This window comes from Cupressus sempervirens, chromosome 4, assembly GCF_028749045.1.
Source record: "Cupressus sempervirens isolate cs-2001-9-10 chromosome 4, ASM2874904v1, whole genome shotgun sequence".
NCBI classification, from domain to species: domain Eukaryota; kingdom Viridiplantae; phylum Streptophyta; class Pinopsida; order Cupressales; family Cupressaceae; genus Cupressus; species Cupressus sempervirens.
This window is the reverse complement of record NC_143121.1, coordinates 891,290,516-891,578,873: the sequence shown is the minus strand read 5'-3', so window position 1 is coordinate 891,578,873 and position 288,358 is coordinate 891,290,516. Positions and strand designations below refer to the sequence as shown.

Sequence of the window (288,358 nt, the reverse complement as noted above, 5' to 3'; positions counted from 1 at the left end):
AAACACATGGTAAATCCATTAAGGTTTCGTTAATTTCTTGCTCACATGCTGTAAGAGGATTACCAAAAGCTTCTGTCATCTCAGTGTGAAGGCGAGAATGGTCAGAAATTATCTACACAAGAGACGCTTGAGCAGGTGCTTTAGACGATATAGGAGTTTTAAAAGTTTGCCTTCTCATTCTAGGGCTTCTCCACAAAGGAGTCTCTTCTTGTACTATTGTCTTTTGCCTACTTTTCTATTTCGGTATCACTATTGCAGGATTAGTTGCTGCAGGAACCTTCTTTGTTTTCTTCTATTACTTAATTGTAGGACTAGGTTTTTGTTGAGCAGCAGTTTCTTCTGGTGACTTCCGTTTCCTTTTAGCTTTACTAGTAGTGGGTTTAGGGATGTCCTGTTCAGGTGGAGGCACATTCTCTTGAGTGGAAGCAAATTTCGGTTCAATCCCTTGTGCGTTTTCTGTTTCAGCTCCCTCAATATTTTGTTTTGCAAGCTCACTACTGGAAACTACGTTTTTCTCACCCTGCCGTTCACTAGGGTCAACTTGGGGTTGTAGGGTTTTAAATTTCACAAAGTCATCCCATGTCAAAGGGGATACATCCCTAAGAGACCTTTCTATTAACAACTTAATCAAGGCATGGTGAGTGACAGAATTATCTTTCCCTTTTTGAGTCTCTTCCGCACTAATACAGAGCATATTATACAAAAAATTTGGAAGATTCACGGCAATATTGTGCCTTATACAACTAAGCAACTTAAAATGGTGTGCATGTAAGTGAGAAAATCTGCCTTCACAAGTAAAATACCTGATGACATGCATTGCTAGGTTAGGGTATGGAGGTGGCAAAGACAATCTCTTGCACCCTTGCTTTGTAACATCCAATGGAGGGTCATGTGGGGTAGTGAATTGGGCCCTTGCTGACCTAGCGTCATGCGAGCTCAGATAATGCTCTCCAATAGGAGGTAACCCTGTTACTTCTGCAATTCATTCTTCTATTGCAATTACTGTCAAATCTCACACAGAAGCTTCACCTTCATCAAATGTCCTGGTGAATTCTACAACTACTTCTTCATCATATGTTGTTAAATTCAAACAATAACCTAACCACCCGCATGCATTGAATCTTCTTACTGCTTCTACGTCAGAGAGCAACAAAATGTGCTCGACCGACTCTTTTCTCTGTAAACCTCCTCCCATTTCTTGATACTTCTACTACTTCGTTTCCCTCTCCCTTTCTGAATGCAAAATTCAAAACTTTGTGTTATTTCTCAGACGCTTCACCGCTTCTTTTTGGGAACATTAATTGCCATAACCAATTGTTATGTGCCATAATTAAACTTTAGGTAAAAGTAAATCATGAATTTGCATGGAAATCGTCCAAAAACATGGTTCAAATGCCAAAAATTTAAAAATAGGTCATATCATGGCTTAGCACGAAAAATTTGGCACGAACAAGGAAAAATTCATTCAGAAAGTGGGAGTACAACACTTGACATGGCATACTTATGGAAAAAAGTTCTAATTAATAAAGGGTAATGCCAAGATTTTCGAAAATCATCACAGTTAATCAGGCATGTCATTGGATAGTACGACACTCCCCTGCCCCCTGCTAATTTTATGACAAGTGTCCTCACGTGTCAGACTAGTATGGGTTAGGGACTGGAATACGCTGTAATTATAGAGACTATGCAGTATTATATATAATTAACAAAATCTGCAAACTTATAAATGAATAATAGTTTGAAAATGTTTATACCTATCAAGCGGATTGTCGCATGCTCCAAAAAAAAAGGTGGTGAAAATAATGTAAATGGCAGCATCCATCAGCATGTGCAGATTTGATTGAAAACACAAAAATGTAAGTATGTAGAAAGTGAGTGGATGGAAGATTAAGAAATGGAGTGAGGTGGGTGGATGGAAGATTAAGATATGAATGGAAAGAAATATCATGAAAAGAAAATGGACTTTATGTGAACATAAAGTTATTATTATGGACATGCAAATTAGAATTAATGTTGAAGAGGAGCAGGCGGAAGGTTTTCACCTTTTGCTGCAAGAAGAGATACTTGAGTTGTTGTTGGATCCGGTTGTTCGAACTATTGCATGAATTCAGCTTTTTTTTGAGGCTGTTTGTAAAGTTTAAGTCGATGATCATTGATCAGCATTTTGAAAGGCACATCAGCAATTGTGCTTAGTTGAACTGTTCCATTGTCAAAGACATGGATGATTTGATATGGTCCTAACCATCGTGTCTGCAGCTTCCCTGGCATATCCTTAAAGTGAGAATCATACAATAATGTTCAATCACCAGCTTTGAACTATTTGTTGAGGATATGAGAATCATGCCAATGTTTTTGCTATTTTTGCACCAGTTTAGTGTGTTCTAAAGCGGTCTTGTGCATTTCATCCAAAGAATTAAGATGTAGGAGATGTTCTCTTTGTGCTACAAGAAGATCAATATCTAAGGTCAATGTTGTTCTTAAAGTCTTGTGTTCAAATTAAACTGGAAGCATTGCCACTTTCCCATACAAAAGCTCAAATGGTGTGAATCCAGTAGTGGTTTTCCAAGTTGTTCTATAAGCCCAAACAGCTTCTTGTATCCGGCTGGTCCAATCCCGACGATGCAAATGGACTATTTTAGTTAGAATATTTTCCAACTCACGGTTGGTAACTTCTGCTTGTCCATTGGCTTGTGGATGATAAGGACTAGATCTGCGATGCTTGATGTTATACTATTTCATCAATTCTAAAATTAGGTTGGAAGTAAACTTTGTGCCTTGATCAGTAACCAATTCTTTAGGAACTCCATAACATGTAAAAATCTCTTCATACAGGAATTCGGCAACTTTTTCATCACGGGCATACTATATAGCCTTAACCTCAACCCATTTGGTTAGGTAGTCAGTACAAACCAGAATATAAGACTTCCCATTGGATGGAGGATCAATAGGACCGATGAAGTCCATTCCCCATTTGTCAAATGGTGTTAACACCACTTGAGGATTCAGAGGCATTTCATCTGTTTTGGTTGGGCGACCCATTCTTTGGCATTGGTCACACTTCCTTGTATAATTGATTACATCTTTATGAAGGGTAGGCCAATAGTAACCAGTGGCTAAAATTTTGAAAGTTGTTCTTTTGGCTGCAAAATGTCCCCCGTAGGGCTCATTATGACATGCATGCAAAATATCATATGTCTCATCTTCTCTTACTCATCTGTGCATAACTTGATCAGGTCCAGTATAGAACAGAAAATTGTCTATCCATGAAAAATGGAAGCTTTTCTGTATGAGCAACTTTCTCTCCTTATAAGAAAAATGTGCTGGTGTCTTATTAGCTACAATGTAGTTAGCAATATCTGCATACCATGGAACTTTAATAGCAATATGAAACAAATGTTCATCTGGAAATGCATCATCTACTAGAGTAGTGTAAGTATCATGATGATTGATTCTTGACAAATAATCAGCTACGACATTTATTTTTCCAGGCTTATCCACTATGGTTATGTCAAATTCTTGTAACAATAGTAACCATCTTGCTAACCTACCAGTTATAGCAGGTTTGTTCATGAGATATTTGATTGTTGCATGATCAGTATGAACATAGATAGGATAACTTGTGATTTAATGCCAAAATTTATTTAGAGCATAGACTACTGCTAACGATTCTTTTTCAGTCACTGTGTAATTCAGTTCTGGACCATGAAGACTCTTACTAATATAATAAATGGCATTCTCAAGATTTGAGTGTTTCTGTGCTAAAACTGCACCTATGGCATAATCAGAAGCATCTGTATATATGTGAAAAGGTAGGTTCCAATTAGGGCCTTGTAAAATTGGGGCTGGGTCAAGAGTTGCTTAAGCTGCAGGAAAGCTTTATCACACTCAAGTGTCCAATTGAATTCAGCTTCTTTGGTCAGCAACTTGTACAAGGTACTGGCTATTTTACTGAAATCTTTTATAAAACGCCTGTAATATCTAGCATGTCCCAGAAAAGATCTGGTATCTTTTAATTTAGTGGGTATGTGTAATGTTTGAATTACCTCAATTTTAGCTGGGTCTACTTGTATACCTGCAGTAGATATGAAATGACCGAGTACCACACCCTCTTGCATGAGCATGAAACACTTTTCACTATTAGGTGCCAAATTATGTTCTTGGCATCTTACCAAAACTTTTTCAAGATTTATCATTGCTTCTTCAAAAGTAACTCCAAATGTTGTAAAGTCATCCATATAGATTTTTATACAATCATGTGATAAAGCCAGCATCAAGCAGTTTTTGCAATTCTGTTTTGACTATTTCTCTAAGGCTTGGATTTATCCTCCTCTGAGGTTGACAAAGTGGTAGACAACCTTCATTAATGTATATCCTATGGGTACACAGTGTAGGGCTTAATCCTTTCATATCACCATAATCCCAAGAAAAAGTCTTCTCATGCTTTTGAAGCAATTCTTTTACTTGTTCCATCTGTACGGATGTCAATTTGGGGTTAACATGCAATTTATGGCCTTTACTCAGTTCAACAGGAATAGTGGATTCTACAATAGCAATTTCAGAGATTGAGCTTCCTTCTAATTCATAGGGAAGTAGTGAACAAAGATTTTCAGGTTCCTTAAGTAAAGTACAACTTGTATCACACTCCTCATATGTAATCAATTCTAATATAGAGCTTTCAGACACATCTTTTCCTACCACACAAGTGTTGGTAAGGATGCTCTGGATTACTGAATCTTCTTCTTGCAACTTTAGAAAAGATTGCTTATGTAACATCATAAGTTGTACTATGGAATTTATCTCTTCTTCTTCATCTCCTAAATCTGGCTAAAAAGATGTACTCAAATCTAGTAATGGTTGTGCAGGAGGATATAGATCAAATTGCTTGGTTGCTTGGCCATTTGATATGGTCATATTCCCTGATCTGCAATTTATGTTTGCATCACTTGTAGCCAACCATGGTCTACCCAGAATGACAGGATAGCCAGATAGGTTTACTTTAGGGGACAAAATCATGAAGTCCACAGGATATTCTAGGGAATCTAAGGTCACAACAATATTTTCTATCATTCCATTAGGAACAATAGTGGAACTATCTACAAGCTACAGAATAGTTGGTGTGGGCCTTAATCCTTTTATTTGTAACTTCCTCATGGTTTCTTTAGTCATCACATTTATAGCAGCTCCCAAATCTATTAAGGCATTTTTAACAAATTGACCATTTATGCTGACACTTACTATTGGACTCCCTGGGTCAGAATATTTTGGTGAAATCACTCTTCCTAACATGATATCAGCTAAATGTCCAACAACATGAACTGTGGTAGGATCCTTCTTCTTCCTTCCAGGTTTCTTTAGACAAGCTTCCCTTATAGCTTCTCCATAAGCACGAATGTCCTTAATAGCTTGAATTAAAGGTATTCGGACATGCATATTCTTCAACTGATTAACAATATCAAAGGGTTGTTCCTTGCTTTGTTCAGCTTCCTTTTGTATTAGTTGGTCTAGAAAAGGAGGCTCTACTACTGGTTGAACTAGCATTGGTATGGTAACATTAGTTGGATCAACAGGTTCATCAACCAAAGGTTCTAATGCTATAGGAGAGTCTGATACTTCAGTTATAAGAGGTGGCTTTGGTGCTGGTAAGGTCGTTCCAGATCTCAAATGTATATCTGCGACATCTAGGGCATAAGCAGGGTACTACTAGGTATCAGCACTATACATGGGCTACAATGATTTGCTATTTGGATTTGGCTAAGGCTGTGCAGGTAGTTGTGTTTTCTTTTGAGGTCCACTATTTGCAGGTGGTGGCATTAAAGCAGGTTATTGAGCTGGAGGGGGTAATTGTGAAACACCAGTATTTTGGTTACGCCATTGTTGAGATCCCTTCCATTGGTTTAGAGATTGCCAATTCCATTGGTTTGGATATTGCCAATTCCCTTGGGGTGGTTGCCATTGGTTCTACTGGTTCTGGAGCCATTGGTTATTCTGCTGGTTAGGCCAAGGTTGTTGAAAATTTTGAGACCATTGAGACTGTTGTGGGTTATTTTGCCCAGCATTATTCCAATTGGGTTGGTTTTTTGGAGGACCTTGGGTATTGCAATTTTGCCATTGATTACCATATGAATTTGAATTTTGTAAGGGGTCTTGAGGCATACCTTGACATTGAGCCCATGGTCGGCGTTGAGCAACAAAGAATACTTGCTCATCATCCCCATCTATCTTTACATATTCAGTTGGAAGATGCTGGTTCTCCATGCTTGCAACCAATTTATAGTGGCAATCCTTCTTTTGCTTTTGACAATGAGGACAGTACTCTACTAGTTGTAACTCAGCCTCTGCTTGCTTCTTCTTTGCAGTCATTGCATCCAACTGTGTAGTGATATCATTACTGATGTCTTGTTTGAAATCTGACAACAAATTGGATATTTCAAGTTTTGAAATGCCTTGACTAATTCCTTTTGTAACCGTAGAATGGGGTCCTCGACCTTTCTTCATGGTTGACCTTGAGTAGTTCTGACATATCTTTTTGAGGTCATCCCATTGAGCTTGATATACATCTCCACTAGCCATCAGGTCCAATGCTTCCAAACAGTCTTCATTCACTCCTCTTAGAAAGACTAGTTTTTGGGAATCTTCAGACAATGTGTGCTGAGGATTCTTTTGTAGTGTATATAAAAATTGAGAAACATAGTCTTCTAATCTCTCTTCCTCCTTCTGTGATATCCTAAAGATATCATCTCCTCTTGTGCCAGATGCTTTGCAATATTCTTTATATTTTTCCAAAAACAAGGCTTGCATTTCATCCCAATTTATAGCTGCATTGGCTCCTAAGCCCATGAACCATCGTAAAGTTGATTCTTTCAATGTGGCTGGAAATAATTTAAGCTTATGGGCATCAGTGTTGTAGTCAAAACTATGACAAAGGATGTCGAACTCAAACAAGAAGGTATCAGGGTCTTCAGTTGCAAGGCCATAGAATTTCAGAAGAGCAGTGGGAGGTATATTCTTGAGATTGGCATTGGTTATGAGACTTGGAAGTGGAAATGGAAAAGTGGGTTGTGCCATGACTGGTGGGTCTAGATTATGAGGTTGTTGCTAAAAAGGAATGTTAGGCACTAGGTGATTAACAACTAGTGGATTCAAGGTAGTGTTATCAAGAAGACTAGTCAATATTTCAGTGAAAGGTTGGAGACCAGATATATCTAGGGATTCAGCTCTTCATGATGATACTATGGGGAAAACAGAACTTGCGTCTTCAAAGGGCAACTCAACTTCTTCATTCAAATTAACAAATCCTTGTGGAAAAAATCTGCCATATTCATCTCATCGTCTTCCTCTTTGATGCATACAACTAAAATTTTCAAATTGGTAAAAAGAACTTAATCTAAAAACTATGACTCAAAAATGCTCCTAGCTTGACACCATCCCGGCAATGGTGCCAAAAATGAACCGCCTCACAATAGGTGTTCCATAGTCATGCGCTAGTCCTAGCTTAGGAATAATCTATTCAAGCTAAGGACTACTTTTCCCCTACCATGAGGTGCATTTAGATTGTCAACCCAGGGACGTATACTTGAAATGGTCGGCACAGTATGTGCACTAGGTACTTTGATGAGTCATTATGCTTGTGTTGCAGGAAAGTAAAAATGCAAAGAAAGGAAACTACACTACTGTTGTGGAAAAGAAACTATTGAATCTATGAATGTTGAAAACACAATGACAAGATAACAGAGATTCCATCTTGACTCATCCATTAGACTGTTCTCGTAGATGCTACAGAAACGTTCATGAAGTGTGATGCTACAGGAAGGAATTAACTAGCTACGTCTTACTTAAAATACTGCTAATGCTAGTAAAATGAATCTATTCTATCCTAATCTAATCCGCCTTCCAAGTGGGCCCCCTTGGTTGGCTTCTCTAATCTACCAACGTAGGATAGAAACTAAAGAGAACTAATTCATTTCATTAATCAGTCATTACATAATTCAGAATTGTAAAACACAACTGCAACAAACTATGAATCAGTGTTCTCTCTTACTCGATAAAACTTATCAAAAACCAAAAACTAAAAACTTTTACACACAAGAGTTGATCCTGACATATATAGGGAATCTACTCTTTATTAAATAACAGAAAAGTAACTATCCTAAGTTAAGTCCGCAGGAGAGAATATAGGAGAACAACTGAAAGCGAAAAGGAAGGATAACAGAATTGAGGAGTGAGCAATGAAGTTGCCGCATCCACTTGTTACAACGTAAATGCAGAGAAGGTAATGGCTCATAAAAACTCCTCCTTATTCGCTGCCATGTTTCTTGGAGTGGTTATAACTTCCTTTTCATGGTTGTTCCTTGATGCTCGTTTCTCCTTGAATGTTGTCGGCAACCAACTTCTAGATTCTTCTGCTCATCCTTTAATCCTTATCATCAGGTTAGTTATGATATAAGACATATTTGCAAATAAACATCCATCAAACTAAATTCAAGCATAAGAACGCACATTTGGATATTTATATGAAATACTGCATATTAGATATAATTTAGGCAAAAGATGTAATAGTTTTTCTACCCCATAAATCATCAAAGGTTTATCAAACATAGGCTTATAAGTGTTAAAACAAGGATAAACAGAGTATCATAAAGTATCTTAAACATAACAAAATAAAGGCATTTTTTAGACTCATCAACATCAGTGCCTATTACATCCTACTGATCTATCCATTGTTGCATTTCATCTTCTGATGTAGTGCTTTGAATGGGTTCATTAGGGATAGATGGTGGTGTAACCGTAGAGCTTCTCCTTCATTCCTCCTCTGTGGCTCTAGCCAACCAAGTTCTCTGACTCAAAGGTAGATTATCCTCTTCATCCTCATCATCCTCTTATTCTACCTCTTCTAAAATAGGTTTGAGGATTAATGGGAAAGGAATTACTTTCTTGATCACCATTTGCCTCCATTTTACTAGAGTCTTAATCTTCCTTCTTTTTAGGTTTAGAGGGGGAGGCATGCTCTATCTGTCGAGGCAAAGAAACATTTTGTACTTTAGTTTATGTTTCCCCTTAGATTGGTGCAACTAGTCGCACTTGGGGATCACCTTGGGCTTGTGTGGCTTCTACATTTTTTGGCCCTTATATATTTTCCTTTCCTTGTTGTGGAGGTTCCTAAATCTCACCCTCTTCTGGTTCAGCTTGTTGAGGAGAATTCCTCTTCCTTTTGCCTTGACCTTTACCCTTTTGAGCCCAATAATAACCAACTGGCCTATCAAGTTGGTGCACCGTTTCTGATCTCACTAGTGACTAGACTATAAATGTGGGCATCGTGACCTTTTCTCCTCACCCTTTGGTTGGGTGGGCTTGAGCATGAAAGACTACTATTTGAGGAATTAGATCAAGTTTGAATGGTTTCTTGTTCCAATCCTACGTCAATTTGATGGTGTCCCTCGCCCTATGGTTAACGTCTGATTTTTATTCTCTATCTATTTTGGCATTCATGATAGGTCTATCACCAATCTTATCCCTATTAAACAATGGGTCAAGCAACTCCTCTGAGTCTTGTTGTACAATCTTTAATGGGATCTTTATCTTTAAAGCCCTCTCTACTAAATACAGAGTCATCCTACAATAATCCCTTATACGGACATCGTAGTCATCTATTGCATTCATCCAATGATCTTCAATTGCAGCCTCATGTTAGAATTTTTTACTTGCTAAGTATTGCACTCTCCCAATATTGTCAAAATAATGTCGCAAAGAATTGTACTCTTCTAAGGGATATGATCCCATTCACATTCAAAAGATGGAATGTCTTGTCTTTGATCCACCTAAACAGGTCCTATAGTCATAGGCCACATCCAACATGTTTTGTGTTACTTTCTAACTCTGTCATATGCAGACAAGAGTTGTTAGGAAATTTCCAAGAGGATAAGTCTATCACTGGGATACCTAGGGAGCTTCTTAGGGTTGATAGTTGTACCCAATACCCTCAAATATGTAAATGTCTGGAACTAGATATAATAAGCTCTGACTAGTGATATTTGTGCAGCTGCCTCCTCTGATATTCTCTTTGCATAATCCCCTTCTATGAACAAGATTATTGTGAAGATGAAAGCATCATTTACAATTCTATATTCTTTACTTTTCTCTAAAATCCTCTTCTTCACTAGCTAAGGATATACAATATACAACCATGCATTTGTGTCTTGCATGTTACCCCTCTTATAAAGCCCTGGATAATCTGTTGCTCTCACAGCTAGCAGGTATACTAAATATGAAGTCATATAAAATTTCCTATTGTTCTTAGCCACCACCAACTACTCACCCAAATTCTAACTAAGAGTAGAAGCCCAATCTAGTGGCATATTTGCTTTCTTTATTATCTCAATAAAATGCACCATAAAAATATTCAGGTGTTCGACTATTGGCAAACCCATAACTCTACTCAAGAGTATGATTGAGTATCCAATATCCTCCTTCATGTATCCTCTTGTCATGTCTACTTTACCTATTTTCTTTCCTAGAGGAGTCTTCTCTATAAGGTATGAAGATTGGATGATTTCAGAATCCTCATCAATATGTTCCTGATACCATCTCTCCATCTACTTATATGTTAGTCTAATGAATTGATCCATCCATGGGAGATGGAATACTTTCTCAATGTTCTTGGGTCATAGGTCAAGGAAGATCTCTCCCATAATACTCTTGACTAACCTCTCTTCAGGAACAAAATGTTTTGCAAGTGTCATAATTAGTTATGAGGATTGCACTAACATCAGGTGTGATGCTGCACTGACAAGCCCTAATCAGATCAACGTGGATATCATCTGGGACCTCTTAGTTGGTTTGTTGCATAGTTTTATGAACTAGCCCAGATTTGTGTGACCTATATCTATATCTTTAATTTTTGAGTACTCATCCTAAAATCGTGATTTTGAAGGAATGCCCTGAAACTTGAATACAACTGGCTTTGGAGTTATTTTCTCAGTGAGGGAGGATGATGAAGACGCCATTGTATCTACAAAAAAAACATGTCCATCAGTTCGGTATTGAAGAAAAAATTGATAAATTACATCTTAGCATTGATACAAACAAAACCTAAAAACTAGATTATTTGACAATTACCAAAAAACCTTATTTATACCCCAAGAATGAAAAATAAATGGCACGCCTAGCGCACTTGATAGGTGCACCTAGTGCACCATTTTAAAAGAAAATTTCATGTGTGTGTGTGTGTGTGTGTGTGTGTGTGTGTGTGTGTGTGTGTGTGTGTGTGTGTGTGTGTGTGTGTGTGTGTGTGTGTGTGTGTGATGTGCATCAGTGCACCTCCTATGGTGCATTGATGCGCACCTCATATTAGAACTTGGGCAATGCTTAATTTCTTCAAAGTGTCTGCAGTAGCACACCCTTTAAAGGTTTCTTAATAACAATTTTTAAAAAGGTTTTAAGGTGTTTTGAAAGGTTTTTTCTTTGTGGTGAAGGTGTGTAGTGGCACACCTAATTAGGTGCACTACTGTGCACCTTGAATTTAGGTTTCTAATGTTTGCTTTTTGCATTTTGCAAGAAAACAAAGAAAAGGTGATGCAGACCAAATCAAGTGCAAAGCTACGGCGTTATTTCTTGGAGACGGGAGAATGAAGGTAAGTGAAGAGTGTGTGTGTGTGGGGGGGGGGGGGGGGGGGGAGGGGGAGGGGGGGTAGTTATAGAGACCCACTCATCCTTGGTGTTGTACAGGTGCACATCACCAAAGGTGAAGTGCTTCTATCTTTTGGTTTTGGCACACTAGCGCACTTGATGAGGTGCGCTGGTGCACCTTTCTTTTAAAAAAAAAACTTCTCCCTCAAAAATCTTTGATTTTTTTGACAATTAGAGCTTTCGAGTTGGGACCCTGACATGAACTAGGGCACTAGGTAAGACCTCAAAAAGACTCAGATCCTAGACTAGGGTTCCAACTAACCAAAAAATAAAGTAGGGGGTTACCATTACTAGAAGAAATGGGGCATGCATTGTAAAACCACAACATCTATCAATTACCTCATTAGATGAGTACAAATTGAAAGCTTGTTTGATTTCTTCCGCATCAATTTTGAGGAAGACATTCCCATCTACATCTTTGATCTCAGGTGTAATGGGGTCATATCTTTCTACCAAGTCAAGGAGTAAGTTGATGTCTAAAAATACAATAGGGACTAACAATTTTCCTAAATCATGTTGCCATACATTAATGAGTGGACTTCCCATATTTTTCTGGCCATACCACCATTTGAATATTTGCAAACCCTTGGTTGGCATGTTGGTATCAACAATGCTTCCAAACCTATCCTTTAAACCAGGGTGGGTTTCATCTTCTAGGGTTTTTTAGAACTCAGTTGCCTCTTTCATCTCCTTGGAATTGGACAATTGCTCAAGGAAATCATCTTGCAATCTCCTATCCTCATAATTGAATTTACTGGAATTCTTTCTAAGAGGAAACTTTTCTACTTATGAAAATTGATCACAACTAGGGTTTATTTTTTCCTTATAGTTTTTACTTTAAATAAGGCTCCAAATGTCACAAATGATTATCTATGATTCACTTAGTTCTTTCTTTAGAGAAAGGAAGCAACAGAGTTGATTTTACTTGTGATTTCTCTACATGTATCTTCTTCAAGTTCTTCGCCAATTGATAGCTTCAGCTAACTCGACCACTTTGTAAATTGAAATCTTTGTGTTTGATGTCAAAATTCAAAAAGTTTATCCATTTATGAGGTATGATATTCTTTAATACAACATTTATATCAATCAATTCATTGATCTTGCTCAATTGCCATACATTTTCCTTTTCCTTGAGATAGCACACAATTTGTTGATCTTCTATTTACATAGTGAGCAGATGGATGACTATGATTTATCTGAGATTAAATTTGAACCATCAAAATGTCCTCATGCATAAATAAACACTTAAGAACTTTCAACTTTGAGTGAGAAATGTGGCGCAATCACACTGTATCTCAAAGCAAAACCTTCAAGCTTGCGAGATAACACGAGTCATTGATCTTTTATGCGCTAGTTATACATTATTCCTCCTTATGTATGGGTCCCTTTGAAATTTTATAGATGTGGCCCAATTAACACTCAGGTCCTGTTAATTCACTAGGTCACACTACCAGGATCACCCTTCAAGGAATGCTACACATCAAGATCTCGTATAATCTCAAACTTCATGTGTTAGTTAGGTGAAGCAATGCAGGTCGTCGATCCTTCAATATTACTTACACAAAACCAACAGCTCAGATGTATCATAATATTAAATAGTGACCATCGATGTTACCCATTCTTAATTCATTACTTAAACAATGTGAGGGATCTTCATTAGAGTTAAGACACATGGCTTCATCTTGTTTATATGCAATAAGCTCAAGATCCTTTGTGAGAGAACGTGATTCATTGATCTTTGTTAGTATTTTCCCTATTATAAAGTCATTTCATTAAATATTTGTTAGTAACTACATGGCCAAATCATATCTCAGGTTCTTGTTGACAACACCATGTCCCACTAAAGATTGGGCTCCGTCAGGATCCATGTGTCATCATCGCATGTAGTTATCATGATAAATGTCAGATTAGCGAACAAACATGCGTTATTGATTTCCTTCATTCTTGTTTGAAAACATGGGGCCCTTTTGGGACAGACATCATAAGCATGCTTCTTCTCTATGAGCCTGGGTTAGAACAACAAATGAACACAAACCTTATAATTTTTCTTCTTTATTCTCTGTGTTGGTCCTGCCTGCCTCCATGTGTTCGCATCTCACATATTTTCCATGGTAAGTATCATAGTTGAGATGCAATGTGAACCGTTCAATCTTTAGTCTCTCAAAACAGAAAAGAGGGGCCTATTGAAGGTTCTCAGACTTAGGATAATGTAGGAATACACAATAAGGAAAATAAAGGAGAATATGTGAGGTCATGACTTAAAGTGATCAAGCCTAACAAGGGGAGCACAACTAAAAAAGAGAAAGGGGGACCCTCGTGGCTTACGAAAAGGTAATGAAGAAAAAGATATACCTAAGGCAAAAACATATAGTAAGGGTTTTTTTCCTTCCCTAGGGTTTACAATTAGGGTTTTTCCGATAAACAAGAGGATTTCAAGGGTTAGCAGTAAGGAAAAACTTATGAAAATTAAGGAAATACATGTAAAAATTGAAGACTCGCCAACAGGGTATAACCTTGTTGAGGAGCTCTTTATGAAGTTAAACTTGTTGGCATAGGACCTTGTTAGGTTACACATTGTTGAAAAGAACCTTTTTGTATATAACCTTGTTAAGGAGGTCCTTGTGATGTCACACTTTGTTGGGGACCTTGTTGAGATGGATTTTGTATCAAAGGTCCTTAAGAATTTGTATTTTGTGATATATGACATTGAGATGATGAATTATGTTATGGAGAAGGACTTTGTAAAGGAAAACCTTGTTGAGTAATATCTTGTTGGGTTACCCCTTATTGAGGAAGTCCTTGTGATGAACTTTGTTGAAAACCTTGGGATGTTGAACCTAATGTATGACCTTGGAAATATGGACTTTGTTGAATGAGTCCTTGTAAAGGTACAATCCTTGTTGTAAAGAATCACTTGATGGTAAATGACCTTGTGAGGTTGAACTTTGTTGAAAGAGGTCTCATGGGGTTAACCCTTGTTGAGGAGGTGCTTGATCGCTAGAAGTGTTCCTAAGTTGATTGAGATCCAAATTAGTAGAAAGCTTTACACCTTGTTGTGAAAGTATAAAGGAAATATCATTCTTTATCTAGGTCTAATATGTTTTCCATTATTTTTTGGAACCTAGGGTATTTCTTGGCCTCCTTGATTTGATCTTCAATTGGTTCATCATCCATTAAGTATCGAGAAGACCTAACAGTTTCAGTGGGCCATGGATTTGCTATAGATTTGCTTGAGATTTGCTTGATTTACAAAAGATGCTAGAATTCCTATTTCTAAATTTCTAATTTGATTGCTAAATTAGCTTGTGTGAGGGAATGAGGGTTCCTTTTATAGAGTTTTGGAGGACCCTATGTGCTAAAATTTTGGCACACTTCTATGAGTCATTGTATCCAAGATTGCTCAAGAATGAGGTCTCAAATGGTGACTCATAGCTCTCTATTCATGGAGTACAAGGGTTTGTAATGGAGGCCCTTAGTTTGACCTAGTTTGTGCCCATGCAAGTACACCATAAAATGAGAGATTCAAAGATCAAAATATGAATACAAATGAAGATGCAAGCTAATCTAAATGATAACAATATAAAGCAATGCAAGAAAGGAAATCTAATCTATAAAAGGAAATAAAACAAATATGACTCTAATCTATAAAAGGAAATAAAACAAATATTAATCTATAAAACAAATATGACTCTAAGATAATATGAAAATGCAAGGATGAAACCTCACGATGGAATCCATGGATGCAAGAGAGAAAAAGAAAAGAAGAGAGAAGTTGCAATGAAGCTCCAATGTCCAAACCCTAAGGCTCAAACTCCTTCTCCAAAATTGCTCTCTAAACCTATAGCATAACAATACTATAGCAATTAACTATTTTCTCTATATTTCTCTTTATATCTTTCTCTATATTTCCTATATGAAAATGAGAAGGAGAGGGCTCCTTATAAAGGAAAATGTGGAGGTGGGAGGCTTCTCACAACCAACATGGGATAATAGAGTTTGATCCATGTGAGACAAAATGCCACCAATGAGAAAAGCGGAGTGTTTAAGAAGAAATTGGAAAGAGGAAAAAGAGGAATCCCAATTAGAGATATGTGCATTTAAGTGTAGAGAAAAAAAAAGATTTATTTATTCTTATTTAATTTATTTCCTTTTTTGATGAGAAAGAGATATTTAAGTGGGGATTTATTTATTTAATCAAAAGAGGGATTTTATTTTAATGAAAGGGGATTTTATTTAATTTAATTAAAAGAGAATTTTTCTTTTAATTAAATAAGATTTAGAATAAGATGATCAAACCTTAGGAAATATTGAAATAATTAAATTAATTATAATTTGATCAAGGAAAATGATTTGAAGTGATTTAATAAAATATTACAATGCATTGATTCGAGAAATCGATAAATTGAAGAATGGAAATTGATAAATTCAAGACTGGGGGCCCATAGTCTAGGTGACCATTTTAGGGTGCATACATTTTCCCGTCTTTGACTAATGTGTGATCATTTCGGGAACACATGTAGTCAAAGAATGCAATTGAAGAGTCAGGTCAATTTGGAATCATAAAACAATACAAATGTGTGGTCAACTTAGGAACACATCAGGACAAAGAACAAAAAAAATTGATAACAATTTTGTCTTGACAAAGACAAGGTTGTCCCAAATGGAACAAAGATTGATAAAGCTAAATCAAGGATTGAAGTTTGATTGGCACTACCCGCTCATTATCAAAATCGAAATAAAATAGAGGAGAAATAACAAATTGATAAATTTGATCAAATCAAACAAAAGATAAAGTTCTTGATGTAAGATGAGAGATATAAGAATCATAGAACCAAGGTAGATCATCAAGCATAAAATATTATGCCCCAAAGTTGAAATCGAAGAAAAGAAGTGGGGTAAAAGAAAATGAAAGTTAGAAGCTTGGAAGAGGTGGAAAGATTTTTTAAAAAAAAGAAAAAAAAAAATTGTAAGAAATAGAATGCCCCAAAATCAGTCAACTATTTAAGATAGAAATTTTGATTGAGATCATGAAAGAAGATAAGGAAATGAAGATCAAAACATGACCAAAGTTGATTAAAAGTCCACAAGAAAGATGAAGGGAAAACCCTCTCAAACTCATAATGCAGCCTAAAAATGCAAACTAAGATGAAGTCTAATAATGCAAGCTACATGAAAAGGAAAAGGTGTACTTGCAAAAGAGCAATTGTAACATAGGATTTTGTGTTCATCATTCATTAGAGAATGTAAAAGAACTTATTTTCATCATTGGGCCATTATTAACATACATCAAAAAATCACATAATCATCACTAGTCACAAGCACAACTATGAAGATATGAATGTGATTTATATCAGATTGGAATGTGGAAAGATTCTAACGTAAGCATCAAAGACATAAAGGTCAAGATGACTTCGATGTTAGCTTACCCAATTTAATGTAGCAAAACTATGCTCACATTAAGGCATAAATGCCAGGATAACCATAAGAATAGTTGTGCAAAAGCAGTCAAGGATGATGCCTCAAATCTCTTAAGTGTTTCAAGGGGACAACAAGAGACACTTTAGAATTTCAAAACCACACCCACAAGCAGGGAAAAAAAAAAAAAAAAAAACATGCCCCATGCCCCAAGTCCTCTAGCTATGCATCCTGGAGAGACGTATTAGAGAGGGAACACTCAAAAAATAAATCATCATAGACAACACACAAAAGAAAAATAAGCTAACAAGTCTGAAACATTTTTTTAAGTGTGCGTGTGTAAGTCGCATGACTACTTTCCTTAGGACATCAAATTTGTCAATGAGAAGCATCACGACATTCTAGATTGTAGAAAAGGTATCCAATAAGTGTTGAGAAACACTTGATGTCAAGGGGAAGTGTTGAAAGACACTATTTGTAATAGTTGCCAAAGAAATGCCAACACAACAAAGAGAACCTAGGTAAAGCAAAAGATCACCTATGCCCCCTAGACCTAGACCAAGATCAACTCCAAAACCAGGAATACCAAAAGGACATATGAAGTGAAATGAATTAAGCTTAGAAGGAAAAGTGATATGATGATAGAAGTAAGTACAAGGGTATCAAATAGCACTTGTTTCTAGTTTTTCACCATTTATAAAGATTTTTTTCAGGACTTTTTATTAAAAAAGTTGTATTTTAAAGATATTTGATTTTTTTTATATACATCAAAGCACCTAAGATGATCATTTTTTCAGGGAGTTTTATGCTTTCTAGGATTATTTTTCAGTGTCATATTTTTATTAATTTTTTTGGATTTTTAGAATAAGCAAGATCACATCATTTTGTTCCAATGTCTAGCAAGGTTTAGGATATGATAGAACAACAAGCTAGTGGATATGATGGATAAGCAAGCAATAGTGTACTAAGCAAGTGAAAAGTGATCTTCAAGGACTGACTCCTCAAGAGTACCCAAACTAGGGAAAGATAGTCATATGAAGCATGCATTAGACAAGAAAAGAAAGCCAACAAAGGAGATAGCATGTGGGATAATCAGTGGAAACTAATAAGCAAGATATCATGAAAGCATGTAGTCCCAAAAAAGTAGGCATCTCAAGAGGCCTATGAGAGCCATGTTTTTCATTATGTGATCAAGACCAAGGGATCAAATGGATAGGATAATGATAGGATAGAGCAATAAGAATGAAGCTACATATGAAGGCTATGAGTGAATGAGCAAGCACAATAAGCAAGCCGATGAATAACATAGCCAATACACACGGATAACTCAATATTGTCAAGATCAAAGATAAAATATGGAATAGATGGATTATGGAAGAATTATGCATGATGCATGTTTTCCCAGTTTTCATCATGGTACTTATCCAAGGTGCCACAAGAAGTTGTTTTCATCATAAGACAATTTTATTTCTCTTTACTTTTGTTACCAAGGTGCCTATTTACCAGGTTTTCACCAAGGCACATTTTCATTTTTTTAAATTTTTTTTTGAATTTTTAGAAAGAGCTCAAGTTGTTTCAATTTAGATAGTGCTCCTATAGGAAAGATGAGTCATGATAAGCCAAGACCATAGAAAGGTATGCTCAAATATGCAGATAGGGTCATGGAAAGGAGATGGTAGATAATGTATATGGAGGACAAGGTTTTATTCTTTGGAAATATAGAAGGAATATGGATAGTAGGTAAGTATAGGCTTGAAAAGATTGCATAATGGTAGGTGAGAAAGTAGGCAAGATCAACATTGACACACAACTTGAAGGGTTGCAAAATGATGGACTAATCATGGAGGAAATAGCTTGAGGTTTAAATGTATGAGAAAGCAAGAGACTTTTGGAAGGAGATGGAGTGGAAGCCTTTGGAAGCTTCTTAGGGATATTTTTGGAAGAAGATGGAGTGGAAGTCTTTGGAAGCTTCTTAGGAAGATTTTTGGAAGAAGATGGAGTGGAAGCCTTTGGAAGCTTGAATTTAAACTTTGATTTATTTTCAATATTCAAGTCTTTCAAAAGAGACTTGGGAATACATATAGCTTTAGGTTTTTCTCTTCCTTTGGATGCTTTAGAACACATTTCTTCAATGATGGATTTAGAAACCCATATTTTCTTTGATTTAGCTCTTTGGGTAGTAGACACTAGTGGTCTCTTGAATAATTGTTCTTTTTGTTCTTTCAAATGTCAATTATATAGGACATAATGATATTAATTATGTTTTTTCTTAAATTGATCATCCAAATTGCTTCCAAAAGACTTGGGATTTGTGGATGAAGAAGGATTATATGACTGGTTCATATGGATAGATGAATGAGAATTCATCAAGGATGAGTGTCTTTGTTGATCTTGAGGTATGATAGGAGAGCTAGGAGATGAGATAGGAGTGAAAGTAGGAGATGGAGGAACATAAGGTCCTAATATAGATGGAAGGTTTGAAGGAAGCTTTGACGGATAAGGACCAAAGATAGATTTAGGAGATGTGAAGGGACAGTGAATAGGGATATTAGCATCTTTAGAGTAAGCAATATGACCAAGGCCATCAATAGTCTCATGAGAATTTTTAATAGGAGAAATACCTTTGATAGAAGTATTTGAAGCTTGAGTGTAGTTTTGAAGTGAATATGAAGAAGTAAAACATGAAAGGATTCTTTGATCTTGACAAGTTTCTTTGGATAAAATAAGCATAGAACTTTGTTCACAATTTTTAGTAAGCTCAAGGGAAATAGTGGAAGTAGTGTCTTCATCATACTTAGGAGGTGGATAAGACATAGGATATGGAGGGGTGACATCTTGAAGGAGATGAAGGGGTTCTTGATCTTGATCTTTCTTGATATTTTTATTTTTATCTTTTTGAGAGTCCTCTTGACATGGAACGAGTTCTACAGACAAGGGAGTATATGAGGTTTGCATGATAGGATCTTGAAGGGGTAATGAAGGACTAGCTAAAGTGGGCATAGAAGAGCACATGAAGGTTGAGGATCTTTAGTCTTAGAAGCATGGAAAGGGTTTCCAGCCAAGTGTAGATTAGCTTGAGTTTCTTTTAGAGGTAGCCCTTGAGGATAACTATGGGGAACCACACGAAAAACATTAGGACCTTTGTTGGATGAATTATTTGTGAAAGATTTAAAATACTTGGAAGCTTTAATAGATGTATGTATATTAGAAGAAATGGAGGTATCAAGGAAACCATCACTAGACATAGGTTCATCAACATGATCTTGCTCAAGAGAAGCATCTTCATTACATAGGTCTTTAGGAATTTCAACATCAATGATTTTGTCATCAATAAGATATTGAATTATATGTTTAAATGAAATAAAATATTTAGTTTTATGACCTTCACATGTATGGTAGTTGCAATAGTGATCATCTCTCCACCAATAAGGTTTTACCTCAAGTTCATAAGGTGTCAAAAATTTGTATGGTAAAGTAATGATCTTTTTTGCAACTAAGGTCTCAAGCACCATGTCATATGAAAATCCTAAAGGAGTAAAAGTTCTCTCAAAAGTATGTCTAGGACCATTTTTTTCATTCTCATCTCGATCAAAGATAGGCCCATCATGAAATATTGGCATATTCTCAAAGGAATATCATGTCTTTGAGTAGAAGATGCAAACCTTAAAGAAGATGATACACATTTATGTAAAAGTCTTAAGGAAGATTCATGTAATGATGCAATATCTTTCTCTAGCACTTTCTTCATTTCTATAATGTGTCTCAGGAGACTAGCAAGTAATTCTAGATACTTTCTAATGGCAGAGGATATTAGGATTAAACCACAGATAGAGAATAACAATTACATGCAAATATGACCAATAATAGAAAATAATAGATCACATAGAAAAGAACATAAGGCTCAAGGATTTAACATGGTTCACCCAATCCCTAGGCTACATCCACCAAACAACAAGTCCGATCTTATTACAATCCAGTGATTACAACCTGATTACAATTTGTAATCCCTTACAGCTCAATACCACTACAAGAACCAATTTTGCATCACAAAATAATAAAATACCTAACCCTAAGCCCTTTTATAGAAGTATTTTTATCCCACTTTAGGGTTACAACATGTCGGCCATATGAAGTATGTACAATACTTTCCTAATTAGTCACCACAAACTAACAATCTCCCACTTGGGGACTGATCAAGCTCTACACTAAACAACAATCTCCCACTTGGAGACTGGTCCTATAGCAATACCACTACCACATGGGGCTCCCACTGGATCAAACCACCCTGGACTCTACTATTTTTTTATTCATGTTCAGTCTAGAAGACCAACCAAAGTTGAAGAGGAGTTTAGCTTCTCCCTTGATACTACCTTGGTCAACATATTTGTTGGATTGTCATTTGTATGTATCTTCTCTAGCTTTAACTATCCATCCTCCAAAACTGACCGAATGAAATGGTACCGCACCTGTATGTGTTTGGTCTTAGAATGTAGAGCTAAATTATTTGCAAGATGAATGGCACTCTGACTATCTGTGAACAAATAATTATCCTTTTGGGGATGTCCCAATTCTTCCAAGAAGAACTAAAGCCATATCATCTCCTTGGCTGCCTCTTTAGCAGCAACATACTTTGCCTCTGTAGTGGATAGAGCATTAATCTTATGTAACCTAGAAACCCAGCTCACAACTACACCACCAACAGTAAAGACATAACTTGTAGTACTTTGCCTGGCATCAATATCCCCATCCAAATTTGAGTCAACATAGCCTTGTAAATCAGTAGTAGAGCCCCCAAAGTGTAAACACTTAATGGGATGTGCCTCTCAAATGTCTGAGAATCCATTTGACTGCATTCCAATGCTCAATTCCTGGATGACTCATATACCTACTAACAACTCCCACTGTGTGTGCAATATCTGGCCTGGTACATACCATAGCATACATCAAACTTCCTACAGCTGAAGCATAGGGTACCTTGGACATCTTATCCTCCTCTTCCTATGTCTTAGGACACATCTCCTTAGTCAACTTCAAATGACCAAGTAAAGGTGTGCTGACAACTTTAGCATTCTCCATAGAGAAATGTTGCAACACCTTCTCCACATAATCAGCCTGAGCTAGTGTCAATGTTCTGTTCTTTCTATCTCTGCAAATCTTCATACCAAGGATGTATTTTACTACCCCCAAATCCTTCATAGAAAATGCATGTTCTAACTGGCATTTCAGCCCCTTAATATGATCTATGTTAGACCTTGCTACAAGCATATCATCAATCTATAAACATAAAATAATGTAGCTTTCATCATCCAACCTCTTAAAATAAACACAGTAATCTGAATGACACCTATTATATCCATGCTCATGCATAAAACTATCAAATTTTAGATACCATTGCCAAGTTTCTTTCTTCAAGCCATATAAATTTTTCTTCAATTTGTACACTAAGTTCTCCTTACCTTTGACCTCAAAATCCTATGGTTGAGCCATATATATTTCTTCATCCAAATCACCATGAAGGAAGGCTATTTTAACATCCAACTGCTCTAAATGCAAATCTTCAGTAGCCAATAGACTTAAACCAGTATAGATAGAAGTCATTTTAACAATAGGAGAAAATATCTCATCAAAATCAATTCCTTTTTTCTGTGCAAATCCTTTTACAACTAACCTAGCTTTAAATCTTTTCTTACCTCCATCCTCTTCTTTTAACCTATAAACTCACTTATTCTATAAAGCTCTTTTACTTGCAGGCAATTTGCATAAATCCCATGTCTTATTCTTCAGCAAAGAGTCCATTTCTTCTTTCATTGTAGACTCCCATTGAATCTTAGTATCCACCTACATAGCTTCATCATAACTTTTAGGTTCACCAGCATTAGTAAGTAAAATAGAATACAAAGAGAGAGAGAATCTTTCTGGAGGTCTAATGTGCCTTGTTGACCATCTAACATTCACTGGTTTGTGTGGTATTTTTTGTTGTGGTTGTTGTACATCATGAGGAATGGCTAGAACATCAGCTTTTGGAGTATCATCCAACACTACATAATCATCTTCTTTCTTCTCATTTTGCTGCAACAGATCTTTGTACAACACTTTCTCATTGAATATGACATCCCTACTTCTTAAAATTTTATGATTTTCAAAATTCCAAAGCCTATAACTAAATTCATTAATGCCATATCCAACAAATACACATTTCTTTGACTTAGCTTCCAACTTGTTTCTATTTTCAGAATCTATGTGAGCAAAAGCTTTACAACCAAAGGTTTTGAGAAAAGAATAACTCACCTTCTTACCAGTCCATGCTTCCTCTAGAATACCGCAACCCAAAGGAATAGAGGAACCTCTATTAATCAAATATACAATAATATTGATAGCCTTTTCTCACATGTGTAAGGGCAACCCAGCATGCAATCTCATTCTCCTTGCGCGCTCCATTATAGTCTTGTTCATGCGTTTAGCCACTCCATTTTCCTGTGGAGTCCTTGGAACAATTTTTTGTCTACGAATACCATTAGTGGAGAAATAATCTTCAAATTCATGACTCCAATACTCACCACCATTATCAGATTTGAGACATTTTAATTTTTTACCAGTCTCATTTTCAACCAAGAATTTCCATTTTTTAAAAGTTTGAAATACATCAGATTTCTGTCTAAGGAAATAAACCCATACTTTTCTAGTTGTATCATCAATAAATGTAACATAATAATGAGAGCCACCAAGGGCAGATACTTGAGCCAGTCCCCATATGTCGGTATGTACAAGCGTTAATTTCTCGTTTTTGTTTTCCTTCCCAATCTTCACAAAACTTACTCTCTTTTGTTTTCCATACACACAACTTTCACAAAAATCCATATTAACACATTTTAGACCTGGTAGAACTTTCTTTGAATGAAGTACTTTCATACCTTTCTCACTCATGTGCCCAAGTCTGTTGTGCCACAACACTATATCAAAATTTGCAACAGCTATTTGTTCTCCCTACTCAACTGCAGCAACTATTCCTGATCATTCATTTTTCTCTGAAATAATTAAAGTAGAAAGAACAATATGACCTGTACAAAGATATAAGGTGCCTACTTTTACACCTTTTGCTACTACAAGGGAACTTTTTGAAACCTTCCATTTTTTATCATTAAAAGCAACTACACAACCCTCATCACCAAGTTGCCCTGCTAAAATTAAATTCCTACTCAGCCTCGGAACATGACTTACCTCATGTAGTAGCCAATGATTCCCATTCTGCAACTTAATCTTAATTTTTCCCTTTCTAACAATCCTATAGGGTTCATTATCCCCCAAATAAACAAGCCCAAAATCCCCTTGCACATAATCAATGAAATAGCCTCTATGAGGTGTAGCATGAAATGAAGCACCAGAATCTAAAACTCATGAATCATCAACACTTTCTAAAGACAGAAGCGAAGCATCCTCTTCGGATTTGTTACTTACCACATTTGCCTCCTTGTCTCCATTTGGTTTATCTCCTTCATTTTTCTTTCAATTCCAACAATCTTTCTTTTTGTACCCTAGTTTCCCATAGTACCAATAGTCATTCAGTTCTCTCAATTGAAACCTCCTCCCCTTTGACTTTCCTCTTGATTTCCCACGATTCCCAGAATTATCTCCTCTCTCAGTTGTTCTGCCCCTACTTTGTGCATTCAAAGCACTTCCTGATGTAGATCCACTTGAGGATTTCCTATGAGTTTCCTCACTCAAAACAACACTAATCACATCTTCACATTTTAGGGTACTAGATCCAGGAACAAAATTACTCATAGCCATTCCAGCTTTCAGGCAAAGAACACAAAATCAAGAGATCCCTAATTTCTTCATCAAAATTGATACCCACAGAAGATAACTGACTAGTAATAGTATTAAACTCATTTAAATAATCTGCAACAGGCCCACCTTCTTCCATTTTCATATTAAATAAATGCTTCATGAGAAATACCTTGTTTGAAGCAGAGGGCTTTTCATACAGTGTCGCTAGAGTTTTCATCAGCTCTTCTGTTGGCTTCGCTTTTGTAATATTAAATGCCACCGATGGTGTCAGGCATAATCAAATTCTTTCAAGTGTCTTTTTGTCCAAAAGATCCCATTCATCATTTGACATAGATCCCTAATTCTTGGCTTTGCCTTCTAACGGCTTCAATAAGTCCTTCTGATAAAGATAGTCTTCCATTTGCATCTTCCATAACTTGAAGTTCTACCCATTAAACCTGTCAACCCTTAGCTTACCCTCATTTTCCATCGCTCCCACTCAACTATGAAACTCCCACTCAACCGTGAGACTTTCCTACAAAGGATAACTGAAAAACAACCTCGCTCTGATACCACTTGTTAGGATTTAACTACGAACAGAAAATAACAATTACATGCAAATATGACCAATAACAAAAAATAATAGATCACATGGAAAAGAACACAAGGCACTAGGATTTAACGTGTTCACCCAATCCCTGGGCTATGTCCACCAAACAATAAGTCTGATCTTATTACAATCCAATGATTACAACCTAATTACAATCTGTAATCCCTTACAGCTCAATACTACCGCAAGAACCAATTTTGCATCACAATATTATAAAATACCTAACCCTAAGCCCTTTTATACAAGTATTTTTATGCCACTTTAGGGTTACAACATGTCATCCATATGTCAGCCACGACCCAAAAATTTTTCCTAGGGCGATGCCCTGAACCCCAAAGAATTTATGAAGTATGTATAGTACTTTCCTGATCAGTCACCACAAACTAACAATGTCCCACTTGGGAACTGATTAGGCTGCACACTAAACAACAAAGGAGAACTCATAATCATCTAGACTTGACTAAGATTTGGTAGCACAGGGTTTGGAGCTCATAGTGGTTTTGAAAACATATAAAAGGAAATAATCCTTAAGGCTTAATTTGATGGATGTGTCCCCTTTTGTTCAAAGTGGAGAAGGTTCTAAACATTCAAGCACATCAAACACACCAACAACCTATTCATATTACTATAAGGATGTACAAGCTCAACTAGGAGATGTCCTCAATATACGCAAGGTATGTGAGGCCCAAATCTGTAAATAAAAGATAATACTACCAAACAACTAGGAGGAAATGGATAACCCAATCTCCACCTTCACTTCCCAAAGGTATAAATTTCTTTGGGGCTTAGCCAAGATTGACAATATTACTACTTCCAAGAGACCTGTCTTTGGATTCAAGTCACACTATTTATACTCCATCAAAACACGAGAGTTGAGGTCATCCCCTAGAGTGATCACTTCTCTAGGCAGGTCCCCTAAAAAATAAAAAATAAAGATCCCTTATTTAGGTTCGCCTCAAACTCCTTAACAAGGCTGCAAGAAGAAAACATAAATAAGAAAATCTTGGGGAGTAAAAGACAAAAGGGGGTTTTTATTTTAAGCTCAAATCTAAATGTGAATGATTCATTTTAAGCCCTTTTTTCAATGTTGGGAAGACACACCAAAAAAATTGACAAAAGAAAGAAAATTATTTTACAATGAAAAAGAGCACAATGATCACTTTTTATAATTCAAATGAGAAGGTTTGGAATGTGTGCACCTTGATTTCACGCTTTCCAATTTTTTCCATTTTTTGCTCATTAGACCTCCAAGTTACCTTCAAAAACTTCAATCAAGTGTATGAAATCATGAAGAAATAGAAAAATTCAAATGAAAATATATTAAACTATTTGATTCCATAAAAAATGACAACTCATATCATGCATTGAAGTTTGTGCAAATAAAGTGCAAGTTAATCATGATTTTTAACCTAGTCAACAAGATTGGACCTATATGCCATGAATTCGGACCCAAAACCCTAAATGCAGAAAAGAGACCCCTATAAAAAAATAGAAATTTTTCCAAAAATTTCAAAATTTAAGAAAAATATAATCATTTGTACCCCAAGGACCCATTTAGTCAAAACATACCAATTTTTGTAAATTGAGTGTTTGAGCCCTCATATGAGCTCTAAACACAAAACACAAAGAATTAGACCTATTTAGAATTCAAAGACATTTCTAAAACTATAGATTTTTCCAAAAAAATCACTAATTTGAGCCCTAAAATGATTTTTCATGAAAAATCAAGAAAAAATTATTAAAAATATAAAATACCTTGAAAAAATATGAAAATTTTATTGAAGCTTCTCTGATATGTCACCAACTTGAAAACAAAAATACAAACCAAAAAACCAAGCCATTTGGGTGATATGATAAAATCTTTAAGATCTAAGGTTTTTCGTCTCCAAACAAATCTGCACAAGGGGGTTAGCTCCAAAAATAACCAAAACCAGCATGTAAAGGTGGGTTTCCCCATGGTGGGTGTCAAAGAATGTGTGCTAAAATATTGACACAATTCTATGAGTCATTGTATCCAAGATTGCTCAAGAATGAGGTCTCAAATGGTGACTCATAACTCTCTATTCATGGAGTGCAAGGGTTTGTAATGGAGGCCCTCAGTTTGACCTAGTTTTTGCCCATGCAAGTACACTATAAAATGAGAGATTCAAAGATCAATATATGAATACAAATGAAGATGCAAGCTAATCTAAATGATAACAATGTAAAGCAATGCAAGAAAGGAAAACTAATATATGGAAGGAAATAACAATGCAATATTAATCTATGAAAATAAATGTGACTCTAAGATAATATGAAAATGCAAGGATGAAACTTCATGATGGAATCCACTAATGCAAGAGAGAATAAGACAAGAAGAGAGAAGTTGAAATGAAGCTCCAATGTCTAAAGCCTAAGGCTCAAACTCCTTCTCCAAAATCACTCTCTAAACCTATAGCATAACAATACTATAGCAACAAACTATTTTCTCTATATATCTCTCTATATCTTTCTCTATATTTCCTATATGAAAATGAGAAGGAGAGGGCTCCTTATAAAGGAAAATGTGGAGGTGGGAGGCTTCTCACAACCAATATAGAATAATAGAGTTTGATCCATGTGAGACAAAATTCCACCAATGAGGAAAGAGGAGTGTGTGAGAAGAAAGTGGAAAGAGGAAAAAAGAGGAATCCCTCTTAGAGATATGTGCATTTAAGTGTAGAGAAAAAAAAGATTTATTTATTTTTATTTTATTTATTTCATTTTTTCATCACAAAGAGATATTTAAGTGGGGATTTATTTATTTAATTAAAAAAGGGATTTTATTTTAATTAAAAGGGGATTTTATTTAATTTAATTAAAAGAGATTTTTTCTTTTAATTAAATAAGATTTAGAACAAGATGATCAAACCTTAGGAAATATATAAATAATTAAATTAATTACAATTTGATCAAGGAAAATGATTTGAAGTGATTTAATAAACTATTGCAATGCATTGATTCAGAAAATCGATAAATTGAAGAATGGAAATTGATAAATTCAAGAATGGAGGCCCATAGTCTAGGCGACCATTTTAGGGTGCATACAGACCCTAGCCTAGGTGGAAACATCTGACGATAAAGAGAAAATGTAGGACACATGGACAAATGAGATTGACTCGGTTGAAGGAGTTGAGAGAACGAGTGATTTAGTTAGATTACGAGAGAAATACTAGGAAAAAGAAAGATACATGACACACATCTCACCAAGACCCTTAAGAAAACCCTTTCCTCAAGGAGGACTCCTGGACAAGTATCTCACGAGTCATATTTGACCCTATGAGGTGGATTGACTGACCTCTAGAGAATAGAAGAAGTGGAAGAAAACTTTGTGACCTAGAGACATGTGTCCCAAAAACCAAGTCATATGGTGACACATACCCTTTTGTGAACTCATAAAAATAGGACACATGAGTGAGGATAAATATGATTAATTAATAATTAATTAAAATTAATTATTTGTGCAAAAATGATGTGTCACATGGCATGGACTAAATAGGTGGACTAAGAGAATTAGTCACTTCTACAAATGTGTAATTAAGTAATTTTAATAAATCACATAATAGGATCATTTAGGAGACTTAGGATAGTGCAACTAACCTAGGTGAATTAGCTTAATAAGTTAAATAATTTATAGAAGAATAATATTAATTAAATATAAAATATTTAATTAATTGATATAAAATGAATGAATTTAATAAATTAAATAATTTATTAAAGTTAATAGAGGAAAAATATTAATTAAATATTGATATATTTAATTAATTGACTTGACTATTTTCAAGTGTAAACATGCTCATTAAGAGGTTGATATTTTGACATAGTGACAAACACAATGGCTTTCAAGTTTCTAAAAATTGGTATTAGAGCTCGATCATAGGTTCAAATCTCTTCGGGTAACACTGATGAGGAATTGTTGAACTAATAGTTGATGTTTCGCTTTGAGATTCTCGACATGGATGAACCTCTTCCTATCTTTCATAAGTCATGTGGTTGTATCACGTGTTAATAGGTCAATCTTTTGATGTAGCATTAAACATGACAACTTTCAAGTTTCTAACAAAGTCCACAATAATAATCCAAGCTCACAAACTCTAGAACAGGAACTCAAGTGATTACCAACTCAAATTGTCGGGCAAGAAACTAGAAAATAGAAAATAAGAAAAATATTTTTGGGTGATGCAAAATTGCCAACAACCCAAGGATGCTCCTACATTAGATAGCCAAGGTGACAAAAGATGTTCCATAAGTACTTATGTATATGTAAAAGAATTCATCACATGATGAATCCCATGCTCATTTTTAACCCATAAACCCTCATTTTTCATAAATATGTCCAAGATTAATGTTACAACTAACTCTCCCAACATTACCACAGATATGTTGTTGCTACCAAGATCAAATGAATCATACCTACTAAAACTTATAACCAAATTAGAAGTTTTCCTTCCCTTACCCATGTTCTTAATCAGAAAATTAGTTAAATTCCTCAAATTAGACTGTTTACTATCAATAGCAACCTTACTCGTATGTTCTTTCACATTCAAACTGAACAAAACAATTTATTTTCCCTTCCTCCTTCCCCATCATTCACAAAGGAATTTTTTTTCCTTCTATCCTTCTCAATTGTAACAATATTCTTTTTACAATTGTGAATAGCTCCTCTGTCAAATGTCCAAGGTCTTCCAAGTAAAATATGACAAGAACTCATGTTAACCACACCACATACTACTTCATCCTTATAAGGTCCAATACTAAAATTAACCAAACATTGTTCTCAAACATGTACTCAATGATCATCTTGAAACCAACTAATACCATAAGGATTAGGATGTTTCAACCTCTACAATCCAATATTCCTAACCATTTCCTCTGATACAAGATTATCAATACTACCTCCATCCATAATGGCTTTACAATAATTGCCTCCAGATTTGCAAATAGTCCTAAACAAATTTCTTCTTTGTATTGGTTATCCATCATGCTTAGCTAGCATGATCTTCCTTATTAAAAGAGATTCTCCAAAATTAGGTGAATCTAAATCAACATTAGATTCCTTATCACTTTGATCTTCCTGTACTAGCAAGTTTTGTTTTTGTCAATCTCTTTACCAGGACATTAAAAAGCACGATGTCCCTCATTACCACACTTGAAACAAGTACCCTTAAACACAAATTTCTTATTAGAAGTTACCTATTTATCCTTATCCACTTTTTCAAACTATTTACCTTACTTTCTTCCTAACTTATCTTCCACCTTCAATGCATATTGATAAGCATCCTCAATTGAAACAAGTTTTAACATACTTAACTCATCCCAAATGTTAAATTTCAAACCATTAGTTCATACCTTGCAATCATTTCCTTATAAGATTCATGGTGTCTAGATCTACTCTATATCTTAGAAAATTCCTTAGTATATTCCTTCATAGTCATATCTTTATGTCATATGTTCTGCAATCTTTTAAATAATTTAAGTTCATAATCTTTAGGAATGAGTTTAAGCCTTCAATTCACAAACTATAGATTTCATTCTATTGATCTTAGGTTCTTCATTATCCTCTCTATGTTTCTGCAATTCTTTCCACCATAAGGCAACATGACCTTTCAACTTAGTCCATTCAACTTATTTAATTTCGAAGGCTACTAATTATACACTAAAAAGAGTGCACTTCCCTAAACCCTTCTATCCAAGGTTCTCCATAGATTGGAAAGCTTGGATGTCAACTTAGGGCTCCCTCGTCATGGAGTGCAAAAAGCATACAAATAAACATAAAGTGGCTCTCAGCTGAGCCTTAGGAATGTAGGCCTTACTAGTAAACCATGAAATGGGAGATTCTTTGAGCAAGAGCAAGAATGCTAGTGTCAAAGAACTCTTGATGCATGTAATGCAAGAATGCAACTTATGCTAAAATGGGATGTACAATGCAACTAAGCTAAACAAATGAATGTATTACATCCATACTAATTAGACTATGTGATCTAAGCTACTTGCAAAAAAAGAACTACACTATATGCAAACTAAAATATGATGCCATGTAAAAAAAATGCTATGAATGCAAGGAATGTAGACAAGAAAATGGTATTCTCCACAAAAGCTCTCAAACATTCAAATGGAAATCCTGCAGCATAACAATACTCAAGAATGTGGATGCTTTGAGGGAGAAAGCTCTCTTCCTTTTAAAGTTGTACCGATGGTAGAGATCAAGATTGAGATGGTGGATGATCAATAGTCAAATTCAAAAATGGGAGGGGTCTGTGTGCACACACAAGTCGGCCAATAGAAAATGAGTTGACTTTTCATATAAGACAAAAGGCTCACAAGCCTTTTCTTTTAATTACAAAATAGAAAAAGAACTTTATGTGTGCACTTTAAGTGGGTTAGAAGAATGGGGTCTTTTATTTAATTAAAAGGGGACATGTTCTTTTAATAAAATAATGAACTTAGGATAGCATAGTCAAACTATAGGTTATAATCAAATTAACTGATTATTAGCAACTTGTTCTAGGTAAATGATTAATAAAATTAGCCAAAATGCTAAGAAGGGGGCTAATAGTCTAGATGACCATTTTTAGGTGATTACATTTTCCCCTCTTTGACTAATGTGTGATCGATCTAGGAACACATTATGTTAAAGAAAAAAGCCAAGTAGGCAACAATAAACATAGTATATTTGATTTCAAAGAATGAAATGCAAAATGAGATAGTAGATCTTGAATGTACAACCTAATAGCAGTAGTACTGAACACTAGGAAAAGAAAGACGATGTCAAAATCCAAGAAGGATGCTAACACCTAGCAAAGTAGATATATCAAGAGCAAGTGAAAGATCAATCATATGCTCCTAAGAAATAGACAACTGTAGCAAGTGATGATGGAGTATTTTTGCCCCCTCGGGATCAAAATTGAAATGAGGTAAGGGGGATGTAGAAATGAGCTAGATATGAATAAATTGAGAGATAAAAATGTCTAAGATGACAGATGAATGATTAGAACCAAAGAGTGACTACTAAGAAGTGATAGAATGCCCCAATTTGACCAGAGTTGACCACAAAGGATAAAGCATAAAAATTAGGTCAAATCAAGTAGAAACATGATTTTAAGCATGAAAAGGTGAATAGAAGGAGATATGAAGCATATAAATGGTGAAGACATGAAGAATGAAGATGCCCGAGCAATGATTCAGATATTGACCTCAGAAGGTTAGCTAACTGTTTAAAAGAAGGTAGAATTTTAAAATGTGATTTTGACCATCGAGATGAACTCAGATTTCAATTTCAATCCTGAAAATGGATCCAGGATGTTGAAATTAGCTAGGGGTGCAATTTTTGTGCAATTTTGAGAAGTTTGAAAATTAGGTCTAAATGAGGTCGAAAGCTATAAAAAGGAGCCCAAGTGTCATTTTCAAATTCAATTTGTCTTTTGTGATTGTTGACAGCTTGTGAGTGGTAGAGAGGCTACCATGGCTTCGACAAACATTTTGTTTCACTAACACCATTTTGAGCGCAGCCGATTGCACAACCAGGCAGAGCAATATGGGGTGTCGATAAGTAACAACTTTTTGTCATTTTTTCGAGTTTTTCATGGTATTTTTTGCATGTTTTTAGGGGTTTTCACAAAATATCGTGGATACTTAAAAATAATCGCACAGGGACTTTGGTAAATATCACGTGATAGATTTTTGCCCAAAATGTATCACATTAATGTTATGTAGTCTATCGTATGGGGCATACCCATATGTCACATGAACCGGTGTGAAATATCACACAACATAATTATGTCACATGTCTTTAGAAAAAGTATCGCATGATACTGTGTCAGCAAATTATGTCACCTGTAGTATGAAAAAGTATCACACAGTTATTTTTTAGCATGTTTTTGTGGATTTTTTTACGTTATGATCACATTTGTGATGCGTTATTGATGTGTACATGATGTGTGTTGATAGGAGGTATTTCCAATGTTACTAATTAGAGCCCCCAAAGTGGTGGGGTTGCATGTTGTATAGTATTTAAGAGATGATGAGCATGCGGCCATATCTGCTATGGGTTTGCAATGGGTTATACAGATGCCCCATATACGAGCAAACTATGGATTGCTGACTACACGGGCCAAGCAGTGGCACAGTGAGCATAACACCTTTCATCTACTGACTGGAGAGGCCTCAATTTCATTGGAGGATGTGTATCGCATCCTTCAAGTGCCATGCCACAACGAGCTGATAAGTTTCTTGTTTGATTGTTCTTGTCATGTTTTGCAAATATTGATGCAAGGGATGTTGATGTTAACCTTGGTTATGTCATAGGTGTACTATGATCAGATGCCGACAGAAGGACAAGCAGTGATGCAATAGTTGTTTCATGATGTCGCCATCTTAGATTGGCATCTGGGTTGGGAGCAATTGATTGCTAATTATGGAGCAGATTTCCCTCTTCCTAGCTTACTATGTTCGTTGGTGACTTAGACTTTGGTGACAGACAGGGGCCAGAAGGGCTTCCCACCGGGACGGGATCAACTGGTATTTGATCTGATTGCATAGTCACATAGGATGGCATGGGGGCCTATGATACTGGCAAAGATGTACCATGAGCTACATGAGATAGTGTATCGTGAGGGCCACTCATGGGCATGCGACGCAATGGTGGCACAAATCTGGGCTTGGGAGCACATTGATGTGATCTGACCATGAGTGCAGCCACAAGAGCAGAGCTAGCCATACATTTTTTGTTATAGAGGATCTATCCCACAAACACATAGTAGGGATGTGACCTATTATTGGCATATCTTTGATGAGCTTATAGCGTTCACATCGAAAACTTACCGAGAGTGTCGTAGATGGTCTGATGCATGCGAGTTGGACTACATGAGATATAGCAGGCCACTGGTGGGGAGGATGGCAGATGTAGTGGAGTGATTTGTGATCACCTGAGTATGGAAACAGTTTGCAGAGTGCCAAGTGATATCGGTGGAGACTACCACCTATGCTCAGATGCGTTTAGATGAGGCACGGGGATGGTTACCGATGTTGGATTATCAGATAGCAATACAAGATACAACGACTCTAGTGGAAACTCCCTGGGAGTATTGCCTAGATGTAGCAGATGCAGGGGAAAATCCTACATACTTATATGAGAGGTAGAGGCACCCATTCCCACAATTTATAGAGCCTGATGAGCTACCCGTAGGAGGAGGACACAGAGGTGGTGGAGGCAGAGGTGGAGGCAGGGGTGTGAGACGGATGGAGGATGGAGAGGGATCCTGATCAGGGAGGAGGAGGATGCGGGCACATGTCATGAGGGAGATGGAGAAGGAGGAGGAGGTGACACTAAGGTGACAGCAAGCGGGGAGAGCGGAGGTAGAGCCAGAGCAGCCAACTAGGGGGGATGATGAGCATGATGCTAGGATCTGCACTTTATAGGCAGAGCTATAGGTAGCTCAGGTTACCATTGCAGTGCAGGATTAGTAGCTCATGGATGAGCGAGCATGAGGAGATGAGATTCACAGGGAGCGGGATGCTGCAAGGTGAGAGGCAACTCATCATGGTGTCTATTTTGCATACTATTATGCTGCCTATAGGGGTGTGATGCCACCAGGGCAAGGACTTCCTAATTACTCAGAGCAGGCGGGTAGATTAGAGGGTGCAATATAGCCACTGGATAGGAGATAGGCTCCACCACCAGGGCCACCACCTCCTCCTATTGCAGGGGGTGGGAGTAAGTCATAGGCTGATATTGATATTTTGTCATTTTGATTGTACATCATGTATTCTTGAGATAGATATCCAAATTTTGGATCTCATTTTTTGTATATGTATTGTGACATATTGAGATATATATATGAGATACTGGATTTGATTGGCAGTCCTATGTACTTATCTCAATTGGATGTTTCAACATTTTAATTTCGATGCGATGTTTCAGTTTCTATTTCTTGCTCATGTATGCATTTGGTTGAATACTTATGATCATGTGACTCTCTTATGTATGATGTTTTTAGCTCTCATGTGTATGATATAGACTTTTATGTTTTTGAAAATATGTGACACATGGATAGATTGAATGTGATGTTTAGATTAACCCCTTGTGATGATAGGATAGCAAGACAGATATAAAATGAAAGATCAAGAAGATGAAAGACATGATAAAGAAAGCAAAGAAGGACGTGAAAGTAGTTACCTGATAGGTCCATGAAAAGGATAAAGAGAGAGTTCTCCCCATATGCAGGAATGCAAGACTAGACTAAAAAAATGATCCTAAAATATAAGCTAGTATGCAAAGTGGTTTATTGACAAGGGACACATAACATTTAGACTCTTATTTCATCATTGAGTGTTTATTAGGGACATCATGAGATCATATAACCATCACTAGTATAACTATGAGGATATGAATATGATTGATATCAGATAGGTATGTGGGAATCTAATCTAAGCATGAAAGATGTAGAAGTCAAGATGATTGTGCGATCAAATTCCCTAAGTTTAGTATAGCAAGATTACACATGTATCAAGGCATAAGCACCAGGATAACCCCCGAGTGCGGTCTTGCAAAAAAATAGTCAAGGATCATACATTTATAAATCAAAGTGTCAAATAGGACAAGCATGAATGCTTAAAACACTATAGACAAATAAAGTATACCCACAAGAAGACATCAAGAAAATGTGCCCCATGCCCCCAGTCTTCTAGTTAATGACATCCTCAAGAGACTATTAAAGAGGGAACACATAGTAAAGAAATCATCATAAACAACACAAAAAGTAAATAAAGATCATCATAGCTCAATCGTTTAAGTGTTTAAGTGCATGTTTGTAACTTACTTGGCCATTTCTTCAAGACTTGACTCTGATATCATGACATTGGAGACCATAGATAAACTATCTGAAAAGTGTTGAGAAACACTTAATGTCAAGGTGGGGATAGTGTTAAGAAACACTATTCTGTGAGTTGTCAAAGAAACCCTAATGCACAAGAATACCTCAATGGGCTAAGTAGTTATGCCCCCAAGACAAGGACAAGAAACAATCCCAAGCCAGGAAGCGTGTAGTGAAAAGAGTGATTGAGATTGATAGATATAAGTGCAAAGGTCTCAAGCAGTGCCTGTTTCCAGGTTTTCACCACTTGGAAGATTTCTCTTCTTCTTTTTTCAGGACTTTTTTTATTTTATTTTTTTGATTTTTTTTGGTGATACATTAAAGTGCCTATTGCTAGGTTTTTACTAAGATGATCATTTTTTTAGGATATTTTCTTTTTTTTAGGATTTTTTCAGGATCATAAATATGTACAAGATAGTTGAGCAATAAGCCTTTAAGCATAGAACTTTTTAAAGTGTAGGACATTAATAGGCTCTGCAAGTACTTCACCTTCAGGAGTAGACAATTGATAAGCACCAGATTCAAATGTTGTTATGATAATGTACGAGCCTAACCAATTGGGTTCAAACTTTCCCTTCTACTCTCTATGCTATTGATTTTTTGGATTTTCTCTAAGCATGAGGTCACCAACTTGAAACTCACATAGATGAACCTTTTTGTTATATTGAGTAGACATGTGCTTTTAATAAACCCTCATGTGTTCAAAAGCTACCTTATGACGTTCATCAAGGGTCTCTAATTCCTATATTCGCTTAACTCTATGGTCTTCATCAGTTATCAACCCATGCAAAGAGACTCGCAAGGAGGGGACCTCTACTTCCAATGGGAGAATGGCCTCGAAACCATAGACCAAAGAAAAGGGGGTGGCCCCTATAGGAGGGTAGTTTTGTAGGCTCAAACTGCTAGATTTATCTGTAGGTGCCAATTTCTCCCATACTTATGAACTATGTGATGCAAGATTTTCAACAATGTTTTTCTGGAGGCCTCTGCTTGACCATTCCCTTGAGGGTAATAAATAGAAGACCAATGTTGTTTGATTTGAAACTTCTTGCATAGTTGTCTTAGGTCCTTATTTTTGAATTGTCCTCAATTACCAGTGACAATAGAGGAAGGAATACCATATCGACAAATGATGTGATTTAGTATGAATAGGGCAACATGTTTTCTTGTAGCAACAGATAATGGCATAGCTTCAACCCATTTAGTGAAATACTCAGTTGTTGTAATGATGAACTTTTGGCCACTAGATAAGCTTGGATGAATTTTTCCGACCAAGTCAAAGGACCATTGTTGAAATGGTCAATATGTCATAGAAGGAATCAATTAGTATCCAGGAGCATGAATTAAATTACCATGGAGTTGACATTTTTGGCAAGACTTGGCATAATGAACAACATCCGTTTACATAGTTGGCTAGTAATAACCTCCTCTAAGCAGCTTTTAAGCAAGTGCAAGGCTATTAGAATGTGCCCCACAAATTTTGTCATGGACTTCGAGAAGTGCCTTTTTGGACTCTTCTAGCTCTAAACACCTAAGCAATGTTCCGTCTAGACCCCTTCTATACAAGTCACTAGAGACCAAAATGTAATGTGAAGTGTTGTGAAGGAATTGGCATTTTTGGTTGCGCATGATGTTCTCAAGAACAATTTGATCACGTAGGTAAGAGAAGATGGCGGCATAGCGAGAGCAATCATGACCTACAATGGTGCAAATCACTTGATTATTAGGAGAATCATAGGTGAGATGATGTAGTTCTTCCACCAGGAACTCAAATTGAGATTCATGTTCTTGTAGTTGGAGAATAGATGCTAGAGTAGCCATAGAATCAAAAACTTTGTTTTCTACTCTAGGAATTTGTTGAAATGTCAAAAAAGTGAAGTAGTTCCTTAGAGAATCTATCAACTTTTTATAAGGTATCAACTTTTCATCTTTGGTTTGATAGTCATTATTTACTTGGTTAGTAACAAGTTGGGAATATCCATAGATATGAAATTAAGTCATTCTCCATTCAAGAGCCATCTTGATCCCATTTGTTAAAGCCTCATATTCTGCCATGTTGTTTGTACAAGGGAACAAGAGTTTGTAAGATTTGGGGATCATATACCCATGAGGGGAAACAAACAATACCCCTACTCCAGCTCCATTTTGTGTGTGAGAACCATCAAAGAACATTTTCCAAGTTCTCTTTGTGATGTACATAATTGTATCATTTGGAAATTCAACTTGTATGGGTGTTGTATCCTCTAGAGGAAAATTGGCTAGTTGATCAACTATAGCTTGTCCTTTGATGGCTTTACATTCAACATACTAAATGTCAAATTCTAAAAGAATCATCATCCATTTAGCTAGACAACCAATAAGCACAACTTTGCTCAATAAATATTTCAAAGGATCAATTTTAGCAACAAGGTGGATTGTATGTGCCAACATGTAATGTCAAAGCTTTTGAGAAGCAAATACCACTGCGAGACAAGCCTTCTCAATGTTGGTATAGTTCATCTCATAAGAAACCAAAGTTCAACTAATATAATATATAGCCCATTCTTTACCAGTCTCATCACTTTGGGCTAATAATGCTCCTAGAGAAGAAGTTGTAGCTGAGATATACAAGATCAAAGGTTTGCCTGGAATAGGTGGCATCAAAAATTGAGGTTTTTCCAAGTACCCTTTGATTTGATCTAGACTTTGTTGACACTTGTTATTCCAGCTATGAGTAGAACCTTTGTGCAAATTCTTTTTGAAAGGTTGAGCTTTATTAGCCAATTGAGAAATAAACCTTCTTATGGATTGTAGACGTCCTTGTAGACTTCTAAGTTGATTGATTTTTTTTGAGGAGGCATATCCATGATAGCCTGGACTTTTTTAGGATCAACCTCAATACCTTTTGCTAAGATAATGTAACCTAGCAATTTTCCAGAAGTGACACCAAAGGCACACATTTTTGGGTTTAGCCTAAGTTGGAATTGTTCCATACAGTCCAATATCAAACTAAGGTCTTGAGGATGTGTGTCTCTTGTTCTAGATTTTGCCAATGTGTCATCAACATAGTCTTCCATATTTTTATGCATCATATCATGGAATATGGTGGTCATTTCTCTTTGGTAGGTAGCATTGACATTCTTGAGCCCAAAAGGTATGACGTTCCAACAAAAAGCACTCCATGCACATGTGAAGGTTGCCTTCTCTTGATCAATTGGAGCTATCTTAATTTGATTGTACCTAGAAAACCCATCCATAAGGGAGTACATTTCATATCCCATAGTCATGTCCACTATCATATCAATGTTTGGCATTGGGAAATCATCCTTGAGGCATGCTTTGTTTGTTAAGATCTCAGAAATCAGTACAAACTTGGATGGTTTTATCATGTTTTGATATAGGTACAATGTTGGAGATCCATTCCACATAGTCAATTGCTCTAATAAAATTTGCACTCAAAATTTTTTCCAACTCTTCTTTCACCAACAAAGCTACATGTGGATGCATCTTCCTCAATTTTTGTTTAATAGGCTTGATATCAAGAGAAATAGACAAATGATGCATGATAAGATCTGTGTCAAGCCCAGGCATGTCCGAGTATGTCCATGCAAAATTGATCTTTTTATCTTGAAAAAAATTAAGCAAATTGCTCCTTTTCTTTAGCTAACAATGATTGAGCAACATGAATAATTTTAGGAGATTCCTTTGTCCCCAAGTTGATTGGCTGCGTAGGTTCAATGAGAACCAATGATCTATCTTGAAAATAGCTTGGAAAACTACCAAGTACCTCATCCGAAAGTGCCTCAAAGAGGTTTTCATCATTAGATACTTCTTTATTTTTACTATTTTTAGGTTTAGATACTGCCACAATGTGGTTTTCCCCATTTGACCATTTGGTTTTTTCTTTGATTTTATGACCAAGGTACTTGATATCTGATTCTATCATGTGAATCGCTCCACTAGTGGAAGAAGTGATGGGTTCAATGATATTTAGGTAACAGGTGATCTCATAGTCATTTCAGAAAGATAGTATTTCTGGTGTCTGATGTTGAATGGGCCAATCTATGAGATTAGGATGAATCAATGAGAGTGAGGTAGAAGCTTCAAGGTTATTGCCATGAAAAGAGTCATCTCTGGTGACATGTGAAGTTGAGCCTATATTGAATGTTGCAAAGGTATCCAGATCAAGAATAGTGCTAAGGGGACCAACGTGATCCACTAAAGCATATTGTGAGCCAAACTCATCTAACCCTACACTAGACTTGTCAACTACATTTGGTTGGGTTGCATAGGTGTGAATAACATCCACTCCTAGTTCACAAGATGCATCTGACAGGCTTTCCCATTCATACTCATGAGAGTTTGTACTCTAATCTCTAGCAATTAGATGAACAATATTTTGTCTAATCCGACCTTTATTCATGTCTTCATGGTCGGATTCATGTTGTTCTAGTTTTCAAGAAGTGGAAGCTTCGACATCATTAATAGTATTTGGAGTGTCTTTCCCCAAAAGAAGATAAGTTATGGGCACAAAGTCTTCATCTTGCGAAGTGGCGGCAACAAAGAGAGAATCATTGTCCACTAATTCACTAGATATGGGTGCACTTTGAGTAGATGCTAGCATATTATCCTCTAGCCCAAATCCTAAGCTAATAGTGTCTCGAGCATCACGACCTTGAGTATGACTTAAAGGTTTAGTTAGAGCTTTTTTTTTTACTAGTTAAAGATCCATGACCTTGATAGCCCATGTTTGCAAGCATCTTATATCCTTTTCCATATCATTTGGGAGAAATGGGAGTGGTGACTGTAATATCCTCTTCATCATCCTCTCCCCTATATATCTAGTTTTTAATAGCTTGTTCTTCTTTTTCTGCTTCCAGGGGAACCGAGGACTGGACAAAAGTGCCAAAAAGAGTCATGGCAGATGTAGAAGGTTTCTTTTTCGTAGATGACTTCCCATAAGACTGAGGGGAAAGAGGTAGAGCAGCAACAAAGTCTAAAGTGTATTCATTCGTACCAAGACTCATCATTTTCATTTTTTGTTCACACTCCGTATGAGACGGTGTTGGCTCTTGAAAAGAGCAATTGTTTGGAACTAGTGTTTCTGTAGCAGATAATGTGTTGATGGACATTGAGTTGTCATCGGGGACAACTACTTCAGTACCATTAAAAGAAAACTTGATGCACTGATGGTATGTAGAAGGCACTACTTGCATGTCATGAATCCATGGTTGTCCCAACAACAAATTGTATGCAAGGGGTATATCTAGAACTTGAAAAACAACATCCTTTTCCACTCGACTAACTCTAATTGGTAGCACAATTAGACCCTTGGAAGTTCTTTCAACTTCATCATAAGCCTTTATGGTGATCTTGTGCCTAGGATCAATACCAAATTTTGACATGCCCAACTATTGGATGACATTAAAGGAAATAATGTTTAACCCTACACCATTGTCTATCAAGACTCGATGAACATGAGTACAAAAGATTTGGACTTCGATATGGAGAGCAAGGTTGTGGGGATGACTAGGAGCCCGATCATCTTCTTCAGAAAAGATGAGGTGATGAGGTGAAGAAATATGATTCACCATAGCTTGGAACCATTCTGCATCAATATCTGTGGGAACATTGCTAGAACATAAAGCTTTTTCAAGGATATCCTTGTGCAAAGGAGATAACTCTAACAACTCAAAAATGGAAATTTGATCTAGGGTACACTATAATTGACTGACAAGGCCATAGTTAGAGATCTTAGAAGTGGTTGGTTGTTTAGAAGATGAAGCATTCTTGGAATCCTGGGCAACTTTTAGAACAACTTTAGATTGCCCCCTAGTAACAACATTAAGTGGTTCACTTTGTGATGAAAAAGAATCAATCATCTGGAGCACCACCTTAGGTCTAGATTCATTATGGTATTGAGGAAATTGCACGTTTTTAAGACAACTTTAGGTCATTCATCTACATATCGGTTGTCATCATTAGAACTTGCCATGCATAAATACTCAACGGGCTTAAGCATACCTATAACATTGTTTGTGTCAGCATAAGCATAGCTAATCTTGGCATCATGATTCTTTTTAGCAGCTTTAGAGGTTTCACCCTTCTCATATTCTGGTAAGGGTTTCTTAAAAGCTTTGTGGTCAGTATTTTTTGGCAAGACCATCTGTGACAACTTTGCCTTCCTCAATAAGATCTTGAATTACATCTTTGAGCTTAAAATAATTTTTAGTGTTGTGACCCTTGCTTCGATGATAATTGTAGATATGGTCCTCTCTCCACCACAGGGGTTTAATGGGTGGGTCATAGGGTCAGGAATTATCTGGCAAAGTAATCAAGTTGTTTGCAATTATAGTTTTTAGGATGGTTTTATAGGACTCAACCATTGGTGTGTAAACACGTTGTTTCTTGGTAAACTTAGAGCTTTTGTCAAGTGTTTGTGGTTTTGCATTTTCTTGTTGCTTTGTGGCATAGATGGCAGTGGAAAGATTAAATGTGGGTTCCTTGGTCTTAGGAGTATCCACCACTCCATCATTGACAACATACTTGTTTTTATTCCAAGGGTTACCTTTGTCTTTACCATTTCCATTGTTGTTCTTGTCTTTGTTTATGACAATGTCACCCCTTTTGATAGCAACGTCTTCAATACAACCATGGCATTGAAAGATGTGAATAGTTGTTTCCCTAGATCAAAGTATAATTATGGTACAAGTGTATCGACAAAAATATCAATTTTTTCAGCCTCAGGAACTTGCCAGGGGTATCGAGAGTATAATGACCTCCATCATTGAAGATATGTTGCAAAAGTTTCTCCTAGTTTTTGTTTGATGTTGCATAAGTCTAGGACTATTATAGGATTTTGAATATTATAGGAGTACTGCTAGATCAAAAATTGTGCAAGCTTGTCAAATGTTTTAATAGGAGGACTCAATTTGGTGAACCATTCCATAGCTTGCCCTCTTAGATTCCTAGGGAATAACCTCATAAGAAAGGTGTCTTTGTACATAAAATCCCTACTAAGAGCATAAAAATGCCTCACATGATCATGAGGACCACCATTTCCATCGTATTTATCATACTTAGGAACCTCTATATCCTTAGGAAATAGTAGCATGTAAAGACTCCTATCAAATGAAAGTGCACATATTGATTCAACAAATGAAGTTTTAGGTGGTTCTTTTGAAGTTTGTAGTTGTGTAAATTATTTCCTCAGTTCTTATATCTCTTCTCTTAATATTTCAGCTTCAGTGGGTTCTCATTTCGGAATTATATGCTCTATATCAAAATCTTGGGGAAGTTTCCATCCTCTTGCTGCCATGTATCAAAAGTATTCATCCCTACTTTCCTCTAGAGCTCTAAGCATTAGTTTTTGAGAAAAGTCGTCTTGTTGGAATTTTATAATATCTTTGCTAGTTACTTCTTCATCACTTTCATGATGAGAAGGGCATGTGCCCGTGGTGACTCTAGGAGTTTTTGGAGGTGTGTTATTGTGATCATTACCATCAAAAGGATTTTGAAAACAAGTCCCCTTGTTCCCTTCATGATGGGTATGGTTATTGTTTTCATCTTATTGATATCCTTTCTCCCTAGCATACATGGCTTCAAAGATCCTTTGATTTTCACGTGCTTGTTCCTCTAAATGATTTTGGACTTCATCGGGGTGCACCATGGTGACCAAACCATTCTTACCCTTAGGTGTCTCACAAGGTGTGCCAAATGGGTTTTCAAAAACTATAAAGTAGATTATGCCTAATGTTAGCTATTTGTGTTTCAATAGACTCAGGGTCTTCCACACAAGGCTATCCATGAGGACGTCTAGGTGGGGTTTCTAATTGTTTGGAAACAAAAGGGGTATGGTTACCACTCCCAACTTGAAATTTAGTTGTAACCAACATGTAAAGACTTGTCTTTGTTTAATAGGACGAGAAAAGTAAGTCAGATTTGAAGCTTTTACAATCAAGATTAGTCACGTGTCAAAGTGTAATAGATGGCTTGTTAAGCAATGCTCAAGAATTTACAGCAATGGTGACTCGAGTCGAGCAAGTGAACAAGAAGCTCAATAGCAAGTAGCCAAAAATAACAGTAACTAAATTTTGACAAGTGATTTATTAGTGATGTTTCAAGACTTACATCTGATTAACTAAACCCATCTTTTCAACCTAGGACAGTTTCCTAACATACGAATGTGCAACCAGAATCTAGGAAACAAGAGTGATGCACCCTAGACCAGAAAAATTAGAACACAGATGTTATTTTGGCAAGAAATAGTTCCAAGCAATACTTTCTCAGTTACCAGGTGACAGTAGGACAACATAAAATGTTGTGCAATACACTTCAGAATAGGAGGGTGATACCTTTCTATTAGACAACAGTTCGCATAAAGCGATGCGATAGAACTCAATATGCATGGGCGATATAACTCAAAACAGGCAGGCGATACACTTTTGGAAAATTACAGTCATGTGATATTTCTTCAGAGACCAGGTGATAAAGTGTTAATTTGTGTACAAAAGACTAGTTTTGACTCCAAAATTTATGTTTTAGTCTTGATAATCAGGTGATTTTTTGAATCAGATAGTGTATGTTTCTAGTTCATGTCAGTTATCAGCAAGGTTTGCAAACAATAAGTGTTTTAACATGTCTTCAAATAGTTGAACAAGGGTCAAAACAACCTTTCCAACATGCACTTGTGATATCATAATAGCCTTTCTACTAATATTATCATGATTGTTTGATGTGCAAGAATGTTAACACTGGATAAAACATTCGAAAACAATAGCCAAGCGATCTACCTTAAGGTCACGGTTCATTACCCAACAACTTGGCCTACGCTTGATGCTCCTTTGCCTCACACCAAGTGGTTACCCACAAGAGATATTGACTTTGTCATAGAAGTGCCATAAGAACAACTAAGGGAACAAATATGGTGAGCGTAAATCTTGGGGTGATCTAGGTAGCCTATTAGGATTGATCCTTATACCAAGAAGTTGAGTGGCAAAATAGGGTGGATAGTAACCTAGGGTGTCTAGATAGGGCTTTCGTTCATAGTGTTCCTCTTGCTCCCAATTAAGGGACACCCCACCTTGCGGTGAGTAATAGACCTTGTGCCCACAAGAGCACCTTAAGCATTTTTGCTTAGTGATCTCCCTATGGTTGAAATCCCATAAGCGATCACACTAAGCGAAGAAAAACACAACGTCTACCAAGGTTTTGTGTCTTTGGTAGCCTTGAGTTTATAATGGGTTGGAAGAGCCAGGTAATTTGCTTGTCCCCGCTTGGGTTGTTCCTCTCAGGTTATTCGAGAGTTGGCTCACTAAAATATTCTAACTAAACATTGAGTGGATCGACTTTTGGAGGTCAAGATTTTTGTGTCACCTCAAAGGTGAAGAGCATACTCTCCTATTCCATTTGTTTCACCCAAACATACCAAGAAGATTAAATTATTCGCTTGGTTTCAAAATCCAAAGTTGGGTCAAGATTTCTAATTCAGCGCAAGGGTGAAGAGCATACTCTCCTATCACCAAGGAATCTTGATTACAAGTTTAATGTGCCTACAAAAAAAAAAGATGAATTAGTAAATGTCGCACATGAAAAAAAAGAACAAGCAAGTGTTTGGTTTTTATGCATCAAGCAGCTCTGAAAACAACCGTTAGTGACCCTTTTGCATTTGGAGCTTTGACATGCATTCTTTTAAGCAATGTTTCAAGTTTTCAAAATGGCAACCTACAAGCACAACCTTTAGCACCATGGGTCAGCTCTAAAAACAAATGGACCTCTATAAAACCATTTAAAGACCTATAAAAACCAACAACCAACCAACAATAATTGAAAACTGACCAGATCATCCCAAACAACAATTAATCTCTGTTAGTCGATAGTTTTCACTGGAAAACTATCGTACGATACTTCATAGTATAAGCATGCGACAGAACTTCTCTATGCGATATATTTGCTTCAGCCGAATGATAGAAATTTGTATATAGGGGCGATAGAATTCAGTATGGCCGTGCGACACTATTTCCAAAAAAGTATTGCACAATAGTAATGTGAACTGTCGTACAAAATTGGAAAAATGTTGCCCAAAACTGTGACTGTTAAAAAAAAATGTGGGACAGTAAATGAAAAGAGTGATGAAAACAACAAAACTGAGGGCAAAATCCATTGTTCTACCCCATGGTGGGCACCAAAAATGTACACTAAAAAGAGTGCACTTCCCTAAACCCTTCTATCCAAGGTTCTCCATAGATTGGAAAGCTTGGATGCCGGCTTAGGGCTCCCTAGTCATGGAGTGCAAAAAGAATACAAATAAACATAAAGTGGCTCTCAGCTGAGCCTTAAGAATGCAACCCTTGCTAGTAAACCATGAAATGGGAGATTCTTTGAGCAAGAGCAAGAATTCTAGTGTCAAAGAACTCTTGATGCATGCAATGCAAGAATGCAACTTATGCTAAAATGAGATGCACAATGCAACTAAGCTAAACAAATGAAAGTGTTGCATCCATACTAATCAGACTATGTGATCTAAGCTACTTGCAAAAAAAATAACTACACTATATGCAAACTAAACTATGATGCCATGTAACAAAATGCTATGAATGCAAGGAATGTAGACACGAAAATGATATTCTCCACAAAAGCTCTCAAGCATTCAAATGGAAATCTTGTAGCATAACCTACTCAAGAATGTGGATGCTTTGAGGGAGAAAGCTCTCTTCCTTTTAAAGCCGTACTGACGGTAGAGATCAAGATTGAGATGGTGGATGATCAACGGTCAAATTCAAAAATGGGAGGGATCTGTGTACACACACAAGTCAGCCAATAGAAAATGAGTTGATTTGTCATATAAGACAAAAGTCTCACAAGCCTTTTCTTTTAATTACAAAATAGAAAAAGAACTTTATGTGTGCACTCTAAATGTGTTAGAAGAATGGGGTGGAGTCTTTTATTTAATTAAAAGGGGACATGTTCTTTTAATCAAATAATGAACTTAGGATAGCATAGTCAAACTATAGGTTATAATCAAATTAATTGATTATTTGCAACTTGGTCTAGGTAAATGATTAATTAAATTAGCCAAAATGTTGAGAAGGGGGCTAATAGTCTAGATGACCATTTTTAGGTGATTACACTAATAATCCTCACACTTGATTTGTATGTGAGTTTTGTTCATCTGAGACTTATAAACACTAATATGGACTTAAAAGCAGGAACACTTTCAATTGATAAATGAGCATAAGGTATCATGGTACCTCTTCTTCCTCGAGGCTCACCTTCTCCTCAATATTATGATAAACAAAAGTAGCTAACTTTGATGCCTTACCTAAAGTAGAGTTTGTAGCTTAGAAAATGTTAATACCTACAAATTTTGTTTATTATTTTATTACTTCCAATGAATCTTACTAGTGTCTTTCCACTATTAATGAAATAGTTATATATTCAAACATTCACATTCTCGTATAAATTAAATAGAACATAATTTTTCTAGTAAAAATAATATAAATCTATATAAAAATTATATAAAACAAGAGCTCTATTCGAGCTTGGGTCCCTGCCTTGTGTGAATAGGGGAAGGTTAAAATATGAGTTTGTCAATTTCAATCTAAGGAAATAGATTTGATTTGATTAACACATAAGAGAGGGAGGCACTTACAAGAGAAGATAATAGACAACTATTGAGTTTATTAAAAAACAAAAATTTGACTATACTATAATTAAATGGTATTTATATAGAATAAATTGGAAAAAATTCATAGTAACCTCAAGATTAAGAGTTTTATCTTTACCAAAGATGAAACAAGCTGGAAAATATGTTGCACATAGAACAACCGTGAATTTTGCACTAACTATTACTACAAGTGGTAAGAGTCCTTATCTAATTGAAAACATAACATTTTATATATATATATATATATATATATATTGACATATTGAAAGCCTAGTAGACTATTGTGAAGTTCTTCTCCAATTAGACAAATATATAAAAATGTATATCTTTGTCACTTATCAGTTGTATGAAATTGAAAAATAGATTTTAATTAAATGAGAACATTCGATTTCAAAACAAATACAAAGTTTCAAAAGACTTGTTTTATTCATATTTATGCAAAATTGTAAAAGTATTTTTAAATTAAATCAGAACATTCAACTTTTTTGTTTTATTTTATTTTAATGTAGATCCAACTACCATTAGTAGTGAATATGTACCTAACCATCGACCTAGAAGAATGACCTCTAATAATGACTTGCAATGGTGAGCATTTTTTATGATTAATCCTTATAATAGTCCAACCACAATGATATGAACTTAGTCTAATGTTTTTTTTCCATAAATATGGTTACATATTTTTAGGACTGATAAATCTAACGAAATCTTATTAATAAAGTTTATTAGCAAAAATATAGATTATTTATTAATAATTTAAAGAAACTTAAACAATAAGATTTGAATTAGCCATTAATTTTTTTAAGTTTTAGGTTATCTATATGTTTCCAAAAATACTTTGGCCTCAACTTCTTAAAACTAGTACTTCAATTATTTATTATCCTTTGGTCCTTGACACCAATTCATTATACAATTTTGATATAAAGAACCTTCTAAAGGTTGTGTTGAACATTCACAACATCATTGGGACACTGGACATTTGAAAGTTCAATAAGAGGATATGGAAAAGTTTAATAAGAGGATATGGTCATGACATTGAAAAACTTAAAATACAAATTTAAGAATAATTATGCAAGCAAATAAATATATAATTAAATTTGGTAAACGTGATGAAAATATTGGCATTGATGTCAAAGGGTTTGACAAGCATGAACAAGATTGTTAGTGAATAATAGATAGAATAATCATAGTATCAACTGAAAGTCACAATATCAATTGAAAGTGAGAATGATAAAATACTTACAATGATAAATGAAAAAGTAAAATCATATAAATGGACAAGTATTATGTTTTAGAAATAGAAAAGCAACAGTGGTGTGATATATTACATAGTATAAACAATGATGTATTAAGATAAGAAATGACTTTAAATAATATAATGGTGAGTATTTAAATAGAATAATAAGACCAAGATTTTAGTTGAAATATGCTCTAAAAGCTAGGCAAGTTTATGATAGAGGACAACTTGTAGTAATTACAATAACGTTTAAATAATAGTGATAATATAGTGAAGACATGCATTGCATGTGTGAGCAGCTAGATAAATAGTGAAGTTGGAAGTAATATAATACAAGTTAGCCCATAAAGAAAGCTTGATCAAATTGATAGATGAAACTAACCTGAGAAGAATGATGTGAAATAAGCTAACGGGAGTTTCTGTATGAAATGTTAAAGATCATGCATATGTTGGAATAGATATTAATTAAAGCTTCTTGTGTGCTTGATGACATATTAAAATATTAAAAATAAAATATAGGATGCCTCTCAACAATTGAAATAAGACATACGACAAAAATAGTCAAACATTGAGTGGAGAAATGTCATAGCCGACACGTGATTATTTGAGGTATTTAAACAAGCAAAATAATTACTATGTCTACCATCAATTGACCAAGAGGAGCCATACAAGAAGCCAACAGAGCAGGACAACAGACATATAACACGAGGACCACATGAATTTGAACTAGGACCTATTTGTAATATCTCATACATGTCTAAGAATTGTTGGTTCTAAAAATATGAAGCAATGATGATAACCTAGTCATATGATTTAAACCTATGAATGATATAGGGAATGTTTTTGAAAAGAAAGTGTCACCAGTTCTAATATCAATGGCATACATAATTTGTGTAGCAGCATTGAAACATGGAGTTAGAATTGAGTAACAAATAAACCATTAAGACTGGCAGTGACTATTGACATTGACGTGATTGATTTTCGTCTTCTAACATTAGTGAAAGGAACACTCAAGCAGATACCCAAGCCTGCTCAATGAAGAAACAACCAAGAAGCAACCGATCTCGCTCGATGAAGAAACACAAAAAAAGTAACCCAGTTCATTCAGTGAGAAAGTAAGAACACTCCACTAAGAAATCCAAAACAGTTACCGAGCACATCTAAAAAAATTGCCAAGATAACAGGATTGCCATGAACCAAAGATGCTCCTACATCACATGTTCATATTCAATTCCATGTTTATACTTTTGTGGTTGGAAGTGTTCATGTCTTTTATCCAATCTAGTTGTCTACCTAAGTCTCTATGCAAACATATTTATAAATTCTGATTGGTACTTTCAGACATCCTTATTCATTGTCTTCAGTGAATAGACTACCTAATTCCTATTTTATCATTAAGAAGGAGATCTATAGACTAATAATGTTAGCTTTTTCTAACAAGGTAATATTGAATGTTCTTAATAAATTAGGAGTCATAGAATACATTAGCAATTCACCAACAATTAGCCAAATGTTAATGTGGTGGCACACGTAAATGTATTTGACAAAGTGGATAGAAACGTAAATGTATCAATACATATGGAGCCCTTTCTAAGCAACAGAACCTTACAAACTCCATTCTGCTCCTCGGGTCTAGGAAATCAATGTCAATTTTAGAAACTTGTCCAGAAGCAAATCATAAATAGCCATGTGCTAATGTATAAAATGTTGTCATTTATTGGGTCAAAATGATGCAGAGCCACACCTTGGAAAACTCAGGAGGAATCAGACACTCAACTGATTTGGTTCAAGGGGCATCTACAACCTTCAGGGTCACACACTAAAATCAGATTCAAAACAAAACTTTGAAAATAAAATCCCCCAAAATATCTTCTTGCTTCCTCCGGATAGACCTGCACTCAGACATGAATAACTTTCGAACCAAAAAAGATTTACTCAATCCAACCGTTGAGATTTGGCATAACTAGGTTTCAAACAACATATAAAAATTTGAGAGAAATCCAACGGTTCAAACCCGAGATATTGACCCCGCATCAGAGTACATTTTTCTGCAAAACATTGCTTCTTGCTATCTCTAGATAGACCTGTGAACAGACATGTATAACTTTTGAACCAGATCAAAACTCTTCAATCACTCTAGTGAAGATGGCATAATTAGGCCTATAATAACATATCCAAAGCTCATGAAAATCCAACGGTGCATTTGGGAGATATTACCCACGCACTGAGACTAATTTTCTACAAACATACCAAATTCGACCCAAAACTAAAACGTTTTTTTAATCTTCTGCAAACTATCAACTTGTTTCCAGTGAGAAGATAAGAAAAATCCGTTCAAAACTCAGACCATCAAAAACTTGGACAAAGACAAAATAAAAAAACATTCTTGAAAATGTAATAGGGAATTTAATGTTATGTTTTAAATGCTTTTAGTTTTTGAAGTTTATAATAACGTCCTACATGTGGTGGCATACCTAGAGTAGCAGTTCGATGAGCTCTCCATATATAACCACCTAGGACCAGGTGTGTGGATTTTAAATTAGAATAGTTTTTAAATTCGTAGGTGGAGTGTTTAATGATTTTCAGAGTCCAAGAATAGGTAGTAGGCAGTTTTTTGGAATATTCCTGATTTAGGAAACGACTGTCTAATATTGGTAGGAAAAGAACGTTTCAGATTCTGATCTTTTTTTTGGGTAGAAGATGTTTTCTTTTCTAAATAGAAAGAAAACGTTTCACATCCTTTAATTAGAAAAAGAGAGTCAGTTTTAAATGAAAGCCAGTCGGCTATGTAAGAGAGGAATCAAATTTGGAGAGATATGGAATGTTTTTTTATTTTGTCTTTGTGCAAGTTTTCGATGGTTTGAGTTTTGAACGGATTTTTCTTATCTTCTCACTGGAAACAAGTTGATAGTTTGCAGAAGATTAAAAAAAAGTTTTAGTTTTGGGTCGAATTTGGTATGTTTGTAGAAAATTAGTCTCAGTGCATGGGTAATATCTCCCAAATGCACCATTGGATTTTCATGAGCTTTGGATATGTTATTATAGGCCTAATTACGCCATCTTCACTAGAGCGATTGAAGATTTTTGATCTGGTTCAAAAGTTATACATGTATGTTCACAGGTCTATCTAGAGACAACAAGAAGCAATGTTTTGCAGAAAAATGTACTCTGATGCGGGGTCAATATCTCGGGTTTGAACGGTTGGATTTCTCTCAAATTTTTATATGTTGTTTGAAACCTAGTTACGCCAAATCTCAATGGTTGGATTGAGTAAATATTTTTTGGTTCGAAAGTTATTCATGTCTGAGTGCAGGTCTATCCGGAGGCAACAAGAAGATATTTTGGGGGATTTTATTTTCAAAGTTTTGTTTTGAATCTGATTTTAGTGTGTGACCCTGAAGGTTGTAGATGCCCCTTGAACCAACTCAGTTGAGTGTCTGATTCCTCCTGAGTTTTCCAAGGTGTGGCTCTGCATCATTTTTGGTATCAGAGATCAGCAAAAGGTTTGGGAAAAAGTAGTTGTGTATATGTTTGTGTGATTATGAAAGATTGAGAGAAATAGTCTGAGAAGAAGTCCAGGAGACTAGATAAGAAGAAAATAACCTAGCTAAGGAATGATGGGACAAGAAGAAGCAGCTTTATTGTATCTTTTTAGAAAGTATCGGCAGAGAAAGGATTCTAAACAGAAGGAGATAGAGGAAAAGAAGAAAAGAGAGAAAGAAGAAAGGAGAAAACAAAGAGAAGAGCTAAGCAAGATAGAAGAGGAGATAAACAATTTGAGAAGGAAACTTGAAGAGAATGAAGCTAAGTTGAGAAAAAATAAAATGCAGAAAGAAGAAGTGCATCAAGTAACTATTGGCGAGAGCAGTAATGAGACAAGTCCTATGGGATTTGAGTGTGAACAATTTGTGGTTGGAACAGTAACATGTCCTTTGAAAATAGAGAAGAGTACAATGTTGGAAGGTACTCCTACGGAAAAGATTTTGGAGGCAACTGATGAAGCCTTAAATATGCATAATGAAGAAAAATGTCAAGAGGAATGGCATGAAGATGAAGCTAAGGAATGTGTAACAGAAAGTTCTAAAGAAGAATCTAATTTATGGGAAAAATTTGCAGCCATTGTGGGAGAATGGAAAAGGCATGGCGGTAGTATGGAAACTCAGCTTGAAGAAGAAAGGAAAGAGTGCAATACTGTTATTGTTCTTGAGCAAAGTTGTAATAAAAAAAGAGATATTTGAAAGTGAGATTACTACAGAAGATCAAGATGATGATAAATGTTTAATAAAGGAAAAAGAGATAAATACGATTCTTAAGATTCAAGATGTGAAGCTGGTTGATAGTCAAGAAGCAGATAAGTTTATGGTTACTATTGATGAAGCTAGATATGATGCACATTACATGGTGTATAAGGAAGCTCATATTCAAAAAGAGAACTCAAATAATCTTAATGCTGATGATATGTTTTCTTCTAATAATGTTTATGCAGGGATGCAGATTTCATGTATAGTGAATCATGCTGGAGAATTTTCTGTGACATTTACAGCATTAAAGAATCAAAGCTACAAGGTGGAGAAGTTGGATATTATTTTTGTTTTTCTTGTAGATATGCTCATCCTAGTTCAAAGAAATTGGAAAGTTCGAAAGAAGAATGAGATTCATTTCTACAACACATCATCTCAAGAGGACTTGAGATTCATTCTACAGGGGAGTATGTTGCAGTGGCAGAGAAGAGAACCGCTATAGGAGGCAACATTGTTGAAAATTTAATAGGAAATTTAATGTTATGTTTTAAATGCTTTTAGTTTTTGAAGTTTGTAATAATGCCCTACATGTGGTGGCATACCTAGAGTAGCAGTTCGATGAGCTCTCCAGATATAGCCACCTAGGACCAGGTGTGTGGATTTTAAATTAGAATAGTTTTTTAATTCGTAGGTGGAGTGTTTAATGATTTTCAGAGTCCAAGAATAGGTAGTAGGCAGTTTTTTGGAATATTCCTGATTTAGGAAACGACTGTCTAATATTGGTAGGAAAAGAACGTTTCAGATTCTGATCTTTTTTTGGGTAGAAGACGTTTTCTTTTCTAAATAGAAAGAAAACGTTTCACATCCTTTAATTAGAAAAAGAGAGTCAGTTTTAAATGAAAGCCAGTCGGCTATGTAAGAGAGGAATCAAATTTGGAGAGATATGGAATGTTTTTTTATTTTGTCTTTGTGCAAGTTTTCTATGGTCTGAGTTTTGAACGGATTTTTCTTATCTTCTCACTGGAAACAAGTTGATAGTTTGTAGAAGATTAAAAAAAAGTTTTAGTTTTGGGTCGAATTTGGTATGTTTGTAGAAAATTAGTCTCAGTGCGTGGGTAATATCTCCCAAATGCACCGTTGGATTTTCATGAGCTTTGGATATGTTATTATAGGCCTAATTACGCCATCTTCACCAGAGCGATTAAAGAGTTTTGATCTGGTTCAAAAGTTATACATGTCTGTTCACAGGTCTATCTAGAGACAACAAGAAGCAATGTTTTGCAGAAAAATGTACTCTGATGCGGGGTCAATATCTCGGGTTTGAACAATTGGATTTCTCTCAAATTTTTATATGTTTTTTTAAACCTAGTTACGCCAAATCTCAACAGTTGGATTGAGTAAATCTTTTTTGGTTCGAAAGTTATTCATGTCTGAGTGCAGGTCTATCCGGAGGCAGCAAGAAGATATTTTGGGGGATTTTATTTTCAAAGTTTTGTTTTGAATCTGATTTTAGTGTGTGACCCTGAAGGTTGTAGATGCCCCTTGAACCAACTCAGTTGAGTGTCTGATTCCTCCTGAGTTTTCCAAGGTGTGGCTCTGCATCACAAAATAGAGATGAAATTGTTTCTTTGTGGACCCTGTACTATTGCCACCGGAATTGACCTATTCAAATGATATAAATGTTGATTAAATTATCATATTTCGTTCTTTTTTTTTAATACTAAAATATATTTATTAAAAAAATCTAATAAATATTTTTGAAAAAGCTACAAATAGGGCTAATACCTTAAATAAATATTCACATCACAATGAAACTCACCCTTAATTTCTAACAACAAAAGAAAATAACAATATAATAATATAAAAAATCGTTTAGAATTTAAAATTTAGATGAAAATTTGATCAAGAAGAATGGAAGATATATAAAAGAACCACAAAAGCATATATTTTTGTTTTACAGTAACACAATCTATAGAGATGAGAAAAACATAAATCTAGTGTGACTATTGTGCATGAATTGATCATATCAATTGGCAGGGAGGAGGGGAACAATAGCTAAAGAAGGCAGTGCATTTGAAAAGACCTTTCTCCAAACATTCTAGAAGTGAGATATGTGTGTCTGATATTATTTGAAGCATCAAACTGCACTTTTGTAAAATCCATCATTGTATTAAAATCTAAAACCTCAATTGCAGCGAGACATAATGTTCTAAATCTCACATATTCACACATTTAATAAGAACATATCATTCTACCTTTAAAAAATAAATGTTCAGATGACATGAAAATACATTTAAAAATGGGGATCCCGTAAAAAAGATTCGAAGGTGAGGGCTATCAAAATGATTTAATGTCCATTGATCGTACCTTACGGAGAGGATGATGATTAAATATAGTGGTATAACTCGATAGAAGCTCATACTACTTTCATGGAAGGTCTTCTTGTAGAGCTAAAGCATCTGCATAAATACTGTATAACATATTACGAAATATCACAATACAGTGATACCCACAACTTGTTTCCATTAATCTTAAACATTTTTCCTATTGTACTTCAGACTTTGTCACCTCGATCCAAATCCTATTTCATATTGAATAAAAAGCCCATCAAAACTTAATTTTTTTCTTTCTTTGTGTGGGTTTTCTCATGTTGCACGCAAGGAAAAATATAGAGTTGAGCATATACGAATATATAATTTTATTGGTACGAAGAATCTAGCTAAATAAGCTTTACAAAATACTGAAGCAACTTCCTCGTCATGTTGTCAACACACAAACACACATTATATTGTATAACTCTATAGCAAGCGAAATGGTTGCAGGAACAAAAAATAACAATTTGCTTCCTTCAATCATCTCTAGATGTACACAAATCAAACTAAAACATTCTACCTCGATAAACCCTGAAAAAACAAATGTAACCTCCCAAAGAAACACAAACCCCACATAAAAAATGATAACATGTGCATTTGGAATGGAACAACTTCAACAATGACCCTGGAGTCTATTTGTCAGGTATAGTACACGACGATGGAATTTTAGGGATAACATAGCTACCAGAAGGTGTAATAGAGATGCATGAGATGTCTTTTGATAGAAAGCATAATACACGCATAAACAAGGAGAAAGGAAATTAGATTAACATTCATAGACCAACCTCAAGGTGGTCCGAGGATACCCAAGAGAAATGGTAGGTGCCACAACAACACAAGCCCATAACAGGTCACATACCTAGGTGTAGCACACCTTGCCATGATAGCAGATGGCCATAACAACTCAGAGGGCGATCTTGCACATTGCAAACAACACTATGGCCATCGCAGGAGTTTTGCTCTCTGCTGCAGGGCAAACACATCCCTTTCGGCCATGAAGATGGCTTGCGGGAAAGAAGCTGTCTGAGAATGAATAGAAAGGACATGCCTTGGACGTAATAAAATATGAAATTGAATGTTAGACACATAGAAAGGGAATGAAGGGTATAATTTAGTATACTAACTTACATGCATGATGCCACGGAAACCTTTCACAAATGACACGGTTTTGCCTAGCAAAGTGCTACCTTGCCACGTTTGGGTGCCTACAACCCTATTTTTCTTCAATAGTCAAGCCTTCCATTGCCAAGTGCTCCCTAAGATCATTTTGCTGAAATTTTCACAAAAAAAAATTCAAAAAGATCACCGTGAAAAAGCATGGCATCTAATGAAAAAATAAGAATTTTGAAATGGAAAATTCATTTCAATAAAAATTAGTCAATAAACCATAGTTTATAGCAATTTTTCTAAAGTTTGCACAATTTTCAAAGTTTCAACTAATGCTAAAAGAGACATGAAAACTTTAGTCTCCTACCTTACGACAGGGACTAATAAATGAATACTAAAAACTACTTGAAAACACTTTGTTTTAACAAATATTTGTTTATTTTTTTTCTTCAAAGTTTCTATGGATTTTTTTTAAATCACTTGAATATTCTTTTTTTTTTTTATAGGTAAACGACCGAAGCCTGGATTATTTATTATTATTATTAAGATTAATCATTATTATGTGTTAATCACAAGTAGATTCAAACCCAAGACCTCTCCGATGAGAGGCTCACAATTTACTGATGCGTTGTAGGCTCTTGCCTAAATCACTTGAATATTCTATGTGATCTTTTTAATTTTAATATTTAATTATTAATATTATTCTTAAATTTATATCAGTAATATAAACTCCCTTTTGTTACAAATATTTTAAATTGCAAACAAAAAGTAATTAAGCTCCTTTACTTCTTGTTTGTGTCTTTTTACTGGCTTTCATGAAGGATTTTGTGATTGTAGATTTAATATGGTGTTCTTAACATTTATTTCTACATTTTATTTTTCATCATCTCTACACTGATCAAATAATCTGTAGTGCCTGCCCCTAGTTCTCATTTTTGTTATCATTGTCAAATTCTTTTAGGTCAATTATATGCATTGATTAGTTTTAGAGATATTGGATTTATAATACTATGATATTATTTCATGACTTTGATTACAAATATATCGGTTATAATTGTTTAGTTGATTTCATTTCACATGACATTAATGATGTTTTGATGATTCCTAGTTAGTAAATGTGGTTTCTTTCATAAAAATGTTAACATGATGTCTTCAATGATGATTATGTTGTATTGATAGAGATGCATTATTATATGTACGCATTTGATGTTAGACTTGTGATTTTTACGATACTTACCCCATACTTGCATGTGTATGGTGTGCGTGTTTATTTTATCTTTCTATTTGACGTGTTTGATGTGGTTAAGGGAGGGAGTCGTAGTCACCTGCTAGTTAGGATCTACACGATGAACCACTACCGACCATTGCCTGTTTAGATTAGATATATATTATATACATGTACATGCTCGTATTTTATGTAGGATGCAGGTACTGGGCATCGACTTCTCTGAATTGCCAGGATGAGTGTGCCCAATTAAATATACTCAAATGGTGAGAATGGGAAGATAATGATCAAGTCCAATCCTAGCCAATAGCCTAAAATACTTGTCCTGCAAGGAGGACTCATAACAGACTGTCTACCCTTTTAAAAAAAATCGTGAGTATTTTGTGCGTATGTTGTTTTGTGTCTTTGATGAATTTTCTGTTAATTAAGTCTAATTAAAAGATTAAATTAATGATTTAATTTAATGGAGATTATTATGACATTTTAATATTTAATTATATTTAATTAATTAAGAAATTAATTAAATAAAAAGAATTGAATTAGAAGATATAAGTTATAAGAATAAATTTAGAACGTGATAATATTTATTTAATTTAATAATAATATATTTAGAGTTCATTTTTAAATAAATGCTAAATATTATTGTTATTTAAGTTAATAAATATTTATCAAATTAAACATTCAAAAATAAGTTAAGAAGTGAAAAGATATTAATTTATGAAAAAGATCTAAGTTCGCATGAATGAGTTTAAAATATAGAAAATTAATTAAAAGATAAATATGTGAACTTAATAAGGATATTTTAAAGTGCGCATGAGATTTAAAAAGTTAATAAATTAATTTAAAAGTGAAGTCAAGTGGAAAAATTAAATAAAGTAATTTAATAATTCATTTGTCTTAATTAAACGCAAATTAATTGTGCACGAAAGAATTAATTAAATAAAATAATTATAATTTTAGAGTGGTGGTGACAGAAACCCTAAAAGGTAATTAGATTCTATATTAGAGGGTTTTCGAGGCATTATTGCACACACAGGTTTATGGAGAGCAACTCGAAGGGTTTGGAAAGAAAAGAATTTTACATGGCTTGAAAGATTTTGCTTGCGGTAGGAATTTGCATCTAGTTGTCAAAGGTTAGCATCAGATCTAGGTAGGATCTCGTGGCTTGACTGTATAGTGGTTTTCACCCTTCAAGTTTTTGTGTGCTCCGTGTCTTTTGCATGTGTTGTTTTTTTCTTCTGGTATGCAATATTGTTCTTGTTTGAGAAATATCTGTACATGGCTTAGATGGATACTTCGTTGAGTTTATTTTTAGAGGATTGTATTTGAATAAGAAATTAGTTAAATACGAGAATCCATAGGACATTGAAATCAAGCTTGAGATTTAAAAGATAAATGTCCTCTTTCAATTGATTTTAAGAACGAATATTCATTTGAGAAAAAGTTTGAAATAAAAAGAAAATTTTTAATTAGAAATTTGAATGGTCAAACTTAGTTCTCCTATAGATTAATAATGTAAAGATTATTAAATATATATATATTAAAAATAATTTTATTGTGGAATTTGTTTGAGATAGATATCATAATTTTTAATAAATAAAAAAATTACCAAATTATAAACAGTTTTTTTTTCAAATTTAATAATAATAAAATTAAAAAAATATATTATATAATGGATAGGGTGGGGATATTACCCCCCCGTACCTACTGCTGGCATTAATGGCCGCAACAACAGGTACTGCTGCTACTGCAAGCAACAGTTGTACTGCTGCTGCGCGTAGCAGGGTACCTTGCTATCGCAGGTACCAGGCCAGTGGGCCTTTAAACACGTCATTATATATTTATTTCATTTTTAATAAATTTTAATACGTTTTAAAATTTATTTAATTTAAATTTAACAAATTTACATTTTAATTTAATAACATTTTGTATTATTAAATTATATAATTATTTATTAATAATTTTATTATTAGTTTATATAAATGTTTTGTAATTAAATAAATTTAAATAGCTTTATTAATTATTAATTAATCTAATTAAATTTGATTTAATTAGGATCTATTAGCGATAAGAGTTAATTAATGAAGTTATTAATTTATCATATTTAATAATATTGATTTAAATAAAATTATAGTTATTTTATTTAAAATCAATGAACTGTTATTTTCTTTTTATAACTTAAATGGGAAAAAACTATTATTTCCAGATTATTCTACTAGGAAATGACTTTTATTATGATGGTAATTTTACATATTTAAGTCGAATAAATGAATAGGTTGTTGGGTGGGATAAAATGAGAATCTTATACACTTAAACGTTCACTGAAATGCAAATTGAAAATGTTATTTTTGAATCTATTGTGTCTTTTCAAATCAAACCCAACTATGAACTGTATTGTTTGTTTGTAATATCTATGCTTTTGGATTTTGGAGTCGTCGATTAGGTGTTGATCAGTTTAGGATGTACACTAGAGGTTTTTGTGAGATTTCTTTTATACCATTTATGTGGCTGGATGTAATGATGTGTTTTGTGATTCTTTTATGATGTTTATTTGTTCTGGATGTTGTAATGGGCTTATGTTTTAAGCTGGAAGTTACATTTATGAGATATGCTTTGTGGCACAATTATGTTTACTTGGGTTGGGAGAACCAACTTAGTTTCAGGTTGCCTGTTAAGGAATCAAGTTTGATCTTTATGGGTGTTGTGGTATGGGACACAACCGTGTTTTATGTTCTTAGGAAATGTTGTCTAGGTACATGACTTTGGGAGTGGCTTGCATAGGGGTTCGGGACCCTAAATGGTCAGTGCCAGGGAAACCTAATGCAAGTTATGTAATAAGTGATAATCTAGTAATTAAAATTTATTGGGGAGGAACACACTAAAAAGATAAGTTAGAGATATTCGATCCACCCATGCCTTGAGTGCTTGTATAGACTAAGGATGGGAATGGGATGAGTGCCTCGTCTTCTTGAGAGGGCTTTTTGGTTTCCACATGTGTGAGGTTGAGGGTCCGGGGTTCAGAGTAACCAGTCCAGGGTAACTCAACGCTTGAGGGTCCGGGGTCTATTAAGAGATCAGTCCAGGGTAACTCAAGTAGCCATGTGATGACACTCCCTATACTTATTGTTGGATGTGTTTATTGTGGTTATTACTTTCATTGAGGATGATTCGTGATTCATGGATGATGTACTCTTGATATGTGGTTTTTGACTTGAGGTGATTATCTTTCGTTGACTTTATCTTATGATCTTGGTATTTGGTTTATACTTGGTTTGTGTATGATGTTGGTTATGTGGAGTTGGTATTGGATTGAGTGTTCTTACTTTTGGATTATTTTATCTTCTTGAGTAGCATGTGTTACCTTTGAGGTAGTTTTGGCTATTAGGGGTACCTTGCCTAGGAATGTTTTATGTTTGATAGCCGTATGTGGATCATTCATTATCTTCCCTGCATGGTGGGAGTGGAAGCCTGACTAAGTAACCACACGGTCGGGAGGTAGTGTCTTCTTACCATTTGGGTCCCCCTCACATTGCCAGCTGTTGGATGTTCGTTGCAGAAGATGTACCTTTATCATTCTTATTTCTTATCTCAGAGACTTCTTTTCAGATTATATATATATATATATATATATGTGTGTGTGTGTGTGTGTGTGTGTGTGTGTGTGTGTGTGTGTGTGTGTGTGTGTGTGTGTGTGTGTGTGTGTGATCATGTATTCTGGTGTATTGTATCTATTCTCACATACCTTGCGACATGTGCAGTGGATGTTATTAATTGGATGTACTTTCATTGTATTAGCTATACTTATGCTTTGCTTATGTGATTATGTATCTGTCATTTCCTTATGATCACGAGACATTATACTTGGAACTTAAACTAATTAATTTAAAATTATTAAATGTGACTCAACGTAAAGGAACCCTTAAGGAATTGAAACTGTATCTATATTTGCATATGTGTATTTGATGTGTATGTTCATATTGCTTTCGCATTAATGTTATCTTGATGTTGTTTAAACTTAAAAAAAAAAAAAAATAGTCCAGTAAATATTGTAACATGTTAGGTTTATTTCTCTTGGGTTCCCGAGCGGGGCGTCACATAATCATTGTAATAGAAACAATTATTAATTAATATAATAAGAAGAATATTAAAAAATAGATTTATAATATTATTTTTTTCATTATGTATCATATAATTTTAGTATAATTAAAATGTATTACAAAATATCACATAAATAATTAAATTTCAGTAGTAATATAAAAGTAATTAGAACTAAATTTATAAATAACTTCATCAACAATGTAAAAATATTAAACACTAATAAAACATAATAACTACCGAAAATAAAAAATAAATTAATATGGAGGAGGCATCGACAAAAAGGGTTCTATAAACATTTGATTAATTAAAAATAACTCAGATTATAAACTAATCCACTAAATCTCTTAAAGTGTAAGCGTACCACAAGTAAAATAAATTATTAAACATTATTATTATACCTATAACAAGACAAATACTAGCCACTACAAGTCACTTGTATGATATTGAAAACTATCACCCTTTCTATCCACTCATTCTAACGTATACAAAAAAAAATGTACATACAACATCAAATAAATTTCATTATATTTCACAAACTATACTATAAAATTTCATCACATCTCACAAACTATACTATAAAATTTCATTATATCTCACAAACTATACTATAATATTATATATATTTAACTAAATGTTATTATCTAAAAACACTATTTCCAACCGACTAACTAATACTTACCACCATTGAAAAGTTTAGTCCCATGCAAAAAAAATTATGTTTGACTTATATATACGGGTCCAGCTACTCGTAATCACGTCCAAAAGCATAAAAACCATCCATGGGACCACCGCAATACAAAGCTATACCCTACAAGGCGAGCAAGTGCCAAATGATTCAGACCATTCATGTTCTCCCGGAATGTGAGGTAGAAAATACGGCACAGAGACCAGTGAAAACAATTCACAAGCCAAACGTTAGGAGGAGGATATCCCTCTTATCAAAATCTAATGAGACCATGGTCGATGCAGCAAAGGACAGGGTGGTCCCACCGACAAATCCGTTTCCTCCACCTTTATCCACTGCAACGTAGAGCCAAAATATACCACTCTGCTTGATTCTACTTTGTATCAAACAACTACTTAATTGGATCCGATACAGTCTTCAAACGAGATACGAGATGCGAAGCGAAGCACCTGTTTTTCAGAGGAATTTTCCCAAGGCTAGGGTTACAACAACTGATGGCTTACATGAGGAACATAAAATGCGTTTATTGCTCTTGTAACGACGATTTGCAGCAGCAGAATTAAGGGTTTAAAAGTTTGAGATAGATGGAAAGGCGGAGGTTGGCGGTGATTCTGTCTCATCTTTCTGCAGATACAAACCTGCCGAGGTCATGGGACGATTGCGCTCGAATGAAGAGCGTGCCACTACGACGCCAGGGTTGTGGTGGGAAAGACGGAGACATAAATGAGATGGGCGAATTTAGCGTATGCTGGCGTGAAAATGTTACAGGCAATGCAAATTCTGTCGTGAAGGCTGAAGAATTTAGTGTGGAAGAGGGGGAAGACTGCAACAGGAGGGAGTATGATGTTAAAAGTGAGATGAGTGAAGGAGTTGTGCGTTCACAAATGACCAGGAGTATGGAAATCGTTAAAGAGAATGAAGAAAACTGTGTCTTCTGTGACATTGTACGAGGTCGAGCCCCTGCCTTAAAGGTAAATTGGTTACACGATTGTACTTCACGTTTTCGGCATCGGCTTTTCTTTTGTATTTAAAAAGTTTTTTCAAAAGATGTTTCTCGATGATATGAGTGTTTTCAATGAGACCCCCTTATTTTTATTCTGGAGATTTCTCTTCTACAATAACATTTGGCTTAGTTGATAATTTCGCTTTGTAAATTTCTCGGGCTTAATTGCTTCGTCGGGATGTTATCTTTTCAATAATCTCATCCAGTAAACTTTCCTAATTGGGTAACCTTACCTTTTGCTAATCTGTCTTTATGGAGTGATCCCTGCCTTCTAATTGACTTGATAAATTTCCATTACTAATTTTGACTTGCTGCTGACACGGGGAGAGAGCTCTTCATGGGAAATACATTAGAATAGATGTACTCTCTCACTTATCTTTGATAGAAACTTTGCTATGAATTTGTCACTGCACACAATTGTTATCAAGTACAATTCAAATAATTAAAGACAACCAACCTAACAGTATCACATAATCGTAGAACTGGCCTATTTATAAGCAATAACAGATGAAGAATAGAGATAGTCACAGCAATCTGTATTGAACACTTAAGAAATTACCCAATACGTGCATAATAGACTTCTAAAATTATGAAAAAGAAAATTAAGGCTATTCTCCAGGCTACAAATGGAAAAGGAAATAGTATTAAGAACAAGGTTCTGATAACACAAATTCTGCAAATCAACTTCTAACCTATTAACGAGCAACTTGCTTTTATTTAAACAATGAATTTAATATCTCAAACTCAAGATGGCAATGAATGCATGCAAGTCCTGTATAATGCTCTTCCTCTGGTTTGGCATGTAGTGAATTCTGGTTGGTATAGTTTCTTCCACCGGAGTATACGTGTGTGCATGAATGTTAGACTGCAGTGAATTAATTTCATCTCTGCATGCTTTATATTGCTGCAATTCATATTCTGGAAGTTTTGCATGCTCAATATTCCAGTCCGGTCTTGTAAAAACTGGTGAGCCGTACAATCTTGATTGCAGATTAGATGTAAGGCTTATGCTACTATCTCCTGACACCTTCAAAAATTTTAGAATCTTGCACAGGCATTTGATTGGTGCAGATCTGTATAATACTGTGGTAGAGACTTTGTGCTAGGTATCATTTCCAATGCTGCATCGGAATTTCAAGTGCTATATGGGCCTTGCTTTACTTTTCATTTGCCGATCCCTGAAGGTCTTTTATGATCAACATGAGCTGTAGATGATACCTGCCTGTTATGGTCACGTGGTTGGGATTTGTGCTAGTGTGATTCTTCTCAAACAAATCTTATTACTTTAGAGACCCGGGTGAGATTAGAGAATGTGAGAGCATGCACCGTTGGATCAGATTATGATAGACAACTACCACCACTCTCTGCATTGTATTATGCTTCTGTCATTTTCCCACAGTGGGCTGTAAATGTGTATGACAAAACTTAATAAAGTAGTCATTTTTCACTACAGTTATTGGCAACTCTGAGGGACTTTCCCTTGAAAAATAAGAAATCCAAAATTTGTCTATTGTGTTACACTTTACTTTGGCTTCATTGACACGATCCTGGGGTATCCCTTTGGCAATTTCACTTAGTATTTCTCTAAGGGCAACCTTACCTTTGGCTTAGTTGTCACAATGGAGGGTCATCTCTTTGGGGAATTGTCTTGATTTTTTTTAAAGGTAACCTTAACTTTAACTTATTTGCCACAAGGTATATTCATTGGCTAGATGTAGGACTTGTACCCAGCCTTGTTGTCTAGTGAGTTGAATGTGCTATTTTATGCAATTTTAACACTTTAATCACGTCTCCCATAGATTTGAATCTAGAAACTTAATTTTTTAATATCTTTCAACAATTTTGGCACTGAAATTTGCCCTTACTACTTTAACTTGGTTTTAAATAGTAAATAGCATATGAATTCTGACGTAAAATGTCAATCAAATTATCCCTTTACATGGTTTTGCAGAAGGGTATTCTTTTGCAAAAAAGTACTGGACTTTGAAAGCTTAAACTTATAAATTGCTTCCTTTTCAACCTCACTACATAATTTTGCCTTCAAATTTCTATTTTCAGAATTATGTTTATTCATTGGGCTTATTATGTGATATTATTATTTATATGATAACATGTCTTTGTGCACATTTGAACTCTTTAAAAACTGCACTGATTTACTAATTTCTTGAGCTCTTGTCAATTGAAGTAACATTGCATTTATGCATCAACTATACTTGACTTGTTTCTCTTTCCTGAGTGATACTTCTCCTTTCAGTAAGGGGGGAATCTATTCCAGTGTCCACCTCATGGCGCACCACAATTGTTAATCCATAATCTTTATGGAAGTCATAATTATGAACTAACAATAATCCATGCAACATGATGTAATTAATATACAAATCAATGCATCATGTCATCCAAGATTATTTAAATGATCTCTGGGGAGCAAAGCACACAATCAAGATGACATGGTAACTTTAGAAATCATAGACAAGGCATAATCAGGAAATTATTCACAGAGATATCATTGATTATTTTTTAAACAAAGGAAAAATATCTCTCTGTAATGTCATAAATTTTATCCACCAAAGGAAGGCTACCCTCAAATTCACAACATACATTCAGATATCTCCGAACTTGATAAACTAGTGGAAATATCTTATTATAGATATGGAGAATAAATATTTTAATTTCAGAAATGGAAAGACTAGAGGACAAAGAGTCTTTAGTCCAAATCTGAGCGTCTCGACCACAAATGGCAGTGGGATGCACTGTAGCCCTATACAAACCATGACAGAAAATGACCAAAATGACAAAAACTATGGACTGTGCTTCAAATAACTTGCAAAGTGCAAAAGTCAGAAATGTAAAAATATAAAATAAATAAATCATATGCAAACTCTCGTGCAGTTAATCACATCTAATTAACCTACACACATGCAAGAAAGGGAAAAATTGTTTGGGGCCGTTTTGGAGACTTGCCTTAGTCAAGTCCTTGCTTTGGTGTTTACACCTGCACAATAACCAGATAAATAGATAGATATATTGAAAAGACAACTAGATAAATGACAATGTAATATAAACAAACCTCGCTAGATGGAAGAGAACCACCTATTACATGATATATGCAAATAGAAACAAACATTGCTAATGGAGGAAATTCCCTTTTACATAAGATAGATTATAGACAAAGGATGTGATAAATCCCAAGATGATTTAAAGTGTAATGTCCCCGATTTAGCAGGTCTCCGGAGTGTGGGTTTGTTAGCTCATTATCGCGACCCTCGTGTGCTGATGTTTGGTTTTGGGGGTCTTTGTCATGAGATTGCTATTTTTGGACTTACTATTTTTAGTAAATCACTTTGGTCAGTTGCTATTTTTGGGTTGAGCAGTTTAGGCAGGATGGCTCTTTGATTCAGGATATTTGATCTCTCTAGGATTTTTATTGAAGTCTTTATCGGCGAGCTTGTTGGTTTAATGATGATTTAATTATCATTTAACAAGCTAGGTACTTTATATTATAAAGTTGCTTTTTAAGCGGAAGGTGTGAGAGTGAAGCTAGATGGCTCAATTTGTGTTATAAATACAGCTTTTTGTTGAGGAGAGATCATCTTGTCTTTTTATATCTATTTGCTCATATTAACTGCCTGGGGTTTGAGAAGTTCAGGTTATTTCATTTGATAATTGTGCTAATGTATACAATTATCTAATTTCTCCTACTGTGTCTAATTGTGGATTGGAGAATCTTGCTACTGAGTTATACTGAGAAGTTTAGAGACTCACATTTTCAATCTGAGAAGCTGAATTGGAGAACAAACTAATATTGGGAATTGTTCTCCTATCAATACCAGCGGGCAAGGTTGTAAGCAGGCCGACTTTGCTAGACATCAACCATACTAAACCTAGACATCATTAGATATCTGCATTACTGAGTTTGGGCGGCATTCAAAGACTGTCAAGTGGTATTGAAGGGCCTACGTTATTTCCCAGCCAATTTGTGCCTAGCAAAACAAGGATTCACGTCTTCTTGTGGACTTCCTGCCTGCCGTAAAATTCCACAGCCATTTGGCATTGCCGTAAATCACCAAAGGCCGACCTTCTATTGCGGCTTGTGGACAATTCAAGAGTACACCCGGGCCACAATTTAGTTCATATAATTGCAGACCAAGTGCTTTATTTTAATTTTGTGGTTCAAATGTATGTTTTCAAAGAAATTGTAGAGAAATAAAATGTTGACTGGTTATTATCCATAATCTTTTCAAAATTCTAGTTATTGGTAAAAATCCGATTTCAATAGAAAATAAAGTAAATACTTTATATACTGTTCAAAAATTGCAAAGAAATAAGTTGTACAAGTTGGAAGCCAGTTGGGAATTTTACAATGGTATCAGAGTGGTTTCCTACCAGCCTGCAGGAATTGGGCTAATAAATTATCAGAGGCATTTTTCTTCTATTCTATTCCCTGAAGTATGGATGGTGATAAGAGCTTTGTGCCTGGAATGCATTACACCCGACGGGATCAGAATGTGGCCCCTAGAGAGGGAGGGCTGGAGATTCAGTTTGGCACAGTGGGTAGTCCGGGTGGTTCTAGTCGTTCCGGACAACGTGCTACAGAAGCTCAGGTTGATAGAGATGCCTTGCAAGCATTTCAGAATATCGCAGTCGGGCAACAACAAATGACAGATGTACTGCTGCAGTTATCTAATACTTTGCAATAGATAGCACTACCTCGAGATCGAGGTAGAGACAGGGATCGAGATGTTTTTATTGGTTCCTATAGGTCACATGTGGATGTAGGGCCTAGGACTGATGACAGGCAAAAGACTGAGGATCATGTCAGGATGGATGATAGGTTGGATAGGACAGGTCATATTGGTGCTCAAGACAGGCCACAGAGACCCACTTTTCTGAGACTTGAATCAGATATAGTTAGCACTACTTCTAACGCTGCTCCATTTGTTGATGATGTGTTGACCCATTTTCATGAGTGGGATGCTCTTCCTTAGGCATTACAAGAAAACTTGAGTTTTGACAGATATCTGACACAGAAGCATGAGCATTCTAGGGGTAGTCCTGCTACTGACTGACAGTGGCCTAGGTATACTGAGCTCCAGCAGGCAGCCGGTAAGATGACATTGGCTCATTTTGATGGGAGCGGTAGACTGCTAGAGCTGGGGTCCACAAGCTCGACACCTACTTTGCCTTGCATCCTATGAGTGAGGAGGATGCCATTAGGTTTGCTGTGCTACACCTTGATGGAGTTGCGCACAGTTGGTGGTATCATGGTTTGGTATCTCTCCATCATGATCAGATCATTTCATATCAGGAGTTTGTTGACAAATTGATGGAACGTTTTGACAAGAAGGATCTTGAGGTTTATTTTAGGGAGTTGGCCCAGTTACGACAGACAACTAGTTTGGAGGCATTCATCAGTGAGTTTCAAAGGTCGTCAGTAATGGTGTATGACATTTTTGAGCGGAGGAGGGTTATGCTTTTCATTGAGGGCCTTGCTGAGCCACTTAGAGGGTGGCTTTAAGTCATTAGAACCCCCATCATTACAAGAGGCAATGAAAAAGGCCCGTAATTTAGAAGCCTCTACACCTAGAGGCAAGTTTGCCTCAAAGCCTGCTATGTCCTCCTATGATAGGGTACCTCCCTTGAGAGAGAAGACAGAGGGTAAGCGTCTTGCTACAATACCCTTGGACCGGGAAACCATTAATGATTTAAGGAGGAAGTTGTGTTTCTACTACAGGGGTCCCTATGATGTCAACCATGTCTGTCCCATGAAGCCTAACGGTAAAAATAGGATGATGGAGTGGTTCTACGATGATGATGACAGTGCTGATTTTCAAGAGCCATTTGGGGATAGCGATTAGGATTAGCATAGGAGTGATGATGTTGACGATGAGGTGGATGACTCCAACCTCAAGGTAGCTTACTTACCCAGTATGAGGAAGGAGGGAGCTTTTCAGATGCGTGGACTCATAGCTGGATAGGGTATTATTGCTTTATTTGATACTAGAGCTACTCATATTGATGCTCGTTTGGTTACTAGGAGAGGTATGCAGACTGAGGATTTTGAGGGCTTACGGGTATAGGTAGCTGATGGTTACACTTTAAAGTGTAACAAGATGATCACAGATGGTTACACTTTAAAGTGTAACAAGATGATCACAGATCTTCCTGTGAAGCTTAATACATATGCTTTCACTGCAGATTTTTATGTGGTAGACATGGGGGGGACAGATGTAGTTCTTGGTATGGTATGGTTACACACACTGAAGGATATCTACCTGAGTACTGAGAAGATGGAGATGAGGTTCATTAAGGACGGACATCCCCAAGTTCTTAAAGCAATCCGGAATGATGAGCTGAAGCAGATTTCACTTAGGCGTATGCAACACTTGGTTCATCATGAGGATATTGTTGATTGGGCAGTAGAGTGCAAAATTATGCGAACACAAAAGAATATTGATGAGGCAGAATATCATCCTGATATCCAGCAATTGAGGATTAAACACTCTAAAGTGTTTAATGATTTACCTCCTAGTAGGCCACTAGATTGTGGGATTGAGCATATTATTGAGCAAGAGGAAGGCACTAAGCCTATTATGAATACCCCTTACTGCCATCCGAAGAGGCTTAAAGATGAAATTGAAAAGACCATTCAGGAGCTACTTGATCAAGGCATATCAGGCCAAGTAAGTCCCCATTCGCTTCTTTAGTTGTTCTGGTAAAGAAGGATGGTACCCTCTAGATGTGCATTGATTACCGGATGCTGAATAAGAGGACCTTTAAAAACTGGTACCCCATTCCATAGATTGATGAGCTCATTGATGAATTGCATGGGGCAAAGTATTTTTTGAAGATTGATTTGAGATCCGGCTATTATCAAATTTGGGTCAGAGAGCAGGCCATAGAAAAGACAACATTTAGGTGCTATTGTGGGCATTTTGAATTCTTGGTCATGCCTTTTGGTCTCGCCAATGCTCTTGTCACTTTTTAGTCTACTATGAATAGGGTGTTCCACAGTCAGCTCCACAAGTTGTGTTGGTCTTCTTTGATGACATTCTGATTTATAGTAAGATTTGGGATGATCATGTGGTTTATCTGGATATAGTTTTGGGTATTTTAGATTAGGCCTTCTTGTATTTCAAGGAGTCTAAGTGTGCTCTTGGTATGATAGAGTTACTTTATTTGGGACATATTATCAGTTCCGATGGAGTTCGTATGGACCCAAATAAGATCTGAGCTATTGTGGAATGGCCCACACCCGAGACCCTGACACAGTTGAGAGGGTTTATTGTGGTCTTTGTGCCTTTTATCATAGGTTTGTGACCGGTTTCTCACAACATGCTGCACCTCTTATGGACTTGACCCATAAGGGTGCTTTCCAGTGGTCAGCACAGGCACAGGAATGTTTTGAGAAGTTTAAGACTATTATGACTTCATGTCCAATGTTGGCTTTGGCTGATTTCTCCAGGCCTTTCGATTTGCATTGTGATGCTTCCGGAGAGGGTATTGGTGCCGTTTTATCCCGGGATCGACATCCCATCATTTTTGAGAGTAGGAAATTGCGGGGTCCTGACAGAACTTTCAATGTCTATAGTAAGGAAATGTTAGCTATCATGCATGTTTTGGCTAAATTCAGGAAGTATTTGGTGGGCAGTAAGTTTTGCATTAAAACTGATCATAATAGCTTGAGACATTTCTTGGGACAGAGAGATTTGAATGAAAGGTAGCAGAAATGGGTCAGCAAGCTACAGTCTTATGATTTGATATCTCCTACATCAAGGGGACTTGAAATGTTGTTGCGGATGCTTTTTCGAGGAGACCCCACCTTTGTGTAGTTTCTGATATTTCAGAGGATTGGAGGCATTTAATTGTATCTGAATACGCCAAGGATTAGTGGGCGACAGATATTGTGGATGGTAGTATTCAGGATGACAGATATTCGCTTTCAGGTGAGTTGATTATCTACAAGGGGCGGATTTATCTGATTCCAGAGTCAGTGGTGCGTAAGATTATTTTACAGACATTCCATGATTCTCCTATGACTGGTCATCCAGGGTTTTTCAAGACTTATAGACAGGTGTGGGAGAGATTTACATAGAAGGGGTTGAAGGATGATGTTCATCACTATGTCCAAGAATGTTCGGTTTGTCAGTAGAACAAACACGAACACATATTCTGCTGGTTTATTACAGCCACTTCCTATTCCTAAAGGGAAGTGGGAGGGGATCTCCATGGACTTCATTGTGGGCTTGCCCAAGGCCCGAGGGAAGGATTGTATATATGTGGTAGTAGATAGACTCACAAAGTATGCTCATTTCTTTCCTATTACCACTACCTATTCAGCTGTGCAATTGGTTGAATTATTTTTCAGAGAGATCTTCAGGTTGCATGGTTTACCTAAAACCATTGTGAGTGACCATGACAATATATTTATGAGCCATTTTTGGCAAGAGATTTTTAGATTGTGTGGGACTAAGTTGACTCCTAGCACCAGCTACCATCCGCAGAGTGATGGCCAGATGGAAATAGTGAACAAGTGGTTTGAGGGTTATCTGCAGAATTATGTCTATTCTTAGCAGAAGGCGTGGGTAAAATGGATTCACTTATGTGAATATTGTTACAATTCCACTCATCACATGACTATACAGATGTCACTTTTTAGAGCTCTATATGTTTATGATCCGCCTAGTTTTGTGGATTTGTTACGTGGTGATAGCAGAGTATTGAGTGCTGGGGGGGTTGCTACAGGACAACCAAGATGTAGCAAGTGTCGTAGAGGCGGACGGTGGCGTCGTTTGAGGCGGATGTGAGGCGGAGCGAATCAGTGGACCATGCGAGGTCAGAGACTCCGTGGGTGTGCCCTACCAGCGAGGTTTTGGTGGAGAAAGAAGAGGCGGAGTAAATACAGAGGGTTTTGTCGCCAGAGGCACTGCCCAAGAACTGCCCCGAAGGAGAGAACTTCACGGCCGATACAGCGGCGTCGTGGCCTTTTATAACTTTCAGCAGTCAAGAACTCCGTTGGCAGCTTCTATACCAGCACAGGCTCGACATCAAAGGGGGCTCACCGGTTTGACATAAAAACTTCTTTCTACGGTACCCATGGATTCCTTACACAAGACCCTTACAACAACATCCTCATTTTGAAAACCCGTACATAGCCCCTTTTTTAAAAAGAAAACCGTACTATAGCTTATTATTGTAAAATGCATATGCCATATTACAAATCCGTATTGGAAGGAAAAATTTAAAATCTGTACGGTAGGTTGAAGTGGCTCCCAGTTCCCATATGGCAATCAACGCTTCCAAATTTTATAATATGCTTTGAGACTTTATAATATGCAACCTCGAAAAATCGTACAGTGCCTCCAAAATCCGTACGATGAGCAGGTTAAAATTCGTACGGTGCTTCAAAGTTTGATTTAAAATCGTACAACAGCTCCCATACTTAAAAACTGCACACAATCTCAAAAACCGTACAACTCAAAAACCAAGTGAAAATCGTACGGTGAGTAGACTAAAAATCCGTACGGTACTCTTTTTTTAAAAAAATAATTTTTTTAATAAATTTTATAAATTTTTTTAAAAATTATTATTAATATGTTTTTAAATTTTATTATTATTATTATTATTTTGGGAACAATTATGTACAATATTTACATATACAGTACTTACAATCTTCTCTCAGTTGCTCGTCTACGAGGTGCATTATCATGGTAGACATTCAACTTCGACCTTTTCATTTCATTGGCGACTTCCTTTCCGTCTAGCATCCATAGTTTTATTGCTTCACTATCACCCACTTTCCGAAGCTGATACGGCTTGACCCATTTCATTTGAAACTTGCCTGGGTTGATCTCGTTCCATCTGTCATACCTCAATGCCCACTGTCCTGGTTGGAACTTGCTCAATTTCAAGTGTCTATCGTGCCATGGTTTGCACCTGTTCTGTGTCACCTCTGTAGCCCACTCCTGCAATTGTTGCTCATCAAGTTTATTTAAGGTACACGATCTCTCCATCCGGTTTTCCATATTGCCCGGTTTGTTTCCGAAGCTCGGTACCGTGGACTCCATCAGCTGCCCCTTCTGGCTGTCAATAACACGTCCACTCTGTACTGCTGCAACTTTTATTAAACCCTTACACTTTGTTTCCTGTGCAGACCGTATGATGTGTCTTCCTTGCTGCTGGCACCTTTCTGCTATATCTGTGGTTTGACGTAATACTTTCTTCTTGTGCAGTCGTACAGTGGAATCTTTCCTCCTTTTGAGTTCGTACTGTATATTCTTTCCTTCAGCTTCAGTCATACCTGCGTTTCCTTCTTCGGCTTCTCTGTGTTGCTTCGAACGTTCATTTCCTTCTTCGGCTTCTCCAAGTTCATTCATTTCCTTCTTTGGCTTCTCTGTGTTCTTTCAGACATTCATTTCCTTCTTTCTTACCTTTGTCGACTCTTAACATGTTACAGCTCGAAAAGAGTTCATAGTCCTCTATCTGCCAATGGTAAAGACCGTTCACTAAATCCAGATCGTCGTCTGTCAATCCTCCTTCCAACCGCAGGACTCCCTCCTAATCTGATTCCATATTCTGCCTCCTTTCATCCTCTTCTTCTTCAGAATCTGACGATAGAGCTTCTTCCCCGACCATTTGAGTGTGTAGATCGATGACATACTTCCGCCCTTTGCTTTCAAGTGATAAAGTATTTTTCTTCTAATTGTGCTTCGCCTTAGCTTGTATCAGCCACCCCCGGCCCAGAATGGCATCATATCCTCTCCGCTTCAGTGGGATCACGACGAAATCCAACAAGAATGGCTGTGTTCCAATCGTCACTGGTTGTGCTGTCAGGACTCCCAATGGCTTGATTCCATGTTGATCGGCTGTTAGCAACTGGAAGGTAGGTGGCCACAATGTTAGCTGTCCCAACTTTTTCCAAGTATCCTTTGGTAGCACATTAACACCAGACCCTCCGTCCACAATCGTTTCCGTCAATACAGTCCCGAGGATTCCCATTTCGATGACTGCCGGGTGGCGTCCGGATGAGAGGGCTAAGAGCATCGGATCTTCTGCACTTGCGCCCCTTTCCTTCTCCTTTTTGTCCGCTGTACTTGCTCCACTTTCCTGCTTCCTTCCATGTTCTCCTGGTAGTTGAGCAACGGGAACAATGTTTGTGAGTGCCGATCGGAGCTGAGGCATAGTGACCAACAGATCATTTATCTCGACGGGTACCTCGGCTTGCAATATTTGTCGTACAATGTTATGTTCTGCGTAGTTCCGTATAGAGGTACCCATCGTGTCCTTCAAGTGTGCCGTTTCTACTTGCGTTGCTCTCTAGATCTTTGCGCGGGCTTCCTCCAGTCTCTTCTTTTCCTCCATCGGATCAGAGTAGAGCTTCGCCTGCTTCCGAGTGATTGCCAGAACTTCTTCCTCGTCCGTCCTGACGGTAATCCAGTTTACTCCAGACTTCGGGCACTTAGCATCATCATGATCGCCTAGTCCACACCATCGGCATAGCAACTTCGGTGTGTTCGCCATTGTGCATTCTCGGGCAAAGTGACCCCACAGATTGCATGCGCGGCATTGAACAATTGGCCGACCATTGGCATCATATTGAATTCGACTCCTTCTGCCATTATTATTGTTGTCGGTATTGTTGTTGTTGTTTTGACCGCGCCGGTTGTTTCTGTATTTGCTCGATGTGGCACCTTCCGTACTGATGTTCCCGCTTCCTCCTGACGCGGACGCTTCCTGCGTGAGGAACACTTGTTGAGGTGTTCTTGTTTTCAAGTTGAAAGGACATTCCTTTATCGAGTGTCCTAGAATCTGGCAGATCTCACAAAATTGCTCTTTCGGGCAGGATCCCTTCGCATGGCCTTCTTTCTTGCACTCCGTACACCATAGGTCATTGCCCTTAGTCTCCTTGTTCATGTTTTTGAACTCTTTCATCATCCAAAGCATGTCCTTCTGAAGAGAACGAACTTTCTTACTGCTGCCTTCATCGTCGTTGCTATCTTCTCCTGAAGGCTCATCGTCATCTGAATCGAATGAGTTGGTCTTCTTCTTCTTCTTTGTCTTTTGTTCACTTTCGAGGTTCAATGCCCGATTGTATGCTTCAGTATATGTCGATGGTGGCACAATCTTCATCTTTTTCCGCAGCTTCAGGTGAAGGCCTTCAATGAACCATCTTTTCTGGAGCCCATCTGCCGGCTTATTCTCCATTTTACTGATTAAGTCCTTCAACCTCTTGGCGAAGACCCATATTGTTTCATTCTTCTTTTGCTTGGTATTGAATATCTCATTGACGATCTCATTATCATCGCGCAATATTTGTAATTTTGCACAAAACTCCTTAATGTTATCCCAAGTGTTTAATTTCTGCGGATCTGTGTCAGTAAACCAATCAATCGCAACACCCTGTAGGGTGGCTGGAAACTGTTGGACCCATTCTTTCGCATCTGTTATGTTGTTCGCTCTCCAGATCGTTTCACATGTTTTACAATGTCGAATGGGATTAGCTGCTTCATCACCATCAAATTTAGACAACTTTTCTTTCTGACCTGCCATTATCACTGTATGTTGGGGGTTTTGTTGTGTACCTGTGCTGTTCGGAACACCCGCGCTGTTTTGAGCTCCTGCGCTATTTTGAACACCCACACTGTTCTGCACACCTACGCTGTTTTGAACACCCGCGCTATTTTCTGCACCCATGCTGTTTTCTTCTTCCGCGCTGTTTGCAACACCCGCGTTGTTTTCGACTTCCGCGCTGTTTTCAACACCCGCGCTGTTTTCGACTTTCGCGCTATTTGGTGAAGAAGAGGTTTCGTCAACTGAAGTTGATCGTTCCGGAAGTATATCTCGGACGAAGAGGTCACTCCACGCTCGTGCTCCTTCGGCACTTCGAGCCGTGCGAGTCGATCTCCTTCCGTCAGGATTCTCTTTTCGTGGCGTATGCTGGTTCAGAAACTCCCTTGCTTCTTCCACCAAATCAAGCTGCTGTCGAGTCTCTTCCAACAATTTTTCAGTGCTTTTGTGTCCGTCGATAACTTGCTGAAATCTCCGTCTGCGTTCAGCCTGTTGTGCCAAAATTAAATTTTCCTGTGCTTTGCGTAATTCATCCTTTTCCTTCAACTTATTCTTATTCTTGTTCAACTAATTCGGCATTTAATCTTCATTTGCCTGTCATCGTACCAGGTCCATTGGGCTACAGCGCCAAATGTTTACCGCATAGGTTAATTGAGAATTGCACACAGACAATGAACACGAACACGAACAACAGAACTCTTCTTATTATTATTCGCATATGCCAAATAGTACATTATATTATGCTTCCATGATAAGATCTGATGCCTACAATGCTTCCCGAAGGGGTTATAAATACTTCTCGAAGAACTTTCCAGAAGGAGTCCGTCAGCCCCATACAACATGTCGCTACATAACAAAAACCTTTCCGAAGGGACCTGTCGGCTGATACACAATTTCTACTGACGACAGCAAGGACCTTGAAAGATAATATACAGAGGGCTCAGAATCAACAAAAGCAGTATGCTGATCACAAGAGAACAACTCGAACTTATCTAGTAGGGGACATGGTCTACTTGATGTCGCAACCATATCGACAGTCTTCGATCAAGAAGAGTGGAGTTGAGAAACTTAAGCTGCTATATTATGGACCCTTTCTGATTGTGTGGTGGGTTGGTGAGGTAGCATATGAGTTGCAGTTGCTTGATGATAGCAAAGTTCATAATGTGTTTCATGTTTCACGCCTCAAAGGGGCCTTGGGTCATCATGTGAGGCCTTTTCTTGTTTTACCTCCATTGGATGACGAAGGGAGATTGGAGTTGATTCCAGAAGCAATACTTGATATGAGACAAAGGCAATTGCGACAAAGGACCATTCGTGAGTTCTTGGTTAAGTGGCAAAATCTTCCAGATGAGAATGCTACCTGGGAGCTTGAAGATATTCTACAACATTTGGGGCTTCGATTGCTTGAGGACAAGCAATCTTGGGGAGGGAGGACTGTAATGTTCCCGATTTAGCAGGTCTCTAGAGTGTGAGTTTGTCAGCTCATTATTGTAACTCTCGTGAGCTGATGTCTAGTTTTGGGGGTCTTTGTCATGAGATTGCTATTTTTGGACTTACTATTTTTAGTAGGTCACTTTGGTCAATTGCTATTTTTGGTTTGAGTAGTTCAGGCAAGATGGTTCTCTGATTCTGGATATTTGATCTCTCTGGGAATTTTATTGAAGTCTTTTATCGGTGAGCTTGTTGGTTTAATGATGATTTAATTAACATTTAATAAGCCAGGTACTTTATGTTATAAAGTGATATAACTTTATATAAAAAAGTTGCTTTTTAAGTGGAAGGTGTGAGAGTGAAGCTGGATGGCTCAATTTGTGTTATAAATACAACTTTTTGTTGAGGAGAGATCTTGTTTTTATATATCTATTTGCTCATATTAACTGCTTGGGGTTTGAGAAGTTCGGGTTATTTCATTTGATAATTGTGCTGAAGTATACAATTATCTAATTTCTCCTACTATGTTCAACTATAGCTTGGAGAATTCTGCTATTGAGTTATTTTGGGAAGTGCGGAGACTCACGTTTTCAATCTGAGAAGCTGAATTGGAGTATGTACTAATATTGGGAATTGTTCTCCTGTCAATACCAGTGGCCAAGGTTGTAAGCAGGCTGACTTTGCTAGATGTCAACCATACTAAACCTAGACATCATTAGATATCTACATTATTGAGTTTGGGCGGCATTTAAAGATTGTGAAGTGGTATTGAAGGGCCTACGTTATTTCCCAGCCAATCCGTGCCTAGCAAAATAGGGATTCATGTCTTCTTGTGGACTTCCTGCCTGCCGTAAAATTCTAGAGTCATTTGGCATTGCCGTAAATCACCAAAGGCCGACCTTCTTCTATTGCGGCTTGTGGACAACTAAAGAGTATAGTCGGGCCACGATTTGGTTCATATAATTGCACACTAGGTGCTTTATTTTAATTTTGTGGTTCAAATGTATGTTGTCAAAGAAATTGTAGAGAAATAAAATGTTGACTGGTTATTATCCATAATCTTTTCAAAATTCTAGTTATTGTTAAAAATCCGATTTCGATAGAAAATAAAGTAAATATTTTATATACCTTATCTAGAGCGACCAGCACTTTATTTTCTCCATCTATGGACAGACATAGGATTGGCAATTCTAGAAGTCAAAGAAGTGATGAGGAAGTTAGCATAAAAATGAATGCCTTGCAGGGGAGTTTGAAGAAACTAAAGCTTGATCAACAGAGGTTGGCGGAGAGCTTGTCGGATCTCTCGACAGTTGAGAGGGCAGCAAGGTATATGGTTTCCGCCTTTAGACGGCCGACATTGAGGTTGCAGGGGAGGAAGCTTGAGTTTTCTTTGACAGGTGTCCATGATGCTGATGTACCTATTTTAGTATGGCATTTGCTAGCGCCATCCACAGTGTTGATAATGGACTCATTTCACAAAGATTAGTAGATGTGTCAGTACCCTTGGTGGATAGCGGCATTGAGCTTCAGCAGGTTGAGGCTCCCAGAGTTGTTGCAGCTAGTACAGAGACAATTGATGCAATTGTTACTACTGACACTTTTGGCTCTCTGTAAAAATCCCAACCGGTTATAGTTCAAACAAAGACCAATTTTTCTCATTAATCAGCTATTTGACATTTTGTCGAACACTTGGCAAGCAAACTCTGAACCTCTGTAATGAGCTTAACATGGCTCTAGCTTAAAATGTTGAATGATATGATCATCTTTTGCAATTTGGGGCTTAATGATTTTTTTGAATACATGAATATATGAGAATGAAATGAATGCTAAAACTTAAATGGACAAAACATGTAATATGCCATTATCAGAATGTGAACAGTGTGCAATTCTTATTCAAATCACAGTTGCAATATGAATAAGTGTCATTTGGATTTCATGAACCTGAAAATGTTACTGCAGTGAGCAAATTGCAGCCAAGATGGTCTCGTTCAGGCTTCCTCGTGAATGCAGCCCCTGGAATGTGCAAGGGAATCCTAAACTCTGAAATGCTGCCCGCTGTGATGGTCACTACCTTGTACGCCACAGAACCTGAGTCATTTAACACCACAGATCACACTGAATGCAAGCACCCAGATTTTGCAGACCCAAGTTGTGCCAATTGCCTAGGTTTAACAGACGCCCAACAACAACAACTCTCAATGCCAACCGATCAATATTTTAGGCGTCTAGGGAAGTGGTTAAACAATCACTAATTTGCAAATAAATTCCGACACCAATGTGCAAAGAATTCAGCATCCAGAATCAGATGGAAATAGCAGCAAATTTGCAGACTTAAGTCGTGCCAATTGTCTATTTAAAATTACTTGAAGTTTGTTGATTTATTTTTACAAAAGGATAATACATACCAAAATTAGATAACTTTGAAAGAATTGCAAAAACGATAAGAAGTGCAGAATTCTAGCCAGCTTGGGTCTTTATAGTGGTATGTAAAATCATCCAAACATATAAAAATATCAGTTTGTGCATCAATATAACAGTTTGGGCCAAGTCGGGGTTTTTACATGAGCCCAAACGAAGTCCAATCTGAGCCAAACGAAGGCCAACCTATAGCTTATTGAAATGTGGAGAAGATAAGACCCTCCCAAGCCAAGCCACTGCCACAGAAGACCCTCTATCCACAATAATTAGCCTACGAGGATCACAATAATAGGCTAATCTTTGAAACTTTGATGCCGACAAAATTGGGGACATTACATAAAGACACAAGATAATGAAGAGATATTACAAATGGGCTTGAGAAAGCCAAAAGAGCTATGTAGATTGCTGCAAGAGATTGTTGTAGCAAAGGATAGAGCAGGAGAGTTGTAAAAGCAAAGACAACAAGAGAGAGCTTCGAGAGAGAGCTTCAAGAGAGAGAACTTGCAGAGTAGATAATTTCTAGAGATACAACTTAGAGCCCCTGAGTGCAGCAAAAGACCTTCATTTAAAGAGAGACGATGAGGGAAAAGGAGGCTTTAGGGTGGTTCTAGAACATTCCGACCGACAAAAGCAAGTGCCAAGTGGAAAGCATGCACGGGACCGACATTTGAACGTTAAGATGGTGGTGGACGAATGTGTGGCACACGGATGTCCATGTGGCGCGCTAGTGCCCAAATGAATCATGCTAAAAAATGACAAGTGGCAAAGGAAACACACAAGTAATGCAAAAGTGATGCTGGAATATAGCTTTTGACAAGGACTTTTAGCTTCGTGAGAGGGAAAAGGATAATTTAGGGCTGAAATGGATCTATACAAATGCTAATGGAATGGACATAAAGAGGTTACAAAAGTGTGGCCTAAATTGCACATGGGGGTGTACAATTTTTGTTTCTACATTTTCTATACATCTAATCAGTTTATTGATCACTCAAAAAGTTCCATTCTATGTTATGTAGCCAAGACATGCTGTGACAGACTTGACATGATCAAGTTCATTGCTATTGTTATTTTATTACAATGATAATGTGTAGACATATCTGAAATAGAAACAAACAAAAGAAATAGAAGTCTGAAGTATAATGATTTCAACGTTGTCAATTGTGAACTTTGGCCTGAGTTTAGACTGTCAAACTCTCAATGAAGTCCCAAATTTTCCATCAAGTACAACTTAAAACTGAGAGTGATGCATAATCTACACGGATATTCCAACCTTGAACTTTCAACATGAATTCTAAAAAAGAGTCAAACTTGGTGTTATAGTAATAAAACTTGAATACGAGTCTTATGATTTCTAGAAGTGAGGTTACTCATCTAAATAGCATTAAGGATGCTAATAAACATTAGAAAAAGAGCAACCGTTGCATAGTAATGAAGAATAAAATAAGATCAACCTACAGTGCAATGTGGGTGAAAACTCTAAAAGACTGGGATCAAGTCTTTTTTGGCAATTTTCTCCAAATGCTGATTACGAGGCCTAATGCTTCCTTGCATTTTCTGCGGGTATCTTACAAAATGAATCTATATAATCTCTAAAATAGCACACTACTTTGAGATCTTCCAACTGCACTGTCACTCAGACAAAGCTCTAGATCTATCCTGCATAGGGATGCGTCCCCTGTGTTGGTACCCCCATTCTTGTACCGGGGATAGTATGGGGATGGCATTTAGAGGTATCCTGCCTGTCACCACTCTGTGCAAAATCCCAGAAACGTTTCTGGATGCAGGGACATTCAGAATTCCTGGGGACTCTTAGCTGTCCCCTTTGGTCCAATCCACTTTTAGATGGCTAGTTTTAAAAAAACACTTTTTAAATTAAAAAAAAGTCTGTTTGCGTCCACAAGGACACAAAAACCACATTAGTCAATACCAAAACCTATTCTAAGCATACAAGTTTAGAACAAGTAAAAAGAAGAAGAATAAATTCATTTTCACATTTGCAAAGAAGGAAAAGAGCAGCAAGAGAAGGAGCAGCTGGTCAAGGAGTGACAACAGTTGATAGAGGAGGGTAGGGTATCAAATCTACTTGTTTTAGACTCTTAGACCTACCGTCTAATGATTATGGACAGCGATATATTATTATATTTTCTTAGTTCTATGGTTATTGTTTACTGTTTATGTCAACTCATAGTTGAAAGTTGAAGCCTTTAGACATTTTTGTTATAATTAGAATATAGTATGTATGCATATTGACAATTAAAGTGTACAATGATGAATCACTTCCTCAAATTCTTGACACATGATTTTTTGATGTAAAGTGATGTAAAAGTTTGTATCTGTCATAGTCTTTACTGATTGAGTCAGTATTGATACAGTTCGATGAGTTCTAGTCTTTTTTTGTTGATCAGAAACAGATTTTCAGTCTTTTTATGTATGAAGCTGAATTGAACTATCTTTGATATAAAAAAGTGCTTACATACTCGATCCCACCATCCCCTGCCATCCCTTTTTCTGAAACTTTGTGGAACAGTCTTAGATTACTCTTAAATGCACATTACAGTCCAATAACATGAAAGAGATTACTTTTACAAGTTACAAGAGGATTGTTATATCATCCCCTTCACCTACAAGAGAATTTGAAGAACCCATACTTCCCTAGAAGCTATAAGTGCTATTTTCTTATCTATTCTTGATCTAGTCAGCAATATATAAAAATCTATAGGTGATGGCTTCCACGGCAATCAAATATGTTGACTGTAGGTTAGTCTATAATTAATAGATTCGTTCACTGTCAAACTTGTCAGTAAAATGATTTTCAGCAGTTCAGAATTATCCCCTTGGTGTCGGGGGACCTAAGTGACTTCCCTTTAATGAGCCATCCTTGCATTCTCTTGCAAATCTGGTTTTCGTCTTATCTCTTCAAGGCGAGTCTTGTCTTCAAGTATGATACACCAGAAGTGTGTTAATAATAGAAAGTGACATTGATGAGATTGCAGGTCTGCTAAACCAACACGGCTGATCCATTTCGGATCTTAGAGCTCAAGAATAAAACTTTGAAACACAATTAGGCTATGAAGTTATAGCGTTATTGAGTATGAAGTTGATATTTTGGGATATTGGTTGTTTTTCTGATTGGTGGTCATGATCATCAAATGCCTCATGCAAGATGGAAATTTTTTCATAATCAAGATGGTTACTCATATGAGGCGATTTATTCTCTTATGGGATCAATTTCATGAAGTTAATTGATTACTCATCTATGACAGTATCTAATAATATAAAGGTGCCAGTTTTAATTTGATAGTGTATCCAAAACATTCAAAGTGATTGAAAGTACTTTAAATCTTAATTAAGCAACCAAGTTAAAGCTAGCGATATGTAGTTAAATTACCAATCTCTAATCTCTATTTTTTTTCAAGGAAAACATAAAGGTTGTGGTGAATGAATACCAAACAGCTCATTTACTATTGGTTGAGGCAGTTATGTTTCTTGGAATACGTTCAGTCACACTTCAAGAACACCTGTTCAGACTTATTATTTTTCCTTGTTAATTTAGGTATTTGAAAGACAGCCTCTAGATTTGGAAACTTTAGAGTTTGGTAGTTACAACAATTAAATATCACATTGATTTCTTTATTGTTTTAGTTAATATTACCCTCGATCAGAAATAGTTAGAAATAAAACATTACAAAGTTCTCCACATAACTCACAATTGCAACATAGGATCTCTAGAGTTAGAGAAGTCTCCATGCTAAACTACAACATCCATAACTCATGGCAACTTACCACAACTGACCATATTTAACTCTTTATTTTCTTTATCAACTTCTCTCGCTAGAAATTTTGCTAGGAATTCGTTGCAGGTTAGTTCCAATACTTTCTAGCTTGTGGATGAACATGTTCGTTTCATTCTATCCAAAGATGGTTGGAATCTATTATAGAGCACATAAGAAAAGTGACTATGTTGACCCATTATTGGGCCTTTTGAAAAAGCAAGGAGTAGAAATATCAGCATGAGATTGTTTTGAAAATTTTCATGCCCAAAAAGTTTTCTTCCTACTCCACCATTATTAGATGACCTAGTGGACTATTCAAAAGTAGTCCTTGCCTTTTTAACTTTGATTTGCAAAAAGCTTTTTAGGGACAATAAGGCTTGTTGGACTATATTATTGGGACATTTTTCCCTATATTGTGCCAGTGACTTTGTCAAATGTCATTGAAACAATTTCAGCCTCACCATTTTCATCCCATAGGTATTGCATTTTAGCTTAGGTTGATTGCACAAAGTAGTAACTAGTTGTCCATGAAAAATTTCATTATGCATAGGATCATTAGGTTTAGTTGAAAAATGTCCCACCCTTAACCCTAATCGTAAAATATTTGTTTAGGATTAGGGTTCGCAAAAATAAACATAAAAATATTCCGACCATAATATGACTAGATCAGTAAAAATTTAAAAATTGTCTAGCATTAATTCCATTCAACGTCTAATAATTCAAAAAATGCTCTAGCTTCAACCCTAAACAAAAACTAGTTTAGAGTTAGGACTAAGAGTTGGTTAGAAGGTTCAAAACCATGTTAATCCTAACTTTAAATTTAAAAAACTGTTTATGGTGACGTGGTAAAACATAAAACTTAAATAACACTTTTAACTTTAGTAAAATAAAAAAATTGCCAATAGTGGCATGTTGTGATGGATAAGTCGTTGTGTTGTTCTTGCCATCAAGGTTCAAATCTCATTGGGGATGAGGTCCCCTATTTGTGGCCTCAATGGTTCATAGCTCCGGGTCAAATTGTTTACCCCTCTTTAAAAAAGAAGTAAAATAAAAAAATAGTTTAGGATTAGGACCAGTGTAACACGGGGACTTGCATCCCCCTTCCCAAACCTCGAAGTACCTGTCCTTGAGACGTCCCCGCACCGGGTGCTTGAGTACCCAAGTACCCTGACCTCCGCCATTTCGCAACCATGCCACTGCTGGGATGGGTACTTGAATTTCTATTTGAATTTTAATTTTTGAATGTTACTATTGGGTATGTAATATCTTACTATGTCGAATGTTCAATAGTTCTAGCTCATGTTGCAATTTGCTATATTCAATTTTTAAAATTTGTTATGTTCTACTAAAACATCATTTTATAACTAGCATTTCAAATTCTTTGTGTAGACTATACAATACCCCTCCCTACCCTGTCCTCCCCTTGCCGCCGTCCCCATGCTGTACCCTAGCCGTCTCGAAAATGAGGATCATTTCCCCTGCGTCCCATAACCTCATCCTGGCATCCCGCTGTCCCAACATACCCCAGTACTGGGGTAATACTAGTTAGGACTGGAGTATAAAAAACATGGATTACGGTTTTTTGTTTAAACTGAAAGTTTAAAGTTTAAAAACCTATTAGGGTTTCATTGTAATATTAAACCATAACCATTGTTGGGGTTTGAAGTTAAATTGTTAATTTTAGATTTTCAAGCCCTAGCATTAACCCTAATGTTATAATCCTTCAATTTTGAACTAAGTAAAACAAGAAGTGCTTATGCGCCTCACCTTCTCCTATGTGGTAGCCTAAAGGTTAGAGGATCTCCGAAATCTAAAATCAACAGAAACAACATGCTCTGAGTGTGTCCTTGATTGTTTGACATTGACAACTCTTTGAATCCTAGATTTGCAAATTCTGTAGTTCACTTGTGCTTTTGAAAAATTTCATTGTGGAGTATAAAACTGTAGAAATGAAGCAAAAATGAAAAAACCCAGTTTTTCTAAGTCAAATGAGGCAGTTTCCAAAATTATCACAAGACAAAAATTACTACTGTGGTTTTTCAATTAAAATCCTGTCTTCCTCAAAAAGAAAATCAGCCCAGTTGTTTTACTCAGCACATCTTTGGTGTTGGGAAGCAATTAAATGCAGTTTGTTCCTGGTATTTGCTTCTCACAATAGCACAAGTTCCTGTGAGCAATATTTGCCACTTGATAAATTTATGTGAATCTTTGTTTATTTGGTATAAATAATAATGCATGCTCCTGTCAACATTAATCTGCTTTTTGGATTTCCTTTGTTTCAAAGACTATTGCATGGTAATATTTCAATGGATCCCTTGACTTAAGTCATTAGATACTGTAAACATTTTTATTATCTTTTTCTATTAAAGTTCTGCTTAGATTTTTTTGTGAAACTATTTACCAGGAAAGGAAAAATAGTTCATAATCTTTATTCAATTGTAAATTTTGGTAAGATCTCTTTGCTTGCTGCCTTACTTTAAGTGAAATCTTAACTTTTTGTAAAATCATGGACACATATATACATATTTAGGCCTTTATCAAGATTCTGAATTCACATAACTCAATATTTGTTTTTTTGTCTTGGCCATATTTTTTTCTGGCGCCTATTTTTTGATGGGTTTTATTGATAATGGGATTTAATTCTTCTGGTGGTTTTGCAGTTATATGAAGATGAAACATGTCTTTGTATTTTGGACATCAACCCCCTAAGCCACGGGTATGGCTGTAATTATAACTCTTGTAATGTAGAGGTACATGTTGCAATTTTAGAATTAAATAATATTCATCTCTTGAGTGATTACAGTACGTAACTTCAGATGCAAAAATATTCAGAAAGAAAATTCTTGTTTGATGTGTGAATATTTGTATTTTTATCATCCTCCACTGTAGCCTTAATATTATCTGGGAATTTTAAATAAACATACAAGATAATTCTTAATGCTGATTGAACAGCCCTTTAGAGTATTTGGGAATTCTAAAGAAACATACAAGGTAACTCTAACTCTTTAAGTCCCCATTGAACACTCCAATGTATAGAGTAATATGTACGATGAAGTTCAAAAAGTATTTGAATCTAATAATTTGGTTTTGGAGAGTTTTATTTGATGAATTTTCTTCTTTGTTTCCTCAAATTTATTTCCATTACTTGCTTATTAAGATAATGTGTTGATTCTTTGGGATCGCTGCAAATATAATAGCACTGCCATGTTTTTGGTTTGTGTTTTCCAAATGACAGCGATCTCTTATTTATATTGAGAATAAGCCATGAAGAGACATGTCCTTTCATGGGATGTCGTCGGTAAATATTGTGTAGCCAGAGGACAGCATCACCAGCGGACACACCTATGGGTACACAACCTACGGGAACACAACCTCAGCCAGCGGTTCAAGAACCGACCCCCTTACCTCCGGAGAAGGGATCACTTTAGTCAGTAGCAGTAAGTTTGCCACAGCCATCTCCTGTAGCAGAGTCGACAACCATGGAGGGAGGAGTCAGTCAGGGAGGCGCATAGGAGCAAGTCCGTCTAGAGGTGATTGGGACGGATGCAGTAGTCACGATAGCCGACACCCTGTTGGATGAGGCGGTGGATCAGGATGCTGATTTGAGCATGCCGGAAGCAGAACCCTAGATGCCAGCAGTGGAACAGAGTAGTTCAGCGAGTCAGGCAAGTGAGTACCTGAGGCGACGACTACTTGGCCCTGTTGCCAGAGGTCCCTCCATTCAGTCTCCTATGTGAGAGGATCTTTAGTTAGAGGCAATTTGGTCGAACATTGGGGTGGTCGAGGTCCCTACATCACCAGAAGCAGGAGATCAGAGTGCAGAGGCACCAGAAAAAGCAGAGAGGAGGGTACAAACGCAGCATCCTATACCTGTAGCGGAGGATAAGGATAAGGATATCCATTCATGCCTCAGTGACATTGTCGAGAGAAGCAAGTTCCTGGCAGAGTTGGTGCTCACAGAGAGACGACGAGCAGAGGCTGGGCAAGAAGCTCGGGAGACCGTAGTGAAGGCTCAGGAGGAGATGGTCGACCAACTTGTCACCTAGCAGTTGGCATGGGAAATAGAGCGGACAACACTGTTAGCACAACTCGAGAAAATTAGACGAGGGAAGCAGGAGGCCGATCAGCAACTTGTAGCAGCGCTACAGGGGAAGGAAACAGCAAGGAAAGCACATGATCAAAAAGAAGTGGAATGCCACGAGGTCACATTGATGCTGAAGGAAGTAGTGGAGGAGAACTCATAGATCAGAGCTGATTTAAAGGTCCAAATGGAATAGGTGTATTAGCTACGACGCAGCCGGTCTACACAGTCAGAGACACAGCCTTCTAGTTCATGATGTTTAAGTTGATTTTTTTGAATGTAATTAGTTATTTTGAGTTTTGTTGTGTTGTCGTCCGGAGACGACTTTTCCTTTTGTGGGGAATGATGTCGTCAGTAAATATTGTGTAGCCGACAGGATGTATGTCATCGGTAAATACTGTGTAGCCAATGGGCCCTTCGGGAAGGTTCTTGTTATGTAGCCGACGACCCTTTGGGAAGGTTCTTAGGGAAGTAAATATACACCCTCCGGGATCATTGTAATTATCATGAGAAGCATAATCTAATGTCTTTGGCATATACGAATAATAAAAGGAGTATTGCTGTTCTTGTCTATTGTCTGAGTGCATTAATCTATTTACCCCATGCGGTAAACATGGGACATGTCTATTCGTTAATCAAATAATTAATATAATAAAAAATTTAATCATATATATATATCATTATTATATTAATTTCTCTCATATAACAATAAACTTATATCTCAAATATAATGAATACACACACACATAAATTATATCTCACATGTAATTATATATAGGTTTATCCGACTGAAGCTATCAAACATCAAGACTCCTCTTCGCTAGGGAGGATAAACACGAGACAAATATTACGGCATTGGTGATATTAGGAATGACAAATTTTAAGTATTTCTTTGATCAGAAGATATCTACCATTTTGATATCAAGAGTATTGGTATTCCAGAATATCAACACATGATATTCACCAAATACTTTAAGTAACATTTTGATATCATGAGTATTAATCTTCTTGAATATCAACACATGATATTCACCAAGTACACAAATAAGGTTTGATATCACATCTGATATCACGATTATTGGCCTCTTAGAATATCAACACTTGGTATTCACCAAATACTCTTTGAATAATGGCCTCCAGAATGTTGAGATGCAAGATGTTCACCAAATACTATGAGTAATGGCCTCTAGAACATCTAGTCACATGATATCCACCAAGTACTCTGTGTAATGGCCTCCAAAATATCAATTTGCATGACATTCACAATGTACTAAAAAACGTTTATAAGGTACGTGCACACACATTCTCACAATGTGTACCATATAAACATGCACTATGCAAAGTATAATTTTTCATTATCTACATAGACATCATAAGATATCTATTATAATAGAAAATTAAGTTATTGTAAGATTGTCACTTTTCAATAACTTTTGCAAATACAAGTGATAATCATTTGGAAGTCATCACTTCCTCATGATGTACGCAGGGGATAGACCCATTAAGGTCATACAGTCACACACAAGGACTTTTGAACTCCCTCTGAAAATCAATCATCTAAGCTCCTCAACCAAAGTTACCTTTGATGAAATGTCATACTCCCTCTGATCTGATATGATCAAGATCTTCAAAGGTCTCAAACATATTCTCTATCCGCTCCTTTAGACAAATGTGTCAAACTCCCTCTAAATGTGAAATTCTTCTCCTTGAAGATTTGTCTCCATCCATCGATCTTATGAATGCAAGCATCAAGATCTTTATCCCTTCTTAATTCGTTGAATACATTTCATTTGAAGAGATTTCAAATAATTCATAGAATAAACTGTCCCAAAGGGAAATATCAATGCTACAAGTATATATTATTCACTCTTTTACATAAAATTCATGATCAATATTTAAGAGAATAATCATAAAAATACTTATCTTTTGTAGTTAAAAGTTAACTGCTCTAGGCAGTACTTGAACCCTTTGAACAATAGAGCCTTTAATTAAAATTAGGCCAATCCTCTAAAAAATTAGAGAGTAGAGAGTCTTTCTTGACAACTCTAACTTTGATAGAGAAAACTTGGAGAATCATCTTCCCCAATGTGAGCTCCCTCTACACGTGCCTTGACTCCATGTTGGGCTTCTTGATCCAAAGATGACATCGGTCTCTTGCTTGCCGCAATCGAGTTGCATATGAGTTGTATAACCTCATTGGCATTAAGATATTTGCAACTTGACAATGTGCACCCCAATGTGCACCGAACAAATAGAGATTCAAACCAGGAAAAAATAGTTACACTTGCACCTGGACAATAAATTTTTGATGTGATGGATAGATTATTAGTTGGGTGAAGTACACTTAGTCAAATTCTCTTCGTAATGCAAACTGCAAATGTCTGCATAAACTATGAACTCTAGCCAAATTTCAACCAATGTCTTTAAAGTACCTCTAATCTTTCCTTCAACTTAACAATTCAATACCATCTCTTAATGATGAAGTGTAGTTATGAATGTAGTTTGTATTCTCACAAATCCAAATATATTACCATCTTCCTTAATTTAAGGGTAAGGTTTGTGATCATTTATGTAAACTATGAATGTGTGTCGAGAATGTTGGTGTAATTGAATCTTTGATAGCTTCAGTCGGATAAACCTATATATAATTATATATGAGATATAACTTATATATATGTGTTTTCTTTACATTGAGATATAAGGTCATTGTTATATGAGAGAAAATTTTATACACACACACACACACACACACACATAAATACACACACACACACATATATAAATGAGATTAAATTTATTATTAATTATTTGATTAATGAATAGCCATGTCCCATGAAGGGATATGTCTATTCATGGCCTATTCTCAAAAAAATAAATAAAAAATAAATATATATGAGCATGTTGCATTTGAAATGAAATGAAATGAAATATTTTTAATGACGTCCACGAGACCAACAGTCTAAGGGACACGACATTTGGAACACACATACCTAATAAGGCAGTGCTTATTACATTTGCATCATATCCATGAAAATTCAACATACTTACATGTTGAAGAAAAGTCAAAGACTTTGTGGAACAACAATCATGTTTCAGTCCATGTCATCTCGAGTGTAGGTCGGACACGGGATATATATTTATTTCTGCATCACTGTTTCTACAATCTGCAAATGAAGAGATAATACAACAAAGACTTGCAAGTGCAAACAAATTTTGCTCCATATCTTAATGCTCATTTCTTCGCTTCTTGTGCGATAAAGTAAGAGCCTTTTGATCTGCAACCAATGACCACAAATTTGTTGAGGCAAGAGGTGGTAAAAGGGCCATCTGGAGGCGGCTCGAACAATACAAAGGCATCATCTGTTCCATTGCATGGCATTGCTTTTAGATCAATTGAATTCATAGTTAGATAATACAATAAAGTCTTGCAAGTGCAAACAAATTTTGCTCCATATCTTAATGCTTATTCCTTCACTTCTTGTGCGATAAAGTAAGAGCCTTTTGATCTGCAACCAATGACCACGAATTTGTTGAGGCAGGAAGTGGTAAAAGGGCCATCTGGGGGCAACGTGAACAATAAAAGGCATCATCTGTTCCATTGCATGACATTGCTTTTAGATCAATTGAATTCACGGTTAGAAATTTCTCATAACTCAACTCCAAGATCTCAAGATTTGTTGTTGTAGAGTCTACAAAAGTTTCTAGAAATAGACTTCGATTCTCATTCTCCTGCATGCATTTTATTTGAAAACCAGGGAATCCACAATTTGAATTGTGGATCCAAAATGGTTAACTCTTGTTATTCGACCCACATCTTTCAGGATTGCAATCTGCAACGCTAGGGATGGCCAAATACTAGCAAATAAGAATTAGGGCATTGATTTGGCATTACAACTATTTATGGAACGACATTTCTTTTGAACCCATGACAAATGGATAGTTGTTTTTGGTATTTAATGACAGTCATGTTAGATTGAGTTTGGTCTAAATGTGTGTTTGACAAACTCATAATCCTACCAAGAGGCCAATTGACTTGTTGGGTTGAATGAATAAGTGAGTACAACTCCATTAATGCATCAAGCAACAATTCTACTGAGAGGGCTCGACTTTAACATTAAACAAAGAAGATTCAAAACGACCCGACATAATGGTTGCTGTCTATTTCATTCTTCTCTCCGCGTGAATGGTCAATGTTGAATTCATAAAACTTTAAAATAGTTAGAATTCAAATCTATGGAATAACCACTTCATGGGTCCGAGTGTCGAATGAGAGGACTGAGTAAGGTTTGGGGTACCGATCACATCAAAGTAAGTATATATGGTGGAATATGATTATATTTTCATTGTTTAGAATTCCTTGCCTTATTAATATGTAAGGGGAGAAAGAGACATCGGGCACCAATCCGTTAAGTGTAAGTATGTGTCTTTATCAATAATTATTTTGTAGTTATAATATGTGAGATAGTATAACCGAAAATATAGGTGGTAACAAAACATTATATAAAGTAAAATATTTTTTTAATGAATGTTGTTATATTGAGAAAGCATCAAGGACATATATTTATTAATGAGAAAATAATAAATAGGAGACAGATTAAAATATTGAATATACATATACTATATTTATCTATGTTATTGAAATGATCTTATATCATTATATAAACTATTTATTATTATAGTCTCTCTCTCTCTCTCTCTCTCTCTCTCTCTCTCTCTCTCTCTTAATTTTATCTCTTTATAAGAGCTATATGCCTTGATCTTTTCCTCTAAGAATGTTATTGCTGGAAAAATAGGGAGATTGAGTTTAGAGGGAGCCTGACATTTCATTAGAGGCAACCTTGAAAAAGAGGGAGAAAATAGAGGATGTGATTTAGTCAACCTTCGGTAATCTCAGTCATATCGATTTAGAGGGAGTAAACCATGTTGAGATGGATCCTCCAGTGGTTATTAAATTGTAGCAGTTAAGAGGACTGTGATTTATGAATATACCTCATGACTGTGTGCTTTTAATGGGCCTACCCCCTGTGTACATCATGAGGAAGTGATGACTTCCAAATGATATGACTTGTATTTGCAGAAGTTACTGAAAGGTGATAGTCTTACAATAGCTTATATCACGATATCAAACAAATTGATTATATGGTGAATGTCTTGCATCTCGAAATTTTGGAAGGCCATTACTCAAAGAGTATTTGGTGAATATCATTGATATTTTGGGAGGCCAATACTCTTGATATCAGATGTGATATCATACCTTATTTTGAGTACTTGGTGAATATCATTGATATTCTGGGAGGCTAATACTTTGGATATTAGATGTGATATCAAAACCTTTTGAGTACTTGGGTGAATATCATTGATATTCTAGGAGACCAATACTCTTGATATCACATGTGATATCAGACCTTATTTTGGTACTTGGTGAATATCATATGTTAATATTTTGGAAGACCAATACTCATGATATCGAATGCAATATCAAATGGTGGAAATCTTTTGAGATAGCAAATGAGACATCCTTGAAATTGTTATTTGTAATATTAGGTTGAAGTGGTATTTATTCTTATGTGTTTATCCTTCTAAGCTAAGAGGGAGTGTTGATGTTTTATAGCTTCAGTGGAATAAACCTATATATAACTTTATATGAGATATAACCTATATATATATATGTTCTTTATATTGAGATATAAGGTTATTGTTATATGAGAAAAAATTATATACATACATATATATATGAGATTAAATATATTATTATTATTAATCATCTGATTAATGAATAGACATGTCCCTTCGTCCCATGAAGGGACATGTCTATTCATGGCCTATTCTCAACATATATATATATATATATATATATATATATATATATATATATATATATATGAGGATGTTGCATTTGGAGCACACATACCTAATAAGGCAGTGCTTAATATGTTTGCATAAGATCCATGAAAATTCAACATAATCTTGGTTAAATATATCTATGTTCAACCACTATGATTTTCTCAACAAGATTACCTTCAATATTGATTCTGCTCAAATTTGATCATAGTTGTTCCAAATACTTCATATATAATGTCATCTTTGTAAATACAAATATGAGGGACCTAAGGCAAATGATATGAATTTGGCTGTCCTTATGACAATCACATAATTAGAACACTGCAACTCCTTAAGTAAGAAACTCTTCTTGAATCATTGGGAGTATTTCATAGGCCAAGGACTTGATCCATGAAAATAGGAACAGTATATCGTAATAGTGATAGATTTAGCCAAGCTTGACAATAGAGGTCTCGTCGGTTCCTAGTGTAACCGACTGTCAATCTCACTCACTGCGCGGGCATCATTATTCTCTAATGATTTGAGTTACATCACAATATACTACTCAGTAACATATGATCTTTGACGATATTGAGTCCTCGTTCCTAACTCAGCTTCGTTCCACGCAGGCCAATTTTGAGCAGCCAACATTTATGATCTGCCAAACACCACGTCGCCTCTGTGAATCTGCTACAATGTGTCTCCAAGAACGATCTATAATAAATATCTCTGAGTGCAAATCTTCCTTTATGAATCAAGAAATTGATCTAGCATCATCCAATGACCACTATATGAAGATCACATGCATTATTTAGCCAAGTGTAGAGAGAATATTTGCATCGGATTATTGACGAGCTGCAATAAGAGCTGCTTCCATGACTAGTTGTCCACCTTGTAGTTGACCTAGAAGACATCGAGCACATTATAATTCCGATCATCTTCCACGATAATAAGACATCTGACAGTGACAATCTTAGCTTTTATAAAATCTTTTGCCTATGATAGAAATCATCATTTTTGCTGCCCCATATCTTACCATGGTGCTTGATGACTTACAAAAACTTCTAAAGGAATCATTCCTTAGTCAACAGTCCTACAAAAACTTGATCTGATGATACAGACCTACAAGTGACCATTCAATATTTTGAACACGAAGATACCATCCCACAAAAAGAAACCGCTGTATATACACTTTTAAGATATCTTTAAGTTAAGATATTTATCTTGCGTCATCAAAAAACCATATTCGCACATTTACTTGTTCATATATTTTAACTAACTCCATGTTTGCACTGACATTGTAATAGTTTGGCCATTTTTTCATCAATGACACACTAAGCCAACACTCTCTTACTATTCTCTAGTCTTAATCTCTCCTTTCTTAAATTTACACCCTGGCTCTGATACCATGGTGATTTTCTGGGATCGCTGCAAACGTAATAGCACTGCCATGTTTTTGGTATGCATTTTCCAAATGACAGCAATCTTTTATATATATTGAGAATAAGCCATGAAGAGACCCATCCCTTCATGGGACATGTCTATTCGTTAATCAGATAATTAATATAATAACAAATTTTATCATATATATTTATCATTATTATATTAATTTCTCTCATATAACAATAAACTTATATCTCAAATATAATGAACACATATATATAAACTATATCTCATATATAATTATGTATAGGTTTATCCGACTGAAGCTATCAAACATCAATAAAATGTAATACTAATTCGTATTTTTAGAGAGCATATTAATTAAAAATGAAAATTATTTCCACAGCAATGTCGTGTGTTTATAATCGTACTCACATTTTCTCATCAGCTGGTCTAATGAAACAAATTTTTGATGGTATAAGTGGTTCGCTGAAATTTCTGACAGGTCTGGATATGTAAAGTTGTGCTTATAAAATGATCCTTGTTAGTGGTTTTCTATGTCTACTGAGAAGTTTACTGAACTGTTTGTTTCTCTATACCTATTCATCAGTTTTCATAATGCCCAATTTGGGCATTTATTATAAACATGTCAGGTTACTGAGAATGTTTTTCTGAAACAAAATACGTTTTAAAATATATAGAGAAATCTATGAAAAACTTGTCTGATTTTGTGCATCAAAAACTTGAAATCATATTTCATTATAGTATATTTCTTATAAACATGTCAGGTTATTGACAATGTTTTTCTGAAATAAAATACATTGTAAAATATATATAGAAATCTGTGAAAAACTTGTCGGATTTTGTGCATCAAAAACTTGATATCATATTTCGTTTTAGTATATCCAAACCCACCAGTGACAATGTTTATACGGTAGTTGCTCAGTCATTAAGGATGTCTTCCAAATGAAACAAAATATGTTGATGCGTTTAGAGATCTGAGAAATCAGTGTTCATGTTCATTTTGTGCATCAGAAACTTGAAACTACAGTTTATGAAAAACTATGAATTTATTCTGCCAAGTATATCTGAACCCACCAATGTTTAATGTTCAATATCACAAAGATTCCCAGTTATCAAGGGTGTCGTCTAGTTGAAACAAAATATACTACTTGATGTATTTAGACTCTAGAGATCTGAGAAATCAGTCTTCGTATTCATTTTGTGCATCGAATTCATGATATCAAATTTTACTAACAAATATAATTTAGTCTGTAAAATATATCTGAATCCACCATGGGCAATGCTTAGTACCACGATAGATCCTCCTCAAAGACTATTATTGTTGTTGTCATGGATATCAACATATCCTATGCTTAGCTGTGGATTTGATGCTTTGGTGATCCGATGTAGTGTGCTTCGGATTATGTGCTGTAAAGATCTATCTTTAGCCATATTCAAATTGGTCCCATTCATCTTGCAACATAATGTGGTTCATTTCTTTGGGTCTGGTCATATCTGGAAAGTGGTCATTGTGCTTGTTACCTAATTTTTACCTACTGGCTCAATCAGGTAGAACCTTCTGATTCAAGTCAAAAGATTTCAATCTTTCTATATCATGTGCTGTCCAATATTTGAACCATTATTTACAGAATTAACTATTGCATTTGATGAAGGAAAGAATACAATGGAAAAGAGCAAACTTTATATTCTTTTTTGAAAATATAATATGTTTTATATTTATCAAATATTGTTCATGCTCCACACAAGTCGTGACCTAGTTAAAATAATATAGAGCTTGAATTATAACATAGATACATATGTGAAAAGTTAAGAAAAAACATGAAAGATCATAGGGGCCAATTGTTGCCTGAATGATTGGCTGGGTTGTTGATTGCTTTGTCTGCTTGTGCTCCTGATGATCCCACTATCTCGCTTTCCCGCATTCCTATGCCAGATCTTGAAAGTAGAAAACAAAAGCGGAGTTAGATCCAATGGATCTAAGCAATAACTGGCCTACCTCACTATCATGCCCCACACATGCATCTACATTACCAAAACCCAAACTCTGTTTTGTTTCTAACTAACTTGTTTCATGTGCAGGAATATGTGTCTCTAAATAGCAAGTGGACGAAAATGCGGCTCCCACAAGAGTTTGATCCCAACTTGCTAATAAGAGACAAAGATCAAAAGTGCAATTGAGAAATAATCAGTTTATTCAACATCAACTAGCAAGTAAGCATCTTCATGTTACAAAAGGGCATGATATATGCTGTGAGGAATCAAAAAACAAAACATCAGAGCATTAAGCAATCACACATTAAGCAGCCATACATCTTCATAGTGAAGTATGGTGCCTTGGAATTAGTGCAATGACGACAATTAATGAAAATTAACAAAGATAGAAAGATCAACATGTAATCAAAAGTTGAAGTGAAAGTAATACACAGTGGGAGAAGGCATGAGCAAAGAACATGAAAGATATGAGCAGTGTTAGGATTGGAGCAGACATGCTGCAATGTAAACAATAATATTCATACCAATAATATGAAGTACAGGCTGCTATAAAGTGAAAGACATGCTAAATAATGCTATAGAATTAAGCAATCAATTTCCATAATTGTTTTTAATATATGCCACATGAGCTGATGGGCATAAATACAACTTCATGATCATTAAAACCAGTCAAATATAGGGCGTGCTAACATATGGAACAATTGGAAGGAGTATTAATGCAATGGCTTGGGCATGAACAAAGGTACTCATTAATGAACTCTATATTAGCAATAGTCAAACAAAATTCATTGTCATTACATTATCATTGTTTGCATTAGTTTTGATCATTAAGCACAAAGATATTGAGAACAATGCAAAGCATAATGAATACGTGTGCAATTGCAAAGATGAAAGTGCTATATACTTTTGTTAATGTTGTAGCTTCAGTCAAATTGAATTGATTAGAGTTAATCCCCAATGGTTATTGGTTAAACATTATTACATTTGATTAATCATCAATTAGACAACAATATATATATATATATTGTTATTAATAATGTCTAATGGAAATTAACTTACCATAACCAATATTGATTAACATAGAGACATGTCTCTTTTACCCCTATATATATGCATTTGGATCTGCACTTGGGAAGCAAAAAAAATGGTAAGTGTTATTACATTTGGAGAGATTCTTTCCCTCAACATGTTATTAGAGCCAGGTTGCTTCTATAAACAGCTTAATAGCTTGAAGGTAGATCCTCTCTTGATATAAGGTCATCTCTCATGCTATCTTGCAAAGTAAGATCGTGAAATGACTTCAAGGTTCCTTTATAATCATGGATTTCACTCAGTTTTATGATGTGATATGGTAGTTATCACAAAGGGACTTACACTATTCATTCAATGGATATAAACTCTTGCACTTCAGAGATTTGGCTTTACAATGTGCAATGAAAATGTAGTTCAACTTGTCCACTTCAACTCCAACTTAAACTTATAACTTCTCTTTTTACCTCTACTTCTACAATGAATGCAAGGAATCATCGATGAACGTGGACTCTACTAGATGTAATCTCCCCAACAACTCTGCCCATCTAGTGCAAGCTTCTAAGGAACACTCTAATTGTTTTCAAATCAATATCTCCTCTCCAATCCTATCAATTGGATGGTAACTAAAGGTTGAATATCAATTAAAATTAAGTGCATTTAATCATCAACTTACCATGGAAGGCACCCTTACCATAAACAAGAGGCTTGCGGTTTGGATTTGTTCGAATCACAAAAATAAACATTTACAACAACTTCCATTCAACTAAACTAATTGAACATGAAAATAAATCTGCTCCATGTGAATGATTGAGGAAACCATGAAACACTTCAAAAGCAATAATAAGTAATTCACCATGAAGAACCAATAATGAACCGTCCATTACTTTGAAAGCATCATAACACCAATTCAGTCAAGTCTCTCCCTTAGCTATCCTACTCTACTCTAGCTCTCTAATCTCACCTTCTAAACTCTAAGTTTATCTAACGAATTCCAAATGAGAAGGCCTTGGCCTTTTATGGTAGTTCCATTACAACGAAGGGCCAAGATCGATTGGAGATCAAGGGGTGAGATTTCTTCCAACAAACACTAATTAGGGTTGTCAAATGCCAAATTTGCAACCAATTACATGAAGGCACCAATTCATGGGCCAATAAGAAAATTGTAATGATTTTGATAGCTATGGCATGATTAGCTTGACTGTGCTTGAAACTGAAATTTTACTATTGGAGGAGGCAACCAATTGCCACCTCATCATCCTTTGGAGTTTCCTCATGGAATTGACTTGAATCACTTGCATTTTTGTGAACCTGGGAACTTGATCTTCCTTGATTCTCGTTGAATGTCTCCATATAGCTAGATCTTAAGTTACCGATGCTGGTTCTAATGTTGATGCAGGTGCAGGGTGCTGATGCGCAAATGCACAATTTTTTTTTTTTGGATTTTTGGATGTGTTTGGGTGCGTCCATATATATATACATACATAGTATAATTTATGTATGCAAAGAAATGCAAGAAATATATGAAAATAAACCATTCCATAGCATGATGCTTCACTAGTGATATTTTAACTTCTTACTTCATTAACACAAAGTGACAAAAATACAAATTGAAATAACTAATTAGTAAATTAAAAATTACTCAAGTTCAAGATTCCAATGCAATTTGAATTACGAAATCAAAACTTAGTTCATGATTCAATGTTAATCAATCAAGAGTCTAGACTCAAGATTCACTAATCAAGTTCAGTCATTCAAAATCATAAGGATTCTCAAAAAAATCCACATTCTTATCATCATCAATTAAATATATGTTTAAATTGGTGTCTAAGGGGCCTTTTGGCTACAAGTTCTTTTTAGATGGGCTTGGATGCTTCCCCAATGCTCCTTGGAAGCACATCGTGGGCCTGTGGGTTCTTGTTGGCTTTGCTCCAGGGCATTCACCAAGAACCCATAGTCCCAAGATGTGTTTCCTGGGAGAATCCGTGTAGCATCCTAACGCACCCAAGCATCCAGACACATCAAAACCAACATCCAACCATTTCAACGGAGAATCGGTATCTAAGGCTAGATCTTCTTTGCTTTCCTAAATTTCCTCTTGATTCAATCTGAATTTGGGGGTTGATACTTGAACATGAATCTATCCTTCTCACTTGAGTCCTTGGGCTTGAGCCATCTTCTTGTAGTATCCACTTGAAGCTTTGAGGCCTTGGTCATCACCTTGCCCTCTAGCTTCTCCTTGAATTCACCTTGCCAAATTCTGTTGGCATGACGATGGAGGGTATGTGCACCAACAATACTTCAATTTTCCAAAATAATTCAAGAATGAATTTTAATTCATCCCTTTTGCTTCTTGAATTCACCTTGTAGAACAAAGGAGAAAAGCATTAAGCTTGAGAAAAAAAATCTAAAAACAAAATCACATCAATAATGAACAAAATTCATCCCACTTTAAAACCAACCATTTTGCAAAGTCGAGGCAATTTTTAATCTCATCCCAACCAAAACCATTTATTATTATTATTTATTTCTAATTTTGTCAGTTTCTCTCTCCTTTATTTTCATTTATTTTTTATTTTTGAGGAGGTAGGGTGGTTTTGGCGATTAACAAAGGATGAGACTTGGTTGGGGGAGAATCTTGAGAGATGTGAAATTTCCCTAGGAGGGAAGTTCTTGAGAGGTGAAATTTCCCTAGGAGGGAAATTCTTGAGAGACGTGAAATTTCCTCAGGTGGGAATTCCTAAGAGACGTGAAATATCCCTAGAACCTGGTTCTCTCACAAACTTCGTCCCATTTCTCAAACATGCAAAACCCTTCTCTAGGAGAGAGTTGGCTAGGGGAGAATCCTGAGAGATGTGAAATTTCCCTAGGAAGAAAATTCTTGAGAGGTGAAATTTCTCCAGGAGGGAAATTTTTGAGAGACGTAAAATTTCTTGAGGGAAATTTGTGAGAGATGTGAAATTTCCCAGGAGGGAAATTCCTGAGAGATGAGAAATTGATGTGAAATTTCCCCAAAACTTGGCTCTCTCACAAACTTCATCTCATTTCTCAAACACGCAAACCCTTCTCTCTTGGACTAAAATTCCACTCTCCACTTGGACTTAGGCTATGAAAATTCTTGTAAGTGACATCAAAGTACTCACACAAATCTAAGACCAAAATTTACTTTTCAATGAGCCAGAACTGCGCGAACTCACCTCGGACTTGGAGACTTGAAAAAAGAAATGTTGCTAACCAAAACCATCTAAGACACCGACCCCTACTTGCTAAAGCAAAAGAGAGGGGGTCCCCATTTGCAATGGGGCAATGGTGTGAAAACCACACAACAGGACCGTCGTTTTGCCCCTCTGTCGACTTGCCATTGTTCTGGTCTCTTGTGTTGTTATCAACTACGTTGGTAATGACCACCTTCAATTATGGCATGGTCTCTAAAAGGCCCGACATGTGTACAAGTATGGTGGGTTGCAACATCAATTGTAGAATGTTCCTTTTGGATTCCCACCATAGGGGATTGCTAGCAGTGTCATGATGTTCTTTGATTCTCCTCTATTGTCTTTTGAATATTATCCTTTTCTTCCTTCAACCTTTTCTTCTCCCTATGGGGATTAGTGTATGTCACCTCTTGGCCTACAATTTGTTGATTACCAACATCTCCTCCCTTGTGCTTTTTATGTCTAGCATGTTTATCTCTTTTTGCTTGGGGCAATCAGTGTCCTCATGGTTGTATGGACCACATCTTTTGCACAAAAAACTTCCACCTCCTCGATCACTCTAACAACCTCGTGCAAAGTGACCCCACTCATTGAATCTGTGGCACTGGATCATGGGTCACCCCTTCGCATCATACTAGATCCAACTTCTAGGTGTATTATGATTTGCTGCTATTGTTCCCTCGCTGGTTGTGATATGCATGCGACAAAGAATTAGATTTTGTAGTTGCCTTGGATGGTGTGGTTGGTGCTCGTTGCATCTCTGGCATTGGATCATGGGTCACCCCTTCACATCATACTAGATCCAGCTTCTATGTATTGTTATTTGTTTCTATCGTTCCTCTACTAGTTGTTGTTATATCCACTTGACAAAGCATTAGAGTTTGTAGCTCGTTAAGGTGGTTTAGTTGGTGGAGTTGCCTACTTCCCCTGAGTGAAGAACACTCTAGTGCTCTTGTCCTTTAGGTTATACGGGCACTCTTTGATGGAGTGTCCCAGTACTTGGCATATGTTGCAGGACTCCTTTGGGCAATTCACCTTTGTGTGGCCCTTGACCCTATAGTTGGTACACTTGGATTTCTTACCATCCATAGTACCTTTGTTCTTGGCTCTCAACTCCATCTGTATCATGCCCCTTCTAAGAGCATATATGGTCTTAGATTCTCCATCAGTGCTTTCGTCTGTGACTTTGTACTATCCATTTCCTTGAAATGTGTTGTTCTCACTCTCAATATCCATTGCCCAATTATAGGCGTCAGCGTAGGAGGGGGGCACTACTTTAAATTTCTTTTGTAGAGGAGTCAATCCTTTGATAAACCACCTCTTTTTGTCTCATGTTGTTGATTTCTTCTATTATCTTGTCATCATCTCGTAGCAACTTAAATTCTTCTTCTGATAATGACCAGATGATCTCTAGACTACTAGAAATGTTAAATAGAAAACACCATCTAATTCCGATCACTGAATTTGGAGTTTAGCAAAAAGCACACCAGATCATTGTGCTCATAAAACCTGAATTATTGAGCTTCGAGAATTGTCTGTAATTTATATTCATCTTTGCAGGCTGCGATTTCTTTAATAATTCTGCGATTGATACCAGAGGTTACCGTTAGGGTTCAGATCAAATGAGCCTTGTGTACTTGCAGATCGCTCCCAAAAATCATTGACTACTTTTAGAACAGCTATATCCCTTGGCTTCTTGCTAGTGTTTCTCAACTTGCTGTGCTGATAAAATAATCTTTAATTAATATTTTGTGCTCAGGCTGCGTTAAGAACAACAGCTGCTACACGTTTTTAATTCCATACCAGGCATATAAATTATAGAGAGCAAAGATAACAAAAAGCCATAAGTTTGGCATGAATTCTTTTCTCCCACTGAAGTCCTCGTAAATTATCCTCTTTCTCAGAAAATCTGTGACCACCTCACAAAATCCTTGATTTTAGTCAACTTGACTTAGGCATTAAGATTACCATTAATTATTCTGAAATATCCTTTCTTGAATATATCGCCTAGCAAAATCATTTGCAACTTAAAGTGGTCCTGTCAATGACTGAAATGTAGGGACTTAAGTCATAATGAATGATTAAATGTTTTGTAACTCAACTTTAGCATTTTGGGCTAATGTTTTAATTATCACTTGTTAATTACTTGGCTGCAAATCAGGGGCACTACACTCTTGCCTCATATGTTGTGCTCTGCCTTTCCTACTGGTAGGTCTCCACCTATCGCTACTCAGGCTTTGGCTGAGTGGTTGGCTTTGATATTCCTCGACAATTCTTCTTTTTCTCTCCTAGCACATCTCCTATTCTTTTTCGGCAGAAGGGGTATTAATTACTGGAGTTGCCAGAGGTGCGGTGTCTGTTTGTGTGCATTGTGAGTTCGACAAATACCGTTTTGGCGAAGACCTCTCTCTCCTGACCCTTCCACTGCATGTACTGATCGGTCGAGACGTCCCACGTGTGAACCAAGTCTTCTGTGAACTGATCTTGTGTCTCTTCCCTGTTATTCTCAACATTGTCGATGTTAGTCACTAGTACTTGTTGATCGAAGGTGCGGCCCATTTTTCTGCTATCTCGCTTATTTGCCTTTTTGTAAGCCTCTAGGTTTGATTAGACAGTGACGCAAAAATGGTTACCTTCTATGGGGTTTCTAGTTTATGCATAGAGTAAATGGAGATTTAACCAAACATGTATAAACAATAATTCAGCATTAACACATGCACACAATATTGGCAGAATGATATAACTCCTATTCCATGTGAAGTCTCTACAATCAACAACAAAACATGACTTGTTCCGAGCTAGATGGAAATCGTGGCCAACGGTTGGTTAATATTGCCAACTGTCAACAACTGACATTCTTTCGGAACAGAAGTTTTATTACCATGCCGAGTACTACTTAATAACCAAAAATATTATTTAATTACTTACGGCAGATTTGCTGTCTACAATCAGCTCACTCCTGGATTCCTTTCGAATATTGTTTTCTTCCTGCTTATAGTTGCTTGGGATTTCATTCTATTCTTTGATGTATTTTGGTAATTGATGTTTGCTTTCCTTTGCTTCAGAATCACATGTCTGAAATTTTAATTAATGTTCTAATTAATCCTTGGTGTAATCTGCCACGGTAACCTCTTCTCCTTTGCTGACTTGCCAGGCTATCATTATCCATCTCTTCCTAATTGTAGTGAACTGAAATGTTTGAGTATTTGATGTTGATCATATCCTTCTAGCAGAGCATCCTTGACAATTACATCCTTATCATATTCATGTTGATTTTCATGGACAAATTTCTTTCTTCCCTGACTTTATTAGAGTCTTCCTTTTTCCTTGTGGGCTTTGCAGTGAAGTTCTTCTCTGGCTTCTGAAAAGTTATTTCACTCTGCTGTTTTTTTGAGTTAGGACTTGAATCAACCTTTTGTGTTAGGGCCAAATTACTTTCTCAACAAGATGACTGTATTTACAGCATAACCTTAAACAAAATAAAAATGTTCACAATCGATTTCCTGTAGCCATTCCAAATTTTTACAATGGAGTTCGATGTCTTTCTGGAGAAGTCTATAGATATGCCATCTTTAATATAATGGCATGGTTAGCAAAGCCACAAGCAGCAGTCACATTAAAAGCATAGAAGAGTCGTCAAATAAGGTTTCCAATCCTTTCAAATATATATTTGCTCCAGAAACTTATCATCCTAATTTTATATGCCCAAGGAGATGATTGAATCCCATATTCTTCTTGGGTTTTCCAATTCTTCTTGGTTTACTTCTACAGAGCATCATTTTTGTTTTTTAAAGTACCAACAGATCTTACAAAGTAGCTAAAATTTGATGCCATGAATTTGTCAGAAGACAAAAGGATTGAAGGGTTTGATGGAGGAAAAACAGCTCGAGGGTATTGTCTGCTTAGGCCTCTTGCCAGTTGATGCTTGTGCGATTTGACATGTTGAACCACAACTAAAGATGATTGACATATTCTACAGATCAAGATACGATACATTCTTGAATTTAACCTAGATGCCTTAGCAGTGCATTCCCACATGATAGACAGCTCACTAACAGAAAGTTTTCATTTATTATTTTGTCTTAATATTCTACATTTTTCTATTTCTCTGTTTCCAATTTTAGACAACAAATTATAATATTTAATTTTGCCAAGTGCAGAAGTCATTAGGTAACAAATAATAAAAATGGCTGTTTATAAAAGGGTATGTCCTTTGTAAAATTTCTAACCTGGATATTTAGTAGTTTTTGTTTTATCGAGTTGTGGCCAACCTTAGTTGTTTCTATGACTTGCTTTTTTTGTTAGTTTTTTGCCTAGATCAAGCAAACTCAACAAGCCACCTTGTGTAATGTTCATGTTGGGCATTTTAGTAATTGTACACAATCCAGTGGAGTGTTTACATGATTACAGTCCATACAATAACTAACAGAAATTAGTTTTATATTAATACGACTTTGGGTGTCATGAATCTTTCAATTGCAGAGCCATCATATACTTATTGACACTTCATTTTGTCTATTTCATATATATGAATGATACTTTCAACCATATGAGCTTAAAATTTGTTCTGCATATTTTACTCATTTCTATCTTCTAAACACACCAACAAGCTGTTCTTCTTTATTATTCTCTTCTAACCATCTCGTTTGTACAGGCACTCACTCATCATTCCAAAAATTCATTTTTCATCTTTAGAGGTTACTCCTGCAGCTGTAAGTTTCTTTTTCTTTTGTTCATTTTCTTTCTGAATTTATTACACATTCATTTCCATGTTTATAGGCAAAAGTAATTGATAGGACCTCATTAGGTATCTTGCATCATGTTTATAGCTTTAAAGTAATCAATTGAACCTTATCAGGTATCTTTGCAAGAAGAGCGTATCTATGGGACACTCTATATGAATGAATGTGTAGAACTAGATAATGTCAAGTATATTGTGGAGTGTGGAAAATATTACATTAACTCCTAGAAATGACCTTAAAACCATAAACATAATTAGTAGCCTGTTGTAAAAAAAATGTTATAGGGAAGGGTATATGACGGTGCATATGGACTTTTGTGTGTGTGTGTGTGTGCGTCTTCAGGCTGGGGATGGGATAGATAGGGAGGAGTGAAGCAAAAACTAAAATATGTTTTAGTTATTAGAAAATATTTGTTATTTTGTACAGCATTTAAGCATTTGTTAGCCTGGCATGCCCTCACTCATCTAAAACATTACAATTTTACAAACCCATTGAGGATTTATCTAATATTTATATCAAGAAACATTTGGCGTCGATTTCATATAAAAAATACAGGTAGTGACGATGCAAATATTAATATGGCAGTGAAGGGTCATTGGATACAGATCTTTAACCTTGTTCGAGGCATTTTTTTTCCTTTCTATGAATTATAGGCCAATCATATGGACTACAATCTATTGGACCCTCCATGTATTCACGAAATCCATCCTTGAAATGTTTAGAGAGTGGAGGTCCACGACCTTTGAAGTGGAGGAAGTTAGAGCAATCTCACATTATCTGCTTGGCACTAATGGCCTCCCTTTGAATAGAAGTGCAAGTTTTTTTAATTTGTTTGATTGGTGGAAATGACCTTCTCTGTCTTTGAAACAGTAATAAACTGGAGGCTCAAATCAGCTAGAGAAGAAGGGACATCAAAGCTATCTAAAAGATGGTCTAGAGTAATAAATTAAAGGGTCAAATCTGCCCTCTTTCCATACATGGTTGGTTTTGTAAACTTGATCCTTTTAGCCTTCGAAGAGATCTTAGGATAGTGTTTTGCCAAATGACTAGGGGCAAAAAAGAGTCTACACTGTGTTGGTTCCCAAAACCACAGATTGGAAATCCAGGAGCTTTGCCAATTCTTCAATAGGATTGCCCAATCCGTTTTGGCCAACGAATGGGCTTCGCTACACCTAGGAGGGTAAACCTTCACTCCAAACCTGATCACCTAGTTGAAAAATTTTCTATAGTGAATTTAGATTTTGCGAGTTATTCGGTTGGCAAAATCTTCAAACTTGATGCAAATAGAACTATTTGAGTGCTTGAAATGATTGAATGTTTTGTATAAGGTTTATCAATAATTGAGTTGATGTTTGCAAGAAGGAATACAGAGATTACTGACTTTGACTATAAAACCAATGATTGAATTTCAATGATTCAGAAGACCAGTGCCTTTGCTTATTTGGACAATAGAGTCAACCACAATGAAGACTATTACATACAACTGTATGAGACAATATTTGTTTAAAATATCATCAATTACTTCTGAGCTCTGCAAAAGTCAAATCTTATATGCAATTCAATGTTAGTCTAAAAGGGTCTTATCTAATTCTGCGGAAGTCCAATTAGACAGAGAGAAGGAAACACCTATTTATTTCACAATATCTCTGATTGTCGAACAAAGAATGCAGGAAAGTCCAATGCAAGAAACCTTATCAGGATAATTCAATAATCTTCTTACTGATCATAAAGGACGAATCTAAACTATGATTTCAATCGCTTTGACTCGAATAAACACAAATAGAGATTTTTCATTTATCATTAAAAAAATATGGATCCATAATACAAGTCATTCTTTATACTTCTTATTCCTCCTTGCAAGTTTTTTATTGCTTCTTGAAATATGTCTTATTTTATTCTTCTCCGATAATGTCTTGTTGACTTTTTCCTCGTTTAATGAAAATATTCTCCATTTATACTCTATTGAAAGGGGGATGTGACTTTTCAAAAAGAAAAGTCATATCCTTTGGTTTAATAATTATTTATTTTTAACCATTCAAATATGCTACATGGGCATTTTATTGAATGTGCTCTTCTTTTTTAGACTTTCATTAACTAAACGCATAATAGGAATTCCTTCTAAAAATTCCATTTTTTCTGTCGACAAATTGTCATTCTGATGCCCATCGCTATCTATCCAGGTACTAGTCCATGTAGCTACTGGCCCTCTGGCATTTTAGCATATGGATGACATGCTATTTCAATTCTGTAGGAGATAAATGTCATTCCTTCGTTGAGTGTCTTCCAAATGGAGTGATACGTATTTCTGTCATTTGTTCTATAGAGTATGTTGGAGAGGTTTGGAGAGTTTTTTAGTCTCGCATCCTTCTTTCCTCATTTGTGTTTATTTTGTTGTGCATTTCTCCATAACTCATGCTATCGGGTTTGAACTTAGCAAGGAATCGACAATATAGAAGAAAATACACAAAAGGCACTTGTGCGTCCATCAATTTGAATTCAAGCATTTCTTGGAGCCATCGTGAACTTGTCTGGAAGGATTTGAACATTGAATAGCTGAAGATGAACCATTCAGGGATGATTATGAGATTTCTCATTGCCCCTGATTGTTGTCTTTTCTTCATCTAAACTGATAATTTTCCAATAAGACAAACTCATATTTTATTTGCCGTAAACTCCTCTACTTGACTCAGCAAAGGCTATGATTTTGTTCGATCTCATAGTTTGCACTTCCATCATTTATTTACTGACTCATAAGAAATTTGTCGTCTCTTTGTTGGAACTTGCCCATCCTCTGTTTCTTTGGAAGATATTAGAATTATCTTATGAATCTTTGGTGTCTTTTAGAAGATAATTCCAACGTCCTAGATAAGTTTGCAGGCACCTTTGAGTTAATTCTTGCCGTGAATGCACATCTTGATAATGGAACTTTTGCTATGATCTTGTTCGACCTCATAGTCTGCACTTCTATTGTTTATTTACTGACTCATCCTAAGAAATTTGTCATCTCTTTGTTGGAACTTGCCCATCCTCTGTTTCTTTGGAAGATATTAGAATATCTTATGAATCCTCGGGTATCTTTTGGAAGATAATTCCAGCGTCCTAGATAAGTCTGCAAGCACCTTTGAGTTAATTCTTGCCGTGAATGCACATCTTGATAATGAAACTTTTGCCTCTCCACTTCATTGCCAATGTTCCACGTTCTATTTGAACGTGGACTAAGATTGTTTCATGTCTTTGTTTGGGCCTGTCCATGTTTAAAGTTTGGCTTTGTTGGTTCCCAAAACTGCAAACTGGAATCCTACGAGTCTTGCCAACTCGATGCTGGGATATCCAATCAATTATGGATATCTTATGAATCCTCGAGTATCTTTTGGAAGATAATTCCAACGTCCTAGATAAGTCTGCAAGCACCTTTGAGTTAATTCTTGCTGTGAATGCACATCTTGATAATGAAATTTCTGCCTCTCCACTTCATTGCCAATGTTCCACGTTCTATTTGAACGTGGACTAAGATTGTTTCATGTCTCTGATCGGGCCTTTCCATGTTTAAAGTTTGGTTTTGTTGGTTCCCAAAACTACAAATTGGAATCATACGAGTCTTGCCAACTCGATGCTGGGATATCCAATCAATTATGGCCAACTTGACGGGATTGATCAATGCGATCCAAATCCCCTGCTCTTCTAGCTCTGCAAAGCCAAGGCGGGTGTACCTGATCCTGGACAACAACCTTAAATCCAAGATGCTTAAAGCAGATTGGTTAGAACACGAATACAACGAAAGTTTTCCAAATGGCAAGAATTATAGAAAACATCAAATTTGCAAATTACGAATTGAGAATAACGAATGAATATATGAATATTTTTGAAATTAGGATAAGTATGGATTAATGCAACAAATAAATATATTAATTCTTTAAATGAAATATATGAAATAATTGCCAGCGTATGGATGGTGAATTATGAAAAATATAAAGACCAGTGCCAAAGGGCGATAGAGTCAGTATTATAAGTTTAAAACATACAACTTTATAAAATTCTACGCACATCAATTATAAATGATTTAGTAATCAAGATGCGACAGATCAAATATATGGACGCAATTTTAAAATAGTCTAGAATGTATTTTAACTCTTGTGGTTTGGAGACAAACCAAACATAGATTCGGAAACAATTAAATATTTCACAATATCTATGATGTTTGATTTTAAAATGCTATAATTGATCTTGTCCACTTATCTATCATATAAACTATTTATAAAATTAAAATAATAATTATAAAGGATGAAACTATATAATATTTTAACTCTAAAGCTTCATGCAAATAAAATAAAATAAATATTTCTTACTGATCATGCTGGAAATAAAATTGCACTAGAGACACGCTTTACGGATGATCCATTCATTGTAGTTTGACTCCAGAATCGCGTAAAATTTATTCAATAATCCACAATTCACAAGCTTTGCTCAATCATTCAATCTTTTCCATTAGAAGAACATAATATATGAAGTGCACATATATGACTTGGGTATGTAAAAATTTGTAATGGCAAAATATGTATTGTGTATATATTTGGCTTTGATTTTGCATCTCATATTTATAGAGAAGAAGAGGCATCTGTTGCCATTTCAAGCACCATACCGTTTCATGACAAATAACTAACACAAAACTATTTATATAATTTTTTGATTTAACAACTTTATGTATTTTTTTTCCTTAAGCGGTGACCAAACTTGACTTGAATGGTTTGCTTGACATTAGAATAAACAAGAATTTCCATGCGCCATATCCACACAAGCTTTTCTTTTCCTTTGGATAATCTTATCAACTATGTTCTTAATCGCTTCAAAGACACATCTATTTGGATGTTGCATGTGTGCTTGAATCTAGACACGATTCCTCAGTTTCTTCATCCTGCAACAACACATAACAATTGTTAGACACCAGTGATTGCTAAGAAATTGTATGTATCTCATGCTCAGGAGGCCTTGTGAAGTATGAACGCTGAAGTCTCCATGATCGAGCATATTGTATCGGGATCTTCCAGATTTCAATCACACTTCACTTATCGGGCTTCAACAGATATTCTTGAGATTTGATGGGCAGATATCCCAGACTTACAATGATTCCTGGGTTCATTTTGCCTTACATTTTTCTTGAACACTCTCTTCACCAGAAACAGAAGAATGAAGTGGTTAATAACTTCTCATTCTATCCCATATTCCATTTACCTCGTACTTCAATCGGATACTTCTTTTGTCAGATTAGGCCAATATATTATCACTGTAGATGCTCGTTTGGATTATGCCCTTGTTAACATGAATGAAGCAGAAGAGTTTATATGTCTTTATCACAAATGTCAACAAATGCTTCTCTGAATATCTATGTCCATATTCTTTCTTGATTTTGCTGGTTACTGCTCTGTATATTCTGAATGTTCAGACATATAGTATTAACCGAAGTCAAGTGTAAGTGAGGTGTATTTCCCTTCAGGACTAAAGTCTGTTGTTAAACAGGTCCATTATGACCTTATAATAATACACAAAATCTATACATCCACATCTGCACTCATCACTTCTAAACCAGCAAAGAGGCCTGTAGCTGTTGATAATGAAGTTGATAATGCAAGTACTTCATACAAGCCGTGAACAGTGGAGAATAGAATTTAGGATCATCAATGAAATTCATCCAGAGACAATGAATAAATGAAGTCATATTCGCTTATGAGAATAATTTGGTTTGAATATGTTTTTCTGGGAATTCCCTCCTTATTTCCTGTAAGTTATCTGCTTGCTTAAATGTGCTTCAAACTATGTATTTAAATTTCTGCACTTAATCTATCTTGAACTATAATGCAATAACCGCAATGATAATTTCCATTTTGGATCTCCACCACTATTTTGCAAATGGAAACCTTAAATTTTGAAATTTTTTAGGGTTCCATCAGGTTCCTTCAATGTATTAAAGCTGTATGTGGTTCATTGCCGACTGATGGTTGGTTTCATCAAGCAACTTCTAAAGTGATACTGCTGCTGCCGGCCATCAAATTCTTAATCACACTCTTCCAAAATGCTATTTGTTTCTGTTAAGTATATTTACTGCTGCTTTTATAATTGTTTGTCTAGCCAATACTTGTCGATGCTGTTTGCTTCATTGGGATGTAATGCTACACTGGAAAATTTAACCTTTAATATTATTACCCTTTTTATTAAGTTTATCAAGTTCTGTCCTCTTTATGACAACCCTTTCTAGTTTAGTGATACATATATTGTCAACTGCATTAATTATCTGCACAAAGTCTGTGAGATATATCTGCCTGTGCTGATGCCTTCTCTCAATAGGCTTATATTTCAAGAGGTAGATATATTGGAGTTAAATTGTTGTATGCTGGCCAACATGTTTGTTTGCTTCAACCTCTTCAACATAATCTTTGATTTTCTCTCTAACATTCTTTCATATAGGATAGAACAGTGATATGAAAATGTCTTGAGCAAAGGATATATTGCTGCTTCGTATTTAAATATTTACTCATGTATATTTCAATTGTCTTCTTTCGATTAATACTATCTTTGTCGATATAAGAGTGAAGCCTTTTCACATCAATGACAACCTCCAACTTATATTGTTCTGAAAATCTTTGACATCCATGACAATACTTCCTTCAATCTCCAACATTATCTTCAAATGGAGGCCCTAATTTTCGTAAAAAATTAAGGCTCCACCACACAGGAAGGTGATTACTTCAAACCTAGCTGTTGCTTCCATGAATAATTACCCACTGCAATCCTAATTTTGTTAGTGAATCCTTTGGAAAGACCTCAAGAATTAATGTGTAGGTGTGTTAACATTTTAATCTGTTTGTTGCCAAATGATTCACAATAGAACATGCATGATTGTTTCTGTAGGTTGTCCAAATTTGATTCTGATTTCTCTGAATTACTCTGTACAGATCTGACAATGATGTGCTAGGATATCACAGACACAAAGTCCTTCCACTGAAACACACCTTACTGACTAGGGGGAGTCCATATGTCTATCTGAAACTAGGAATACACAAGGGTTTAAATCCTCAAGCCAAAAGATTGCATCAACAGTAGAGAAGAGTCTGATCACATAATTAGATCCATGGGAAATTTTTTGATAGTTGCCAGCCTTGTAGTTCATCCAGTTGTGAGCGTAATTGGAGCTTGTTAGAGGCCATCCACACAAAGTAGAGGAACAAGTTGTTGAAGATTGTAGCTGCGATAGAGATCTTTATCTCTGGAAATATGAACGTTATTACCATTATTGTCACCTTCAGCTGAAAAGGACACAAAGTTTAATTTGTAATATTATAAATGTAAATAACATGTGTCTTTCACATGCATTGAGGCATGAATATTCGAAGAGTCATATTTAATTATAGGAGTTATGAGAAACTCAAGAGATCTTCGATTAGAATATGAAGAGTCTCTTCTATTTTTATATATTCGCATCATGCGATAAGCATTGTACACTTGAACTTTTATTATCAATAAAGATATATTTTGTTGTGTGGCTGGGTTTTTACCTTCATTCTCGAAGGGTTTTCCCAGGATATTTCTGGTGTTCTTTATTTCAGTTTTTGTCTCTTTCTTAAGTCTGGTTATTTTCTTGGATTTTTGGGCTCTAGTTTCAACATGGTATCAGAGCCTCTCATGGTAATGTTTTGTGACATACTTCTTTGGATATTGCAAGCTTATATTGTTGGGTGTTTTATGTCTTTTATGCCAAATCTTTTATTCATATTGGGCATGGCATTTTTGAGCAGTAGGGTGGCTGTAGCGTCATCTTGGAAATTATTTTCTCTTTACATGCAAATTTATCCTGTGTTCTTGATCGGAACATTTGGATTTTATGTTTTGTTTAGATTATTATAATGTATACTCTCTCTAAAAGATTATGTTAGAGATTAAAGAGTCTCTTTTAATCAAAAGAAGAAGCAGGTTTATTATAATTATTCCCGTATGGTCTTTCTTTGCAATTGTGAAAGACACATCGGTAATGAACTTCTTCTTGTTCTACATTGAAGATTTTTGAGCAGTCAAGCTTGTTACAAATTATTATTTTTTGAATGGAAGTTGCCTGGCTTCTACAACTACCATCCTCATCTTTATTCTTGCCATAGAAAAACTTCTACTCAAGCAATTGTCATGCATTAAATATTCCTTTTCATGGGTGCCCAGGTTTTAAGAACTTGCTGTGGAGTTCCATTGCCTTCCAAAATTTGATTGTTTGTTTTCTGTCACCTTTCAATAATTGATCGCTTGATTTTTTTCTTCTATGATTTAGATTATAAGCTCTTTGATGAAGAGTTGTGGTATTCCACGACTCGAAATTGCACCGGTTGAATTGGGTTGATTTTATCGAATTCTTCAGATTCCAAGTGGGTCTGTGAAAATTGATTTATTTTGGCGAATCTCCAAGCAATTATCGAGAATCAATGGAAAGGGGTGACATTTGCTCGCTGTTGTTTTGACATGGCTCCAAACAAGCAAGATGCATCAAGCAGTTCCACGGTACTAGGGCTCTATTCTTAGAGCACCCATTTTGTTAGGCGATGTTGTCAAATTCAACAAAGTACTTGCATCGGCATGATAATGGAACTAATGAAGGGGAATACTTATGTATAGAGAAAGATGGCACAAATCTAAGGAAATACGTATTGTGCGGGGTTGAGAAGAACAACGTTGATTGAAAGCTGGTTTCAAGATGGTCATATTTAGAAGACAAGATTGTCGTTTGTTATTTTTATTTTTTTTCATATGTATGGTCGAATATATATTACGTGGCAAAAATTAAAATAATAAATCAATTGCTATTTTAACGGGAAGCGGAGGAGTTGTAATTGTTGTGCAGATGTTATATATTCTCAGCGATGGTTATCATGGCTCAGTAAGCGGAGGGGTTTTTGGGAACTCTCCACACGAGTTCATAAAAAGAGCTTCGTCAGGGATGCACAACTTTTGTGCATCTAGAGATAAGTATCATTCTGATATGTCTATTGTGAATATGATTCATGAGATGAAATTATTTATATTTAATTTGGTTTTGACCCTATGTGCAGGTTATGTGTTTTATAGGAGTGATTGTTAGAAGGGAATCAAGTTGTGACTGAGGGAGTTGATTTGTCCTATTGGGCTGTGTGAATTTGTCACCTCTAGCAAAACATTAATGCTCTAAAATTCAAACGCTAACATTGTCATGTGTTTGACACTGCTCTGATTTGAATTTTTGCATTTGTTCTGGCCATTCGGGGGTTATGATATTTTGAGGTTTTGTGCAGCAAGTGGAATTTGACAGTGTTGTGGTAATATATATATATATATATATATATATATATATATATATATATATATATATATATATATATATATATATATATATATATATTTTAATTGCAAGGATTAGAGGGGGATTGTAGTATAGAGTACTTAGGCAATCCTCTATTTTATTTATTTGACAGGCAAGTAATTTGATGTGAGCTTTTGGAGGATGAAAGGATTCATTCTTTCTTTGGCTTTGTTCTGTTCATTTCTCTGTGGAGTATAAAGCACTTAGTTTATTGTGTCGTAAGATATTATTTTTGTGTCCAGATTAATACATTTTGGTTTGTATAATCTATCATATTGCATGAGATTCATTATGTAATGTTGAATATTCAATATTGCTTTGTACGTTTTGGAGATGTTTTCTTATCATAATAGTAAAGGAAAGGAAAATCATCTACAAGATTACCATAGTAGAGTGACAGAATTGCATGAGGTTGCAGAGATAAGTATTGCATGGAATTGAAGAAATAAGTGTTCTTATAATTATGCAATTAGCTGTAGAGGCATTATTCTGAATCTTATTGTGTATGCATGAATTACACTACAAAGAGATGAGTATTTATGATTATATTGCTCGAAAAGAGATTATTTTTTTAGCATTGATAGTTGATTTTAATAATCTTTCATGATTGCAGAATGCAATAAGATAAGGATTATAGCTCCAGAGGGAGATGTTGAACTTTAAAGGAAGATTTTAGCTTCAGAGGGAGACTTTATTAAGAGGGAGTGTTTATGGAATCCCCTTTACTCTTATATATGCTTGTGATGCTTATGGTATTTGTAAAATTTGAGACTTAAATGGAACTAAGTCTTGTTTTATGTCTATTTCTATTTTTGTGTGAGTAAATAAGATTGTAAGATCAGCTGTGATAACTCTTTCACTATGCGATAGTGAACATCATGTTGAGAGAGTCCATGATGTCATCATGTTGAGAAATTCCGGGATGAGAGTTGTATGTCATGTTGAGAGATTCCATGACAGTTCATGTTGAGAGAGTCCGTGAATAAAGGTTTAGCTGTGAGTCTTACAAATCTTTTCATGTTGAGTGATTCCATGAATATGATTGATTGTTACAGGTTTTCATGTTGAGTGATTCCATGAATATGATTGATTGTTTCGTGTTTTCATAGAATATATGAGATGAGATTTTATCATTAACTTTTTGGTTGCAGTCTTATGTGATTGTTTAGCTAAAGATCTCTCTTTGGCTAAGAGGGAGTGTTGAAGATGGTAGCTGCGATAGAGATCTTTATCTCTAGAAATATGAACGTTATTACTATTATTGTCACCTTCAGCTGAAAAGGACACTTAAAGTTTAATTTGTAATATTATAAATGTAAATAACATGGGTCTTTCACATGCATTGAGGCATGAATATTCGAAGAGTCATATTTAATTATAGGAGTTATGAGAAACTCAGAGATCTTCGATTAGAATATGAAGAGTCTCTTTTATTTTTATATATTCGCATCATGTGATAAGCATTGTACACTTGAACTTTTATTATCAATAAAGATATATTTTGTTGTGTCATTGGGTTTTTCCCTTCATTCTTGAAGGGTTTTCCCAGGATATTTCTGGTGTTCTCTATTTCAGTTTTTGTCTCTTTCTTAAGTCTAGTTATTTTCTTGGATTTTTGGGCTCTAGTTTCAGCACAAGTTAGCACATAAATGCTTCACTGGCCTTGTCTTTGTATTAAATAACCTTTGATTGCGCGTAAGAAAGGCAAAGGAAACACACTCTGGTTCGCTTGATTTGGATGACATAGATCCTTACTGTGATTGGACATCACATGAGAAACCTCCATTTTTTATGGAGGGTGAGATCTACAATTTGGAAAGGCAAGTTATGGAAGAGGGTGGATTTTCATAGTGGGATTGGATGACATCTAGGAGGATGACGAGGTTGTGGATGATGAGTCATTGCTAATGTTAGCATCATCTACATCCAGGATGAAGGTTGGGTCATTGCTAGTTGTACAAAAGGAGGAGGCACAGCCACAACAAACTTCTAGGGTGAGGCCCCGTACCATTCTAGTGATTTTTACTATAGCTATTGGGAAGGGAAAGAGGAAGATGTAAACTATTTTGATGTTGTATTTACTTATAGTTTTACAAAGATATTTTCTATATTTAGTTGGCTTTAGAGTTCAGAGTGTTAGGCTATGGCTACTAGCCATCAACATTTCACATGAGGATGTCATTTTGAATCCTATTTGTATTTAAATATATCTAGACTCATATCATTTGTTATATTAACTCATTAGATGCATCTCCTTGTTGAATTTTGCAAAAAAATAAAAAAAAGAATGCATTTCTAATTGAATTTAAGCTATATGCTCCACGGAGTTTTTTGGGATGGGGACGTTTTAGGGGACGGGGACATGTTTTTGGTACGGGTACGGGTCGAAGCCAAAATTTAGGGGATGTGACCTCAGGGGACGGCAATTAAAAACATAGGGGAATTTTTTAATATATAAAGACAAAATTCAAATATGCATATCATAACATTGATAAACCATTCACCATAGACATTTTAGAAGATCAATACATGGAATATTATCAAATGACAAATACTAATTACTTCCATTATAACAATATCACATACATATACAACAAAAATTAAAATGCCTAAAGGCTCCAAGTATCATGCTGAAATTAAAATAAAATAAAGAGAAGTCCAACTAAAATATTTAGTAGATACTAAACACAAGCTTTCTTCATTAAACACAATCTTTCCTCACTGCTGCTGTTGCTGCTATGTTTTTTTTCTTCCTCTTAGCAAGTATGTCAAATCTAAAAATGATTAGAAGAGTTAGTATTTTAATGGACCAAATATGGGTTGCATATTTTCATTATGTCTTTAAGACAACTAGGGGCCGTGCGGACAGCAAAAATTAGAAAAAAAATGATATTTAGGGGGCGTTTTGCCTTTACCAAATTGGCTGGAAAAAAGTGGACGGCCAACAGTTTCGGGGACGGATAGGAGACAGCAAAACCGTCCCTAGTACTGCTGGTCGTCTCCAAGTTTCCTGCAAAAAAAATTGGTCGTTTTGGGGACATTTCCAAATTTTCCAAAAAGGGGATGACTTAGGGGATGGCCAAAATCTGTCCCCACGTCCCCGTTTCGTCCCCAGTATGGGTACGACCCTAAAACCATAGGGGACGCATCCCCGTGGAACATTGAATTTAAGCAATTTTTTAGTTCTTGATATTTTGTTGATAAGTTTCAATTTATCTTCGATGTTTTGACGATATATGTTTTTGCCCCTTGGAGATAAATTGCCGATAATGATATTTTAAACTATGACTACAAAAATATGAGGAAGGGAACCAAAGGGAGGAAGAGTGGGACAAAATTAGACACTGTACCTCCAACAATTCCAACAATTAATGCCCCATTGGTTAAACATAGATAGATGAAGACATACATTGCATACTTGGGAAGAGAGGAGAAGAAGTATTGATGAGAAGATCTCTCAAAATTAGGGAATGAAGTGAAGGAAGATGGTGATTATGGGTAGTCATCAAGGAACTTCAAAGCCTACCATAAAGACAAAGTTGAAGTGTTAGCTGAAATTAGAGTTGAGAGAGGTGGAAGCCACTCGATGGGAAAGCCACAACATTGTTGAGATTTATTGATTGCTTTCTGCAAATGTACTAACATTGCCAATATTATTGATGATATTCCAAATGCAGATTTGGAACTCATAGAAATATGAGAGAAGACATGTCTCATGAAGAGACATGTCTCTATGGTTTGATCATCATTTAATTGATAATAATATATTAACAAAATAAATAAATAAATATATATCTATATCTATATATATATTATTTAACATGGATAAGTATATATAGGAAATGATGATTTACCAATAACAATAATGTATCTTAGATTGAATCAATCCGACTGAAGCTATAGCCTTAACACTCTCTCTTAGCTAGGGAGGATTTGTAGGACACATTATGCTCTCAAGTATATGAAGAGATATCATCTCAGTATAATATTCCTGGAATGACATATTTAAGGATATCAACTTAGATGTTATCTTTCAATATAATCTGAAATATGACTCAACAAGAAATATCATTCATATGAAATTCATCATACATATATTCTTTTGGTATGTGCACTCTTTTGGTATGTACACTAGCATCAAATCCTTGACTCCTACAGAAGCAATATGTTATATCCTAGAAGGATATGAGTTATTTGATTTCCGGCACTCCGAGACAACTCAACAATAATTCACAATGTCATGGTCTCTATCATGACAAGTATCATGATCTTCAGCACTTCGGGACAACAACTTAATGAAGTCTAATCATGATTCGCTCATTATCATGACTTCCAATACTTTGGGACAGCAACTTAATGAAGTCTGTTATGATAACAAGTCTACCATTTATAAGATTGTCACCTTACATTGGTTACCTTTTGTTTATATATGCCAATGAAAGATTGTCACCTTTCATTACATATCATATGCAAAATAGTAACCACCATGAACCAAGTCAAAGGGTGGTTCAAGGGCTTTTGCTTCAATTTTCTCTCACAGAGAAGAATGCATTACAAGGAATTTCACTTCAAACTTTTCCCTTATAGAGAAGCGATCACACTTCAAATTTCTCCCTCTGAACAACAATCCTCGGAAGTCAAGTCCTCTAGTTACTCTCTTAGATCTTTCTTTGCCTAAGGATGCCTGTCGTTAATGTATGATGATACTCATAATGTCAATTAACAAGAATATTTGATTCAAGAGCCTCACTTTATCCAGTCTGGTCATCAGATGACTAATGAGTTCTAGATCACAGCTTCTTTCGAGCTACTGTCATAAGAGAAGAGATAACAATGTTTTGGTAGCATGTGTAAAGTACTAGCTTTCTTTTCGTGCAAGAACATCCTTAGACATAAAGGAAAAGATCACATTATATATTAAATGAATTGTCCTTGCCAATACATGTTACAAAGCAGGGATTTGTAGACGAGAAACAAAATAGCTCTTAATAGAAAGTATAGAACGACAAATAGATAAATGTAATACTCAAAGAAATGAAATACTTATTTGGACGTTGATGAAACATCCCCCTAAAGATGGTTCAAGTGGGAATGGAACATTGTTTATCACTTTCCCTCCCCACAATGTGAAGTTCCCACTCTAGATTTCCATGTGGCTATCAGAATGTTTTGGATTGTCTTTGTAATGTCCCTTTTCTCTAGGACATTATAATTTTGTGCGTTGGCTTGTTTCGCCTAGGTTTCAGGGGTGGAAAGGTTCTTTGCAGGGTTCAGTTTGAGGTTTGGCCTAGGCATTTATAGTTTCAGACTCATCGGAGCAGTTTGGCAGGTTGTCCGGATACTTACTATTTTTAGTAAGTAAACAGAGCACAGTATCTTTGGTTCCTCAGTTTTGGTTTGGAAGTGTCTCGTTGAGAGCTTTCCAACGAGCTATTGCATGTGATTATCTGAGTTCATTTGGTCAGCTATTTTAATGCCTAATGATTATATAGTTTCTTGACTAAGTGACTATTAAAGTCATTTAATTTGTCACTTTATTTTAAAAGTTACAATGTTCACTTAAGTGACTAAAGGACGAAAAAGGTGCTTTAACCCACATTGCTTAAAAGAGCGTGCATCACCTTGGGAAAAGTTATAAAGGGACAACAAGCTCCACACGTGAGGATATGAAGATTATAATATTCAAACAAATATTAATTTGAGAGCTGGAAACAGTTGTTGGTTATTTCTTTGAGGACGCAAACCCTTGAAGAAACTTGGGAGTTTGGACGCAAACCTAGCCTTCTTTCAGCCTTTATTTATATTTCCAATGTGACTGTTTTTTTTTGTGTATAAGATTGGATTACTTGGATTGTTGGATGTTATTGTATTGCTGTTATATAATACAGTAACATATTTTGGGCAGATTGTTTTATTAATTCTTGGTGCATATATGCATTTCTGAATATTGGAGGAAATAAACGAACTTTTTTGAGTTTTCTTGTATTGAAATCTGCTGGTTATAAATGTATTAAAGTTCTGGAAATTGTATCAAGTATTGGCTTTTTTGTTCGCTGTTGAAAACTGCACATTTTTATCAAGGGTTATTGGAAAATATCCGGAAATGGATGTTACAGTGGTATTAGAGCCAAGAATCCTGCCATCCCATGGAATCACGCAACACACAAGAAAATTTATGAACTAAAATATTCTGAAATTCTGGTTGCTTTGATGTGACTGGTCTAAGAACTGAAAGGACGAAAACCCTCCAGTTTGGAAAGAATTAAGGAATTTGGACATCACTCCAATATTCCTTCTAATCAGAAAATCTACAGGTTGGGCAGAAAATCGGTAAGTAATAGTAGAAGTGCAGGAGAAATCAAGTTGTTGAGGTAAGGGGAACTAAGCTAGATAACATTCATTGTTTTGTATTGTTGGGTTGAAATACAGTTTGCGAGAGGAAATGGAATTAATGTCTTGGTCTTCATGAAGTCACCCGTGGATTTTGGAGTGTCACCAGGAAGAGTAATAATGAATGCTTGTTATTCTGAGTTTGTACGTGGTTATTCTACCATCATAATCAGATTCTTTTGGTCGGAATAGAAAAGTCTGTACGTGGCAGATTAACAGTGTTTGTGGGCATCAAGTTAAAGGTTAATGAGCGTGATTGAAGGTCGACGGTTGTTTGGGAATTTGAGACGTCTTTAATCCACAGTAAGCTAGTCGACAAGACAGTCGGGGTGGATTGGTATAGCAATATTATAGAAGCTCGAACGTGGATAGGTGATGGGTCTTCAGAATGCCCATTTTAGGTCATGCGACTGATTTATTGTTGGCAAACAAACACCATGCGTCCAGCAGTGAAGTATCCGCGTCAGGAGGAAGGAGGTGCAGTTGGGGTCGGAATTTTAAGAGCATATGGATTTCATTGTTAACTTTAGTTTGTTGGAGGCCAAGGCGGGAACTCCCGGCCATTACAGGTGAAAAATCATAAGTTGCCGGCCAGTATTTGTATGCACAAGGTCTTCGAAAATTGGGCGCCAAGCAATATTTGTCTCCCGCAGTGAACATTAAATGTGAGATATTCAAATAACACCAGCAAGTCTGAGAGCAAATTAAGATATGAATAACGTGGCATAGTGAAGTCGTGAGTTTCACAGTCGACTGGAAGGGCATTCGTGATTCAGTGTGAGAGCTGTGGGTTTTCTTCGAGATGTCATCAAGGGCATTGACATGGGGCGTCATGTGCAGCACAGTCTACACAAGTTTTGATTGTTCACAGCCTGACTCATCAACTTGCATTAGAGGGAGGAACCGGTTACTGTATTTCGCCACCAACTGACTCATCTGAATTTTACATTCCATCCCTAGAAGTTCCAGGAGGTTGGGAGTGTATTTTGTGCGGGTTTAATCCATAGCAGGATACAAACATTCAAACCTACACGACTAAGGCAATCCACCACGAGTTCTGAGATAAGACGGGAAGATGAAGTGGCTTGTGACATTGTTTATTCAGTTACAGGTTCGGCTATTTGGATTATTATAGTATTTGAAATCTCAGTTCAATACTTTGGTAAACTATAGCAATTAGTACATGTTACTGTGGATTCCATGTTTGCTCGAAGGAACAATTTTTAAGACATTCTTGGAATGTGCATCAAATGTTTGATGAATTGTCACATCCTTCCTATTGTTAAATTCAGTAAATTCATTATAAGGAAATTCTTGTACTATCACATAAACTTTGTATCTGAACTGTTTGATTAAATTTTCCATGTCCTAAATCAATAATTATATTAAGAAGTTCAGGAAAGATTTAAATCACAGGTTCAGAACCATCTTCCGGGCTACTTACCAACTGTTGCATTAAAGTCAGTTATTAAACATTCAGCAATCAAAAAGGATAATTTGAGTATAGATCATCACAGAGTTCCAGATTCAGAATCCATTGCCTGTGCATTCTCAGAAATTGATATCAACTCTACTCACTATAATACAGTATTTCCACAGTTTGCATTTAAATAGTGAAGGTTTGAGTTTCACAATAAATGTTTGATGAAATGCCTTATACCAGTTCATAAAACATTAGACAGAACTTGTGAAGTTTAGGACAGTTCATTCATTATTGGTGCTGACTCCTAGCTCAGAGTATTACAGTGGTATCACGGGTTTGGAAGTTTTGCTGGGTAACGCCTTCATAGCTAGGTGAAACAATACAGATGAAATACTGTATTTCAGAATATTGCTTTTTTCATCAGGTTTATGTGTTTCAGCATTTTGTTATGCTCTGCTGAAGAAATTTGTTGAATAGCGGTTGAGAGAGTGCAGAAATTCAGATTGGGTCCATTGCAAGCACATGGAAAGCTACATGGCAGAGGAAGTGGGACGAGACTTCCAATTATCACGGGTTTGGAAGTTTTGCTGGGTAACGCCTTCATAGCTGGGTGAAACAATACAGGTGAAATACTGTATGTCAGAATATTGCTCTTTTCATCAGGTTTATGTGTTTCAGCATTTTGTTATGCTCTGCTGAAGAACTTTGTTGAATAGCAGTTGAGAGAGTGCAGAAATTCAGATTGGCTCCATTGCAAGCACATGAAAAGCTACATGGCAGAGGAAGTGGGACAAGACTTCCAATTCAATATTAAAATCCAAGTAAGGAGGCTGCACGATGATTATATCAAATTTCTGTCAAAGCTTCAAAAGGAATTTCTTTTCATTGATTACGTGGACCTCTAGCTAGAGTTGCAAAACAAGACAAATATGATAAGAAATAAATGCTATGATTTGGCTCGAGATCTCCTTGCAGAGGATAGGTACAGAAATTTACATAAGGAAGCCATTGATCAACTTGATAATAGTACTAAAAGGAAAGAGGAACAAGAGTTCCCTATAGTAACTAGAAGCCTCTATGATGAATTCCCAGCAGTTAGTGACCAACATAAAGCTGACCTTATGGAGGGCAAAAATCAGACCTTAGAAAACAAATCAGAAAATTGATTTGATGACAATGAATCCCAAGATCATGATGTGGATGGACATGCAGCCACCTTGGAAGTGGAAGAGTGTGAAGATATTGTTATATTAGCAGCTTCTGCCTTGTTAGTTGAGCCATCCTATGAGGTGCATAGCAACAAAACCCTAGATATTGAGGAGTGCCTAGATGATAGCATACACGATTCTACTTATCATATGGTGAGTGACATTGATTCAGCCTCATATCACAGTACGGATGAGAAATTGGAAGATTTGTGTGGAATTGTTTCGTCACAAGAGAATCATCATTTAGCAAGCCAATTGAAGGTTAATGACAGGATGGTTGGCACAACCGTTAAGCATTTTGACGTTGCTCGTCAAATGTTGGCCACCTATGGTTGGAGTACTCCTTTGACAGATGAGCATGGTGATAGTGTTTTTTCCCTTACAGAGATACATGCACTCCAAGAAGCAATTGGAATGATGAAACAAAATTACCTACAACTACTTGCAGATAGAGATTTTCTTCTCGAGTGGGATTGCATTTGTTATGTTGCATTGTAGGGAAACGAGGAGAAGGTTGATAAGCTCACTCATGAGCTTGATGTGACTATGGACTATTTGTAGAGTGCCCAGCTGGCCCTTCAAGAGTCACAATTACAGATTGAGAAGCTTACAGAGGAGTTGAGTTTGGCACAGTCTCCACCGATTGCAGATATAGTATAGTTACATACAGAGGCAGTTGATAAGAATTTTATATCCATGGGTTGTAGTAGGGATGTGGTTACATCTATCAGAGATATTTCAGTTGGGACGAGTACCTTGGTGGAGAACAGTAGAGAACCACTAGTTGTATCGAGTTCTCCTGAAGTTAGTGCCATGATAGTTGATACAGGACAATATATTGGTAGCTCTTGTGTCAGAATGGTGGATTCTCCTAAGGGTTGTGCGGTAGTACACAACGCTACTCCATCATCCACACAGGGCATTCACAGAGTGTCATCCGATTGGGAGTATAGCTCTCATGTTGATTTGTTTCCGTCTCCTGGAAGCAAATCTGTCACTTCATTCCATGCAGCTGATTTTGGATGCCGACTTGTTGATTTTCAGAGTCAGAGGGATCAACTGCTTGATTCAAGTGTTTTTAGTGATGAGCCATTGATAGAGGTTGGAGCATTTTATCGTGAATACACAGTGAGGAGTGCTCATCATTTTTCTTTTGACTCATGTACGGAGGACTTGATGATGCATCGGTGTGGGTTGGTTCCAGAATTATATCATCCTTTGTGGGATGGGTATTCACCATCTTCGGAAGGTGGGATTAGTGGATGCAAGCATGCAACTTAGTTGTTTGTGGGGGATTACTTGCAGGGAAAGCTGTCGGTTATACATCATGTTGATATGTATCCAACATGGTTTGCTACTTTTGTGTCACAAAGTTCTCTTATGGGTACATGGTTACAGGACGACTATGGTGTCAGTTGGCATAATGGTTTGGTTAGTTATCACATCCATGAGAGTTTAGCGGGAGCTGTAGAGAGATGTGTTATAGACGCTACGAGGTATTTTTACCTCTATATGGCGAATTGTTGTGGGGTTCGATTGTTTTGTGATCCAGGTGGCGACAGGTTTGACACAATGTATTGGTTGATCGGGGATCTAGGTGTTAATAGTATCTTACATCTGGTGGTTTATGCTGTGTTGTTACATAGTCACAAGGTTATAATTTGTGTGTTTCAGCCTTTTGACATATCAGAGATCTAGAGATCAGGATTACTTCGCTTTCACCTGAGGGATATAGTGATTGAGTTAGATTGGCCAGATCTATCATTACCATCGGTACAGATATTACAGGGGTGGTACAGTGGTACAATGGTGCAGATATTACAGGAGTTGGTCAGAGGTATCTCAGACAGCGTGCGAGTTCTCACTTGGGATCCAGGGGGAGCATCCCTAGGTATTGCTTTTCATCGGGGAGCTAGGAGGAGAGTTTGGTTGTTATCATCTTGGGGTAGATATTGGTATATTGTTGAGCTCCCATCTTCACTTCATAGTTGATACTCGCAGAGTCACTCATGGAGTGAGACCCTTATGCTGACTAAGGGTTTTGGCACATAGAGCAGCAAAACATGGCAGTTGGTGTACCTTTATGGTGAGATTTGGGATCCTTGCATTTAGTTATTTGGCACATCGATTCCTATTGTACTGCTTAGCCATTCGGGCATTGGGATGGTGCATGCCGGTCTACATCGACTAAGGAGTAGAATCTTTCTCAAGGCGAGTATGAGATCTTGGCATTTGGTTTCTGCAGGTATGAGCGGATTGCTTGAGGGCAAGCAATCTTTGAGAGGGGAGGCTTTGTAATGTCCCTTTTTTCTGGGACATTATAATTCTGTGCGCTGGCTCCTTTCACCTAGGTTTCAGGGGTGGAAAGGTTCTTTGTAGGGTTCAGTTCGAGGTTTGGCCTAGGCATTTCCAGTTTCAGACTCATCGGAGCAGTTTGGCAAGTTGTCCGGGTACTTACTATTTTTAGTAAGTAAACAGAGCGCAGTATCTTCAGTACCTCAGTGTTGGTTTGGAAGTGTCTGGCCGAGAGCTTTCCAACGAGCTATTACATGTGATTATCTAAGTTCATTTGGTCAGCTATTTTAATGCTTGATGATTATAGAGTTTCCTGACTAAGTGACTATTAAAGTCATTTAATTTGTCACTTTATTTTAAAAGTTACCATGTTCACTTAAGTGACTAAAGGACGAAAAAGGTGCTTTATCCCACATTGCTTAAAAGAGCGTGCATCACCTTGGGAAAAGTTATAAAGGGACAACAAACTCCATACGTGAGGATATGCAGATTATAATATTCAAACAAATATTAATCTGGGAGCTGGAAATAGTTGCTGGTTATTTCTTTGAGGACACAAACCCTTGAAGAAACTTGGGAGGTTGGACACAAACCTAGCCTTCTTTCAAGTTTTATTTATATTTCCAATTTGATTGTTTTTTCTGTGTATAAGATTGGATTACTTGGATTGTTGCATGTTATTGTATTGCTGTTGTATAATACAATAACATATTTTGGGGGATTGTTTTATTAATTCCTAGTGCATATATGTATTTCTGAATATTGGAGGAAATAAACGAACTTTTCTGAGTTTTCTTGTATTGAAATCTGTTGGTTATAAATCTATTAAAGTTTTGGAAATTGTATCAAGTATTGGTTTTTTTTGTTCGCTATTGAAAACTGCACATTTTTATCAAGGGTTATTGGAAAATATCCGGAAAGGGATATTACAGTCTCTTGATTACTTTAACTTTGCACGAGTCTTTGCAACAACTGCACCATTTTGTCAAAGTAGGGAGCTGTGAATTCTTATTATTTCCAATGCCTCTAGATTATATCTTCAAATGTCATTCTAAGCTTGTGTATTATACACATGCTTCCCTATCTTTTGAATGAAGGGCACTAAGTCTGTAATTCACCAATTATAGTCTTCTTGACCAAGGAATATAATCTCACATGTGTTATCAAAACTTGAATTATTTGATATCTTCCTTCTAACACCCATAATTTATGGTGGCCCACTTCATGCAATTCATCATGAGTTGCCTCTTAGATTATTGAAGGAGAGGATATCAATATGAATCACATTATATACCATGTTTAATCTAGTTTAATTCAATCTTTGTCTCTTGTTTGTATTCAACGGGTATTCTGGAACATATCTCGGACAAGGTTGCCTCTAATGAAATGTTAGACCCCCTTTGAACATCAATCTTCTGAGCTTCTTATCCAAACTTGCCTTTAAAAAAGTGTCAGACTCCCTCTGAATCTGATATCAATCATTTTTCTTTCTAATAACAATCTCAGAGGAAAACATCAAGGCAAATAACTCTTATAGTACGTATTGAAATAATATAACATTTAAAAAATACTTATCTAATTTAATACTTCCATCATTTATTGCTCATTGTACTTACACATTCTTCTAGTACTCAATATGCTCACACCGTTTTTTTTCTTTCCCATTATGTCTCACCACTTCTCAATTTATATGTTTGTAGAGAGACGTATCTTTTCAAACTAGTGTCAATTTCTTGACTTTTATTAATTACACTTATTATAATCATGACTCCCAAATGAAAAACACTTTTCTTGATAACATTTATAGTCTTCTTTGTAAGGAGGTTTCGATTCTGGTTATTACTCATTTTTAAAAGATATGCCAATAAAACCTTTTAACTTGGTATGGACCGAATGCTCAAATAGCTGATGCTTATTGTGCATTTCCTAATGTTGATTCCTTCTTTATTAGTTTACTTTGCCACCTTTCACATTCTATGCTTTTCAATTTTATTTTATCCCTGATCGGAGGTTTTTTATACTTTATATCCTTCACCAACTTTTGTTTATTATTATATTTTGGTACGACCTACGTAGAACATTGTGGGGCAATTGTATAGTTATTTGTCAACATTCTTTTGTACCACGTCACCAATAATATGTGGCTCGTATATCCCACATTTAATGCAATGTGTGCTAATGAGAAACTTTATTTCATATTATACGCCTCTTTGTCATGGAGTTCTTTCGTTTGTTGGGTGGGACAGACAAGAGATGATCGTGTCTGTGTCTGCGTGCATGACTTCTTCATCTATTTGCAACCATACTATAAGTCAATAGTGGAGTTATTTTCTTTCTTCAGTTGTTCTATCAAAACCTGGCTTCCCCTCACATCCACAAAATACAAGCTACACAGCTTTGCCAGTCTATCCATGGTCTCTTTCGGCAATTGAGGAAAATCCAATGAGTCAACTGCTACCAAACTCACTAATCTTTCGAGGTGATCAAGAAGTCTGTTTAGCTCTTTACAACCTACTATGCTTAAATATCTCGATAACTTGAGCTGACCAAAGTCATCGGGTATGCAAAACATCTCAGAGGCACCCATCCATAAAAACTTGAGAGAACTGTAATATTTGATTCCTTGTTGCCGCAACCTGAAATTTGAACAATTGCCTAAATCCAATGTCTCAATAAAAGAGGAGGTTCTCTCAAGCTTGTTTGTTTTGACACTCCTCTTAATCTTAGATGGCATAGAGAATTAATGTTTCTTGTGTCATCGACCTTGTACTTCTAGGGAGCCTTCATTGTCCAATCACCCCCTTCTCACTGTCGTGATTGGTTTGCTGCATATTTGGGACTGCAGATCAATGTTTCTTCCTGTCATGGTTGGTCTTCGTGAAATTTTTTCTTGTAAAACGTACATCAATTGATGGTGATCCAACTTTTCACATATAGTTAATTTTACTTTTCATTCGATGACTATTATCGCAAGAACTGAGCCCATTATCTTTGATGAAGCCTGTCACTTATTGCAACATAAGGTATTGAATTTTCTGATTCCACAGATCTTTATAAGATAAAGAATTCAATCAAAACCAAAAGTAAGTATTTAAGATAAAGAATTCAATCAAAACCAAAAGTAAGTATTTAGATTCCCAGAGGTTCGAATCTGCTCTGATACCTTGTTGAGATTTATTGATCGCTTTTTGCAATGTACTGACATTGCTAGTGTTATTGATGATATTCCAAATGCAGATTTGAATCTCATATAAATATGAGAGGACGAGACATGTCTCATGAAGAGACATGTCTCTATGGTTTAATTATCATTTCATTAATAATAATATATTAACAAAAAATAATAATATGTATAACAATGTATATAAATATACTATAATATATCTATTATATACTATATATATGTTCTATACAATAATATATATTATTTAATATGGATAAGTATAATAGGAAATGATGATTTACCAAGAAAAACAATGTATCTTAGATTGAATCAATCTGGCTGAAGCTACAACCTTTACACTACAACCTTATCAAACACGACGTATGTGGCATTAGTAGGAGATTGTCAGAAACCTATCACTCCTTGATGAGATAGAAGAAGATATTGACAACTAGGCAAACAATTCATCTATACAAATACTGTTTGACGAGGAAGGATCAGATATTGACCGCATGAAGAGTAGCCCATTAGTGCATTCCCCACGTGATGAAGACAACAAACTAAGGAGCCATGAGAACAAGTTCACTTTTTGTTGTCTTCATCAAAGTGAACTTGTTCTCATGGCTCCTTAGTTTGTTGTCTTCATCACGTGGGGAATGCACTAACGGGCTATTCTCCATGGGGTCAGTATCTGATCCTTCCTCGTCAAACAATATTTGTATAGATGAATTGTTTGCCTAGTTGTCAATTCTACACAACATTGAGAATTTGTTCATCATTGAGGATCTAATAATAGGGGGCTTGATCCAGAGACCTTAGGGAGGAGGGAGATTAGGTTTGAGAAAGGTAACCAAGGTACAAGGAACATTGACTGAGGACGTATAGAAGGCATGCGCGTGGTTGAGAGTGCAAGAGAAAGTATTGGAGCACGGTTGAGAGAAAAATAGTACAATTTTTTCTTAGCACATGGTGCGTTCCATTCGAGAATGGTGACCCCCCAACAATTCCTTGCCTAGAGAGGTAGGAACTCCCTAAGTTTTGTGATAATGGATTGAATGATCTAGTGTGGCATTGCAAGACATGTGAAATTATATGCTCCGCAAGCGAGAAAGTAGACAAAGATTATTGGCTAGGGGCATTTCTTGCCACACTATGAGGAATAGACATTGACTAGTTCTCAGGTTTGGATGAAAAACAAATAGAATCCTAGGAAAATTTAAAGAAGGTAATGACAAAGGAACTTAAACTCCCTAGGGATGAGAATGAGATTGTGGCTGAAATCTTTAAACACTTCGTTAAAAAGACTAAGAATGTACGAGCTTACAATCATAAGGTCAAAGAGTTGCTTGGCAAGATAGAGGTTCAACCGGCTGACATATTGCAGAAAACTTGGTTCATTGAAGATTTAATTCTCTCATTGATGAAGAAGCAACCAATTGATGAATGTACAAAATGTTGGTTCATTGAAGGTCTAATTATTTCATTGATGAAGAAGATGAAAGTAGTTCCATGGTCCTCGTATTTTGATGCTTACTGTTGGGGGACATTGAAAATTTGTTCATAATTGAGGAGCTAATAATAGGGAGGCCTAAGCCAAAGTCCTTAGGGAGGAGGGAGATTAGGTTTGAGGAAGGTAACCATGGTACAAGGGATGTTGACAGAGGATGTATAGAAGGTATGCATGTGGTTGAGAGTGCAAGAGAAGCATTGGAACGTGGTTGAGAGAAAAATAGTACAATTTGTTCTTAGTACAGGATGTGTGCCATTTGAGAATGGTGACCCCCCAACAAGTCTTTGCCTAGGTAGGTAGAAACTCCCCAAGTTCCATGATAATGGATCGAAGGATCTAGTGTAACCTTGCAAGACATGTGAAATTATATACTTCGCAAGCAAGCAAGTAGACAAAGATTATTGGCTAGGGGCATTTCCTGCCACACTACAAGGAATAACAATTGACTAGTTCTCAAGTTTGGATGAAAAACAAAGAAAATCTTAGGAAAATTTAAAGAAGTTATTAAGAGAGGAAAATAAACTCCTTAGGGATGAGAACGAGATTGTGGCTGAAATCTTTAACACTTAGTTAGGAAGACTAAGAATGTACGAGCTTACAATCGTAGGGTCAAACAATTTCTCGGCAAGATAGAGGTCCAATGGTTTAATGTATTGAACAAATCTTGGTTCATTGAAGGTTTAATTCCCTCATTGATGAAGAAGAAACCAATTGATGGATGGAAGAAATGTTGGTTCATTGAGGGTCTAATTCTTTCATTGCTGAAGAAGATGAAAGTAGTTCCATGGTCCTCGTATTTTGATGCTTATGTTTGGGGGACGTTGATAGTGAAGTCAAAACATCACAGGGGAAGAAGCAAGTTAGTGATAAAGATAGTATGGAGGACAGTGGTAGTGACAATAAATAAAAAACTGTAAAGCTGTTTGAAGGCATATGCTTTGCATGACGAGGGAATTGAAGGTAGAGAAAGAAAACTCCAAGGAAACCAAGGAAGTGTGGTGCATCAACTGCAAGGTAGAGTCTCACACAAAAACCATCTCAAAGAAGCTATTATGTGACCTCTGTCAAGTATTAGGACATTCCATCGAGTGCCAGTACAACCTAAAGATGACAAGCACACAAGTGCACTTTGCTCAAGGGAATAGGCAATTTCACCATCCACACCACCAAAATCAAGTAGCAGTGCAAATGCATTGCCTATTGGATACCATAACAATAGTTGAGGCAACAACAACAATAGTAACACTAGTGGCACACAACAAGATCTTACATGATGCAAAAGAAGACAATTGATCTAGTGCCAAAAGTGCAATGAATGGGGTCATTTTGCCTATGATTGCCAAAGTGGTCAAAATAACTATAGCTGTGCATACATGGAATCCCTCTTATACCAGGTGTACAATCCATATGGAAGACACCCTACTGAATGAACAAGAATTGTGCTGCTAAGTTATAAGAGGAAATTAAGAAAATGTTGGAGATTGACATAATATTCAATGTGGAAACAAGCAAGGGAGTCTCACCCATTGTCATGCTACTCAAGGAGGCAAATTAGATTAGAATCTCTGTTGACATCAGACGCCTCAATGCAGTGAAAATCAAAGATCCCTTCCCAATTCTGTTCACCAACACAATATGGATTATTTGTAAATTTTGAACAATTAATTCAATTCCTTAATTTACAATACCTGACTTTGCAATTGAATTATGTAATGGACAATAAGATAAATATGTGCAAAATGTTACTTGCTATTCTAATATAACTCTTATAGTGTGCAACACCTGCTCCTTAATTACTACTTAGAGGGGATACAAATGCTTTTTCTGTCCTAACTTCAATCCTTGCAATTAATTCTACCTATCACCTCAAGCAATAATTGCTATGTTTGATATGCTGATATGTTAATGCAATCCTGTAGATGCTGCTATATCTGATAGGGGATTCTTGCTACAAGTTGCTGACTCTGATATGCCTGTATGTACATGCAACCAGTGATGCCAAAGGCAATTCACTCAATGTAGAGCAGATTCTAAAGGGGTGTTGAAGGAGATAAATTTTAAACTGATGCCTGAATGAAATGGTTATGAATGCTTCCATAGTACTTTTAATTTGAAAAGATTACAACTCTTCATAGGTGATGAACCTCCTTTCCCATTGCTGTCCATAACAATATTTACTAGTTTATAATGAATAGTTGGTCAAAAGTCTCGATTTAATCAAATTGCTGCTCACAAGGGACAACCTTTCAGAAGAGGAGATGACCAACATATAACATTTAAAGAATTGAAATTGAGATTGGTAGTTGCACCAATTCGCGCATACCTTGACTGGAATAAATAATTTCATGTGCATTTTGGTGCATCTAATTATTCTATCGGGGCTATGTTGGCACAAGTGGGTGTATAGGAACTCGACCACCTAGTATTTTTCACCAACTACTTCATCTCAGAAGGATAGCACGTTGGAGAGGGCCGCATTGGGGGTGGTGTACTTTGTGCAGAAATTTCGCCACTACCTTCTGACAACACCGTTCACATTTTATGCTGACCACTAAGCCTTAATGTACCTATCATCCAAGGGTGGGTGAGCCAATAGATATTCCTATTGCAAGAATTCACATTAACCGTCATCATTCAATCGAGGAAAAGCTACGCCATTGCTGATTATTTGTCTTGGATCAAGTTGGGGGAATCAATTGAACGGGCAAATGAAGTCTTTCTTGATGCACACCTCTTCTAAATCGTAACATGGTATAAGGGCATTAGGGAGCACTTGTCCAACTTAACCTTCTCAAGGGAGATGCCTTCAAGAGAGAGAAGGAAGTTGGCATTGAAAAAAAAACTTTTGAGCTCATCAATGGGTTGCACAAGGTGCAATTTGGCTACCTATTCCAACGATGGGTCATCTAGAAGGAATTACTAAGAGTATGTTGAAGGAAGCTCACGAAGGCGTTGCTGGTGTCTACATGCAACTTGACACACTAGATGTAAGGTGTTGGTGGGAGGATTGTGGTAGCTCACATTGCACACTAACATGTGTGAAAGGGTAGGAGGATATGACACTTGCCAAAGTCCCTGGAAACCACTTGAGGATGACTTCACGCCATTCCTCCCTTTGTAGCCTTAGGAGCTGTTTGAATGGTAGGGTTTAAACTTTTTCAGATCCTTGAATGTAAGTACTCAAATGTAGATAAATTGTTGTGGTGACAAAGTAACTCACCTAGTGGGTAGGTAAGGGCTCTACCAGACAATTTTTCCATTAATATGACAAGATTTATCTATGAGAAGATTGTTACAAAGTACAAGATTTCGATTTAGATCACTAGTGATTGAGGGGTGCCCTTTGTAAATCATGTTATCCAATTGATGATAACGGAGTTAAAAATCTTCCACACCTTGTCAAGCCCGTACCACCAATGTGCTAATGGCCAGATGGAGTCTACGAACAAAGTACCTGTGTTTGTGATATAGAAATATTGTAGGGTTGAAGAGGGAGATTAAGAGGAGAGACTACTTGTGGTACTTTGGATGTAATATATGACTTATAAAGTAACATCTGGACATACCCCTTTACAACTAATCTATGGGCAAGATGCAGCGGTACTTGTTGAGTGCATGTTTCCTAGTGTGCACATTGTTGTCAAGAATTGTCTTGGTGATGCCGAATGCTTGAACTAATGCCTCGTAATCTCAACAAGTTGAACAAATAGAGATTATGGGCACAATAGGTCATATAAGTTATGCAATATTCACAGAAGTTATGATATGACAAATACCTTCGGCGAATGATCTTTTGGTTGGGGTAGTTGGTTTTGAAGTATATCTGTCATAAGGAGATCGGTCAAATCACTTTTGACGAGAGCTTTGGACCAATGAGACCACAATGGGGGGGATAGGATTTGTCTGAGATTGGTTGGTTCAAAATAAAAAAAGCTAAACCAAGACTTTCCAAATAAGTTTAGCAAACACAATTTCCAAATACTAGCAGATTACTTTTGCTAAAACGTCCAGAGCTTTTCTATTATATTGACAAGTCACAAGTCTAAGGCACTAGGGCTTCTTTGATTTGTCTTGCCAACAACTGTTCTCCTTATCTCTCCATGTATTGTGTACACACTTTATCCCTTTGGTTTTAGCACAAACCATCCTTTTGCCTACTCCCTTGACAACAAACCTTGGGAGTATGAATGCACAACAGGGACCCCAAGCCCGCAAGGCATGAGACAAGTACACACAACCTATGTGGGTTGACCCAACCCAACACGAATCTAGTCCAACTAGTTAGCACAATCACCAATATTGTCCTTGCACAACAACCTCTTGCACATCCTCCAAGGTGAGCCCAACCAAGCATTAACACTTGTGTTGACCCAAGTGGAGATTTCAATGTTTGTTGCACCATTATCAATGCAAACAAGTTACCACTCCACCACAAGGTGATCCCCTTAAGACTAAAGATAAGGATGTACTCCCTAGGCAGAATGCATATGCCCTACTCCACATCTTGCGGGTAGATCAAGATACAAGATTGAACCATCAGGCAAGATGAGGTGCTCGAAGAGGACCTAGTAATATGAGATGAACCCTATAGGCTGGATGAAAAATGGATTTCCAGTAGGGAAGAAAGGCTGGCAAGAAAGCACGAAGGGAATTGTAGCCCTCTGCATATATAATTGGTACACCTGCACTTTGGATAGGAATAGGTAGACATTGGGTATGAGAGCTTCCATATGAAGGAGCATAAACTAGATTCATGACTTATGACATCAACAAAGAAGCTCAAAAAAAAAAAATGCCAAGGAACATGTTGCAGAGGGGGAAGTGCCATAAGCGTATTGGGAAGAAGAGATTGACCTAGAAGAGTACGGAAAAATGTTGAGCCCCTAACTCAAATGGTGATTAAGGGGGATGATACGTTTGTTGCGGAACAATCCTAGCACAATAAAGAACTCATCAGGTATTGTATCAAGCAAGGCAAGGACCCTCCATTATAGCCAACCTCCAACTCATTTTGGAAGGTCATCCCAAACTTGACTGGTCTAATTGAAATCAATAGTGATAGGGAGGACATGACTTGGTAACAACAATATGGAGGTTCTTACGTTGATGGAAGATTTAAAGGTCTCAAGCCTACAATAAAGAACTCATCAAGTGTTGTATCAAGAAAGGCTAGAGGGCTCCACTATAACCAACCTCCAACTCACTTTGGAAGGTCATTCCAAACTCGATGAGTCCATCTGAAATCAATAGCAATGGGGAGGACTTGATTTGGTACCAGTAATATGGAGGTTGCTATGTCGATGGAAGATTTAAAGGTATTTGACTTACGCCCTTGGTAGACAAAATATTTGACTTGAAATATATGGAGGTGCGTTTTGATAATGATTGTTATAAAAAGTCGTTCAAAACATGTTGGTGGTGCCATGCTTCTGAGATAAAGGCGAGTTCTCATGAGGATTAAAATGAATGACAATGAGGGCAAGGAAGTATAAAGTGAAAAAGCGCCAAGGAGGTAAATAAACATTATGGAAGAAGTTAAAAAGAAAAAATGAAGCCTTATTTTAAAATAAATAAATATGGGGAGAATAATGCAAGGATGGAACTTAAAGCAAAAGAGTCAATTGGAAATATTATTAAAAGGACAAAGGGAATTAGCAATGCTAAAATAATTTTGATGAACTCTACTTGTAGAAATATAAGGTTTAAAAGACAAAGTCCATCAAAAGCATTTGGCATGCTATTGAGAGGATTTGGCATGCATTGGTACAAATTAGTTGTAGGGACAAGGCTGGAGACTTGGAAAGGACTTGATATTGAGTTGGATGTAATGTCCCCGTTTTTGATAGATCTACGTAGTTGATGGAGCTAACTCATCATAGTGACCCTCGTGAGCTAATAGGGTGTTTTGGGGGTTCCAGCTGTAGAATTACTATTTTTAGTAGGTCTATTTTTGGCAGTTGCTAATTTTGGTAGTGCAATGGGTGGCTTCGGCAGTTGGTCGTCACCTACGGTAAATTAAGTTAATAATTGATGAGCTCTTATTTATCATTAAGTTGCATTATTATAATAATGTTTATATTATTATAATAATGACATTAAGTGATATTTCTAAAAAGTGTGTTGGAAAGTTTCCACTCTTGAGTTCTTTTGGCAAACTTTCACAATTTCTGAAGTGGAGCTTTTAGGAAACTTTGGGCCAACGAAAGATTATAAATGAGAGCTCATTTCATGGGGAAAAGCATGCTTGATTATATATTTGATTTTGTGCCTATGAGGCCTTTTCCTGGATTCTTAACTGTATGCCCTTGTTGATGTATAAGGGTTGGAAATACTTTGCAAATTAGTTGCTGAGGTATAGCTAAGTTTGCCCAACTTCTCTATTGTCATTACTGTATCTGAGGAATGTTTTCATTCCACTATTGAAGTATAGTGGATCTGATATTTGTTAGATAATCTCCTACTGTATCCCTGTGGCTAAGGAGATAACGGTGGACATCTCCAAATCGCAGTAATTCAAATTACTTGGCAGCTGTGAATTCTGATTGGGTAGAGCAATTGACTTTCTGAGGATGACATTTTTGGTGTGGCAGTGTTTGTGAAGTCAGAGTTGTGCCCGTAAAGACAATGTTGCATCTTGGAGACTGCAGACAGCTTGATACCAGTCCTGCATCCATTTTGCCTAGCTGGTGGACATGGAGTTACTATGTGCGGTTGCTCATTTAGAGGTCACACATTCATCCGGTGCTTCTGTATTGGTGGCCAACCTGCACATTCATTTCGGGTAGCGATTGGTTTTGGAGTGGAGAGCAACTTTCATTTACAGTTTGCTGTTTGGTTTGAGGAGCCACGTGTTAATAAGGAAAGCATCATTGGTGGTATGGCTAGGCAAAATGCTTGCTTTCCAGGTGCCAATGAATTAATTGTTATGCTGATATATGTTTGTCAAAAACATAATGCAAAGTATATCTTCAGTTTCAGTCGGCTTATCTATTTTGTCTATTTTAAATTACTTGAAGTTTGTTGATTTATATTTACAAAGGGATAATATATACCAGAATTAGAGAACTTTGAAAGAATTGCAAAAAATGATAAGAAGTGCAGAATTGTAGCCAACTTGGGTCTTTACAATGGTATGTATTTTATTAAAAAATCAGAAAATCATCCAAACATATAAAAATATCAGTTTGTGCATCAATATAACAGTTTGGGCCAAGTCGTGGTTTTTATAGTGGTATCAAAGCAGTTTACTACCATCTTGCAGGAATTGGGCTCAGTTTGATCAGTGCTTTTTTTTTTTGGTGATTTGGTTTACAGCGTTATGGATGGTGATATGAGGTTTGGTATCCATTAGAGCCGCAGAGGGTGTACTTCTCCACCTAGGGATGGAGAATCTGAGCTACGGGGTATTGTGAAACAGTTGGATGAGCTAGTGAATGAGCTGAATCAAAATCACAAAAGGATGACCCAACTGATTTCGAATCCAAGATTTGAGAAAAGCATGATATCGCTTTTTCGAAGAGCCAAATGTTATGATATAGTTGTGGCTACAGATGTGCGGGACATTTCTTTTGAGATACCGCATGAGCTGGGCACAATTGTGGGGGAATGTGATGAGAATTCATGCCAGGTTGAGTTGGATGATGCAGTCATTGGCATGAGTTCCCAGGATCATGCATTTGATAGCGATGTAGTGATAGAGGGAGTAGAAGCATGCGATGATATAGCCATATCCATAACTACTTCTGTGTCAGTTGAGCCATCTGTTGAGGAGTCTAGCGATATGCATGCGGTTGTTGATGTGTGTTCTAATGATAGCGCACATGTCATTGATGATGAGGTGAGTAATGTTGAGGCAAAGCTAGATTAGCACAGTGGTGAGGTTCACTTCGTGGACAATCCTATGTTGGACTTGGATGCAACATTGCCTTATGACAATCCGTTGTTTGAGGTTGAGGTTGATCACTCACCTAAGTAGAGTTGGGCTCAATTTACACCATCTGCAGATACAATTTAGTTTCCTATGGTGGCAGTTGGTGGTGTTTCTATATTTGTCATTTCTGATGAGGATATGGGTACAATGGAGGAGAGCAACGGAGAACTACATATTGCACCTAGTTCTCCCGTGGCGTCATCTTTTACAAGGGTTACGAGAGATGATCAGGATTCTAGTGAGTTTTGTAGTGAGATATATTTTATGGGGAGTCCATACTACTTCAGATTTGTACAGGATTCGTATGTTGTACAGAGATTGTTTGTACCTAAGTCCGATGATTGGCAAAAAGATTGAGTTAGTGCAAAGGACATACTAGGACCTTCTACGGATCTGTCTATACGTGACACTTGGGCACAAGTGTTCGGTGTTATATTGCAGGCCATGTTATTGGTTTGGCATTTTGTTTGTTTAGTGAGGACAGGGACATCACTTGCTTCTTATGGGATCCCGGTGGAGGTTTTTGTATGATGTCGGATTGCTCAAGGACAAGCAATCTTGGGGAGGGAGGACTGTAATATCCCCGTTTTTGGCAGATCTATGCAGTTGATGGAGTTAGCTCATCATAGCGACCCTCGTGAGCTAACAAGGTATTTTGGGGGTCCCAGCTATAGATTTACTATTTTTAGTAGGTCTATTTTTGACAGTTATTTATTTTGGTAGTGCAGTGGGTGGCTTCGGCAGTTGGTCGTCACCTGTGGTAAATTAAGTTAATAATTGCACGAGCTCTTATTTATTATTAAGTTGCATTATTATAATAATGTTTATATTATTATAATAATGACATTAAGTGATATTTCTAAAAAATGTGTTGGAAAGTTTCTAGTGTTGAGTTCTTTTGGGAAACTTCCACAATTTTTGAAGTGGAACTTTTAAGAAACTTTGGGCCAATGAGAGATTATAAATGAGAGCTCATTTCATGGGGAAAAGCATGCTTGATTATATATTTGATTTTGTGCCTTTGAGGCTTTTTCCTGGGTTCTTAACTGTATGCCCTTGTTGATGTATAAGGGTTGGAACTACTTTGGAAGTTAGCTACTTAGGTATAGCTAAGTTTTCCCAACTTCTCTATTGTCATTACTGTATGTGAGGAGTGTTTTCATTCCACTGTTGAAGTATAGTGGATCTGATATTTGCTAGATAATCTCCTACTATATCCTTGTGGCTAAGGAGAGAATGGTGGACATCTTCAAATCGCAGTAATTCAAATTACCTGGCAGCTGCGATTTCTGATTGGGGAGAGCAATTGACTTTTTGAGGCCGACATTTTTGGTATGGCAATGTTTGTGAAGTCAGAGTTGTGCCCATAAAGACAATGTTGCATCTTGGAGACTGCAGACGGCTTGATACCAGTCCTGCGTCCATTTTACCTAGCTGCTGGACGTGGAGTTACTACCTGCGGTTACTCATTTAGAGGCCACGCATTCATCCGGTGCTTCTGTATTCGTGGCCGACCTGCACATTCATTTTGGGTAGTGATTGGTGTTGGAGTGGAGAGCAACTTTCATCTGCGGTTGCTGTTTGGTTTGAGGAGCAGGTGTTAATAAGGAAAACATTATTGGTGGTATGGCTAGGCAAAACACTTGCTTTCCAGTGCCAATGAATTAATTGTTATGCTGATATATGTTTGTCAAAAACATAATGCAAAGTATATCTTCAGTTTCAGTCGCATTATCTATTTCGTCTATTTTAAATTACTTGAAGTTTGTTGATTTATATTTACATAGGGATAATACATACCAAAATTAGAGAACTTTGAAAGAATTGCAAAAACGATAAGAAGTGCAGAATTGTAGCCAGCTTGGGTCTTTAAATGGTATGTATTTTATTAAAAAATCAGAAAATCATCCAAACATATAAAAATATCAGTTTGTGCATCAATACAACAGTTTGGGCCAAGTCGGGGTTTTTACATTGGAAGGACAAAAAATATTTAGGTACTTGGGAAGTTCTTGGCATCTAGCATATTGGTGGGAGGATGCATTGCCATATGGATCATACAATCTATTGGACAAAAGATTTTTTGCTCACCGCATGGAAGGGATGCTAGCATATCTGTATTGATGGTTCTTGGCATGGTATGGAACCTCCAAGGAATTTCACACGTTGTCATATGCATACATCTATTTGTTGTTTCAGCATGTAGCTGAATGCCAACTGTTAGTGCTATACTGAGTACAAGTGTTGTTTCCTTATAGAGGGGTGACAAAAAGTTTTGCATTCAAGGATAACTATTTGATGATTATCGTATGAAGGTCATCAATCATTGTACTGAAGGACTGTCTGGTGATTACTGTACAAAATTTTGCCCTTGCCATACAAAGATCAAAATATCAGACCCTAAGTAGTGTACAAGATCGAAATTTCTTGCCATTGGTGTCGTACAAACATCAAATTTCCTGCCTTTTTTGCCATTTAGAGATTTTCTATATGGAAATTGAGTGTGGCACAACTTGTGCCATACGTTGGGGTCCGCATTGGTGCTTTACTGCATGGGTCGTACAAGTGCACACTTCCATTGTAGTGCACACTTGTCATTGGTATGCCTCTTCCACATGGAGTTGCAATTCCTGTTGTTGCAACGATCAAGTCCTCCGTGAGTTGCATAGCATGGATATTTGTTTTAGGGAATTATTTTTAGGGTGTCATTGCCTTACATTTGTATTTGAATCCAGTACATTGAAGGATAAGGCCACTCAACAAGTGGAGCGAGAATGGAAAGCTTTTTCTGAGTTGGCTGAGAAGAGCAGGACACAACACTTGCAAGAGCACTCTCGGGTCACTGCCTTGGGGAATGGAGGGGCAGAATTACGAGAGAAGTTGGCCCAGAACGAATTGCAGTTGACAGAGAGGACTTCTGAGTTTGTTGCTACATAGGAGGGGGTGAACGTAAAACATGAGAAACTATAGTGAACCAAGAAAAAAGTGATGGAGGGAGCATATATGGTCAAGGCATCTAGGGAGTGAGAAATGGTGATCAACCAGTGCCTCCAGTGCCTACAGCAGTAGCCCTACCTGGTTGCACTAACTTCTTTTGTTCTAGGGATGTCTTCTCACTTCTCTTTGAGCTAAGCCTTATTTTGTATTCTACTGTTTTTTTAATTTAGATGACAGTCTTGCTGCACTTGGAAATGAACATTGTAGTTAGTCAATAATTAATTGGTTGTGTAATGGTAATTGCTTCCAAGTGGTTGCAGGTAGTTGCTAGCAGTTTGTACTCTTAATCAACCATCTGGCTCTATATATGTAATTACTTTGCCTTCAGAAAAGAGCATTGTCATGTTACATACATTACAATTTGGAAATAAAAGATAATATCTTTCTGCCATTTTATCGTAATTGTACTTCCTTTTTGGTATCGTTTATGGTAATGTTCTGGTACATTGTTTACTCCATGTGCTCAAGTTAGTCCCTCAGGGAGTAAGCAGATGTTAAAGCAAGTGAACGATAAAAATCAGATCTACATATCACTTTCAGACTTAACAAAGACATTCTCAGATTTTACAATTTCTGTTACTGTCACTTTCAGTTTTACAAAATCAATTGAATATACACGAGATGACACTAACTCTCTTAACATCTGCAATCTTATTACTAAATTTTTATCAGAATGCAGTATGACTTATGATTCATCCACCCTCATCAGTGCACTGTCTTCATTGACCCTCAGGACCTGTACACAGTGTTTGTCTTATTTCCATCGAGTCGTGAGACAGTTAACAACCGTATGGAAACTTTTTGAGCATTTCTGTGGCATACTTAGTCTGAGATAAAAATATAACTTCATCTAACTGTGGCATACTTAGTCTTTGCATATGTTGCTATCGTTACCACCAAAAAACATAATAAAGGTGATGTTGATTTCAACACCAAAACAAATTAGCTGCAAAATCATAACAGAATGTGGTTCTCTCTCTCCCTCTCTCTCTCTCTCTGTCTCTCTCTCTCTCTATATATATAAATGGCTGCTGCTACCATAATATATATCAATCTCACTAAGGTTGGTATGCAGAATATAAGATGTGGGGAATGAATGGGCCACTTTGTGTCATTTTCAATATTTCATGTTCATTACTATCCTGAATGTTTCTGTCTTTAAGTGGAAGGGACTTGCGTTTACATGGTTTAGCTTTTTATATGATACTTGTCTTGATATTTCTTGCAATGTCTATAGTCTTGAATAGTTAAATGCAATTCAGGAATGTGTACACAACAAATATTGGGAGTGAATATAATGAGCTATGTATTTGGTATGTTTCTGATATGTGATCACATGCCATTTGAGATTTCGGATGCCCTTGATCGCTTACGAAAAATTACATTTTAAGACATTGGAGATGATTTTATCATTTATGTATGGAATTTATTCTGAATTCAGGTAGCAGCAGCCATGTGTGCCATCGTACCTGTTTTAGGCAATGCTATAATGAAAGCTACATGCTCTGGTGAGGACTATGCATTACTTTTCTCCTTTTTTAAGATTGTAAAACTTACAAGTTCTTTCTATTTATAGGGGGAAAACACTGTATCACCATACAGATTGTGACAACATTGAAGCTTAGCAAAAGAACATGAACATGCTAGTCCTCTCAATACATGTTACTATTAAGCTACATTATTGATATTCCTTAAGATTTTAGTATGTATGCATTGATTATTTTGCTAACATTCCTATGCTATGTTCAGTACCCGTTCTTCAATTGGTTGGAAACTCCATTTTGTAGAATTGAAAGAAATGAACCTCTATGAATTGTTCTTTGCTAGTGAACTTTTTCTTTTAGTAAAGATAGTGAAGTTTCTATCCGTAAGCTATGTTATAGTAAGCCATGGGCACACACTTTATTTATGTTTTGACACCATTTTATGATCCCAAGTAAGTCTTTTAACCAACATTCACCCTAGGTACCAGTTTTCTACACTTCACTTTGGTTTTGGGAAATGAATTAAAATGTTTAATGTTTTCCTACATGGCAAATGAAAAGTTCAGATTGTTAAGAGAAAGAATTGCTGCGCTTGAAACAGAGATAACCATGAAAGTTGAAACAACACTATTCTGGAAAACCTCCAATGTTGACTGAAAACCATTTTCAGTAGTGACATTGTGTTTTGTTACCTTACTTTATTAATTTGCAAAGAGATAACTACAGAAATTGGCAATCTTGCTTTCTACTTATGCTTATTTGAATTCTCCTCCAAGAACATAACATGCAATACTTATGCTTTGGGATGTTCGTTTTTGGGTTGGGGTTGCTGTGTTGTTTTGTTGTGTTTGGCGTTCGATCCTCCTAGCTAGCACTCGCTCCTGCTTCATTCCTCTTTGCTTCAGGCTAGGTGTTTTTTTCCTTCTTGCTAGCAGCTGTTCCAACATTGTTCCAGCTTCTTTCTGTTTCTGTGGGGGTGGGTCTGCTGTTAGGGAAACTTGCTGCAGAGTGGTCTGTTCCTCGTCCTATGTGGGGTGGTTTCCTCCAAGCTTGTTTTGCGTGTGTGTGCCTCCAAGTGAGTTTTCAGCAGACCTTCTTGAAAGATTCTCTTCTCTGCTGTGCATTCTCATGGCACTGCTGCTGCTGTCCTCATGGATACTCCACATGTTTAACCTCAACCTTCACCCATTAACTCTCAGCGGCCCATCGACAGGATGGTGAAGCTCGAGGCCGAAAACCTTACTTTACGTGACTTGGTAAACTCTCTTTCTGATGAAGGGTGCTCCCCTTAATAAAACAAAGTGACAACCACATAGAAATACCAAAACAACACCAATTTGTGAGAACAAAAGATGGGCTTCTTATTATTGCCGCAAATGCAGAATTATAGAATATTGAAATACAATATGCAAACCCACATGGGCACCTTACAATAATTCGCAAGACAGAGTTGTGAACTATCACCCATAGCTATCTTAGACAACGTACGGGCCTTCCTCAAATAGGCAATTTTACACTGCCCCGGAAGGTTCTAGACATCAAACCCTAACGCTTGAGGCTGACCAACCCCAAAATTACATATAGAGTCTGCTCAAAACAATTATGACATTTAGTTTGGAAATTTCGGGTGGCCCAACTTCGGAAGACCATAACTTGTGAACCGTTGACCTGATTGACTATTATAACCCAATTCTAGAATCCTCATCTTCTGATTTAAAGTGCTTGATTTGTGCAAACTCCAACCGGCCTCGTTTTGGAGCTCATTTGAAGCCTCTAAGGCCTTAAAAACTGTTCGTGAAGTTTTTGTACCGAAATTTCACACCAAAAATCCGCAATAACTCCACAAATACTCATAATATGACAACGAGCCTCAATAGAGAGGCTGATATATCCAATATGAACCTCCACCCCTGAGATTAGGACATTTTGAGTTCGTATGACCAACTTTTCAGACCTTCTTGAAAGATTCTCCTCTGCTGTGCATTCCCGTGGCACTGCTGCTGCTGTCCTCATGGATGCTCCACATGTTTAACCTCAACCTTCACCCATCATCTCTCAACAGCCCATCGTCAGGATGGTGAAGCTCGAGGCCGAAAACCTTACTTTACATGACTTGGTAAACTCTCTTTCTGATGAAGGGTGCTCCCCTTAATAAAACAAAGTGACAACCACATAATAGAAATACCAAAACAACACCAATTTGTGAGAACAAAAGATGGGCTTCTTATTATCGCCGCAAATGCGGAATTACAAAATTTTGAAATACAATATGCAAACTCACATGGGTACCTTACTTACAATAATTCGCAAGACAAAGTTGCGAACTATCACCCATAGCTATCTTAGACAACGTACGGGCCTTCCTCAAATAGGCAATTTTACACTGCCCAGGAAGGTTCTAGACATCAAATCCTAACCCTTGAGGCTAACCAACCCCAAAATTACATATAGAGTTTGCTTAAAACAATTATGACATTTAGTTTGGAAATTTCGGGTGGCCCAACTTCAGAAGACCATAACTTGTGAACCGTTGACCTGATTGACTATTATAACCCAATTCTGGAATCCTCATCTTCTGATTTAAAGGGCTCAATTTTTGCAAGCTCCAACCAGTGTCGTTTCGGAGCTCATTTGTAGCCTCTAAGGCCTTCAAAACTGTTCGTGAAGTTTTTGTACCGAAATTTCACACCAAAAATCTGCGATAACTCCACAAATACTCGTAATATGACAACGAGCCTCAATAGACAGGCTGATATATCCAATATGAACCTCCACCCCTGAGATTAGGCCAATTTGAGTTCGTATGACTGACTTACTAAGTAATAAGCCTCTACAAACAACTCTGCTCCAAGACAACCCTTATTCATGAAACACAAAAGAAATATTTTTGGTTGATGCAAGATTGCTCTTACATTAGACACTCGAGGTAATTTGAGAAGTGACCCGTCACATCTCAAGTAGTCAAGAGGAAAACCAAGACGGGTAACCTCCTCCCTTTCTAGTCATGATGAACCTTTTATTGGTCTCCCTTTCCATTTGACCATATACTCTTCATAGGTTCTGTTCCTTGTACTTTTGCCAACATGACTGTTTAGTATCTCCTCAATCTCCTTTGTAGCTGAAGTAGTTGTTGGAATGCTCCACTTCACTTCTGTGATTTCCTCTCCATCACCTCCTTCATGATATTCTGTTAGATCTAAAATGTTAAATATTGGTGAAATATTCAATTCCGCAGGCAACTCTACCTCATAGGCATTTCCAGAATCATGCTTTTTTAGTATTTTGGTGGTCCAAACTTATTCATTTTCAGCTTGTTATATGTTCTCACTAGAAAATGCTCCCTCAAATGAACCATGACTTCATCCCCAACCTAAATTCCTTATACCTTCTTTTCTCATCTACCTTAGCCTTGTACTATGTATTCATCCTTGTAATGTGCTTCCTCACCTCCTCATGGACGCTCTTCAAATGTTCTACAAAATCCCCCGCTTCAACACTACTTATCTCTCCTTCATCCAACTTCTGTAATTTAGAAGCATTTCTAGGACTGCAATATACAATTTGGAATGGTAGTTTACGAGTATTTCTATTGACAAAATTATTGCATACAAATTCTACCTTGGTAAAATCAGATCCCATCCTTTTGGCTTATCTCCAACCAAACATCTCAGCAAGTTTTGCCAAACCCTAATTCATCACTTCTGTTTGTCCACCACTTTGTGGATGATGGGATGAACTGAACTTAAATTTTTTCTTTAACTTCTTCCACAGTGTATGCTAGAAATACCCAACAAACTGGTATCTCAATCTGAAACTATACTCTTTAGTAGACCATGTAGTTTCATCACTTCTTTGGAAAACAGCTCCACCACATGAACAACATTACTAGTCTTCTTGCACGGAAAGAAATGTGCCATCTTTGAAAACTTGTCAACCACCACAAATATTGAATCATGCCCTTGCCAAGTTCTTGGTAACCAAGAACGAAGTCCATGCTGACATCCTCCCATGGCTTCTCTGGTACAGGTAATAGCTAATACAACCCCATATTCCGCTTCACTCCTTTTGCCATCTTGACATACTTTGCAACTTTGTACAAAGTTCTTGACATCTTGCTGCAATTGTGACCAGTAATAATTCTTAGTAGTCAACACAATGGCTATATCTCTACTAAAGTGTCCAACCAATCCTCCACTATGCTTCTCCTTGATGAGATTCTCCCTCATAGAATTTCTTGGAATGCGCAATTGACTTCTTGTGAATACATACCATGCTGGATTATAGAATCCAACCACTTTGTCCTGTCAAGTGTAATAGGTTCTGTACAAGCTTTCCAAGCTTCACCAAAATCAAGATCCTCCACATACAAATTCTTGAGTTCTTTGAACTCAACCACCTCAATCTGCATGTCTGTCAGAAAAAGTTGTCTTCTACTAGGAGCATTTGCAGCTTGTTAGACTTCCTACTACTTTGTTTCAAAATAAATGTATAACTGTGAAAAAACTCAACCCAATTCAAATGCCTTTGGTGCAACTTTCCTTGGCTATTCGAATATTGCAAAGCTTGATGAGTAGTATACAAAACAAACTCCTTAGGAAGAAGATAGTGTTTCCACTTCTTCAATGCCTAAACTATAGCATAAAATTCTTGATCATAAACAAAATATTTTCTTTTGGCATCATTTAACTTCTCAATAAAATAAGCAACAGACCTACCTTCTTGGCTCAAAACAACTCCCATTGCAGTACCACTAGCATTATAGTCCACCTGAAACACTTTGTTAAAATCTGGAAGTTTTAAAACAGGTTATTTTGTAACTTTTTGTTTCAATAGATTGAAACTCTTATCTACTCCTACAGTCCACTTAAATTCTTTCCCATCCCCTCTTATTATTTCAGCCAAGGGTCCACAATATTGCTAAAACCTTTGATAAACATTCTATAAAAGCTAGTTACTCCATGAAAAGATCTTACCTCCCCAACACTCCTTGGAATAGGCCATTCGAGGACAACCTTCACTTTCTTAGGGTTCACTTTTAGACCTTTTGCTGAAATTACAAATCCCAAGTACACCAACTCCACAAAACTGTACTTAAGATTTATCAGCGACTTTTCTTCCGTCAACTTCTCAAACACCATATGAATATGCAGTATATGCTCCTTCAATATCTTACTAAAGATCAAAATATCATCTAGGTAAACAATGATAGAGTTACCTAGAAATTCCTTCAACACCTCATTCATGAGCCACATGAAAGTGCTTGGTGCATTGGTTAGCCCAAAAGACATGACTAACCACTCATACAATCCTTCCCTTGTCGTGAAGGCAGTCTTCCATTTATCTCCTTGTCTAATTCGAATTTGATGGTACACACTCTTCAAGTCTATCCTGGTAAAATACACAACTCCACTCAAACAATTCATAATATCATCCTTCCACGACAATGGAAATTTGTACTTGATCGTGATCTTGTTGATAGCCTGAGAATTTGTGCACATCCTCCATTCTCCATTCTTCTTTGGTGCTAATATTGCTGGTACATCACGTGGACTCAGACTCTCCTAAATCAACCCCTTCTGCAACAACTCATGCACTTGTTTGTTCAACTCTTCACTTTCTACTCGTGTCATTCTATGTGATGCCTTGTTTGGAAAATTGGCTCGTGGAATCAAGTCCATCTGGTGATTGATCTTCCTCACTATTGGTAATCTATTAGACATATTATCGGGAAACTCTTCCAACAATTCTGCAACATCTGAAGGTAACTCTTCTACTTCTTTACCATCTTTTGGAATTATTACAAAATACATATGCTCATGGCTCATACCCTCTAATAACTTCTTTCCATCAACAAAACATATTCTGGCAGCACTACTTACCTTTTCGCTTGTATCCTTCAATGTCTTTAGTATATGTTTCACTCCATCCTTTGTCATTGTATTGGTATTCACACAACCATCTTGTACATCGTGAGTGTCAAACTGCCATGGCCTTCCCAACATCATATGTTTATAGGTATGACATCACTAAGTACCTCATCCTAGTAGCTTCCAATCTTGAACTTCACTAGGCATTGTTCATTGACCATGACCTTGTGGTCATTTTGCACCTAGGCAATTTGGTATGGATGCGGGTGTTTCTACCTCTTGAGCTTTTTCTTTGTGACCATCTTTTTCTGACACGAGACTATCAGTGCTTCCACCATCAATAATCATATCACAATACTTATCTTCACACTTGCACTTTTTGTGAAACAAGCTCCTCCTTTGATCAGGTTCATTCTCACCACTCGGCAAGACTCTTCTATTAACCAATACTTATCTTTCAACATCTTCAGAATGTGATGATTTGATATTTTCATCAACATGTGCAACTCTGACCTGGCCTTCGGTTCTTCTATCTCTCCTTCTTTGACATTGGGGACATTCAAATGCCCTATGCCCTTCTTCTCCACAGTGAAAACAAGTTCCTTGAAAACTTACTTTACTATATCCTTGCCCTCTTCCTCTTCCTCTTTCTCTTTTATCTCTGTTATTCTGATCATGGAAACGATTGGAATCGTTTCCTCTTCGATTTTGATGGCTACCGCTGGCCTCATCCTTCTTCTTCTAATCATCATTTCAGCCTCCATAAGATCGTTCACTAGATCTTCCACCACAACCTCTTCCGCTTTGTCGGCTCTTAAACTTCTTGTTCAACTTCTCTTCTACTCTTAGGGCAAACTGGTATGCCTCCTCAATACTGTTCATTCAAACAAATATTAACTCCTTAATGGTTGGCCTCAACCCAGTAAGGTAACATACAACTTTCTCTTTGTCCCCTTCTATATGGCTTGTTTTGATGAGAACTCGATAGAACTCTTCTGTGTACTCCTAAATAGATCTTCCCACTTGCTTCAACCCTTGCATTTTCTTCAACAGATCAAACTCATAATCCACGAGAATGAATTGTTGCTTCAATTTAGGTATCATCCGGTCCCATCTTGTGATTTTGTCCTTCCCTCTTCTATTTCACTCCAACTGAATTTCCTGCCACTAGATCTTTGCATGATCCTTTAGTTTGGACTTCACAAACTTGGTCCTTAATATCCTCATACTCAAAAGTATTCTTCTAATTCATTGATCCAGTCGATCAATTCCTTTGGGTTAAGATTTCTCGAAAATGTGAGAACCTCAAACTTTGGTCTTTTTCCCATCTTGGAAATGGCCCTAAAATCCCTCTCTTCTTTTGGGTTCAGAACTGCCTCTTCTTCAACATTTTCTTCTTCTTCTCCTTCATCTCCACTTTCATCTCTTACGACAATATTTATTCCTCTACTTATGTGTTCTTCCAATGCTTGCATTTGTCTCTGAAGGGCTCTAAAACCCTTAGGTATAACACTTGCGGCTCTTCCACCAAGCTCTCTTCGATTGAAACTTTAGTGTAATCTGCCTTACAATCGGTGATCTGTCTACACATGCAGGCCAAATCACGGTCCTGGTGCAAATTGCCTCACAGTCAGCAATCAGTCCACACACCCAGAACTCCTGCTCTGATACCACTTGATGAAGGGTGCTCCCGTTAATACAACAAACACATAACAAAAATACAAAAAACAACAACAAATTGCAAGAACAATACATAGGTTTCTTATTATCACCGTAAATGGCAAATGCAAAATTACAAAATTTTGAATTACAATATGCAAACCCACATGGGTACCTTCCTTACAATAATCTGCAAGACAGAGCTGTGAAGTATCACCCAGAGCTGTCCTAGACAACCCACGAGTCTTCCTTAAATAGGCAATTAACAACTGCCTCGAAAGGTTCTAAACATCAAACCCTAACCCTTGAGGCCGACCAACCCTAAAATTACATATAGAGCTGGCTCAAAACAATTATGATAATTATTTTGGAATTTTTGGGTGGCCCAATTTCGGAAGACCATAACTTGCTAATTGTTGACTTGATCGGCTATTATAATCCCATTCCAAAATCCTCATCTTTTGATCTTCATGGCTTGGCTAGCTTGAGAACCAATTGACCTTGTTTCGAAGCCCTTTCAGAGCCTCTAAGGCCTTCAAAACTGAGCTTGAAGTTTTTGTACCAAAATTTCACACCAAAAATTCGCAAAAGTCCACGAATACTCGTGATATGGCAATGAGCCTCAACTGGTGGCTGATATATCCAAGATGAAACTCCACCTCTAGAATTAAGACATTCTGATTTTGTATGACTGACTTATTAAGTAGGAAGCCTCCACAAACAACAACTTTGTACTGGACAACCCTTATTCAAGAAATAAAAAAGAAATATTTTTGGTTGATGCAAGATTTCTCTTACACCTAGGATGCTCCTGCATCACTTTTTGAGATGTTGGCCATTTTGAAACTATAGGTGGACTCCTATTCTCTGTAGATTGATGACTTTTCCATAACTTAACTGTCGAAACAATAGATTCAAAGCTGCAATTGGACTCAAACAACGAACAACGAATAGGTCCAAGAACTCTGCACAGTGGACTCAAACAATGAACAAGTCCAAGAACTCTGCATTCTTAAAGGCAAACAAGTTGAATTAGACAACAAACATGCATCGCTCATGATTGAAATGAAACAACATTATAAGCCTTGGGCATCTATTTACAACAACACCAGTTATGCATCTCTTGCTTGTTTAGGGCAATTTGGTAGACGCGTGGGTTTGACGGGCTCGTGAACTCAACTTGTGGGTTCATGGGACTTCTCTCTCTTCCACCAACCCCACTGCTGCTAGACATTCCTTCCTCAGTGATCTACTAGGCATTACATATGTTACACTTGACACAACTTGGATAGGACATGATGGTACTCTTTTTCTCAATTTTATCATGCTCTAGGCCGCTTGCAAGTTCTTAGGGTGAGGAGGAAGCTTTTTTCTCTTCCCACTAAGATCTTCCTTGACGAGGACCTTACTAGATCATAGGTGACTAAATTAAGACATGCTCGGGGTTTGGTGGTAGAGGCTAGGTGCAACGGGAAGTGGGCTGTTATCAGGAACCTCAGGGTTGTTATTCTGGATTCCCCCCTCTTGGGTGGGAACCAAGGTTGGCTGCCAAGGCCAAATAAGGGTCACATCGACAGTTGGACTTGGGCAAGACCAGGGTGATGGTCTTCCACTGCTTGAAGACCTAACATTTCCATTCTCACTTTTAGGGCGATGAGATTGAGATCACCACCAACTATACTTGCAGGTCAAGTTCTCTTGCTCCCATTCCATCTTGAGACCTACTTTGCAGCCTCGGGTTAACAATGGGCTTGGTTTGTAATGGACACCCTGAATGTCCCAAAAAAACTAAACCAAATTGCTGAAAGGAATTATGTCAAACAGTTTACATTCAACCTCTTATTTCTCCGTTTAATGTTTTAAACCCCTTATAACTCCGGAAATCAAACATTTATTTGTTTGTTGTGTTTTGTGCATGAAATTGGTATCATGCAACATAAACAAGAAAGAAACTACAATAATATGCAAAGTGGAAATGACCTGCTGCCAATAAAATGTTATTTTCAGAATTCATAAAACCAAATACATGGTAGATTTATCAACTCACTAATTACTTCAGCATTATTGACATAATACTCCAGCCCATGCTTTCGAACTTGCTGCTACAGTGCCGCGTGAATAATGTTCCGTAAATAGTGCCGCGTGAATAATGTTGCATGAATAGTGCCGCATGAACAGTGCTGCTACAGTACTTTGTCCTTCAGTCAGTCCACTACCTTCGTAATATCATTCCCTCAAAGCGGCATAAGCGTCGGACAAGTAGTGAAGAAGATATGAGCAAAATATCAAATCTGCCTGTAGCTGGAAATGCAACTAAACTGCTTGATGATGAAGCCGATAACAAAGAATTCCAAAGGCCAAACCCCAAGGGAATGACATCTAGAATGTTACAAGAGAGGATAAACGTCCTCAAATGCCAAGAACGGAGCTGCAACTCACACACCAATTTCTCATATTCAACCTGTCTAATGAAGCCACAAATGCTTCCTTTTATTCTATTTCCAAGGGTTCGCTCAACTCATATGGGCAATGTGGGATAAAAGATGTGTAATATATAAAACATATATTAAAATACCCCTTATGTCTCCCTTGGGTACACATCCCCATAATAACACTTTAATAATTTACAATTAAATTAGACGTTACTTTAATAAAACTTCAGGCATTAAAATGTATTAGCAATCGGACTCCGAATAATGCGAGTGATAGCTCATCGGAAAGCTCTCACCGAGGAGTATCAAATCCAATCACCAAAATTGACCTGCACTGTGTCCTGCCGACTTACTAAAAATAGTAAGTATGCCTGAAACTGAGTAAATCAACTTCGTTTTGGCCCAAACTGGAAATGACTAGGGCAAAACACTCTAGGATCCCATTAAACCCTTCGTTAGCCCTCGGGACCATGTAGAACAAGGCTAACACACACACACTTGGTCAACTGCTAAAATGGGGACATTACAGTCTGCCCCCCTTCAAATTGCTTGTCCTCAAGCAATCTCAGTCCAGCCTGCTGAATAACCTGCTCACTCTCTCATGTAGAATCTTCCTCCGACAGGTCTTTCCATCTGACCAAATACTCCTTCACTATCCTGTTTCTAAGCTTCCTCTCTCTGGTGTCCAGAATAGCCTCGGGTACTAACACAAGCTTCCCCTCCTCATCCAAAAGGGGTAATTCTACAGAAGGCACTACACTCTGACCAATGGCTTTTTTAAGCCTAGACACATGAAACACATTGTGCACTCGATTGCCCTCTTGAAGCTCAAGCTCATAGGCGACTTTGCCCACTTTGCGAATCACCCTGTAGGGACCATAAAATCTAGGTTTCAACTTTTCAGCTCCGCTCTTCTTGAGCGATGACTGTCTATATGGTTGTAGCCTCAAGTAAACCATATCCCCTACCTCGAAGCTACACTATATTCAGTGCTGATCAGCATACAATTTCTGTTGATTCTAGGCTTGTTGTATATTTTCTTTGAGCACTTTCAGGATGTCCTGACTATCCTGCAATAAGTTTTTGGCTTTGGGCACTCTACTGTGCCCCAAAACTAAATCCATGAAGCTAGGTACTTCATAACCATAGAGTGCCATGAAAGGAGTCATCTTGATGGACATATGATAAGTGGTGTTATAACAATACTTTCCCAAATGCAACCATCTGATCCAAGCCTTTTGTTGTGTAGTTACATAGTTCTTCAAATATCCTTCCACCCATTTATTCACAATCTCTGTTTGCCCATCTGTTTGTGGATGATAACTAGTGCTAGGTGTAAGATCTGTACCATACAACCTAAACAACTCTTGCCAAAAAACACTCATAAACTTACTATCCCGGTCGCTGACAATGAATCTGGGCAGCCCATGTAACCTGAATATCTCTCTAAAGAAAAGATCTGCCACCTGTGCTACTGTGTAAGTGGACGGAATAGCAAAGAAGTGAGCAAACTTTGTCAAGCGGTCCACCACCACATAGATGCAATCCCTTCCCTGCACTCGTGGTAAACCAGTGATGAAGTCCATCGAAATACTTTCCCATTTCCTATCAGGAATGGGCAAGGGCTGTAATAAACTTGTAGGAAATGTGTGCTCTCCCTTATTCTATTGACAAACCACACACTCCCTGACATACCTCTGAACATCATCCTTGATCCCTTTCCATGAAAACCACTCTCGGATCTGCCTGTATGTCTTGAAGACCCCTGGATGTCCAGCTGTGGGTGCATCATGAAATGCCTTCAGTATCGCCTCTCTCAAATGTGATGACGGAATCAAATAAACCCTGTCTTGAACTCTGATCAATCCATCTATCACCTCATAGTGATCATCCTATATGGTACCTGAAATCAATCCAGAAGCCCAAGCATCTCTGACATACTCTGCTATAATCCGATCTCTCCAATCTCCTAAAATCTTTGCCAGAGCACATAAGTGAGGTCTCCGAGATAAGGCATCAGCCACCACATTTTTCTTACCTTTGACAAACTCTATGTCAAAGTCATAAGCCTGCAATTTAGTCACCCATTTTTGTTGCCGGTCATTAAGTTCACGCTGGCTCATGAAGTATTTAATACTGTTGTGATCAGTCTTGATCACAAAACGTCCACCTACCAAATATGATCGAAATTTGGCCAATGCATGCATTATGGCCAACATCTCCCGGTCATAGACAGAATAACTCTTCTCAACTCCCTGGAGCTTCCTACTCTCAAATGCAATGGGATGCTTCTCCTGCATCAATACTGCTCCAATCCCATCACCTGATGCATCACAATGAAGCTCAAAAGGCTTCGTGAAATCCGGTAGAGCTAGAACTGGACATGAAGACATTACCTGCTTGAAATGCTCAAAACACCTCTGTGCTGCCCCTGTCCACAGGAAGGCTCCTTTCCTGGTAAGATCTGTCAAGGGTGTAACAATTTGTGAGAATCCCTTAACAAACCTCCTATAAAAACCACATAAACCAAAGAATCCCTTAAGCTGTGTAAGGTTTGTGGGAGTAGGCCACTCTACAATAGCTCTAATCTTTTCGGGATCAACCTGAACGCCATCTGCACTAATGATATGCCCAAGGTAAAGGAGCTCAGTCATGCCAAACTCACATTTAGATTCCTTGGCATACAATGACTCTCTCTCCAGAATAGATAACACCTCCTCCAGATGATGTAAGTGCTCCTCCCAGGTCTTATTGAAGACCAAGATGTCATCAAAGAAGATCAAGACAAATCTCCTCAGCTGCTTCCTGAATACTTGGTTCATACAACTCTGAAATGTAGCGGGTGCATTGGTTAGACCAAATGGCATAACCATAAACTCAAAGTGGTCATAGTGACATCGGAAGGCTGTTTTCTCAATGTCCTTTGCTCTAATCCTGATCTGATGGTATCCGGATCGCAAATCAATTTTGGTGAAGAAGCATGCCCCATGCAACTCATCAATCAGCTCATCAATCCTAGGAATGGGATACCTGTTTTTAATTGTTTTCTTATTCAGTGCCCTGTAATCGATGCACATGCGCATCGTCCCATCCTTCTTCTTTACCAATACTATTGCTGAAGCAAAGGGGCTCTTACTGGGCCTGATATGCCCCATCTCCAACAAATCCTTAATCGCCTTCTCTATCTCATCCTTGTGTTTCTTAGGATGACTATAGGGAGTAATCATAACTGGTTTGGCTCCCTCCTCGAGCTCAATAACATGTTCCATCCCTCTGTCAGGAGGAACCCCACGAGGAATATCGCTAAATACTTTAGCGTGTCTATCAAGTATCTTCTGGATATCTGGTGGATGACTCTTTTCTTGTGGCTCTGGTGAAGTTGGCATAATGTAGCACTCTGCCGCCCACTCTATGTCATCATGACGAAAAAGTCTCTGCATTCTCCTCAAGGACACTACTCTGCAACCTCCATCTGAAAGTCCTCTAAGTACCATAGTTCTGCCCTCATGCTGGAATCTCATCTCCAATTTCGCTAGGTTGAGTGTGAACTCAACTAGTGAAGCCATCCATGTCATGCCGAGGATGACATCATAATCTCCCATGTCCACAACATAGAACTCATCCTCCAACTCGTAGCCATCTCCAAACCTGATGCGAAGATTAGATATCTTCCGAGTGCATAATAATTTATCACCGTTAGCCACCATGACTCTAAACCCATCATGCTCCTCTGTTTGTAACCCTCTCCTGGCTACCAACTGTGCATCTATGAAGTTATGTGTAGCCCCAGTGTTAATAAGAGACATCACTTTCTACCCCTGGATGGTACCCCTGACTTTAAATGTGATTGCCTTTTGGGCCCCTGTCAAGCGTGCCAACGATCTATCATCCTTAGGAATGCTGCTTTCCTCTATAGTGTTACCCTCATTTGAATCGGAGTGCTGATCCTCACCCTCTGACTCTGACTCTTCTGCTGAAAAATACTCCATTTGATTTGCCTTAGCCTTGAGAGAACATTTATGAGATAAGTCCCAAGGCTCTCTACAATGGAAGCACAGCTTCTTCTTTCAAAGTTCATTCAAGGTTTCATTGTCTAGTCCTTTTGATCCTTCTTTGGGTTTGCTATACTCTTTCTGAAACGGTTTTTTGTCTTTGTCCTTGCGGTAGGAAGAATCTGTTGAATGGTTTTTTCCTTTGTATACCGAAGGGGCTAAATCTTGTGCCTTTTTAGTTGCTTCAGCTAAGGTGAGTGGATCATGTCCCTTCACCCAACCTCGTAATGGATCAGCAAGGCCATCACAAAATAACACCACCAATCTCCTAGGAGAGATATCAGTAACAAGTACAGACAAGCGCTGAAACTCGGCAATGTAAGCATCCATAGAACCTGACTGTTTTAACTGTGCTAGCTCCTTGAAATGTAACTCGGGATCCCTAGTGTCAAATCTCTTAATCAATGTTTTGGTGAATTCCTCATAGGATGTAATCTGATTATGCCCCAAAGTCACCATGCCATGATGCCATCATTCATGTGCAACGCCATCCAAGTGCATAGCCGCATACTTGATAGCCTCCTCCTCAGGCATAGGATTTAGCTGCAAGTATGTATCTACTTTCTGCACCCAAGCTCGTGCAGTCATCTTCCCTGAAGCATCATAATAAGGTAAAGAAAGTTTTCCAACTTTTTTTCTCAGCTCAAAGTTTTGATTCCTCCCTCCTGCTCTAGGCATGTGTCTCATCCTCAAGTCCATATAATCTCAGAGGGAAATATTCGCTTGAAACTCCGGTCCACTAGCTTCCCAGTCCCTCCTGAATTGATCCTGTAACTCGGTAATCTGCAGTTCGTTTACTAGTTGAACCGGATCTCTGGGTGGGAAAGTGGGTAGAAGAGGTCTTGAGCTCGCAGTCCGCGCTGGGCGTGCAATGTGTCTAAAGTTATCAGCCTCATTCCCATTGTTGCCGTGTCCATTATTACCATTAATGTTATTCTCAGGACCATTTTTGTTGCCTTGGCCTCCATGGTTATTGTTTCCCCCATTGTTATTGTTTCCCTCATTGTTATTGTTTCTGTTGTTGGCATCACCTGGATTAATATTGACACCCATCTATCTAGCCATGAGCTGCAACATCATGTCCATTCGCCTATTTTGCTCCTGCTGCATACTTTGCCCCTGCTCTAATTTATCCAGTAACTGTTTGAACATTACCTCCCCCTAATCTGGACCGACATTCCCGCCTCCGCCTAATCCTGTATTCCTGTCATCTCGATCACCCATATTGTTGTCCTGATCAAAGAATATCTCCTCTGCGTTTGTATGGCTGGATTCAATGTCCACCTGCATGGATGTACTAGACTGTTTGCTTTGCGAGTCTAAAATCCTATTTTGTCTTGCTCTGGTATCGCGGAAATTATAAGGCCCCTGTCGCATGCTCAAACATAAATGCTTAGCTTGTGTTTTATTTATTTATTTCTGATTTTAGTGTTTTGACATTTCGTCAAACACTTTTCCCTCTATCCGGCTGTTCCAAATTCCCTATAAGACCTCCACAGGATGGCAGGACTTATAGCTCTGATACCACTGTAATGGACACCCCTGAATGTCCCCAAAAAATTAAACCAATTTGCTGAAAGGAATTATGTCAAACAGTTTGCATTCAACCTCTTATTTCTCCGTTTAATGTTTTAAACCCCTTATAACTCCGGAAATCAAACGTTTATTTGTTTGTTGTGTTTTGTGCATGGAATTGGTATCATACAACATAAACAAGAAAGAAACTACAATAATATGTAAAGTGGAAATGAACTGCTGCCAATAAAATGTTATTTTCAGAATTCATAAAATCAAATACATGGCAGATTTATCAACTCACTAATTACTTCAGCATTATTGACATAATACTCCAGCCCATGCTTTCGAACTTGCTACTACAGTGCCGCGTGAATAATGTCCCGTGAATAGTGCCGCATGAATAGTGTTGCGTGAATAGTGCCGCATGAACAGTGCTGCTACAATACTTTGTCCTTCAGTCAGTCCACTACCTTTGTAATATCATTCCTTCAAAGCGGCATAAGCGTCGGACAAGTAGTGAAGAAGATATGAGCAAAATATCAAATCTGCCTGTAGCTGGAAATGCAACTAAATTGCTTGATGATGAAGCTGATAACAAAGAATTCCAAAGGCCAAACCCCAAGGGAATGACGTCTAGAATGTTACAAGAGAGGATAAACGTCCTCAAATGCCAAGAACGGAGCTGCAACTCACACACCAATTTCTTCTCATATTCAACCTGTCTAATGAAGCCACAAATGCTTCCTTTTATTCTATTTCCAAGGGTTCGCTCAACTCATATGGGCAATGTGGGATAAAAGATGTGTAATATATAAAACATATATTAAAATACCCCTTATGTCTCCCTTGGGTACACATCCCCATAAAATAAATATTAAAGTAACACTTTAATAATTTACAATTAAATTAGACGTTACTTTAATAAAACTTCAGGCATTAAAATGTATTAGCAATCGGACTCCGAATAATGCGAGTGATAGCTCATCGGAAAGCTCTCACCGAGGAGTATCAAATCCAATCACCAAAATTGACCTGCACTGTGTCCTGCCGACTTACTAAAAATAGTAAGTATGCCTGAAACTGAGTAAATCAACTTCGTTTTGGCCCAAACTGGAAATGACTAGGGCAAAACACTCTAGGATCCCATTAAACCCTTCGTTAGCCCTCGGGACCATGTAGAACAAGGCTAACGCACACACACTTGGTCAACTGCTAAAATGGGGACATTACATGGTTCCTTGGCAATGCTTCAGACATCACTTCCAAGATACCACAACCAAGATGTCCCTCTTGGGCTCGTTGGTTAGATCGACTGTACTCTATGACCGTTGTCACTTGGAGTCCGATTGGGCTTAGGTTGAGAGACTCTAGACCCTCCTTCGATGCATTATTAGATGTTATTGATCCACCCTACACAACATCATCTTGGCCAAGTTCAGTGCTCACCCCTTCAGGCTTGAGACTATCTTTGATTTGGTTTGGTTTTTCCATTGACTTTGGGGCTTCTTAGATTCCTCTAGGGTTGTTACTTATATTGTTATTTGGCTTATTGCTCTTCTGAGGTGATTGTGAGGTCTGACCCGATTGACAGGGTTTGTTGTTGGTTTGCTTAGGCCTCTTCACTTCTTCGATTGGGATTACAATTGATCCCTTCCCCCCTTCTAGTTCTCTCTAGATACCTCCACTCACCTCCTCCCGTCTCGACAGGAGTTGAAGGAGCACATTTGGACCGACATCTACAGACAATATATCGTCACTATGTGGAGTAACCCTAAGTAGGGTCTCCGCCCGAGGATGGCTTTTTAGTATCAAGGACAAGATCATTATTCGTTCTTAGTACCTCGCCTGCCACATGATTCATGCCCTTCACATCTCGTTGGGTTTCTTTAAGGTGTGTTGCCATCGGCTACAAATTTAGACCAACCATCAGATTGATAGAGATAACATGATTTGCTACCTTTGCCCTCTTAGGGAAGTGTAGTCAGAGACCCATTTTGTTTTTCATTGCCCCATCAACTATGAGATCAAGTGGAGGTTCTACTGTTTGTTCAGGGAGTGTATGAGCCTATCCTCTTTCTTTAGATACATTGACCAACAATGTCTTGCTCTTTACTTGGAGGAGGCCATGCGGCTTTGTGATCACACTCTTGAGCTTCAGTTCCCACTGAGATAGACTCTATACATGCTCATCACCTACTTCTTTCCTAAGTTTCCTGCCCGGGGGACGAAGAGGTCTCTTGGCCATTCTTTAGAGCACACCAGATCCATGAGATCTCATAGAGGGTACATTTGACAACATCATCCTCTTTCCAACGACTCCTTGAGACGAACCAAGGCTCACCCTTGCCTTAGGCCATATCCTTCGGTTTTGGACTACTTCTTGCTTGTGAGGAGGTCCTAGGGTTTTCTTGTTCTAGCTTTTTGCTTTCTTGTTTTGTTCTTTCTGTGGACACCATTTGGTGCTCCCCCTGTTCATTGCGGCCTTGTTTGCATTTCAGTCCCTTAGAACTATTTGTGGTCTCTTGTTGGACATTAAGTAAATTATCTTATCTTAACTCCCGATAATTATATGATCTAATAAAAGCCTTTTTATAGTTTTTCTTTTGCACAATTGGGTTTTCTTGGGTCCTAGATGAAGGTTAGTAGTCATTGGATGTTAAACCGATGTTTGCGTTGTTCAAGTTTTGAGCTTTATTAGTGTCATGGCTGTGCACATTTACAATGTGGTCTAAAGTTGTCTAGCGTAGTTTTCAACATTGACAAACATTTGTCCTCCTTGGATTTGGAACTTGCTTTTTCTTTCCATTTTTTTATTTTCACGTCTTTCGATTCCTTTTGGATCAAACTTCTTAAGAAGGCTTTTGGTCTCACAAAAGTTTAATGAGATATTAATTGAGGGAAGAATTCTCTCCTTCAAGTACTACATAGCTTGGCCTCTCTTTTGATCTTCCAATCCAATCTTCCAAATTTTTAGATTATGTTTCTTGCTCCCCTTTTTTCATTTTCTAGTACCATATTCTCATGGAGTATTGTCCTTCCTCCCAGTCTTAAGTCTTACAAAGAGGATTGTATTTGTTTGTCGTTTGCAATTGAATGCAACTACATTAAAGAATGAAGATAAAGTCTGAGTGCATTTTCACATATGGCCTCCAAAATTGTGAAGGGTTCATTCTTAAATGGCTTAATCTTCTTTGTTTGTCCTCCAAGTCTTCCCACACCCATAGAAAACCAAACTTAGTCTACCACTTTGAGTTGTATTCTTCTCGATGCCAAACATGTTTTTCTTTATACATTTCTTGTGTTCTTTTCAATTGTTTAGTACCTTGAGTTGGATTTGCCTAATCCTCTCAAGTTTAGATGCTTTAGTCACCACATTATCTTGCTCTACTTGGCCTTTTTTCTTATCAAAGACTACGTTAGATTTTCTTTTACTCCAATAAATTTTTGCCAGACATGCTTTGAATGGTGACTTGTTAGAAGATTATAATGATCTATCACTTGACTGCAAAGATCCATTCCATGATGTTGTGACCACAACATTGTTCTATCTCCTAATTAGCTATACAAAAGTATTGCTGATTACCTTTGGCTGGCTTTTGTTTGTGGGTGAAAGGTTGTGCTTTTCTTCAGCTTGGTTTTCACCATGCTTCAAATTGTAGAGACCAAAATTCATCACAAACCATGTATCCTTACCATAAATAATGGACCTAGGTAACCATAAATTTATTGACACATTGCTAGAGAACAATCAATTTCTTCTTACTAGGACAATAATAGTATATCAGAATAGTATGTACTCATGTAACTTCTATTACAGTTGTTAACATCTTTTGTTTGTACTTGCCATCATTCTAGATTGTGTAATTATTGTCTACTATTAGATGTTCTTTAATAATAATGTTTGATATATCCCCTTCAGATAGACAAGCCTTTCTCTTATTTTATTCCTTGCTCATACTAAAATTAGTTTAAAGTTGGGTTTGGTTTGGAAGATAGAAGTTGGGAAGAGAAGTTTGAGGGCATGGAAATTCATGAAAAGTACAAATCTTTTCATAGGATCATGGAAAATCAGTTGTACAGGCCTTGAGTAAAAATCAAAGATAATTGACGGTTGTGAAGTTGTCATTTGTAGTCATGACCAAGAAAGTCATGAAGGTTTTTTAGTTGCTGAGTTTTCTACCTAAGAAGTTTTTTTAGTCATAGAGCCATTTGGGATCACATTGCAAGTGTCTAAGTAAGAGCTTTTTTGAGATCATCCTATCAATTGCAAATTTTGCTAGTCATAATATACAATTACATAGAGTTTTGAGGATGTGGGAGAACCCTTTTAGAGAATCATGATGTTTGTAGAAGTCACAACCTCTTTAAATGATGTTAGAAAGTCTCATGGGATAGCACTTTCAGATCAGACTATGAGAAGAATAATGCTAAGTTACTAGGTTTGGCAAGAATACCCATCTTACTCTTGTGGGGTCTATACAGGTCCGGGTTTGGAATTGTTCATGGTTCTTTGCAAGCAAACCTTGTAATGCTACTATCTTGTAGCAGTGTTGTCATGTCTAGCAAGTCGCCTTTACTGACCAAATTGTTCTCTCTACAATACTATCTATTATTTAATAATTTATTTTATGCAATATAAGCTATCATATTTATATTGTAATGCTTTTTTAAACGTTTTTTAAAAATTATTCTTAAATAATATTATATTTTAATTCTACATTATAAATAGTTATCTATTTTTTATTAAATTTTTAATTCAGTATTATTATTTACATAATAAAATGTATTTAATACTCTTTAATACATTATTATATCTGTCTATCTATCTGTGTGTGTGTGTGTGTGTATTAGGTAATAGCTACCATGGTGATAGTGCCTTTTTATTAATATTATTTGTATAATAAAATGTATTTAATACTTTTTAATACATTATTATATTTTTCTATCTATTAATTTGTTTGTGTGTGTTTAAACTTTATATATATATATATATATTAGGAAATAGTGACCATGGTGCTAGCGCCTTTGTATTAATATCAAAGATTAGTTACATAAGGTATGCAATAAAATACGAATGGTCACCGTAATGTCTTGAAACGTCACTATCTTTGCAGGATAAAGAAAATGTTTACCGTACAGGGTAAATGGATATTTATCGCATTAATAGATTAGAATGTAACACAAAACAAATACTTTATTCATGTAAGCATATATGCAACTCCAATTACAATGATGATTCATAAGCCATTTAGACGATGTACACATACTTCCCGAAGGGGTGACTCAATCATCACGTAACCTTTCGGATATCAACTCAACTTGTTAGCTACAATACAGTTTTTACTAACAACATCATCCCTCCCAAAAAGTAAAGTTGTCTTCGGACAACAAAATAGAGACAACCTGTACATCAAAATTCAAAATATGACTCAAACTACTAATTACATCAAGACTCATAACAAACTAAGAAGTAGAGGGTTGCTTCCCTAATCCAACTAGTGTGGTAGATGTCCTTTGCGCCTGGAGCTTGTTCAGTTGTGCCCGCAACTCATGTACTTGCTGCGTCTGATCGCCCAATTTCAGTTTAGCCTACATCTAGAGTTCTAGTGTTATCTTCATCATGTCGGCTATCCTTGGGAGTTCCACCTCCTTTGTATCTGATTCTTTCTTCGCATCCCCCAACTGAGCTGCAACTGCTGCCTTCTCAACAATGAGTGTTGTGCGCTCCTTTTCCCAAGCCGCTTGCTGGGTGGCCAAACTCGCTTAACTGAGGCTAGTCTGGTAGTTGTCTCTATCCGGCTCACTTCTACACAGGGCATAATATGCCAACCGATACACTTGTACTATTCCTCGCGCGAGCTGCTCGACTTTGTTCTCCACCACAGGCTCCATTGTATTCCACTCCTCCCGCATCTCTGGGGTCTCTTTGTTTGGCCATCCTCTTGACTTGAAACATACGGAGAAGGCCGCTGGACAACCAAACCTAATAAATGTTAAGACCTGCTCCAACTCCCGTACTACTGACTCCAAGGCACATTTCTGTGCCGAGACTACTGCTCGTCTAGCTCGAGTTAGTACATCTGCTAAGTATGTGTCCATAGCCTCCTTTTCAGCTGGCGAAGGGTTAGATGGTGTGGTGGGCTCTATGGCCATTGCTGTTTATATTGCTTCCACCATCCTCTCAGCTTTGCTACTTGTCAGAGGTGGGGGTGGTGGTGGCTCCACTGTGATGGTAGGATGACTCTTTGCTGGGGCTGGAGGATTTGTCACTTCAGATATCTCTGTCATGGGTGAGATAGTAACAAGTGTCGGTACTATCAGTTTGATGTTGAACCTACCACTCAAATACCCACTCAACTCTTGCTCACTTAAGTCCTCGACTATAGCATCCTCATCGGTCAATGCATCGTCTATCATCACCACTACATAAGATCCCACTAGTTTGACTTGTGGTGTCCCCAAACTCTTTGGAACCTCCTGCATAGGTACCTCCATCTCTCCCTCCTGTGCCTCTACCTCATCATCGGGTATAACCGCGGTTGTATGTTTCTCAGCCCCTATCTCTGGTAGAACTACGACTGTAGCTAGCAAAGCCCCTCGGTCGACTATAGGCTCAGCAACTATTGGAGGTGCTAATGCTGGTCGGATTGATGGAAGGGGTGTTGGCCGCACTGTTGGTCTAGCTGCTACGGTGACTAGGGTCATAACCATAGGCTGTCTAAACTGTCCAAATCCCTGAATGTGAATGCCTATTGGAACTAAGCGAGTGAGAAGTAGTTGCGAGGGACCTCGAAAACAATAGTGGTGGTGCTATGATAACCTCGATGTCCTCCTCCGAGTCGTCATTGTCTTCGAATGATGTGTCCTGCCTCCCACTATCAGTGTTGCCATGCTCTGAGCTCTCTACCTCTTGTCATAACCTCTTCTGTTCGATGGCCTTCTGCCCTTCTGGAGTATCAAGGTACTTCCACTGCATGATCGAAGGCTCCCCTGGTTCTATTGGACCTGGCTTGATCTCCAGTCTATCATTAGGTATCATTCGTGCTGTGGCGTTGAGAAATAGACCGATGGCATAGTGTGGCATATAGAATGTTTTGTGCTGTAGTGTCATGAACTTGTTCATGTGCTCAACCAATAAAGATGCCCAGTCATATACTCAACCCATCATGATGTCGTTCATCATGGTCGCTTGTAGAAATGAGATATCCGATGCCCTACTTGATCCAGTGTGTCTACTTTTCACTAGGTCCATCAGACAATGGTAGTGCCCTTCCTGTACATCGAATTTCTTCAATCCTCTTCCCTTTGAAGTATCCATTAAAGCTTCGCTTTCTATTTGAGGCTGTTTACCACATACTAGTTCTACGAGCTGCATCTTCACTTCCCAACTTAGTTTCTTTGGCTTGGTAATTTTTTCCCTCCTTGTGATGACTTGGTATGCCAAGCACCTAGGTGAAGTCTGTGGCTCTAAAAGATATCACGAGGTTCTATCCTTGATACGGAAATGAACTCATTCACGAAAATTGGTTGTAGTTTTCTAGCATGGTGCAGAGAAAATCCGCGAAGTTGCAAATGCAGAACACTAGCATCCGTAGCGCCCATTCCACCTGCGCCTTCCATATGCTTTCCTTCACAAAATGGTCATTCGAGGTCTCCTGTCACCACTTCCTACACTAGTCCGTTTAAGCCCTCAAACGTGACATTTTGAGGTGTAAGGTGCGTAGTTGTAGCCAACTGTACTTGTGCCCTTGCCTTCTTTTTGCCTGTACTTCCTGCAATACGCACTACCAATGGTAAAGTTTGTACATTCCTTTTCATTGTGCTATTGGACGAATCTTCTAATTTCTTCTTCCATGCTCTCTTCCCGACTGAATGCATAACTGTCACATTTTTTTTCCTTTTGCTTGTCAGAAATGGTTGCAGAAGTGGGTGAAACGGTTTCACAACTACTGTCTACCAATTTTTTGCATGAGTCTAGCTATATGGTGATGATCCATATTCCTTCTATGCTTGTACGATGCTTTTCCTCCTTCCCTATATCTCCTCTGCTCTTTACGATGCCTTTTACTTGTGCTAGGTGTGGCTGTACGATCTCTGTGGATTGACTTTTGTGTGCTGTAGGTCCATACAGTGTGCATTCCTTGCTGCCGTATGGGATATATTGTATCCTGATGCTACTGACTCTTGGTGTTACTTCCATACAGTATGGTTTAATCTTGCTCTCCTTTCCTTAAGTGGTTGCATAGTATTTGTGTTGCAATTGTGGGCTCTCAATTGTGCTCGGTTATGTTCGTACGGTGGGCTTGCTTGTAGTTGTCTTTCTCCTGCATAATTGGCTGCGATACACTTCTTTGTGCCCTTGTTTTACTTCTTCATGGACATACGACCTTATGGCACATGATCTGCATCCTTGCAACCATTGTGTTGACTGGCAGTACGAAAATTATAGTTGATGCTTATAGTATGGTATGTGATTTATTTGAGCTATTCATTTTAGCTTCCTGACTTTGGGGCCGTACGGTGTGAAATCCCGTTGATCCTTACCATACGGTACCCTTAATATTTCCCTTGCCAATTGACCGTATGGTATAGTATTTTGTAACACTTTTTCAAGCTTTCTTTACATGGTCGTACGGTATCCTTCACTGTGGCCGTACGGTATCCTTGTATTGCATTCCTCATCGTACAGTAGTCTTCACCGCTCTAACTCTGGCCGTACGGTATGTATTGGTACCCTATTTGCAACTCCTTTTTAATTGTATGGTATGTTTATTACTCCTTTTATCATATTACTCATCTGTTTCATACAGTATGTAGATTTACTTTTATCTCTATACTAATAATTACTACTTTTATTTATTTATTATTCTTATATATATATATATATTTTGCTACTTATTATATTTTTATATTGCCTTTGAGTTATTCATTCAGTTAAGTCTCCTTTTCTCTTGACGCCTTTTTCTTTCGTGGTAGATTTTTAATTTTGACCCATTTACTGCATCTGTTGCCTCCTTTTTGTCTAGCGTCCATAGCTTTATTGCTCCGTTATCGCCCACTTCATGAATTTTATATGGTCCGACCCACTTCACCTTAAATTTGCCTGGTTTGATTTCGTTGTACCAGTTATATTTTAAGACTAATTGTCTTGGCTGGAACTTGTTTAGTTTCAAGTGCTTGTCGTGCCATACCTTGCGTTTGCATTGTGAAACTTCAGTGGCCCATTGTGCTTGTAATCGTCGTTCGTCAAGTTTATTCAGGTTGTGCAATCTTTCCCTGAGACTTTCCATATCTCCCAACTTGTTTTCGATCACTATTTGTAGTTTGGTACCATGAATTCTGTTTGTACTGTGGCTTCCTAACCATACATTCGCTGGAACAAAGTGTGTCTAGTGGTGACTTTGTACGAGGTACGGTATGCCCATAATGCTCATGGTAGCTTTTCCTTCCAATCCTTACCTTCGACTGCACAAGACTTGTAGATTATTGCAACCAAGATTTTGTTTGTGGCTTCTGCTTGTTTGTTTGCTCTAGGATAGTACGGGCTTGATAGAGAATGGTAGATTTTGAACTTTGTGGTTAGTAGCCGGATGACATGATTGACAAAATGTCCCCCATAGTCGCTTGTCAACTGTATCGAGATCCCATACCTTGTGATGATTTGTTTGTAGATGAATCTTGTCATGCTTACTGTAGAGTTGTCTTGTAGGGCCCGCGCCTTTACCTACTTGGTAAGGTACTCTGTTGCTACAACAATGTACCTACATCTATGAGTTTTACTCACCTTGAGGGTTCCAACAAAGTCTAGCCTCCAACGTTCAAATAGTTCTTGCGCGTGTGAAGGGTTCAGTGGCATGAAATCCCTCTTCAGTGGTTTTGTGGCCCTTTGACATTTATTGCATGCAACGACCCACTCCCTGGAGTCACTGTGCACAGTTGGCCACCATAATCTTGCTAGAAGTATCTTTCGTGCAGTTGTATCTGGCCCCATATGTCCTCCTGTAGGTCTTTCGTGTGCTTTCTTCAATACCTTTGGTATTTCTTCCTCTAGAATACATTGTTGTAAGATCTGGTCGGGTCCCATCATGTATAGCAACCCGCTAATCAATTGGAACATTCGACTTCTCAGCACTTGTTTCCTCCTCTTGATTGGCAACATTTCCCTAGGAAATTTCCCCGTCGAAAGATATTCCCCGATACTCACGTACTAGGATGGTAGTAGGACAATTTGGAATAGTTCTGATTTGATCCTCGATAAATGATCCATGCTTACATGGCTTGTCCCAAGCCATACCACAATTTTAAATGTAAACCCCTGCAGCAATAATAGTCATCTGCTTATTTGTCCTTGGATGATTGGTTTGTTTATGAGATATAGCATGGCTTGATGATCTGCGTAGAATATGAATGAAGTTGCCAATAGGTAATGTCTAAACTTCTCCACGACGTACACCATTCCGAGAGCCTCCCGTTCTGTTGTACCATAATTCTTTTTTGCCTCAGACAATAGTTTGCTTGAAAAGTATACTGGATGGTCCAATTTGTGATCACCTGTTTGTGCCAATGTTGCTCCAATCGCTTAGTTCGATGCGTCAACGTGTACGTGGAACTCCTTGTCCCAGTTCGGATAAGCTAGAATAGGGGTTGTGGCTAAGCATGTTTTCAATCACTCAAAGGCTTCATTCTACTCTGTATCCCATTTGTAGGGTTCTCCCTTGCAGGTTAGTTTGTCAAGCGGGTAAGATATTTTCACAAAGCTCTAAATGAACCTTCGGTAATATCCTGTGTCCTAGGAATGATTTTACCTCAGTCACTTCTGTTGAAGGTGGCATTTCTAAGATTAGCCAAACTTCGTCAAGATTCGTCTTTAATCCTGCTTTGCATACAATGTGCCCCAATAGTTTCCCTTGCAGTACCATAAATCTGCACTTCTTCAGATTTAGTGCTAGTCTTGCTCGTCTACATCTTTCCATGCATTCTTTGAGTGTGGCCAAATGCTTGTCCTCTGCACTGAAAACTGACCAATCGTCCAAAAATGCCTTGAGGTTTCCGACTGACATTTTGTCGAAGATGTGTAATATAATTCTTTGAAATGTTGCCAGGGCATTGAATAGACCGAATGACATTCTGTTGTAGGCATATGCCTCGTCTTCTACTATGAAGGTTATTTTGAGCCTATCTTCTTCTACTGTAGATATCTAGTTGTATCCAGAGAATCCATCCATGAATGAATAAATTTCATACCTTGCCACTTCTTCCAAAATACTGTTAGTGAATGGTATCAGAAGCGAGTTTTTAATCGTTACTGCATTCAAGTAGCGAAAGTCTACAGATATCCTTATTTGAGTGGTATCTTTTTTCAGAGATCACAATTGGGGATAACCACTCACTCGTCTGTACCTTAAACATAATGCCTTCTCCAAGCATCCGATTAATTTCATCTGTAACCTCTGCGGCATAATTTTTGTTCATTTGCTATGGTCGCTTTCGTACGGGTGCTGCTCCTTCCATCAGTAGGATACGGTGGATGCATAATTCCAGCAGTACCCCTTTGAGGTCTTTATATGTCCACGTGAAAACATCCTTATATTCCATAAATATTTTAAACGCTGTCGCATTCAGAACTGGATTCCAGTCATCTCCCACAAATATATTTTTCGAGTTGGCCTGGCCCCCTAAGTTCAACGTCTTTACTGTGGGTTCTTCATATTTAATAGGCTTATCTTCACTAAATGTATGCACAGGTGTTTCATCTATCTGCGCCTCTCCTTTCACTTTTCCTCTCCTTTATTTGCATCCTCGACCCCTAACATGTGGCAGCTCAGAAAGAGCTCGTAGTCCTCCATTTTCCAATGGAGTCGGTTGTTTATCGAATCCAGGTCGTCATCGTTGGACCCTCCTTCCATTCTCAGGATTCCTTCTTTGTTGGGTTCCATTCATTTCTTCCCTTTGTCATCTCCTTCGCCTTCAGAATCTGACAAGGTTGACTCTTCTCCTATCATCTGGGTATGTAGGTCAATTACAAATCGACGACCTCCGCTTTCGATGGATAGAGTATTCCTTTTCTAATCGTGTTTTACTTTCATCTGTAGTAGCCAGCCATGTCCGAGGATGGTGTCATACCTTTTTATTTTCAACGGTATGACCGCAAAGTCCAATAAGAATGGTTGTGTCTTGATCGTTACAGGTTGTGCCATCAGGGTCCCTAGGGGTTCGATCCTATGTTGATCGGTGGTGAGCAGTTGGAATGTAGGTGGCCATAATGTAGGTTGCCCCAACTTCTTCCATGTTTCTTCGAGCAATACTTTCACTCTTGACCCTCTATCTATGATGGTGCCCATGAGGATGGTTCCGAGAATACCCATCTCCACTATTGCGGGGTGTCTTCCTATGGTGAGCGCAAGTAGCGTTGGGTCTGCTACGGTCATTCCGCTTCCACCTTGTGTGTCTTTTCCTGGCTCTTACACCACCTTTGGAGATGGTGTCATGTTCTGTATTGTAGTCTGTAATTGAGGCATTGTAAGAAGGTCATTCAGCTTCATGGGAACCTTTGCTTGCATTACCTGTCGTATGATATTTTGTTCTGCTTGGTTCCTCCTTAAGGTGCGGATAGTGTCCTTTGTTTGCGATTTTTCAGCCTCCATTTCTTTTTATAATTCTGCTTGTGCTTGCTGCAACCTTTTCTTTTCCTCTTCCGGATTTGGATATGTTTTCTCTTGCGCGCGAGTGATGGCTAATGTCTCCTCATCACATGTTTCTATACTTAACAGTTCACCCCGAGCTAGGGCTTTTTGAATCCTCATGGTCTCCAGGTAACAGCGCCAAATGTTTATCGTATAGGGAAAATAGATATTTATTGCATTAATAGATTAGAATGTAATACAAAACATATACTTTATTCATATAAGCATATATGCAACTCCAATTACAATGATGATTCATAAGCCATTCAGACGATGTACATATACTTCCTGAAGAGGTGACTCAACCATTACACAACCTTTCGGATACCAACTCAACCCGTCGGCTACAGTATAGTTTTTAGCGACAACAAAACATCCTTATTGACTCTTACAAGATAGGCAAAAGTATTTATACAATTTTGTAATAAACGTACTTGCATAGCTCTGCATAGCTCCTATTGTTTGTACCATTAAGCCTGTAATTGCTTTCATACATACAATGTCTCCAATAAGGCCAGTTTTTGGTTGCATTGAGACCAACTTCATGGCTACCTCTACTTTTCCTTGAAGTTGAGGATGAATAATGCATCTAATGGCCTTCACTATGGCCTCTTTATCACATGTGGTGCATAATTCATTGTAGATGAATCTTCCAAGATTTTTGAGTTGTGGATATGGGTTTGGGCGGGCAACTTCTCTCATATGATATTTCTCACAACTCCCTCAATTTCTTCAATTATGGAGAAAATATCCCTTAATTGGCTTTCTAGGCTTCGCTTATTGTTGTCGTATATCACCCCTTTAATGTTTGCATAATTTGATTGCTCCAATGAAGAATCATAGAAACTAGCCATGGATTCAAAACCCATAGTATTTTGGGTTCTTTTGGTGCTTTTAAAAGCTATGAAAACATAGAAGTGCATGAGACAATGTATCTGGACGCATTTAAATAAACTTAGGTTATCTCATTATTATTTGGAGACCAACAATATTTCTTCTTATGACCTAGTTTCCCATAGTACCAACAATCTCTTTCCCTTTGATTTTCCTCTTGGTTTTTACCAAAATTATTTCCCCTCTCTGTCATTCTACCCCAAATTTTTGCATTCAAAACATTGCCTGATGTAGATCCACCTGAGCTTTTCCTACAAATTTCCTTACTGAGAATAACCAAACAACATTATCAAATTGTAGCATATTTGAACTAGAAATAAAGTTACAACCATTACCAAGCCACAACAAAAAACCCACCTTCTACCATCTTCACATTAATAAATGCTTTATGAGAAAAATCTTATTCGAAGCACGCTTTTCCTACAACTTCCTTAGTGTTTCCATCAAATCTTTAGTTTTGTCTCTTTTGTAGTATTAAATGCCACTGATTGTGCTAGGCATAATCGAATACTTCCCAGTCCTCATCTGGCATATTTGGGTCTTTCTTGGATTTTCCTCCCAATGGTTGTCATAAATCCTTTTGATAAAGATAGTCCTCCATAGCATTTTCCATAACTGAAAGTTTCACCTATTAAACTTATCAACCTTTTGTAATGCCCCTCTTCGAGTCTTGTTCCTTATAATGCAATTATAAAGCTAGGCTTAGTGAAAAGTATCACCAAATGATAGATTTAACTTTAATTGCTTGGAAAGTTTAATCTTCTTTAAGATGTAGTTATTGATTAGTTCATTTTTCTCCTTGTACTTCCTCTCTGTTAATACTTTACATCATTTGAAATGTTCCTCTTTTATGATTTATCTTAATTTTTCACCTTTGAATTACTCTATGCCCTGTTGTTTATCTCAAATGATATCATTAATTTTTGTTCAACTTTACGTAATCAATATATTCAAATAATCTCTTGTATCAAAAATATTATATAATATGTAAGGTGGTGAGCTTGTATTATTTTCCTTACACCTTAACTTTACCCTTGCTTCCCCTTATTATCTTGCACTAAATTCCTGATACCCTGTATTCTCCTTAGATGTACATGGTTGTTTGGATAAACTTTAATTCCAAGTCCCCTTCTGATTGTGGTTTGTTTTATCCTGCCTTACATCTTTTAATGTTGCTATATAATTGAACTCTTTTAATTGCTTGTTTTATGGTTCAAATTATACATTTCCTATACTTGGCACGATTTCTTTACTTCCCCTCACTTTTTATCGGTTGCCAATATATGTCAAAAATCCCTTTGGTGCCTTTCTCTACACCATTGATCCCTCGAAAATCAATGAGGGAGCGGTTTGAAATGTCGCCTCCTCAACATATGTGGCCCTTGACCCATCAATATTTGGTTATATTTGAATATAATGTGTTTAGGATTATAATATGAATTTAATATTTGAAATGTATTTGAATTATAAATTATTAAACAAATAATGATGCCATTTAATACATTAAATGGATTATTCATGTATTTGTTGATGATTTATTGTGATCATCCAATGTCTTTGATTATCAAGAATGAATGGTTTTGTAGCAACCTTGTAGTCACAGTGCCACAATCATGAGGATTGTTCGCCTATGCTATTTATAATCAATTAGCTATGTGTATTTTTAATTATATTAATAAGTATCTCATATATATGTATATATGAGATAATAATGCTTGATTATGTAAACATATTAATGTATTAATAATATATCGTAGTATATTTACTTAATATTTAATGTTTAATCGTTTATAATAATGTGGCTTCATTCTCGGAGGGGTCATGACACATTCAACTTGCCCTCGTTTGCCATTACTCCCACTCAACTGTGAGACTCCCACTCAACTGTAAGACCTTACAGAGGATAATTGGAACAACTTGGCTTTGATACCACTCGTTAGGATTATATAGATAGAAAATAATAGTTACATGTAGATATAACCAAAACACCAAGGAATAAAGCACACATAAATATAATAGAAGACACAAAAATTTAGCGTGGTTCACCTAATCTTGGGCTACGTATACTAGGCCAATATTACATGAGCAATGTTGGCTTAACAAGTTAACCCTAAACATGCTTGACGAGTCAACCTTGGGAAATGCTTGATGACTCAATTTGAAAATGCTTGATGAGTTAATGCCTTATGAAAAGTGTACAGTATTTGCCTGATCAGTCACCACAAACCAGCACCATACTTGTAACAAACATCACTATGCATTTAAATTGGATTAAATTAAGAAACAATTAATGTTCCATAATACACTTGACATTTAACATACTTAAACCCCAATTCTTTACTTTTCTTTTAATCATCAAGCTTGTGGAGGATGGGGATTTACTTGTCATTGGGTTTGTGGAAGCCAAACTACAACTAGGCTCCCTCATGCTTCAATACTCCCTCCATATCACATCTTAGGATTCACCTACCTTGTAAGGATTTACTCCGCATCTCTCTAACAAAACCACCCTATCCGCTTAGGGGGCAATAGTGAGTGACTAAGGAATAGGCTAGGAGAGTACTAACATCAAACAGATTATGAATAGTTATGAATATGCATATATAAAATACAACATACACACACACACATATGTGATATGTATGATCTCACTATTTAACCAATTTACTTGTCATAGGGTGCTTGGAATTCAATCTACAAGTAGGTATAAACTAATATATATATATATATATATATATATATATATATATATATATATATATATATATATATATATATATATATATATATATATATATATGATCGCACATACATACATACATACATACATACATACATATATATATGATCTCACTATTAAACTGATTTAGTTGTCATAGGATGCTTGGAATCCAATCCACAAGTAGGCTGTAATGTCCCTTGTCCGGTCTTATGAAATTTGGGACTGATTCTATAGTATTTGGTCTGATGTGTATAGTAGGATGTATTTATAATGTATATTTACATATAAAAATATCTGAATATGCTAATTATATATACATATATATACTGTAAATATGTTATGGATGATATGAGTTATTCTTTGTATTTGAAAGATTGAGTATATTGATACAAATATATGTTGATAAGTGGCTGCCTCTGCAATCTCAGAAAATAAATGCAAACAATCTTCTACTGTTATCAGATTTGAATCCTCACATTAATCTGTTACTGCCCCTTATTATCGTTTACTTCCTGAGCTATATATATAAATTCAATAAAAATATCTTCCCCTCCATTCTGATTTATAATCACCTCTATTATATAACCACACAGTGGTTGAAAAGCAATGGCTGTGTCCTTTCGATCGTGCCTATTGATTAATATATTTTTTATTGGCTTTTACTGATTAAATGTATGAAATATCTATTTAATATTGTAACTCTTTCATTGTATTCTTATCTTATTATTTTATGTGTTTTAAATATTCCTTTTAATGTTACCATGTTATCTATTTATTATTATCTTTTTAAAAATTATCTTTGTTATTAAGATAATAATATTGTTATTATCCATGAAGTTTTCAGAATTGATCAATATTGATTATTAACATTAATAGTCTATTGTATTACTACTGTATCAATTGATATAATATAATATTATATCAATTTGATATATTACAATATAAGTTATAATACTTGTTCATCAAAAAATATATATATATATTTACTATTGTTTGTATCACTTTTTTATTATTTATTATTAAATCCTTTCTAGAAATGGGGGCATTACATTAAATTAAGAAACAATTAATGTTCCATGATACACTTGACATTTAACAGACTTAAACCCCAATTCTTTACTTTTCTTTTAATCATCAACCCTGTGGAGGATGGGGATTTACTTGTCATTGGGTGCATGGAAGCCAAACTACAAGTAGGCTACCATGCTTCAATACTCCCTCCATATCCCATCTTGGGATTCACCTACCTTGTAAGGATTTACTCCATGTCTCTCTAACAAAACCAACCTATCCGTTTAGGGGGCAATAGCGAGTAATTAAGAAATAGGCTAGGAGAGTACTAACATCAAACGGATTATGAATAGTTCTGAATATGCATATATAAAATACAACACACACACACACACATATGTGATATGTATGATCTCACTATTTAACCAATTTACTTGTCATAGGGTGCTTGGAATTCAATCTACAAGTAGGCATAAACTAATATATATTTATGATTGCGCGCGTGCACACACACACACACACATATATGATCTCACTATTAACTGATTTAGTTGTCATAGGGTGCCTGGAATCCAATCCACAAGTAGCCTCTAATGTCCCTTCTCCGGTCTTATGGATCTTGTGACTGATTCTATAGTATTTGGTCTGGTGTGTGTAGCAGGATGTATTTATAATGTATATTTACATATAAAAATATCTGAATACACTGATATACATACACACTGTAAATATGTTATGGATGATATGAGTTATTCTTTGTATTTGCAAGATTGAGTATATTGATACAAATATATGTTGATAAGTGGCTGCCTCTGCAGTCTCAGAAAATAAATGCAAACAATCTTCTACTGTTATCAGATTTGAATCCTCACATTAATATGTTACTGCCCCTTATTATCGTTTCCTTCCTGAGCTATATATATAAATTCAATGAAAATATCTTCCCCCCCTTTCTGATTTATAATCTCGTCTATCATATAACCACACAGTGGTTGAAAAGCAATGGCTGTGTCCTTTCGATCATGCCTATTGATAAATATTTTTTATTGGCATTTAATGATTAAATGTATGAAATATTTTTTATTGTATTCTTATCTTGTTATTTTATGTGTCTCAAATATTCCTTTAAATGTTACCATGTTATCTATTTATTTTTATTATTATTTTAATTATCTTTGTTATTAAGATAGTAATATTGTCATTATCCATAAAGTTTTCAGAATTGATCAATATTGATTATTAACATTAATACTATATTGTATTACTACTATATCAATTGATATAATATTATATTGTATCAATTTGATATATTGCAATATAAATTATAATACATGTTCATCAATTTATATATATTTATTTATTTACCATTGTTTGTATCTTTTTTTAATATTTATTAATTAAATCCTTTCTAGAATTTGCCACATTTTCGTTGATTCTTGGAGAGCAATTTGCTGACATTGACAAATGGGCTTATACAATCTCTAGTAAAGAGCTCCAAAAGCACAATCAGCCTCTCTTTGCAAGAATCACATTTATGGAATTGTGCAAGGCTTTAGGTGCCCAGATATTTGGCCCATATTTGCATTTGACTTAGTGCTTATTGATTAACAACATGGTTTAGTTACTTGGTATCATATAACAACTATGCATCATTCTGAACATTGAGAGCACTGCTTTATCCATTATATCAATTCAAAATTTGAAGAACCAGTTTTACAATTAAATATTATTCATATTTTGTTACAGGCAGCGTGCACTTCTTCTAATTTGTGAATGCACAACACTGTACTGATTATAATGTCCTAGATATTTTTATGCAAGATAATTCTTCAAAGACTGTCATTCAGCTGATGTGTATGTCATAAAGATTTAGTCAACTGGCATGTTTTGTAGTTTGTACACAACCAAAACACATAAAATCAAGGTTTTTGTTGGTTATAAAAGTTAAAAAAGCAAATTTGCCACTTACTACGTATTGCATATATCCTGGACTGGACAACTGAAGTTGGCGAAATTTGCAAGAATGAAATATATTACATCGTAAAACATTTTTTTTATTTGTTTTGTGTAATATACATGAATAATTTAACGAAGTGATTGCAAAGATATACATGCATCGTCTGCATTCTGACTGATTCTCACATGGCAGATTCATTCAATTTATTAGTTAACAGTGGTGCTTCTGCTGGGCAAGAAATATTTCATGTAAGGCACTTTAAGATGTTATTTTTCATGTAATATCCCTGTATAAATTATTGTTCTTTGAAAAGTGTGCTCATTCTGTATTATATATCTATATGTTATTGTTTCAAACAAGTGGCATATAATGCACTGCAGACACATTTTCATATTATTCCCAGAAGTAGACATGATAAACTCTGGAGATCTGAGGTAAGTACTAATACACATTTTCTTTTGTTTGATCAAGCAGCTCTGTCATGCTTAATTATGATTTTGATAAAAGCTATTAGGATGTTCATAGTAATAGCAGTAAAGACTCTGCTTTCTTTTATATTTAGTTTATCGTTTTTCTTGAGTAAAACTGCACAGGAATATTGCCTTGACCAGCTTGACCAGACACGTATGCCTACCTGTCCCTCTCACACACATAGATGTGATTGCATCATGCATGTGTGCACACAGACAACACATGGAAGCACACTTGTATGCATATGTACGTGCACAAGCATATGATTATGTGGATGCATATACACACAAATATGTCTTCATTCATGTACACAAGTATGACTCACAGGTACTCATGCATGTACACACACACTTCCACATTTCCCTATGCACAAATTTACACACAAGTATGGATGTGGTACACATGCATGCAGATATGTATGTACATGCATACATGGGCACAAACACATACTCATATATACAAGTGATGAATATTGAAGCACAGCATATAATTTCTAGGACCTATTTGAGATAAAGGGTTTACTTTACTAGGTTTTTGTAAAACATCTTCAACCTAAATATAATTTTAGAAGTGCAGGGATCAGTTCATATATTTTGGGAATGGAATATAAATTTCTAATCCCTTACACACAGACACTGACACTAGTGATGAATATTGGAACACACCATATCATTTGTGAGGTCTATTTTTAATAATGTTTTCACTTCTGTGGGTTTCTTTAGAAAGGTTTAAGCTAAATATAATTGTAGGAATTCAGGAGAAATTCGCGGTGATTAAACAGGCCAAATATTTTGGGAATGGAAAATATATTTCCTACCAAACCTAGCTTATATCTCCATTTTATACTGAACCATCTAACAGAATGACAGGAGAAGACCGCTATGTTTGAATCAAGAGACCACTCTTCTTGCTGACTGCATTCGTGGGAAGTTATCAGCTCTGCGAATGTGATATGAACAACATATTGCCTTGGTAAGCATCAGTAAAAATTCTTTATCCATTATCACTGTATGAATGCATCTGAAACCTGATTGAACATAACAATGCAATAATCAATTATGCATATCTAACATTCTTGTTCTGTGATCTAGTTTTTGCAGTTTATAAGTGTCAAATTGGTTTGGATTACTTGTGTCTTGAGAATAAATCATCATTTGATCATGGAACAATGCAATTGCACTGTTCCATGATCAGCTGATGACGATTATACATTTTCAAGAAATAAATATGCAAATCTGGAATTACATCTAAAGTAGTAGCAATGTCACGCTAACACTTACTATTTGCAGTCTACTATTGTCAAATCGATTCTATGTTTTCTTAAAGATGCATCATCACTTTTGATCAGTAATCATACATAGAAGATTCGTCAATCATTTGTTTAGACAGTACTGTTGATTATGATTTATTTATTCAAGGATCACCATTTCTGGATTTTGACTTGATTTCATGCTGTAGTTTTTTGATATTATCTTTTGTGATTCACTGGGAAAAATATATGCATCAGTTTTTTGTCTCAAATTTTACCGAACACAAATTACTAATGAAATATTATTGTTCAGTCATTCTTCTGTTAAGGCAGTGGGTGCTGTTCATTAGAAGAGTTCAATGGTACAATTCTGATGGTATCCAAGTAACTATATTAGTTGTTGAGTATGTTGTCATTGATGTGAAAGGTAGATGGTCAAGGTCGTCTAAATTCAGATGATTACTCAAGAGTATTGAGCTACTTGTTTGCTTGCTTGAGTTGCTTGAGCTACTTGACGAACTTGAGCTGCTAAATGTGCCGGGATACTTGATGAGCTTGAGGTGCTTAAGCTGGTTGTGTGTCTACTTCAGCAGCTTGTCTCCATCAGTTTAATGTGTAGCACGTCATTGGTTGTAACTTATCTTCTATGTAATAGATTTATTCCTTATGGTACGATAGTAAATTAGTAATTCATGGATAGCTTCAACCTATTTAATTTCTCCTGTATTTAGGTGCAAATGCATCAGATTTTCATTGTAACGAGTTTATGTGCTATCTGTGGATTAAATTATGACTTGTAACACCCTTTTTAAATAAAATCAAGCTATATTGGTGTCCATTACTTTTCGAGGGTGCTGGAAATATTTTTGTGAAAAGTTATCCTGAGAAGCTCTATATTTATTTATGTCCTATTTTTAGCACAAACTGTATGAGTTTGTTGTTAGCCTGTTTCCCCATAGTCCTGTAGGCTAACCAAGACATAAAAGGGACTTAGAGGCTATTTGGCCCAGACAGTTTTAGTTGCAGACCATTCTGAGGGGTTTCGAGGCAGTTTTAGGCACACTTACTATTTATAGTAAGTCATTTTGGCTTGCTGACTTCCAGTTGCAGTGGCACATTGATCATAAATTGGTAATATCGACAAGATAATTTATTTATCATTGATATAAGTTATATGCATTAATTTATTTCATAAAATAAAATAAAATAATTTAATTTTATAAATGCATAGTCTATGCTTTGTGGGAAATATTTAATTAAATGTCTCCCTTTATTCTATAATTCATTGGAAGCATAAATAAAAGTTATTGGGGATTTAAGTAAGAAAAACCATGTTATATGACATGGAATATTAAAAGAATAAGCAATACCAATAAAGTAGGGTCCGAAAATGCGACAGTGAGAAAACAGGGGCGAGAAATTAAAAATCCCAAAATTATAGGAAAGGGGGAAAATTTAAAATTGTTGTCTTATAACATTTGTTTAGAAATAACCATTTGGCTTAATGCCCCTTGCACCTTGACAAGTTGTCTCATAACATTAGTATGAGATGCAAATTAATTTAATTGTAACAATATGTCAATAAATATTAAGCAAAGTTATATACAATTACATGACATAAAATATATTCAAATTAAAATAAATAAAATTTACTAATTACAATTGACCTTCAACAACTCCAAATTGAAAAATGATCAGAATATGGATTGCAACATGTGGTGGTTCAACATGAACATTTGTATCTACTCTCCCTCTTGGTATATTTGCTTTACCCAATCTATTTGGGTGTTAATTTGTTGCATGACCGAGTTTAGGGAGTGTACGGTACATGGTGTCCAAAAAATATGGTCATATCAGCCCTTAACCAAAGCACATGCACCCTTGCAACTTTTTGCATTATTTGTAATCAGTTGAACTACATTCTCACTACCCACCATCTTTATGGGCTCAATGAGAATTTCACTTCCCCTTCACAATCAAGTGCATTAAGAAACATTGCCTGTTTGGATGACACTGTAATCAGATTAATCAATGCCTGTTTTTTTCATATCTTTCCATCCATTTTGAAACAATAGAAGCACTCGAAGTTTTCCATGAATTTCTAATTGGTTGAATAGCTCTCTCAACACAACCCCTCTCTTTTTGCAATAATATGGTACATACCTATTCATACCTGGGACTTGTGTAATCAGCCGATGCTTTATTTATGGCTTCCACCACATATCCTTTCAATACAGTGGTCTCACCTAATTGAAAGGAGGACTGTTTGCATAGAGACAACATGCAATGGCTTGATCAACAAGCTGTCTTGCCTGCATTTTAAATGAGGTGTCCAATGGACCTATTTTGTGGTCAATAGTTTCTACTTCTTCCTCTTCCACTCCCGGTATAGATACTTGCAAGAATGGGTGTTTGGAGGATACAATTAGTTCTGTGGGTAATCACATTGTTTTCTTTGAGGATAGAGCTTGATAAAAACTTTGTTTTGATCTTTTTATCAATTTATCAGCAGATTCTTGTTCGTTTACAAATGAAACTATCTGTGCATCATACAACCCCCTCTCATTTGTGCCTTTGCACATTGAAAATCCTTTACGAGTTGGGCCCATAAAATGAAGTTTGACCTGAGAATATGAGCCATTGAATGGTTTCCTTCGTAACTTTGACAATAATTACACTTCCAAATATATGAGCCACCTTCAGAAGCTTGTGACATTCTTGTAGTATGTATCCATAAAGGAGATCCTACATGAATTTTAAAAGTATTAGCTCCTTGCCCTCCCACTGAACTCTGACTACTAGTGGTGGCTATTCTTCCACAATACAATCTAATTTCTTGATATGGCTATAATAAGAAATTAAATTAATTTAAGTTAGAATAATACTATGAACATTAAGCATACAAGTGCAAAAAATTGAGAGAAAACTAATAAAATAGATAGCTAGACTTGTTTCTTTATTTCGTTTTTGATTTGTTTTTTGAAAAAAACACGAAAAATTTCTTCACAAATTTTAAAAATTCATCCAAATCTCAAAAATTCATTAAATAACTCAAGAATTAGATCAAATGCTTATCTTAGATGCTTCAAACTCATTTGTGGAAGCTATCTCTTGCCTTATGAACAATCCTCTTCGAAAATAATCACCTTGCCTTCAAAATGCCAAAATGGAAAGCAAATGAGAAAAGAGTGTAGCTGCAAACAAAATATGATGAAGTTTAGGGTTTAGTAGCAAAAATTAGGTTGAAATTTGTTTTTTTCCATGTGCGTTAAAGGTGTTTTGGGTGGGCAATTTTTAAAAAAAAACTATTTTTAAGTTGCTTGGGCTTGCGGAAGTTGGTGGAGGCTCCTGGATGCTGACCAGAAGTGCCTTCCGACCAGCATCTAGACACATCTATGCTGGAATTGGAATGAGCATCCCCTCACCTCTGCTTTTGGTTTGCCTCTTTGTGCATTTTTATGCCCTAGACATTGAATCTCATGCAAAAGTGTTATATTTCATGGTGTTTTGAGACCACGTTTTTGCAAAACATGCCTAGAGTTGGGGCAATATTGATCACGTTTTTGCTCAAATAGATATCGTTTTGAGGTTTTGAGCCTTATACTTGCTATCGAAGAACAGGTCTTTGCTATTCATTGTCAAAAACGACCCATGTCATGGTTGGCAAAAATCACCCCTCTATTTGATGTTTAGCAAAAACGACTTGTGTATTGGGGGTTTTAGAGCATGTTTTTGGCACATCCATGCAAAAATGCCCATTCATTGCTCATTAATGTTCATCGCTTGCAAAGTTGAAGGAGTCAAAACAGTTGTTTGTGGATTCGAATTCGGAGAACTTTTCTTCAAACCTATCAACCCTCCACATTATTAAGATAATATCTTATACTTTCTATAATAGTCAACTACTTGTCTGTAGTCTGTCTTTCAGTCTAGATAGGAATGTTTCCTATCCCGTCTCTTTTTTCTTTAGTCCAGATAGGAATGTTTCCTATCCTGTCTCTAGTTTTGTTTCTAATTTCGTCTTCAGTCTACGTTGTGTCTTTTAGAAACAACGTCCTTGTAATTCTTTATAAGGAACACATTTGTTCCTCTGTTAATTAATGAATCATCTGAAAATCTGTTAATTTGCCAACTCTTCTTGAATCTTTTAACATGGTATCAGAGCCATGATAAGGAATTTTTCGAAAAATTTATAATTTCTTTTGAAATTATCTGCACACCACGACAGTCGTCTCTTTTTTGCAGCCTCCTGGTCTGCAAAATCCGTGCCTGTATCCTTGGGAAAGCTCGCAATTTTTTTCTGCAAATCGCGTCCAAATCACACGCATTTGAAGCAACTCGCGTCCATATATTTTCCAGCTCATTTGACAGCAAAATCGCGATTGTAGGGTCAAGGATTAGTTCGTTTTGTTTGCATTCTTCATCATTTGCGCTCTCCCTGAAAAAAATCTGCCATTTTTATCAAGAAATCTGAAGTTTTTTCAAGCCTTTTTCAGCCAAGGCCTTTTTTTTTCGAAACTCTAATTTTTGGGGTCGAAAAAATATTTTGTTTGCAGATTTTTGGTGGGTTTTTCGAGAGCTCAATTGGGTTGTCGTCCGTTTTTTTTGGGTGCCTCGATTTTTGTGCCTCGATTTTCGAGCCAGTGGATCCAAAAAATGACAGCAGGTTCCTCTTGGGTTTTTCGAGCTCTCTTCTGGGTCATTCTCTGATTCTTTTGGGTCTTTTGTATTTTTGCCTTGAAGAACGTGCCTTCACAGATTTTCACAGTTTTTCATTGAAAAACGTGCCATGACATCTCTGACAAATATTCTGCTCGAACATAATTCCAAATTCAATGGTTGCAATTATGGAATCTGGAAGCAGCGCATCATCGCAATCTTCGAATATCGCAACACCGCTCAACTTCTTCTGGGTGTTACGCAGCGTCCGACTTCTCCGGGTCCTGATCAAGGCGAAGCTACATTTTTCGCCTTCTGAATTTGTTTCTGGTTTTTCTAGGTTTGTTGATTTTCTCCTCAAAAATCATTTCAAGTTGTTTGTAATACGCAAGGTTGCGTGAGATTCTGGGTTTGTTGATTTTCTCCTCAAAAATCATTTCAAGTTGTGTAATACGCAAGGTTGTGTGAGATTCTGGGTTTGTTGATTTTCTCCTCAAAAATCATTTCAAGTTGTCTGTAATACGCAAGGTTGTGTGAGATTCTGGGTTTGTTGATTTTCTCCTCAAAAATCATTTCAAGTTGTCTGTAATACGCAAGGTTGCGTGAGATTCTGGGTTTTACCTTTTTTTCCACAAAAATAAAGTTTTGTAAATGCAACTTATTTTGAGTCATAGCACTCTTCTGGCAAAGCTTCTTGGTTTCAGCATTTTGTAGATCCAAGGAGGGTTTCAATTATCACAGAATGTTCCGACATCCGTACGTTGACCATTAAGGGAGGGTATTAAGATAATATCTTATACTTTCTATAATAGTCAACTACTTGTCTGTAGTCCGTCTTTCAGTCTAGATAGGAATGTTTCCTATCCCGTCTCTTTTTTTTTCAGTCCAGATAGGAATGTTTCCTATCCCGTCTCTAGTTTTGTTTCTAATTCCGTCTTCAGTCTACATTGTTTCTTTTAGAAACAACGTCCTTGTAATTCTTTATAAGGAACACATTTGTTCCTCTGTTAATTAATGAATCATCCGGAAATCCGTTAATCTGCCAACTCTTTTTGAATCTTGTAACACACATTTGGCTCTTTGGTCACCAAGTAAGTTGAAGTTTTCAATTCCTTGTTTTTTCATTGCATCTTTTTATTCATCCTTGTACATTTGTTCCAAGATGTGCCATGAAAAGTGCATTTTTTCTTTGAATAAGATGAGAACTTCCATTTTTTAGTGTATAGAATTTCCCCATATTTTAAATTTGAATTTGCATAAGAGAGAAACTTTGTTCTTGTCATGTTTGAGTCAAAGACCAAAGGTATGTTTTTGTTTTGTGTTTAGTTTGTTGGTAGTTTTCTTGCTGTTATGTTTTTCTTCTTTTCAAAGAAGTTGCAAGTTCTTTCCCAAGAACTCAAGATCATTTCACTTCATTCCACTTTTCACCTTTTCATGCAAGTGCATCGTTTCATTCCACATCCATCATTACATGTCATAGCACATTGCATCTCATTCTCCATATGCATTTGCATGTAATCTCATCCCTCATCCACACTTACATGTAATCTCATTCTTCATTCTCATTTACATGCATTTCCATCCTCCGAACCTAATTGCATGTTCGCGTAAAAATAACGATTATATGTAAATCACTTTGCATGTAATTGCATCTAGAGAACCTGATTTTGGCCAAAGGTCACTCTTTAAAAGCCAAAATACTCATTTGCACGCATTCCCATTTGCCAAGCCTTCATTCCTCAAAGCATTTACATATGGACTCATCCTTCACCAACATGTATTTCATCTCTCTGAATCTCATTTCAGCCCTTTGCATATGCTTACCATTTCCATTCAAAACATTACATAAGACCTTTTGAATCCATACTCTGAGCATATTATCCCTCATAGATCCATTGTTGCTGGTCAAGAATCAATGTCTTTATGGAATCAATATCCTCTAATGACGTGTTCACATTTTTGAATTTTCATGTTGTAGCACAAGATATGCCCTTATTCACTAATTCGAAAGGAAAGATAAAGTACCAATTTGACACAGAGTTAGCTCATGCCACTACATCTCAAGTTTCATCACCTCTAGATAATGTTTCTAATGGAAAGATTGAGCACGTTGACATGGCTAGTTTTATACTAAGGGTCGAAGCTCCTTCAAATCACAAAATGAGATGCATCAAGAAAAGTAATATTCATTTGGTGTCCACTTTTCCTATGGCTGCCTTGGAACCAAAATTTGTCTTAGGATGTGCATGGCATTTCAGTCCAAAGACCAAGACAATGAAAGATGTAGATGGAAAGGTCATCATTAGCCTTGACCCAGAGGTTATTGAACAGATCTTTAAAGTTCCTCAAAATGCAGAGTGTGTGGATTTGTCAAAGGAGACGCCTTTGGAGTTATGGAATGAGAAGAAGGCAGATTATCAGAAGTATATAAATGTATGTTGGTTGAAGGTCAGAAGAAACAATTTTTCAAGATGGCCCAAAGCTAACTTCAATCCAGAATGTAAGGACTTGATTATTCTCCTTAGTAGGATGTGCGGTCGCAAAGATTTCAGTGACTTTGAGCTATGGATGTACAAATTCATTTGCCAAACCTTTGATAATGAGAAACCCATCTTCTGGAGTGAGCTTATCAGTAACACACTTTGTGAATAGTTGCTCAATGTGCGAAGATCAACATTGTTTTACATGAATTCCTACTTGGTCTACATTACTGCATCCATGGGATCTTTCAAAGGCCTTTCAACCAAAGGAGATCGGCTTCAAGTTCCTATTTGGGAATATTATGCTCAAATGACCTTATCGCATAGCAAATACCACTATAGGAGAGTCCAAGATGCATTTTTTGGACATTTTAGGTGTTGGTTTAATAAACAGTTGGTAATCAAGAGAATGTCAGATGAAGCTTGGAATAGGGTAAATCAGTTGGTGCTATCTTTTTGTAATTTCCAACTTTCACTTATTTGAGAGTTGGCTATTTCAAAGGAGAACCCTATACTCTGCCAAGATATGCTACTGATAAAATCATATTGATGGAATTAGCCAATTAGCTCATAGAAGTGCAGTCGTATCAGAATACTCAACATAGGCCACAATTTGGTATCACTATAGCAAAGCCCTTGGTAATTGATCAATATATGACGAATTCAGTCTACAAGGCAAAAAATATGGAGGCAAAACTTCAGCTTATCACATTGAAGAATTTCAAAGCTAGGTATGATTTTGATTTTTGAGGAATGCACTCAATGATTAAAAGAGCATTCACCCATGTTCGTTGCATAGAGGACATGTGGATTGACCTGCGTACAGAAATGGACATCATGAGGATGGACTATTGTAGACTCACATTGCAGCAGAGCATTGATCTTAACATGCTCGAAATCCCATCCAATTTGCAGGTTGAAGGTGATGGTAATTTTCCTGATCCAGAATACCATCGTGTTGGTTTTGACAAGTAGTGCCCTTTTCCCATACATTTGCAGTAGAAAGAAGGCATATTTATCTTTGATAGATTATAGTCTATCTTAGAAAATACCAACAAATGGTTAAAATTCAAAGGCCTAAAGAGGGTGAATCCTAAGCTCGGGTAGATTGTGGTAGTTTTGGACCACTTGGAAGGAAATCCCAACTAGAAATTTTAAGTAAAGATGGTGCATCTTCCTCCCGTTCAGCTAAATCTCTCAAGTTTAAGTCGAAAGGCGGAAATGGTCTAAATCACCTCCAGAACTTTCACAAGCATCTGCGCAAGCTCAAGAACTTGATGAGGAATTTGGAGAAGAACTTGATGAGGAGGATGAAGAGGAAGAAGGAGAGGTTATGATCATTTCCCCTCTACATCAAGATCCATCCATTTGGAAAATACCTTGTATGGGTGTCATAGATGATGATGTGGATTTATTCTCCACCGTTTTCACACCTACCATCCTTGCCTCAGAAGTAAACACATTAGCACTTCCTATCTCTTCAATAACTCCTATTCTCACAGCTGAGCAATGCAAGAATTTGGGAAACGTTTTTGAAGATTTCCCAACACTCACAAAAGGTCAAGTTTCTCAACTTGACACTTCAATCACTAGTTTTGAAGAGTTCATGATAGAATCTTCTCATTTGACACCTCTGGGTACAACTGTGCAAACTGAAGCATGCTCAGTCGTAACGGAAATACAATCAGAATCAATGTCAATGGTTGCCACTGTACTGGATTTGGTAGATGAAGGTTTTAGTTTGCTTGCTTGGTTGGGCAAGATCACTAGGAAGAGCAGGAAGGTTGTGCTGCCCCCAGATAATATTTCTATCAAGAAAACTAAGTCAAAGTCTTTGAAAGATAAGATTGTTTCAATAATTCTAGTGGATTTTGAAAAAATTGAGTTTGTAGAGGTTGCTGAACCATTGATGGACAAACCGGCTAAAGGACTTATTTGTTTAGATTACAAGTTCACCAAAATTGAACTTGGTAAGCAATCATGATTGGGCTGTTTGCAAGATGCTCATGATGCACTTGCTAATGCTAATGTGTCGAAGAGCAATCATGAATTATGGTAGAAGAAGAATTAGTTCAAGTAGGAGGTTGCTCAACTAAATGAGTTTATTCAACAACAATCTTCACAACATGCAATCACTACATCTCAGATACCTCGAGAGAAACGGATAATGGAAGCAACAAAGACTTGGTTTGGAGAAGTTGTCTCTGAAGGAGTTCAGGCCATTAAAGATGCGGTCAAAATTCTTCAACATATCAGAGGTATTGAAGAGATGCCTGACTTGATTGCATTTCTGAATCAAGAAGCTAACACCATCAAGGAAATTCTGTGTGATTGGGATGAAATTGCCAATTCTGATTTGGAGGACTTGGTTGCATGTGGTGTTGTCCCATCTTGCAAAATGTTCTATAGATGCCATAGAGTCATGGCTTACAAGGAAGAGACACTGAGAAAACTCGTAACAAAGTTGCAGGCATCCTTAGAAGATTGTTAGTCAATTGAAACTGAGGTCATGTGCAACTTGGAACAAACAGGATGCCAAGTTCTTACTGAGCATGACAACTAGGTCACAATAGAGGAGATGGCTTCAGAATCTACAGTCAGAGTTAGTGCTGATTTAGATTCTGAAGAATTTGGTTCTTACACAATGAATAGGTTTTCTTTGTATAAATCATTAGCAAAGCACCTATGGGATTCTCTTGTGCCAGATTGCAAAGTTGTACAATCAACATATGCCGATCCAGTCAAGATAGAGGCTATATCAAAGACAATGGAAATCTCAGATCTCCCTACAACACGTGATGTCATCATCAAGTTTAAGGCACTTAAGAACAATTCTTAGGATTGTTTCAAGTTTTCAACTCTCTTCCATCTTCTTCCTTCTTTAGCTTTCATGTTTGTAGATTGGAGAGGATGTATTGCATGAAATTGTGTAATTACATGTCATATGATTTGCATCTCCTTATGACATGTAATCCAATAATTTCTCTCGTTAGTTAGACTAGGTCAAAGTTGGTTGAGTTGCTCCCACTTTTTCCTCCTATTTCTCAACTCCTTTGCCTATATAAAGGAGTGCCCCCTCATTGTAAAAATCATCTTTTATTGTATGCAAGAAAGCTCTGGAAAAATTGTGCAAGCATAACTTAGATTGTGTAGTACTATTTTGAAAGAAAAGTGAATACAAAGAGACAATTGCATCTGAACTTTGATTGAGTGCAATTGTGATTAGTGCAAATGGGAAGCTTTGATTGTGATTTGCATTTGTTATCTTTGATTCATGTGTTTTTTGTGTTCTTGATAATTCAGTATAAAGAGTTAAGAAGCAATCAGAGCCGAAGCTTTCACTGGAAGGGTTTGTGGTGATACATAGACTAGGAGCTTTTATTGTAACCTGTATCTTCTTAGTTCACAAAATAGTTAGAATTCTTTACTTTTGGAAGTCTTTGTGCCCCATTTGTAAAGGTTATTCTTATAGCATAGATTAAGTCTGGACCTAGAGCTAAACTGATACACTTTTAGCTAGCCTTTGAGTTAGTATTGGTTTATCGGTATCATTGTTTATAACTTTATATAGAAGTGTAGTTAGAGGTTTCATCTTGCCCATTACTGTAACAACCACTTTTCCTGAGTCTAAATTAACAATTAACATATTCAAAGAAATACAACTATTACTTCAATTTCATAGGAAGACAATTATAACAGTCATTTCTTGTGATTGAGATTTACCGTTAAAATCAGTTAGACAAAATTTTCTTAACTAGAACTTAAAAAACCATTAAGGAATTTACTTTAGAATTTTAAATCCACATACCAGGGAATTTGAACCGATAAATCATTGTAAGAAGACTTCTGCAATCACCTAGATTAATCCACAAATACCACTATAACAAAATCATATAACAACTACCATCCAATACCGCTATATCAAAATCAAATGACGATTACTATTAAAAACCACTATATAAAATTAGGGCATCACAAACCACTGTATCAATTAGGACATCGATTACCATTGGATCATTTAGGGCTTTCGATACCACTGATTCAATTAGGGCTTCCGATACCATTGATTCAATTAAGGCTTCCGATACCACTGTATCATTTAGGTTTCTAGTTACCACTGAATCAATTAGGGCTTCAGATTCCTTTCCTTCCAATTACTTAACTGTGGCAATAACTCAAGATTAGAAAATATGCTCATATTCGATATACATATAAATGAAAAACAATCCATAAATCTATCTCTCGCATCTAGGTGTAAAATATCTGTAACGATGAAATAACTCAATTAATCTTACCTTCTTTCATATACATCATAAAAGTGATAATACCTATTTTCGACAAACAATTGAATGTATGGCTTATCTTTGTCTGTTGTTCATCCGACAACTTGGGGAGAGGTGAAACATTGTCAGGGGCTTAACTACCCAACCTCGGACCTTAACTTTATCCCCTTACAATCTCTAACAAAAAAGGCCCTCCCTACCTTGAATAGACAGGGGTCATCTTGTCATCAGCTGAGCATCCTAGTATCTTAAACGCACCACTCAACTCTCCACCCTTTTCTTTGGCTACACAGCTAGGTGACTATCAGGTGTTCAGAATCTCAGAGCAGACAACTCTATCAATTATTCAAGAAGATTACATACATCTAGCCTCTCACAGTTTGACATGTTCTAAAAGATGAATGGTGTTTGCTGAAAGTTCGTCATCCTGCCTTAAACGCTGGTTCCTAGTATAGATGTTGCTCTCAATTTGTGGTTGGTACCATGGAAAAGATGGGTACTTGGAACATATGGAAGTCGGTGCTTCAAATATGTAAAAGTCGGGGTCTGGAACTTGCTAAACAATTTTGTATCTGCACTTCTTTCCTTTTCCTTCAGGCATAATCATAGTATTTATATCAATCGTCAGAAGAATGTTTCATATGGCAAACTGAAACAAAAGTGATGCTGCCACAAATTGCAGAGATTTCAAATAGAGAATGAAGCGAGAAACTATGTGAAAGAAGACGAAATTAATGGGAAGCCGGAATTGATAAAGGAAGTCGGAATGCTTGCATGGCAAGGAGCAGTAACTTGAACTACTTGATCAAGGCTTCCATGGACGGTGTTGCAGGTATCGGCGGTAATTAAGATGAGGAGAAGTCGGGGTATGGAGCATTGAAGTTTTGAAACACAAAGCAGAAGGAAGTCGGGAGAAAAGAATATAGTGCCCAACTCCTCTCACGGCTCCCATATGAAGAAACAAGCTGTGACTTCTTGGCTCCCATTGGTTATAAAAGATTACATGCCAATCAAAATTTCAAGTATTAAATCGATTGATCATGCCAAGTGTTAATCTACTAAAAGCAAGAAATAATAAAATGGAACGAATAGAGTTGGAAGATAATAATTCGAATATTAGAATTCAAATGTTATTATATTTTGAATATTATTATAATCTAATATTTATATATGTACATGTAAACATCACGTTATTAAATTATTAAAATATAATGGTGCCAAATCATTTTTATATTTGTATGCACGTATATATATTTATTAAAATAATATGATGAAAGATTAAAAATCCTTTGGTACGTTTAATATTTTGTTTGAATTATTTTATGTTTCTCAAATTATTTAATTAAATAGCTCATGCGGGTCCCACAAAGGTATCTTGCTTCAAGTTGCTAGGTCCTCAACCCATTTGGCCAGTGATGGTGATGCTCCTGCCTAATTCTTTTCTGACAATGCTTCCACCCCTTCGATGTGTTTCCTGCAAGGAAATTTTCCGCAATTAAACAAGTTATAGATAATCATAACGGCTATCCACCCATTCAATTTCATGAATTTATGATAAATAATTATAACGACTAACTATCTTATCATATCACAGGATTATAACCAATTTAACTGTCAATTGACTTCATGTGAACTTCAACGGCTATATTTTAAATTAGGTCAAAAATTGGGATGTAACAACTACTCACTTTGTGGGTAACTAGATTCTTTTCTCAAGGTTAAGAGGAAAGAATATTGGTAATTCCCTTTCAAAATCTCTCAACATTTTGCTTACTTTGAGTTGATCCAAGGAATGGTGAGAAGGGGGAGGCTTCCCTATAAGGTAGGAGAGACTCTGTCTCACATCCTGTGGCTGCTCTACCCATTTTGTGACTGAATTTTACCCAAACTGTTGGTTGCAAATTATCCACCCAACACCGAGGTATGGCAAAAGGAATGTATTCTGTATTTTATATGTTCTTGGAATTTAGTTAATTTGCAATACAATTTAGAAAACATACATTTATAGTAAATATAAATATAAATATATTTAGAGGGTCTGCAAATGGAATAATAAGTAATACATCTGTAGACCTTAATGCACAAATATTAGTTGCACTTTCTATTAGAGATACCATATGAATTGGGTTTCTAATGTAATGCCAATGAAATACATTTGTTTAAAATTTTATGTGAGGGGTTTTACATGGTTTTCTCTCAGTCCAATATTCGCAAAAAAGCTGTACAGTATTTAATGCAAGTAATCTACAATGACCTATCTAATACAAATAATTCACAGACCATCTTTTAAGGTTGAATATTCTACTTGATGCACTGCATTAAGCATAGTTGAAAAACTCTTTGGTATATCGCAGCACTCGTGGTTTACCGCACAACTGAACGCTGGGCGATATTATCTCACAAATAATCAGTGGCGCATTTTTGTTTTTTGCATGGTGATTTTATCCTGAAAAAATTGCCACATCGTGCCTTTATTTTGGTTTTAAATTGCTGCAAAAAAGTGAATAATTATATTTATAATAATTAAAAAAGACAACTGTGTATAATCACGGTGACTAGGTGATGTATTTTGTCACAAAACCATGGATTCAGCTCCAGTGACTTTCCCCTCTGTTTCCTCTGGGAGAATTACTCATTTATTATACTTGACTGCCTGAAATGATGATCAAAGAAAGACACATCTCTCCCTTCTTCCAATTTTGGTTGCTTCTCTGCTGATGTCGATGTTCACATTTTGTTTTAAGTTGCTTATGCCTAATCTATGTTTTGTAATAAACTTTATTTAATCCTCTGCCTATGGAATGAGTGACGGCAATGGCAGCCATTTTGTGGTATAGTTCATTATATAAATCTATGTTTATGTTTTTGTCCTGCATTATTATTATTATTATTATTGATTAATATATTCATTAACATAATTACTTACATTAATAATTGATTAATATAACTACCTGACTGATAATGAACCCTTAGTAAATATATTTTAGTTTTAGTAAAATATTTTAGTTTTTGATATTTGTATTTTAAATAGTTTAGTTATACTAAATATAGTTTTCAGATTTTAGATACAGTTTAAATATATAAATAATAATAGTCAATTACTAAATACAATGTGGTTAGCATTTTAAAAATAAATATATTTGATAAATATTTAATTTTCATTAATATGATGGAAATCTCAAATGTTCAATAAAAGCACCGATTTATTGTCATTTTTTTTGCCGATTTTTTGGCAATTTTGGGTTTTCCAAAACTTTTGGGTCGGCTGAGTTATTGCCAAGTCTGAGTTTTTCAACTATGGCATTAAGTATCAGCCGTAGATGAAAAAGTCGGTTTCGGCAAAATCTTGGCCAGCTCAAAATTTTTAAAAATCTTGGAATCAGCAAAAGATGAGCGAAAAAAAATTGGCGATAAATCGACACTTTATCGAAGATTTGAAAATATACAATTTATTAAAAGGTTCTCGAAAACACACAAATACAGATCAAATTTGTAGAACATATAATAATTTGAGATATTCGCCATATATTAATCAAAGTTTTAAGCTAAACAGTAATTGATAGTAACTAAAACTTAATAGATTACACAAATTCTAAATAAAAAATTATTATATAACAAGCTGCAATACAATTTTATAAATTATTATATAAACTGCAATATAAATTTCATAATTGAATATAGAATCTAGATAACAGATTATTGAAAAATATGCTTATTATATATATTTTATTGGAAAGTATACTAGTTATCGAATTATATTATTCCAGTTTAATAGTTTATCTATATTCAACTGGAATCTGGAAGTGTGTACACATAATAACATAGGTATAAATATTTTATCTGTACATAAGTATAAACAAAAATTAGAAAAACGATAATCTGTAAATAAAAAATATATTGAACTGGATAGTTTTACATTTTTAATGTAATATATAACAGTTAATAATCGATATATATATATATATATATATATATTCTATTAAATGTTTTATCTATTAGAAATAAAATATATCTGTTGGTCGGTGGAGCTCCCAGTAACCAGCAATATTTGAACACTGCAATGTATTCACAAATGTAGAAGATACATGTAGCAAACAGTAATGTTTGCAGAAGAAAACAGCGTAGAATATACAAGTATGATCTGTTACGGTGAGTAGGAATGTCGCAGAGTTGGCCACGACAAGTCTTCACGCTTTACAACCTCAGTTGACCAAGTCTTTCCTCTTTATACAATAACGTGCGTTGACTGGGAAGACTGAAATAATTGCACAAAACTCGCATGTGCTGGTGAAATATTCAAGTTTTCTTGCAGCGAAATAATAGAAAAACTTGGCGCCGAATTAAATGGCGATTAAATCGTGGCTAATAAAGTTGTGCGATATTGTGGTATTGGCGGTATTTCACCGTTTTTTAAAACTATCTATCAGCAATTACTTATGGTTGAGAAGTAGTGTTGAATAGCTCATCTCTATTGAGGGTAAGTAGGATATTTGTTACTCATTGCATCATTTGACGCTCATAGAGGTGAAGAGTGAGGGTAGGAGGAAGATTGGAAACAGTTAAAAACACATTTTGTGATGTTAATTACCGCAATTGGGTCTTTGCATTGACAGGGACTTTTTGTAGGTCATCCATCTCAGTACTGCTACTCAAGCCTGCTTTGTCTATTAAGCCCAAGTTCAAACTCATTTGTAAAACTCTATCAAGCATCAACTTTTGCACCTTAAGAAAGAAAGAAATAAAAAGAAATGGTTAGCAAATGTCGTATGACAAATTTTCTTTGAGAAGTGGTGAAAAGAGGATATCGTACTAGACAGAGCATAACAAAATGCAGAAATGAATATGCTTTTCAACTAGAAAATACTTAGGAATGACTTTAACCTAAAGAGCACTGGGATGCCCTTATCCGAACATTAATATCCACTAGAAGCTAGGGGAGCACAGAGAAATACAGGACTTCTATTGAAATTTGAAGTAGCATATTAAAAACAGAAACACAATCTGCGTTGAACAAATCTCATATATAGCATTAAATCCAAGAACAAGATGAAAAGTAACATTACAATAATTATAATCAATGATATAGTAAACCCTCATCAGAAGTCCCCAAAAAGTTTAGTCATAACTACCAGAAACAGAAATTGAAACTTCACAATGACGGGGAATAGAAGGTTCAATACAACCACAGTTATCTTGGCAAATCTCCACAGTTGAGCTGCTGTCTCTGGGGAAAGCCATGGGTCTTACTCATCAAGTCTCATCGGAAATTACCTAGTTTCCGTGGCTTGAGGACAACTGTTGATTATAAAAGACAGAAAATATCCAAGTAACAGATGCTGTCAACCAATCTTTAATCCAGTAAGCATCAGCCTATTTGATATGCTTATTTCAACTTTCTCATCTTTCTTCTTATGAAGAACAGCATTATAATATAAGACACTGAAAGAATATAACTTTGGTCCCCTTGAGATCTTAAATTTTCTTGTCAAATATATTGAAATCCACCTCCAAAAGGGAAATTAAAATATTATCAGGACCAGCATCTGACCAAGCGCCATTATCCAAGGTGCTTTAGTCATATCAGCAGTAGATAAGTACTAATTATTACCATTTGGCACTGTATAACTCAGCATGGATTCGACCTCCTCTTTGGTGGAATTTTTGACTTACTGGAGGCCAGCGTAAAGGCTTCCTGTGATCCAGTAGATATCAAATTTATTTACAAGCACTAAGTTGTAGTTGATAGCATAGTTCAAAATATCTCAGATATATCTACGATAAGTTTAGTCATCGCAATATTTTTTTGCTCCTGAGAAGTAATGTCAACTTGTCTCGGAAAAGTCATCACACAGAACTTGGTAAAATATTGGTGATATTTCTCTATTTTATTACAATAAATAACAAACTTATTGCCCGGTGGCACAGAAAAGGGAAAAACACATTTTTTTGATTGGGAAAACTGATTTGGAGAGGAGAGAAAGGGACTAGAGGAGAAAGAAGGTTCCATCAGGATTGTAAAAAGAGATTTTTGGCAGGAAAAACAGATTTTAAGTTAATGATATTTTCCCGTGAAGTTTCCTACTTATCTCTGATATTTTCTGATTTCAATTTTTTGGCCTCAGCGATAAGTTTCCAATAACAATATTTTGAACTATGGTTGATACTATGCCTTTCTATAGCTAGTGCAATTTAAGAAAGAATATAATTAATGATATCAGATTTCCACAATTCATAAATTGTCGCTATACTAGATTAGTCTGTGTCGAAGTTTTTGTATCATGTTTTGGATCACACCCCGTTATCCATCAGCAGGGTGGTATAGATAAACTTTGACGCACCACTTTGACACATTCTAATCCAGAAGCACAACACTGCAAGAATATAATTGATCAATGGAATGGCTGACACAATGTGATTGATAACAGGAGAGAAAAAAACTGTGGGTCATGATGTCATGTAGAATCTCACTGGCATCAACAGAAGTATTCAGCCTACCCTATGACCATTTCATGTTCTCAATACCAAATGGTGGCTATGAAAGGACCAAGCTCAATGTAACGTCCCTGTAGGGAATTTTCAGGATTTTTTTTTTGTATTTTAAGATTATGAAATATAACTGACAACTATTGCTGGATATAGTAACTAATTCAATCCTAGACGCTTACTAAAAAGGCAGCTATAACATTAAGCTGTTACTGTTTTTTTTTGTGCTTGTTTAGTCAACAACACTGTGTAAAGTTATATAACTATTTTATTCTAATTGGATCATAAACTGGAAATATAAATAAAGTAGAAAGTTTACACGATTGGATTCCACAGTAACCTGCAGTTAATTCAACATATGTAATAATTGAAGCTACTAGAGCATGGAATCACCAACAATTATTCAGACCTAGACAATTAATAGAAATCTTGATCAGCAAAATGTATATGATTTTTTATTATTACTCTGTAATCTATAATAATTGGGAAAGTGATAAAAATTAAAAAAGTAAATCACAGCAGAATGTCACCACAGCAATTTAACTGAGCCTGGACTGTTAGTGGCTAACAATGATCCTTAATTAAATATGATAATTCTTCAGATTTAGATGACCATAAATATTATAGTAGAGATCTTAATCATCACGATATTTGTAATGTCCCCATTTTTGTCAGTATCAGAGTTCCAAGGATTAGCCTATTATTGCGATCCTCGTAGACTAATTATTGTGGGTAGAGGGTCTTCTGAGGCAGTGGCTTGGCTTGGGAGGGTCTTGTCTTCTCCACAATTCAGTAAGCTACAGGTTGGCCTTTATTTGGTTCAGATTGGACTTCATTTGGGCTTAGATTTTTGTACTTACTATTTGTAGTAAGTTGGGTGTTGATTGAGATGGACCATTTTTATTTTTGTAAAGTTCATTTGGTCTCATGGAGAAATAATGTGTGACTCATTTTTCAGACGACATATTTAAATGATGAGTATTTTGAGAGTTATTATATTTTTAGTGGCCAAATTATTATTAAATCATTAAATGGTTTATTATAAAGTTATAATTTAACTTTATAATTTCACTTAAGTTGAGGGTTGAGTCATAATTGGAAGGGGCCATTTGTTATATGCCTAAGCCAAGTATTAAATATTTAAAGTGATGATGTGTTGGAAAGTTTCAAGAGAAGAGTTCATTTGGGAAACTTTCGCAGTTTCTGAAGTTGTGTTCTTTTGGAAACTTTTATCAACAAAGCATTATAAATATGAGCTCATTTCATTAGAAAAAGCACACTTGAATATTTATTTTCTTTTATTGCCTTTGTGGCTTTTCTGAGTTTTTTGAATTGTGTGCCCTTGCTGAAGTATAAGGGTTGTAAAGCTGAGAAGTGTTTTCATTCCACTGTTGAAGTATAGTGGACTTGATATTTGCCAAATATCTTCCTTACTATTCATATTGTGGCTAGGAAGACTTTGGTTTTCTGTTGGAGAATCAATTTGGTGTTGCTGCAAATTGGGTCTTCATTGTTCTGAGAATTATCAAGTCTATGATTTTGGAATCTCCTACTGTATCTACTATTGCGAGGAGATATTATTTTGTAGACTGACTTGCATTGCCTCTTGCAAGCTGAAAGGAATCAATTTGCATATGTAAGGGTAAAATTTTGAGTGCTTGCATTTGATGTACATGTGTTTTGAGTGGAAAGTTTTGATGCTGAAGTTATCGACTGATTTGAAGGGAATTGTCTGCTATTTGAGCTCCTGCGATTTATCCTGAGAAGTGAATATCATTGAAGAATTTTCCTGGGGTTTAATATTATAACTGCTGCTTTTAATTCTGGAGATGCACGTTTCTAGTTTAGGAACACCTGTGCATATTAAGGTGACTGTTGTCCATTCTGTTGCAGAAATTGTGTTTATTGGAGGCTTGCGTCAATCCTATTAGGCCCAACGTTTAAGAAATTGGCCCTGCGATTCATGTATCAGACCTGTAATACATATTTTTGCCCTGCGTATACTGCTAGCAGGCCTGCGATCTACAGATTTGACCTGCAATTTAATGTCAAGACCTGCGACTGGGATTTGGGAGGCTGGAATTAACTTCAGAACTGTGATTTGGAGAAGATACTAAGGCACGTCCATCAGGTTTTTGTGTCAATCTTGTTAATTTGTAATTACAATTTTCAATAATGTTGATAGTGCAAATCTTTGTCTCAATTTTGCAATTGTCATTAGTATCTAAAAATTCAAAGGTGTTAAACACAAAGCATTGAATACATACAAGGGAAAAAATTTGCTTTTGCAATCCACAGCAGAGTTGTTCTATTTCATTTTCAGTAAACATTGCTTGCAAATGTTTGATGGAATGTTTAACTACAAAAGGGTAAAAGAAATTAGTGTTTTCAAAGTTAGAGCCAATTGGGGGTTATTACAGTGGTATCAAAGTGGTTTCCTACCGGCCTGTAGGAATTGGGCTAAGAATTATTTGATCAGTGATTTGTTTAGGAGTTGATAGCATTTGTTTGATTTGGCATTCAGTAGTTATGAATGGTGACAAGAGATTCATTCCGGGTGGACATTATACCTGTAGAGGGCGTACTTCACCACCTAGGGATGGAGAATCTGAGATATAGGGTATTTTGAAACAGTTAGATGTGCTAGTGAATGAGTTGAATCAGAATAAAAAACAGAGGACCCAATTGATTCCAAATCCAAGATTTGAGCAAAGCATGATATCACTTTTTTGATGAGTGAAATGTGATGATACAATGATGGCTACAGATGCGTGGGACATTTCTTATGAGACACCACATGAGTTGGTCATAGTGGATGTGGAGTGATGAGAATTCATGTTAGGTTGAGTCAGATGATACAGTTGTTGACATGAGCCCTCAGGATTGTGCATTTGATGGCGATGCAGTGATAGTGAAGGTAGGAGCATGCGAGCATACCGTCATATCAGCAACCATTGCTGTGCCAATTGAGCTATCAACCGCAGACTTTAGCGATATGCATGTTGTTGTAGATGTGTGCTTTGATGATAGTACACATGTTATTGATGATGGGGTGAGTGATGTAGAGACAGACTTATGTTATACTACTGATCAACATGGTGTTGATGCACACTTTGTGGACAATACTATGTTCAATATGGATGTAGCATTGTCTTATGACAATCCCCTTGTTGAGATTGATGTTGATCACTCACTTGAGTGGAGTTGGGTTCAGTTTTCACCATCTGCAGATTTGTTTAGTTTTTTGTTGCGACATTTGGTGATGTTCCTGTGTCAACAAGTTGTGACGTGGTTACACCCATTGTTGATATAGTTGGCATGAGTGCATATGGCTCTCGTGTAGCTCTATCTTTTCCAAGGATTGTTATTGATGATCAAGATTCCAGTCTAGTATATATTATGTTGGTGGATATAGGGAAGAAGAGGATGTTGAGATCTTCTTTGGAGTTGTTGTCTGGTTCTCTCTTGACTTCCACATCATCAACACAAGTTTTGTGTACTATGCTGTAGGACATGTTGGTCCTGATGATGGTGGTATGCAGTTGGTTTAGTGTTGACTGGAACGTTATGCACTTCATTTGGGACCTAGGTGGATTGATGTGTTATTTGTTTTTGAGATTGCTTGGGGACAAGCAATCTTAGGGAGGGCGAACTGTAATGTCCCCATTTTTGTCAGTATCAGAGTTTTAGGTATTAGCCTATTATTGTGATCTTTGTAGGCTAATTATTGAGGATAGGGCGTCCTCTAAGGCAGTGGCTTGGCTTGAGATGGTTTTGTCTTCTCCACAATTCAACAAGCTACAGGTTGGTCTTCGTTTGGCTTAGATTGGACTTCATTTGGGTTTAGATTTGTGTACTTACTATTTGTGGTAAGTTGGGTGTTAATTGAGATAAACCCTTTCTATTTTTGGAAAGTGCATATGGTCACATGGAGAAATAATAGGTGTCTCCTATTTCAGACGACATTTAAATGATGAGTATTTTGGGAATTATTATATTTTTAGTGGCCAAATTATTAAATGGCTTATTATAAAGTTATAATTTAACTTTATAAATTCACTTAAGTTGAGGTTTGAGTTATCATTGGAAGGGGCCATTTATTATATGCCTTAGCCAAGTATTAAATATTTAAAGTGATGTTGCGTTTGAAAGTTTCAAGAGTTGAGTTCTTTTGAAAATTTTTATCAACGAAGCATTATAAATATGAGCTCATTTCATTAGAAAAAACATGTTTGAATATTTATTTGCTTTTGTTGCCTTTGTGGCTTTTCTAAATTTTCAGAATTGTGTGCCCTTGTTGAAGTATAAGGGTTGTAAAGCTGAGAAGTGTTTTCATTCCACTGATGAAGAATAGTGGACTTGATATTTGCCAGATATCTTTGTTATTGTTCATACAGTGGCTAGGAAGACTTCAGTTTGTGTTGGAGAATCAATTTGTTGCTGCTGCAAATTGGGTCTTCATTATTTTGACTCTGAGAATTATCAAGTCTATGATTCTAGAAATCTCCTACTGTATCTACTATTGCTGGGAGAAACTATTTAGTAGACCTACTTGCATTGCTTCTTGTAGGCTGAAAGGAATCGATCTGCATATGTAAGGAGAAAACTCTGAGTGCTTACATTTGATGTACATGTGTTTTGAGTGGAATGTTTTGACGCTGAAGTAATTAACTGAGTTGAAGGGAATTGTCTGCTATTTGAACTCCTGCAATTCATCTTGGGAAGCAAATATCATTGAAGAATTTGTCTGGGATTAAATATTATAACTGCTGCTTTTAATTCTGGAGATGTGCATTTCTAGTTTAGGAATGCCTGTGCGTAAACAAGGTGTTTGTCGTCCATTCTGTGGTTTATCGGAGGCATGTGCAAATCCTATTAGGTCCAGTATTTTAGATATTGGCCCTGTGATTCATATATCAAACCCATGATTAATATTTTGGCCTTGTGGATACTGCTAGTAGGCCTCGGATCTATAGATTTGACCTGCAATTTAATGTCAAGACCTGTGTCATGTCCCCTTCTCCGCACTAGTATTTTGGTGCCAGGTTAATCTATCTCCACATGCGGATAGATTAATCACATTAGCTATCAAGATGCCTACCAGTTACATCGGAGATTTTTATCTTATGTACTTCAATTATTTATTAAAGTGTGTGGATAAAGTTACTTTATGTTATAAAGTCATTTACTTTATAAAGTGACTTAAGTGATTACAGGACGAAATTGTGTTTTATCCCACATTCCTTATTTCATTGTTTTTCCCTCACTTCGAGGTTATAAAATAAGAAGCTTGCATTGGGATTTGGATACAAGGAATTTATGAAACCAATATATTGGCACGTTCTGGTTGCTTTAATGTGACTGGTTAGTATCTTGAGGATGGAAAACCTTGAAAAGATGGAACGTAGTCCCAGCCTTATCAATTGGAATCTACATCAGATCATTTAAAAGTTACTGGATAATCAAGTCTTTATTAGTGGCACAGTTTAGAATTGGACGTCTACAGGTTGGTATGACACAGATTTTCAATAACATCTGCATTTAGTTGAAGTTCACGTGGGTGGTTTTATTATTGTCTAGGCATTTGCATACGGTGAGAGTCCATTTCAGAGGAAGGACGGTTTTAACATCATAGGAGTTGGGTAATATCACGGCGGCAGGTTGCATCCATACATCTCCCAATTGCGTCGTCTCTACAGGACATTCTCACTCCTAACGTGGCCTTGGAAATCGGTAATCCTCCAACAATGACAAGATGTGAGGAATAGCTGTGTTGCCGCGGCAAGGGAATAGGCCCAGTCAAATGATCCACAGCCTCAGGTTAATGAAGAACAACATGGACGGATTGGTGACTCACGGCTCCAATAGTAGGTTGTAATGCTGGTTGGGATCATCTTCCACGAGCAGTTAGCATCCTCTAGTATCATAGGGAGTAACAACAGTAAGAAGGGGAGTCAGCCGTCTAGCAAGGTGTTGAAGGTTAGAGCATACTGGTTCTTTGTAGCATCAGCGAGTTCCTTGGCATACATTTGGAAATATGGGTCTGTAACTACCCATTCCTTATTACATCTTTGCATACATTGGTGTTGTGTTAGTCTATACTGCATTATTCGGATTGTAGCTCAAGCATTATTAATTCTGAAACTAGTTATAGACCACTAATTGCATTATGAGATTATCTCTTTTAGCTCCAAAAAGTTGTGGAATCATCACTGACATTGTTATAGTAGACACTTTTGGTGAGATACTAAGAATTAGTAAAACATTTCGATATTGTGTTGTGTTTTCTTCGAGCCATTTGGTTACACTGTAAGTGTTTGACGAAATCCCTCTAACTTGGTATTCTATTATTGTTTCATTTCCAGCAGAGATTATTATGGTGGTATCAGAGCCACAAGACCTACCATCTTGTGGGACATAACAGATATTTTGCAGACCAATTTTTATCCAAAATGACAGCCAGGAATAAGTAAAAGACAACATAAATTCAGTCACCCACAACTAGAACAAGTAGATTCTTCAAATCATATCGAGATTGAAGATAGTTTTACAGTGGATTAGAAAATAACATTTGGAACAGGTGAACAAACTGATATTACTCAACAGGTTGATCATTTGGCACATGTTGAACAGAAAACAATGTTCAAATTGCACATAATGAAGCTGAATAGTATAGGGAAGTTCGGGAAACATTGTAGGCTATCAGAGATGGATAGAACAACATTGCTAATGCTCTTCAACAATTAGCAGGTACTATGCAACAATTGGTTTCGGCCCATAGAAGAGCGCCAAGCCACCACAATGGAGGTGGTAGTATAGCTGGATCTCCCCGAGCAACTAGAGCTCCCACACATAACACTGACAGACTTTTAATGCTAGTTTTTAATGTAGAAGAATTTGTACCACCAGCAGCTCCAAATTTATAACCAGACAATGTTATGGCAATGTTTGATGAGTGAGATTTGTTTCCGGGTCCAATTAAACAAAATCTGACCTTTGTCCAGTATTTAAATTAGAAAAGAGAGGCTGATAGACAATAGCAAGATCGGAGACTGAGGGCACCTAACAGGGACCTAAAACATGCTATGAATAAATTAACTCTCCCTACCTTCGATGGCAACGTTCATACATCAGCTAGAGCTTGGATTCACAAGCTTGATAGCCATTTGACACTTAAACCCATGGCTGAAGCGGAAGCCATCAGATTTGCAACAATGCACCTTGAGGGAGCTATGTATGATTGGTGGCATCATGGATTAGTCACCCATGATCATAGTCTCATAACTTCATATGAGATTTTTTGCTCCAAGCTGATTACTCACTTTGATAGGAAAGATATTGAAGTCTATTACATGGATTTGGCTCAATTACGTCAGAGTGGGTTTTTGGATAAGTTCATTGATGAGTTTCAGCGTATATCAGTTATGGTGCCAGATATGTCAAAGTAGCGCAAGGTGGTGTTATTTACAGAGGGGTTACATGATAGATTAAGGGGTTTGGTTAAGGTACTTAAACCGAACACCCTGGATGACACAATTAAGATATGATTTGGATTCACCTTCATCAATATTACAGCCTCCAAAGAAACCTTACAGAGGATCTACATTGAGCCAAGGAAACAAAAACCAAATCCTCCTAGATTGGATTTTGAAACTGGTAATGAACTCAAGAGGAAAAAATTGTGCTTCACTTGCAAGGAACCTTGGACCCCTGATCACTGATGCCTTGGTAAAGGCAAGATTCACTATGTTGAGGTTCTTTTTGAGGATGAAGGGGAGCAACAGGAAGGTGAAGATGTTGAGGACAGCGAGGAAGAAGAAGTTGAGGAGCAACCCCTTAAAGATAAAAAGAAGAAGGCCGTTGCGGAATAGCCTCCAGTTATAGCAACTCTTTCTAGTGATCCAACATGTCATCCTTTTAGAGTGAAGGGTGTGGTTAAGGGTCAGCGCATTGTTTGCCTTTTGGATACAGGAGCCTCCCATAATTTCATTAGTACACGGATGATATCTAGGAGAAGTTTGCAGACAATTGACGTGCTCGAGTTTGAGGTGAAGGTAGCAGGTGGTGAGGTTTTGGGATGTACGGAGAAAGTAGCTAGTCTTCAGATATAGTTTGAGGATTATCTTTTGGAGACTAATTTCTATGTTGTTGATTTGGATGGTTTGGATGCCATTCTGGGTAGACAATGGTTAAGGACTCTTCGCAGGTACATTTTTTATCACGTGACCATGCAGTTGGAATTCTCACAAGGTGATCGGTTAGTAGTCCTAAAGGCCATACCAGATAGTGGGCCTAGATTGATAATAGCTCATAGGATGGAAGTCATTTTGAGGCATGATGATATAGAATGGGCGACATAGTGCTTCATCTCTTCCAAGGAGACACAGGATATAGGACAGTAGTACCATTGTGACATTTAGACGGTCCTAGACAAGCACAGGAGGATGTTTAGGGTTTGAGCATATCATTGAGCTAGAGAAGGGTGCCAAACCTATCATTACCACTCCTTATCGTCATCCCAGGCACTACAAGGAGGACATAGAGAAGACGATCAAGGAAATTTTAGATATGGGACACATCAGACCCAGTTCTAGCCCCTTTGCCTCTTTAGTGGTGTTGGTTAAGAAGGACGACATCCTTCGGATGTGTATAGATTACCACGCTTTGAACAAGAGAACCATTAAGAACAGGTATCCGATTCCCCACATTGATGAGTTACTGGATGAGCTTCATGGGGTTGTTTATTTCTTGAAGATAGATCTTCGATTAGGATACCACCAGATACGAGTCCAAGAGGAGGATGTGCATAAGACAGCTTTCAGATGCCACTACGAACACTACGAGTTCTTGGTGATGCCATTTGAGCTTACTAACGCACCAGCCACTTTCCATTCATGCATGAATCATATTTTCAAAAAATAGCTAAGGAAGAGTGTGTTGGTTTTCTTTGATGACATATTAATCTTTAGCAGGACTTGGGAAGAACATTTGCAACACTTGGATGAGGTCCTTAGTCTCATGGAGGAACATTTTTTATTTGCAAAGGAATCCAATTGCGAATTTGGGTTAACTGAGATTCTCTATTTGGGTCATGTGATTGGTGCCGAGGGGGCTAAGGTGCATCAGGAGAAGATACAAGCAATCCTAGATTGGCCACCACTAAGAGATGTGTCTGAGTTGCTTGGTTTCCTTGGTCCTTGATGATTCGCCAAAGGTTTTTCCTAGGTAGCAGCACCCCTTACCACTTTGACACGGAAAGGGGCATTTAGGTGGACAGAGGATTCAAAGGCAGCCTTTGATAAACTAAAACAGGTGATGAGTACATGTCTAGTGTTAGCACTCCTTGATTTTTCTAGACCCTTTGTTTTAGAGTGTGATGCTTCAGGAAGCGAAATAGGGGCAATATTGATGCAGGATTGTCATCCCATAGCATTTGAGAATAGGAAACTAAGGGGCAGCGAATTACTATATTCTACTTATGATAAGGAGATGCTAGCCATAATGCATGCGTTAGCCAAATTTAGGCAGTACTTGGTGGGAAGTAAATTTATAGTGAAGACTGATCATAACAGCTTATGCTACTTCCTGGAATAGAAGGAATTGAATGAAAGGCAGCAGAAATGGGTCAGCAAGGTCCAAGCTTACGATTTTGACATTGAGTACATCAATGGAAAAAGTAATATAGTTGCTGATGCTCTTTCCCAAAGACCCCCAGTACTAGAGTGCCATGCCATTTCCGAGATTTTGGTAGATTGGAGGTCCCAGCTATTAGTGGAGTATTCCGAAAACGCTCATGCATGTCAGATTATGGATGGTATACTTCAGGATGAGCGGTACAAGGTAATGAATGATGTTATATATTACAAGAATAGAATCTACTTAGTACCCGAATCTAAACTAAAGGGGGATATTATGCACACCATACACGATGCACCTTCAGCAGGGCACCCAGGTTTTTTCAAAACCTGTAGGCAAATTAGGGAGAGTTTCTCTTGGAAGTGGCTAAAGGACGATGTATTGCAGCATGTTAGAGAGTGCTAGACTTGTCAGCAGAACAAGTCTGAATAGGGCTTTCCTGCAGGTTTACTTCAACCTCTTCCTATTTCAACTCAGAGGTGGGAGAGTATCTCCATGGATTTTATCACAGGGCCGCCTAGGGTCCAGGGCAAAGATTGCATTTTTGTGGTGGTAGACAGATTGACTAAGTACGTGCACTTCTTCGCGGTTGCCGTGGATTGGTCAGTCTCTCAAGTGGCTGAGTTGTTCTTTTGTGAGGTTTTTCGTCTCCATGGACTACCCAGGACTATTGTGAGTGACAGGGACAGTAGGTTTCTCAGCACCTTTTGGCAGGAGATTTTTAGAATGACAAGTACAAAGTTAACTCCCAACACTAGCTATCATTTGCAGATGGATGGTCAAATTAAAATAGTGAATAAATGGGTGGAAGGGTACTTGAGAAATTACATAGCAGGTTAGCAGAGAGCATGGGTTAAGTGATTGTATTTGGGAGAGTATTGCTATAACTCCACTTATCATATGTCTATTCAGATGACTCCTTTCCATGCCCTTTATGGTTACGAGCCTCTCTCTTTTATTGACTTAGCCGTATAGGACAGCAGGGCAACATTGGCCAAAGATTGGATTTTGGATCAGCAGGACATCCTCAGAGCTCTTAGGGATAATATTTAGCAGACACAGAACCAACAGAAGTTATATGCTGACCGACATTGTACTGAGCGGAGTTTTGAGCTGGGTGACAGGGTTTTTCTTCATCTACAGCTGTATAGATAGAGATCCTTGAAGAAAAGTGGATAAGAGAAACTTAAGCCGAGATTTTATGAACCTTACTGCATCACCAAGAGGGTGGGAGAGGTTGCTTATGAGTTGGATTTGCCAGGTGACAGCCGAATCCACAACGTATTTCATATCTCATGCCTCAAGAAGGCCGTTGGCTAGTAGATTGTGCCTTTAGAGAGTTTGCCCTTGCTTGATGAGGTGGGTAAACTTATTTTGGTGCCAGAAGAGGCGATTGAAACTAGGGAAAGGAAGTTGCGTAACAGGACTATCAGGGAGTATTTGGTTTGTTGGAGAGACTTACCTTATGAGGATGCCACCTGGGAAGGTGAGTCTATTCTGTAGCACCCAGCATTGAGATTGCTTGAGGACAAGCAATCCCGGGAAGGGAGGACTGTCATGTACCCTTCTCCACACTAGTATTTTGGTGCTAGGTTAATCTATCTCCACATCCGGATAGATTAACAACATTAGCTATCAGGATGCCTACCAGTCACATCGGAGATTTTTATCTTATGTACTTCAATTATTTTATTAAAGTGTGTGGATAAAGTTACTTTATGTTATAAAGTCATTTACTTTATAAAGTGACTTAAGTGACTACAGGACGAAATTGTGTTTTTTCCCAGATTCCTTATTTTATTGTTTTTCCCTCACTTCGAGGTTATAAAATAAGGAGCTTGCATTGGGATTTGGAGACAAGGAATTTATGAAACCAATATATTGGCATGTTCTAGTTGCTTTAATGTGACTGGTCAGTATCTCGAGGACGAAAACCCTTGAGAAGCTGGAAGCTGGACGTAGTCCCAGCCTTATCAATTGGAATCTACATCAGAACATTCAAAGGTTACTGGATAATCAAGTCTTTATCAGTGGCACAGTTCAGAATTGGATGTCTACAGGTTGGTATGACATACAGATTTTCAATAACATCTGCATTTGGTTGAAGTTCACGTGGGTGGTTTTATTATCGTCTGGACAGTGAGAGTCTATTTCAGAGGAAGGATGGTTTTAACATCACAGGAGTCAGGTAATATCACAGCGGCAGGTTGCATCCATACATCTCCCAGCTACGTCCTCTGTACAAGACGTTCTCACTCCTAACGTGGCCTTGGAAACCGGTGATCCTCCAATGATGACAAGACGTGAGGAATAGTTGTGTTGCCGTGACAAGGGAATAGGCCCCGTTGGATGATCCATGGCCTCAGGGTAATGATGAACAGCATGGACAGATTGGTGACTCATGGCTCCAGCAGTAGGTTGTAATGCTGGTTGGGATCATCTTCCACGAGCAGTCAGCATCCTCCAGTATCATAGGGAGTAACAGCAGTAAGAAGGGGAGTCAGCCATCTAGCAAGGTGTTGAAGGTTAGAGCATCCTGGTTCTCTGTAGCATCAGCGAGTTCCTTGGCATACATTTGGAAATACGCGTCTGTAACTACCCGTTCCTTATTACATCTTTGCATACATTGGTGTTATGTTAGTCTATACTGCATTATTCGGATTGTAGCTCAAGCATTATTAATTCTGGAACTGGTTATAGACCATTAATTGCATTCTCAGATTATCTCTTTTAGGTCCAAAAAGTTGTGGAGTCATCACTGACATTGTTATAGTAGACACACTTTTGGTGAGATACTAAGAATCGGTAAAACATTTCGATATTGTGTTGTGTTTTCTTAGAGCCATTTTGGTTACACTGTAAGTGTTTGACGAAATCCCTCCAGCCTGGTATTCTATTATTGTTTCATTTCCAGCAGAGATTATTACAACCTGCAACTAGGATTTGAGAGGCTGCAATTGACTTCAGAAAGATAAGCATTGCGCCCAGACATTGCATGTGCGATTTGGAGATGATAATAAGGCACATGCATCAGGTTTTTTGTGTCAATCTTGTTAATTTGTAATCACAATTTTCAATAACGTTGATAGTGCAAACTATAAGTGAATAAATAAAATATTAGTTGTTCCATGCAAATCTTTGCCTCAATTTTGCAATTGTCATTAGTATTTGATAATTCAAAGGTATTAAACACAAAGCATTGAATACATACAAGGGGAAAACATTTGCTTTTGCAATCCACAGTAGAGTTGTTCTGTTACATTTTCAGTATTATTAAAGATTGCTTGCAAATGTTCGATGGAATAACTACAAAAGGGTAAAAGAAAATTAGTTTTTTCAAAGTTAGAGCCGGTTGGGGGTTATTACAATATGAATTAAATTCCAGAAAGCTGTAAGGAAACATTAACCAGTGACAGGACTCAAATAGCCACAGAAAAAATTACAATAGTAAGTAGCAATTATAATAACCAGAGTAGAGTGCAGAATAATTGAATGTTATCAAATGAATATTCAGTTCACAGTTAAGGAATAACAACGTGTACAGAATGAAGGTGCCACATAAGAATTATTATTAAACTCAAACAATTGGCTGTCCACCTGACAGTAGTGGAATAACAAATATGGATATGTTCACCTCACTAGAAGGCTGCTGAAAACAGCAATGAATTTGCCAATCTCAACACTTGCTTGCCAAAAGGGTTCTACTTGGCTGATATGAATTTCTTCCTCAAGCTTGGGCCTTTTTGTCCCCAAACCAAGGGACAATCTAGTTTCTCTTGTTAGATGAAAACTTCAATTTTCTCATACCTTGTGAGTGTAATGTATATGCCACCTGTCAAGCCTCAATGCAATGATACACATAGGGAAGTGAATTGGTTGAAGATTCTCATAAAATTTATCGGAGTTGGTTATAGAAACCCCAAAGGTCATCATATGAAGAGAAAGTGGGAATCTTTAACCAAAAAGTACTTTTGGTGCACATTGAAGAGGGAGTTCTAGAGAAGGGACAGGGAGAAGATTCTTTTCTTTTCAACACAGTTATTCTGTACCAGGGTGTGGGTTTGTGAACTCACATTTTGGCACTGAAGGACTAAAGGAGATATTTCTGAATCTTAGAATTTGTTAATTTTTTTCTTTAAATTACAATGATGTATACCTCTTTTTAGTTACTTTCAGTGTCATTCTATTGCATTAAACTGTGTATGTGTTTAATTCTAAAACTTTGAATTTAGAATTAAATCATTTGTCAAGAAGGGTCTGTATTCTTCATTCTTTGGTTATCATTTGTGAGTGTGAATGAGGAGAACTTCGTGTCATTTTTCTAAATTCACTTTATTTGATGTTAAATCTTTCGCATCTACTTCCATTTCTATGGGTAGATGTTAGTGCCTTTATTGCTTTACGGTGAAAAAGATCCTCGATATTTCATTTATTGCATGTCTTGTTAAGGGGGAGTTGTACCTCTCAATTCAGAGGAAAATTATTAATACAATGATAACTTCTCCAACTGTTGGTATAACATTTGTTCTTCTGAGCATTGCGAGTCATATTTTGTGTTTGTTTCTAAAGGACAAATTTGTTTGCTAATAGGTAATAAGGAGAAACTTGGAGTTTGTCGTTTCTTTGAAAGCCTTTCTCTTTGAAATACAAACAAAGTACAAAAGCTTTCTTTGATATATAGAATGAGGTTTCCGATTTACCTCTTGTGGTGGAAGTTTTATTTTTCATTCAACATATCAGATCCCACCTGTTTCTGACATCTCAAGAACTGTATCAGGTATGTTTCTTCTGAACTGAGGTTGAGAGTCAAGAGTATTTTGCCCAGTAAAGGGAACAGTGCTGATGGTGGCATTCCATGTTTGTGAAGTTACTTGGGACAATCGTAGAGAGAAGGCGGCGAAGAGTTCAATAGCGGTTAAGTATAAACACTATTGATTTTTGTAATAATGAGGAAATACAAAAGCTGCAGTTAGAGGCTAGTTTAGCCCTTGGAGAAGTAAAGCAAGGTCTCTTTGTTTGTGGCTGGAAATATTCGAAGTGCTATTTGAGATGTGCATTTGAGAAATACCATAATCGGGGCCATTCTTGTGACAACAGTCATACATGTACAGAAATATGCACTTATCGTGTTCGAGAAGGAGACAACTTCAATCTATGCAAGGATTTGGCAGGCCATCAAGGCCATCACCATTGCAAAGAGAGAACAACACACCTACCAAGAGCCCTATCATCTTTATGATCTATCATCAAGTAATGAGATTTTCTCTCAAGAGCCTAAATGTGAGTGGCTGCACAACCGCAATTCTCTATTGTGTTGCTCAGGTGGCAACACATTGTTTGGAGGTTTTCAACATAATGTAAAGACATATGTATATGACTAGGTGGATAATGAGAATTTTCATGACTTGGAGGGCTCCCTGCAACATCAGGATCAATTCAAGCGATTGTTTGCATAAACTACCCACAAGTGATTGTGAAATTGACAGATCTTCTCATATTCTTCATGATTTAGCTTTACGAGGCTGAAGCACTGTAATTGTTGGCTGGCAGAAATAATCTAGGTTTCTCATTTGTCAATATATGTTTGTCTAGGACAGTGAATAATCAAGGGGTACTAATATTTCATGTTAAACTATTGTTGAAAGTTAAATTAAATGTTTGTCAATGTTGCGGCTCATATTTTCTTTGAAGCTTTATTGCAGTCAGTCTTATTAAGGCGATTCATAGGTTGTGATACATAAAGTTATTTATATTTTGTATTGAGCAAAGAAATATATCCGGAAGAGTATTCAAGAGCATAGTTTGGCATAAATATTTTATTGTGGCCTAAATAATATTTCGGTTTTCCTAAGACTGTGTGCCATGAAAGTTATATTTCAAATATTTAGCAGAATTTTTTGAAAGACATTAAACATACACTCTCCCTTTGCTATGAGTCTTTCTTGTTCTATAGTTGGGTGCTTCAATTTTAAGAGAGAATTCATAGTTGAGGGCAAGGCAAGGGAGAAAGTTTGAATTGGTAGTACTGGGATGGGTGACCTCTCGGGAAGTCCCGATGCCTCACCCCTTTGAGCATCACCTAGATCCAATGAGTGCTAAGTGTTCCATTTATTCTCATGAGAAATGGATTCATGTTGAATCGCTACTCATCAAACATGGGTCAATGACTTTGACTCAAAAGCACACAATTAAATCCTAATAGCAATATCACAATTTGACTTGCTGTGGAAATTATCTCTACTTATCAATTGATGAGCTTAAGGGGCTTTCTAATGAATGGTTCATAAGGCACAACACTTGGTGAAGGTTTTGCAAATGGGGTTGCAAGCTTTGGGTTTAACCATGGAGGAAACTCCATAGTTAAGCGCTCTTAGGCTGGAATAGTACTTGGATGGGTGACCTCCCAGGCAGTCCCGGTGCTTCACCCTTGTGAGCATCACCTGGATCCAATGAGTGCTAAGTGTTCCATTTATTCTCATGAGAGATGGATTCATGTTGAATCACTACTCATGAAACATGGGTCAATGAGTTCGACTCAAATCACACAGTTAAATCCTGATAGCAATATCACAATTTGACTTGTTGTGGAAATTATTTCCTATTTATCAATTAATGAGCTTAAGGGGCTTTCTAGTGAATGGTTCATAAGGCACAACACTTGGTGAAGGTTTTGCAAATGGGGTTGCAAGCTTTGGGTTTAACCATGGAGGAAACTTCGTAGTTAAGCACGCTCAGGTTGGAGTAATACTGAGATAGGTGACCTCCCGGGAAGTCTCGGTGCTTCACCCCTATGAGCATCACCTAGATCCAGTGAGTGCTAAGTGTTCCATTTATTCTCGTGGGAGTTGGATTCATGTTGAATCACTACTCATGAAACATGGGTCAATGAGTTTGACTCAAAATCACATAGTTAAATCCTGATAGCAATATCACAATTTGACTTGCTATGGAAATTATCTCCTACTTATCAATTGATGAGCTTAAGGGGCTTTCTAATGAATAGTTCATAAGGCACAACACTTGGTGAAGGTTTTGCAAATGGGGTTGCAAGCTTTGGGTTTAACCATGGAGGAAACTTTGTGGTTAAGTGCGCTTAGGCTGGAGTAGTACTGGGATGGGTGACCTCCTGGGAAGTCCTGGTGCTTCATCCTTGTGAGCATCACTGAGATCCAATGAGTGCTAAGTGTTCCATTTATTCTCATGAGAGATGGATTCATGTTGAATCACTACTTATGAAACATGGGTCAATGAGTTTGACTCAATATCACAAGTTGACTTGTGGAAATTATCTCCTACTTATCAACTGATGAGCTTAAGGGGCTTTCCAATGAATGGTTCATAAGGCACAACACTTGGTGAAGGTTTTGCAAATGGGTTGCAAGCTTTGGGTTTAACCATGGACGAAACTCCGTAGTTAAGCACGCTAGGTGACACGGAGCCAATACATATTGAGGTGACATGATAATTTGAGGTGAATTGATCATGTGAATTGTACTACTATTATTCTTGTTTTAGTAAGTGTGCAACATGGATGAGCTGACTTAGTTTATGTAAAACAAATCATGCACACAGAAATAAATTTCAGCCTGATATAGATAATGACTATATGCACTATCAAATAAATTTGAGAAAGTGGTCGGAGTGCTTGAAGTCATGAAAGAAATGATTACAAACATCAATGAACATTGCAAATGGAATTGCAATGAGTACACGTAAATAATAGTTTGAGGATGGTGCACAGTAATGGCAAAAATGCATAAAGAAATGCACCAAATTTACTATTTCATTTACAAGTGGTAACAACTATGTATTGCTGATGCATTTCAATTGTGGAAATTTTAAATATATGTGGTGCTTTGTTTCATAGGTGGGGGCTGCCGTTCTGCAGGAACAATGAGAGTCACATGATCCTCCTCATTACTGCTCTTGAGAATGAATGCCGGGTTAGGACTTCCACTTGGCTCACACTGTAATGCTGGGCTTCATAGTGGATGTGGAAGTAGGCTGATTTGCACATCATTAGTCATTGCAGACATTTCAGACTTGATTGCATTCTTGGAGCAACATATGCTTGCGTATTAGAGGGATCAAATTTAGTTGACATCCAAGGATCTTGGTCATTTTGGTTTCGACCTCTGTGGACCATGTCAAGATGTTTTCTCTAGTGATCAAAAAATTGTAGCTATTAGAGGACTATGATTCATGGGATAGAGTCCCATGTATGTAGTCTGTAAGGTGTCTGAGCAAAACTTACCATGTAAGCTCTAAAGCCGATTCAAAAGGATTCTTATTCTAAAGTCGATCTGATTATTCAAAGAGGAGGAAATCAACATTCATAGGGAGTTTGACAAACCTACAAAGGCAACCTTGGACGAGAAGGTCAGGAGGTTGGTATTAGTGCTTAAAGATGAGAGGGAAACTCAACACCAGTGATTTTTGGAGATGCATTGTAATGCATTCTTCTCTATAAGAGAAATTTGAGGTGCAATCCCTTATATGCATTTTTTTAGAGACAAAAATTTGAGGCATCATCCCGTGTAGCATTTTTCTCTTAGAGAAATTTGAGGTGTTAGCCCTTGCAATGCATTCTTCTTTGTGAGTGAGAAGTTTGAGGTGAAAGCCCTTGTCTCGCCCTTTGGGAGTAGCCATGGTGCATGTCATGTGAGAGAATCCATGACTTAGCATTCTTCTTAGTAACAAAGAAGTTTGAGGTGAAAACCCTTATTCTACCCTCTGGGAGTAGCTATGGTGTATCCACCCTTGGGGAGTAGCCATGATGGATGTTGCGATAAAATCATGACTTAGCACTTGTTATTCATCCTCTGGTAGTAGCCATGGTGAACGTCATTTTGTGATGATGAAATCACATTGAGTGATTCCGCGATGGGCTCTTGTGCTCATTTTCTTTTCCCAGCCATGATGGACTCACCCTCGAGGAGTAGCCATGGTGGAGGGTCATGTGAGTGACTTCAATACTCATCACTTGTGTTGGTTCGCCCTTTGGGAGTAGCCATGGTGGTCATGATGAGATGATGACATCATGTTGAGTGATTTTGTGATGAGTACTAATGTTCATTTGCATTTCGACTCATGGGAGTAGTCATGGTGAAGGCACCTTTTGGGAGTAGCCATGATGGATATTACTCTACAACCCATTTATCAAGAAAGATTTCTCCCTAGCAAAAAAGGAATGTTAGAGTAGCTGAATCCTTGGCAACATTCATGAAGGACTGCCATATAGATTGGAGGTTACTTGAGCAGTGTGGGTACAATCAGGAGGAAATAGTTGAAGATTGGACAACCCGATACACCATACCTCTAGCCAAGGAACAACCACCTCTCATACACGCATTTGCAGAAATGGAGGTAGCATTTAGAAGGGACATAGTTGGAACTTTAGTAGGAAAAGGAATTGACAAGATGAGTGGAAAGGGAGTGGAAGGTAGGAAAAGCTGCTTTGGAATAAAAATGGAAGATAGAGAAAGCTGCCTTGGAAGAGAAATTGACAATAGAGGCGAAAAAGATGAATGCATTGCATGTACTGCAAGGAGTTCGTGTCAAGTAGAAGGCTGCTGAACAGGATCTCCTACGTCTCCGTGAACAAGTTCCGAGTCCAGGGGTGTCCTCACAACCTACCTCTTGAAGTCTTATTTTCTTTTTTAGTTTGGTAGTTGTCTTCTAGACGACTTCTTTTTTGGGGGGGGATAAATGTAGTACATAGTAAATTAATGTTGTAGTTAGAGCTAGTTAGGCTTTGTTGGGAAAGGGTAGTTAGGAAGCAAGGGGATGCGTCCATTGGTTTTCCCAACCAACTGACTATTATATAAGAACTTTGGAATATGGATGATGGACTCATGCTTTTGGTAATCAGTAAAGTAATAACATTTCCTCGCCATTTTGGTATTTTGGTACTAGTAATGAATGTCATCTTGGTACAACTGAATTTATGTTATATTGCTCTATGTCACTTGTGTCAATAACCTTTCTACAGTCCACAATTTAATAAACTAGAGACGAGAATAGATAGAGCTACGCAAGCTCAATTTTATGCAAATGTATGCAGAGAAGATTGTTGGATTTCTTGTTTTCAATGATGCTTTCTGCTCACCCCCTTTCACAAGTTGTTAGTTCCCATGTTGTAGAGAGGAATTGATCTTCACAGAGCTAATCATTCAGTCATGTTAGGGAATAGGCTTACATTTGATGAGTGGAGAAATTGGTGTCCTTCATAGTTCTTTGTAACTTTTAAGACTGATAAACTCGAGAGTATTGATTGGAAGGTGGCATAGGAGGGATTGGTTTGGGGTTCCACTGGATCAGGCAGTTCCTTGTTTTGTTCATAACTTTGATTCAAGCATTTATATTGATATAGGCAAAGATGAGGCAGAGGTATAGAATTAATATTTCTAGTTTTATGCCATCTTTTAGTTGTAATCTTTTGGCCTTTTCATTTGTTTTATGTTTACATTGTTAATGAAAGCTCAACTGATTAGATATTGAGGTTTTGTTTATTTATACGTTTCATATTATGGCTGTATAATAAATACCATGAATTGCTTATCATATCAACATTTGAATATTTCCTGTATTTTTAAATTTCCCCTAATTTTTAATTGCTATCCCCTAAAAAGTAAGACCTTTTACTCGCTACTCTACTAGAAGTGCATCCCTAAGTTTCCTGCTGGTTGTCTAGAAATTCTGTGGACATAGCTTAAATTACATTTTAGTTGTGAATATGGGTATCATTAATGCATTAGGTGTTACAACTATTAGTAGCTTGAACTGTCGGGAGTGAAGACAGACTTTGATGACATACAAAATCTATGAGAGAGGCTTACTGGCATATCTTGTATCTAAATGGATATCCAAATTTTCCACTTTATTTTTCACATGTGCATGTAATTAGATGAATGGATAGATTAGTGGGTAGTGATGTGCTCTTGAACAAGATGAGTGATATGGGGTGAAATTCTCGGATTGCTGAATCAGAACTCTATGACAATATGTTTTGGTCTCAACTGCATTTTGATAACAGCAGCATAAATGTTATGCTGTATTTTTTTTAGTAAGATACATCTTATCTGAAATTTGCTGGACTTTGAGCAGGGTGAAGCGGACTCCAGAATTCTTCAGTAGATCTCAGTTTCCCATTGAAGATTTATCTGTGATGATACAAGGTTGCTAATACAAGTAGCTAGATTCCATTGCATGGTTGTGTCCAAGTTTTGATCTTATGGAGGGAAGATATTAATTGGTTGCTGGTTTCTATTTGTCTCTATTTTCAGTCCTACCTATTTATCAATTGAAGATGTATACTCACATTGATGATCTCAATAGGGTTATTTTGTACCTGCCACATTTGGAGACTGTTTCCTGGTTCCCAATTATGACAAGTCAATAATGGTGACTTTGAAATAATAAGGTTACGGGCAAAAGAATTTGTAAAATAAAGTAGTGTATCTCATTTTTAACCAAGATATAGAAAGAGGACAATTCTATTCTTGGATCTATAACTTGAGCTTTCACTATTCTATTCTCGGATCTATAACTTGATATCTCACCATTCTATTCTTGATTGCATTTTTTCATGCAGACTCTGGTACTGGTTCTATACATCCCTTGAAGTTATGTGGAGAGGTTTTTAGGATGGAGGAACCTATTTGTTTGCGCAAACTTTATGTTCTTTACTTTTCTAAAACTAGTTTATCTATTTAGTAATTTGATTTTTCACTTTATTTTCCAGATACTGAAAATATATACAACTAGCTCTTCTATCTAGTTTTCTGATTTGTGCACTTTGTTTTCCAAATACTTAAAAATAAAACTAGATTTTATATATAGCAATTCAAACTGTGCACTTAAGCCACCAAATAGTGTAAACATTTATAACTAGCTTTTCTATCTAACAATCCCAATTTAGTTGCCACATAGTGAAAACATTTATTACTGCTTCTCTATCTGGTAATCTGATTTGTGCAACTTATTTGCCAGACAAATTGCAATATTTCATTCCATTTCTGATTCCCTGTTCATTACATATTCAGCTTTATATTGTTGATCCACAGAACATACGCGACCACGAGAATTAACTAATCCATTTGACATCAAAACTACTGGACAGCTATCCTCCATTATTCGTAGCTTAGGGAATCCATTTCACATTAAGACATCTAGCTCTGGTTTGTGGTGCATTGTAAACCCCTTGGACCCTATCCCTATGGACAACATGTAGTAGTTATGTAGCAGTCGAACCACATGACTGATTTAATGAATTTTAATTTTAATTCTGCAGTCTTCTAGCAGTTTGCTGTTTCAATAATACATTTCAAAATGGTCCATCACAAGTAATTTTCTCTCATTTATAAATTTGAAAATGAATATACTTTAATTCTCAAGTTCTAGACATGCATGAACAATCGGAGGCAACTGAAGATCTCAGTGCGATTGATGTTCATTCACTAGTCGTTTATGCAACTACAATACTGAATGGGCAGGACGGAGGTGCGGACAAAGCACATTAAGCTCCGGACACTGCAGCAGCTCTCAGCAGTTGGCAATGCATTAATATTGAATCGATTGACTGGATCTTCTAGGGGCAAAGCACTGTTTCGGCGCGAGTAAGTGGATTAGTAATGTTTTTAGTCAAGCAACTATTTTTTCAATATAGTCTTACTCAACAGATTCAATGAACTTTCTCAAACAATGAATTTTATTTTGTGTCAAAAGGAACAACAATTAGCATATATGGTGGTGACAAATTGACAATATATAAACTTTTTTTAATCGAGGTAAAATGTAATATTTTTGCTGAGGGAGCATGATGTTCGAAACTTACTGTTGCACAGTTGATAATTTTAATGTTTTCATGTTGATTTTAATAAGAACCTTTTAAAAAACAAGGCAGTTAATGATGGCTCAATTTTGCCTTATCGTTCGTTTGAATAATCTTTGTATAAAAATATTGTTTTTAATGATTAATGCTATAATTACAATGAAAAAAAAGACGGTCCAAGGAAAGATTGGACAGGGAAAGAGCACAAAAATACCGACAGCGTGAGAACAGTTTCACAACAATGTATGGGTTGCTTAAGCTTAAAGAATTTGCGGGGGACTTGCACTATTATCATTTTCTTTATTAGTTGTTTGGTTGCGGTAGATGGTCTAAATGGGACACATCATCATTCATCACTTACTTTATTGGTTGGTTGAATGTGTTTACGGGCACAATCCAACATGCATACTTTTGTTATGAACAACCATTATATTGTTGTTTCAACTCTAGATCAAGTTCAAAAAGAAAAATACAGAATGCTTTTTTCAATGAGATCCAGTATTATTGATATAAATATAACGAGTACAAGAGCAATAGATGACATCTATTAAAAAATGTGACAGTAGACAATGTTCATTTATTGTTCAATTTTTTTCATACCCTTGAAACAACTTCTTTCTTTCAAGGCTTTTGGGAAATACAAGAATGCAAATCGTGGAGGTGGTCAAACATTGAAAAGGGTTTTTGTTCAAGTGTCATTAAACCGTGGTATGAAGTATGCATATTTTCTGTAGAAGGTATTTTGATTACCATTACCCATTTGGTTGCTGGAATATGATTTGAGAATTGGCATTCAGAATCCTAGATTTGGGATTGTGGAACTTGAAATCTAGAATTACGATTTCCAAAATTTATTTTGGCTATAAGTCTTTTCCAATGACTAAATATTCTTATCAACAATCAAAAACCATTCCACAACTAGTACCAAAACAAATCAACAAATGACTGAAACTGTGTAAATCACTAGATTCAGAACATCCCTGGTTGTAATAGCCATGATGTCCGTGCAAAAGAAAATGCCCGAGCACTGCACTTCAATGGCGATCTTTGCTTGGCTGACAACGTCAAATCCGTCTTCGGACAAGGACAAATTTTTGTTCGCATCCATCTCCGCCTTGTGCTCTACAGTTGAAGATATCAGCAGTAATGCATCACATCCTTGAACCACAAATCCCTGAAGCAATTGTTTTGCAATGCTGATTTACAACTGTTGTCTCTACACTTCAAAACAACTGTACCCAGAAACATCAAGCAAAGGCAATCGAGGGAGATTGAGTTTGAATGTGTCCCCCTACGACTTGAGCTACCAAGGATCTTAGCGAATGAAAATGTCTTAATGGCGTTACTATTGAATGTCGTGTATGGGTTTGATTCACTTTCTTTGGAATCCTCATTTTAAAAAAATGGGATTTAAAATGTGGATTCCAACTATCAAGTATTTTGAGGGGAGATGGAATTCTTGTTTTGGGGGTAAAATAGGGATGCCAAATCCACATTTTCCCAAATTCTAATTCCCATTTTGCAGGCTCAAACAGTGGATTAGGAGTTTTTGAGAATTTTGAATTCTAATTCTTGCTCAAATCCATGATCCAAATGGACCCTAGGGTTTGTTTGGTTGCAGGACTATGATTTCAGAATTGGCATTCAAAATCTTTGATTTGGGATTTTGGAATTTGAAATCCAGATTACGATATTAGGAATTCGATTTGGGACTATTTGGTTCACCAAGAATTCATTATGGGCCTGCTTGGTTGCTGGAATACGATGTGAATAGGATTAGAAAATTAGAATACGTTTTTAATTCTTTGTTTGGTGCACAGAATGGGAATGGATGATAGGATTATGAATTCCTATTTTAGCCCAAAATGGGCTTTTATCCATTCCCAAAAGAACTTGTGATTGGAATGGGCCATTCCCTTTCCCAATCTCACTTTCCCAAAATTTGGCAAAATGTATAATTGTTCGGGTCCATGGGAGCCTTTTATGATGGTAAGAAAACTCTCGCTCATCTAAAACTGAAGACATCAAAAGGAACAATGTACAAGGTCAAAAGTGAATGTGCATGAAGCAAGCGACCAGTGGCTAGAGACCACCTTGAGTGATCACAATAACAAAGAAGAAAACTGTAAATAACAGAGCCCAGACATTGGTTTTAGTTGAAGACGGCTTCCTAACCTTCTACCTTCTCAAAATTCTCGTTCTCTCTAATTTGACCACTCTTCTTAACAAAGCTCTATCGGAATTACCCTTCATATCTCTCCCTGTTGAGGAATCTGTGGGTGTTGTAGGAGGCCTTAGAGGCTTTTTCCACCCTAGTTTACTGCCATTTCCATACCTAACGTTTTCATTACTCTCATAAATTGCATCTTCGGGTTCTACCAAATCCGAAACACGAAACCCCTCTTTCTTCATTTTAAAAATAATCGACTCCAAAAGCCCTTCCTCAACTTCTTTCTCCTGACAACCACAAGAAGCCCCATATTGAACACCACCGTTACATGCATACCCATCTACAAATTCCAAGTGAACCAAATGGGACTGGAATACATATTTTCCATTCCCATTCTCTGTTCCCATACCCATTCCCATTTTCAATTCTAATCTTCAATTCCTATGCCTGCAACCAAATGGGAGCTACGAGAATACACATTTCTTCCGTTTGGTTGCACATTTCTAGAACTGGAATACCAACGTGAATAAGCATTTAAAAAAATAAATTTAGATGAATGAAATGTGTTCGTAATACATCATTTTAGCATGATTTAAAATGTGATTGAAATTTATGTTACACATATATGATTTTAGTCATTTTTTATCATTACAATTGTGCTAGACATGGAAAATATGTGCTCCAAAACAAGAAAACTGCTATAATTTATAAAGTGTCGTGACATTACAAAAAATTACCCAAATGTATGTATACAAAATAAGCATATCAAGGTAATTGATAAAACATGTAGTAAAGTTCTATCTTTATAAGCTCATTGTCGCTTAAAGGTTTCAATATACAAGGCCAAATAAGAGGCTAATAATTACACATAGAAGGCTGCATAAAAATATTATTTCAGCCTCTTGTGCCTTACACATTTTACACTCATGTCCTTTATCAAATATTGCAGATTGGTCGTTGAAGCAATGTCAGCCCTGGCCATCTCTCGTGTCTTACACATTTTCCATTCCTTTCTTTCCTTATGTGCAGTTGTAGAGAAAATATCAACCCTATTGAAATGCCCACAACCATCGTTCTCCTATATTACAAAATATACATTAGTTCATACTAAAGAGTTACATATCATTAATTTGAAACACAATATATAACATGTCATTACTAACCTTTTTACTTGCAGGACAACACCAAAATTGACGTCTATGATTTTTATTTGTGTGTGACACTTTTAATATGCACAACCCAACACCACAAGGGCAATTTTGGCACAACTCTCAAAGCCATGAATTGTATGTTAAAAAATAATGCATCATATCTTAATTTGTGCTATGGCCAAACATGGACGTAAGCATTCATTGATAAATGTAGTAAAGTATAAATGTTATGTAAGAAACAATAAGATAGTTTGTAAATAAATACAAAGATTGCCATGAATCACAAGTACATGTCTAAAAAGGGGAATATAACTGGATGTCCTTGTCAAAGGTGGGGCATGTATGACCCAGCAATGGTATTTTGAAAGCAAAGACAATAGAATGTAGGTTCACTGGTGGAAATTTTGATTTATAGAGGTTTGTGCTTGGCCGTTACAAGGGCATGTGCTGAAAGACTGAAAGCATAACTACTTGTTGAGTGCTTTAGGATCCTCATAAATGAGAAAAGTTTGCTGATTTATCAGTAATAGCAGAACATAAAAATAGCCTCATGTTTTCTTTATCAATAAGAACAAGAAGGCAATGGAAAGATATGGCTTTGAATTTCTAAAGATGATACGGCTGAAATTTTAAAGTTTATCAATAGGGGCGCAGCAGGATTAAACAAATGATGCTTTGATTTCTCATGTACAAATTTATAAGCAGTAATATAGAATTATTGTTGAATTGGATTTCATAATCTCATAGGAACTTAATGCAATGCTAATTGAATTGTGCATAATTTGGCTCTCTATAGGAAAATGCTAGATAACATGCTACACTAATGTTTTGATCAAGTCATACATGAGCAATCATTTTAAACATTCTTAGCAAACGTAGTAGAATATAGAATATCCCTTCACATGGATTTACGAAGAAGTACATTAGTTTACAAAAACTTGATAATTTTCTAAAAGGAGAACCTAGAAAAGGCCATAGCTGTTGGCACAAAATTGTAGCAAAAGCATAGCCTATTGGTGCTTATCAACAGATTTTTAAGCAGTAATATTTTATAGAAAACCCGACTCTACAATCTTCGTAAAATTTACAAAATGTTAGAGCACAAAGTATATTTAAAATATCAATATAAAATTGGTTGTTGTAGTCTGCCAGTACTGAGATAGCAATAGCCATTAGTAAGAAAGTAGATGCCTTAACAATCGCCTCTTTTGCAATGAAAAGAAAAACAAATCAGAAAGCATGACCAAGTTGGATTCATTACAGGTTGAGATACCCACCAACTTTGTGTGATTCTCCTAAACTGAATTAAACTAAACTGAACTGAAAAATAAAATAAAAACATTCTATGCATAAAAAGACTATGCGTTGACCATTTATATCATGTGGATCTCAAAAGTACGTTAAAAATAACAATCTTAAAACAATTGTCAAAAATCTGAAAAAATCCTTGCTCGCATCCATCAAATGGGATGTGAGCCACCAAATTTTTTCAACATCTTGTAGATATCAAACCGAACAAACCGATCTCAAAAGTATGTGAACAACAAAAAAAGTACTAAAGCCCCAAAAACTTTATTCAGACATTTTCTTCTCTCTCCTCTTCATTCATTATCAAGAACCCTTTGGCTTTATTAGGATCAACCACAAAGGTATCAAATGCCGCACTCAAAGTAGCAATACCAAGTTCACTAGTTGCTTTTAGTGCAGAATAAACATCTTGTAAATATTTTAGCTTATGCTCTTCACCCAATTTGATAACTTGAGGCTTAAGGAGGGTCTCATTTAGCTTATCAATTGAATGAGACATCCCATCTATGGAACTAGCCTTACTTGCCTTCTTTCTCTTTAGCCTTCTGGATGATGATGTTGAATAGGTATGTTTCCCACTTGCTGCACTGCACTGATTCGATATAGGAATATCCATATTTTCATCATCCAAATTAGCAGTATCTCGAATAGGTGTATGGATACCTTCATAATCATCATCAAAATCTACGGTCTCATCCATATTGTGCCCTTCTTTAGTTTCTTGTGTTGTTGCAATAGTGGCACCCTCAACCATGTCATTCCCCACAATTGAGGCTAAGTCATTATAGTACTGAAATAATTGCCTCTTAAACACTTTGGCATTTTAAAACTCCTTCCTCTACATGTTGGCATAAAAATCGAGTTACATTTTTTACAATCATTGCTAATAACTAATATTTAAATAAGGAAAAAACATTTGAATGAGCATGTTACCTTCAAGAGCTCTTCCCAAACACTGTCATCAGCATCTATAGATTGGGTTGACTCATTCTAGGCAAAACCGCTAGTACCTTTCAACTCTTTCATTATTTTGTACCCTTGCTTCCAAGTTTTCAACTTGTTCTTGAAATTATCCATGGACAATTTCATGTTTAGATCTCCGTTGATCTTTCATTCAATGACTGTCCACGCTTGTTTTTTAAAGCCTCCCTCGCCTTTCCTTCTGAGGTTGACTTGTTCATGCAGTACGTCTAAAAAATTACGCTCCATGAGCGGCTTCTAGAATACCTTCTTGGAGGAAGAAGTTGTTTGAACAACTTGATTCAAAGGTGTCTCAGTGACACGAATAAACTCATCATTGTCCATGCTCATTAACAATGCTGTGTATGACATCAATTGCTACAGAAAAAGGAACAAAGACATTAATAAATCAGAACATTAAACAATACAACCTATCCTTACACATCATATGCATTTAATTTTATAATGCTCATGCTTTATCATTCCTAGCTGATAAAGATTTATCACAAACACGTAAAAATTACAATGAAAGACAAGGTGACATGTTAAATTGCAGCAAATGAAAGGATTTATGGTCCGTCTTTTGTTATTGTGGCTACAACTTTAAAAAAAATATTATTTAACAGTTGGGCCCCTGTATCTTTTATTTGGAAGCTTTTTCACTGCCCGCATTCGGCAAATAATTATGCAAGATGGATGCTTGCAAATCATCAACAAATTTGACATGCCCAACAATGAAAGTACAAGAGAAAAGCCCAATCACCACCATGCAGATTCATGAATAGGTCTGATGCAAATGCAGAGACTCAAGTACCTGGATAGAAAACTAGTGGGAACACACTTAGATACTGACAAGCATATTGGGAGATGCAGCTGGTATTACCATGGGCAACTGGTTGACAAAGTGGAAGAGTTGCTTCAATAGTTCCAAGAATCCAACAACAACCTCATCGTTGATAGTGCACCCACCAACAACCTCTTTGTCTATAGAGCTTCCATACGAGTTGCAAGAGTGTATTGAACTCTTTAGGGCCCGTTTGGTGAGCGGAATAGGAATACGTATTCCGGAATAGAACGTATTCCTGTTCTCCGTTTGGTTCAGCGAATATTTGATGGGAATTCGCGGACCCGAAAATTTATGTTTTCTAAAATTAAAATAAATGGAATAGGAATACGTATTCCAATACCACCTATTTTGGTGGAATTGCAAAACCCCAATTTTGGGCCAAAAATGGAATACATATTCCATTTTTGCTTCGTATTCCAATCCTGTTTTGGTGCATCCAAACAAGGGATTCACAATTTTTGGAATACGTATTCCTATTCCGCTCACCAAACGGGCCCTTAAGGAAATGGAAGATCAAATCCCTTACTAATTTTTGATAACTAATTTTTTAATTAAGAATTCGGTATAAAATATTATTTAACATTTGGATTAATTTAGAAAAAATCCCAGATCAGTTGATTCAAAGAAAAAACACAACGTTGGTTTCCCTCTGTAATGAAACTTGAAAAGTTGAAGAAAATATCTCGTACAGTTATATTATATGTCCAATTTAGACACATAATCTAACACAACTACCATAGTTTGCAAACTCAGACAGAGACTCCAAGACTCCAACATTCAACCCTATCTAGGATTCGAATAGTGTAAGTGCCTCAAGCAATGCCCGTGACTGCTATTCAGATTTTAAAAAACATAAGCAAAAATAATATTGGTAGCACCATAAGGAGAAGGAAAGTTGTTCCACAAAGCATCTCCTCCAAGTCCAGAATACAAAATTGAGTCTGAAAGGATAGTGGAAGCTTGTACAGAGCATCCTCTTTCAATAGAAGTGATTGGAACTTCCTTATCTCATAAGCCAGGAGCCAATTCTTGGGAAAAAGTACTTGTCAAGGGGAACATTGCTCTCAACCCAACCATCCGCAAAATACTTTACATAAGTTCTACTGGTCTTAGTAGTCATGAAAACAACCATCCACAAAATACTTTACATCAGTTCTACTAGTCTCACTGGTCATGAAAAAGATATATTTGTCGACATTGCCTGCTTTTACATTGGAGAAAATGAAAGATTTCCCATTGTTTTCTAGAAATCCTTGTAATATAAAATGGAAGAGACTGCTCTACTTAATCTTTCCATGAAGTTACTAATTAAAATTGATGATAACAATGTATTTCAAATGCCCGACCATTTACAAGAAATGGGGTGGGACATTGCTAAAAATGAAAAAAGGGGTAGCCAAGAGAAGGTTGTTGCTCAGGTATCATATCCAAACAAAGAAATTTCTCTCGCCTTTGGATCAGTGGAAATCAAGACTCTTGGAAGCCTCAAAATGTTGTGCAGGCCCTTTCTTCACTTTCTTCACATGCAGGATCTACCAATTGAAGGCATGACAAAAGGTATGCTAGCCAAGCTTCCTTGAAGTCTAATATGGTTAACGTTGACAAATTGTGGGATTGCAATTAAAAACTAAAAATCCCTAACAAAGAAGTTTAGGGTGAATGGGAAATTTGTGAGTAACATCCGACAATTGAAGAAACACAATGGCGAACAATCAAAGTTGCAAATTTTGGACTTGAGCTACCGTTCAAGCTTAAGAAAATTTCATGGTACGATTGCCAATCTATCACGACTGCAACACTTAAACTTGCAAGAGTGTGGATAGTTAAGTAAAATCCCTAGTACGATTGACAACCTACCAAAGCTGCAACAATTGAATTTGGAAGGGTGTCGAAGTTTAAATAAATTCCCTGATACAATTTGCAATTTGTCACAACCAGAGCATTTAAATTTGCAAGGGTGTGAAATTTAAATGAACTACCTTATACCATTGGCTATTTGTCACACCTTCAGGACTTAAATTCAGAAGGCTGTGGATGTTTAGAGAAACTCCCTTATAGTATTGACAATCTGTCACAACTTCAACATTTAAATTTGGAATGTTGTGACGTTCTACATGATCTCCCTTGAAAAATCGGTAACCTATCACAGTTGCAGTGTTTAAATTTGAGAAAATGTGAGAATTTAGATTCACGACCTAAAACAGTTCGCGACCCATCAAAACGACAATACTTAAGCTTGGAGGGTTGTTGCAAGTTTAATAAACTCCCTCATGCTATTGGCAAGCTTTCACAGTTGAAACACTTAATTAGGAGAATGTTACAAGTTAAATGAACTTCCTCATAGCATTGACAATCTGTCAAAGTTGCAATACTTAAAATTGGAGGGATGTCTTTTGTTACACGAAAAGTTGCATCGCGAGATAAAAGTTGTCACAGAAACAGTCCAACAAGTAGGTCAGATTAACTCGATGTTGGGAGTCTTGTCCACTATCGCATATGTGCCGTCCAAATATGAAAAAATGGGGGAGAAACAACTTGAATGCCTCAGAGCATTGGAAGATTTGAAGATAGATAGATAGATAAAATTTTAACGTCCACGAGGCCAAAAATAGCCTATGGGACAGCAAGACAACTCAACCAGACTTAAGTAGCGCTGTTCGCCTCTTGTGTAGACTAATGATGAGCCCCCCCAATTGCTCAATGTACTCTTCGTTAAACAGGTTATGCCAAGAACTGTCACATATAGTATCCGCAAACTTATCCCTGCTATCCTTGTAGGCCTCACATTCTAGAATAAAGTGCTGTTCAGTTTCCACTTTCCCAGAATTGCAAAATCTGCAAATTCTCTCTTCCCAAGCCTCCTTTGGCCTCTTCCAACGCCCGGTCTCACAACGAAGTTGGTGAGAGTTGGTTCTCAGCTGAGCAATAAGAATTTTAGCTCTCCAAGAAATGTTGGCTCCTATGTACACTTTTTCGAGTTGATCACAAGTGGGGTTGAACTCATTTATATAATATAGTTTCTTCCTCCCAATCTCGCTTCCCCAATTTCTCTTGTAGAATTTCTCCATAACAAAGACCTTTATTTCTTTATTACTTGTGGGGCACATATTGAAATGAATATTCCATTTACTCATCCACTTGATGTTTTGTTGCATCCATGTCCTTTTTCGCTTACATAGTGTCACTAAAGACAACTTTCGGCCATCTATCCTCTTCCATTTTTTCGATTCTTTTTAGATAGCTTAAAAGGCGAACCATAGCAAGTGCCTCAATAGGCGCAGCCCCCATTTCACTTAGCATGATGTCATATGGAACAGTGCTTTTAATTTTAAACTTGCTTGTAATCAAGCGCTTTTGGATTCCTTCGATTTGTTTCCATTGTGCTATAGTAGTGCTGCTGGCCCATAATTCACACCCATAAAGAACAACTGGCAGCACAAGAAGACCAAACAAGGTTTGAATAGTTTTCCAATCCCACAACTCCGCTTCACGGCACCTATTCTGAAGAGCGTAGAAAGCCTTCCATCCACCTAATGTCCTTTTATACCTGCAGCTAGACCAGCTTAGTTTTTTGTTGAAATCGATGCCAAGGTATTTATATTCCGCAACTTCTTCGAGAACACTTCCATTGTAATAAAATTCATGTTGATGCTATTTTTTATTATTAGAGAAAATCATAACCTTGGTTTTGCTGATATTGACTTGCATCCCCACCATTCTACAAAAGCGCTCAAGAGAAGATAGATGGTCTTGCAAACCACAAGCAGATTTGGCAATTAAAATGAGGTCGTCCGCATATAGGAGTAGCTTTATAACAAATTCCCCTAGCTGAATGCCTTCACGCTCTTGCGTGTTTAACCACTCTTCCAGTTTGTCAATATATAAACCAAATAAAGTAGGGGATAAAGGGCAGCCCTGTTTGACCCCGATATCGCTCCTAAAACATTCTGAAATGCCATCTGAAGTTCTGATTTTGACTTTCACCTCTTCGTACATTCTATGAGCAGCAGCTCTGAGATGCCGAGGAATCCCCAATTCTTCCATCCTCAACCAAAGCTTGTCTCTCGGAACAGTATCAAAAGCCTTTTTGAAGTCAACAAAGCAACAAAAAACCTCTTCTTTTTTCTCCCACTCTTTTTCAATAATGTGTCTCAGAGTGACACAGTGATCCACTGTCGAGTGCTTTGGCCTAAAACTAGCTTGCCCTTTAGCACGTTTATGATTTTCTTCTGCCCATTTGCTGATCCTAGTTTCTATCATACTGCCAAAAAGTTTAGCAAAGAGGGGATTGATCATTATAGTCCTGTAGTTGGAGGGATTGTTAACATCACCACTCTTAAAAAGTGGTATTGCAAGGTTGATTGTCCAATCTTTCGGAAACCCTTCCTGGCAGATTTTGTTGAAGATTTCAGTGATGTGCGGTGCAAGAGTTTTCATACCCCACTTCAAATATTCAGCTTGAAGCGCAACAAGGTCTTTTGCTTTGCCTCCACCCAACTTCTTAATCCCTGTCTCTATCTCTTGCACAGTAAAAATATTTGTGGTATCATTGACCAAAGGTGGCTATCCCACTCCACCCTCTTGTTCATAAAGTTTCTTAGCATAATCAAACCATTGGGTGGCAGTAATATTATTTTCAGTTTGCTTCCTCCTTGGTTGGAGTTCTTTCCAAAAACATTTGGGGTTATTTCTGCCCAAGAAAATTAGCTCCTCTCTCCTTGTGGACATAAAATCGATTTTTTTCTTCTTTAGGATCTGTTTGTAGGTCTTAATGTCAAGGTTAGTTTTATTTGACTCCCTTAGATTTCTCCTAGCCCTCTTGCATTCCTTATCAAACCATGCATTGGCTGGAAAACAATTAGTTTCAGATTTTCTATTTTTTGCTCTCTTGCATTTTGAAAGAGCCTTGTGAATCAGATTTGATAAATCATGACTATTAACACCATGCTTATACATAGGGTGTCCCATACAAAGTTCCTCAAGAGCAGCCCTGAAAGTGTTACTATTTTCTGAAGTTAACAACCCTGAGAAGGTGGGTGTTGAGGGCCTTGAATTTTTGCCCCAATCCGTCTATCCTTTGCCCAATACAAATTTACGTACAGTGGTCTATGATCTGATTTGAGATCCCAAATGTGCTCTCCAATTTCAAATTCTTCAATATTGTTATACAAATGCTGCGAACAAATTACATAGTCTACCACACTTGCCCCGTTGTATGTGTTGCAAGTGAAATTGCCCGACTTAGCCCATCTAGCCAAACCATTACAGATTATTAGATCAAATGTGCCACACAAAGTGATCAATTCTTCCCCAAAATGATTGCAGCCTTTAGCATCTTCGGATATTCTATCCCATGGATGATTTCTCTCTTCTGTGAGCCAAATAGGGTTATCATTTACTTCGGAGCTGAAAATACTTGCTTGCCAATTTGCTGTCCTAGCATTGAAATCTCCAACGAGAAGGACATCCCCACGTTGTGAAAAAACAACATCTTTCTTTAACGTAGCATAAGGGTCATTGTGATCTAAACCACACTTTTTATAAATTTTAGATACTTGTGGAGCAAAGTAACAAGCTGCAATCCTGAGAAGAGTGTTATTTTCCACGATTTTGAGCCATATAAATTGTTTATTAGAATCAGTCTTTTCCAGCTGAATGACACGACCTTCTTTTTCTTTTACTAGAACCATTATACCTCCATAACCTTTACCATTTCCCGCTGCCTCATTCCACACTGCCATCTTCCAGTAGCCTTCAAACAATGGGGTCTTACATCCCTCATGCTCGTGTGTCTCTATGAGACAAATAATGTCTTTGCCTTCCGCAATAGGCCCTAACCCAGGCCCACGTCTCCACGGATAACCTCTGCAATTCCAACAAACTAAACTTAAGGACGCCTGGGTTAAGCTTGATTGCTATTTATTTTGATGCGAAAGACTCAAAGTTGAGTTATTATCGCTAGGTGTGATTATGGATCTTGTTGTATCGCTGCCTGTTAAGGTGTTTGTTGTTGCACCTTTGTTGCTTTCTTGCTGCCCTTCATTGTAGCGGTGGCCAAAATGAGCAATAACTGCTTTTCCCTTGAACATCCAAGCTCTTTTGCCTTCATTTCTAGCTGTTCTGATTTTTTCCATTTCCATCCTTCTTTCTACTTGTTGTCTCATAGTTAAATCCTCCTCTAAAACGAAGCGAGAACCCCACAAAAGCTGTTTTTTGTTAAGTAGATTTTGTTTGTCGCTAATGCTGAGCATGACTACCTTGATTGGCCTATTTCTCTCAGCGTGTGGTTTGCCAACCCTCCAAGCTTGGCAGATTTGTCCTTGCCACAACAACACATCTTGTAGGAAATCCCTCGTTAGGTCAAGGGTATGTTCGCCTTCCCCATAGTCTTTTATCCCCTTGATAATTATATTGGATGCCCTAAGCTGCCTTTCCTTGACTTCTTTGTCTCGCGTGTTCACACGAATCTTTGCCTCTTCTCTTGCCATATCAGGGTGTTTGTTGTTTTTGTCCCAAGTTTTGGTGACTTCTGCAAAACTCCTTCTCTTCTCTTCACCATCTGCCTTTCCTGGCAAACTAGTGTGAAGAATCGTTTTCTCCTTATTATGAGATGACTCGGTATTTGCTGTGACCTTGTTTGTTTCCAATGTCACATTCAGGTTTTTCCATTCATCCTTCATATTCTGCCATTCAAGCTTCCCGGCTAAAAGTGTTTCTTGCAACGTTGAGATTTGAGCTTTTAAAGTGTTGTTATCATCTGCAAGAGTTTTATTTGTTGCAATTAGCACCTGTATATTGTGGTAACTTTCTTGCTCCTTAGCCTCTAGGAGCTCCAACCTCCTCTTGGCCCTCAAAAGTTCTTGCACATAAAGATCTGGGCACCAAGCGAGAGGTGTGGAGGTAGGGCTGTAACTGACAGACTCATCGAAGTTATTACTACCATACAGATGACTGTCACCACTTAAGTGTGGAGGAGGGCACATTTTGACTTGTTTATGCAATCTCTGCCCGTGTTTTTGCTTGTCCTGTGACCCTTTCATACGAGCAAGTCTACGCTTTAAAATGCCCTTGAACTGTTTAACATTGACCCAGATATATTTTCCTGTCTTGCCAAGTGATGCCATTTTGACTTGCCCTAAATGGTTAGTTTCAAAGTGTACCATAATTTCTTGACCGTTTTTTACCAATGGGATGGTTTGTTTTTCCATGGTTTGCATATCCACCGTTTGTTTTCTCATTTGTGTATCCTCAATTTGTTTTTCCATTGATCAAAAGAAAGAAGGGCGAAACAAAAGCTAACAAGAGCAAATATATAAAACAAAACCAAAAAGTGCACCTTGAAACCCCTGGCTTAAGGCCTGCCACTATCTTGATGTGGGCTGGGCCCCAGTCTTCATTTTACCCTTGGAAACGGGCCTACCTAGGATCTGAACCCTGTCTGGTATTGTGTCTGCTGCCCTGGTCCCACTGTTTCTTACAGAAGCGCCCACGCTGTTTCTTGTTATTTCCTTGTGTCTGCTGCCCTGGTCCCACTATTATGAGATCTTTCGGTCAAACCCTCAACAAAACTTGGTACACACTATTGTACTCCCCTCCGAGATTTGAAACCGCGACCTCCACATGCCCCAATACCCTTTGACTGTAATTTTTCTGTCTGCCGTCTGCCGTCCATTAAGTGTTTGAGGGATTTTTGAGGGATTTTTGAGTTTCTGCAGCCATTTTTTTAATGAGATCTGCCGGTATTGGGAATCTTTTACAGGATTGTGGGAAGTGGGGGCTACGAATCTGAGCTGTAAAGTCGTAGCTACAGATCGAACAAATGAATGGTTGGATTGAGAAAGCTGCTCCCGCAAGCCAATAGATTACCGTAAAGAACACCGGGTAAAAAATTCTTCTGAGATTGAATGCTGCCAGTTTCATCCGCGTCAATGTCAGAAGAATCCCATTGCTGTTAATCCGAATCCCACTCTGCTCACCTTACTGTTAAGTTGAGCCTTCTGTTTGTTTATCCTTTCGATTTCAAACCCTCTCAGCAAGAACCTCCGTCAGAAAAAGCAAAACCTCCGTGATGCAAAGAAATGCAGTAGAGTGTTGGTGTTGCTTGGAGGCGGCGCATTCAGTTAACCCACACTCATATGCATTGTATAAAGTTCGGGAAGCAGAGGGTTTCAAGGGTGTCGTGCGGATTTGAATGATCTTGCTTGACATATTCAAAATATGAAGAAAATGATTCCAGAGGACTAGGAAAAATTCACCAAAGCCAATTACGTTGACCAAGAAACAAAAACAAATGAGAGATGCATCAGGTATTACGAAAGTGCATGTCATAGAGGGGGCTAATTTAATATCTACTTTTATATCTAGGATATGAACTTATCCAGTCTTACAAAAAAAGATGCCCCAACAAGGCTATAGGTAAAATAATTTAGGGACCAACAAAAATATATAAGACACATAACCTACAAAGGCTATAGATAAAATAATTTAGGGACCAACAAAAATAGTTTTCTTCCAATCATTTTAGGGACAAACAAACAACTCAAAACCAAACACATATATTACTGTCAAACCAAACACATATATTATTGTCAAAACCAAACACATATATTAGTGAGATGCATATTTTCGATTTGATTGTGTGCCATATTTTTGCATCAACGTTTCGAATCACACTCAGTGATCCATCATCAGGATATGAAGAGCTCTTCATATCCTGATGATGGACCACTGAGTGTGATTCGAAACGTTGATGCAAAAATATGGCACACAATCAAATCCAAAAGCTCTATATATCTTGATGATGGATCACTGAGTTTGATTCGAAATGTTGATGCAAAAATATGGCACACAATCAAATCCGAAATATGCATCTCTCTGATATGACTGATTGTTCTTCACATCTTGATGATGGATCACTAAGTGTGATTCGAAACGTTGATGCAAAAATATGGCACACAATCAAATCCGGATTATGCATCTCTCCGATATGAACTGATTGTGGAAATTTGTTCATGTTAAACATATATTAGTGTAAAACCAAACACATATTACTGTCCCGACATCCCAACATCTACATTGAGAATCAAACTTCTTCTGCTGGATGATTAAAACATCCCCTATTGAAAATCAGATTAGTATAATAATCTTGATTATATATTAGATATTTATCTTCAATTATGATTGGTATGTAGACTACTAAAATTGAGGCAAGAATGACACTATTAATAGGAGGTTGTGGATTTGAAACATCTAATATACTTGGAATATGGAAGAGACTTCAACTATCATTGACATCCTACAATAATGACCATGCATAGAAGAAGGAAAAGAGGATATTGTATACATTCCACATTTCAACATATAAAATGCACTCACCACGAAAGTTTTAAAGGAAACTTTATGATGCAATACAAAAATAGACCTGATCTGTATCTTTTATAAGTAAAGACCAATTCAGTCAACTACAATAGGAAACCCAAGAAATTATACAAAGAAAGATGTAACATCCCAATAAGGAGTTTACAACTAATACTAAATAGTACACTTTAGAGAACTAAGATTGAGATCTATAATTATCCCACATCCTTTTTTCTATTTCATCTCTAAACTTCCCACAATCCTCTCTATCATGCTGAGTCATCCCATATGTCTCAACTATTGGTACATGTATCCCCTCACGCTCATCTTCTTCCTCAATGTCGATTTCAGAAGGAATTCCATCTATGATAATGAAGTTGTGTAATATGCAACATGCCAAAACTATCTTCGTTTGGGTCATGATTTGATATGACATCGCATGCCTCAAGATACGAAAGTGTTGCTTCAAAATGCCAAATGTGTGTTCTATTACATTCTTGAGTGAGGAGTGGTGGTGGTTAAACAAATCTTCCAGAGTATTTATGGGGTTTTCTCTTGAGAACTCTTTTAGGTGGTAACGTGTGCAACGATAAGGCACGAGAAATCCAGGTACATTTAGATATCCAACATCAACCAAATAATATTTACCTACATAAAATAGAATTATATTAATATAACTTTGTAACAACTATCATATGAAACATTATATAAATATATTTGACATACCTGGGGGGACTACCAATGGACTAGATTGTGAAAAAGTCGATGCTAGAACACGACTATCTGCAATAGACCCCTCCCATCCATCAAGAATGTATTGAAACTTATAATCAAATGAAGACACACCCATAACATTCTGTGACAAGTTGCCTTTTCTATTGCGATGTGGAGCTTGAATGTCGACATCGACAGTGACTGGAATATGAGTTCCATCAATTTCTCCCATGCAATCTTACAATAGGAAAATTTATAATCAGGTGGACATGTAATAATAAGATTTAGAGTTTATAAAACCAAGCTATACAAATAGGATATCTACCTTGAAGTACGCATCAAAATGGTCCTTCCCACTAATTTCTAAAGGAGTGGTTGGACCAGGTGGCAAAAGATAATCACCATGGAGTGCCAAGATTGCTATCAAAACCTTGCGGAAGTATCTGTTGATTGTCTCTCCTGAGTGACCAAAGTTATGGGCAATCTTACGATTCCTCAAGTTAGGGCCAAGGGTATGGAGGAACATCACTAGTTGTTCTTCCAATGTTAAGTGCACCATATTTGTGATGCTTCCTTTTTCCCTAAGAATAGTTGCTAGGTGAAAGAATGCTCCTCTACTCATTCAAATCTGATCATGGAAATCATTCGAATAGATAATATGCTTATAAAAGGGAATCTCACCTTTTTTGTGCTTACATATTGATCTTCTACCTTCTTGTGCAAACACTGCTATAGATGTAGCGAAGGCAACCAAAACAACTACAAGAGTGCAAATGACTCTTCTCTTCCTAGCAATGTGTCCTAGAATATTTTTATCTTTCAGTAGATCCATCAATAACCTAAAATAATTATAGAGATACATTTTGTTAAATGTAATTAATAAAATACAATTAATCCTATGACAAACAACTTCTGAGAGTTGACATATTTTACACATATTTTAGCTAAAGGATTGATTAACAGACATATGGATATATTGGGTGTTGTCATTAAAACAATCCTAGAGATTATGTTGTATAATGCAACTATATATAAGATGAGAGCCTTTTAATACTAAAATAAAAACCACATGATAAAATAGTAACAAGATTCTAATTTAGGTGTAAGTATGATAGGATATGATATTATGGTAGGTTCCTAGATGAGGAGGAAAATAAAAGGCTAATGACAAGTCCTCCACCTTGGACCATAGCATATTATTGGAGTTGATACCCATACAGTTATGTATTTATTTGTTGGGGATATGGAACTATTTGTATTTTCAATCAGTAAATGGACCTCACTATTATGATCCAAATTTGTTTTGACATTTATCAATTTAATTAGTCAAATGATAATATAACATTTGCAAGGAGTTTTGCACATTATTAACTTTGTTAATTTCAAGTTTGAGATGATGCTAAAATTATCCATAGTACCCAAAAAAATACAATACCTAGATGCTCTTACTCGTAAAAATCAATAACAGAAAAATAGATACCCAAAATTATTTTTCACTGAACTAGCTTTTACTTTGGAGCACAAATTGCTTTTGCATACCTAAATAATTAGATCATTTGAAAGAGCGAGTCTTAAATTTTGAGGAAAATAAATTATCATTTATGAATCTTAAAGCACTACAAGAAACTTTGTGAAAGATGGGCAATAGAAGACACCACAAGTAAAATAATTGTAGATAATACTATTGAATTTTTTTTTTGTCAATAGTCAATCAAAAAGATGACGAGAAAAATGTACTAGAGACTTCTTCAAAATAAGACCCGATAAACAAAATAGAAAGTCAAAGCAACACAACTATAAAGAGCTTCTTAAAATTCCCATAAACCTCTACTAAATCAGTCCTCGTTCTTCTTGAAAGAAAAGCTGTTAGAGTCATAAAAGGAAACTACCTTAAAAACATTTGCACGATAGACAATTGATGCTTCAGTCTACATTTATAAACAGTTGCAGGCATAGTATAATAGAGAGTTGAGAGCTACAATAAAACAAGATGCAGACATGTCTTTGTTACAAAGTTAAAAGATATTCCTATCAAATGTGATAAATTTAGAGCCATTTCTAATAGAAGAGAGTCCTATTGTCATTTCAATAAATTTGATATCAAGACTGCCAAAGGTCATTGGCATCTATTAATCACCCTAGATATGGAGAATTTATCCCCTGGGATATGTAGATGTGCCTATTTTTTAAAATCTGGACTCAACAATGACTTTGCAAGCTATTTTTTAACTCAATCTCAGTCAAAGTGGTGAAACTTGACAATTCAAAATTATTTTTTATGAGAATACACTGCCAAAAGAAATATGACACAATGTTAGTGGCCATGTAGAAGAAAGAAGGATTATGTCAATGGTAATCTAGTAAGAATGACGATTCTATGAATGACTATCTAGAAAGAATTAGATTATGCAATCTTGGATACACTAGCTTATATATACCTATATACCTATATATATATATATTACGCCGAGAGTAATCGTTCTCGAGGTGCCTATTTTTATTTAATCGCAAGGTTATTTTAATCACAATTTGGATTTATGAAAAAAATAGGTGCCTCGAGAACGATTACTCTCGGCGTAATATATATAGGTATATATAAGCTAGTGGCAGTCGCGGTGCAATAGGAAAAGTATTTTTTAGTTTTTTAAATTTTTGATAAGGTTAGTATTGATTGATTTATTTCTTTTTAAATATAGTTGTATAAACTTACTATAAAATTGTAGTACTATAAACTTAGTATAAAATTATTCTTCAACATTTTATTTTTTAATTCTATATATAGTGTTTATTTGCATCACTTTAATTTAGTTTTATTTTAAGGACATTGTTACGTAAATTGTTATATTCAAGAGTAGAGTTATGGTTAGAGTTAGGGTTAGAAATAAAGTTAGGGTTAGCATTAAGATTTAAATTAGGGTTAGGGTTAGGGTTATTGTTAGGGTTTTAATTAGAGTTAAGGTTAGGGTTAGGGTTACAATTAGAGCTAGAGTTAGGGTTAGGATTAGAGTTACAATTAGAGTTAGGGTTAGGGTTAGGGCTAGGGCTAGGGCTATTTTTAGGATTACGACTATTGTTAGGGTTAGGTTTAGAAATAGAGTTAGTTAGTGTTAGGGTTAGGGTTAGGGTAAGGACAAGGGTTAGAATTAGGGTTCATGTTACAAATATAGTTAGTGTTAGGGTTAGAATTAGAGTTAGGGTTGAGCTAGAGTTAGAATTAGAGTTAAAATAAGGGTTAGGGTTTTAGTGAAGATTAAAGTAAGGGTTAAGGTTAGGGTTAGAGTTTTGAATTGGGCTTAAGGTTAGAGTTAGGGTTAGGGTTTTAGTCAAGATTAAAGTAAGGGTTAAGGTTAGGGTTAGAGTTTTGAGTCAGGGTTAAGGTTAGAGTTAGGGTTAGGGTTTTAGTCAAGATTAAACTGAGGGATACAATTAGGATTAGAGTCTAATTATGGTCGAGTTAGATTTACAGTTAGAGCTAGATTTAGGGTTAGAGTTATGGGTATGGTTAGGGTTAGGGTTAGGGTTAGTGTTAGTGTTAGGATTAAAGTTAGGAAGGTTAGAATTAGAGTTAGGGTTAGGGTTAAAATAATTGTTAGGGTTAGAGTTTGAGTTACAGTCAGGGTTATAGTTTGAGTTAGGGGTAGAAATAGCATAAAAATTATGGTTAGGATTAGGGTTAGATTTAGAGTTTGAGTTTGAGTCAAGGTTTGAGTTAGGGTTAGAGTTAGAGTTTGGAGTGAGGGTTAAGGTTAGAGTTAGGGTTAGGGTTAGGGTTACCATTACAATTAGGGTTAAAGTCCAATTATGGTAGAGTTAGATCTAGGGCTACAATTAGAGGTAGGGGTAGGGTTATAGTCAAGGTTAGGGTTAGGGTTAGAGTTAGAGAAAGGGTTAGGCATAGGGTTATCGTTAGGATTATGTTTATATAGAGTTAGGGTTATATATAGAGTTAGCATCAGGGTCAAGGTTAGCGTAAGGGTTTGAGTTAGGGTTAAGGTTAGAGTTAGGGTTAGGATTAGGGTTAGAGTCTAATTATGGTAGAGTTAGATTTATAGTTAGAGGTAGGGGTAGGAGTAAGGTTAAGGTTAGTGATAGGATTAGAGTTAGGGTTAAGGTTAGGATTAGAGTTAGGGTTAGGGTTATAGATAGGGGTAGAGAAAGGGCTAGGATTAGGGTTAGGGTTATGGTCTACGTTAGGGTTAGGTTAAGGGTTAGAGCATGAGTTTGACTTAGGGTTATAGTTAGGGTTATAGTTATAGATAGAGTTACAGTTATAGTTAGAGTTTGGGTTAGAATTACTGTTAGGGTTAGGGTTAGAGTTACAAATAGATTTAATATTACAATTAGGGTTAATATTAGAGTTAGGGTTAAGGTTAGAGTTTTGAGTCAAGTTTAAGGTTAGATTTAGGGTTAGGGCTAGGGTTAATATTAAAGTACAATTATGGTAGAGTTAGAATAATGGTTAGAGTTAGGGGTAGGGTAGGGTTACGGTTATGATTATGGTTAGAGTTAGACAAAGGGGTAGAGAAAGGGTTAGATTTAGGGTTATGGTTAGGGTTAGCTTTATATATTGAGTTAGGGTTATATATAGAGTTACATCAGGGTTAAGGTTAAGGTACGGGTTGAGTCAAGGTTTAGTTTAGAGTTAAGGTTAGGGTTTTAGTTGGCATTAAAGTTAGGGTTAGGGTTATATTATAATTATGGTAGAGTTATATTTAGAGTTAGAGCTAGATTTAGGGTTAGAGTTAGGGGTAGGGGTAGGGTTAGGGTTAGTGTTAGGATTATAGTTAGGGTTAGGGTTAGGATTTGGGTTAGGGTTAGGGTTAGAGATAGGGTTAGGGTTAAGGTTAGGATTACAATTAGGGCTACAGATAAGGGTACATAAAGGGTTAGGGTTAGGGTCAGGATCAAGATTAGGGTTAGGTTTAGGTTTATTGTTAGAATATGAGTTAGGGTTGGAGTCAAAATTAGAGTTAGGATTAGGGTAGGGGAAAAGTAGGACCATGGTTAGAGGTACAATTAGTGTTAGGGGTAGGGGTAGGGGTAGGGGTAGGGTTAGGGTTAGAGATAGGAGTAGAGAAAGGGTTAGGGTTAGGGTAAGGGTTAGGTATAGGGTTAGAATTGGAGTTAGGGTTAAATTCTAAGTTACAATTAGGGTTATAGTTTGAGTTAGGGTAGACAAAGCATTAGAACTATGGTTAGGATTAGGGTTAGGAGAAGAGCAGGACCATAGTTAGAGTTACGGTTACTGTTATGTTTAGAGTTACATTTAGGAGGGCAACTTGTTCTTGTTACACATGCCTCTTAGCATAATAGCGCAATATAAGGATTACAATGTTCCTTATGTAGTTTTATAACTTTATTAGTTACATTTATAAATAGACAATTGATTAATGTTAATTATGCTTAGCATGAATAGTGTACAATTAAGGACTACTAAATGTTATTGAGGTAATGATTGCACTTAAAATGAGTATAAAATGAATATTATGCTTTAGAGTAGGTTAATAGTTAGAAATAACACATCAATTTTATACATAAATTCATGATCAACATATTAATGATATATCTCATGTAAAAGCTTTAATAATACAAACACAAAGGTCAAGGAAAAAAAAATCAAATATTTGCAAGTATAGTTGAGAAGAATTTGAGCTAAAAAGTGAAATCGTTTATTTATTATTCTGATAATAGATGAAAGGAGAACTATATCTCCTAGTGCAATTATCTAGATAAAGTAATAAGTGAAAAATTGAAAAATGTGAAATCATCATATGGACCATGTGTATAGTTCTCCATAATGATGTAAGTACATCACATATTCTTCAGAGATTAAAATTGTATTACAACCTTTGTTTGTAATATGATCATCATAGACCTCTTTCATCATGGATGGAAACACATCTACTTTTGCAGATGTCTTGCGTACATATTTGGCAACATCTTCCATCTCCATTATCTCTATCTCTTGTACATGATGATCAATGGATAAAGCTACATTCTCAAGTGATTTTACCATAGTTGTACAACACTATTTAATTATTCGTGCACACTTTTGAAACTCTATCTCAAAAAAATGATTTGATTCTACAAAAGAAGTTGGACTCATGTCGACAATGCTTGAATATCTATCAAAGGCTTCCATGGCTGGAAAAAAATCATGGAAAACAATTTAGAAAGCATTAGCACCAATAAAAAAGAAAAGAACAAATGTATACTTAATCAGAGAGATATAAATTTTAAATCAATAATGGTTTTGAAAAAACATAATAGGTCACTTAGTATAATCAATTGTGGAGAAAATGAATATAAAAACCAAATTGCATTAAATTTTGTAATGAAACTTTGGGTATTGAAGCATGGTAATATTATGACCATTCATGGATAGTGAAGAATAGACAAACATAGATTAAAAATATTGAGTAGCAATGTATTGGTTGAAAGTCATGAAGCAAAATCATTACGATTTATTTCAATTGAAGAATGTCTTTAGAATTAGAATTAATATTATAGCCACCTTAATTTGAGGACCCAATTGAATTTCATAGTTAAATTTACAAATTAGAGAATTAGTATAATGAAATTTCAGCCTAATGGTATTATAGTTGTCATTAACTGTGGAATATGAACTATCAATGTACATAATAAGAATAACAACATAATAGTTCACGATGATGATCACATAATGTAGTAGAACAAAAAAATCTTTATTATTAAATAATATGTTTGAAAACATCAATGATTTTCAAGACTTCTTAGTCTACATTCTTCGGCTTTTCTCTTTGAAAGTTGTTTCCCACTTTTCTTTTTCTCATAGCGGTCATATGTAAAGGGTGTAGAAGTTGATGAAAGCCAACTTCACATCTTGCCAATATCACCTACATGCAAATAACCTACTGAAGAGAAACCAAAGAAGGAAAGATAAGGCTTGGAGAAACTCAACGGACTAAGCGAAAATATATTGCAACAATGAAAAATGATATTGCTATACAATAAGATATGCAATTACATTAGGAGAGCCTATTTATAAAGGCCTCTAGGAAGCTTCTAGAAAAAGCTAGAAAGCACTAGGAGATAAGGTTGACAACTAAGCACACGTCCACAAAAGGTGGATTATGCTCCATGTAGTTGAAAAGATAAGTATGACTAGGTAGGAACAAACTCCTGTGTTGTCAACAACTCCTAGATGACAACTAATAAATGCATTTAACCTAAGTAAACTTAAGAAAAACGTTAATAATAATTATTTACTCTAACACCCCCCTTAAATGCAACTTAGGGGAATGCACTTAAGCTCACAAAAGTTAAGATGAAATGCATAATGGGTCTTGGCAACAAGGCCATGTTAGATACCCATGTACAAATGCAAAGAAATGCAGTGCAATCTCTGTAAACTAGAGAAAAAGGAGAAAATCTAGTGGAAAAACCCCTCTCCAAAAAGAGAGCTGAAAACCTAGTGCAGGACTGAAGAAGCCTCCAACTAGAGGAATGTCCCAGAAAATAAGAACAAGGAAGATCATGAAGAGCATCATTGAAGAATGAAGAAGCTGCAAACTCTATTAGAAAGAAACCGTTGATCTGAAGAACCTCCACAAAAATAGAAGGCTATGAACCAAAAGTGTTTATATGGTAGATGATCCATCTCACTGAAATGCATAGGTAGCCAGCCACTGCAATCACCTAGTATATAGGATCAAATACTAAATACATAGCTCACTCCATCGAACCATCAAACCAAGGAAGCATTAGAAACAATAGAATAACCCCCCTTAATGTAGATAGGGTGAGGGGACAGGCAACTGAGAAAGTGAGCCAAAATCCTTTGTAGAAAGAACCAAGAACATCGAGAGAGAGGAAGAGGTATAGACACTTATAAAGGTACGTGTCACTGGCACATCATGGGTCTAATGTCATGGAAGGGACACTCACTTGACAAAGGAAGAGGGCACAAAAACAACAACAACTAACCCCCCCATGGCACTTTATAATATAGTGCGAGTACAACTGTCTCAAAACAATGTTTAGGATCTCAAAATGAAAGAGTGACACTTTATCTTAGTGCATTTGCATAAAGATGCTTACAAATGATATCAACAAAAAAAGGAAAAAAAGCTGATACAACAGATAGTACAACCCAAAAGAAAAGATCCCATGCCATGAAAACGATCCTTGGACCTAGAACACCCAAGATATCCACCATATTGCAGAAAAGAAACAAAACATGATAGAAAGAGCATGGGGCAAAATTTGAAGGAAATTATAGCATTTTTGAAAAGTAGACAGAACTAGATGTTCAAAAATATAACATTTTCAAAAAACGGAGATGGGACACATAAGATATGCTTGCCAGAGTGAAAAATAGAACACCCAACTTTGACTAAAAAAAGACAAGAAAACTGCATCAAAACCAAAAAATACCTATACCAATGTCTCCATCTTAGAACTAGTTTTCTGGCACTTCTTTCGGATTAGAAAAAGACCTTCGTATGCTCAAGTTATGGCCAAAAAACCACGAGTAGGTCAAAAAAGGGACCTGAAGAGGATGCAGGAGTGTTGATGTAGTGAGCATTTTATTGGCCTAAAATTGATGGCTTGGAGGATGTTAAGGAAAAAAAAAAGACTGCCACATGGCAGTATGGTGACATGGCATGACCACGTGGCACCCATGCCACGTGGCACACATAGAATGGTGCCAAGTGTGCAAAATGCACTGGGAGGCAAGGAGGCCACAAGGGTGGTGGTAAAGTGGCCGAAGTCGGTGGTGGTGGCTGCAGGGGTGGTGAACTTCGATGGCACCACTGTGGAGGGTGGTGGGCCGACTGAGCGGTGATGACCATGGAGCGACAACTATGTTGCCTGCGGTGATGGCGCTTGAGCTATGCAGTGGTGGTGCCATAGCGGTGCTATGATTTTTTTAAAATTTTGTTTGCAATAAATGCATCCATACGGCCTTCCAGAAGCAAACAAATTTTGCCTGACACTACTAGAGCCAAAAATAAAAAAATTTATATGAATTCTGACTACAACGAGCCTTTTGAGCATAATGAAAACATCTATTTGAGCCCAAAGTGCCCTAAAAAAAATGCTCTTCCTCCCGATTGAAAAAAATCATAAAAAAATAAGGTTTGTGTCTCTGAATCATGATTTCAAAAATCCTTCAAACTAGTAAGTAGCAGAGAGGCTTTGATACCATGTAGAAGTTGATGAAAGCCAACTTCATAGGTCACCAAGATCGCCTACATGCAAATAACGTGCTGAAGAGAAATCGAAGAAGGAAATGTAGGGCTTGGAGAAACTCAATAGACTAAGTGAAAATATATTGCAATAATGAAAAATGATATTGCTATACAATAGGATATTAAATTACATTAGGAGAGCCTATTTATAAAGGTCTTTAAGAAGCTTCTAGAAAAAGCTAGAAAGCGCTAGGAGATAAGGTTGAAAACTAAGCATATGTCCACAAAAGGTGGATTATCCTCCATGTAGGTGAGAAGATAAGTATGACTAGGTAGGAACAAACTCTCGTGTTGTCAACAACTCCTAGATGACAACTAATAAATGCATTTAACCTAAGTAAAATTAAGTAAAGTGTAAATAATAATAATTTACTCTAACAAAGGGTGGCATTATCCTCAAACCTTCCAGTGACTTAACACGAGATATGGCCACAAATGTCAATCTTGCTCTTTCTCTTGGACCTATGTAAATTGTGACTTTTGAAAGAGTTAGCCCTTGAGATTTGTGAATAGTCAACGCCCATGCCAACCTTAATGGTAGTTGGAAGGTCCTACCCCTTTGCAATGGTGCTATTGGTATAATGTTTGGATGGTGATCGTCAAATGGTACTCCAGAGTAATTATCAAATTCAACTGTAACACATGCTGGTGGCTTAGGTGGAGCAATTCCTAGTTTGTACACAATATTTCTGATATATCCCAGTGATCCATTTACAAGACTAGCTTCTATCCATAGATTTTTAGTCAACATTATTCTTGCATTGTTACTAATCAATAACTCAATATTAAGTTCTTTGCTTGATAAATCTTCAATTCTATTACCATTGCTTGACTTGGTTGCAAGGTTATGTGCAACTAGATGTCTTAAAGAATACAACATCCTCATGTTATGGTTACAAAAATTTTCATTTGTAGAGAATAAATGCACTATCTTATCAAAATCATCATTGCTTACAACATCTAATCTTATAGGTGTTCGTTTCATGAGCAAGTTCTAGTCATCTATTTGTGGATTTGCATCTCTCACATTTGTGAGAAGTTGACAAAATCTTTGTTGTTGGATATTTTCTCCATCTTGCCTAAATACTTTATCTAGTGTAACCATTGTCTTGAATTCCTACCATAATAACTTTTCCCGCCTATTGCTATCATATGATGGCCTATCATTAATAGGAGGTAATTGCCCCAAATCACCAACTAAAATAATAGATACACATAAAAGATAGTTGCAATTTTTTTAGATACGTACACAAAGTAAATTCAAAAGGTATGCATTCTATATGACCAATCTTAATAAGAATTAGAAGACATTAATAACACCATGTGATGTAGGGAAAGGGATACCTCCAAAGCTTATGGCTGCTTTATGTAGGAAGGCTTGTCTAAGTTGGCTATCTATATTTTCCAGCATGTTTTGGCCAATTTAGCTAATTTCATCAATCAAAATATATTTGATATTTTCCATCTCTTGCTAAAAGCTTGCAAGTCTTGTGCCTTGTAGTTGGGAAAAATATGTAATTGGAGTCCGCAACTTTGAATCAATGGTAGATGCTCCTATATTGAAAGCTGCAACTCCAGTTTGTGCAAGCAATAGAAGAGGAGAAGGATTTGTCATTGATGCCATCTGAAAAGATTGATTGATGGCACCAATTAGATAAGACTTTCTCATTCCCGCTATTCCTTGAATTATTATAAATAAAGGATTTCCCACTTGACTGCTATGGTAGTGTGTCAGAATAATGTCGACTGCCTTTTGTTGCTTGTGACTGAGAGTTGTAAAGTTGATACACTATGGAATGCCATCATACATAAGACATCCATGCTTTTTCATTTCAGGTATGAAATTTATTGCTCGGATTGTCTCCTCTTCACTTTGATATTCACTTCACCAATTTCTATTTCTATCAATATCTCTTCTTCCCAACATGCTAATTTCAAAAACTAGCATATGTTGACCACAATGTAACCCAAATATTATTTCCCACTCATGTGCTATAGTATTTTTCTAAATGGCTCCATTATCTTCTGTCTCTGAATCACTTGAAGGTTCATTATTTTGTGCATGTTCTTGCCTTTGGACATGCCGAGGATTATAGTTGAGTGAGGCCCAATTTGCAACTATAGTATCATCATCTTGATCTATGTCTCTCTTGACATTATGGAAAGGTTTGTATAGTAACAATTCAGACAAATAAAAGTCCACCCACTTATCAGAATCTTGTGTAGGAATAGAAAAATACCTAGGAAAAACTCTAACAATAGTTGCTTTCTTTCTTGGCCCCCATTTATTATCTCCTCTTCTTTTAGGATTATATAACTAGGACCTTGCTACATCAATCAAACTAATACCTTCCATACAAAGTGGTCTTGTCTTATAAACATCAACAAAATATTTTGTGAGTTCTTCCTCGTTTTTGTCATCATTGATTACCACAGGTTTGAAAACTTCACATGAGACATTTAGATTGACAAACTTTCTGCTACACTCCACCAATGGAACTTCTAATAACATATGACATGTTTCTTGAGCTCCAATATCACTTTCTATAATTGTCTCCGTTAAAAGCTTTCTATATGCCCGTGATGATAAATCATCAGGATTTTCAAGATTTGAAAGATACATCAACATTTGTTGATATGCTTCAGAGCTTCTCGTTGCTTTTGCTACATACTTTGCAATATATTTGATAATTGCATGTCTTGAAAGTATAGGTTGCCAATCAACATTGGCCCTCCACAATTGCAGTATGTACCGATTGTGTGTATTAACTTTGTCATCATTTATTTATAGTTCAATTTTTTCTCCCCAAATTATACATTAGTGTATAACTTTGACCCCTCCCAATTGAATTGCCAAGGAGCATAATACCTGAAACATTGGTGAATATATATCTTGTTAACCCAACTTGTTAACAAATGTGAAATAGAAAATTTAAACATTTTTTTTTTGAATTTGATTAACCTACAAACCATTCTTCCTATTTTTTTTATGAAGGCATAGTCCCTCCTTATAGATAGTGTGTCTCTCAACACAATTGAGTATCTGTTCATAATCCTGGTCAATATCCATCTCAGCGAGTTGCATTGTATTCTTCAGGCATGGATGCTAACCAAAATTTTGGAAGACCTATAAATGATAATTCATATATTATTCTATTGGATAGAGGTCAGAAACACATATTAATATTTAACTCATTTATAATATGAAACTTACATTTATGTTTCTTTGATGTGGAACAAGTCTAGGATTCCATGCATGAATAATGGAGTCAAAATATCGCTCAACAATTTTTCGTTCATCCTCATTTGACCAATTAATAGTGTCCATATTTGGTGCCCCTTCAAGCCATAAGAAGTTGTGAATATGAGGTGAACCACAATGTTGCCAATCATATCTACACCAAAAGTCCTTTACTTTCATACCTTTCTCAAGTATTTCTTTCCTGAATATTGTATTCCTTAAGTGCATGTAATAAGTGACTATATGCAGATAGTCAATGATATTATGCCTTCTCCATCTTTGGGCCTCTCATGGATTAGTAGGTGGTGTACCAAGCATTAGTGCATGTAAATCAGGCCATTGCATATCCGTTGCACTTATTGTGAAGAAAATTGTAGGTGTGCCAAGTTGGTCAGGCAAGTCAGTTAATTTTGCTTTACATTTTGTCCAATATGATCTTGTTCCTCTTAGACTTGTTGCGAACCACATTAGCCTAGATCTATGAGATTATTAGAAGGCATATTCTCCATATGTTCATGCAATTCATTAATAGTTATTAACATTTCCTAAAAGCTCCTTTTTGCAAAAATAGATGCTGAACTTTGTGCATGATGTCTCATTACCATGTTCTGCACAAAATAGCTAAACCTTGGATATTTTCCAAAGCGATGATCCCTATATTTGATCAAATGCTTTACAAATTCATGCAAGTATACCCGTTTCATTCTAGGTTCTCACCAATCACAACTTCCATTTGGAAACAATGTTGGGAAATCTATATCCAACAACCCAGATGTGACATACTCATTGATAGGTGATGCACCTATAGATGGCCACTCAATTAAAGCAGAAGGAACTACATCAAGATTACTAACCCAAGCATGAATTAATTCCATTTCCCTTTGAGCATTAGGTGGCCTTGAAGCCATAGAGTTTGTGTGCTCAAATATATTACCTTCATCTGTCTCCATGAGAGGACCTAGGAATACAACTTCATTTGCATCAGAATCAAACTCCATGTGCACCATCTTTAATCTATGAAAAATATTCTCATCCATATTTGAAGGCAAGTCATTAAGAGCACTTTCATCTATCCTGACATTTGCATAAAATTTATCATTTTCAACTTTGTATTCCAATGCTCTCTAAACACGATCCCTATTCACAATAAAGTTATATCGTGTACCATGTTGATCTCTTCTTTGAACAATAATGATTGGTAAATGATCAACTGTGTGTGGCAAGACTTTTGATAGATGTTCAACATGTTGAGGAAAACTAATGGTATGTCCTTTATACTTATACTGATTGCTAGGTGCATGTGTAACTTGCAATATAAGGTTTACACATGCAATCAACATCTCTTCAACCTGAGTTAAATTTGCAAGCTCTGGTGGTTGACATCCTAGATCCATATTATTTGAATATGAAAACCTATGAATTCCTGTCTCTTGATGACACCTATTACATATTGGACCCTCATTGGTGCGATATACTTCCATTCCTGCATATGACTCTTGACAAACATAACACATATTTGGTGTTTTCAAACTATCTATTTGATATCTAAAAAGCATTTAGAATCTTCTAAATTCAGATTGAAGCATACCATTTGGGTTGGACATGTTTTCTCTATCATCTTCTAATTCATCATTCACATAGATTTGACTTCCATGTTGCGGTGTTTCTGGGACACGTTCTACAGATGGAGACCCTTCATACTGAACATTAGTTGATTGTTTGCATTTGTAGAATTTTCATGCAGGTCACTTGGTTGTACTTCAACATGTTGTACTTTGCTGTTGGAATATTCAAACATGGAAAGAGTACTTATGAGAGGCGGGGGGGGGGGGTGAATCAGAAGTATCACACTTTAGCCAATAAAACTTTTAGGTGGAAGTAAATTACATACATGTAAATACATCAAGTAAACATGAAACTAAATACATGCATCAATAACACATAACAGTGGAATTTGGTAACCCAGAAACCCTCCTGGAATAAGAAGGTAAAACTGGGGTGGGGATGATACCCACAAAAATTACTGCAGCAATATTGTTCAACCACTTCTAATGGTCTGCCCTGTTAAAGGCTTTACACTGTATCAATAATGACTTGGTTAGAGGATTTACAAACACTTAACATGAAGTGTCACCCTGTTAAAGGATTTAATCACCTATTTAAAGGATCTACGAAATAGCTATTAAGCTAACCTATCACCATAAGATTTTCATTCTAATACAATTGCTAGAGAGTATTAGGTACAATGAACCTAATAGATTACAATCCTTGATTACTGAATGCAGGCACTTATTCCACTTTGTTTGATCTTTGAGCCTTTGTGATCAGATAACCCTCGCTTCTAAAAATAGATTGTCCTTACATACCCTCGTCCATTCACTCATATATTTACAATGAAATTTTGTCTTCCTTATAAATACATTTGAGGATTTAGGGTTAGGTATGGATCTATTATCCATATTCAATCTCCATTCTCGCTTATTGTTTTCACATCTTCTATTGGTTGCATGCCTTTATCAATTTTATTATTGGTTGCATGTAGATTGCATAGGAAAGATAAAAGATTTGATCTTATCATTAAATCCTTCAAGATTTACCTTATGTTGGTTGTAAAAATGGTTTACATCATAATTTGTGCAAGTACAAACTATTATGCTGATATCCTGAGTTACTCGGCTCCTGAAGCATTCTTGATCCTCGACACATGCTATTTCCTGGATAACTCGACACCTAGATAAAACTGTATCACTCAATACTTTATGCTACTCGGCACCTGTTAACACTCGACATCTGTTCTTCACTCGGCATCCGAACTTTACTTAGCACCTGATCTTCATTCGACATCTGAAAGTTGCTCGGCACCTGAAGATCACTCGGCACCTGAATACCTTCCTGACTCAACTCATGTTGTGGCTTGGCTTACATGGTGTACTCGGCTCCAATGTGGAATGTGATTAAGTGTGTTGGCACTTGGGTGTCAAAAACCATTATGAGGTTAACAATCTCCCCCTTTGACATGAGTGACAAAAACACTTAACTGACCTTATGAGTACATTAACTAATCTGTTTGGTATATACAGAGTTTAAAGAAAACTTGATCAAAATTTGTAGCTTACAATATATATACCTCAAAAATTTTGTAACTCCCCCTGAGCTCAAAAATTTTGTAACTCCCCCTGAGTTGATTGTGCCTTGTCTGTATATCATGCTCCTCCTCTTATCTTTTCTCCCCCATTCCATATCTGTATAACTCCCCCTGTTATATCTTTTTTCTCCCCCTTTTTGACACTTATGTCAAAGAATATTTAAGGGTTAAGACCATATTTAGCCAAAAATGTGCTGTTTACCTCCATAATCATTCTGAGAGCTGCATCCCAATTGTTCAAAGCAATTTCCAGTGACTTATGCTGGATGTCAGTCTCGGCAGCAAGATGAATAAGTCCATCTGATGTAGAAAGATTTGGGTCTTTCTTGAGAACAGTTTCAGCATATACTTGCTCTTTATGGAGTATCTCTAAATGTGGGGTAATGGAGGATTGGAGCTGTATTAATTTGGCCTTGATATTAGCCTCATCTGCTATTAATACAACTATTTCTTTGTGAGTGTGAAGTGATTGAGCAAAATGCTTCTCACTTTGAGCTGGATCTTTAGGTAGTTGTATGCTTGAAATGTTTAAATTTCTTTCCAAGCTTAGTATCTTTTGGCTTGTTTCTTGTGTGAAGTATGAAAAATCACACAACTTTTTGTACAATGAGAATATATTCTCAAGTACCTTTTTCACTTTGTCAATAAGCTTTGCCAATTCAACTTGTGAAAGTGCAATTTGACTTGATATTTTCTCATTCACTTTCCCCTGAAATTTCCTTTCTGACCATTCCATAAGTTTTGCATTTGTTTCTAGGTCTTCATTTGTCACCTGGTCAACAATATCTGTTAATTGCTCCGTGATATGCTTTGACTCATCTGGTGATTGCACATTGAAGGCTTCCATAAAGATGTCCTTAATCTCATATAGTGTTTGCTTTTGTTTGTACTCCTTCCTGAGTATCTCCTGTCTTTTCCTCCTATTCAGTGCATCTTGCACCTCATTGATTTGATCAATGGTTATTGATTTTGAGTCATAGCTCGATATGACTATCTCCTCATCTAATTCAGGGTCTCCATAGTGAAGTACCCTTGCAACTCGAGTAGTACTAGATGTTGGTACAGATATTTGCAATGGCTGGTGTGAAGGAGTTCCCAAGGTAGGCAAATCTATTAATGTTTGTATTGCCTCCTGTTCTTTAGGGGTTTTCACTGTTTCCTCCTCCTTCTGTCTACCATGATCAATTATTGTAATCTTGGGAAGTTCACCTCGTGTTTGTGCTATAGGATCAGATGTAATAGTTTGTCCTGTTTGTTCTATTCTTTTTTCTACAGCTGCACTTGGCTTCTGTATTGCAGCATCAATTATGCTTGTTGGCATTTGAAATTGACTACTAGTATTTGTAGAGATGATAGAAGGTGGTTCTTGTGGATTCACCTTATCTTTGACTGTACTTTCTACTAGTTTCTGTAGTTCATCCATACTGACCAATACTAGATCTACACATAATATTGCTTGTTGGGTAGATTGGTCAAGAATTCTTTTAAGATCTTTTGTAGTTAAAGGATTGATATTTTGACCAGAAGTATCTAGAACATCAGTAATAGTTACAGTGTCTGCAGGTGAGATGGATGCTTGAGGAGGGCTAGGGAGTGGCAATTGTGTGTCTTGCACACTCTGATCTAGTTGCTGCTCTTGCTCAGCTGTTCCCATTATATCCTATTTTTGTGTCTCTTCCTCCTCTCCATCTTTCTTTTCTTTTTCTCTTTTCTTTTGTTCTTCTTCTTTCCTTTCTTCTTCTCTTTTCTTTTCTTCATCTTCTTTTCTTTTTCTCCTCTCCTCTATTGGTACAACAGCTTCTTCCTTGTATTCTTCTTCAAGAAAATCTTCAATCTTTTTGTACAAGTTTTTCCATGATTTCATTGTTCTTTGAACAATTTCTTCCATCCTATTTTGGAGTATGAAGAATGCTCTATATTTAGGTGTAAACCTATTATTGTGCCTTTTGACTGCATTCTTTACTTGTTCCTTAGTCAAGTCCGGCAATACACTTGCTAGAGTTGATTCCCTCATCTCCTTCTCCATTTTCAAACAGAAATGCCATCTGTCTTCTACAATTTTTGATAGTTCTTTTGGCAATTGTCCATCTAGTTCAAGTGGAGTGTACTTGAACTGTGCCATCATTCCATAAACTATTTCTTCTATCTTATTCTGTTCTTCTTTAGTAAATTTATTGAAATCAACTTTATTTAAATTACTTAAGTCACCATTTCCAATCTTTTTACATAAGGTATCAACTGAGGAATGGCTTACCTTTTCAAATTGGTCTTCTTCATCAGTGTCAGGTTGAGCCACATATCTTCTTCTTTTCCTCGGCTCTTCCTGTGTTTCCTTGATTTGTTTCTTCTTTGTAACTTCCTCTTTGGCCTTTTGATTGGAGGCCCTTGTTGCAGCTCGTGTTGTTGGCTTTTGAGGTGATGGCGTGACAACTTTCTTTGATCTGGGCTTAGCTGGAGGCTATTCTGTTGCCTTTCTCTTCTTTGGCTCAGCTTTAGTTGGTGCTTCCTTGGCTTCTTCTTCCTCGACACCTTCCTCCTTGTCTTCTCCAAGACCTTGGGTTAATTCCATTGGCCCTTGTTCTTGCTCATCTTCATCGTCACTGTCATCTTCTTCTTCTGCTTCAGCCTCAATTTCTTTACCAAATTTCTTCTTAATCTTCTTTAATAATTTGTCTTTCTTCTTCAATGTGGAAGTAGTCTTTAATTCCATGTTTATCTTTGATCTTACCACATCATAAGTGCCAAAATGTGGAGCACTTTTATCTGTTTCTTCTGCCAATAATGCAGTTATTGCTGCAGATGCCTCATTAATATTAATTTCATATCCAAATGGCCTTAGCCATCTTACTCTTGGTATTACTGCTTGAATATAGGTAAAATCAATGTCAACTAAGAAACATATATCATTAGTATGTTTTTCTACTAAGGAAACTGGTATCCTTGATCTTTGCTTCATGAATTTCTTGAAATCCTCAAAGTAGCTTGTCATCAAGGTATCAAAATTTTCTCCCATTTGCTCTATATATTCATTAATTTGAGCAATGATTGTTCTGTCATTCCTCCATGCCACTTTGTCAAAGGAAGGAAACTCATTCTAAACATAAAAGAATATGCAAACTAGAATTGCTCCAAATTTGCATTGGGTGCCCTTTGTTCTTCTTATGGCAGCTAGGTTTTCATTGATCTATTGTAGTTGTAGCTCTGCAAGATCATAAGTATGATCCTTTTTCACCAATTTTTAGCCTACATCTACTGCAATACATGATACACTATTGAGTCTACTAGATTGGTAGAATTTATGGGCAATGACTCTAACAACAAACTCAACTAGAGGATCCTGTATGGTGTGAATTGTCATTCCTCTTTTGTTCCACTGGGCACCAGTATTCTTTTCAATAACCTCCTTTGATTCACTTCTCAGGGTTTTGTACCGATCTAGGGTTGGGTATCCTGTTACTCTATGTATTATTTCTTTGGTCAATTTGATGGGAATATCTTCTAACCACAAATTTCCACCATGAATTCTGCTCAGCACAAGTCTAATCCATTCTGTTTTGAATACGATGGGAAAGCTTAAAACTCGAGTCAAACCCTTTCTTTCAACGATTTTGAATTCATCTTTCAAGACTCCATCTACACATAGTTTCTCATAGGCTTGTCTTAGTTCCATGTCTCCTAGGGCTCCTATCTTACAGTTGTAACATTTTCTCACGTCTTGGACCATTACAACTTTTGGGAGAATTTGGGAGAGAGCATCGGCTGGGTCATTTTTGTAGGAAACTTTGGGTATAAGATGGAAATCAGGTTGCTTGACCTCATTTGAAACTAACTGCACTTCAAAAGACTCTTTTACCTCAGTTTTCTTCGAACTTGATGCCATTTATGCAAACTAGGGTTTTCACAACAAAAGGATACGAAACTGCGTAGCTTGGCACAAATGAAAATACCTCAAGATCGATAAAAAATGTGTTGAATGAGGTTGCAATCTGCTTGATATGCTGGATTCTTGCTATGAATTTTCTCAGCTCTCTTTCTTCTTCTTTGCTTCTTGATCGCGATGAGTAAAACTGATTGAAATAGCGATAATATATCTTATTTCCATCACATTAAATGCTCAACTGCCAACTCGGCTTTTGAAGAAATTTTAACCTAACTCGACGTGCACTACATTTTTACTTTCTTGGCTTCCATTGGAGTTATCCAACTTGGCATCAGTTATCAGCTCGGTCACTGTTGGGAGCTCGACATCTGTTGGAGTTTAACTCGGTACCCAAAGACAGCTCGGCAACAACATTTAGTTTTTGTTTGACATCTTGTTTCATGTAGGTTTATACTTTTCTTAGCTTCTTTGTCTTGGGACTGATGTGTGATATAGCTTTGGATATCAGTCCTGTGCACTTCTCATGCTTAGTTTGATGAAGTGTGATCACTTGACCCATTGGGTGAAGTGATCCCTCCACTTGATGTGTTGCACTCATCTTTCTTTTTCCAAGTCTTGTTCATTTGCTCCCTTATCTTTTCGACATCAATCTTTTCTTTTCCTTTGTTTTCTTTAGTCTTGGGTGCCTTTGATCTTGTAGGACAATTTTTGCTGATATGACCAATTTTCAAACAACTGAAACATGTAGTTTGATTCAACCATCTTTTGTAGTTTCCTCTGAAATGTGTTCTTATGCAGTTCTGTGGTATATTTCCATATTCTTGACAATAATGATAGCTATATCTGGTGTTGTAATCCCAATGATAATGACTTTCATTCCCTTCTATTTTTGCTGGTTGATTTGATGTCCACATAGGTTTTGATCTGCATTCAAATGCCCTATGTCCATACTTTTTGCAATTATAACAATGTCCATCAAATCTCTGAGTCCTTGTGACATTGGATCTGCAATCTTGTGTTATATGTCCTTGCATGTTGCACTTGTGACAAAAACTCTTACTCTTGGATGTGTTTGATTGATTGAATCTTTTGCTCCTGCACACATTAGCTATGTGCCCCTTCTTATTACAGTAATGACAAGTGGGTTTTGAATCCTTACCTTTGTCACTTCTTTGTTCAGCACTCTTTGATGATTTCCCAACTTCAGTGCTATTGTATCCTAGTCCTGATGTATTATGGGTAGATTTTGGAGATTTCAGCAATTGTTCAAAATATTTGATGGCTTCACTTGACTTGTTGAGATTCTCTGTCACCTCTTTTTCTCTGTTCAATTCATTTTGCATTTGTTCATTCTACATCTTCAAAGTAGACATCTCAATATCTTTTACATTGAGTTCATGATGAAGGTTCATCATTTGGGCAAGTGTATCCATCTGCATGTTTGAGATCCTTGTCAATTTAGCACATTTTTCTTCAAGTCTATTTGCAAGATTTCTTTTGTCATTTTCCATCATGACTTTATCATCAACTGCTCTTTTCTTTCGTTCAGTAATTTCACATATCATTATGGCCTGTGATTCATGTTCCATCTTGAGAGATCTTATCTCCTCTGCTTGAACTTTGTTTTTCTCCATTAGTTCTGCTATTGCTGCATCAAACTCTTTAGTGTCTCTGTTGGAAAATATGTTGGTGGTATCAATCTCCTTGTAGTTTATCTCATTTTCGGCTATGGCTAGATCCTTCCTTTTTTTTAATGAATTTCTCAACTTTTTTCTAAATTCCTCCAAGCTATGCAGAGCGAGTTGCACATCTATCACCTGATTTTCAATGATCTTTCCAAGTGTGAAAGCTTTCATCTTTAGATCTTTTCCTCCAAGCTGTTAGGATTTTCCTTGTGAGAACTTGGATTGCTCTGATACCAATTGTTGGAATATTCAAATATGGAAAGAGTACTTATGAGAGGGGGGTGGTGAATCAGAAGTATCACACTTTAGCTAATAAAACTTTTAGGTGGAAGTAAATTGCATACATGTAAATACATCAAGTAAACATGAAACTAAATTCATGCATCAATAACACATAACAGTGGAATTTGGTAACCCAGAAACCCTCCAGGAATAAGAAGGTAAAACTAGGGTGGGGATGATACCCACAAAAATTACTGCAGCAATATTGTTCAACCACTTCTAATGGTTTGCCCTGTTAAAGGCCTGCCCTGTTAAAGGCTTTACACTGTATCAATAATGACCTGGTTAGAGGATTTACAAACACTTAACATGAAGTGTCACCCTGTTAAAGGATTTAATCACCTATTTAAAGGATCTACGAAATAGCTGTTAAGCTAACCTATCACCATGGGATTTTCATTCTAATACAATTGCTAGAGAGTATTAGGTACAATGAACCTGATAGATTACAATCCTTGATTGCTGAATGCAGGCACTTGTTCCACTTTTTCTGATCTTGATCCTTTGTGATCAGATAACCCTTACTTTTGAAAATAGATTGTCCTTACATACCCTCGTCCATTCACTCATATATTTACAATGAAATTTTGTCTTCCTTATAAAGACATTGGAGGATTTAGGGTTAGGTATGGATCTACAATCCATATTCAATCTCCATTCTCGCTTATTATTTTCACATCTTCTATTGGTTGCATGCCTTTATCAATTTTATTATTGGCTGAATGTAGATTGCATAGGAAAGATAAAAGATTTGATGTTATCATTAAATCCTTTGAGATTTACCTTATGTCGGCTGTAAAAATGGTTTACATCATAATTTGTGCAAGTACAAACTCTTATGCTGATATCCTGAGTTACTCGGCTCCTGAAGCATTCCTAATGCTCGACACATGCTGTTTCCTGGATAACTCAGCACCTAGATAAATTGTATCACTCGACACTTTATGTTACTCGGCACCTGTTAACACTCAGCATCTATTCTTCACTCGGCATCTAAACTTTACTCGGCACCTAATTTTCACTCGGCATCTGAAAGTTGCTCGGCACTTGAAGATCACTCGACACCTGAATACATTCCTGACTCGGCTCATGTTGTGGCTCAGCTTACATGGTGTACTCGGCTCCAATGTGGAATGTGATTAAGTGTGTTGGCACTCGGGTGTCAAAAACCATTATGAGGTTAACATCTACACCTTTGTGCATCTAGAAGGACCCTCTCAGAAGTATGCTGACAATTGTTTCTTTGTGCATTTTTGTGCTCTCTTTCATCAGTTTCTAGTTGTGCAACTGACACTTCGGATCTTCTACCATAAATTTGCCTATTTCCTTGATTTAATGGTATTCTTTGTTGTTCTCTTTCATTTTCTATTTGTTGTTGTTGTTGTTGACGTCTACGGCATTCTCTATGATATTCTCTTTAATATTAGTGAATTAAGATTTATTTTTCATGACACTAAATAATTTTCCATATAAACCATATAAATTAGTAAACTTCATTTATTAGAATGTGTATATGATTTATTTAAGGGATACTTTATTTAGTAGACATCCAAAAAATTATAGCAATGAAGATTACTATATAAGTAGTTAAATTTATATATATTGTTTGCATGAATGAAGAAAATTAACATTTGAAATGAGTAAAATCAAAGTATCTGTGAATGGAGATAAACAATTTAAAGATTTAAAGATTGTTGAAAAACATATTAATTAAGAATAAACAAAGGAATTATGAACAATAAATAAGATAATACATTAAAAGATTATGAAAATGTAGTTTGTTAAAGAAATATATAAACATGAAGATATATAATGATTTTTTATTTATGAAAACATTGGATACATCATGTAAATACATTATTTTATTTATGAAAACCTTGGATACATAATTTTAAAAAAGAATGGTTAAAAAGGCTTTTTATTGCAAAATAAATTTATACATGATGTCAAACTTTGCAATACAAAATGCCAACACCAAAAATAATAGGCAATCCACTTCATGAGATAGTGAATTCCCATTTTCCAATACAATAGACTAATACCCAAAAAAGATGTTGACCTCTACTGAAAAGACCCAATAACATATTCAATACCATTGTGTTAGTATCCACCTTCCATTAACCCATTCATGAGATCAACGCAACTGCGCTCAAGAATATGGTTGAAGAGTTTGAGTATGTGGAAAGTAAACTTCATAAAATTGTTGTCGACTAAGTGGAGACTTAAATTTATCAACAACAATGCCTGACCACCAAGAATCATTCTTGAAGACATCTACCACCAAATCCAATGGGATGTACTGTGGAAGAGAAACAATTGGAGATCTAGGTCTAATATCCTTTGTAAAAAGCTCCTCTACAAGAGGTTCTTGTGTGAACTCATCAATTATAAAATCATCATATTGAACAAAAAACTTGGGTTTGGGAGTGTTGGCTACATGTCCAATAATAGTGTGAGGGAACCATGCTAATTGGAAACCATCCTCATTAGAACTAACTTCAACTTTCATCCCATAATTGAAGTTCATGTTTTATTCATACCTTTAACATTAACACAATAAAAAAAAGTATTTGATTATTTCATTATAAACATATAAATCAATCCTCACTACAAAGTTAAATATTTCTAAAATGTTCATAATAAAATGCATATGGTTACATAGATGTAAACAAAGTAATATTTATTATTCTATGAAATATTTACATTCTAATGTTTCAAATATGGTGGCATTGTCATCCACTTTTGAAACATTACAAATATTTTTAGATATAGCTAACATTATAATAAATTTCTTACTATTATAATATTTAAAAAATGGCGGCATTACCTTCCACTTTTCAAAGATTGATGCCTAAAAGTTAATATTAATTCTTTTAAAATTGCATATAAAAAAAGCATAAATTAAAATAAATATATGGTTACTCTAATTTTCAAGCAACAAAATTAAAAGTATAAATTTGATTTTTCTTATTTAAAAATAAATAAATTAGCACTTTAATAAAATATTTGGAAAATGGCCGCATTGCCATCCACTTTTCAAATATTAATATGTAAAGATTAATTTTAATCTAAATGTAAATTACAAAACTATTATAATCAAAATAGTAATATAATTCAGAATGGTAATCTAAATCAATATACTAATCTTAATCAAATCATTACCAAAAATAATAAAATAAAAATAAATAAATAAATAAATAAATAAATATATATAGTTACTCTAATTTTCAAGCAACAAAATTAAAAGTATAAATTTGATTTTTCTTATTTAAAAATAAATAAATTGGTACTTTAATAAAATATTTGAAAAATGATGGCATTGCCATCCACTTTTCAAATATTAATATATATAAATTAATTTCAATCTAAATGTAAATTACAAAACTATTATAATTGAAATAGTAATCTATTTCAAAATAGTTATCTAAATCAATATACTAATTTTAATCAAAATACTATTATAAATCAAACTACTTTTGTAAATTAAAATAGTAATCATTAAATTTATAAATCACTATTTTCAAAAAAATATTGATATGGCGGCATTGCCATCCATATGAAATATTATGGAAAAAAATACAACATTAATCTAAAAAATACATTGAAAAATATGAAAAAGCAATAATCTATGCAAATCATATCTAAACATATAACACAACTATATATAAATAATGCATGAAACATGCAAATGTAATTTTGAATACAACAATGTGAAACTTAACAAATCTCATTTAAAAAATAAAATATAACTAAATGTAAATAGTGTAACTACTATTCTAAATGTGGATAGTAATCTAAATGCAAAATAAAACTTAATAGGAAGAAAAAACATTAATAAAAAAGCTTACTTTGCTTTTTGATCTCCTTGTTGATCTTCAAATTTGGAATGCTTCTCCAAATTATTTATCTTCCTCTCTTCTTCTTAAAAACTCTCAAAACTTGTCTTTCTATGCAAATCTATTCTTCTACGAATGCAAAGCAAAAATGAAAGGAGATGAGTGTTTTATAATAAGAGAAATAACTCTTCATCTCCTACTAACAGACCCTTCAATTTCCATTAGGAGACCCTTCAATTTCCACTAAAAAACCCTTCAATTTCCACTTCTTCACTCTCCACTCAAATTCAAAATTTAAAAAATAAATAAATTTAGAAATGCCAACAAGGCATTATCATAAAATGAAATAAAAATAAAAATAAAAAATTAAATGTCCTACATACATTATTGGTCAAAAAAAATTAAAAAATATTATGAGGTGATGGGCCACCACCCTCGCCATCCCATGTGTGGATTCAATGGCAGTAACTGCCACTATTGTCAGCGGCAGTTACTGCTGGCACTGACATGTGTTACTGCCGACAGTAACTGTCGTTGACAGTAGCGACTATTATTGCTGTATCCCACGACTTTATGTATGCTTTCATTTGTTTTGTTTATTTCACTTTTTAATTTTTAAATTTTTTTTTTGTTATAAATTTTTAAAAAGAATATATGCAATTTTATAAGAACATATGCAATTTTAAGAGAATAACATGATCATATGATAATGCTAACCTCATGCTATTAGTCTACTTTTTATTTTTATTTAATACCAATTGTGGAGATGATTTTTTTTCAATTTTTAAAATTTATTTATTTATTTTTAAAAAATGATTTATTTATAATTTTTAAGCACCTATTTTTTCGAGCCCTATTATTGTAGGCTCTATTTGGATTCCTCTTATTTTTGCCAACTATTATTTCGGGAATACTTTTTATTGTCTTTTATTTTGGCCAACTATTATTTCAGGAATGTTTTTTATTTAAAATTAAAGTTTATAACTGCTCCCTTTTCTTTTTTATTGACAAGGAATCTTGAAATATTCCCATGCTAGGCATTTGTGCTACCATTGTATAGAATGCCTCTCAGTGCAATTAGTTACAAAAAAAGTATCAGTATAATTTCAAAGCCACACGATGTCTAGAGCATCATCTTTTACCTAAAAAATACACAAATGTTGACTCTACAACCAATTCCACAATAAGGAAAACAAGACTAAACCATATCTATTTTGAAAATACTCACAATATAAGTAACAAATGACATTCTCTAAATGTAATTTTTTTCATTTTATATCTAAATTTGGAAACGAAAAAGACCATTGGAGAATTATGGAAGAACAAAAAGAATTGAACCTTGATGAAATGGATGTGGAACATAACAAGATTTCAAACCTTGGCGAGATCGAAGAGCAGAGGGATTCAAACTTCAAACCATAACAAAATGGAAATGGAAAAATAGAAAGAGCTAAACCTTAGAAGAACAAAGGGATTCAAACTTTGATAGAATGGGCATGAATGCATGAGTACAAGGATTCAAACCATAGTGAGATGGACATGAAAGAGGAGGGATTCAAGCCCTAGTGAAATGAACACAGAAGAGCATAATAACTCAAACCCTTCAAGCATATAAATTTTGCATGTCCTTGCCAAGCATAGTTGCACAAATACCTTAAAATGTGTTAATTTAAATTGAGGCCAAATCAAGGGACTTATCTTGATGAACTTCCCATATTGTGAAACACAAAACCCTTCAAAGTATCATTGATGTCATTGAGGAAAAACAATATTATCTACAAAAGACACAAATAGCCCTTGAATCAACAATATGCCTCAATGTATACTATAATAATGAAGCATAAACTTAAAAAATAGATTCTAAAGATGGATAGAAGCCATAGCTAGAATGAAACACAAAAAATTCCCAAATGGATACCTATGCGAGAGGCAGCAAAAATAGAGGCAGAAAAACTACTAAGGAGACTAGTCTACCTATTGAGGAGACCAACACACAACCAAGTAATAGGATAGAGCAAGCAAGAAAAATCTAGGTCAAGTGGACCTCAAAAAATATTTCATTTTAATTAATATGTAATGCTCATTTTTATATAGATTGGAATTAAAATAAGCATTAGACCAAATCCAGGTTTTGGGGGGTAAATGGGTATACTAGATTCTTAGTTTTTTCAATTCCAATTCCAATTCCAATTTGGCTGACCCAAGCAATGAATTATAAATTTTCAAGAATTTCGTATGCTAATTCCATTCATTCATATTCCAACAACCAAGTGGGCCCTTAGGCTCGTTTGGTTACTGGAATACGATTTAGGAATGGGAATCTGAAACCATTGATTTGGGATTTTGGAACTTGAAATCCAGATTACGATTTCTGGAATTTGTTTTGGGACTGTTTCAAACTTAAAAATATTTGATATTTAGAAGTTTTTATTTCAAGCTTGTTTGGTTCAAAATACGAATATATGGTTCAAAAAATGAGTATAAAAGTTATAGTGAGAAAGATGATTTGTATCTCTAATTTTTTCAAGGACCTATTCATGATGCTATCAACTCCACACATGCCAAAAATGTCAATATTCATTGCAAAATAAAAATTTAAGAAAAAGTTTTAAAAAAAAGACGAAAGAATTTAGACATGTGTGGTACTAATCATTTTATTTAATCTAAACATATGAGCAAGTAATAGTGGAAAATTCCCCCCCCATTTAAAAAAATTAAGTTTAAAAAATTTGTGCAAAAAAAGGTAACCTCAAATGGTCATCTAGATGTCAAACCCAATTAAATTTTACTTTAGTTGAAATCCTCATTTTGAAAAAATGGGAATTAAAAGGGGAATTCCAAATAGCAAGTATTTTGAGGAATTTGGAATCCCTGTTTTGGGGGTCAAGTGGGGATATTGGATTCTACTTTTTCCCAATTCCAATTTCGATTGTGCAGACTCAAACAATGGATTAGATTTTTTTTAGAATTTCAAATGCCAATTCCATTCTAATTCCAGCTACCAAATGTACCCTAAGGGAATTCCAACTGACTAGTATGTATTAAGAAAACTTTGGTATGTTTTAGTCCCATGTGCTTGCGTGGAAATCTTTGTTTAGAGTCTCCTAGTCAATGGCTTTCAACATTCAATTGAGCATAATTCTAGCTCTTTCACATTCTAGAGATAAGCGAAAGGAAGTTCAGTTTGATCTTAAGGAGACAACAAGAACACATGGTGTAATATAAAGGATATTTACCACTCAGATCTAAACATTTAGATGGTATTGAAATTCATTTAAATTCTGCATAATTAATCTCAAAAGAATACTCAAAGCATGCTAGATATCTATTGATGACCATAAAATAGATGCTGAAAGTTCTTCATTTTAATTGAGTTGCAACTCTAGTTTTTCATTTTAACTAATAGGATAGGCCAATTAACATATGGAACACATGGAATTATGACCAGTGAACATATAAGTTAAGGAGGAAAAAATAAATATAAATTGCAAGAAAAAACCAAACACACCTGTATAGTGAAGGTGAATAGAAAATATCAGGCCAAGACAAAGTAATGATAAAATTGTGTATCCTATCAGAAGGAATCAATGATTGCTAGTTGGTTAGTAGAAATATATACATGTATTTCTTTGTTATACTTTGATGATCATAGTGTCATTTCAAGTGATACAATCGTAGGCTCTGTCTAGTTATTGACTGTGACCAATGAGTGTATGTACTATTTTGTATGCAGATGCTTGTCAAACTCCAAGACAACAATGAGGTGTCATGAATAGAAAGCTCACAGAAAAAGTAGAATGATAAGATCCCAACCAATGGTGATATTTCTAGATAATATATATGTTTCGACACCATTCTTAAAGATAAACTAATGAGCATGTTCAATGATGTTGAGGTTATGAGACATGGTAGAGGAGGTCGTAACAAAATGGCTTAAACATCACACACTAATCTTAATTCTTAGACCAAAAGTGTTAAATAGTTAAAGTTGACTTTTTTTCCCAAGCTTAATTCTTTCCTTAGTGTGTGATGTTTAAGGAAAATCGATGTGATTGGAAGGTATAGTGGTGATAGCATCGAGGACCACTCATTATTGGTTCAAAATATACTATGTCTAGAAGGATTATTGAAAAAACAAAGGTGAAATGTATAATGAAGGAAATTGGGGCTACAAAACACATAAATAAATTAGATCAAAATCCCCATATTTGACTATTGGCTGACATGAACATTGTCCTTACTGACACCAAAATTAAAGGATGATAATACAAGTAGTTTGGATGATATAATACACTAAGAGTGAAAGAAAATATAAGGTAAAGGGAAATAGTGAGTCTATAAGGTCAGTGCTGTCTAAGGAGTATATGCAACTATTAATCAAGGTAAGGAAAAATTACTTTCCCATCGAATGAACTAAGGGGAGAAAATGGAGTGCATAAAGCTAACTTCCACTAAGATAATCTATGATTTTAAGTTCCTTTTTCATGTTGTTATAAAATATGTTATTTAAGCTCCCTCTATTGATATGTTAATAGATATATAGTAAGTATTTAATAAATTATATGAAATATTAATATGGGTATATTAAATAATATTGACATATACAATATTTTAACATGAAATAATAATATTATTAACATATTTTTTATTATATAATTGAATAGTTATATAATTAATTAGATTGATTTTCAAATGTGATGGGATAATGATCAAATATTAATTGAATATAATTAAGTTTCCAAAAAAAATCTTAATATTGAGTTCAAAATGGAATTAGTTCTAATCATTATCATAGATAATTATTAAAAGTAATTCTTTATTTTTTTACTATGATCTTGATCTTTTCCTCCAAGAATGTTCTTATAGGACGAGCGAGATTGATTGAGATTCTAAGGGAGTTTGACATTTCATTGGAGTTAATATTGAAAGATAGTGGGTAGATAGAGGACATGATTCATTCAGCCTTTGGTGATCTCAATCATATTAATTCAGGGGGAATAAACTATGTTGAAATGGATTCTTTAATGATCAATAAATTGTAGCACTCAAGACAACTATGATTGATGAATATACCTCATGACTATGTGATTTTAATGGGCCCAATCCTTGTGTACATCACAAGGAAATCACAACTTCCAAATGATGTTACTTGTATTTGCATAAGTTATTGAAAGATGACAATCTTATAACAACTTAATTTTATATTGTGATGGATATCTTATGGTGTTTATGTAGATCATGATAGAATATACTTTGCATGGTGGATGTTTATATAGTAAGTATTATAAGAATGCATGTGTTCATAAACCTTATAAATATTTTTTGAGTACATGGTGAATGCTGTGCATATTGATATTCTAGAAGGCCGTTACATAGAGTACTTGGTGAATATCATGCATTTTGATGTTTTGGAAGGCCATTATTCACAGAGTACTTGGTAAATATTACATGACTTGATGTTTTGGAAGGCCATTACTCATAGTATGTGGTGAATATCTTGCATCTCAAAATTTTGGAAGGCTATTACTCAAAGAGTAATTGGTGAATATCATTGATATTATGGGAGGCCAATACTCATGATATCAAACACTTTTGAGTACTTAGAAAATATAATGTATTCTGAGAGACCAATACACATGATATTTGATGTGATATCAATTTTTTTGAGTACTTGGTGAATATCGAATGTCGATATTTTCGGAGACTAATACTCATGATATCAAATGTGATATCAAACCTTATTAAGTTATTGGTGAATATCATATGTTGATATTCTAGAAGACCAATACTTATGATATGAAATGTGATATCATATACTAAATATCTTTTGATCAAAGATATTCTTATATTACATTGAGGTAATATATGGTTATGTGTTTATCCTCCCTAACTAAGAGGGAGTGTTGACATTTTATAGCTTCTGTCAGATAAACATATATATAATTATATGAGATATATTTGAAATATAAATATAAGAGATAAATTAATATAATAATGATATATATATATATATATATATATATATATATATGATTAAATATATTATTATATTAATTATCCCGACACACATTAATAGGTCCAACATTTAGTCCCCATGAGGAAACCAGAGTTGACAACTATAAATTTGAACTAAGGGTCTGTTTCGTTGCAGGACTTGAATTGGAATAGGAATCAACAGATTTCTAAATTCTTTAAGTCTCAAATTAGTGCAATAAATTGAAATTAAGAATTGGAAAATTTGTATTCCTATTTTGGCCCCAAAATGAGAATTTGATATTCCACGAAAATAGAATATCAAATTCTTATTCCAATTCCCATTTTCCTTTTGACTATTTGATAAAATTTTAGAGTCCATTCTAAAAATATTTTCCAAATTTGTCTCTCTTTGTACGGGTAAGTATTTGATCCTAATGATGAAATCTGCTAATGTTGGAAGACATAAATTTGAAGTAGGAAATATTGATCGCATAAATTTACCAATCTACAAACCTAAAAACTTATTACAAATCACTTGCACAATGACAAAAATATACGAAAGCATAATGGAAAAATAAGAAGACAATTTCAATAAATCACTAGAAATTTTTAAAAATGAGAGTAATCTTATAAATCTATCAAGTGTTGCACCTAGAGTGTCATACAATTTTTCATCCATCACTTGTGCAATGGCATAAATCTTAAGAAGACCAAACTCATAAAAAAATGTCAAGTCAACAAAGGATTTATCCAGTTTCTATGGTATAAAATAAGTATAGATAGTAGTGTTGAAGGTTTGAGTGAGCCTGTATGCCAATTGATTCTTCTTAACTAGCCATTTCAGAGATCTCTATGACTAGGCCCCTGAAGTCGTAAACCCATATGAATTGGCAGTATTGATTTTAGCTCCAATTTTGATCAATCTAATAGTGGAATCATAATTTCAACTTAAATTCCAATTTTAGTTTTGTAGAACCAACCAGATTTGGACTAACAAATCCAAAATAGTTCAATTTCTAGAAAAAAAATCCCAAAATAAAAAATTCCAGAATAAAAAATCAAGAATAAAAAATCTAGAATAACAAATTTCAACAACCAAACATGCTAAGGTTTATACAAAGACAATAATCAAAGTCACACATTGTCCTTGATAACTTAACTTATTATCATGCTATGAAGCTTACCAAGTGATCTTAATCTAGTGATGGCCTAACATATATTATAATGTTTAATTGTCTTAAGGCTAGAAAATGGTGATAATTTTTTATTTAAGTTTATAAAGTCAAAAAATATACATATGCAATATAAGTAAGAGATTGGATACCCTATGAGCCCTTTTTGATTCATTCAATGACATTAAGTGTGGTTAGGGGTCCTAAGCCTCATAATCACATAGATAATATGATCTAATGGGTTAACAAGGGTCAATCAGATACCCTGTGTCCCCTTTTGACCCATATGAAGGTGTTAAGTGTTCTTAGGGGTCCTAGGACTAGATAATTTGATCAAATGGGTTAGAAGGGGCCATAGGGCACCCTATGACCCATTTCGAACCATTCAATGACATTATATGTGCTTAGTGGCCCTAGGATTGCTAAGGACATAAATAATTGCATCAAATGGTTCAAAAGGGGTTATAAGGTGCCTTATGACCCCTTTTGACCTATTTGATGACATTAAGTGGTTTGACATATTTGAACACATGATATATGTTCTTAGGCATGTATAGTCTCATTTAATGGGTCAAAAGGGGTCATAGGGCACCCTATGACCCCATTAGACCCATTCAAACACATGATGTATGTCTCTACAGGTGTCTTATGACCCCTAGGAACATATGTTTTCATATAATGGATCGAGAGGGGTCATATTGTACCCTATAACCACTTTTGATCCATTCAAATGCACAATGTATGTCCCTAGGGGTCCTAGTACCCATAGAAACATATGTTGTCATATAATGGATTGAAAGGGGTTATAGGGTACCTTATGACCCTTTTGAATCCATTGAAACACATGATGTATGTCTCTATGATCCTAATACCCCTAGGAACATATGTTGTCATATAATGGGTTGAAAGGGGTCATAGAGTACTTTATGACCCCTTTTGATTCATTCAAACACATGATATATGTTCCTCAAGGTCCTAGGATCCCTAGGAACATATGTTATCATTTAATGGGTCAAAAGGGGTCATACGATACCATAGGACCCCTTTCGACACATTAAAACACACGATGTATGTCCCTAAGGGTCATAGGAGTCTTAAAAACTATGAGGCCTCACCCTAATCCATCATAGAACATTTGATACATTTCATTTTTACATATTATGACTTGATATGTTGAGAAATTATCTGATGGAATGGACATGGTTTATATTATTTTATGTTGTGTGATGTTTTACTTTAAAAATGCTTAAATAGGTTATTTGATGTTTATGTGTAGACATGCATTATGATGATGTAATTTAGTAAATGATAAAAAATTATGAATATGTTAAATACTTTAATTATGCAATTAGTAATGATCAAATTGTTGGAAATATTCAAGATATAATAGGTTATTGAGAGGGGAGGGGTGAATCAGTAACAATAAAACTTTTAAGTCAACCATACACAACATTTACTCATCTATCCTGCTACATAAAAAACTATTAAACATTTAAACCATATATGCACAGAGATTTGGTGACCCAGAAACCTTCCAAAAATAGAAAGTAAAACTGGGGTGGGGATGATACCCCACAAAGCTTCGTTACTGCAGTATGAAGTTGGCCAATTAAGGCTTACAATGATCACTTCTGGTGATCTGCCCTGTTAGGAGCACAGAGGATTGCTAGATCCACCTGGTTAGAGGGTTTACAAACATACTTTAAAAGTATGCACTCTATTAGGAGATTTGAATAAAGACGGTTAAGTCTACCCTGTTAAAGGATTTACAAAAATGATTCACCTGTTAGGATGAACCAACAGATCAACTTACAATTTGACTGAGTTCTTTATTGTAGATCACCTTCTGTGATTGATGAAATCATTTCCGGTCCTAGTAGACCTTGCTGAGTATTCTTTTCAGCTGATGAATTCGCATATCATATCTTATGTCCCTCTTTTTTTTGCAATATTCTATCTCTTGTGTATTCTTGAATGTGTCAATTGTATATATCTTTTGAATGATATAATACATTATATATATATACCATTCCAATAATTATTCATGCAAGGTCAGCCAAAGACAAGTAAACAAAATATAACTGAGTCGGCCAAATAGTAAAATAAACTCGGGTTCTTTAGACAGACTTGATGACCTTCTGATACACGACATCCACTACATTACTCGGCATCGTCATGCACTCGGTAGAGGTAGGGTCTCAGTTCATATTAGTCATACAATGTTGCCTAGAACTCGGTAACCATTGGTGACTCGGTAGATATAGTGTCACTAAGTAGAAACTAACTTTTTCGTTAACCTCCTGAGCTCGGTTATCACTAAGTGCTTCCTTACTCGGTTAATACTGAGTGCATCTTTACTCGGTTGACACTAAGTGCAACTTCACTCGGTTAATACTGAGTGCATCTTTACTCGGTTGACACTAAGTGCAACTTCACTCGGTTAATACTGTGTCTTCAGTGCTCGGTTTGAACTGTGTTGCCATCATTCGGTCTGTATTGTATTACTCGATGCTCGGTTAGAACTATGTTGCCATCATTCGATTTGCACTATATTACTCGATGCCTGGTTAGAACTGTGAGATGAGTGTTGTCACTAATGGCAAATAACTTTATACCAACAATCTCCCCCTTTGGCATTAGTGACAAAAACAATTATGATTCAAGGTTTATGTGCAATAAATAAATAAATAAATAAATAAAATTGACATACAGTTCTGAATTTTCAAAATTGCTCTTTGCAAGTCTTATTTACACATATTTTTCTTACATGTATCTCCCCCATATAGTATGCACAATATTTACAAGTCATTACACATATTTGCATAATTTTATCTCCTGGAGTGTGCTATCTCCCCCTTTTTGACAATAATGCCAAATTAAACAATATATATTTACACAAAAAGTCCAAAATGAGAGATAAACTCAGAATGTACCTTGAGAATAAGAGCCAATGTCTTATCCTAATTTTCTTGCAAAATTTTGCTGGTGGAGAGAGCTATTTGAACTTCTGCAGAGAGTTCAATCATATGATCTGCAATTAAATTTTTTTTGTCATGAATCAATGTTTTGGAATGGACAATATGCTTTTGCATTATGTCCATGACAGGAAGGATCATATTTTGGATGTCAATCAGAGTACACCTAATCCTTGCTTCTTCTCTCAACAATTCTGCCTGTTTCTCTAACAAAAATCTTATTCTAAGATGATGGGATGAACTTGAACTATGGTCAAGCTGCAACATTTGTGCACTGACCTTCATATCCTCATCAATTTTATTCAACTTTTCTTTGATTTCTTTAGTATACTCGGTAACATCACAAAGTTTTCCAAAAAGTGAAGTTACATTATTAAAAGAATGTTCAAAATTACCCAAAATTTTAGACAGTTCTACCCGTTTTAATGCAATATGCTGAGCAATGTGCTCAAGCACCTTATTGTCAAATTTCTTCTCTACCTTTTCAATCAATTTTTCTTGGCTGGAGGTATCCTCATTGAATTTATATACAGCCTCTTTTAACTGATTCAAAATGTGTTGAGTAGAATCTACTTCAAGACCAATAGCTTTTGTTAGAATATTCTTAGCACTTTCAATAATGCTATATTCCTGGTCTCTCTCATGCCTCAGTTGTTTTTGCCTTGCCTTCTGATCTAATAGCTGACTGATCATTCTCATTTCATCAACTGATGCATTATCTAGATCTATCTTAGGAATGACAATGTCCTTATCCAAGTCTATTTCCTCATCCACTGCCTTGCTGGAAATCATGTATCTTTTTGCTTTTCCTCCATTGACTTCACCTTTTTCCTTTGAATTTGAAACAATAGTTGATGAGGCTAGACTGGCTGACAAAACTGGAATACGACTAGCTAGAGGAAAACTGAGAGAAGTGCTAATAGTATCAAAAATTGATGTTCTTCCCAAGATTGATGTACAGGTTGGTATGGGAGAACTAACAGATGCAAAAATTGGAGCAGATGAATTTGTCAAAATTGGAGTACTAGTGGGTACACTTACTGTACACGCTGCAGTAGAAGTTGATATGCTTGATGATCTTATTGCTGTAGCTTATGATGCCTCGGTCAATGAAGATGGCTGCAGCTTAGTTAATGAAGTGGTAGACACTTGCATAGGTGGTGCCCGGAGCTGAGGGGAGACAGGTGAAGATTGGGCAATTGATGAAGCTGTTGTGCACACAATCTCACTAGTAGAGGCTATCTTCGCAGTTGATGTAGCTGCTTTAGGTGGAGAGTAAGGAAGAGATGCAATGAATTTGGCTACAATTTTTATAGAGTGATCTTCCTCCTTAGCTTGATCAGCTTCTTCTTCCTCCATTTCCTTGTCATCTTCCTCTATTTCATCTTCCTTGAATTCTTCCTCAACATTTATCATCATTGAATGCAGATCCCCTGGAATATCTTCAAAGTCATCATCATCACTGCTGTCATTGTCTTTGATTTCAACAATATCCTCACTGGATTTATGTAGATGATAGATATGTTTCCACATGTTTGTTGCATCATTGACAACATGCTCAATGTCTTTGATAAGTATCAAACAAGTGTAAAATCTAATCATCATATTACCTTCATGATCTTTCAGTGATTTCTTCACTTCTGCATCAGTGAGACTCAGCAGGAGATTTTTCAGGGTTTGCTCAAAGATATCTTTGACATTTTTGGTTGCAATTTCCCATATTGGTTGCAACCTCTCCAATAGCTCTTTAGGGATCTGAGAGGCAATCTCATCTGGAGAGTATTTCCATCTTCCCATTTTATTTAATACCAACTCCTCAATCTGCATTTTCTCCTGTTCTGTTCTTCTCTCAAACTTCAATTCTTTGATGTTTGTGAAGCTAGTACCTTCTTCTAATTGCTTCAACCTTGCCTCAAATGTGAGTGGAGGCTTGAAAAATACAGGTTCCTTCTTCCCCTGTCTTGTTCTTTTGGAGAAGACTGCAGTAGCTTGCCTTTTAGGTTTGGTGATAATCACCTTACCTTTCTTCCGTTGAGGCTCCTCTTCTTTTTTTGACTTAGTTTCCTCTTCTTCTTCATCATTTTCTCCTTTCCCTTCAATAATCATCAGAGGACCAAGTTCTATTTTTAGCTTTGCAATCTTCCTCTTTCCTTTGCTAATGACCTGAGGGATTTTGATTGAAAGCTCAATTCTGGCTTTAGCTTCATCATAAGTTCCAAAGACTGGTTGCTTTGGGTCTACTGGTTCATTCACCAGTGCTTCTATGATATCTCTGGTTTCATCAATATTAACCTCATAAGGAAGAGGTTTCACCCATGCAACTCGGGGCTTGACTGCCTGTATGTATACTTTGTCACAATCTACCATAAAGCATACATCTTCTTTATATTCCTCAACCAGTTTTGGTGGAATCCGGAACCTATTGTTCATTCTTTCCTTAAAATCTTCAAAGTAATTATCCAAAACACTTTCAAAATTTTCTCCTAACTCTGCAATGAACTCATTTATTTGGTAAAGAACGGGAATATCTTTTCTCCATACTATTGATCCTTTTGATGGAAAAGACTTTTGAACATAGAAAAATAAACAAATCAAAAGTGAACCAAATTTGCAGGAATTGTTCTTTGAAGTCCTTATGCTTTCCATATTTTTGTTAAATTGAGACAAAAGCAATTCAGATAGATCAAACTCAACATTCTTCTTTACTACCTTATATGCTAAATCTACTGCTTCGCAAGGTACACTATTTGGATGGCTGGAACTATAAATTTTATGAGCAATGACGTGAATACCAAATCTTAATTTAGTGTCAGCTACTGTACTGAGCTTGAGTCCTCTACCATCCCATTCTGCTTGGGTTAGCCTTTGCAATTCTTCCCGACCTAGGGTTTTGGTAGTCTTAGCTTTGCTCAATATGGGAAGGCTAGTGATCTTGTTAATCATTTTCTTTGTGATAAGCACTAGTTGCTCTAACCACAATTTCCCGTTGTGAACCCGACTGAGTACATACGTAACCCATTTAATTTGAAAATTTCTTGGCAAATGTGAAATGTGAGTTAACCCTTTTGTTTCAAGATGCTTATGCTCGGGTTTCAAATTTCCATCTATGCTCATTTCTCCTAGGGCATTATCAGTTTCTAGGTTTCCAAGTTCTTGAATGGAACATTTGAAATGAGAACGAATGTCATTTACAAGGAGTACCTTTGGAGGAATTCGAGACTGAGCACTGTTAGGGTCAAGTGATTCTGCAATTGCTGGTGCCAATTTGAAGTTCGGTGCCTTCCATTCCACACCTTTAACTAGCATTTCTGAGCCTCTCTTTGCCTTGGAGCTACTGCTACCAAATACCATTGCTGCTTGGTAAGTGAAGAGAAATTCTGAACAGATTCGCTCTAAAAAAAAATTCGCTTGAAATTTCTTTAAGCTTGCTCTGGAATTGCAGAAGATAACTCAAAGTTCATAGTGAAGAATGAGATCAAATTTTGCCCTTTTTGATGAAACATTCGTCATAAATGCTTGGTACGACGGTAGATGAAATGACAGGTTGTCATCCACTTGCTTGGTAGATACTATCAACTCGATAACCAAGAGAAGAAATTGATGTACCGACCTAACTCAGTAAGGTCACGAACCTACCTTGCTTGGTTGACATAACTCGGTAAATGAAACTTTATCGCACCCGATCGAACTCGGTTAAGACTAGGAACAAAGTGTATCTGAATACTGTTATGATCACAGTTCTTCTTGTGGAACTGTTTAGGATAATTCTTGGAGGATGCAGTTCCATACTTTCTTTTATGAGTATTAATTGGAAATGGTGGAATCACTCATTTCTTGAGTGATATTGCCATTGCTTGATTTATCTTGTTCGGTGGATTTTGAAATCCACTGTTGCTTCATTTTCTTTCGAATGTTGTCTGCTTTGATTTTCTTCTCATCTTCAATTCTTTCTATATTCATGCAATTTCTAGCTATATTTCCAAGTTCTGTACAAGTGTAGCACCTTATAGCAGTGTCCTTCTTCCTTAGGTGATGTCTTGCACAATTTATGCCAGTATGTCCATATTCTCCACAATAGTGACATCTACACCAAGTGTTGTAGTCCCATCCAAATATGGCTTTGACAAGTTGTTCAGCTGGATTGAATGATTTGGATCTGCATTGGAATGCCTTGTGACCATGTTTTTTGCATTTGTGACAGTTGCCTTCAAATTTTGGTTTTTCCTTGCACTCATTTTCTTTGTGACCGTGCTGATTGCAATTGAAGCATTTACCATTGAATTTTGCTTTTCCATTGCTCCAACATTTGTTTGATGTATGACCTAACTTTCCATAGTGATTACAAGTGGGTTTTCGATTCCTTCGTTCACCTTGTTTAGAGGATTCACCTTCTTTGTATCCAAGACCAGCTTTACCTTTATGTCTATAAAGATTTTCCTCATTTTGTTGATTTAATTGATTCATATCTGCTTGGGATTTCATCATTCTTTCATTGACTTGCCTTTCAGAGACTAGATCATTTTCCAAGCTTTCATTGATTTGTCTCTCAGTTCTTAAATGATTCTGTAGACTTTCATTTTGTACTCTGAGAATCTTGATTTCTTCATTTGCATTAGAGAGTTGGTCTATAAGGTCTTCATGCTAATGGGTTTGATTATGGCTTTTATCTTCCAATTCTTTTTGTGCTTTATTTCTTTGTTCCAAAACTTCACATAGCCTAATTGACTGTATTTCTTGCTCTCTTTTAAGCTTTCTTACCTCTTCTTGCAGAGATCCATTCTTTTCTAGAAGTTCTTTGATTTCCTTGTCAGCTTCTTCTGAACTACTTAATGGTAACAAATCTTCAATCTTTTCTTCAATATAGTGATGGTCATTCATTTGTCTTGCAAGTTCCTTTCTTCTTTTTAGGGATTGAGAAAGATGCTCCTTTGCTTCTTTGAGTTGAACCATGGCCATTTCTAGATCTAACTTTTCATTTTCAATAACTTTCTCCAGTCTTAATATCTCCATAACTTAGATCTTTGCTCAAGCTGTCAAACTTTGTCCTGAGAACCAAAAAGCTCTGATACCAATTGTTGGAAATATTCAAGATATAATAGGTTACTGAGAGGGGAAGGGTGAATCAATAACAATAAAACTTTTAAGTCAAGCATACACAACATTTACTCATCTATCCTGCTACATAAAAAACTATTAAACATTTAAACCATATATGCACAGAGATTTGGTGACCCAGAAACCTTCCAAAAATAGAAAGTAAAACTGGGGTGGGGATGATACCCACAAAGCTTCATTATTGCAGTATAAAGTTGGCCGATTAAGGCTTACAATGATCGCTTCTGGTGATTTTCCCTGTTAGGAGCACAGAGGATTGCTAGATCCACCTGGTTAGAGGATTTACAAACATACTTTACAAGTATGCACTCTGTTAGGAGATTTGAATAAAGACGGTTAAGTCTACCCTGTTAAAGGATTTACAAAAATGATTCACCTGTTAGGATGAACCAACATATCAACTTACAATTTGACTAAGTTCTTTATTGTAGATCACCTTCTGTGATTGATGAAATCATTTCCGCTCCTGGTAGACCTTGCTGAGTATTCTTTGTTGCTGATGAATTCGCATATCATATCTTATGTCCCTCTTTTTTTTGCAATATTCTATCTCTTGTGTATTCTTGAATGTGTCAATTGTATATATCTTTTGAATGATATAATACATTATATATATATACCATTCCAATAATTATTCATGCAAGGTCGGCCAAAGACAAGTAAACAAAATATAACTGAGTCGGCCAAATAGTAAAATAAACTTGGGTTCTTCAGATAGACTTGATGACCTTCTGATACATGGCATCCACTACGTTACTCGGCATCATCATGCACTCGGTAGAGGTAGGGGCTCAGTTCATATTAGTCATACAATGTTTCCTGGAACTTGGTAACCATTGGTGACTCGGTAGATATAGTGTCACTCGATAGAAACTAACTTTTTCGTTAACCTCCTGAGCTCGGTTATCACTAAGTGCTTCCTTACTCGATTAATACTGAGTGCATCTTTACTCGGTTGACACTAAGTGCAACTTCACTCGGTTAATACTGAGTGCATCTTTACTCGGTTGACACTAAGTGCAACTTCACTTGGTTAATATTGAGTGCATCTTTACTCAGTTGACACTAAATGTAACTTCACTTGGTTAATACTGTGTCTCAATGCTCGGTTTGAACTGTGTTGCCATCATTTGGCCTGTATTGTATTACTTAATGCTCGGTTAGAACTATGTTGCCATCATTCGGTCTGCATTGTATTACTCGATGCTCGGTTAGAACTGTGAGATGAGTGTTGTCACTAATGGAAAATAACTTTATACCAACACAAATATGTATGTAGAAATGAGAAAAAGGTTATTTAAATGAAAGTTTAATATTTTGATCAATGTGATTATGTAATTTGGTTTAAATATATGAATGTGATGTTATCGAACTACTTATATTTGAATTGAGTATGTAGATTGTATTTGAAAATGTGTTGTCTTTTTTATGTACCCTTGTGGGCTGTTTTGCCTCTTATTTCTCTATTGTAATGTTTTCTTCATTATTTCTAGCAGATCTCTGTGAACTGCTCTTCTTTACTTTGTAATTTGCATTTTTTCAATTGAAAAAAAAAAAACCATGGAATTTATCAGTGAATCAGTAATTGACCCTATGTGCAAACTGTAAGACTAAGGTTGAATCTAATAAAGTGATTTGAACCTCATTGTCAAGTGTTTTATTTGTATCATAATCTTAATGTGTGTGTATCATTTTGTATTTTGTAAGGTGTCAAATATTATGTAACAATGAATCTTATGGTGTCACTTGACACTTGTTATATGCATATGTGTGCTGACATGCCAAATTAGGGTTAGAAAAGTAACTCGTTAATCTAAGAATGATTAGATGGTAACCTAGATTAATTACCCTAATTAGGGTTTTGTGGAAAGGTTGCATCCTTAGGGTTTTTTAAGATCAAATATTTCAAGCCACTTGTATATTTCTTAAAATGATCCTACAAGCCAAAATTAGTGTAATCCAACTGCCTAGGTGATATTTGTATTGGTTGGGAACCTTTTCCACCCTTCTAGAACTCACTAAGAGTATTTATGACCCCTAAAATATCCCAATTTTTGTTTTGTGTGAAAATGGAACATCTCCATGAGGTTAGTCAAGTTTATAGTTCTCCTAAAAGGTTGTCTTGATGGTAGGAACAAGTGGGAAGACCATAGAAGGCTTAAGTCAAGTTTGAAGTTATTGTCATTTTGGGTGGGTGAGTTTAGAAGCCTATTTAGTGGCCATTTTGAGAGTTGAAGGTTGTTCACCCATTCTCTACATTTAGAGAAAATCAATCTTGGAATTGAGGAGAAAGAAAGATTTAGCTTCTCTCAAAACTCCATTACCATAATCTTTGTGAAGGTAGGATTCTTCATGGCCATGTTCTTCATGCATTGTTCATTGCTTGCTTATGTAGATCTCTTGCATGTATGTATTTCATGTTTGTGTTGTAACATGTGAGGGATGTGCATTTGTGGGTTTTCTATTTGCTTTCCTTTCATGTTTTCCTTTTGATTTTGTTGGAAAATTTGTGAAGGTTGTGTTGACATTACTCACCCTCAGATAGGGAAGAAGTGGCCATGTACGAGAGAAGGGCTTTAGTTGGACTCTAGGTTAGTGCAGAGTCTCTCCTCATGTTGAGGAGAGAGAGAAAGTAAGGTGTTATGGGCCCTTACTTGTCAATACAAACTAATTTTTTTTTGGGGAAATAAGGAGAGAAAGAATGGAAGTTCATTGTGATTTGGTAGCCTTGGAAGAGGCATATGATTTGTGTTCATGATTGACCTCTCCTAACTGAAAAAATCCACCTTCTCCCTAGTCTTGGTTCAATATGGAACCTATTGTGCATACCTTGGATGGGATTTGTTTTTAGAGTGTGTTATTGTGAATGTATCTGATTGTCGCTTGGTCATTTATTGGTTCTCCTAAGCTTGGGGTGTGGCCTCACATCGAGGCCTTGGTTGGTAGGTGAGCTCTCCATGGTTGTCTTTATGTATTTGAAAATTGCTTGGAGTATAACTTGTAGTGGAGCAAAACTAGATTCAAAATCGTCATGGTGTTCTTGAGTTTTGTTGTCATGGAGACTTCTCCATTTTGATATCCCTTTCTTTTACATTCTATACTTGAAACAAAGAAATGATGTAATTAGATGTTTATTTATGTAATAGATCAATTGTTGATTACTCTAAATTTGGAAATGTAAATATATACTATTGCATGGAATAGAGCATGTGAATGATAGGTTTTTCATGAGTTGCAAACTCTGTCTTACTCTCAAATGTATTGATTGCAAATGTATTAGATGAAACTTCATATTTCCTTTATAATTCATTAGATTTCAAAAATTTAATTCAAGTTCATGTTATGAATATCATGAAATAGAGAAACTTAAAAATTACAAGTGATCTTAATGTATCATGAAACTCCTAAGTATATTTAATGTTGAAATGTAAATACATCCTATGTATTTTACATACCAAATCACCTTATGTATTTAAATGGTAATGCAATAAGAGTATTAAACTAAACCCTAGAATACACACTATTACCATTAAACATCCATTAGACCTATAAAATGCACCCATATAATGTTGTCCAAGTGAAGAAATAACCAAAACGTTTATTAGAAAAACCTATACCAAATTTTCCCCAAAAAATTTCAAAATTGTCAAAACATCCACCTAATGATGTTGTCATATGTATGGGAAAAATACTTAAGTTAAAAATGCATGATAGTCATTACATTAATATTAAATGTTTTCCCTAAAATAATATAGTCAACAAAAGAAAAAACATAAATATAATATGCAATTTAAATTATCCTCTCAGCCTTTTCCCTTTCACCTACTTAACTTTATCAACTTTATACTTACCTTTATCCCCTTTTGTTATCTCCACTCGGCAATGGCTAAAGGGTAAACTAATTTTTTTACCCTACCACTATGCCTAGCCTACTTGCCATCGTCAGCTGCCCTGTCTGCCTGTCCTGCCCATGTAGTGATTCTGTTGTCCTTTACTGGCACTAAAAGGACAAAAGTTTATGCTTCCCAATAATGAGTTAAATAACCATTACTTTATTGTTTGAAAACTAATTCCTTTTTATATATATTTAATGTCATGAAAGCCATGCTTAAGAGTTTTAATAATATTTTGTATTTGAACATTTATAATGCTATGTTAAAAAAAAATTGTTTAATATTAAATTATTTTAATATAAAGAATATTTTAATAGTTTTAATTTTTTTAATAAAATATTGAATACAATAATTATATTATAAAAAAATTAACTTAGTTGTAAGCTTATCTACACTAATCTCTAATTATATTTTGACAAAAAAATTATTTATTAATGATTTAAGTTTTATTATGTTTTTATATAATGAAATAATTATATTATTGATTAAAAAATATATATATTTTTAATACTTTTATACTCACAATTTAATTTAATAAATATGTAAATTTGAATTTACAAAAAAATTTAGTTTTTTATAATACTATACTTTATTAATTTAAGTAAGCTAAAAATCTAATATTAAGTAAATTATTTAAAAGTAAATAAAACATATTTTTACTTTATAAAAATAGAAAAAAATAATAATTTAATTTTAAGATTATATTATACTATTATTTTTAATTATAATTTACCTAACATATTCTATAGTATTTTGTATGATCTCTAATTCATAAAAAATATTTATAAAATGTTACATAATATTATATAGTAATAATTAAAAATACGAAAATGGAAGTTATATACTATGGAAATTATATCAGCATAGGAAGGGCAAACAAAAAAGTTTGTACCCACGCCCTGTACCCCCTTTCTAGAGATTTCATTGCACAAATAAGGGGTCATATTGCAATAGATTGGTTCTATATGTTCTTTAGGACAAGATATGGGGTAAGAGCTTCCCTAAGAGTAGAACCTTTAGCCCTTAACCACAAAGAGACTTATACTCCAAGCCCTATAAACATGAATTGTACAATTAGGGATGAGGAGAAACTATACACATTCCATGAGCTTGCTACTTCATTAGTAGAGGTCCCTGACTACCTTTTGGATGAGTGGGCTACTGCCTATTAGTTTGATCCAATAGAAGAAGCCAAGGAGATAGGTCTTGGGACCTATTGTATATTTGGAGAAAGTGTCCCTATTCCCAATCTCATGAAAGAAAAAGAGGATACAAATGGATTGTGGAAGATGTTCTTTGATGGTTGAAGAAACAAAAATGGTTTAGGGGCTAGTCTTATGCTAATTTCTCCTGAATTGGAGAAGTATTATTTTTCTTATAGGCTCCAATTCAGTTGCACAAATAATGTAGCCGAGTATGAAGCTCTAATCCAAGGTCTTCAACTAACACAAAGGAGGGGAATTGAATCTTTAAAAGTATATGGAGATAGTGAGCTTGTCGTAAACCAAGTTAAGAACCAAAATGTTACAAAGAATAACCTCCTCAAGTCATACAAATACAAAGTATGGGATCTGCTTAAAGGATTTGAAGCATTCAATATTCAAAGCATTCCTAGGAGAAAGAACAAATATGTTGACAGGTTTTTACCCATTGGTGCTCATTATGATATACTAGAGAATGTTGTTGATGAAAAGGAGCAATAGATTAGAATAATTGTGAGGCCTGTTGTTCCTGATAAATGAACAAATTGGTAGGTGTTTGATTATGATGTGCAAATTGTAAATTTCTTGCAAAATGAGGCAGGATTATTTACTAAAAATCAATCCAAACTCCAAAGTCAATATGGGGACCAAATTATGAATTTAAACTCTAAAAAATTACCTAAAGGTCTCATTACCTTGGAGGGAATTTTCAATCTAATGACCAAGCAAGGAGCAAGGGTTCAAATATGACTGCAAGTAAGGATGACTATACACCCATTATTGTTGCTGATAGGAAGACTCTCAACTTAGGGAAGGTATGTACTGAATCTAAACAAGGAGTTTTCATTAAGTTATGTCAAGAATTTGATGATGTCATTACATGGATGTATGAAGACTTAAAGGGTTTTGACCCAAGCTTATTTCAGCATACTATAGATTTGAATCAAGATGTTAAACCTATTAGGTAGAAGCAAAGGCCAGTTAACCCCAAGATTGAGCCATTTATGAGAAAGGAATTGTCAAAACTCATAGAAGCTAACATTAATTTTCCTATCAAACATTCCTCATGGGTAGCTAATCTTGTCCCTATTAGGAAGTAAAGTAGAGAAATTAGATTGTGTGTAGACTTTAGAGACCTTAATAGGGCTTCTCTTAAAGACCATCACTCTCTCCCTTCTAGGGAACATATCCTATCCAAGGTTAGTGGGTCAAAAAGATTCTCCTTCTTGCATGGTTTTTCAAGCTATAATTAGGTGCTTATCTAGGAGTTAGACTAACATAAAACAACCTTCACAACCAAATGGGGTACCTATGCCTGCTATAAGATGCCATTTGGACTAACTAATGCAAGTGCCACATTTTAGAAGGCAACGAAGATGGCTTTCAAAGGTGTGATGAAGAATTTTGTATTAGTGTATCTTGATGATATAATTGTCTTTTCCAAATATGTAGCAGATCACTTTTATCATTTGAGGTAAATATTTGTTAGATGTAGAGAATATGGTGTGTCACTGAATCCCAAGAAATGTGTGTTTTCCACTGAGAAGGGGAAGCTCCTAGGACACATTGTGTTAAGAGATGGGTTGACAATAGATCCAAAGAGGTTAGAAACAATTCTTGCTCTCCCACTTCCTTCTCATAAGAAGGGGCTGCAAAGTTTCCTTGGTAGGATGGATTTTGTGAGATGATTTATTCCAAACCTTGCTGTTGCCATGTTAAAAAAGAATTTGACCTTCACTTAGACTAAGGAGTGGAAAGCTAGTTTTGAAGAAGTCAAGAAATCAATTGCCTTAGCCTCCACTCTTGTTAATCCCAAGTTTGACAGAGATTTCATCCTTTACTCCTTTAGGGGAAAATCAAGTATATCAGTAGTTTTAACATAGTTGAATGATGCTAATCTGGAGCAGCCCATTGCTTTTTTTAGTGAAGGACTGAATGATTATGAGATATATATAGTTATGTAGAGAAATAGGTCCTTTCCATTGTAAGGGCTCTCAAAAAGTTCAGGCATCTCTTGTCTCACAACATGGTCCAACTTTAAGTTCCACATGCAAGTGTGAAGGACTTCCTCCTAAACAAAGATATCAATGAGAAAAGGGTTGGGTGGATTACTAAGGTCATGGAATATGACATTGATATCAAGATCACCAAGCTAATAAGAGGCAAAGGACTTTGTGAATAGATGGCTTCATCTTTTGAGACACCAGAGGAGACTATCCACTTAATTCAAGGTGAGAAACCAATAGATAATGTGGATTAAACTGATTGGATGCATGACATGACAACTTTCCTGCTAGAAGGAAGGTATCCCCAAGACTTAAATAGAATAAAGAGGATACAATTCAGGTTACTATATATTCCCCACATCTTGTTTGATGGAATATTATTCAAGAAGGATTCTGATGGAGTCCTACTAAGATGCATCTAGACTGATCAAGTCAGTAGATTGCTAAAATAATTTCATGATGGTCCTACTGGTGGCCATTTCTCAGCCAGAGTTACTGCAATGAAGATAATGAGGGCTAGCTATTATTGGCCAACTTTATTTAATGATTGTTATAAGTGGGTAAGGAAGTGTGAGAAATGTTACTTCTATTAGAAATAATAGTCCACCAAGATAACTAAGAGGAGGGGGTGAATCAGTTATCCAATTAAAAACATTACCAACCTTAATTAATCTTAACCATACAAGCAACGTAGATAACAACCATAACAAGATGCACATACACAATTACACCAAATTTGTTAAGTAGGGAAACCCTTGATCGGAGGGAAAACCCCTGTGGAAATGATTCCCACAAAGATATACTAATATATATATTCCTTATTATAGGATGGACCTTGTTAGGAGTCTATAAACACATTCATTACATAAGAGTCCCTTTTAGGAGACTTTGAATCCTTGCTAGGAGATTCTAACCTTGTTAGGAGTTGTAGAAGGTAGAAGGACCCACTTTCTAAATAGCTTACGAGACAAGACCACTAAACTTCATTGTCCAACTAATATATCAACTATTCCTTGCAGGATAATTGATCATATTGTGCTTTAAACTCTTTCCTCTATCCTATAAACTAGACCAATCATGGTCAAACCTTGTAGACTAGGTCACGAACCTCGAATCCAAATATCAAACCTTGGATCTCAAAATAAAACCTTAGCAACAAAGTTCTCTCCAACTTTGATCTACTCTGCTTATCTGTGCATATCAACTTGTTTCTCTTATATTACACTCTTCATGCTTCATGAAATAATTCATACATAACAAAGGAAAATGTCCTTCCTTTACACTAAATCCATAAACCGATTCCCTAAGTCACTTATTACACCTTCTCAAATAATTATTATAGGAGTTCTGTAAGAACACATTATACTTAGCGATAACATTAATTTTTTGCCTTTTAACTTGAAATTTTTTTGATATGTGTAATATTATGACAAGTAATCTTAGCCATGTCATCACCAACATGTCTTCTACATGCCTTTAACCTTGCTTCTTAGAATAACAACTTTTCTAAGAGATATAACAAGTTTACTAGAACATGCTTTTGTAAACTCTATCTCAAAACAACTTTCATCAAAACATGCTTAACTTCTTCTAGACTTTATATCTTTTTTCCTAAGGTTAGATGCATATACTATACATGCATATACTATACACTTAGTAGTATCTCTCATTAACCTCACTAGTGAAAATACTCAACGATCTATCCATACCAACTTGATATTTATCATTGTTCTTCTGTCATATACCACATAAAACTTCTATGTTGACATCAATGAAAAACATAGTCATTAATGTAACATATCATCATGATAATGATCTAATAATTTTTTTATAATACTCCCCCATATGAGTATCATCAGCATTCATGCTTCCAACTCCTTCTTCTCTGGAAAGAAAAGGGTAGCTGCCCTTCCCCTCCATCCCATTCAGGTTGATCAACCTTTTACTCAATGGGGTTTTGATTTTATTGGCCCCATCAATCTACCTTCTAGATTTGGTCACAAGTAGATATTAGCTGCTACTAATTATTTTACAAGGTGGACAGAGGAAGTTGTTTTAAAGGATGTGATAAAGGCTTCTATAGTTGAATTCCTTAATGGAATTGTAACCAGATTTGGTGTTCCTTCCACAATTATCTCTAATAATGCCAAACCTTTTGTTGGAGCTCATATATGCTCTTGGGCTCTAGAACGTGTGGCATATATGAGCACCTCCTCAAATTATTACCCCCAAGGTAATGGCACATAATATTATATAGTAATAATTAAAAATATGGAAATGGAAGTGGAAGGACGAGATGACAGGAACAGGGCGGGGGTACAAGCTTCTTTGTTTGCCCTTCCTATGCCGATATAATTTCCATAGTATATAACTTCCATTTCCGTATTTTTAATTATTACTATATAATATTATGTAACATTTTATAAATATTTTTTTATGAATTAGAGATCATACAAAATAGTATAGAATATGTTAGGTAAATTATAATTAAAAATAATAGTATAATATAATCTTAAAATTAAATTATTATTTTTTTCTATTTTTATAAAGTAAAAATATGTTTTATTTACTTTTAAATAATTTATTTAATATTAAGTTTTTAGCTTACTTAAATTAATAAAGTATAGTATTATAAAAAACTAATTTTTTTAAGAAATTCAAATTTACGTATTTATTAAAAATTGTGAGTATAAAACTATTAAAAATACTTTAATTTTTTTTAATCAATAATATAATTATTTCATTATATAAAAACATAATAAAACTTAAATCATTAATAAATAAAATTCTTGTCAAAATATAATTAGAGATTAGTGTAGATAATCTTACAACGAAGTTAATTTTTTTATAATATAATTATTGTATTCAATATTTTATTAAAAAAATTAAAACTATTAAAATATTCTTTATATTAAAATAATTTAATATTAAAATTTTTTTTTTTAACATAGCATTATAAATTTTCAAATACAAAATATTATTAAAACTCTTAAGTATGGCTTTCATGACATTAAATATATATAAAAAGGAATTAGTTTTCGAACAATAAAGTAATGGCTATTTAACTCATTATTGGGAAGCATAAACTTTTCTCCTTTTAGCGCCAGTAAA

The 288,358-nt window shown here is 36.2% G+C and overlaps 1 protein-coding gene and 1 long non-coding RNA gene across 3 annotated transcripts; one reads left to right on the top strand and one right to left on the bottom strand.

Annotated features, from left to right (window-relative positions):
• The first annotated feature begins 63,395 nt into the window (after positions 1-63,395).
• HINT3 (histidine triad nucleotide-binding 3) lies at positions 63,396-219,847 on the top strand. 2 transcript variants are annotated; one of them, XR_016364176.1, is made up of 9 exons: positions 63,396-63,940; positions 86,819-86,874; positions 106,354-106,411; positions 144,169-144,235; positions 179,199-179,254; positions 179,387-179,440; positions 180,339-180,449; positions 219,374-219,444; positions 219,553-219,847. XR_016364176.1 is itself a non-coding variant. In XM_089827305.1 (8 exons), exons 1-7 carry the CDS (start codon positions 63,554-63,556, stop codon positions 180,426-180,428), a joined length of 768 nt encoding a protein of 255 aa, XP_089683431.1. In that variant the 5' UTR covers positions 63,396-63,553; the 3' UTR covers positions 180,429-180,449; positions 219,374-219,847. The 2 variants fall into 2 exon arrangements, 1 of the variants encoding a protein (XP_089683431.1); XM_089827305.1 differs by having other exon boundaries at positions 219,374-219,847.
• A 4,099-nt stretch (positions 219,848-223,946) lies between these two features.
• On the bottom strand, positions 223,947-235,783 carry LOC149564265 (uncharacterized). The gene is made up of 2 exons (XR_016364175.1): positions 234,872-235,783; positions 223,947-224,347 (listed from the first exon to the last, which is right to left on the bottom strand). It is a non-coding gene; the product is annotated as an uncharacterized LOC149564265 (long non-coding RNA).
• Between the last annotated feature and the right edge of the window lie 52,575 nt (positions 235,784-288,358).

Coding starts and splice junctions, on each gene's coding strand:
- HINT3 (XM_089827305.1), top strand. CDS start 63,554: ATGGAAAGGCGGAGGTTGGCGGTGATTCTGTCTCATCTTTCTGCAGAT. Junction 106,412..144,168: donor TAGAGGTTACTCCTGCAGCT/GTAAGTTTCTTT, acceptor TTCTGAATTCAG/GTAGCAGCAGCCATGTGTGC. Junction 144,236..179,198: donor AATGAAAGCTACATGCTCTG/GTGAGGACTATG, acceptor CTCACATGGCAG/ATTCATTCAATTTATTAGTT.